Source organism: Gopherus evgoodei, chromosome 2, assembly GCF_007399415.2.
Source record: "Gopherus evgoodei ecotype Sinaloan lineage chromosome 2, rGopEvg1_v1.p, whole genome shotgun sequence".
Classification (NCBI taxonomy): domain Eukaryota; kingdom Metazoa; phylum Chordata; order Testudines; family Testudinidae; genus Gopherus; species Gopherus evgoodei.
Genome location: NC_044323.1, coordinates 298,014,804 through 298,233,122, shown reverse-complemented (window position 1 = coordinate 298,233,122; position 218,319 = coordinate 298,014,804). Strand labels below are relative to the sequence as shown.

Here is a 218,319-nt window from a genome sequence, read left to right as displayed (position 1 = left end):
TAGACTTTGAATCCAAACTAAAAGCCTATAAAAACAGAAGGGTGAGATGGGAGACTTTGGAGGGTAACATTCTGCTGCCAACATGGAAGGACATCGGTGCCTGCCCAACAGAGACTCAGCTCATCCTCGTGTCCGGCTTTCCTGGCCAGTTACCGCCACAAGCTACGAACCCAAGCTACAAAATCAAGTCACGAACTCAAGCTATGTCCAGGACTGGTAACTATGCAGCAGCTGCAGAACATCTGATGGGTATGCGTGTGTGTGTGTGTATAGGTATTAGGTATAATGTGTGTATAAGAATTAAGATATTAGTTATTAGTCATAAATCAAATAGTTATCATAATAAATGTAACATCTTTGTCTTGCCCCCTGACAAGATCCTGTGTAGTTTTGTCTGTACAACAAGACTTGCTGGGGTGCGCTTGGCTCTGAAGAATGCAGACATCTGTAGCAGCTTGGCAGTGCAATTGGCCTGGCCGGGCAGAGCTCACACTGTGACATCAGAGAGCTGGAGCCCAGTGCTCAGGCGGGGAGAGGCCAGGGCTTTGTGGCCTTCTCTGAAGGAAAGGTGAGACCCTGCGGGGTGGGGGGTCTGCCACAGCGAAGGAATTCCACCAGAGGCAGGTCAAAGGAAACAGCCAGAAAATGGCGTGTAGCCACCTCCCTAAGAGGAGCTTCCCAGAGCTGTGCAGGGGGAGAGCGTTATGCACACGGCTGGAGGAGCGGGGGGATATTGGTTTGGGGAGAAAAACAATCAGTAAACATTTCCGTTTTCATTCCAAACCAACAGATTTTATTTTGTACGGTTTGGCCACTCAACCAAACTCTGACAGATTCGCTCAGCTCTAGGATGCACCAGGAGGCGGCAGCAGCAGGCTGTCCAGGAAATGACTTGCACCGACATTAGTAGGGTTGTGCCCGTTGCTGCCAGAACATTTCGGACTCGATTGGAGGTGGGTGTCCAAGAGTTATTGCACTACAGACAAAGGCAGCAATACCCTCACGTGGCCAGTAGGACCCCACCTGCTCACCCCATAAACTGAGCACGAACCTAAAAACGACTAGGTGCCTAGGTGCAAGTACCATGATTTAATGTCACTCGCCAGGTGAGAACAGAATAAAGTCCCCTATACTTACCCCCTATGCTTTAAAAAGGCCAATTTTCTAGAGGTGAAAACAATTATAAGTAAAATCAAGTGGGAGGAAAAATAAACATAAAAACGGTGAATGATAATTGGGGATTCTTTAAAAATGCTTTCTTGGATGCCCAAAAAACCCAATTCCACAGTCAGGAAAAAGGCTTCTTTTGTGAAAAAGACATCCCAGGGAAATGAAAGTAGCAAATAGAAACAAATTTTAAAAATAATTGGAAAAGTGGAGAAGCTGACAGCAATGCATACACATCAGCAGTTAGGAACTGTAGAAATTGATAAGAGAAGCTAAAGGTATCAAATAAAAATCTATAGCCAGTAGGCTTAAGGACAATAAGAAAGAATTCTTTAGCTATAAATATAAGAACAAACAAAATCCTGGCAATGGTATAAATCTGCTCCTAGCTCAGAAGGGTAAAATTGTCAGTGATCCTAAAAAGGCAGAAGTATTCAATGACTCTTTATGTTCTATATTCAGACAGAAGCAGGACGACATATTCACACCTGAAACCAAAATACTTTCTATAGCATCAGTAACTAGGGAGGCTGGAACAACAGCTATTAAAGCTAAATCACCAGAACTGGATAACTTTCACCCAAGACAGTAAGAGAATTGTCTGAGGAGCTTTCTGAACCACAAATGTTAATTCCCCAAATCTCAGGACACTGGCGAATCTCCAGGAGACTGGAACAAAGCCAGGACAGTGCCACTATTTAGAAAGGGTGACTGGAATGACCTCAGATCTATTGGTCAGAAAGTCTAACATTGAGCAAAGGAAAATCATGGAAAGGCTGATATGAGACACAGTCACTGAAGGATTAAAAGATGGTAGCATAATTAATGTCAGTCTGCATAGCAAATAAGATTTGTCACACAAATTTCTCATAAGAATGGCCATACTGGGTCAGACCAAAGGTCCATCTAGCCCCGTATCCTGCCTTCTGACAGTGGCAATGCCAGGTGCCCCAGAGGGAATGAACAGAACAGGGAATCATCAAGTGACTCATCCCCTGAACCCTGTTATTGTCTTGGCCTTCACAACGTCCTCTGGCAGAGTTCCACAGCTTGACTGTGCGTTGTGTGAAGAAATACTGCCTTTGGTTTGTTTTAAACCTGCTGTCTATTCATTTCATTTGGTGACCCCTAGTTCTTGTGTTATGAAAAGGAGTAAATAATACTTCCTGATTTGCTTTCTCCACACCTGTCCTGATTTTATAGACTTCTATCGTCTCCCACCTTAGTCGTCTCTTTTCCAAGGGGAAAAGTCCCTGTCTTATTAATCTCTCCTCATACAGAAGCCGTTCCATACCTCTTGTCATTTTTGCTGCCCTTTTCTGAACCTTTTCCAATTCCAATACATCTTTTTCAAGATGGGGCGACCACATCTGCCCGCAGCATTCAAGATGTGGGCGTACCATGGATTTATATAGAGGCAACATGATATTTTCTGTCTCGTTATCAATCCCTTTCTTAATGATGCCCGACATTCTGTTCACGTTTTTAACTCCACTGCACTTTGAGTGGATGTTTTCAGAGAACTATCCACAATGACTCCAAGATCTTTCTTGAGTGGTAACAGCTAATTCAGACTCCATCATTTTATATGTAGAGTTGGGATTATATTTTCCAATGTGCATTACTTTGCATTTATCACCATTGAATTTCATCTGCCATTTTGTTCCCCGGTTACCCAGGTTAGTGAGATGTTTTGTATCACTGGCTTTGGGCGGTAAAGGTCATTATGTACTTAGCCTTAGTACCGCATGCCATTCTGATAAAACCAGACAATGGCGCTCTTATTGCTTGAATTTAAAAATGGTTAATTGCTTGACTGCACAAAGTAATGGAGAATCATCATCCTGTGGAAGTAGAGAAAGAACTGACAGGGATTTGAAGGGGATTTCAATGCATGACAGTCTCTGTTAGCAAGAGTCAGGCTAGTGGTAACCCTACTAACGCGAGATTTGTAGACGCGAGGATTGTGTGAGGCGAATGGGAAAGAACTGTGGGAGAAGTTGTCGCAACCTTGTGTAGATAAGATAGAATGTGGACTAGAGTCAAAATAAGGGAGAAAAATAAGTTATCAGAAGACCTATGTATAAACAAAATGCAGCTGTTGCTCATTATTGTCTGTAACAAAGGTATAAATGCTACTTGAATTGTTTACCTGTAGAGAGACCTGCCTAGGAGGGGAGAACCCTGTGTCCTAGCGCACTCCCTCACTCTATGCAATTGCTTGAGAATAAATAAAGTATCTGACTTTGCTGCACCCAACCAAAGAGTGAGAACTGAGTTTTTCTCCGACAATTCCATGCGGGTGTTTCCTGTGACCTTTCAGAGGGAACTGTTCTTGGCCCAATGCTATCTAATAGCTTTATCAGTGAACTAGAAGAAAATATAAAATAATTCCTGGTAAAGTTTGCAAATGACACATAACTGGTGCGTGGTAAATAAAAAGTGAGGATGAGTGGGTAATGCAGACTGAGCTGGATCACTTGGTCAGGTGGGTTCTTTGGAGACACTTGTGTTTTAACCAGCCAAATGCAAAGCCATGCAGCTAAGAACAAAGACTATAGGCCACACTTCTAAGATTGGGCCCTGTACCCTAGGTAGCAGGGACGCTGGCAAAGCGATGGCAGAGACGGGTTGGACATGAGCTCCCGGGGTGACGCTGTAGCTAAGAACGAGAGCACAATCCTCAGCTGTGTAGGATGCTGAGCAGGCGATGGGAAGTGACATTGCCTCTGCATACGGCCTGTGTGAGCCCACCACTGAACACTGGGGCCAGTCTGGTGTCCACACTTCACAGAGAGTCTGATGACTAGGAACAGGTCCAGAAAACCTGCCTTACGATGTGAGAGAAAAGAAATTCAGTCGATTCCTGGCAGGAAGGGACTGGGCCAGCACCGTCACGGGGAGGAGAGATGCAGTGCAGCGTTAGGTGGCTAACTGGTCCTGGGTCTCAGTTAACACGCAGAGCTGAGACATTCCAACACAACCATTTCTTCACTGCCAGGTACGGTCTCCACGGGCTCTGGAACAGGCCGCAGCATGGGTGGTGGGTATAATAGGTGGGGGAGGCTCTGCCTCCCCCAGCGCAGCCACTGCCAAGGGACACCGCTGGCGGGTCTGGCGGGGGAAGTCTTTGATTTATTATGCCCCATGCAGGTTCCGTGGTGGTTGAGGAGGGGTAGGCGCTGCTCAGCTTCCTGACTGTCTGGACTCCAGCAAGTTACCGATGAACCCAGGAAGCTGAGGAGCAGAATCCACCTCCTCAGCCACCTGCAGCCTGCCTGGGGCACAGCAAAAGCTCAGGTTCCTCTTCCAGAAGAGAGACGAAGAGACGAGCTTTTGAATTTTCCCTAGGCAGCTTGGGTCTGTGGTGGGGAGGTGCGGCTGTGGGGGGGCTCCGGCCAGCCAGAGGCTCCTCCAAGCAGGTCGGGGGTGCGGGGCGCTTAGGGCTCCTCTGGCTACAGGGAGAGGCAAATGGTCTCGGGGCTCTGTCTGGGAAGGGGGATCAGAGGGGCTTGGGCCATGGAGGGGGACCAGAGGGGTCTCGAGCTGCAAAGGGGCAGGGAGGCTCAGGACTCTGGCTGCAGGGGAGGGCAGAGGGGTGGAGCCAGGGGCTAGCCCTCCGAAAGTGGGGCTTCACCCACGTGCCCCAGCTTTCAAACAGTCTCTTGGCAGAGCCCCTTTAGCATGCCAGACCCCAATGGGGCTCGCTTTTCTTTCAGGGTAGGTCACACAGCCTCACTACCTCCCAGACTGAGGCACCGGGCTCCAGGCCCCTGCTTCACCCCATGAGCCAGACCCCTGGCAGAGAGCTTGGCACTGCAGAAACCCATGGGCCCAGCCAGTATTAGCAGGACAGAAGTCGGAGTTATTGGGCCAGGGGAATGCAGCCCTGGCAGGCCAGAAGTTAACACGGAGCCAGAAAGGTCACAGCACAGTCCAGCCACAATTCCCTAGCCAAGCTGCCCGAACTCCACTGTCAGGCTCTGACTTCCTTCCTCAGCCCCAAGCCTCTCCCACAGGCCACAGCTCCCACCTCCGCCCTGCTGAGAGGTGGGGAATCCCCCTCCCTCGGCTCCTTGGTGGCTGGGGTCCATCTCCCGGCGACTGGGCTTTCCAGCTTCTCGGATTGTCCATCAATCAAGAAAGGTTGGCCTCAGCCAGTCTTTTTAACGACCCATTCTGGCCACTCAGAGAGCTGGGCAGCACACGTGTGTGTACACACACACACACACACACACACACACACACACACACACACACTGTCTTGGTCTGCCCGGAGCGCAAACTTAATCCTGTCTCCCCCATTGGGTAGCAATGCAAAGTATGGGGGAAACTGAGGCACACATAAGATTGATAAACCTCACAGTGAGTCCTCCAGCCTGAGGGGCCTGGTGCTCAAACTGTTACTCACGAAGGGCACGTACCCTAGAGACACACGTCCCAAAGGCAGGAAACGTGAGAGCCTAGGTCTCATTTCTCCTGCTCAGTGGCTGACCCAGCCGGTTCCACGGCTCACAGATGCTAACATGCTGCCCTAACGCGACAGTCTGCATGACAGAGCCCCTGGTTTTGTGCAGGAGGCCAACATGTCCAAACTGCCGCAAGAGGCTGACATTGGAGATGGGTGTTTGTCTACTCCTGCTAGAGTGACTAGATGGCAAGTGTGAAAAATCGGGACAAGAGGTGGGGAGTAATAGGCACCTGTATAAGAAAAATCCCCAAATATCAGGACTGTCCCTATAAAATCGGGACATCTGGTCACCCGAATTCCTACAGCCGTCTGCTGAGGAAACTATCGGCCCTCCCAGAGCAGGGAGCGCTAGAGGCCGGGCTGGCGGGTTTGCGGACTGTGTCCTTGGCTTTGCTGCTGTTCCAGAGACCCCGGCGTCCAGGTGACAGCTGCTCGCTCACAGCCGTGCCTGCAGAGGGTCCCAGGGCTGGACGCACCATCGCGCTGAGCTGTCATGCTGCACAATATTGGGGTTAAGCCTGGCAAAGCATGACCTGGCCTGGCTTCGGCAGCGAGTTAAGCTGTGGTGCAGGAGAAAAGGGATTTAATGGAGTGCTCCATAAGAGTGCCTCAGCCTGATTCCAGGCTCTGTAACCTTGCCTGGCCTGGCGCACCCCACGAGTCCTTCCTCCCTGGTCAGTGTGCACCCCAAGCCACTCCTCCCCAGACGGCCAACCTATGGCTCCTGCCCTGCTGCTCCTCCAACATCCCGTGCACCCCAGTCTGCACTAGACTGCCCATAAGCCAGGGCCAGGCTCCTCACCTTGCTGTGCCTCTGTTTCGCCCGCAGCATTATGGGGCAGGGCTCCTCTGCTCGTCGGTCCCAGGCTGCGCCTCTCCCTCCCAGGCTGCTCTCCCACTGAACGAGTCATGCCGGCAGTGAGGCCAGGCGTGCTGCCAGCTGGGGCGTGCTGAACCTGGCCCTCCCCGGCCCTGGCTCGTGGGGCCCATCATGCAGCCTGTGATTTTGTCACGGAGGTCATGGAACCCGTGACTTCCAGAGACCGCCCTGACTTCAGCCTGCGGCGCCCCGGAGCTGCAGGGTCCCCCGCCATCCCCAGGAGCTCTAAGACACCATGGGCGGCGGGGCCCGGCCCTTCCAGCTGTGGGCAGCCAGGGGACCCCGCAGCTCCAAGCCAGGCCCCCGAGGGCGGCGTGGGGACCCCACAGCTCCAAGCCAGGCCCCCGAGGTGGTGTGGGGACCCCACAGCACCAAGTCAGGTCCCCGAGGGCGGTATGGGGACCCCGCAGCTCCAAGCCAGGCCCCCGAGGGCGGCGTGGGGACCCCACAGCTCCAGGCCGGGCCCCCGAGGGTGGCGTGGGGACCCCACAGCTCCAAGCCAGGCCCCTCGAGGGCCATGTGGGGACCCCGCAGCTCCAAGCCAGGCCCCTCGAGGGCCATGTGGGGACCCCGCAGCTCCAAGCCAGGCCCCTCGGGGGCCATGTGGGGACCCTGCAGCTCCAAACTGGGCCCCCGAGGGCGGCGTGGGGACCCCGCAGCTCCAAGCCAGGCCCCCGAGGGCGGCGTGGGGACCCCGCAGTTCCAAGCCGGGCCCCCGAGGGCGGCGTGGGGACCCCACAGCTCCAAGCCAGGCCCCTCGAGGGCCATGTGGGGACCCCGCAGCTTCAAGCCAGGCCCTTCGGGGGCCATGTGGGGACCCTGCAGCTCCAAGTCAGGCCCCTCGAGGGCCATGTGGGGACCCTGCAGCTCCAAAATGGGCCCCCGAGGGCAGCGTAGGGACCCCACAGCTCCAAGTCAGGCCCCTCGAGGGCCATGTGGGGACCCTGCAGCTCCAAACTGGGCCCCCGAGGGCAGCGTGGGGACCCCACAGCTCCAAGTCAGGCCCCCGAGGTGGTGTGGGGACCCCACAGCACCAAGTCAGGTCCCCGAGGGCGGTATGGGGACCCCACAGCTCCAAGTTGGGCCCCCGAGGGTGGTATGGGGACCCCACAGCTCCAAGCCAGGCCCCTGAGGGCAGCATGGGGACCCCGCAGCTCCAAGCCAGGCCCCTGAGGGCAGCATGGGGACCCTGCAGCTCCAAGTCAGGCCCCCGAGGGTGGTGTGGGGACCCCACAGCTCCAAGCTGGGCCCCCGAGGGCAGCGTGGGGACCCCGCAGCTCCAATTCAGGCCCCCGAGGGCCATGTGGGGACCCCGCAGCTCCAAGCCAGGCCCCTCGAGGGCCATGTGGGGACCCTGCAGCTCCAAGCCAGGCCCCTCGAGGGCCATGTGGGGACCCTGCAGCTCCAAGCTGGGCCCCCGAGGGTGGTGTGGGGACCCCGCAGCTCCAAGCCAGGCCCCTCGGGGGCCATGTGGGGACCCTGCAGCTCCAAGCCGGGCCCCTGAGGGTGGTGTGGGGACCCCGCAGCTCCAAGTCAGGGCCCTCGAGGGCCATGTGGGGACCCCGCAGCTCCAAGTCAGGCCCCCGAGGGCAGCGTGGGGACCCCACAGCTCCAAGTCAGGTCCCCGAGGGCGGTATGGGAACCCCGCAGCTCCAAGTCAGGTTCCCGAGGGCGGTATGGGGACCCCGCAGCTCCAAGTTGGGCCCCCGAGGGTGGTGTGGGGACCCCACAGCTCCAAGCCAGGCCCCTGAGGGCAGCATGGGGACCCCGCAGCTCCAAGTCAGGCCCCCGAGGGCAGCATGGGGACCCCGCAGCTCCAAGCCAGGCCCCTCGAGGGCCATGTGGGGACCCCGCAGCTCCAAGCCAGGCCCCTGAGGGCAGCATGGGGACCCCGCAGCTCCAAGCCAGGCCCCTGAGGGCAGCATGGGGACCCTGCAGCTCCAAGCCAGGCCCCCGAGTGCAGTGTAGGGACCCTGCAGTGCCCCATTTTGTCACATATTTTTAGTAAAAGTCACAGACAGGTCACAGGCTTCCATGAATTTTTCTTTATTGCCCGTGACCTGTCTGTGACTTTTACTAAAAATAACCATGACAAAATTTTAGCCCACGAAAGCTTTTGCCCAAATAAATTTGTTTGTCTCTCAGGTGCCACAAGGACTCCTCATTGTTTTTGCTGATGCAGACTAACACGGCACCACTCTGGAACCTGTCACCTCTAAGACACAGCCTGAGCTCAAAGCTGCTAAGGATCCTCTGCACGGCCCTGACATGCAGCAATTGACCTTGCCCGGCCAACAGGGACAGTCTGCCTGCCTGGTCAGGACAGGTGAGCAGAGCATTGTGTGCTTAGCATGTGTGTTCTGCTTGGTGATTGCTGATAACTAGAGGATCAGGCTAGTGCTGTGTGAGGCTCTTTCACTGGTAAAAGGTCCTGCAGACCTGGACAGCTGCGCCCTGAGCCCTAGGAAATGGGGTAAAGGTGGGTGCCCCAAAGCGGGCGGGTAATGGCTCTGGGGCGCGTATTTCAATAGGGCTAAATGTAAATGTCTCCATGCTTACCGGCTGGGGGCTCGCTCCAGGGATGCCAGGACACCAACAAAGGTTTGGGGGTCACAGGGGGGAGGGATAGCTCAGTGGTCTGAGCATTGGCCTGCTAAACCCAGGGTTGTGAGTTCAATCCTTGAGGGGGCCATTTAGGGAACTGGGGTAAAAATCTGTCTGGAGATTGGTCCTGCTTTGAGCAGGGGGTTGGACTAGATCCCTTCCAACCCTTATCTTCTGTGGCAGATAATCATTAACACTGAACACAAGCTTCTTGTGTGGTAATGTGATCCTGGGGTGCAGAAAGTGGGGGAGCAGGAGCAGAGAGGTGACCATACCTCTGCGCTGGGCACCAGTGCAACCACTGCTGGAATCCTGGGTCCAGCTCTGGAGCCCAGCTTTTCCTAAGCTCTAACCTAGGAATGATTTGGGGGCATTCCCTGGCCTGTGGTAGACAGGGGGGGCCAGACTGGGTGATCACAATAGTCCCTGCTGGTCTCTAAATCTGTGAACACCCAGAGCCCCCTCTCTTCTGCTGGCCTCCTTCCAGTGAGGGTGGAGCACGTCACTCCCCCACCTCCGTTCCCTGTTTTCTAACATCTTCAAAGCCCCCTGCGCTGTCATCTGCCTCATTGCTGGTCACAGGGTAGGTCACCCCTCCACCTCATCCCTCGAGCCCCTTGTCCAACCCTGGCCCACCCCCACCAAAACCTCTCGCGTGTGCACCAACCAGCCAGGGGCCTGCAGGGCGGCTCGACACCCCCGTGTGCACCACATCTGCAGGCCTACTCAGCTCCAGCACTGGGGACAGGGGTTCCCCTTGTCCCTCTGCCAGCCTGGCCCCTCTCGCCTCTGCCAGTCCCACAGCTTCCTTCTACCCCAGTCTGGGACAGTATCTGTCTGAGCCCTGCACCTTCCCCTTCTTGGTGTCCCTAAGCATAACCCTAAGTAACTCGGGAGGGTGCAAGGCAACAAGGATATGGAGCCTCCTTGTTTTAGGCCTCAGCAAGCAAGAGTCCCTCCATGTTTGAACTCTAATCGACCTAAAAGGCCAGCAGATGAGAACGGCCAGGTGTAACAGCCATTATCAGTTGCCATACAGCTCAAACCAGTCTGCAGCAGAAATAATGAGGCCTGCATTCTTCTGGCTAAGGGAGTAAGATAACAGTTCTCAAGAAGACAGGACAAGATAGTAGTTAAAAAGAATGGGCCTAACGAGCTAGACCTGTAGTCGCCAACCTTGCTTAACTGCTTAATGTAGCTGCGACACGGGGGAAAAGGGGGAGGGAGGGAAGAAGGGAAGAGCTTAGCTGAAATAGGGTATAAAAAAGGTAAACTGCTTGTATTAGGCATGCTGGATCTGAGGCGTGCCAAGTCTGCCAGCACCGCTTTGAGATCTCAAATAAACTTTGCTTGCTTCTCCACCCTGGTGTGTGTTCATTGGCGCTACGCACTCTGGGCAACGAACCACTGTTGCTTGCCTCGAGCACCCTCTGTGCCTGCAACACCCTTAGCTCCCCGCCCTCAGGAGTGCGGCAGGGCCTCCGCCTGTGACCTCCTCCTCCCCTTGCTGGCCCCAGCTCGGCCAGTTACTGGCACTGTGGGCTGCTCCCTCCCCCCTGCTCCTTCACAAACTCTGCCTTGGCCCTGCCCTGCTGCTGCCACCCTCCCGCCCCGTTTGAGCAAAGTGCTGGAGAAAGTGGCCGCCTCTTGGTCCTCAGAGCCCCGTGCTTGGCCCGGCCTTGTCTGACGTCAGCCTGGGCCACCCGCAGGGCTTGGCCCACGAGCCCCTCGCCTCCCTGCAGTGAATGTCTCCTCCCCGTGCCAGCTCAGTGCCCTGGGGCCAGCCAGGCCTGTCCCGTTCCAGGCCAGAGCTGCCCACCTGCGTGTCCCTGGGAGTGGGCACAGGCCCATGAGCCCCTCCCAGGCTCGTCCCTCTCCCACTGGGCTGGACTTTGAGCATGTGGGTGGCAATGTGTGAGCCGGGGGTGTCAGCTCAGCCCTGTCAGCCGACTCCAGCACCACATGCGGGCCAGCGAAGCCAGGCCATTGTGGCTCTCAGCCGTCTGACCGCTGCAGCTCACTGCTGTAGAACTGATGTGAATGAAATTGGTTTTAGTTATTCACTGTATCATTGTAACTTCTGTTCACCATTTCATTACACTTGCCACTTTGCCTACATTGTAACCTCTGTGCACTGTACAAGCCTACTCCGACTAGAAGGGATTCCACAGCAATCTGGCTTTTGTGGGACATGTGCAGGATTTATACTCCCGCTTGGCATCTTGCCAGAATACCTCCCTGCATGAAAACCTCACTCATATGGAAAAAGAGGCAGAAAGATGGAAAGCGATAGCGATGGGGGTGCAAAGCCGGTGAGATCCTCTCTGGGAGGCAATCAGGGAGGGCAAACAAAGAGAGAAGAGGCTAGAGGAACAGGTCGGGGAAAAGGAAAAAACAGAAAAAGAAAATCAAGTATTGCAGGGCATGGTAAAGAGGTTAACCATAGACCAAAGTAAAGCTCTCCTCACTAATCATAGCCTAAGTGAGTCCCTTATCCAGCATCTTAAACAAAGGCTTGGATTCGCAAACTGCCAGATAGCAGCGGTAACGGCAGGAGAGTGGGACTCAGAGAAAACAGGGAGAACAATACATTCCTACCCGTTTGTAGGCCTAGGGGAACAAATGGGTCACCGACATCTAATGATACAGGCGGCCAGCATGCTGCAGGAACCTAAGGAAGACCCTGAAGGGTACCTAGCCCGCTGGGGACTAATGCAGGTCATGGCAGGCATCACCCGCCCTGAAGATGCCCAAGGAGCCCCTGCAAATAACCCTGACACTGTAGCATACGGCACAGACGCCCTGAGGGACTGTGCTGCGACTCTTCTCCCTTACTATGCCAATAAGCTCAGCGTCTGGGCACCTACCCAGCCCGCGAGCATGCCTGAGCTCCGAGATCTGATCAAACAGATCACCGCTCCTTCCGGCCCCGCTCTCCAGATAAAAAAGGAACCAGCGCCCTTCGCGGCTGTGCGTGAGCAAATAACTTACTCCAATGAGAGCGGCAGGATGGGAACAGGGGGCTCCCGAGGTCGCTACAGCGGACGGGGGAATCAGAAGCCGCGGGGACGTTATTCATGGTCAAACCCCCGCCCTTCTGTAAAAAATGGTGATTTCCAAAGAGCTGAAGGTGAGGGACAGAATTCCTATGACTCCCAGATCCGCCGATTGGCCTGGCGGGCGGTAGTGCAACAAGGAGGTGATCAGGAGCACTCAGATGGAGCCTCAATGTGAGATTTAGCCCAAGAAGCCCTACAAGCACAAGAGAATCGGGGGCGTGTAACTAGCATAGCCGCAAGTGCTCCCCTGAGCAATCAGAACTAGGGGGGCCTGCTGGACACAAACACCCCACATAATACAGGAGCGCAGCAATGGGGGCTCATCGGTAAAATGTCCTGGGACTCATAGAATCATAGACTTTAGGATCAGAAGGGACCATTATGATCATCTAGTCTGACCTGCACAACGCAGATCACAGAATCTCACCCACCCACTCCTGTATCAAACCCCTAACCTGTGTCTGAGTTATTGAAGTCCTCAAATCGTGGTTTGAAGACCTCAAGCTGCAGAGAATCCACCAGCAAGTGACCCATGCCCCATGCTACAGAGGAAGGCGAAAAACCTCCAGGGCCTCTGCCAATCTGCCCTGGAGGAAAATTCCTTCCCGACCCCAAATATGGCAATCAGCTAAACCCTGAGCATGTGGGCAAGACTCACCTGCCAGCACCCAGGAAAGAATTCTCTGTAGTAACTCAGATCCCACCCCGTCTGACATCCCATCACAGACCATTGGGCATATTTACCTGCTAATAATCAAAGATCAATTAATTGCCAAAATTAGGCTATCCCATCATGCCATCCCCTCCATAAACTTATCAAGCTTAGTCTTAAAGTCAGATATGTCTTTTGCCCCCACTACTCTCCTTGGAAGGCTGTTCCAGAACTTCACTCCTCTAATGGTTAGAAACCTTCGTCTAATTTCAAGTCTAAACTTCCTAGTGTCCAGTTTATACCCATTTGGTCTTGTGTCTACATTGGTACTAAGCTTAAATAATTCCTCTCCCTCCCTAATATTAATCCCTCTAATATATTTATAAAGAGCAATCATATCCCCCCTCAGCCTTCTTTTGGTTAGGCTAAACAAGCCGAGCTCTTTGAGTCTCCTTTCATAAGGCAGGTTTTCCATTCCTCGGATCATCCTAATAGCCCGTCTCTGAACCTGTTCCAGTTTGAATTCATCCTTCTTAAACATGGGAGACCAGAACTGCACACAGTATTCCAGGTGAGGTCTCACCAGCGCCTTATATAACGATACTAACACCTCCTTATCTTTGCTGGAAATACCTCGCCTGATGAATCCTAAAACCGCATTAGCTTTTTTAACGGCCATATCACATTGGCGGCTCATAGTCATCCTGTGATCAACCAATTCTCCAAGGTCCTTCTCCTCCTCTGTTGCTTCCAACTGATGTGTCCCCAATGTATATTTAAAATTCTTATTATTAATCCCTAAGTGCATGACCTTGCACTTTTCACTATTAAATTTCATCCTATTACTATTACTCCAGTTTACAAGGTCATCCAGATCTTACTGTATGATATCCTGGTCCTTCTCTGTGTTAGCAATACCTCCCAGCTTTGTGTTATCCGCAAACTTTATTAGTACATTCCTGCTTTTTGTGCCAAGGTCAGTAATAAAAAGGTTAAATAAGATTGGTCCCAAAACTGATCCTTGAGGAACTCCACTAGTAACCTCCTTCCAGCCAGACCCGTTGTAATCTCCCATTTAACCAGTTCCTTATCCACCTTTCAATTTTCATATTCATCCCCATCTTTTCCAATTTAACTAATAGTTCCCCATGTGGAACCGTGTCAAATGCCTTACTGAAATCGAGGTAAATTAGATCCACTGCATTTCCTTTGTCTAAATAGTCTGTCACCTTCTCAAAGAAGGAGATCTGGCTGGTTTGGCAAAACCATGTTGTAACTTGTCCCAATTACCATTGACCTCAATGTCCTTAACTACTTTCTCCTTCAACATTTTTTCCAAGACCTTACATACTACAGATGTCAAACTCTGGAGGGACTCTGGAGGGAGACCGTACATTTCTGTCCAGCAGGAGAATTGCGCTCCTGCACTAGCTCTAATGGATACTGGAGCTGCTGTCTCTTTAATTAAAACTGCTCCATAGGCCGGGGACAGAGTGAAGCGAGTCACTCTAAAATCTTTTCAGGGAAAGCCAAGTACGGGCTGGGAATGGGCACAGGTCCCATTCTCAATACAGTGGTTTAAAACAAAAGGGAACTTAATTCAGACCCCTGACATGACTGACGAAATTATTTTAGGAGCAGATTGGCTGTATCATAACAACATAATAACTGATTTACCTGGGGGCATATTATGGAAACTACAAATCCCCTCTGACTGCTCCGAATAGAGAAAGCAGGATCTCATTGTAACCAAAGGGGGAGGTAAACTTGCTGCCCTCACTACAGAACAAGCCGAGCAGTGGCACTCAAAATTCCCCAGGGTCTGGACACAAAGCAAAACCAACTGTGGAAAGATCAATGCCTGTGTTAAAATCGTAGGTGAATTGGTACCCCCTCAAAAACAATATCCCTACCCAAAGGAAGCAGAAGCCCAACTGATACAGACTGTACAGGACTTGGAACAACAGGGAGTTATTAGAAAAACTAACTCTCCCGTGTGGCCAGTTTTAAAAGCAGACAGGAAATCCTGGCAATTAACTATGGACTACAGAAGGATTAAGAAAGGGTCTGTCCCCATGGCCCCAATTGTATCAGACATGACATAGGTTATACAGAAAGTACAAGCACCTCCAAATACTTCTCAGTGATCCATTTGGCTAACTGCTTTTTTGCCATATCCCTACACCCAGAGTCCCAGGATAGGTTTGCATTCACTATAAAACACCAACAATTTGAGTTTTGCCGACTACCACAGGGTTTTCAAGATTCCCCCACTATTGCACACCAACATGTAGTAGATATGTTGGATCGTCTAAACCAGCAGGAAAAATTGTTTGTCTTCTCCTATGTCGATGATACTCTGATTTTTGGGGACACCAGGGAACAAGTACAGAAATGTACTGAAAATGTTTTGGCATTAATCCAAGAAACAGGGTGTAAGGTAAATTTAGAAAAAGCACAATTGGTGCAACCACAGGTCACTTACTTAGGTATAGTGATTGGGAAGGAGCGGAGGCAAGTGGATCAGCACAAGGTGAAAGCATTACTGGATATGTCTGTCCCCACAGATGTGCACTCTTTACCAGTTCTGCTGGGTGGGTTCAATTTCCTACGGCCACATATCTATAAATATGCAGAGATCACACTTCCCTTATGGAAGTTATTAAAGAAAAAGACACAATGGGAATGGGGACCAGAACAAGAGTCGGCCTTAAATACCTTAAAGCAAAGGGCTGTCACAGCCCCAGCTTTACGCTTACCTGATGAATCAAAGCCCTTCGTTATCAGACTAGCTGCAAATGAGGTTGCATTAGCAGCTACTCTCGTACAAAACAACGAGGAAGGCAAACTAGAGCCGGTAGCATATGATTCTAAAAAACGTCAAGGTGCTGAGTTGAATTTTGACCCTTGTGAGCGTGAATGTTTAGCAGCTGTTTGGGCAATCCAGTCCTTTGAACTTCTCATGAGCACAGCACCTACCACAATTCAAAGCACTCACACTCCCCTCAAATATATCTTATCTGGCAAATTGATCAGGAGTAAGGTCTCCAATCCACGCATAGCTCAATGGACCCTCATCCTGGTCAATAGAGGGGTCCTTACCGAAACAGTATCTAAACCTGATTCATTGACTCAGGCTTTAATTGAAAAAGGGACTAAGCAGGAATGTCCCAAGGTTACTTTAGAACAGAGAATTGCACTGGCGGAGGCACCCCCCTTAAGGGGTTTAGCCACAGCAGGGCAGGAGAAGCACATCTGGTTTACCGATGGCAGCTGGGTAGTAATTAAAGGGAAACGATGTATTAAATATGCTGCCCTAAACCTAGAGGAGGAAGTGATTCAAGGGGATTTGGATCATGGCTCAGCGCGACATGCGGAGCTCCAGGCCGTATATCAAGTGTTAAAGTTCTAGGAACCCTCTCCCAGACCAGTCTCTCTCTAAGCAGCCAGAGATTTTTGCATGAAAGGGAGACAGGATTGGCTGTTTGACTGGCAGCGGAATCACTGGGAGGGAGCAGATGGGAAGGAGCTAGCGGACCTAGACGGGTGGAGGTGGATCCATGCTTGGGTGACAAGAAGCCCCAATCAGTTAAAAATCCGGCACGTTAAAGCCCACAGCAGAGCGCTCAGTTCTGAAGCCACGTGGAACAGCCCAGCCGATGCCATCCCCCGGCAGCAGGACCTAGCGGTTGTAACTAGAAGCCAGGTTGGCGCTAGTGAACTTATTTCTGACACTCTGCTGCTATCTAGCGATGTCAGTAATCTTTGCAGCCGAACTCCGGGAAAAACGGAATAGCAGGAGCTGCTTAGCGTGGCACATCAGTTCATGCACGAGGGGATAGCAGGGACCTTAAGAAGGCTAAGGCAGGTAGCAGACTGGGAAGGGGTGGAGGATGATGTAAAAACACGGGTGCAAAATTGTGTGCACTGTGCAAAGGACGTAGCTCGTCCCCACACTGGCAACCCATGATGCACCAGAGACGGGTGGGACCATGGCACAGAATACAGATGGATTTCATTGATAAGTTGCCTAGACGTAAAGAAGGATTCCAATATTTGCTGGTTATTATAGATTCATTTTCAGGATGGGTGGAAGCATTCCCCACTAGGGATAACAGTGCTAGGACTGCAGCTAAAAAGCCCTTCACTGAAGTGGTGTGCAGATATGGAACCCCTGAGGTTATAGACTCAGATAATGGAAGTGCATTTGTGGGGCAAATTTTCACAATGATGTTACAAGCCCTAGGGATCACCCAGAAATTCCACATCCCATACCGACCCCCGTCCTGTGGCCAGGCGGAAAGGATGAATCGCACTATTAAAGAGGCACTGCAAAAAGTAGTAAACCATACTGGTAAGGCTTGGCCTGAGAAACTACCTCTAATCTTAGCTGCCATTCACAGTAGTGACAGGCTGAGAACTAAGGCCTGGTCTACACTACGCGTTTAAACCGATTTTAGCAGCGTTAAACCAATTTAACCCTGCGCACCCGTCCACACAATGAGGCCCTTTATATCGATATAAAGGGCTCTTTAAATGTCCTCCTTCTCGACAAGAGGAGTAGCACTAAAATCAGTATTACCATATCGGATTAGGGTTAGTGTGGCCGCAAATGGACAGTATTGGCCTTTGGGGGGGTATCCCACAGTGCACCACTGTGACCGCTCTGGACAGCAATCTCAGCTCGGATGCAGTGGCCAGGTAGACAGGAAAAGCCCTGCGAACTTTTGAATTTCATTTCCTGTTTGCCCAGCGTGGAGCTCTGAACAGCACAGGTGGCGATGCAGTCCCAAATCCAAAAAGAGCTCCAGCATGGACCATACGGGAGATATTGGATCTGATCACTGTATGGGGAGACAAATGATTTTTGCCCCATCAGGCACTGGGCTCTCAACCCAGAATTCCAAGGGGTTGGGGAGACTGCAGGAACTATGGGATAGCTACGGAATAGCTACCCACAGTACAACGCTCCGGAAATCGACGCTAGTCTCGGACCATGGACGCACACCGCCAAATTAATGTGCTTAGTGTGGCTGTGTGCACTCAACTTTATACAATCTGTTTTACAAAACCGGGTTATGTAAAATCGGAATAATCCCACAGTGTAGATGTACCCTAAGATCCAGCCACACCAAATTCTTTTTGGACAACCAACGAAGTTAATGATTGATCCTGAACATTTTACTATACACCCAGAGGATTGATCATCCTACAGCCACCCTGAATGATTATTTCCAATGGCTAAAACAATTACAAGAGAATAAAACCACATTACAGTGCAGGATCAATCAGGCTATTGAACATATGAATGAGAAAATGCAAAAACAAAGAACCAATTAACCCACTTTATGGGAAGTTGGAGATTGAGTAATGTATTTAAAATTGGGTAAGAAGGATCACACCTTAGAATCTAAATGGATAGGTCCATAGTCCATAGTTGACCATCTCAGCCCTCTGGTATCGCATTGAGAAAGATGGTAAACTTAAATGGGTCCACGTATCCCAGATCAAACTGTTTTCTTAATAGCATGTGCTTCATCCCTTCTAGGTATCACTGTCATCGAATCCCTTATAAGGAATCTGGAGAGTTTCAGCTGGTTGCCTCCAGCCGGAATCCTGGTATCATAAACTAGTCAACAATTTTATTTCCCTCTCACAAACTGCGCAAGCGTTTACAGGAGAACACCGGTGGAAACGGACTGAAGGACATAACAAAAATGTTACTATTTTGGGGATTCCTGGCACAATTATTCACCTTGGGAACATCCAGTGCACATTGGGGGATCCAGTGGTTTAATTTTACCACTGGAAACCAGATCCAAATTGTACCAATATCTAACCATACGTTACATGGACCCTTTGAACTACTTACATTACATGTCTGGGTAAATATCACACCCTATGACCATGATTGTATATTTGAGGTTAGCTCACCTACCCAGCCTATAATAGATCACAATCATCATTGTCACCCCATCCTCCTTGGATACCATACATTCCCACCCTTTAAACCAGGACCCCTAAAGACTCGGACAACAACAGTATGGGTGAATGAAACCAAATTAGTAGGAAGTACAACAGCGCTGTTTTTAAATGGTCCACAACCCATAAAAGTGCCCTGTCCTCATTTGCTTAAGATGCAGCCTCCCATAGAGGCACAAGTGGTGCCATTAATTGTAACCTTACACCTTTCAATAAACTGGACCAGGAATAATTTAACTCTAACTCGGCCAGAATGTGCACACTACAGCTCCCCCCTATTTAAAGCGTGGTTCAAACCCTTACAACCAGAACATCCCTTCCCTCGCCAGCGATGAGGGAGAACAGATACCTTGTTAGGAGGTATAGGAGCAGGGACCAGAATTCTAAATTCAGTAGATCTAGAAGCACTGAAAAATAAGGCCAGTATGGTAGAAACATTGCATCATACTATTGTACAAGGGCAAGAGCACCAGATCGCTGAATTGGTACAAACTGGGGCAGACACAATGAACTTGCAATGGCAGACGTGGGAACTTGTTAACCAGGCATTCTGGGCTCAATATGCCACCACGAGGGACATAACGAACAAAACGGCGTTAGGTTTGTGGTGTTCCAAACAACAAATATTCGCTGTTACGCTGCCAGAAAGGGAGATGGACTGGGTATGAGCTAAAGATATGACAGTCTTAACTCCTCTGCTGACAAAACATGAAAATAACTTTTCCTCCCTTATGTTTCTGGATGGTACAAGGCCCTGGAATCGAATGGACACACATCGACCCTCATGGGACACATCACTATACAAGTAATACGGGTCCAACTCCACAAATATAAAGTTACTCTGTGGCCCTTCATAGCCCTCCCAGTTCTCCAGGGCAGACATCCTTGGGCCCCTCGATTGGTGGGAACATATTTGAACGAACAAGGGGAAATCATAGACCATCGCTTGTGTTCCAGGTGGACTGTACAACAATGGGTATGTCCTACCTTACCAAAATTAGAAGAGCCCTGCTCCTTACAATATAAAAGTTTGGCAACTTGTTACTGGGATGAACTAAATAACAGCACTACAAGAGTGTATTTTGATAGGAAAAGTTGTGTCTGTGCCATTGGATTAGAGAAGCTTGTATGGCAAGACAAATACATCTCAGAACCGCCAGCAGAACAGTGTATGTGTAATATAACTACGTTAAAAACTCCCACCCTAACCTATTACTTCCCAACTCATGAGGATAATAGAACTAACACACTGGATACCAGTAATATTCTAGACTTTAACTTCACTTTGGGGGTCAGTTGGACAAATCTGTACAAACTAATACAGGAATATAAACAAATTAGCCAATTAACTGAAACCACACGGACCCAGGTTCAGACACGCAGTTTGGCTGTTTTACATCAGGGATCTGAAATATTAAGAGTATCTGCACAAGCAGAACAAATCATGATGCGCCATTGGTATGATATTTTAAAGGGATGGTCCCCCTCTTGTCTTCAACTTTAACAATTATGTTACATCCAATTGTTGTTTTCTTTATTCTGATAAGTTTAATGTTAATTATAATGTGTGGCAGGTGCTGCTGGATGAAAAGGCTGGACTTTAAGCTAAAACCACAAGTTCATACGGTTTCCCAATATGTAGCCTTAAAACAATTACATAAAGTGTGACCCATTCAATACCCCTGGATTGAAGGGTCAAAAGGGGGACAAAGTAGAACTGATGTGAATGAAATTGTTTTTAGTTATTCACTGTATCATTGTAACTTCTGTTCACCATTTCATTACACTTGCCATTTTGCCTACATTGTAACTTCTGTGCACTATTGTAATTCAAAACCCATTTTAAAATGCTTACTCCATTTTGTGGAAGGTTTGTGCTGCAGCCTTCATTTTTGCGAGCCCTGCTATAATCTTAATAGTTTAGTTTAGATGTGTGAATGAGGTATGTATGGGGGATAGAATCAACCTCCATCGCCAGTCTGTCCTGAGGAGATAAAGTTCAAATACCAACGGCTGAAGGCCTAGACAACAGCCCTAAACAAAGTAAGAAGCATCCACCCTAAAAAGAAAAGGACAACAGAACAACAGAAGGAAGATCAAAGCCAGGTTCAAGGCTGAAAGCCAGGCCTGCAATTGATGGGTGATCAATCCAAACCCAGAGGCAGCGTGACACAGCAAGACCTATAGACTTTGAATCCAAACTAAAAGCCTATAAAACAGAAGGGTGAGATGAGAGACTTTGGGTAAGGTTCTGCTGCCAACATCGAGGGGCATCGGTGCCTGCCCGACAGAGACCCGGCACCTCCTCCTGCTCAGCTTTCCTGGCCAGTTAGCTGCCATGAACTCCAATCCCCAGCTGTGAACTCAAGCCATGAACTCGGGACTGGTAACTATCCAGCAGCTGCAGACCATTTGGCGGGGAGTGGGGGGGTGTATGTGGATAAGTATTAAGGTATTTGCTAGTAGTTATTGATCATAATAAATGTGATATCTTTGTCTTGACCCTAAAACGATTCTGTGTAGTTTTGTCTCTACAACACTGGGCCCCGCTAAACACGCCCATGCTCAGCCCCTGCCAGCACCAGAGCAGCCCCCTCCTGGTAATGTGGGGCCCCAAAACATCCCTGACCCCCCAGGTGTTGTAAGCACTGCTCTCATTGACTGTGAGTCAGGGCAGAGGCCGGGAACGCCCCAGCGTCCTGCCTCCCAGCCCACTGCCGCTGGCATTAGTGTCCAGGTGCCCACAGGCTTTGCAACAGTCGGGCTGGGTTTAAAAGTCAGGCCATTCCCTTACCAGGCGAGGCCTGAGTGTGGTGTCTCCATGCCAAGATGGAGGTGATGGCACCTCATACCACCCATAACCCCCCTCTTACCCCGCCTTCACTGCCAGCCTCCCACCGTTATCCAGCACCCGTCCCCATCCCGCCCACACGCTGTACCGCACTGACCCTCTGGGACATCTCAAAGCAGCTGGGCTCGGGCCCCTTGGCCCCACTGCGCCGCAGGTAGGTACCAGGGCCAGGAGTGCTCATGGGGAGACGCAGAACCACGGTGCTGCTGTTGGTTGGGGGCTGCGTGCCAGCAGGGGTGGGTGGCCATCAGTGCAGTCCCTGGTTCAGCCCTTTACTGGCAGTGGCTTGCCGATTGACGGGGGAGCAGCCCCGAGCCAGGCTGCACGGGGAACTAGCGGGAGTTCTGGGACCCGACTCCCCAACAAGGGGCAGGGCGGCCATTGCTGCTGACTGGGGCTTGGCCTGGCTCCTACTGCCCACTGGGGCCCCTCATCCTGGTGTTTCATGGCACTTGCTCGGCACTGAGCTGGCGTGGAGCCATTGGCCCTGGCCCTAGAGCCTGGCGGATGTGCTGCCTGCTCGCCATAGCCCTGCAGCATTTCCCTGGCCTGGCATCCTTCCCAGGAGCCCCCGTGCCACTGGCCACAGCCCTGCCCCAGGCTTCACTGGCTGGGGGGGCGGGGATCAGGGGAGCACAGATCCCCCAGCAGCCAAAGGGAACCCCTAGTAAAGAGCCGGGCAGCAACCTGGGGAGGGCACTGGCCTGGCGCCCCCGGCTGGGGGGGGTTTCAGCACCAGAGCCCTCTTGTGGGCTAATGTCTGGGGATGTGGGAGTGGGGTGCTGGCTGTTCTTGTTGGGGGGTTGGTTGAAGGGGCTCTTGGTGTCTGGGGGGGAGTTTGGCCCTGAGGGTTTTTGGGGGGGAGGCATTTGGCCCTGAGGTGTCTGGGGGGGAATGGCTTTAGGGGGTTCTATGCATGGGGGGGAGGCATTTGGCCCTGAGGTGTCTGAGGGGGGGAATGGCTTTAGGGGGTTCTATGCATGGGGAGGTGGCGTTTGGCCCTGAGGGGAATTGGGGGTGTGGGTGGGACTGAGACTGAGGGGATGTGGGAGAGGAGAGTTGGGCATTACGGGGTCTCTGTGGACAAGGGGTGGAGTGTGGCCCTCAGAGATTTATGGAGTGTGGGGGAAGGATTGGGCCTATCTGCCAGAAGCTGGGAATGGCCGACAGGGGCTGGATCACTTGGTGATTCCCTGTTCTGTTCATTCCCTCTGGGGCACCTGGCATTGGCCACTGTCGGCAGACAGGATACTGGGCTGGATGGACCTTTGGTCTGACCCAGCGTGGCCATTCTTATGTTCAGAGTTTGGCCATGAGGGGACTCATGAGGGGCTGGGCCCAAGGGGTTTCGGGAGGGGAGGGGAAGCTTGGCCATGAAGGGACAGGGAGGTGAGAATTGGGCCCAAGGGGTTTCTCTGTGTATGGGAGGGGGCAATAGGTCTTGGCTGTGATGAGACTGGGGGGAGGTTGGAGGGGGGTGTTTGGACCCAGCAGTTCTTGGTGTGGAGCTGCGGGGCCGGCCCGAGGTGTGGGGGGTCCCCATGGAGATGGCCCTGAAGGGCCAGGGTGGGAAAGGGGGCTTGGCCCAGAGGGGTGTCTTGCGGGGCAGGCGTGGGTGGGCTGATGCTGAGGGGAGCTCTGAGAGGGGGCTTGGGGTTGGGGGAACTGTGGGCTAAATGCCCCTTCCCCCAGGCCCAAACCCATTCCCCAGAGGGGATTCTCAGGTGGGGGTGGAGGGCAGATGGGGAAGGGTACAGTAGGGCCCTTCGGGGCCAGGAGGTTTGTCCTTCAGCTCCAAGGGGTTGCTCCAGTGATTTCCCTACACCCCCCCTGAATTTCCCCAACACCCTCCCCCCCCAGTTTTGTGAGCTAGTTACATACCAATTCAGTGACTGTTTGGAAATCTGAATTTAAACTGAAACATTAATACACACTTTAAAAGTTTATACAGTGTATGATAAAATGTGTATCTGAAAAAGAATAATAGATTTGAAAAGTATGAACATAGACTAGCTTCCTTGCTTCCTTATACAGCTGTTTTTTATGACAATGTCAGGGCATTCATTTCGGTGATGTTGGCCAACCTAAGAATTTCAAATGATGATTTGTAAGCAAAGTCTAAATGAGCTCTCCCTGACAGCTAGTGATGAGCTGGGGGGAAAGGCTTCAGGGCCAGATTATATTTACAGTCACACCTAATCTACCTAGGTATCCAGCAAACAGAGCTGTGTTGTCCAAGTGATAGATTTTGGCTGGGGTTGGGTTACAAACCACTTGAATGTGGAGGGAATGGGGGATGAAATGTTGTTCTTATTGTATGAGTAAAGGGCAGTAGAACTGTACTTAGCCTGTGCTGACTGAGGGCACCAAGAGAGAGGGTGGGGACCTTTCCCTCTCCACTGTTTAAAGACAGAGCTGATTAGGCTCCATAGAGAGTCTCTTGTTCTGTTAAGTGACCACTGCAGTGGAAATCACTGACAATCAGGTCGAAGTGCTTAGTCCTGTGGTGGGGACAGTGTTTTTGTGTAAGGCCTGGTCCACACTACAGCGTTAAATCGATTTAACTCTGTACCCGTCCACACTACAAGGCACTTTACATCGATTTTAAGGGCTCTTAAAATCGATTTCTGTACGCCTCCCCAACGAGAGGAGTAACCCTAAAATCGATATTACTATATCGATTTAGGGTTAGTGTGGCCGGAAATCGAAGTTATTGGTCTCATTCCTTTAATGTAGCTACCCAGAGTGCACCGCTCTGGAAATCGATGGTAGACTAGGACCATGGACGCACACCACCGAATTAATGTGCCCTAGTGTGGATGCATAAAATCGATTTTATAATATCGGTTTTATAAAACCGGTTTTAGTAATTTCGATTTTATGCTGTAGTGTAGACGTAGCCGAAGAGACAGCCCAGACTGCACTAGCAGCGAGCGAGGTTCCCGCACTGAGAGCTCAGCGGAAATCCCTGAGAGCTGGTGGGACCTCAAGAGACCAACTCGCAGAGGTCACAGGGGCAGGTGGCAGCCGGCAGCCAAAGGTGACTGCTCAGGGCCATTGGCAACAGAGCGGTGGAGTGAACGGTGGCACAACGAACAGACGTGGCCAGAGTGAACAGTGAGCAGCCGGAGGAACGAGCAAGGTGCCTTCTGGCTCCCCCACCTGGGAGGTGAACTCAAGTGAAAGCACCGCTGAACTCTTGAGTCTCCACTGACCAAGGATAATACCGGTGAGTGGGGTGCGGTGGAGGGAAAAGTGAGGGGCACGTTAAATAAACATTTGATTGTCGGACTATATTTTAGTGACTTTGCTCCAGAATGCTAGATTTGTGACTGGGAATGGAAACTTATATAAATATGTTTTCTCGTAGGCCAAGATTTTTAAAATGCATTATTTGCCAAGGTTGTTATCTCACATTGTTGCTATCTTGGGAGGTCATTATGTTGGGGAGTTTCTGTACTAAACATTTTTATTATTATAATTATTTTTTGCATAAGAATGGTCATACTGGGTCAGACCAAGGGTCCATATAGCCCAATATCCTGTCTTCTGACAGTGGTCAAGGCCAGGTACTTCAGAGGGAATGAACAGAACAGGGAATCATCAGGTGATCCATCCCCTGTTGGCCATTCTCAGCTTCTGGCAAACAGGCTAGAGACACTCAGAGCAGGGTGTTGCATCCCTTCCCATCCTGGCTAATAGCCATTGATGGACCTATTCTCCAGGAATTTATCTAGTTCTTTTTTTAATCCTGTTATAGTTTTGGTCTTCACAGCATCCCTTGGCAAAGAGTTCCAAGGTTTGACTTTATGTTGTGTGAAGATATACTGTCTTTTGTTTTTTCAAAAACCTGCTGCCTATTAATTTCATTGGGTGACTGCTAGTTCTTCTGTTATGTGAAGGATTAAATAAAATTTCCTTATTCACTTTCTTCGCACCAGTCAAGATTTTATAGACCTCTGTCATATCCCCCCTTAGTCGTCTCTTTTCTAAGCTGAAAATTCCCAGTCATTTTAGTCTCTCCTCCTGTTTCATACCCCTGATCATTTTAGTTGCCCATCTCTGTACCTTTTCCAATTCCAATATATCTTTTTTTGGGATGGGTGACCAGATCTGCACACAGTATTCAAGGTGTGCACGTACCATGGATTTATATAGAGGCAACATGATATTTTCTGTCTTATTCTCTCTCCCTTTCTTAATGATTCCCAACACTGTTTGCTTTTTTGGCTGCTGCTGCACATCGAGTGGATGTTTTCAGAGAACTATCCACAGTGACTCCAAGATCTCCTTCGTGAGTGTTAACAGCTAATTCAGATGCCATCATTTTGTATGTATAGTTGAAATTGCTTTCCCATGTGCATTACTTTGCATTTATCAACATTGAATTTAATTTGCCATTTTGTTGCCCAGTCACCCAGTTTTGTGAGCTCCCTTTGTAGCTCTTCGCAGTCTGCCTGGGACTTAACTATCTTGAATAGTTTTGTATCATCTGCAAATTTTGCCACCTCACTGTTTACCCATTTTTCCAGATGAATATGTTGAACAGTACTAGTCCTAGTACTGACCGCTCAAGGACACCACTATTTATCTCTCTCCATTCTGAAAACTGATAATTTATTCCTACCCTTTGTTTCCCATCTTTTAACCAGTTACTGATCCATGAGAGGCTGCCCTCTTATCCCATGATAGCTTACTTTTCAAAAGTTAATTTAAATTAAATAATTTTTTTTTTTTTGAAATCTAGATCTGTTATGTGTTCTGGTGGAACCTGCCTTTTCCTTATGTTAAATTTGCATAATCCTAACAAAACATTTACTTTATTCAAATCTTTTATATATCTCATTGGACCTGACACCCCCTCTGTAAATTCGAACACCCCCCCTAATTTCAATTTCTGGGGAAACCACGGGCTTGCTCTGGGGAATTGAGCCCTGAGAGGTTTCTGGGTGTTGGGTGGATTCAGGCCTGCGGAGAAGAGAGAGCGCAGAATGGCGTCCCCGTGGTGCAGCCTGAGGGCTGGCTGGGCGGCCTGGGAGTGCTGCCGCCCCAGCTGGAAGAGGGCAGACCCATGCCTGGGAGCCCTGCTCCACAGCTTGGCTGCTAGTGCATGGGCTGGAGCGGCCCTGCTCCCAGCTCGCTCACTCTCTGCCCTTCACGAAGCAGGCCCACCTGCTCCACAGGACACAGGCCTGCGTCCACGTCCCAATCTCTTACCCCAAAGGTTTTCCCCTGCACCCCTCACCGTAGTGTCAAAGGCTGGGGCTCCGGCCTGACTCCAGGCCCAGGAACAGCACAGGCGACCAGCAGCTAGGGCAGAGAAGCAGCCTTGGTTCATCTTGTTACAGGGAGGGACTCCACATACAATGGGCATCCAAGCTGCTGCCCCTGTCCGGGCTCCAGCGCAAGCCAGGCGGGATGCAGAAAGGAACCTGGTCTTCCCTTGGGCCGGAGGGCTGAGTGGGGGCAGGCCTGCTCGTGCTGGCCGGGTAGGGAGGAGGTAATGCTGCAGGAGCTGGTTCTTACAGACACTGTTGAAAACATCCCGCTGCTGCTGAAGAGGGTGGCCCCACGTTTCAGGCCCCACGGGTGTGTCACACAGGTGAGAGCTTTGCTCGGCCATTACCCAGGTGCCCATCACCTTGTTACCTCGGCTGCAGGTGGGTGCATGGCGCGAGGAGGAGGATTTAGGGAGGGCACAGTGCCCGCAGCATCTTCATTCCCTTTGGAAAGATGAAGGGCCCGACAAAGTACGTCTGATGCCTGAATTCTCTGTCTTTGCTGCTCTTGCAGCCTCCATTTTAGCTCCTTCCTGGGTCTCTTCTAAAGAACATGCGGTATTCCTGTACCTCGCTCTCAGCACTCCTGTTTCCATGGCTACTGCCCAGAACCCAGCCTCTGCAGGGCGAGCACCAGCAGCATACACCCAGCTCTGTCACTAGTTACCATACGTCCACTCCCCCGGGAAGTGAGAGCCCCTGTGCACAGGCGGCCGAGCACCAAGAAGGAACCAGCCCATGCTCCAGCGATGGAGGAAGAGTAGCCCTTCAGGGCACCAGTATATTAGCGGAGTTTGCTTTCTGCACCTCAGCCATGTCCCAGGAAACCAGGCCGTGGCCCCAGACTCCAATACTCACAAGGGCCTGCAGCCAGAGTGAGGCAGGCAACAGGACACATTGCAGCAGGGAAAACATCTGGGTTTCTCCCCACTGCAGAAATCCTTCCCCCCCGGCTTTTCTCTCCCATCCTCTGTAGAAGAACCTATATTCTGCAGGCAATACAGCTGAGCCGAGCAGCTGGGATGCGAGCCTAGGACTTGGGAGACCTGGGTTCACTCTGCCACAGACTTTGTGTGTGCTCTTGGCCCAGGTACTTAGCCTCCGTGGCTCAGTTCCCAGCTGTTCCATGGGAGAACAGCTCTGCCCTGCCTCCTGGGGTGGGTGAGAATTGGGAGGTTCTCCGCTACTGCAGTGCTGAGATCCATATGAGGATCAGAGACGGCTGTGGGGGCAGCTCTTTGGGACGAACCCTGCTCCAGACTCGAGTATAACCATGTTTGGGAGGCCAGGGGAGTGGAAGCAGACGGAGCTGGCTGGGGCTCTGCCCTGGAAGGGTTCCGGCGAGGCCATGGCTGTGGAATCCCTGGGCACAAGAGTGGGAAAGCTGTGAACAGACCACGCAGAGCTGCTGGCTGGTTTCGGATAATCTCCTTTACTACCCCCCCTGCGGAGAGGGCCTGGGTCCATACTGCATCTTTTACAAACACTTCACGGTATATACAGGTCAGGTTTTAGTGTTTTGCCCCCCCAAAAGAGAGATGCATTTGGCTTGTTAATCAGCCCCTGCTGCCCTGAACAGAAACATGCGGGAGCCAGGGGAGCCCAGCGTCCTAGGGGGAGGGAGCTGGGACCGGGCGCCCCGGCTCAGGCTGGAATATGTTACACAATCGCCCACGTTAGTACATCATGCAAAAGCAAAAACTGGATAATGAGAATAATATAGTGACAAATGCTGAGGGATAACATGCCTTGATTTCCATGTAGCCAATGACAGCGGGTGGCAGGGGGAGGAGGAGGAGGAGGAGGAGGAGGAGAAATGGGTTTGGATCCGCACACGTGAGGGGTCGCTGCTGGACCATGGCACATGCCGTTCTTTGCCCACTGCTGGTGATGGCGGAGGGGAAAGGCCATACAAGTGCAAGGAGTCAGGTGCCCTTGTCTGGGGAACTGGAGCTGAAGGCCCTAGAAGCCAGGGCCAGCCCAAGGGGGGAGCCCCAATGACATCACAAGCCAGGGCTGATCCCCAGGGTGACTTCACAGCTCTTATTGCTGGAGACAGAGGGCGGAGCACCGTTCAGCCCTGGGGGGCTGCTGAGAATGGGAGCGGGCGAGACAGACTAGTGGTCACCGTGCAGTTCCTGCGTCAGGCACACATGCTTGCGTGAGCAGGCAGCAACGCTAGCCCAGGCTCTGCGCAGACATCCTCCCCCCAGCACTCTGCTGGGCTGCAGTTCTCCAGAGCCCCGGCCTTCAGGACCGGGGACAGAGGATCAGCTTCCAGTGCTGCGCGGGGAAGGACACGGGCGCCTGGAGGGGTGCTGCCCCCCACAATCTCTGACCAGGCCCGCTGGACCAGTGCAAAGGGAGGGGGATCCTCAGTGCTGTCCCACTTCCCCCCAACACTGGGGTACAGGCTCCTCGGCAGCGGGAAGGACAGTTGGAATGGACATCCAGCACCACTACAATAAAGTGAACACAATAAAAAAAAGGATGGGATGAGACGGGAGGATTCGTTCATGAGATGACGCCATCAAACAGAGCCAAGCAAGCTGCACAGATTCGCTCACCCAAACCCTATCTGTCCACATCTCTCGCCCTCCCCCGGCAAGCTAGTACCCTCTCTCCGTTAGCCCCTTCAGACTACATAAACACACCTGACCCCGTGAGCCACTGACTGGTAACACGATAGGTGAGCTCACGTCACTGCAGACAACGGGAGCTGCAGGTGCTCAGAACCGATTCAGTGTGGAACTGCAGGTTACTCTACCCCAAGCCCTCCTGAGAGCAAAGCAAGAGGCACAACCTAGTTTGTGTGGAACCAGCCCACCTTCAGACTGCTCCAATGCATGTCAACACTCCAGTGCTCCGAAGTCTGGGGAACAGTTTCCAGCCCTAGATTTGCAGAAGCCCGGGCTCCAAATGCAGAGACTCAAAAGAGGTTGGAGTTACCTGTGTGGAGGAGTACAGCTGAGGAGCTGCTGAGTCCGGGGCTCCCTGGGAACTGATCCAGGACTTGCTAACGTCAGAGACCCAGCTAAGGAATTCTCCCAGTAGCAGGGGGACTTCTTTGGTGGGACTGGAAAAAGATGTCTGACAGAGAGAGAGAGCATCATTACGGGTAGGAAAACATGGGAGAGAAATGAAGAGGGAAAGAAATCAAGGTGAGAAAGGAAAGTAAGAACCAGAGTTTTAACAAAGTCAGCACCTCCACGCTGCTGTGCTGGACTACGACCCCCTCCGAGCAAGGCAGACCTTGAAACTTGCAGCTGCTATCAAGCCTCTTGCTTTGGATCCAAGGTCAGACATTCTGCAAGAAGCCCATTTAGCAAAGGGTAAGGGTGTGTCTAGCGGGCTTCCTCCACAGCTGGCATGACTAAATGCCTCCTGAGGTCCCTTCCAACCCTGAGATTCTATGACCTGTGCACAGAAACCTTGCGTGCGTGCACATGTGCACACAGAGACCAGGGCTGCTTTGTCAAGGCACTGGGCCAGCCCAGGCTGCCAGGCAGGCAGGGAGGTTCTGATAAATACCTGTCAATTCATTAGTCTAATGATTCACTCTAAGAAATCAACCTTGTACAGGGCACTTCCCAGATACACGACGAGAGACAGAGACAGACAGATAGACAGACACATGCAGACATCGCCACCGGCTAACAGCAGCACATGGCAATGTAAGATTCCCCCGGTTATTTGGCCCGGACAAGCAAAGCACGATGGAATGCGTCAGAGTGAACAAGCAGGCTGGAGGAGGAGGCGCAGATGCAAAGTAAAACCTCTTGGGGGGTGAAGCTGTGGAGCAGAGAGGCAGGCAGATCCATCCCCATGGCAGCAGGCTCTGTGAAAGCATAGACACAGCCCCAGCATGCACTTACAGTCTGAGTGCTGAGTCCACAGCGGCTGCGGGGAGGTTCTGGGAGGCAGGCTAAGCAGCTCTTGGGAGGAGGCAGGTAGCAAACAGCAGCCTCCTCCTCCGCCCTGCCAAAGGGCAGCAGAAAGGATCCAGGCAACGGCTCCAGAGCTGGTGTGCAGAGGTTGCTGTCCTGCGCCAAAGCGCTGAGAGGGACGGTGTGGTCAGTCCACGGTCACAGTCTCTTTTCACGGGAAGAGGGGAGGGCAGCAGGTCTAGGAGCTGGGGACGGTATCCTCTCCTCCTCTGGGGGTGGCATGGCATGAAGCTGGCAGAGTTAATAAAAAAGTCACTAGCTAGTTAGGCTCAAAACTGTCAGCAGGTTCCGCCGGGCTGTGGGAGCAGCTCGGTGGTGGCTGGTTTTGGCTACTCTGCAGATGGTACGAACTGAAGCAAGCTCCCGGGTTACTGAGCTGAAGGGGTGTGTTCTCTCTCTCATCACTAAATATACAAATACTGTCCCAACAATCATATATATTAATATATATTAGTCTTGTCTTTTTGGTTAAACTTTAGGCACTGCTTTGGAAGAACATTGGGGTTTAAAAATAATAATCGGATGATTAGCCAGTAGCTTTACCACATGCAGAGCAGGATAAATGGGAAAGTGTTTGGGGGGGCCGGGTCAGGCAGGGAGGGGACTTTATGCCACTGTCAGCTGAGGCCTCTGCAGTTTGGGAAGCTTCCTGTTTGCTTCCCATCCACAGCTCCCGTTGAGGCTGGACAAGGCGAGTGTGAGTTCAGCGGCATCCACGTCGCTCTGGGGACCTGATGTGTATCTGCGTCCGTAGCTGGAGGAAGAGTAGGATGAGGAAGAGAAGGTCATGGAGAAGCCGGAGCCAGTGGCATCAATGCTCCCTCGCCTGGAGCCTGATCTAGATCCTGTTCGGGAGCCCGATCTAGAGCCAGAGGTGGAGCCAGAGCCACTGACGTTGTAGGGGCTGTAGTATCCTTTGCTGGACTGGGAGGAAGCTTCCAGCAGGCGCAGGCCTGTTCCCTCCTCAACCATGCTTCTGTCCATTGCATCCTTGTAGGAGATCTTCAGTTTCGTTTTGGGGCAGGTGAGATACTTGGAGTAGGTGTTCACGTCCCGCAGCTTTTGGGCTGTGCGCGTGTCGATTGTGCCTTTCTGCAGCGCATCATCGAGCGAGACCCGGCCTGGCACGTCGGGCTCAATCAGCCCACCCGTCAGGTACTGTACCTCCAGGAACCGCTGCCCGGCTTCATAGTACAGCCAGCCCTTCTTTAAGGCTTGGGCGGCTGACATTTTCGTCTTGGTTCTCGGATCCTCAAAGCCATAGAAGGCCTTCTGAGCGAGGTTGATCCTGTCCACCATGATTTTGTCAACCAGGCCCTTGTTGACTGCATCAGCAACAGAGAATTTCTCCCCAGTGCTAGGGTCGATGATGCCTCCGGTGCAGGCCTGGGACTCCAGCAGCCTCTGTCCAGTGATGTTGTCTACGAGATTGCGGTGCATGGCCTCCGTGATAGACACTTTCTCCAGGGTGTCCGTGTCCAGGATCCCAGCAATCGGACCGGTCTCTTCAGCAGGGTCACTCCAGGATGTCAGCTGAGCTCTCGCAGGGGCTGGGCTTACAGGGTAGGAGGAAGAGGACCCAACAGAAGAAGATCTCGATCGGAAGCCGCTCACATTTCCAGAGAGCATGTCTGCGAATTCAGTGATGGACAGGGTGCCGGAGCGATACTGGTCCAGGGCAGACTGATCAATCAGGCCCTTTGCAATGGCGTCGTCGATGTCATACTGTCGCCCGGACCTCCTGTCGATGATCATGGACTTGACCACCCCGTCCGAGGAGGAGATGGTGATCTCTTCCCACTCACACTCTTGCTCGGAGAGCTCCAGGTAGGTCTGGTGGTCAATGAGGCCTTTGCGGTAGGCCTCATAAACTGACATCTCCTTCCCTGTCTCGGGGTCGACGATCACCACTCTGCGCTTGCGGACAGATGACTTGGACGAGGTCTTTCTCTCCCGCTTCTTCTCCTTCAGAGGGAGCAGGCACAGCCCGGTCTCCGGGTCGGTGATGCACCGCTCCATGAGCTGCAGGTAGGTCAGGTTCTCCTCGGTGTTGGGATCAAAGAAGCCCTTGGTGTCGTCGCTGGGGTCCAGGAGGATCTCGTTCATTTCCTCGTCGAACAGGCCCCGCTTGTAAGCCATCTCCACGGGCAGGCGATGGCTTTCCTCTGGATCGATAATGCCTCCTGTGGCGATCTGGGCCTCTAGCAAACGGATCCCATGATCTTTCAGGATCAGGCCCTTCTTCATGGCCTGGAAGAGGGAGATCAGTTTGCCCGAGTAGGGGTCTTTGTAACCGGTCACCGCCCTCTCCGCTGAAAGGAGCTTGTCCTTGAACTCTGGGCCCACTATGCCCATCCGCACCGCCTCCTCCACCGTCAGCTTGAGGCCCTTGATGGGGTCGATCACGTACCCAGTGGCTGCCTGGGCCTCCAGCAGCTCAAAAGCTGTGCCAGGCCGGATGATGCCTTTCTTCATGGCTTGGTACACGGAGAGCCGTTCCTTGGTGGAGTCCACGAAGACACCAGCGATGCAGCTGGTGCCCTCCAGGAACTTCTGCAGGTTTTTGGAGACTTCTTCGATGGAAGTTAAGCCCTCTTGGAGGCGCTGGGCTGTTGCTTCGTCCATAACCTGGGAGCGCACCAGCTCCTCCACGCTGATCTGCTTCCTCAGGCCCCGGAAGGTCAGCTTCCTGGTGTCACACAGGGGCAGCAGCAGCTGGCCGTTGTTCTCATCCTTCCGGCACCGCTTGAGCAGCTGCAGGTAGCTGAGCTTCTCGTCCGTGGAGGGGTCCACGTAGCTCCGGATCTCGCTGGGCTCCGATAGCCTGTCGCAAGTCTCCTTGCTGAAGAAGCCACGCTGATAGGCAACCTCCAGGGGCAGGTGGAACCCCAGGAACGGGTCGATGATGCCACCAGTGGCTAGCTGAGCATCCAGCAGCCGGAGGGCTTCCTCGGCGGGGATCAGATCCTTCTTCATGGCCTGGAAGAGCGAGATCTTCTGCTCACTGTACGGGTCCCTGTAGCCAGTCACAGCTCTCTCTGCGGACAGCAGCCGGTCGTGGATTTCCGGCCCCACCACTCCTTTCCTGACAGCTTCGTCTACCGTCAGCATCTCATTCTTTATGGGGTCAATCATGAAGCCAGTGGCAGCCTGGGCCTCCAGCAGGGAGCGGGCTACCTCAGAACTGATCAGCCCTTTCTTCAGGGCCTGATAGACACTGAGCTTTTGCTTGGTGGAGGGGATGTAGATGCCAGCTATGCAGCCAGTTCCATACAGGTATTTCCAGATGGTCTCCATCTCCAGGATCTCTCGGATGGTCTTGGAGCCTTGCTTCAGCAGGTTATATATCTCCAGGGAGATGATCCTGGCCTCATAGAGGTCGTCGGCAGTGATCCGGCGCCGGACAAAGTCGTAGGAGGTTAGGTCCTGCTGCCGGATGATCTCTGTCTTCTCGATGATCTCAATGATGATGATGATCATGCGCTCCTTGGTCACCTGGCCAGAGCGGAACTCCTCCATCAGCCGCTTCCGCTGCTCCTCGGGGATGAGGTCTGACTGCATGATCTCCCACAGGGACATGGAGGAACCGGCCATGCTGCCCACGGGGATGCTGACCTGCGTTTCCTCAAATGCTTTCCGGGTCTCTGCCTCCGTGTACACGTGGGTCGTCTCCACCATGGTGGGCTTCTCCGGCTGCTTCAGGGGCAGGAGGTACAGGCCGGTCTCGGGGTCCTCTATGCACCTCTCCTTTAGCTGCAGGTAGGTGAGGTTCTCCTGTGTGTTGGGGTCGAAGAAGCCCTTGGTGTCGTCGCTGGGGTCAGAGAGGATCCGGTTCATCTCTTCGTCGAAGTAGCCCCGCTTGTAAGCCACCTCCACGGGGAGGCGGTGACTGTGCACGGGGTCGATGATGCCGCCGGTGGCCACCTGGGCCTCCAGTAGGCGGATGCCGTGCTCCTTGAGGATCAGCCCCTTCTTCATGGCTTCGAAGAGGGAGATGGTGTTCCCAGAGTAGGGGTCCCTGTACCCAGTGACGGCCTTCTCCGCGGAGAGCAGCTTCTCATGGAGCTCTGGCCCAACGAGACCAGCTTTCACAGCATCGTTGACACACAGTTTTTGGTTCCTTTCGGGGTCGACCATGAACCCGCTGGCTGCTTGAGCTTCCATCAGGGTGACAGCGGTGCTTGGCCTCAGCAGGTTTCTCTTCATAGCCTCGTAGAGGTTCAGTTTCTCCTTCGTGTCTTCCATGTAGATGCCAGCGATGCAGTCGCTGCCCCGCAGGAACCTCTTCACAGAGTCCGTCTCAGAGAGGTCTTTCACTGACTTCTTACCTGCCTTGAGCTGCTCATACTGGGCTTTGCTAAGGACCCTAGACTCCAGCAGCTCGCTAGCAGGCACAGGGGCTCGGAGGCCACTGAACATCAGCTTCTCCTGCTTCTTGGTCTCCGTTTCCTCAATGATGGTGATCATTATCTTGATGATCTTCTCAATGGTGACCTTGCCAGTCTTGTACTGTCGCAGCAGCTCCCTCCTTTGCTCCTCGGTGAAGTACTCAGAGTGGATGAGCTCCCAGATCGTCACTGTCCTGCCCTTCAGGCTGCCAGCTGGCACCTCCAGGGTCGCCTTGTCCAAGGACTCCTTCGCCTGGCTGTCACTGTAGACCTCCTCCTGCTGTGACCGGATGGCCTGATCTGAGAGGGGCAGCAGGTAGAGGCCGGTCTGCTTGTCTGGTCGGCATCTCTTCTGCAGCTGGGCATAGGTGAGGTTCTCCTGAGTGTTGGGGTCGTAGAAGGCCTTGGTGTCATCGCTGGGAGTGGACAGGGCCTTGTTTGTCTCCTCGTCGAAGTAGCCCCGCTTACAGGCAACCTCGAGCGGCAGACGGTGGCTGTTCACAGGGTCCACTATGCCACCGGTGGCCAGCTGGACGTCCAGCAAGCGGAGCCCGGTATCGCTGGGGATCAGGCCTTTCCTTAGTGCTTGGAACAGGGACACAGTCTGTCCGGTGTACGGGTCTTTGTAGCCAGTCACAGCCTTCTCTGCAGACAGCAGCTTCTCATGGAACTCTGGCCCGACAATCCCAGCTCTCACTGCCTCGTCCACTGAGAGCTTCTCATTCCGAACGGGATCGATGATGTACCCCGTGCCTGCCTGGGCCTCCAGCAGTGGCAGGGCAGCCTCTGGCTTCAGCAGGTTTTTCTTCAGGGCGCCATAGAGCGTGAACTTCTGCCCAGTCGACTCCACCAGGACACCAGCAATGGTGTCGGTGCCCTTCAGATACCTCTTTACGGCGTCTGCATCAGCCACATCCTTCACAGACTTCTTGCCCTGGTGCAGCTGGTTGTAGAGATCTTTGTCAATGATTTTGCTCTCTAGCAGCTCGGCGGCAGGGACAGCCGCGCGGAGCCCTTCAAAGCACAGCTGGCTCTTCTTCTCACTCTCTTCCATTACGGTGATGACGATCTTGATGATCTTCTCCACGGTGATCTTGCCAGTCTTGTACTGCCGGAGCAGGTCTCGCCTCTGCTCCTCGGTAAAGTATTCTGAGTTGATGATCTCCCAGATGGTCACCGTCTTTCCTTTGAACGTGCCAAAGGGGGCAGACACCGTGGCCTTCTTGAAAACATCTTTGGCCTCTTGATCTGTGTAGGCCAGGTCCCCTCCTTTGGCTGCTCTGTCGGTGAGCGGCAAGAGGAGAAGTCCAGTCTCAGGGTCAGTCAAGCATCTCTCCATCAGCTGCAGGTAGGTCAGGTTCTCCTGCGTGTTGGGGTCGAAGAAGCCCTTGGTGTCATCTGTGGGGTCTGACAGGGTCTGGTTCATCTCTTCATCGAAGTAGCCCCGCTTGTAGGCCGCTTCCACGGGCAGGCGGTGGCTGTTCACGGGGTCGATGATGCCGCCAGTGGCGATCTGGGCCTCCAGCAGGCGGATGCCGTGGTCTTGGACAATGAGGTCTTTTGTCATGGCCTGGAAGAGGGAGATCTTGTCTCCGGTGTAGGGGTCTCTGTACCCAGTCACCGCCCTCTCGGCAGACAGCATTTTATTGTGCAGCTCTGGTCCAATTACTCCTTCTTTCACAGCCTCATTTACAGAGAGCCTCTTGCTTCTCACTGGGTCAATGATGAAGCCAGAGGCAGCTTGTGCTTCCAGGAGGATGAGTGCCGTGCCTGGACTCAGCAGCTGTTTCTTCATGGCCTTGTAGATGCTCATCTTCTCGTTGGTGGGTTTAATGAGCAAGCCGGCGATGCTGCTCCGGCCCTGCAGGTATTTCCTGAGGTCATCCCTCTGCGCAAGCTCAGTCACAGTCACCGTCCCTTTCACCAACTTGTCTAAGATCTCTTTGCCCAGGATGCCAGCCTCAACCAGCTTCTCCGCAGACACCTTCTGCCGGATGCCATCAAACGCAAACTCTGGCTCCCCATTCTGAGCCAGGCCATCCATGGCGTCTCTGCCATTGGGCACCGCTTTGGTCGGAGTCAGCTGGGTAGGCAAAATCACTGCATCTTCGGGAATGTCGTCTGTTTGGATCATGATCTCTCGAGTCTGGGCCAGCGCAGCCCTATGTTCCTCTTGTAGCTGTTCCAGTTTCTCCCTTAGCTTCTGGTTTTCCTCTGCAAGGAGTTTCTCTTGCTGCTGCCGCTGCTTTTCCAGCTGCTGCAGCTCCTCCTGCTTACGCTGGACATTTTTCTCCGCCTCTTTCTGCTTCTTCTTTGCATCATCCAAGGTGGCCTTCAGCTGCTGTTTCTCCTGCTCCATCTGCTTCTGCTGCCGCTCCTGCTCTGCCTTCAGGTTCTCAGCTTTGTTCATCTCATCTTTGAAGAGTTTCTCCAGCTTAGCTTTCTCTTCCTCAATGAACCTCTCTTTCTGAAGCAGGCTATCCTTCTCCGTTAAGAAGCTCTGCTGGAGTATCTGAGTCTCCTGACGGAGCTGCTCCTGCTGAGCCGTCTGTATCTGGAGCAGGAAAAAAAAGAAACATCTCTTAGACCAAAACCCACTTAACCCCAAACAGAGACCACAAAAACCTGGTGCGAACCGGGATAACCATTAGCGTGAGGGTGCTAGCAGGAAAACGCTTGTGGTGTAGCAGCAAGTCGTATTACGGGCTAGTACCTTGGGCTTATATTAGTAGGTACATGGGCCGGCCCCCTGCGGTGCATTAGTGTTAACGGGGTGGGGTGCGGTGGGAAGAGGAGGAGGCATCACTGCACACTAGACTGGATTAAAGAAGCAGGAGAGGGGACACCGTTCTTTTGTTGGGGTCAACAAAGCTAGCCATGCCCCATGATGCATCCCAAGGAGCAGGGTCAATGTCCATAATGGCCAAGGACCTTAGAGTCACTGTCTGTGCCTAGTGCTAAGGGAGTGGACACGCAGTGTCTCCAGGAGAACGGCACAACATGTGCAAGGAGGATGGACTCTACCCAGACCAGTAACAGACGAGCAATCTCTGTTGGGGGCATGAGGCAAAGCTGCTCCAATACATGCCCAAGGTCGATTACAGGTCACACTGCAGCTGGAGCCCTAGCACTGCACACGCATGTGAGCTGTATGCGTGCGCTCACGGGAACTGCAGGAGCAAGGCTGAGAGTCTGGGTCTGTGGAGCAGAGACTTGGTGCCTTGGGTGAGGTTTTCTAGAGCACTCCAGTGACCCGGGAGCATAAGTCCCCCGAGAGCCGATAGCACTTGTGTTGCTAAACCATGGAGGTGCTTTTGAAAATCCTCCCCTTGTCTGTGCCCATGTCTCCTCTGACACTGCACCCGTAACAACCCGGGGGGCTCAGCTGACACCAGGCTGTGGTCAGTCCAGGTGGGGTATGGAGGGTTGTTGGTTACTAAGGGAACCTATTTAACTTTGGACCCTGGCTGACATTTTGTGGGTGCAGTCAGCTGTCTGAGCAGAGGAGCGCCACGCTGGCTGTCCCAAGGCTGCCGTTCTGTGTGGTGAGGACACTAAGGGGAGGGTGACACCCAGCATGAACATGACAGCAAGGGGGGAGAACAGGAAAATCAGTACCTCTTCTGATCTCTGCTGCAGCAGCTCCGCCTCCCGCTTCAGCTTCTCCTTCTCCCTCTCCAGCTCAGCAATCGCTCTCTTCAGATTCTCCGCATCCCTGTCACTCTGCTGCCTCTGGATCTCCAGCGTGTGGACCAGCGTCATCTTCTCTTGGGTAGTCAGCTCCATCTTGTGCAGCTTCCCACTGATCTCCTCCGCCTGCTTCTTGAACCGCTTCGCGTCCTCCTCTGCCTTGGCCTGGGCCATGCTCATCTCCGTCACGTGCAGCTTGAGGCGCTCGGCCTCGGCCATGATCTCCAGCTGCCGCTTGCGCTCAGCCTCCAGGAGTTTCTGGAAGCCCTCGGTCTCCTCAGTCAGGCGCTGCTGCATCTGCTCTTTGTCCTCCTGGAGCTTCTTGGCGTGCTCCTGAGCTAGGTCCTTCTGCCTCTGCAGCATCTCTGCCTCCGCCTTCAGCCGCGTGGCCTCCTGCACTGCCTGCATTTTCTCCTTCAGCATCTTCTCAGCCAGCGCCCGCTGCTGCGCCAGGTCGTCCTCCGCCAGCTTCCGCATGCGGGCGGCCTCCTGCGCCTCCACACTCAGGCGAGCAGCCTCCTCCGCCACGAGCTTCATCTTCTCAGCCTCCTCCACCAGGAACTTCTGGGTGTTGTCCTTGTCCTTCAGGATCAGCACCTTGTTCTCCTCCTCGATCCGGGTCTTCAGTTTGATCAGCTCTTCCATCTGGATCTTCACCTTGAAGAGCTCTTCCTCCACCTGGGCCTTCTGCCTCATGGCGTCCATCACCTCCTCCTTCAGCCGCTGCAGCTCCTCGTCCAGAATACTCTTTTGGTGGTCCGTCTCCTCCAGCTGCAGCTTGACCTTGGTCAGCTCCTGCTCCACCTGGGCCTTCTGCCTCAGCGTCTGCTCTGCAAACTTCTTGTGCTTTTCCATGTCGGCGTCAGCCAGCTGCTTTTGCTTCAGAGCCGCCTGCTCAGCTTGGGCCCGCTTAGCCGCCTCCAGCTCAGCCTCCTTCCTGAGCTTCTCAGCATCCTCCTGGGCTCTGGCTTTGGCCTGAGCCTCCTCCTCAGCTCGCTGCTTCAGACGCTCTGCCTCCTCCACCTGCTGACGGGACAGGGTTGCATCCTGCTCAGCCTTGACACGTGCAAACTCTGCCTCCTCTGCCACTTTCTTGGCTTTCTCGGCCTCTTCCCTCAGCTTGTCCAGGATGTTCTGTTCCTGGCGCCTCGTCTGCAGCAGCTCCTGCTCCTTCTGCTGCACAGTAGCCAGGTGGGCCTTCTCCTCGGCCTGAATTCTCTTCTGAGCTGCTTCTTGGGCCAGCTGGATCTGCCTTTCTGACTCCTTTTCTGCCAGCTCCTTCTGCCTCTTGGCCTCCTCCACCTTGGCTTTCAGGCGCTCCACCTCGTCCAGGGCCACTTTGCGCTGCCGGGCGGCTTCCTGCTCCGCAGCCAAGATCTTCTTCACCTTCTCCTCGGCCTCCCTGCGGCGGTTCTCCTCCTCCAGGGCCAGCTGCCGCTGCTTCTCAGCCTCCTGCTCGGCCTTCTCCTTGCTGCGCTGGATCTCCTCCGCACTGCTCTTGATCTTGCTCAGCTCCAGCTCCAAGTCTGTCTTGCCCGCTGATGCCTTCTCAAAGTTGATCTTTAGGATGCGGATCTCCTCCTCGATGATGCGCCGCTGCTTCAGTGTATCATCCACAATGCTCTTCTGCCGCTCCAGCTCGGTGTCGGAGGACTTCTTCAGCAGGGTGATCTTCTCCTCAATGTCGTGCTTGTGCTGGGCTGCCTGCTCTTCCAGCAGCTTGCGCTGGTAGGCCTCGTCCTCCGCCAGCCGCCTCAGCCGCTCGTTCTCTGCCTCCTTCTCTTTCAGGGCGATCTCTGCTTCCGTCTTCTGCCGGGAGGCCTCACTGATGGCGGCCAGTTTCTCCTTCAGGATCCTCTCTGCCTCGGCTCGCTGTCGGGCCGCCTCCTCCTCGGCCAGCTGCCGCTGCCGCTTGGCCTCCTCTGACAGGGCGCGCAGCCGAGCCGCCTCCTCGGCCAGCTCCCGTAGCTTGCTGGCCTCGGCTTCCAATTTCTGCTTGGACTTCTCGCTGGTGGAACGGGAATCCTCCTCGGCCTTGGCCTTGTTCTGCAAAAGGATCTCCATCTCAGCACGCAGCTTGGCCAGCTCCTCCTCCACCTCCTTCCTCTTGTGAATGGCCTCACTGATCTCATTCTTCAGGCGGAAGAGTTCCTCTTCCAGCAGCAGGCCTTGCTGCTCCCGGTTCTCCATCTCCGCCTTCAGCCGGATCAGCTCTTGCTCAGCCGAGAACTTCTGCTGGGCGGTGCCCTCTGCCAGCTTCCTCTGCTTCTCCAGCTCCTCCTCAGCCAGCTCCTTCTGCCGCAGGGCAGACTCCTCCATTTTCGCCCTCTTCCTGGCCTCCCTCTCTGCATCCTCCTTCTGCTTCTCAGCCTCCTCCTGAGCCAGGGTCTTCTTGTGAGCCACCTCCTCTGCCTGCAGCCGGAGGCGCAGGGCCTCGTTCGCCTTCTGCCGCCATTTCTCCAGCTCCTTCTCTGCCTCCTCCCTGGATTTCTCTGCCTCCAGCTGCTGCTTCTTCAGGCGCTCTGCCTCCTCCTGCAGATGGGTGACTGTGATGTGCTCCTGCTTCAGGGACATCTCCAGCTGGGCTGTCTTCTCTGCGAAGGACAGGCGCTTGCTCTGCAGCTCGGTCTCTGCGCTCTTCTGCGCCATTTCCTGAGCCACTTGGATCTGCCGCTCCTTCTCCAGCTCAGCCTGTTTCATCCTCCTCTCTGCCTCCTCTGCCTGCATGCGCAGCTTCTCCAGGTCCTCCATGGCCTTCCGTTTCTCCCGGGCCGCATTCTTCTCTGCCTGTACCTTGCAATTCAGCTCCTCCTCCGCCTCCCGCTTCTTCTGCGTCTCTTCCTTCACCTGCTTGCGCAGGCGCTCGGCCTCCTCCTGGGCCAGCTTCTTCTGCCGCTCGGCCTCCTCGGCCCGGGCCCGCAGCTCCCGCAGCTCAGTCTCCGCACTGGACTTCTGCTTCTCAGAGGTCTCGAGCTGCAGGCGGATGATGTGGATCTCCTCCTCCACCTTCCTGCGGCTGTACTCCACCTCCTCGATCAGCTTGTCCTTGGATTTGATCTGGGTATCCGAGTTCTGCTTCAGCTGCATCAGTTCCTGCTGGATGTTCTGCTTCTGCTGTTCGGCGTCCACAGCCACCACCTCCCTCTTAGAGACCTCCTCGTGCATGCGGCGCTGCAGCTCCTGCGCCTCCTTCTCAGCCTGCGCTTTGGCTTTGGCATGCGCCTCAGCCAGCTGCTTCTGCTTCTCCAGCTGGGCCTCCACCTCCGCCAGCCTCTTCCTCTCCTGCTCCTTCAGCTTCTCCACGGCTTTCTGAAGGGGGAAGAGTGCAAAGAAAACAAAAGGGAGAAGACGAAATCACAAGGAAAACACGGAACTAGCAGCACACACATCCAATGAGAGATGGTCCGGGGCAGGGGGTGGGGGATGTGGCATGGGGATGGCCTGGAGCCCCCGGCTCTCCCATAACTAGAGGTGGCAATGCTGGCTTCTGGAAGACGTATGGCAGACAGAGAGGGGACACGGCACTGCTATATCTCACTTAGTACAGTTCGGGGAGGCGGGTGACAGACCGTGACACAGCAAGCGGGATGGCTGTGCGGGAAGCAGGGTGACCAACGAAGCAAGAGCAAACAATGGAGCATGAGCAAAGCCCACGGCAAATGAAGACAGGAAGCTAGCAGCTTGCACACCTTCACCATGCCTACTGCGGGACATTCCCCTGGCAGCCACCAGGGGAGACTTCTGCCTCTGGAGGCCCCAGCCCAAAATCAACAACTGCAGAAAAGTACAGTCGGCTCGGGGGCGAGTGAGGAACCCAGTCAGGCTGCAGAGCCGGGAGTGTGGGGAGAGAGCGTGGGCGATACGGGCAGCAGAGAGAGAAGGGAGCAGAGGGCAACAGAGGCACAGGGTAACCCTCTCCTCACTAGGACAGAACAGTGTGTGGAGAGAGCTTTGAGTTCTACCCTGGGCTGCCCAGCTGCCTCACTGCCCCACTCCCAACAGCCCCGGCTAGCCGGCCCCATAGAGCAGGAAGGAGACCTGCAAGGGCGCATGCAAACGCTGCCTTTTCCAGCAGTAGGGACATCTGGGAGCGGATTTACAGCTGCCCGTTCTCCCCAGGGCCTTCTCGGTGGGAGGGAGAGGGAAGCGGCGACCTCGCAGGGCTCTGCCCGGCAGCAGGGCTGATCCGGAGGGCGGAGGGTGAGCAGGGTGACGTCTGCACACTGCAAAGCTCTGACCAAGGGCCTGGTGCTTCCAGAGCCAGGGGCCCTGCTGAGCTCTGGTCCCACCCTCGTCTGTTTGCCTGGACTCTAGTGAGGTCTCCACTAGTTCCCCCATTGGCCCAGTGGGTCGGGAGAAGGGCCCGGGGGCAGGTCCTGCAGGGGGCGGGGCGAGGCAGGAGGCGCAGGGAGCAGGTGCTGGTAGCAGGCTGCTTGTGGCCATGTGGTGAGGTGGAGAGAGGGAGGCTGAGGAGGAGCATACGCAGAGGGGAGTACCTGGTGCAGAAATCCCAGAGTCATCCTGGATTTTTACCCTCCATTAGATCCCAACCAACACAAACATCCCCCAAGACAAAGCACCGGCCCAGCGGCTCCTCTTCCCAGGCGGAAATGAAGAATTAGAGAGGTTACAGCAGAGAACAAACGAGGAGCTGCGATCCCGCGGCAGGACGAGCTCCATGCTCACACAGACGCTGACTGTACTAAGTGTATCTGGGAAGTGCCCTCCTAACAGCCGAGTGAGCAGAGCCCTGCAGACCCTGGCCAGCACCAGGGCAGGGCTGAGGCAGCACAGCCCTCGGGGAGTACCAGTTTGCTGTACCCAGAGCCAGCCGCCAGATCAGCACAGGGTTAGAGGCCTGAGCTGGGCATTAGTGATGTGGGACGGGTATTAACATGGACCATGTTCCTTGTTGTTATGGAAGGAGCGAGACCAACGCAGCTGGATGCATGCCAGGCCCTGGGCCGCCCCTGCTCTCCTACCTCCTCCTCCTCCAGCCGCCGCAGGCTCTCGCTGATGAACTTAACGTACTGGCTGGTGAGAGTGGTCAGCTCGCTGTACTGCGTCCGCAGGTCCACGTACTGCAGCCAGGAAACACAGGTCAGCGGTGCCTCCGAGGCATGGCAACCCCCTCCCATGGGCTCCCTGGTGCCAGACACCAGGGACTGACCCAGCGTGGCCCGCCAGTCCCCAGGCCCGTACGTAGAGGAGGGCCGCAGCCCTCAGCTCAAGTCCAGAGGCAGCTCCTCCAGGCCCAGCTGCCCCGCTCTGCCCTGCACTGGCCCCTGCTGCTCCAGGGAGCCCCCCTCACCTCCTGGATCACGCTGTCAGACGCAGACTGCACTTTGGGTTTCTTGGCTGGGGAAGCCACGGGTTCCACCTGGGCTTTGTACGTCACCAACTGCAGCTCGTAATCCTGGAGGAGAAGAGCCCGTGTCAGAGACTAGCAGAGAACCCAGGAGCCAGGGACCCCCTCCACAGGCTCCGTGGGATCCCAGCCTGCACCCCACAGCCTGGGGCTCTGCTAGGGAGAAACCTCGTCTCTTGGGACACACGAGTATCCTGGCTCCCGCTGAGCCACCGGGCCGTGATGGGAGCGAACTCTGCCCAGGCCAGCTCTGCTGTCATGTTAAACCCTAACCCAGCCTGACCCCAGCCGCCTGTGCCAGCGCTCCTGCTGCAGAGCCTGTGGGCAGAGGGCTCAGCCTGGCAGGCCAGGAAGCAGCGTGGGATTGTGGGAGGAGCCTCAGGCCCGCACCTTGATGGCATCGATGTACTGCTTGGCATATCTCTGGCACTCGTCCACCTTCTCCCGGTTCCGGTCGCACTCCTCCAAGAGTTTCTGGGGAGAGACAACTCATGAACACCGCAGCCCCGACTCCAGAGCATCCTCGCCCCTCGGCTCCAGGCAGCCCCCGGGGGGCAAGCCACCCAGGCCAAAGGGCAGGCAGAGAGAAAAGCAGCCAGTGGAACAGAATCCTGCCACTGTTGGCTTTCATTGCCCCGTGCCAGCAAGCCACCAGCTCCCCTGCCCCATGCATCCCTGAGGGGCGTCCCCGCCGGGTGCCCCGTCGCTGGCGTCCCAGGGGGGCATCCCCGCCAGCTGTCCCATTGCTGGCGTCCCTGGGGGGTGTCCCCGCCGGGCGCCCTGTTGCTGGCATCCCTGCCGGGTGCCCCATCACAGGCGTCCCTGGGGGGGCGTCCTGTCGCTGGCACCCCTGCTGGGTGCCCTGACGCAGGCATCCCTGGGGGGCGTCCCCGCCGGGTGCCCCGTCGCTGGCGTCCCTGGGGGGTGTCCCTGCCATCTGTCCCATTGCTGGAGTCCCTGGGGGGCGTCCCCGCCAGGCGCCCTGTTGCTGGCATCCCTGGGGGGCGTCCCTGCTGGGTGCCCTGTCGCTGGCACCCTGCCGGGTGCCATGTTGCTGGCATCCCTGGGGGGCGTCCCTGTCGCAGGCGTCCCTGGGGGGCGTCCCTGCCGGGTGCCCCATCGCTAGTGTCCCTGCTGGGCGCCCTGTCGCTGGCATCCCTGGGGAGCAACCCTGCTCGGTGCCCCGTTGCTGGCGTCCCTGGGGGGCATCCCCACTGGGTACACCATCGCTGGCATCCCTTGGGGGCATCCCTGCGGGGTGCCCCTGTCACTGGCGTCCCTGGGGGGCGTCCCCGCCGCGCACCCTGTCGCTGGCGTTCCTGGGGGGCATCCCTGCCGGATGCCTCATCACTGACGTTCCCACCGGGCGCCCGGTCGCTGGAGTCCCTGGGGGGCGTCCCTGCCGGGCGCCCTGTCGCTGGGCTCCCTGGGGGGCATCCCCGCCAGGCACCGTGTTGCTGGGCTCCCTGGGGGGCGTCCCTGTCAGGCACCGTGTCGCTGGGCTCCCTAGGGGGCGTCCCTGCCAGGCACCGTGTTGCTGGGCTCTCTGGGGGGCGTCCCTGCCAGGCGCCCTGTCGCTGGGCTCCCTGGGGGGCGTCCCTGCCAGGCACCGTGTCGCTGAGCTCCCTGGGGGGCGTCCCTGCTGGGCGCCCTGTCACTGGGCTCCCTGGGGGGCGTCCCTGCCGGGCACCGTGTCGCTGGGCTCCCTGGGGGGCGTCCCTGCCGGGCGCCCTGTCGCTGGGCTCCCTGGGGGGCATCCCTGCCGGGCACCGTGTCCCTGGGCTCTCTGGGGGGTGTCCCTGCCGGGCGCCCTGTCGTTGGGCTCCCTGGGGGGCGTCCCTGCCGGGCACCGTGTCGCTGGGCTCCCTGGGGGGCATCCCTGCCGGGTGCCCCATCGCTGGCGTTACCTTCTCCTGCAGGAGCTGCTCCCGCACACTCTTGCTGTCCGTGACGGGCACCGACTGGATCTGCTCCTGCCTTTGCTTCGCATCCTGGATCCACCGGATGAGCCATTCGTAGCTTTCGTGGTAGTAGCGCTGCTGACGGCCCAGCTGCTGCAGCTCGCGCTGGCGCAGGTCGATCTGGGTCAGCACGGCCTGCCAGCGCTCCAGGAGATGCTGGATCCGCTCCCGGTACCGGTCCAGGTCCACGTCCCGCTCGCTGTGGCCTCTCACCATCCGTTCATTGACGTCCTTGGCCTTGTCCAGGTCTGACTGCAGGGTGCTGAAGAGGGGCTGGTGCCCTTCCACCTGCCCACGCAGCCTCTGTGGCACACAAGGGCCAGGTCAGCAATGGGCACCTCCCTGCCCCCGCCCCCGCTGCTCTGCCATCCCACCCCTGGCTGGACGCGATCGATGCTCCTGGTGAACGAAGCCCTTGCTGGAGCCCCACGGTTTTTCCGGACCCGGGTCCTGGCCAGCTGCTGGGCACTGCTCCCCAGCTCCAGCCAGGGCCCCGCCCTTCTCCTAACAGTGCCGCCCCAGTGCCTGTATGTGGCCCCATGAGCTCTCGGTTCTGGGGCAGGGCCCAGCCCCTCTGTGATCCAGGTCTGTGTAAGAGGCAGATTTGGGCCTGGGGAACACCCACGCTGCACCCAAAGGAACTGATCCTGTCTGGGCAAGCGGGGGTCTTCCTGGCCATTACCTTCAGCTCTGCCTTGTTAGCCTCTAGTTCCTTGAGGTCGGAAGGCACGGCCTGCACCTCCTTCAGCTGCTCCTCGTACCTCTGGACCAGCTCCTCTGCCCCCTGCGTGCTGCGGATCACCAGGTTGATGGTCTTCAACCTGTGGGAGGAGCAGATTAGCTCGCAGGGCAGCCAGAAGGCAGGGAACAGAAGAGACCTGTGCGGGGGCCAGGAGGGCGACCCTCAGCCCCTCTCAGTCCCTGTCCTGTGGCGAGCACTCCCACAGAGCCAGGATGGGGACCAGCCTGGGCTGCTGGCATCGCATTGTCCCAGACACGCTCACTGGAACATGAGCCCCGCTAGCCTGTTCTTGATACTGATCGGGGGCGGGGAAGGTGGCTCCCTTCCCTGGCTCCTGCAGCAAAAGGGGCTGGCTCCTGCCTTGGAGAAGGGGGGTTGGAGCCTCCCAAATGGTCTCACTTTCCCTCTCCAAACACACCTGAACATTCAGCCTCCCCGCCCCCGGGCCAGGGAGCTCTCCCAGCTAATCGAGAGAGGACACACCTCTGTGGCATGGCATTTAGACATGCTGCAAGCAATGGGTCCCTGGGGCCCCTGCATGAGATGGGAAACACCTCACGCCTCTCCCTCTGCCGTGGCTGCAGACCAGACGGGTAAAGTCTAGCTCCTGCGCCAGGCCTGGGTCTGAGGTGGGCAAATTCCACCCCCCCACCCCCCAGTCATTATTCCGTATCCTTCCCGGGACATTACTGACATGAACTGTGACCATATAGAACATTGTTGCAACCAAGGTCCTATAGTTGCACCAAATCCTGTACAAAGAACGTCCAGTAAGGTGTCTATGGAAAGGTTCTGGTTTGCTGGGTATGATTATGCTGATATGCAGATACCACGATATGCAGGTATCATGTTTGTATTTCAAGTTATAAGTATTGGCTCTATCCTGTCTGTATTTCACACTTGTGCTCTGTTTCTCGGTGACACCCCAGACAATTTGGTGTCAGCTCTGCCTGGCCTGCTTGATGGACCCTTAAGGACCATCAGCTACACAAATGACTCATTGAGAGAAGGCAGATACACCTTGTGACTCAGCAAGGCAGGGCCAGGCCTTTGGACAGAACTCTGAGGTTTTCCAGGCCATGAGCTTGGTGGCTTGTGGTTGGAACAAAGAAAGCACAAGCCACATGGCAAAAGGACTATAAAAGGCTGCTGCATCTTCTCCATCTTGTCTTCAATCCTGCTTCTTTCCCCTGAAGGGACTTTGCTACAAACTGGAGTCCTGAACAAAGGACTGAATGACCCATCCCAGCAGGGGATGTTCCAGAGACTTGATTTGAACCTGCAGTTTATTCTATCACAGCTACAAGCCTGAACCAAGAACTTTGCCATTACTGGATGTAATTGATTCCATTTAACCAATTCTAGCTCTCATCTCTACCTGTTTCCCTTTATGAATAAACCTTTAGGTTTTAGATGCTAAAGGATTGGCAACAGCATGATTTGTGGGTAAGATCTGATGAATCTATTGACCTGGGTCTGGGGCTTGGTCCTTTGGGATCGAGAGAACCTTTTTCTTTTACTGGGGTGTTGGTTTTCATAACCATTCATCCCCAGGACGGGTGGCACTGGTGGTGATACTGGAAGACTGGAGTTTCTCAGGAAATTGCCTGTGTGACTTGTGATTAGCCAGTGGGGTAAAACCAAAGTCATTTTTGTCTGGCTGGTTTGGTTTGCCTTAGAGGGGTGAGAACCCCCGCCTAGGGCTGTAACTGCCCTGTTTAAGCAATTGGTTCTGAATTGGCACTCTCAGTTGTATCCAGCCAAAGGTCACTTTGTTACACCTCCATCACAGCCCCAGGCTCCCAGCTTGCCCAAGCAGGGGTCTGGCTGGCCCCAGTCACTCATCGCCCATCTCTGCCTTTTCTGAGCTGGGGTGCCCAGCGTCCTGCCCACGTACAGAGCGGCTCTAGGACAGCCCCAGCCCCACCCAGCTGCGCACTGTGCGGGGGCTGCCCTGGGCCACCCAGGCCCCTCTCTGGAGTGAGTGCAGCAAGCACAGGGCCTAAACCGGGAGAGGAGGTCAGAGCGGCTCCAGTGCTGGCTGGCACCTCGCTGCCCGTTCTCCTGGCTCAGCTGGGACCCTTGAAGCTCCTCACAGCCCTCACCTACGTAACCGCCAGCACCTGGCACCCAGAGCAGCTTCTCTCCCAGACAGACAGCAAAGAAAAGCTAATTGGGGGTGGGGGGCACAGCATATACAGAGTCCCTGCCATGGGGGGAGCCTGGAGGAAAACTGTCCGGGGGAGAGGGAGATGGGGGCTGCAGGGAGTCCCTGAAACAGAGAGGCTGGAGGGGGGGAGGCCTGGGGGCTGGAAGGAGCCCCCAAGGTGCACAGTGAAGCTATTCAGCCCAGGCCCCCCACTCACTTCTCCAGGTAGATGGTGGAGAGGCTGTACACCTGGTCCATCTTCTGGAGAGTGATCTCCAGCTCCGAGCGCAGGACAGGGGCCGAGCTCGAGTGCTCCGGCTGGGCCAGCACCTTCTCCGTCTTCTCGCTCACCTTCTCCAGGCTCTTCCGGATGCCCTCCAGCTCCACATGGATTTGCTGTGGGAATAGGGTGGGGCTGTTACTTCAGGCAACCTGGCGACGCCCCAGGCTGGCGCCTGGCCCGGCACTAGCTGGGTTTCCCAAGACCCTCCCCAGAGCAGGCCAGTTCTGGTGCCAGGCCAGGCAATGCCATGCTGTGCTCCAGCTCCAGGGACATGGCAGAGCGTCTCGCTATCACACGGGAGGCCTGTCACCAAGTGTGACGTTTTTAAAAAGGTTTCAGGAAGCCTGCATGTGCCTCAGTTTCCCTGCGCATGGCACTGGTCCCTAGGGGGAGGAAAGGGCTATGTGAGGGAAGGCGATGCAAACAGTGCGCGGCTGGCTGGGGCTAAGTGGGTTACTGGAAAGGAGCTGGCTGAGGCCATGAAGACAATGGCAAATCCAACAACCTGGCGACCGCTCACCTTTTGGGAGGTGGGGAACCTGTGCCCACAGGACAGCCCCCCGTAGGTAGTGTCCACACAGCAGCTGTGCCCGGGCACTGGCTCCTGTGTAGACGTACCCAGGGAGGGACAGGAGGGGCTGAGCCCAGCCCAGCCCATTGGCCTGAAGCAGGATGCGGCAGGGATCCCTTCTGGGGTCAGCCTGGGAGGGGATAACTCTGGCTTTGCTACAGGGATGGAGGTGGCTTCTTGCAGACTGGAGCACAGCAGAGGGCCAGTGCCCTGGGGTAGGTGGGTTCTGATGTCTGAGTAGAGAGCTGACTGGGTGCAGGATCCTCACGGGGGGCTGAGGGGACGTATCTGCTGCTCGCTGATTGGCTGGGCACAAGATCCTTTGGGGTGGGGTGTACCTGCTGCTCGCTGATGCGCTGGGCACACTCCTTGACCGGGTCCTTGTCGAGGGGCGCCCGAATCTTGTGGACAGTGCGGGACTCACAGCTCTCCAGCTGCAGCCGGATGTCCTTCAGCTGGGAAATGTAGCTCTTGCACATGGACTCGTCCTGCTCCCCTGTGCAGGATCAGTGGCGTCATTAGTGACAAGTAGGGAGAGGTCTTCGGGGCACAGCCCTATGGGCCCAGAGAGGTTGGGGGACACCCCACACAGAGGAGGGGCTGTAGGATGAGAGGTCTCCCGGGCACGGCCCTATGGGCCCAGAGGGGTCGGGGACACCCCACACAGGGAACGGGCCGTAGCACGATAGGTCTCCTGGGCACGGCCTTATGGGCCCAGGGGGGTCGGGGGCACCTCCCACAGAGGAGGGGCCATAGGACGAGAGGTCTCCTGGGCACGGCCCTATGGGCCCAGAGGGATTGGGGCACACCCCCCACACGGGAGGGGCCGTAGCACGATAGGTCTCCTGGGAAGGGTTCTGCTGGGGGGAGGGGCATGTCACAGACACAGCCTGGGCGGGGGAGAGACGGCCACAGCCCTATTGCAGACATGGCCCCGTGGGGTAATGGCCTTGTCGCAGGTGTGGTCCCCAATGTGTGTATGTGGAGGGGTGTCCTGGCTTTGTTGCATGCCTGGTTGTAGTAGTAGGATTTTATGTTTGTATTTTGTATAATTTAGAATGAAAGATAAAGGATAATTGTAATCCCTTCAGTAATCACAGAACCCTTTCTAAAATGTAATCCTGTCTGACATTCTCTGTACAATTGTTTGGGGTGAGTAAAGGATGTGTGTGCATGGCTAAGGATGAGTGTGAAAGCCATCTCAAATGTCCAGATGGTCAAGAAGAAGTGAGAGACTTGGAGAGACAGCAGGAAACAATCAGAAAACATCCATTGTATCTGATGGTAAACGAGTTAGCAGCATCCACAACCTCAGAGGTGAGGCAAACACCCCTGAAGGCAAGACAACAAAGAAGAGATAACAGCAGAAAACCCCAAGATTAACCCCACCTAAGGACTAACGATCACAGAAGGACATTGCAAAATCCATAGACTAAGGAGGGAATTGACAAGTATAAAGCTGGGGTGTTTTGCCACAGAACTCTGGGTTCAGTCCTGCAAAGCCTCGGATCGTGACCGACAGAGCCCAGCTCCTCCCTCGTGCTCAGTCTAACTGGCCATTAGATTGACTCGAGCTACGATCTGCAGGACCTGTTGTGCATGTGTGTGATTGAACACATGTGCATTTCCAATAAATGCATAGTGTTGCCTTTTCCCTCAAAAAGATCCCGTGATTCTTATCCGCATAATAGGGTCCATGGTTGGGGGCCAGCATGGCCCCAGCGACACGGGAGGAGCCCAGACTGGCGGGCGCGGCCTGGTTACCTTTCTCCAGGCTGTGCAGCAGGTGCTCGTATTTCTGGGTGCAGGCCCTGTACTCGCGCTCCATCTGCAGCCGGTCGTCCGGCAGGAAGCTCTGGGAGTCCTGACTGTCACGCATGAACTCCTGGAAATGGGTCTCCAGGCTGCGCAGTGTCTGCCGGTAATCCTCAGGCTGCAGTGTCCGGAACTGGGGGCCAGGCACACGGCCTCAGACGGGCGCCAGTGCCCCCATGCCCAGCAAGAAATCCCCCCGACCAGCTTCCGCCCCAGGCCAGCCATGGGTGACACCCTGTTCCCCCTACCCCAGCGACAGGTGGGTGTTAGGGGGCAAAGGGACCCTTCCCCAGGCACGAGGCTCTCTCTTGAGAATGAGCCTGAATCTCCCACCCTCCCAGCTCCTCCCTGAGATCTCCAGGCCCGCCCCGTGAACAGGGCTGGGGCCCCAACGCACCATGAGCAGGGACCAGGACTGGATCTGCTGGATGTCCCGGACCAGGTACTGCCAGGCCAGGAGGCTCTTCATATCCACATGCAGCTGGTGCCACAGTGTCACCACGTGTTGGTGGCTGACGTCCAGCCTGGGGAGAGCGAAAACCAGTGAGCTCAGCCCGCATGGCCGGGCGGAGGGCAGGGCTCCCTGGCACTCGAGGCCCAGCCCCCAACAGCACCACAAGACCTGGGGGGACCCACGGAGCTTCAGGGGAGAAAAGCTGCTGCCCCTGTGGCTGGCACGGGGATGGAGACAGTGCCCCTGACACGGACTGTCTCAGGCAATGGGAGAGGAGACTAGCCCAGGTGGGAGCAAAGGGAGGGGGCAAGGAGGGGTCCCGACGGATGGGGGAGGGGAGCCAAGGCCCGGCCGGGGAGGGGAGCCGAGGCCTGGCCCGGGAGGGACCCCGACGGATGGGGGAGGGGAGCCGAGGCCCGGCCCGGGAGGGGCCCCGACGGATGTGGGAGGGGAGCCGAGGCCCGGCCTGGGAGGGGCCCCGACGGATGGGGGAGGGGAGCCGAGGCCCGGCCCGGGAGGGGCCCCGACGGATGGGGGAGGGGAGCCGAGGCCCAGCCCGGGAGGGGCCCCGACGGATGGGGGAGGGGCCCCGACAGATGGGGGAGGGGAGCCGAGGCCCGGCCCGGGAGGGGTCCCGACGGATGGGGAGTGCCCCCGACCCCGGCCCCGCAGTGTCCCCGCTCGCACCTGCTGACGGCGTCCAGCGCCTCCCTGTTGGGCGGGGGCACGAGGAAGCAGACGGACGGCACGATGGACTCGCTCCCCGAGCCACTCAGCACTTTCCACCTGGCGGGCTGGGCGTTGCTCAGCAGGACGCACTCGTCTCCCTTGTGCACCGTGATCTGGGGAGCCGGGGGGCAGCGTCAGCCCCACACGCCAGAGCCCATCCGGCCAGGCTGAGCACTGGACCCTGCACCCACCCTGGAGCCAGCGCCCTGCACCAGGTTCACCCTCTGCACCCCCTGCCTGTGCTGCTCCATGTTGGATAATGCAGCTGGGTCCCGCCCCTAGGCCCCTGCCCCTCAACCCCCATCCCTCACACCTGCCCCCAATCCCTTGGCCCCTGGGCCCCAGCTCCTGCCCCCAATCCCCAGGTCCCTGCCCCAGGTCCCTGCCCCTCGCCCCTGCCCCCAATCCCTTGGCCCCTGGGCCCCTGCCCCAGACCCCCAACCCCCGCCCCTCACACCTGCCCCCAATCCCCAGGCCTCTGGGCCCCTACCTCCAGGCCCCCGCCCCTCACACCTGCCCCCAATCCCTGGGCCCCTGCCCCCAGACCCCTGCCCCTCCCATCTGCCCCCAATCCCTGGGTCCCTGCACCCAGACCCCAACACCCAACCCCCAGGCCCCCGCCCCTCACACCTGCCCCCAATCCCCGGGCCCCTGCCCCTAATCCCTCAGCCCTTGGGCCCCTGCCTCCAGGCCCCCACCCCTCACACTACCCCCAATCCCCAGGCCCCTGCCCCCAGACCCTCAATCCCCGCCCTCACACCTGCCCCCAATCCCTGGGGCCCTGCACCCAGACCCCAACCCCCAGGCCCTGCCCCCAGCCCTCTTGCCCCCACCCCTAGGCCCTCGCTCCCAGCCCAGGGCCACCCACCCCCACACCTGCCCCCAACCCTAGGTCCCAAACCTTGCCCCTGCCCCTCAGCCCGCACTCACCTCCACCTGCTTGTAGTCACAGACGGCCTGCACTGGCAGCCGGCCCTTGAGCGGGGTGCCCGGGTTGCGTGGCCTGAGCTGCACGATGGCTTTGGCCCGCTTGGCCAGCCCCGTCAGGTGCCCTTTGTACTCCGCGATCTGCTCCTTCTCGTCCTGCGGAGGGAGCAGGGTGAGGGGGGCAGAGTGACGGGGGGGGAGAGGCTGTGACAAAGTGGGGCTGTTCTTAATGTTTCCTCTGAATACTGGGGGGAGGCCTCAGCTCTGGCCGACCCTCTGTCACCTGGCACCTAATGGCCAGGCCCTTCCCCCCGCAAGGGGATGCTAAAGGTGGGAGAGAACAAAGAGATCAGGTGACCTCCTGGGCCGGGAAAGGGGCTGAGCAGAGAGGAGGGGCTGGGAGGGGTTGTTAGTCTGGAGCTGGCTGGGGACGAGGAGTGAGGGCAGACGTGGGGGTCTGGCTCACTGCCCCCCAGAATGGACCCGGCTGAGGGGTCTGGTTTACAGTACCTACAAGCTCTGTTTTAGACCCTGTTCCTGTCATCGAATAAACCTCTGTGTTACTGGCTGGCTGAGAGTCACGTCTGACTGCAAAGTGGGGGTGCAGGACCCGGTGGCTTCCCCAGGACCTCGCTGGGGTGGACTCGCTGTGGGAAGCACATGGAGGGGCAGAGGATGCTGAATGCTCCAAGGAGAGACCCAGGAGGTGAAGCCGTGTGAGCGTCTTGCCCTGGAGACAGGCTGCTCCGAGGGAGAGGAGGCTCCCCAAAGTCCTGACTGGCTTTGTGGGGAGCAGTTCCAGAGCAGCACCCAGGGACTCCGTGACAGAGGCAGGGCAGGGTGACAGGGGGGCAGAGTGAAGGGGGGCTAGAAGCAGTGCAGGGTGACAGGGGAGCGGGGTGCCAGGGGCAGGGTGACGGGGAAGGGTAGAGGCAGTGCAGGGTGACAAGGAAGCGGGGTGATGGGCGAGTGGGGTGACAGGGAACAGGGTGACGGGGGGTAGAGGCAGTGCAGGATGATGGGAGCAGGGTGACAGGGTAGAGGCAGTGCAGGGTGACGGGGGAGCAGGGTGCCAGGGGCAGGGTGACGGGGGCTAGAGGCAGTGCAGGGTGACGGGGGAGCGGGGTGATGGAGTGGGGTGACAGGGAACAGGGTGATGGGGGGTTGAGGCAGTGCAGGGTGATGGGGGAGCAGGGTGATGGGGGCAGGGTGTATGTGTGTGGGGGGCTCCCCTTGTTGAGAGCCATTGGAGGAGGCTCCCCTCAGGCCGGTCTGTGCCGCGTGCCAGGTACAGAACAAACTGACTCCTTTGGCAACGTGACGTATGCGGCACTCCCCACGCGGGGCCAGGCGTATGGGCCCAGAGCTCCAGTCCAAGGAGGGGGTGAGGCCGGGCGGCTCCCCCAAGGCACAGCGAGACCCCTCAGGGGTCAGGCCCACTGCAGGATTCGCCCTAGAGACACCGTTCCAAAGCTGGGGCCAGGCACTGCGCCTGTGGGTCCGGGAGGGGGTGTGGGGGGTGATAGGGGAGGGGTACTCCGGAGGGCCCTCTGCAGTGGGGAAGGGGGCAGGGCACTCACAAGGGCATCTCACAGTGGGGGGAGAGGGAAGGAAGGAGGCAGGGGGCTCTCCCGAGGGCCCTCCCCAGCAGGAAGGGGGACTGATGAGGGGACCCGCTGCAGGGGGGCGGGACGGGAAATGGGGATTGACTCTCGTGAGGGCCCCCAGCAGCCGGGGGGGAGTGTCACTTACAAGGGCGTCTTGTAGCAGGTCCTCGAGGCGTGTCACGGTGATGGTGCGGTCGCACGAGTATTTCTTCTTCATGCTCTCCTGAGTCTTTCTCAGGAACTCCTCTGCCTCCTTCACGTCTGAGAAGAACTGCGGGGCGGGAGGGGTCAGCACCTGCCAGCCCCACGCGGGGGCCCAGGCCAGCCACCGGGGCGGGCTCCTCAGTGCCAGGCCATGCCCCCCGTGGGTGCAGAAAGCTACGGCTATTTACTGATCCGCGCTGGACCCCACCCACGCCTGCCTGGGGAGGGGAGCAGGGACAGACGCCCAGGACAGATGCTGCTCAATGAGTGAGCCCTGCCAGCCGGTGGGGGCGCCTCACTTCCCTGCCAGGTGCCCCACCCGCTGGCAGGTGCCCATCTCCCCCCCCCGGCACCCCACCAGGCACCTCGCCTCCCTGGCCCCCTGGCTCCCCCCCGCCAGGCACCTTACCTTCCTGGCCCCCTGCCCCCCTGCCACGTACCTTGCCTTCCAGGCCCCTGGCACCCCCAGCACCAAGCCCCCCCCACCAGGCACCTCGTCTCCCTGGCCCCCCCCCCCGCCCGGCACCTCGCCTCTCTGCCCCCGCCCCCCGGCACCTTGCCTCCCTGGCCCCCCTACCCCCACCAGGTCATAGAATCTCAGGTTTGGAAGGGACCTCAGGAGGTATCTAGTCCCACCCCCTGCTCAAAGCAGGACCAATCCCCAGACAGATTTTTGCCCCAAATCGCTAAGTGGCCCCCTCAAGGATTGAACTCACCTGGCAAGTGCCCACTTCCCCCCGGCAGTCTCCCCTGCTCCCTAGCACCCGCCCCCCGCCCCCCCCAGGCCAGGCCCTACCTGGAAGTAGGCCGTGTTCTCCTTCAGATGAGCCTCGATGCAGCAGCACAACTGGAGCATCCAGCTCCACTGGGTCTGCAGAGCCGCCTGGAAGGCCTGGAACAGAATCAGCGTCACTCTGGGCTGAGCCCCGCGACCGCCCACAGGCACCCGGAGCCCTGGGCAGGGAGACGTAGGCGGCACGGGGCCCCACACTGGGATGGGAGCCAGCCAGAGCCCCAGACACCTGCACCCCTGGGCCCCCCACTGGGATCGTCGGGCTCTCGGAGCAGGGGCAGTTCACGGCCACCCAGCCTCTCAGCACGGGAGAAGGGCAGGTCTTCACCGCCCGCCCGCCAGGTGCCCAGCGAAAATGGGCCTACGCCTGGCCTCACCCGGCGCCCAGTGAGAACGGGCCCTGCGCCCGTCCGCCAGGTGCCCAGCGAGAATGGGCCCTGCCCCCGGCCTCACCTCCATCGCCCACCCGGCACCCAGCGAGAATGGGCCCTGCCCCCGGCCTCACCCGGTGCCCAGCGAGAACGAGCCCTGCCCCTGGCCTCACCTCCACGGTCTGCCTGCCCGGGTGCTCCTCGTGCAGCAGCCTGTCCCCCGTGCTCTGGATCTCCTTTATCTTGCGCTCCCGCAGCTCCAGCTCCCGCATCAGCCCCTGGTGCGCAGTGGAGACAGGGAGCAGCAGGTGAGCGCGCCTCAGGCTGGCACGGCCCTTGGCAGAGTGGCTGGAGCTGTGGCTGCATGCACAGGCCTGAGGTGTGTCCGGGGTCCCCCCGGGGGCAGGCCCCTCCCCAGGGACATGGGGCACCCATGCAGAGAGCTCAGGGCACAGCAGCAGCCCTGCAGTCAGAGCTGGGCCTGTCTGTCTTGGGGGTCAGGAAAAGGGGCTCCAGGTGTCGGAGAAGGGATTAGGGAGTATGGAGGGATGGGGCCTAGCTCCCTGGCAGGGCAGGGGATCCAGCTGGGGTCCTGCCTGCCCCAGAGGGCAGCAGCCATGTCACTGGGACGCTCACAGCGAGCCCGGGCAGAGCCGCAGACAACACCCACAGGCCACAGCCCCCTGGACAGGAGTGTAGGTCCGTGCTTCCCCATGGCGCTGAGCACCCCCTCCACTTCCCCAGCCAGCCCTGCCCCCAGCCCCTTCCTCTGGGAATGCCAGCCAGGCCAGGCAGGTCTCTGCCAGCACCTGTGCGGGACGCACGCAGGCCTGGGACGCAGGCTGCACCGGGCGGGGGCAGGGGGCAGCCCCGGGGCAGTACCGAGTAGTTCTCCTTCTTGGCCGTCATGTTGGGGTTGCGATCGCTCCAGTCGTAGTTCACCTCCTCCTCCTCCTTCTCGCTCAGCCACATCAGCTCCCGGGTGGCGGCGCTCACCAAGGCCTGCAGGCTCTCCAGGTGCCGCAGCCGGGCCGTGGAGGCGTTCTGGGGGTGCACACGGGCGTGGGGTGGGGCGCGGGATAGCACCCTTCCCCAGCCACGCCTCGCTGCTCCCCGCAGGCCCCCCTGCCCCCTTCACCCACACAGTCCCCCTGCCTCGCTGCTCCCCGCAGGCCCCCCTGCCCCCTTCACCCACACAGCCCCCCCCACAGCCCCCTGCCTCGCTGCTCCCCGCAGGCCCCCCTCCCCTCTTCACCCCCACAGCCCCCCCTCACACAGCCCCCTGCCTCGCTGCTCCCCGCAGGACCCCCTACCTCTTCACCCCCACAGCCCCCCTCCCCCAGCCCCCTGCCTCGCTGCTCCCCGCAGGCCCCCCTGCCCCCTTCACCCACACAGCCCCCCCACACACAACCCCCTGCCTCACTGCTCCCCGCAGGCCCCCCTCCCCTCTTCACCCCCACAGACCCCCCTCACACAGCCCCCTGCCTCGCTGCTCCCCGCAGGCCCCCCTCCCCTCTTCACCCCCACAGCCCCCCCTCACACAGCCCCCTGCCTCGCTGCTCCCTGCAGGCCCCCCTGCCCCCTTCACCCCCACAGCCCCCCCCCACAGTCCCCTGCCTCGCTGCTCCCCGCAGGCCCCCCTCCCCTCTTCACCCCCACAGCCCCCCCACACACAGCCCCCTGCCTCGCTGCTCCCCACAGGCCCCCCTCCCCTCTTCACCCCCACAGCCCCCCCCCACAGTCCCCTGCCTCGCTGCTCCCCGCAGGCCCCCCTGCCCCCTTCACCCACACAGCCCCCCCCCCACAGCCCCCTGCCTCACTGCTCCCCGCAGGCCCCCCTCCCCTCTTCACCCACACAGCCCCCCCCCACAGTCCCCTGCCTCGCTGCTCCCCGCAGGCCCCCCTGCCCCCTTCACCCCCACAGCCCCCTCACACAGCCCCCTGCCTCGCTGCTCCCCGCAGGCCCCCCTCCCCTCTTCACCCACACAGCCCCCCTCACACAGCCCCCTGCCTCGCTGCTCCCCGCAGGCCCCCTCCCCTCTTCACCTCCACAGCCCCCCTCACACAGCCCCCTGCCTCGCTGCTCCCCGCAGGACCCCTCCCTCCTTCACCCACACAGCCCCCCACCCCACAGGCCCCTTTCCTCCCTTCTCCCACACAGCCCCCCTCACACAGCCCCCTGCCTCGCTGCTCCCCGCAGGACCCCTCCCCTCTTCACCCCCACAGCCCCCCCACACACAGCCCCCTGCCTCGCTGCTCCCTGCAGGCCCCCCTCCCCTCTTCACCCCCACAGCCCCCCTCACACAGCCCCCTGCCTCGCTGCTCCCCGCAGGCCCCCTCCCCTCTTCACCCCCACAGCCCCCCTCACACAGCCCCCTGCCTCGCTGCTCCCCGCAGGCCCCCCTGCCCCCTTCACCCCCACAGCCCCCCTGATATAGCCCCCTGCCTCGCTGCTCCCCGCATGACCCCTCCCCTCTTCACCCCCACAGCCCCCCCACACACAGCCCCCTGCCTCGCTGCTCCCCGCAGGCCCCCCTCCCCTCTTCACCCCCACAGCCCCCCTCACACAGCCCCCTGCCTCGCTGCTCCCCGCAGGCCCCTCTTCCCCCTTCCCCCACACAGACCCCCTCACACAGCCCCCTGCCTCGCTGCTCCCCACAGGCCCTCTCCCCCCTTCACCCACACAGCCCCCCACCCCACAGGCCCCTTTCCTCCCTTCTCCCACACGGCCCCCCCCACACAGCCCCTTGCCTCATTGCTCCTCACAGGCCCCTCTCACACAGCCCCCCACCCCCCCTCCTCCCCACATACCTCCCTCCCCCTTCCCCCACAGCCCCCGGCCTCGCTGCTCCTCATAGGCCCCCATCCCCCACCCATCCCACCATTGCTTCCTAGGAGCCTCCCCCCAGCCCCCTACACCCCGCGCCAGGCCGGCCCCTCACCAGCAGCTGGGCGTACTGCAGGTCCAGCTGGCCCAGGCAGTCTCGGTAGGCGCTGCGTGGGCCGGGCGAGAGCTGGGCCTGTGGGGAGAGAGCAGTGAGCACGCGGCACAGAGCTGCTGACCCCCACTGGCGCCCTACAGGCCTGGTGCGCGGGACGTGCCGCCAGCTGTGACGTTAGGAGTGTGATCTAATACTTCATTGAAAGGCGACAGGGCCAGAAAGAGTTCATTACCCCCCAGACTGACCTGACCCAGGGCCCCGCTTTACAGACTGGTCAGGAAGATCTGTAAATGAACAGAGCTTGGAAATGCAGCCGGCATTGTTAGAGGTAGAAGGGTAGATCAAAAAAGGAATATTACCATTTAGTAAGACATTGGAGTGAAATAGTATTATTGTCTATGTGTCTCTTTGAAGGTTGTGGTCACCTGTATCTGAACTGTTTGATGGATAAATTACCCTGTGCTAATTGCCAGGATGGTTGGGAGAAGGACAGTTCAGCCGATTGTTTTCTCAGGCCGAAAGGCTGCTGGAAATGTATAAAAACCCTGGGACACAATCCTGCTTTATCTCAGATCTGCTTTGGGTTTCAAGAGGGGGAAACCTTAAGCCACAAGGATTGAGATCCCCAGTCACTGACTGGAGCCACCCTGAATATGGACATTGGACTATAACCTCTGGACTAGTTAAAAAAGGACTTTTGGCAACTACAAGTTCATCTCTGCTACGTATCTGAACCTCAAGAATTGAATTCAAGTCTGTCTGTATACTGATCTTTTAACGAACACTTTCTACCTTTTTTTTTTTTTAATAAATTTTAACGTAGTTAATAAGAATTGGCTGTAGTGTGTATTCTGGGTAAGATCTAAGTTATAATTGGACCTGGGTGTGTGGCTGATCCTTTGGGGTTGGAACAACCTTTTCTTTTATATGATGAAGTAAGATTTTCAAGAATCATCATCATATCTGACGTGTGTCTGGATGGAGGCCTGAGGCTGGACACTTTAAGAGAACTGCGTTGTTTGGACTTCGGAATAACCTGTATGGTACTATGGAAGCTGTTCTGTGCTGGCTGGTAAATCTAAGTATTGGAATATCCACCAGTGTTTGGGGTTTGTCTGCCCCGTTTTGTTTGCGATTCACCCTGATTGAGTGACCTCAGCTGGCTCCCACAGGCAGCACCGTCACACCAGCCCTGCGCAGCAGGGGGCACTCTGCAGACCCAGGACAGTGCTGTGGGGAGGGGGCTCTGCCCAGCGGGCACAGCAGGCCCCAGGACAGCGCTGTGGGGTGGGGGTCTCCCAAGGAGGCACTGCAGCCCCCAGGCAGCGCTGTGGGGAGGGGGCTCTGCCCAGCGGGCACTGCAGCCCCCAGGCAGCGCTGTGGGGAGGGGGCTCTGCCCAGCGGGCACTGAAGCCCCCAGGCAGTGCTGTGGGGAGGGGGCTCTGCCCAGCGGGCACTGCAGGCCCCAGGACAGCGCTGTGGGGTGGAGGTCTCCCCAGAGCGCACTGCAGCCCCCAGGCAGCGCTATGCGGAGGGGGCTCTGCCCAGTGGGCACTGCAAGCCCCAGGACAGTGCTGTGGGGTGGGGGTCTCCCCAGCAGGCACTGCAGCCCCCAGGCAGTGCTGTGGGGAGGGGGCTCTGCCCAGCGGGCACTGCAGCCCCCAGGCAGCGCTGTGGGGAGGGGGCTCTGCCCAGCGGGCACTGCAGGCCCCAGGACAGCGCTGTGGGGAGGGGGTCTCCCCAGCGGGCACTGCAGCCCCCAGGATAGCGCTGTGGGGAGGAGGCTCAGCAGGGGGCACTGTAGGCCCCAGGCAGTGCTATGGGGAGGGGGCTCAGCAGGGGGCACTGCAGAGCCCCAGGACAGCACTATGGGGTGGGGGCTCTCCCCAGCAGGCAGGCTGGCCCCAGGACAGCGCTATGGGGTGGGGGCTTTCCCCAGCGGGCAGGTTGGCCCCAGGACAGCGCTGTGGGGAGGGGGCTCTCCCCAGCGGGCAGCCTGGCCTCAGGACAGCGCTGTGGGGTGGGGGCTCTGCCCAGCGGGCACTGCAGGCCCCAGGACAGCGCTGTTGGGTGGGGGCTCTGCCCAGCGGGCACTGCAGGCCCCAGGACAGCGCTGTGGGGTGGGGGTCTCCCAAGGAGGCACTGCAGCCCCCAGGCAGCGCTGTGGGGAGGGGGCTCTGCCCAGCGGGCACTGCAGGCCCCAGGCAGCGCTGTGGGGAGGGGGCTCTGCCCAGCGGGCACTGCAGGCCCCAGGACAGCGCTGTGGGGTGGGGGTCTCCCAAGGAGGCACTGCAGGCCCCAGGACAGCGCTGTGGGGAGGGGGCTCTGCCCAGCGGGCACTGCAGCCCCCAGGCAGCGCTGTGGGGAGGGGGCTCTGCCCAGCGGGCACTGAAGCCCCCAGGCAGTGCTGTGGGGAGGGGGCTCTGCCCAGCGGGCACTGCAGGCCCCAGGACAGCGCTGTGGGGTGGGGGTCTCCCCAGCAGGCACTGCAGCCCCCAGGCAGCGCTATGCGGAGGGGGCTCTGCCCAGCGGGCACTGCAGGCCCCAGGACAGTGCTGTGGGGTGGGGGTCTCCCCAGCAGGCACTGCAGCCCCCAGGACAGCGCTGTGGGGTGGGGGTCTCCCCAGAGCGCACTGCAGCCCCCAGGCAGCACTATGCGGAGGGGGCTCTGCCCAGTGGGCACTGCAAGCCCCAGGACAGTGCTGTGGGGTGGGGGTCTCCCCAGCAGGCACTGCAGCCCCCAGGCAGTGCTGTGGGGAGGGGGCTCTGCCCAGCGGGCACTGCAGCCCCCAGGCAGCGCTGTGGGGAGGGGGCTCTGCCCAGCGGGCACTGCAGGCCCCAGGACAGCGCTATGGGGTGGGGGCTTTCCCCAGCGGGCAGGTTGGCCCCAGGACAGCGCTGCGGGGAGGGGGCTCTCCCCAGCGGGCAGCCTGGCCTCAGGACAGCGCTGTGGGGTGGGGGCTCTGCCCAGCGGGCACTGCAGGCCCCAGGACAGCGCTGTGGGGTGGGGGTCTCCCCAGCGGACACAGCAGCCCCCAGGATAGTGCTGTGGGGAGGAGGCTCAGCAGGGGGCACTGCAGAGCCCCAGGACAGTGCTATGGGGTGGGGGCTCTCCCCAGCAGGCAGGCTGGCCCCAGGCAGCGCTGTGGGGTGGGGGCTCTCCCCAGCGAGCAGGCTGGCCCCAGGACAGCGCTGTGGGGAGGGGGCTTAGCAGGGGTGCTCTCTTTTGGAGAAGTCTGTCATAGTGGTCTCTGCAAAGAGCGCCGTGCGCTCTAGGGCACCATGCTGGTGTCACTCACTCACCCTGGGTGAGATGGGTAAGCTCCCCCCAGCTCGGACTCCCTGATCCTGGCCTGCCCAGCCCACCCCAGGGTGCTTCCCCCAGTGCCTACTGGCCTTTCCGTCGCTCAGGAAGCAAAAGCCTCCTGTACCTGTGTCCACACGGCAGCCTCAGGTCTCGCCTGCCCTGTGCCCCTGCAGGGGGCTGCAGCTGGCTGGAGGGCATGAGCAGCTGCTGGCGCCATGGTGGCTCACCCGCTGGGCATTAGCCCTCGTCAGATGGGCTAGCACAATGGGGTCACACCAGGAACTGTCCCTGCCAGGCACCCTGAGTTCCCGTGACTGGGGCAGACAGCAGGAGAGGCGGGTGCTCTCTGACTCCCTTGGGTGGAGTTGCTTTCAGTACGACGTGTTAACTCCACCAACTGCCCCGCTCTGCCATAAACAGCACAAGACTTGATAGGCCTGAGGGGGGATCAAAACCTCTCTAGGGGAAGAGGGGCCCTGGGCAGCGGCAGGATGTCTCCCCCTCTGCAGGTGGCTGGGAACCCCGGTGTCCTGGGGACATGCCGGCTTAGGGGGCCATGCTGCGCCCTGGGCACCAAGCTGTGGACAGCTCCTGCATCCCCCCGAGAGGGGGCTGCACTGCCTTGGCGGGCACGGGACCCCATGAACACAGTCCGTGGCAGGGCTCGCGGCGGGGGGTGACCCCAGCATGCGGAGAGCAGTGTCTGAAAAACCATGTTCCACACCCCCCGGGCCTCAGGCCAGGCTGCCTGTCCTGCCCAGCCCCTTCCCCTGCCTCACCTCGTCGGCCCGCGCTCGCTCGATCTTGGCCCGGAACTCATCGATGGACTGGTGCAGGCCCCGGTGGCTGCCCAGCTGCGACTCCACCGTGGGCAGGTCCACGCCCCACTCGGCACTGTTAAGCCGCCTCTGGTTCTCCTCCACCCAGGCCAGCAGGTCCTGCAGGTAGCGCAGTGTGACGTCGTCCAGCTCCTGCCGGGGACGCTGGCCGAGAGGGAGGGCCACCTGGGCAGGCTGCAGGGAGCCTGACTTCAAGCGCAGGTTGTACTCGGTGCGGATGGCGACCAGGCGCTCGTGCAGGCGGTACACCCTGCGGGCAGAGAGGAGGGGGGCACATGCTGGGGCACAGATGCTGACAAACCAGAGGGAGATGGGGGGCCAGTACAGAGCAACATGGGCAGCTGAGGTGGTAGCAGCTCTGGGTGGGGCAGGTTCTGGCTGGCCTGTGACTGAGTGGGAATTATGCATAATATTGTGTGTGAATGGTGTGTGTGCCTCAGTTTCCCCTATGAGGGCAGGGTTAACTGGGGGCGGGGGGGGAGGTTGTTTACTCTGCAGAGAGCCAGGTGTGACTGATGCCGGGCTGTCTGGGGCCAGGACCCATGGAGAGCCCGGCAGAGACAACGGCCACGCCAATTACCTAGACATTTGGTACCTAGTAACCAAAGGCTTGTCTACACTGGCAAGTTTTGTCACCAAAAACTGCCTTTTGGCGACAGAGCAGCAAGAGCGGCCACGCTACGGGGGACGTTTGTCACGGAAAACGCCCAGTTCTGGCGACAAAAAACTTCCACCCCAAGAGAGACACTTGTCTTTCCCCCTCCCTTTATTGTTGTCATAGCCCATGTAGACGCTGTCGATCGTTTCATTGACGGAACTGGCTTCCGCCCGTAGCTCACAACGCGGCCCTCATTGCTCTGCCCAGCGTTTTATTCTCTGCTGCCCTGCAGGCAGGCGCCCTCCCCTGTCAAAGCTCTGGGAAGCACCTGTGTGCTGCTCCCTTTGGGAACAGACAAAGAGCAAATCACGGGCCTGCTCCTGTCCTGCCCGGCACTAGGAACACAGCGGCTGGCAGACTGCGGTGCGGCTTTGCCACCCCTCCGCACAGCCAGCGCACAGAGCTGCTCGGGACGCTGCTCCCAGCAGCGGTGGGAGAACTCGGAGAGAATCCCAAATGGGCAGCGATTAGCTCTCCTTTCCCACACCACTGCCCTGTGGGATACCCTGCCCGCTGCCTTGCTCACCTGTCCATCACCATGTCCCTCAGGCAGGGGCGGAGCTGCGGCTGGGCCCCGCCCCCCAGGCAGGGGCAGGGATTTGGCAGGGCCCCTCCCTCAAGGCAGGGGCGGGGCTGCAGTTGGGCCCCTCCCCTCAGGCAGGGGCGGGGCTGTGGCTGGGCCCCGCCCCCAAGACAAGGGCGGGGCAGTGGCTGGGCCCCACCTCTCAGGGAGGGTGGGGCTCTGGCTGGGCCCCTCCCCCAAGGCAGGGGCGGGGCCACAGCTGGGCCTGTTACCTGCGGTACATCTGCTCGCCCTGCGGGTGGCGCCCGTCCTTCAGGGCCTGCACATCATTGAAGAGCAGGCGGATCATGGCATCTGCCTTGTCCAGGTCCCGCTCGATCTCGGCCGCCTTCTGCGGCTGCTTTCCGGCATTCAGCAGCCGGACGTCCTGCAGGAGGGAGATGTTAAACGGGGGGCGGCTGAGACACCCCCCATTGCATGCACTGCCCTCCCTTTGCCCCCACGCTCTATGTGCTGCCCTCCCGAGAGTACCTAGGGGCTGCCCCATGCCCTCAGGCATTGGCCAGACAGCGGCAGGCCTGTCCCGGGGGTCCCGGGTGCCCCCCTGAGCTTTGCTCTCACCGACTGCAGCAGGGTGTCGGCCTGGTTCAGCTGCTCCTCGCACACCCCCGACTCCATCTGCAGCTTGCTGACGATGCGCTGCAGCCGCTCCAGCCTATGTGGGGTGGGAAGGGGAGCACAGTGAGCAACTGCGCCCTGCCCCCCCGCTGCGCACCCCAGCTCCTGCCCAGCCCCCAGCCCCCTGCCCCCTTGTGCCCGCCCCAGCCCCTGCCCAGACCCCACCCCCGTGCGTGCCCCAGCCCCCTGCCCCGCCCCTCATGCACACCCCAGCCCACGCCCCTCCTGTGTGCACCACAGCCCCCCACCCTGCCCCCATGCACACCCCAGCCCCCTGCCCCTCCTGTGTGCACCCCAGCCCCCCACCCTGCCCCCCATGCACACCCCAGCCCTCTGCCCAGCCCCCGCCCCTCCTCTGTGCACCACAGCCCCCACCCTGCCCCCCATGCACACCCCAGCCCCCTGCCCAGCCCCCGCCCCTCCTGTGTGCACCCCAGCCCCCCGCCCTGCCCCTGCCACCCTGTGTGTGCCTCAGACTCGCCTCCTCCTGTGTGCACCCCAGCCCAGCCCCACTTGTACGCAACCCAGTCCTGGTGGCCAGGGCAACTGCAGGCCCCCGAGACTCCACTCCTGCTCTGCCACGTGCCTGTGGGAAAGGCACAGCCCCCCCCTTCATCCCTGCTGGAGCCTGCAAGCTCTGGGCGAGCCGGGAGCCCAGTGGCACTGCCAGTGGCCAGCCTGCGCTCGGCTCTGTTTGCTCGGCGGGCAGGCAGGCGGGGCTGGGCTTCCTGAGGGGAGGCACCCGGCGGGCGGTGACTCACCAGCCGTATGGTTCCCATTAAGGGCTGCGAGGCCAGGGCGGGAACACCCTGGCGCTGAGTGTCCGCCAGCAGAAGCCTGGCCTGGCTAGCCCAGGAGGGGAGAGCGCCAGCCCCAGGGGTGTTCTGAGCCGGCCCACCCTCCACTAACAACCCCCTCCCCAATCTCAGCCCCCCCAATCCCCCTCAGCCAGCCCTTCTCCCCTGTTCCCAGCCCCTCCACTGCCAGCCGGCCCTTCCCCACCCCACCCCCTCCCAGCCCCTCCCCATCCCCCGGCTCCTGCCCCACCCCAGATCTCCCTCCCAGCCCAGCCCCATGTTCCCTCCCAGCTCCCCCTCAGCCAGCCCTTAGCCACCACCTGCTCCCCTCCCTGTTCCAGCCCTTTCCCGCCCCTCCAGCTCCCTCCCCCCACTCCCAGCCCCATTTTCCCTCCCAGACCCCTCGGCTCCCCCCAGCCCAGCCCTTCCGCATCCCACGTTCCCTGCCAGCTCCTACGGTCCCTCTCAGTCAGCCCGTCTCCCCTGTCCCAGCCCAGCCCTTCCCCACCCCACGTCCCCTCCCCCCGAGCACTGACCTCTCAAACTCAGCACGAAGCAGCTTCTCGCGCTCCAGAATGGCGACGTGCAGCTTGCCCCACTCCTTCTCCACGTCCAGCGGGTGGTAGCCAGGGGACACTTGCAGCTGCCCGGCCTGCACCGTGCCCTGCGCCGGCAAGAGGGGGCGTTACGTGGACCAGGAGGGCCTCCCTGAGGCAGGTCGGGAGGCCAGCCCCCAATCCACACACGGGGCCATGGAATGGGGGGACATGTGAGGACCAGCCCGCACCTGGCCCTGAGGGGTCTATAGGGCAGCACAGGAGTGAGGGGCACAAGCAGTAGTTGGCCCCGCTTGGGAGGGCTTTGCTCTGGGCACCTCGAGGGTCGGCAGGGGCTGAGGCTGGGCCCGGTGGGGAGCTGGGGATGCAGAGCTGAAGGCCCCTGCCGTGCACCCTGCTGGGCCTCACACAGCGTGACGGAGTCACAGGACAGCTCCCCCGGTCACATGCCCGCTTACAGCCGGGCGCAGCCCCTGGTGCTCAGGGACGAAGGGCTCGGCACAGCCCCGGGGGGGAAAGGGGAGGAGAGCAGCCCTGGCGGCTGTACGTATCGGGGGGCTCTCGGGGGCTCACCTCCAGCGACTGGTAAATGACCTTGGAGCGGTTCTTGTCAGCCTCCTTGGCCGGGAGCTCGGTTTCCTTGAACTTCAGGAACTGGCGCCACAGCAGCTGGGAAGAGGCTGGGGTTAGGGCAAAGGGGGGGCAGGGCAGGCCCTGGGGGCAGGAGAGGGGCCCCGTGTGGCTGTGGCACCGGGACCCACCTGTGACCAGCTGCCCAGGGGCTCTGTGCCAGGCGCAGGGTCACCACCAGTAGGGCCCATGCCTGGCCAGCCTCTCCCTAACCCACCATGCAAGGCGTATCCTCAATAGCCCCCGCTCCCACCCCAAGGATACGGCATCCCCCAGCCAGGGGTTGGGACCTGGAGCTGAGCCAGGCCCGGGGAGCTGGCCCCACACACGGCCACACCCTAGAACGGCCGGAGCCCACAGGATGGAAGTGGGCCGGGCGGGCGGGTTCTTCTTCGCCACTGTTGACTCACGAGGGGCTGGCATGGAAGGAATGAGTCACGCACCCTCCCCCTGCCTGGGGAGCCCCGTGATCCCCCCTCAGTTTGCTGCCCACTCCCCCGGCTCACCTGCCTTCTCCCTCGCACCCTGGGGCAGGAACTGGGCCCTGCCAGGTCCCTCCAACGCAGCCTGACCCTCATGGGGCCAGCTGCCCCCTATGCTGGGCTCAGACCCCCAGCTCCTCAGGGAACAGCTGCCAGCGCAGAGACAGACTGGGTATCCCAAGAGCCAGATGCCAGGTCCCCTACAGCCCCAGGGAACCACAGACCCTGCTCCCCCTCGCTGCCAGCAGAAAGCACCCACTCCCCAGGGAGCTCTGGGGGCCCTTCCTTCTGGGGGCTTCCAGGCGGCTCCTGGGTGGGGGTGGGGCCTGGGCACCCTGCCCAGCCAGATCCCTCCTGGGAGGCAGCTGGAAGCTCCCCACCCCTCACTGGGCCCTTTCATCCCCTGCCAGCAGCAGCTGCATCGGGACATGATGAGACGGGACCATGACACAGAACATGTGGCCTGGAGACCATGGCCCCCCGGCCAGCTCAGGCTCTGAATGCCTTACCACCCCCCAGCCCACCTCAGGAGCCTGCTCAGTGCGCAGCCCCCCCGGATCGCACGCCCCCCGCACCAGGACGGGCACTCCAGCATGGCCAGGTACTGCCTGGGCGGCTCCCTCTCCATGCCCAGGCCTGGAGCTGAGAAGGCCACGTGAGCTGCTCCTGCCCCAGCAGGAAGCAGGGGGGGCCCCAAGGGCATCTGTAGCGATGGAGCTTGGTTGGCTCAGGGGCTGTGCAGCCCGGGGACTTGAGGGATGATGAGAGGTCCCCAGAGCCCCGATCCAAGAATCACTGCTGCATGGCTGGGCCCCTTACCTCAATCTCCTCGTAGCTGGCCGGCACCTTGCGCTCCTCGAAGACGACAATGTGACTGCGAATCCACTGCAGCAGCACCGTCACCACCTCACGGTACTCCTGCCACCGCAGCTGCAGCTCCTAGGGGACAGGCGAGAGCATGGCCCGGGGTCCCCGCGGCCTCACCGCCCCGCCCTGGCCGTTCACAGAGACAGCACAGAAATGGATGGGGGGCATTCGGTGGCAGGCAGGAACCGCTGCTCCCTGGGCTCACTTCAGCTCACTTCAGCTGGAATCACCCCTGGATGGGAACTTCAGTGACTGGCCCATCACCTCCAACCCAGAATTTTCAGTACTGTTTTTATGACCCTATGTGTGCCTCAGTTTCCCCTATATTTCACAGGTTACTCTGTGGGGAAGGGGGAAGGACCGTTTGCTCTCAGGGCAGGCTAAGAGACCTGGCTATGAATGTCGTCCGGTTGCCTGAGCCGTGATGGGCCATCGGAAAGGACTGGCCCAGCTGACCCCATATCAATGGAGGACCCAAGAAAACAATGGCAAAGCCAATCACTGGGACACTGACACCTGGCACCCAAGGCGGGAGGGGGCGGGGAGGGGTTTCCCCACCTCTGCAGGGAGGCTGAGCAAAGACCCCCCCAGCTCGAGAACAAATGACTGAGGGGTGAGGTGAGGGGTCGGTGCTGGCTGGGGAAGGAGCCTGGCCTCTCACCTGGGAACTGCCCAGGGAGATCAGATGGACAGATAGACAGAGCTGGACCAATGGGGCTCTGGGCTGACCCCATCGGTCTGGGCTTTAACCCGCGTTCCCCTGCTGCGTGGCCGTGTCTCCCCCGGGGTCTGGCTCAGCTGGACTCGCTGGGCAGAGCTGGGGGGGTGGGACAGGAGGGCTGGAGTCCCCAGGGTTCAGGCTGAGGAGGGCAAGAGGCCCCAGGGGGTCTGGCCCACTGAAGGGCTCCTCCCAGACCACTCTCAGGGGCCAGGCAATGATCCTGGGGCTCTGTGACACAGGGGACCCCCCACCCTTCTGCAGGGGAGCGCAGCTGAACTGGAGACCAAAGGCAGCGACGTCAGGGGCTGGGCAAGGGAATAGGGGGGAGCTCTCTGCTTAGCCTGCCTCCCTGGGGTCTCTGCAGATGGCCCCGGCTCCCCCGGCCTGTGGGGCACCGGGCCCCGCTGCAGAGAGCGTGGAGCGTGGGATTACCGGCGTCTCACGGCCTGTCGCTGTGCACAGCAGGGCTCCTGGGCCTCGACAGGCTGGGCACAGGCCAGCCCCAGAGAGGCCGCAGCCCCCAAGCCCCTTAGCTTCCACAGCCCCATACTCACATTGGCCTTGAGGCCGACCGACACGTCGGGCACACGGGGCATAACGTCGTACAGCGACGAGACATAGGTGATGATGGACTTCTCGTCTGGCTGGGGCACGTCCACATCTGGGGGGAGGGGCAGAGCGTGAGCAGCTGTGGGCGGAGCCCCAGCCCAGGGGTCTCCACCTGCAGGGGGCTGCCCCCCGTGCTCATGGAATACACCCCCAGGCCGAGGGGCTGCTGCACCCAAGGGTTCCCTGCAGGAAGCAGAGCCATCAGGTGGCTGCCCCATGCCAGGGAAGGGCTGTGTGTGGGGCACCTCATACCTTCAGGGTCCAGCAGGCGCGTCACCCCCAAGTCCCGCTCGGCCACGGTGAAGGCCTGGTCCAGGTTCTCCAGGTTGGTCTGGCGATACACCTTGTTCATGTCGATGAGCATGGGCCTGCGTCCGAGACGGAGTGGGTGAGGGGCCAGGGGCTGAGCATCCCCAGAGTTGCAACCACCACGCCCAGCTTGGAGCCTGCTCTAGGGCTCCACTGACGAAGCGTGGCCCCACCCCCTCCCCCCACATGCCATGCCAGGACTGCGGAAACTGGGATGCCTGGGGGCACCGTCTGGTGAGGCGAACTGCGGGCTGGGCCAGGTCTGTGCCCACAGAAAGCACATCACCAGCATCCTCCACTGCAGGGGCGGGCGAGCCGTAGCACCGGGACCCCGCGCAGCCGGGCGAGCCGCGGCACTTAACTCTTGCACTGCTGAGGGAAACACGAGACACTGACTCACACCTCGTGCTGGGCTGGCAGCCCCTGATCCCTGCCCCCGCCCCGCAAGGTGTCGGCTGTGGGGCTGGGAGAGCTCCAAACAGCCCCCGCGGCTCAGCACAGCAGCTCCCCCCAGTCCCGATGCTCCAGGGCAGAGTGCATCGCCCCTCTCCCCACCTGGCAATCAGGCTGGCTCCTGCCAGCTCCAAGCAAGCCTGGCCCAGGTGGGGACACCTTAGTACGATAGCTGTGCCCACTGAGCCCCTCACAGCAACGGGGCAGCTCCCCTGGTTCTGACACATGGCAGCCTGCCAAGCCCCATGCCCCATCAGGAGCCACAGCCTGGCAGGGAGTGGGAGCCAGGGAACGCCGCCCCAAGCCGGCAGATCTGCTCCAGCTCTGCAGATCCAACAACCCCCGCCTCACCGCCGCTGCGCCAGACGGCCTGTGGGCCACCCAGGTTCTGTAAACGTGGGGACTTCAACGGAATTATGCACCCTGGGGGGTGAGCTGAAGCAGAACAAGCTTTGCCCGTCCCCTCACCAGATCTGCTGCAGCCCCCCAGCCAGTGCAGCCTGGCTCCCCTAGTACCCCCCACTGCACCCCATCTTCGCAGCAGCGATGCCCCGGCTGGCGCGGTGCCTACACTTCCTGGAGGTGCAGGGTGGAGTGGAGGGAGTACAGCGAGCTGCTGACATTGGGGGTCTCCAGCGCAGCGAGGTCAGCGATCTCCTCGCACAGCATCACCACCTGCTCCTCTGCCCCCGTCCGGAACCCCGCTGAGCCGCCCAGCCCGCGGCGCTGCAGCTTCTTCTTCGGCCGCTGCCGCGAGCTCCTCTCCATGCTGGGGCTCAAGCCTTCCTCTGCTCGCTGCACTGGGAGCCGGGACCCGCTGGCTGATCTGCCCGCCCTGGCACTGCGCTGCCGGGACCCGCTGGCTGATCTGCCCGCCCTGGCACTGCGCTGCCGGGACCCGCTGGCTGATCTGCCCGCCCTGGCACTGCGCTGCTGGGACCCACTGGCTGATCTGCCAGCCCTGGCACTGCGCTGGGAGCCGGGACCCACTGGCTGAGTCGCCCTGGCACTGGGGAGCCGGAACCCACTGGCTGATCCACCCGCTCTGGTGCTGGGAGCCGGGACCCGTGGGCTGATCTGCCCGCCCTAGCGCTGGGGAGCCAGGATCCTCTGGCTGATCCACCCACTCTGGTGCTGGGAGCCGGGACCCACTGGCTGATCCGCCCGCCCTCTCCCCGCAGAGTGGAGGCTGTGCTGTGCTGTGCTGTCAGCCTCGCGTTCTCCTCCTGCCTCTCCCGGGGCGGGGCAGCTCCTGCACATACTTGTTACACTTACAGAGGAAAGCGGGAGCTGACGCAGGCTCCAGCAGGCCCCCCCGCTCTCAGCCTGGTGCCCCGCAGACCCCCAGCCGACGGCAGCCCGTGTGCTGGGGATGGGCAGCGCCAGGCAGGCGACGCATACGAGGGTTAGAGGGGGTCCCAGTGACGCTGGCACAAGCTGATGGGCTGGAACTCGTCTGGGCACTTTGCATTTAACGCAGTCCCCACGCACCAGGCCCGGCTGAGGGGGCTCCACCGAGCCAACAGCCACTTCTCCAAGGGCAGGCAAGTGAGAGGGGCCCGATGTGATCTGCCTGCATGCGCTGCCCCCACTCTGCTTGGAGAGCCTCCCTCCTGGACCTGCCCAGCCCACTGCTCACGGCACTGCTCTGGGACCCCCCGTGCAGACTGCAAGGCTGCTCAGGGACCCTGGCAGCAGTTGCGGCATATCCACTGGGGTTGCTCGCCTGGGGCTAGGTGGCTAGGAGAAGTGCTAGCTGGGGGGGCTGCGCCGGCCCCCAGGAGTGTGGGAAGAGAAAACAGTTCCCGGCTCCGGGGCTGGGGCTGGGGCAGGGCGCGGCCCGGCTCCACCCCTCTGAACTATCCAGCTCGCTGTCCTGACACGCTCCCGCAGAACTCGCTGCCTGGGGCGGCAGGCGCCTGCCAGAGCCGAGCAGGGGCAGGGCACAGCACCCTCGTCACCCTGTCCCGCAGAGCCTCTGCCAGCACGGAGGCAGCCCCAGCCAAGGGGAGGTTGGGCCCAGATCACACAGAGCAGCTGCAGCCCCCCAGGCCCCCAGCACAAGGGAACCCAGCACACCTAGGCTAGCAGAACAGTGCGTGGGGCAGCCCCTGGTGGCTGGGCACTGACCCTGTGCACGTGCGAGTCCCTGGCCCCCCCCCAGTGCAGGCCATGCCCAGCCCCCGCCCGTCTCTCACTTGTGATGGTGGATGATGGCGTTGAAGAGACGCCCGTCCCGCCAGCTGGTGGTGAAGTTGTCGCAGCGCAGGCCCTGGTAGCCCTCCACCATGCGTTGTGACCACAGTAGCAGCCTCTCCTTGGCACTCATGTCCTCGGACTGCCCGCTCACCTGGATGTCCGAGATCTGGAAGGGACGGGCACATGTCAGCCAGCCACCCTGGCCCTGCAGAGCCTCTGCCCAGTGCCCCGCAGGGGCCTCCTCCATCCCTCGGCCCAAGGACACCCTGGGATGAAGCGAGAATGCTCTTAATGTTTCCTCTAAATATTGTGTGGGTGCCTCAGTTTCCCCTATTCATTTCTTAAGTCTCCAGTGTGCATAAATGGCCAACACTTTGTATCCTGGCAACAAATGGCCAGGGCCCTTCACCCTGCAAGGGAATAGCTAAAGGTGAATAAAGAGGTCAGGTGACCTCCTGGCCCGGGAAGGAGACAAAGGCCAGAGAGGAGGGGCTGGAGGGAGTTTCAGTCTGGAGCTGGCTGGGGACGAGGAGTGAGGGCAGACGTGGGGGTCTGGCTCACTGCCCCCCAGAATGGACCCGGCTGAGGGGTCCAGTTCTCTGTACCTACAAGCTCTGTTTTAGACCCTGTTCCTGTCATCGAATAAACCTCTGTGTTACTGGCTGGCTGAGAGTCACGTCTGACTGCAAAGTGGGGGTGCAGGACCCTGTGGCTTCCCCAGGACCCCGCTGGGGTGGACTCGCTGTGGGAAGCGCACGGAGGGGCAGAGGATGCTGAATGCTCCAAGGAGAGACCCAGGAGGTGAAGCTGTGTGAGCTTCTTGCCCTGAACAAGTCTGCTCCACGGGAGAGGAGGCTCCCCAAAGTCCTGCCTGGCTTGGTGGGGAGCAGTTCCAGAGCAGCGCCCAGTGCCTCAGTTTCCCCTCTGTGTTACTCCAGTCTCTGGGTGGTGAGAAAAGGGTGTGACCATTGCAGAGACCCAGAGAGGGCAGGGGTGACTGAGACTGACTGCAGAGAACAGCCGACAGCCTGTATCCTGGCAGCTGACAGCTGGTCCCAGTCATTGCAAGGACCAGCCGGAGGTGTTGGTGCAGAGCAGGTGACCTGCCAGCCTGGGAAAGAGACAACGGAGGGAGGAGGGACAATGGGCAGGAGGGAGGCCAGGCAGCTAGGAGGAGTTGGTCTCCCATTTCTGCGCTAGCAGGCTCTGTCCTACACAGCGTCCTGTCGACTAATAACTCTTCTGAGAGTCACTGCTGCCTGCGGAATGGGGGGCAGGGCCATTTGGGGGTGTTCAAGGCTTCCCCCGGGGTCCCACCCAGAGGGACTCGCTGCAGGGAGCTCATGGATGAACGGGGCTGAACGCTCCGAGATCAGACCCAGGAAGCACCGAAGCCGAGGATGTAAGGGAGCCCTGCAGGGAGTCACTCTGCAACAGAGTCCTGCTTGGCTTCACTCAGGGCGGCTCCCGAGCACCCGGCCTGGGACTCCGTGACACCTGCACTCCAGGACGCAGCAGCCTCCTTCCTGCTTCACTTGGGACCGCCGCCAGCGGGGGGCGGTTAGAGGCTGCCAGTCACTGGCGCTTCACCACAAGCACCCACGCTAGGCACAGACTCCCAACCCCGGCGGAAATGGGCCTGAACCACAGCCCGAGTGAGCACAGCTCCTCACGCACCCTGGCCGCAGGGGGGCTCGCTGGCCCCCAGCCAGGGACACGTCCTGCTGCACACATCCCCCCCGACAGAGGCTGCAGGCTGGGCTGCGACAGCAGGCAGGACGGAAGCACCTGCTCTGCTAGCTGCCTGGCATCTCTCCACTCCCGGTGCTCTCCCCAGAGCACGTGGCAGGTCCCGATGCCCTGGGCACTCCATGCCCAGCTCGCTCTGGCCGCTCCCTCACTGCTGCAGCAGGGATTCTGTCCCGGGCACTGCCCGGACCCCAGCCTGGTCCCGTTCTCCTGCTCTGGGCAGGGAAAGGAGTCCACGGGCAGCCTCCTGGAACACCAGAACTCCTGGGTTCAGAGCCCTTTGGTTGGGCTCTGCATGCTGAGCCGCCCCCCCGCCCCAGGGCGGCCTGCAGGGAAGGGGGGCCCTGCCCCAGCCCTGGGGGCTACGCTCTACCGGGCCTACAAGCAGAGGAGCTGCAAAGCCTGGCCAGGAAGAGCAGCGCACGAGCAAGGCCCAGCTCCAGGCCAGGCAGGCAGTACAGGGCTCCCCCCAGGACCGGCGCTAGAGTTTTTCATGCCCTAGGCGCACGGCCATTTCACTGCCCCACGCGCTGCTCCCGCAGCCATTTCTGCGGAGGGTCTGTTGGTCCGCGGCTCCGGTGGAGCTGCCGAAGCCGTGCCTGCAGGAGGTCCACCGAGCCACGCGGGACCAGCCGACCGTCCGCAGGCACGACTGCAGCAGCTCCACCGGACCGGCCTGCCACCCCGCCCCCCCCAGCAAAATGCCGCCCCCCAAAAATCCTGGCGCCCTAAGCGATTGCCTAGTTCTCCTCAATGGAAGCGCCGGCCCTGGCTCTCCCGCAGGAGGGGACCGCATGCGATGGAGCAGGCGGTCGTGCGGGCAGGCCAGGAACCCTGTGCCCGGCGGCTGGGGCAGCTCCGCTGGTTCCTGCCGTTCCCAGGTGGTCGGTGAGAACTGGGCAGCTCCAGCACCCGCAGGGACAGGAAATGACTGTGGCTAGCTCGCGGCTGCCAGCCAGGGCCCGTGGGGCTGCCAGGCTCCGCCCTGGGGCTAAGCCGTGCTTTGGCAGCCTGGCCCAGGGAGCAGGTGACTCAGTCTCCAAAACGCTGCCCCTGCGGCTGCAGCGTTCCCGCCCCGGCAGCTCCCCTCCCCTGTCGCGCCAGGACTGGCAGAGCATTCCCCACAGAGGCCAAGGGCCACGCTCCAGCTGGAGGGCGGCTGGCTCCAGGAGAGTGCCGGGCTGGGGCAGGGAGAAGCAGGGAGCCCCCAGGTCTCGCCCCACTCCAGAGCAGCCCCCCCCCCAGCCCTGCCTACAGCACTCCCACTGGGCCTCCCAGCTCTGGGCCCTGCCCTACCCAACGCCTAGGCCCAGGGCAGCCAGTGAACCAGAGAGAGCTCCAGCCCTGGCCTTTCCCAGCAGGGGATGCAGTGGGAAGCTGATGGGGGGCAGGAGCTGGCTGTGGGGGGAGCTCCCAGCAGGAGGCATCGTGGGGGTCAGGGCAGGTTGCTGGCTGTGAGGGATGGGGCAGGAGCTGGCTGTGGGGGGAGCTCCCAGCAGGGGGTGTTGTGGGGGTCAGGGCAGGTTGCTGGCTGGGGGGGGCAGGAGCTGCCTGTGGGGGATGGGGCAGGAGCTGACTGTGGGGGGAGCTCCCAGCAGGGGGCACTAGGGGGGTCAGGAGAGGGTGCTGGCTGGGGGGGGAGAGCTCCCAGCAGGGGGCACTAGGGGGGTTGGGGAGGGTGCTGGCTGGGGGGGGAGAGCTCCCAGCAGGGGGCACTAGGGGGGTTGGGGAGGGTGCTGGCTGGGGGGGAGAGCTCCCAGCAGGGGGCACTAGGGGGGTCAGGGGAGGGTGCTGACTGTGGGGAGAGCTCCCAGCAGGGGGCACTAGGGGGGTCAGGGGAGGGTGCTGGCTGTGGGGGGAGCTCCCAGCAGGGGGCACTAGGGGGGTCAGGGGAGGGTGCTGGCTGCGGGGGAGAGCTCCCAGCAGGGGGAGCTGTGGGGGGGGCAGGCACTGGCTGGGAGGGGCAGGACATGGGGCTGGCTGTGGGGGGAGCTCCCAGCAGGGGGCACTAGGGGGGGTCAGGGGAGGGTGCTGGCTGCGGGGGAGAGCTCCCAGCAGGGGGAGCTGTGGGGGGGGGCAGGCACTGGCTGGGAGGGGCAGGACATGGGGCTGGCTGTGGGGGGAGCTCCCAGCAGGGGGCACTAGGGGGGTCAGGGGAGGGTGCTGGCTGCGGGGGAGAGCTCCCAGCAGGGGGAGCTGTGGGGGGGGGCAGGCACTGGCTGGGAGGGGCAGGACATGGGGCTGGCTGGGGGGGGAGCTCCCAGCAGGAGGCACTGGGGAGGAGCAGGGCAGGAACGTGGGGCAGGTGGACCCAGGCTCACCTGGAAATGGAGGATGATGGTCCAGATGAGGCCCAGCGTGAGCTTGGGGTTGCCGTCGGCGATGTCATCATTACGGATGTTCACCAGTTTCACCTGCCGAAACCCAGAGCTGCGGTTACGCCAGGGGGCCCGATGGGCTCCTCAAGCAGCAGGCCTGGGGCCTGCCCTTACCCTGGCCCCTGGGGAGACCCCCACATCTCAGCAGGGGTGGGGCTTGACCCTCCCCCATGCCCTAGGGAGACCCCCCCAACTCAGCAGGGGCAGAGCCTGTCCTTCCCCTGCCCCTGGGGAAACGCCTTCCCCATCTCAGCAGGGGTGGGGCTTGACCCTCCCCTTGCTCCCCGGTCGGGCCTGTCCCCTACACAGACACACAGCTCACCTGCCCCCCCCACGCACGCACGCAGCTCACCTGCCGGTGTTTCAGGTAATCCAGGGCAATCTGCACATTCTGCAGCTTATGGAAGCGCATTCGCCCCTTCTCGCGGGGCTGCAGAGACAGAAGGAGCAGGGGGGTGAGTGACCGAGCCGAGGTGCCAGGGCCCCCCAGTGCCCTGAGCACTCCTCCCCCCACGCAGGGCAGGGCCAGCAGCCAAACTGCAGAGCCAGGGCTCCGGGGAGAAGTGAGAGCAAGAGAAACCCAACACCTAGTGCCCCGTCAGTAGGTGCCAGCACCCATCCCCCCAGGGTGGGGCAGAGAGCTGAGTGGCCCCGCCCTCCCCCGCCAAGCCTAGCTAGCCCTAACTGGCCACTCTTCCAGGCACCCGTTCCATTGCCCCACACCCCAGCAGGCTAGGGGCTGCCAGGCACCCCAAGGGGCTGCAGCCATCGGGGGTGGCAGCCCCTCTCCCTGCACTACCCTCTGCCCTAAGCCTCGGGAGCCCATTACCAGAGGGAAAGCCGGAGCCCCGCTCTCCAAGGTCAGAGAAGAATCGCCCCCAGGGATCCCCAGCTGCCCCAGCCCCGAGGCTGCAAGCGTGTGGAGGGCTGCGGTGGAGGCCTCAGGACGGGAGCAGGGCTCTCAGCACAGGCAGGGTTAGCACAGAGCTTGCAAACCATGCCGACAGAGGACAGGGGCTGGAGAGGAAGGGCTGCTGGCCTTGGTGCCCCCGGTAGTGCTGGGGCACAGGGCCAGGGCTCACCAGATCACAGAGCCAATTGCCCCCAGCTCAGCCCGCCCGGTCACCACCGCTCCCCACGCTGCAGGCTCCGAGGGCAGTGCCCAGCAGAGGGGGCACGTCCCAGCCGGACTGCCGTCGCTAGCTGGCTCTGGAACAGCGGGCCGGGGAGCCTGACGGAAGGGGCAGCACAGGGGGTGTGGGCTGGGCCCGGAAATCCTCAGCCACTAGCTGCTCCCACGGAGCGCTGGGAGGAAACGTGCCGACTGAAACAATAGCGAGGAAAGTGCTGAGCACGGCTGGGCGGCTGCTCCTAGCTTCCTCCAGGGCACCTGAATACAGCCAGCCAACTCTGCCCCACGGTCAGCACCCACCAGCGCCAGGGCCCGGCTCTGCCTTCCTGTGCCCTCCCCACACGGCCTGGGGGCAGCGACAGCTCTGGAGCCCTAGATGGCACCCCCTGGAAACAGCCCCCTGAGGGGCGAGCACAGCAGTGGTGACACGCCACACAGCACGTGGTGCTCACTGAGCCTGCAAGGGGCATCGAGGACAGTGCAAGGGATAGGGGCATCATGCAGTGCAAACCTCCCGCCCTGCAAAATGGACCTAGCGCTTGCACGGCCAAGAGGGACCGGGACCTCTGTGTCAGACCAGACACGAATGCTGGGGCACTGCGGTCACGCCAACAGAGGGGAGAGCCCCCGCCCCCCAGCGCCAAGCTGGGACACTGGGGCCTGCACGGCCTGCTGGGGAGAGCCCCCTGCTGCCCCCACCCCGCTCCCTGACCCACAGCGCCCCCTAGCGATGCTGTGGGGACAGCACCCTCTGCTGCCCCCACCCCACTCCCTGACCCACAGTGCCCCCTAGCGACGCCGTGGGGCCAGCCCTGCCTGCTGGGGAGAGCCCCTGCTGCCCCCACCCCACTCCCTGACCGACAGCGCCCCCTAGCGACGCCGTGGGGCCAGCCCTGCCTGCTGGGAAGAGCCCCCTGCTGCCCCCACCCCGCTCCCTGACCCACAGCGCCCCCTAGCGATGCTGTGGGGACAGCACCCTCTGCTGCCCCCACCCCGCTCCCTGACCCACAGCGCCCCCTAGCGACGCCGTGGGGCCAGCCCTGCCTGCTGGGAAGAGCCCCCTGCTACCCCCACCCCACTCCCTGACGGACAGCGCCCCCTAGCGACGCCGTGGGGACAGCGCGCTCTGCTGCCCCCACCCCACTCCCTGACCGACAGCGCCCCCTAGCGACGCCGTGGGGCCAGCCCTGCCTGCTGGGAAGAGCCCCCTGCTGCCCCCACCCCACTCCCTGACCGACGGCGCCCCCTAGCGACGCCGTGGGGCCAGCCCTGCCTGCTGGGAAGAGCCCCCTGCTGCCCCCACCCCGCTCCCTGACCCACAGCGCCCCCTAGCGTCGCCGTGGGGCCAGCCCTGCCTGCCGGGGAGAGTACCCCCTGCTGCCCCCACCCGGTCCCTGCAGCACAGCACCCCCTAGCGACTCCCTGGGGAGAGCGCCCCCTGCTGCCCCCGCCCCGGCAGCGCTCCAGCCCAGTACAGCTCACAGCGGACGAGCCCACCCCAAGCGAATTCCAGGTGGCTCTGCCCCGACCACGGCCCCCGCAGGCCCCCTGGGCTGCCCCCAGCCGCACCCCAACGCCCAGGCACGCGCCTCAGGCCAGCTCAGCCAATCCCAGGCGAGCAGCGGGTTCAGCAAAGCTCTGATTGGCTGGGCTTGCCATGATGTCATTTCTCCCCAGCCAACGGGGCGGCGCACGGCCGGGCGAGAGCGACGGCAGAACCACTCACCAGCCGCACGCTCCTGATCAGGTGGCGCTCCCTCGGCTAGCCAGCAAGAGCAGTGCACAGAAAGGAGGCAAAGGCCAGAGGGCAGAGGTCAGGGGTCAGCAGACAGATACAAAGCAGCAGAAAGTTCCGTTCCCGTGTTAAAAGCCCGCAATGCAGCAGGGCGCGGGAACCGAGTCTCAGGGCGCGGGGTGGGGGCAGGCCAGGGCCTGAGCCGGGGGGGCCCTGGGAACCAGACTGATTTCCCTAGCAGGCACAGCAAGCAAGAGGTCAGGGATCACAGGGCATGTGGGGTCAGCAGGCAGGTGTGCCAGGGAAGCAGGGGCCCCGACCCTCCTTCAAGGGGACCAAGCCAGAGTCTGCAGGGGCCTGAGGGTTTGCGGGAGGTGGTGCTGGGCCGGGCGAGGGGCCCAGCCTATGGGTCAGCGGGCGAGGATGTGCGCTGGCGGGAGGTGGGGGGAGGTGATGTGGGAGGGAAAGAGGAGGGTGTGGCATGGGTGGGGGAGCAGCACAGAGCTGACACTTGCCCTGAGAACCTCTCCCCTCTCCACCCGAGACCGGACCAGAAGCTGCTCTTTGCCCCGACCCGGCCAGGACAGGGTTCCCTGCGCTGGGCAGGATGGGCACCGGACGGGAGAGGAGGGAACCAGCAGAGAGGCGGCTGCGCAGAAGCTGCAGTCCGGAAGCCAGCGGTGCCACCTACCAGCGTGTCCCCCGAGAGCACTTCCAGCAGCGAGATGAGGTTGTGGCCATCCCGCAGGTCCTCGTACAGGTCGCTGACATGGCGCTGAGCCTGCAGAGACGGAAAGGAACCGTTAACGGGGCAAAACTAACAGCAGCCAATGAGCTGCCAGCCAGCCCTCGGCCGAACCCTGAGCCAGCACCTCTGTGGGCCAGCTGACAAGGGGAGCAGGTATCTGACTCGTTCCCCAAAGAACAGCATGGAAGGGCTCTAATGAAAGCCACAGTCACACCGGTCATCACAATCACTGCAAAATGCACGTGTGTGCCATGCAAGGCGGTGTGGATCCAAACGAGAACACCGCGTTCCCAAAGGCGACATGCCTTAACTCGAATCCTCCAGACAGGAGACATGGGAGCGATGGAAGCTAGACAACGGCCGCCCATTTACACACAAAGGCAACTCGAGCCAAGAGCGGTGACGTCACCAGGAAAGGAGCACACAGGGACAAACAAGCCTTGGGGGTTGTCCTGTCTCGGAGCAAAACCAATGAACTCTTGGGGTATTTCTAGAAAGCAGAGACCCCCCCACCCCACCCCACCCCCGGTGTCCTACCCTAGGACAGCGCCTTGGTAGTCAGGAAAGTGGGGTGGAAACACTGGAGCGAACTTGGGTGAGAAAGCTCTTGAGCCAGGAGGGGAACCCGTTAGCAGTGCGCAGTTTCCAGAGAGCGTGCTACTGCTATTTCCCCATGTTTATTCCACCCCTGCACACACTGTTCCTCACTGCTGCAAATGGGCCATTTTCATTACCACTACAAAAGTTTTGTTCTCTCCTGCTGGTAATAGCTCACGTTCCCTGATCACTCTCGTTAGCGTGTGTATGGAAACACCCATTGTTTCATGTTCTGTGTGTGTGTGTATATATAATCTCTCTCTCTCTCTCTCTCTCTACCGACTGTATTTTCCACTACATGCATCCAATGAAGTGGGCTGTAGCCCATGAAAGCTGATGCTCCAATAAATGTATTGGTCTCAAGGTGCCACAAGGATGCCTGTTCTTTTTGCTCCATTTGGTTTTGCATCGACCATTTGTTTTCAGTATCCTTCTCCCTGGCACCTAGATGCCTGGTCTTTCCTGATCAACTCACTGTGCTGGGTCCTCAGCCAGGCTCCGGCCCTGGGCTGAGTCTCACAGCGGATGGGTTCTGGTCCTTGGGGCCAGCGGACCTTGGCATTCTGCAAGGGTGCAGGGGCTGGGCACTCGGGGGTCGCTAACTGGTATGGAGCTAGCGGGGTCTGCGGGGCCTGGCTGGCAGCGTTTGCACTGCCAGAGGCTGGTGGTTTCAGAGCCTGACCCACTCTGGGGACTGGGCTCGCTGTCTTCCCCGTTACACTGATGCTGGCAGGGCCAGAGCCCAGGAGCTCTGATGCCTGTGCCTGGCTCCAGGCGCTGTCGTGCGCTGCCCAAGCCCTGCCAGCCTATGGCCTCTGCCCCCTACAGCCCTGAGCCCATGGCCCTGCCTGGGGAGCAGCCAGGGCAGCCAGGAGCCGTGCGCGATGCCGTTGGTCACGCCGTGCACAGGACGGGATGCTACCTACCTCTGCTCGCCAATGCTGCCGCAGGAGGGGAGGCCGGGGAGAGAGAGAGAGGAGGGTTAGGAGCAGAGAGGCGGCGCAGACCCGGTGTTCAGCTTCCCAGGCACAGCGGGGGGCTGCTCGGGTCGCAGCTGGGCCCCAGCCCCCACTCAGCCTGCTGCCCACACCTCGGGGCCGCAAGCACAGCAGGGATCCTAGCCACCCCCCGCCCCCCCGGACATTCCACTCTGGGCAGAGGCCCGGAAGCCCCTCAGCTTGGCCAGGTGCAGCCCACAGGGAGAGCCCGGCCCAGCACTCACACCCTGGGTGGAGCCAGTCCCAGGGAGTGAGGGGGAGCCCAGCCAAAGCAGAGAGACCCCCTCCCTCCAAGGCAGAACTGCAGAGCTGCACAGAGCTCCCAGCCAGCCAGCCCTAGAGCCGGCAGTGCAGCCAGCCTGGCCATCGCCCACCTGGCCCCATGCGCTGTCCCCCATGGGCTGCCCTGTGCAGTTAGCCCAGTGTCCTGGCCACGGGCGCCAGGGCTGGCTGGCTGCACGAGTTTGGGGTGTGCTGGATGCTCCCCAGCCAGGACAGGCCCTGCCCCCGGGAGCTGAATGCACCAAGCGTGGGGGCAGGGATTACAGGCCTGGCACGGGGCCGGTGCAGGCAGGCATATGAGCATGTGCATGGCCAGACACGCGTGTGAGGGCAGGGCGGGCGGGCTCCAGCGTGTGCTGTTCTCTGGAGCTGGGCCTGGCTCGTGGTGCCGGAGCAAAGGCTGCTGCCGAGAGGCAGCATGTCCCTGCGCTCAGACAAGCATTACTGGTTACACGGGAGGCTGAGGCCATGTCCCCATGCTCAACTGGGCCGGGCGTTACTGGTTAGATATGGGGCCGTGTCCCCGCACTCAACCGGGCCAGGCGTTACCGGTTAGACGCAGGGCTGTGTCTGTGTCTCCACGCTCGGCCGGGCCAGGCGCTGGGTTAGACGCAGGGCCAGGGCAATGTCCCTGCGTTCGGCCAGGCCGGGTCGGGCATTGGGTTAGACACAGGGCTGTCTGTGTCCCTGCGCTTGGCCGGGCCGTGTCTGTGTCCCCGCGCTTGGCCGGGCCGTGTCTGTGTCCCCGCGCTCGGCCGAGCTGGGCTGGGCGTTGGGTTAGATGCGGGGCTGTGTCTGTGTCCCCGCGCTCGGTCGGGCCGGGTGCTGGGTTAGATACGGGGCTGTGTCTGTGTCCCTACACTCAGCCAGGCCAGGCGATACTGGTTAGATACGGGGCCACGTCCCCGCACTCGGCCAGGCCAGACATTGAGTTAGACTTGGGGCCGGGGCCATGTCTTCATGCTCAACTGGGCCAGGCGTTACTGGTTAGACGCAGGGCTGTGTCTGTGTCCCCGCGCTCGGCCGGGCCGCGTCTGTGTCCCCGCGCTCGGCCGGGTCGTGCATTGGGTTAGACGCAGGGCTGTGTCTGTGTCCCTGTGCTCGGCGGGGCCGGGCCCGGCGTTGGGTTAGACACGGAGCCGGGGCCATGACCTTGCACTCAGCCGAACCAGGCACTGGGTTAGATGCTGAGCTGTGTCTGTGTCCCTGTGCTCGGCCGAACCGGGCACTGGGTTAGATGCAGGGCTGTGTCTGTGTTCCCGCACTTGGCAGGGCCGGGCGCTGGGTTAGATGCGGGTCTGTGTCTTGTGTCCCTGTGCTCGACCGGGCCGGGCATTACTGGTTAGATACGGGGCTGTGTCTGTGTCCCCGTGCTCGGCCGGGCTAGATGTTTGGTTAGACACGGTGCTGGGGCTGTGTTCCCAAGCTCGGCCGGGCCAGGCCAGGCTCTGGGTTAGACGCGGGGCCGGGACCACGTCCTTGCACTTGGCCAGGCCAGGCCGGGCGTTGAGTTAGACGCGGGGCTGGGGCTGTGTCCCTGTGCTCGGCCAGGCCGGGCGTTGGGTTAGACATAGGGCTGTGTCTATGTCCCCGCACCGGCCAGGCCGGGCCGTGTGTTGGGTTAGACGCGGGGCCGGGGCCTCACCCTGTGCTAGGCCAAACCGGGCACTGCGTTAGATGCAAGGCTGTGTCTGTGTCCCCGCACTCAGCCAGGCCGGGCGCTGGGTTAGATGCGGGGCTGTGTTTGTGTCCCCGCGCTCGGCCGGGCCGGGCGTTAATGGTTAGATATGGGGCTGTGTCTGTGTCCCTGCGTTTGGCCGGGTGTTACTGGTTACACGTGGGGCTGTGTCTGCGTCCTCGTGCTCGGCTGGGCCAGGCGTTGGATTAGACGCGGGGCTGTGTCTGTGTCTCCGCGCTCGGCCGGGTTGAGCCGGGCACTGGGTTAGATGCAGGGCTGTGTCTGTGTCTCTGTGCTCAGCCGGGTCGGGCGTTACTGGTTAGATACGAGGCCATGTCCCCGCACCCGGCCGGGCCAGGTGCTGGATTAGATGTGGGGCCGGGGCCACGTCCTCATGCTCAACTGGGCCGGGCGTTACTGGCTAGATATGGGGCCGTGTCCCCGCACTCAGCCGGGCCAGGCGTTACTGGTTAGACGCAGGGCTGTGTCTGTGTCCCCGCGCTCAGCCAGGCCGGGCGCTGGGTTAGATGCAGGGCCAGGGCAATGTCCCTGTGTTCGGCCAGGCCGGGCCGGGCACTCGGTTAGATGCAGGGCTGTGTCTGTGTCCCGCGCTCGGCCGGGCCGGGCCGGGCATTGGGTTAGACGTGGGGCTGTGTCTGTGTCCCCGCGCTCAGCCAGGCTGGGCGCTGGGTTAGATGCAGGGCCAGGGCAGTGTCCCTGCGTTCGGCCAGGCCGGGCCGGGCACTGGGTTGGACGCGGGGCTGTGTCTGTGTCCCCGCGCTCGGCCGAGCTGGGCTGGGCGTTGGGTTAGACGCAGGGCTGTGTCTGTGTCCCTACACTCAGCCAGGCTGGGCGATACTGGTTATATACGGGGCTATGTCCCCGCACTCGGCCAGGCCAGACGTTGAGTTAGACTCGGTGCCGGGGCCATGTCCCCATGCTCAACCGGGCCAGGCGTTACTGGTTAGACAAAGGGCTGTGTCTGTGTCCCCGCGCTCGGCCAGGCCGGGCCGGGCGTTGGGTTAGACGCGGGGCTGTGTCTGTGTCCCTGCACTCAGCCGAACTGAGCACTGGTTTAGATGCAGGGCTATGTCTGTGTCCCTGTGCTCGACCGGGCCGGCGTTAGTGGTTAGATACGGGGCTGTGTCTGTGTCCCTGTGCTCGACTGGGTCAGGCGTTAGTGGTTAGATATGGGGCTGTGTCTATGTCCCCGCACTCGGCCGGGCCAGGCCGTGCGTTGGGTTAGACGCAGGGCCAGGGCCATGAGCCTGTGCTCGGCCAAACCGGGCTCTGGGTTAGATACGGGGCTGTGTCTGTGTCCCTGTGCTCGACCAGGCTGGCGTTAATGGTTAGATATGGGGCTGTGTCTATGTCCCCGCACTCGGCCGGGCCATGCCATGCGTTGGGTTAGACGCGGGGCCGGGGCCATGACCCTGTGCTCGGCCGAACCGGGCACTGGGTTAGATGCAGGGCTGTGTCTGTGTCCCTGCGCTCAGCTGGGCCCGGCGTTACTGGTTAGATACGGGGCCACGTCCCCACACTCGGACGGGCCGGACGTTGAGTTAGACTCGGGGCCGGGGCCATGTCCCCATGCTCAACTGGGCCAGGCGTTACTGGTTAGACGCAGGGCTGTGTCTGTGTCCCTGCGCTTGGCGGAACCAGGCAGTGGGCTAGATGCGGGCCCGGGGCCATGTCCCTGTGCTCAGCCAGGCTGGGCCAGGTGTTGAGTTGGATGCGGGGCTGTGTCTGTGTCCCCGCGCTTGGCCAGGCCAGGCATTAGCAGCGCCTCCGGATGGGGGTGAAACAGCCCTGAGAGCCCGGCACACGCAGGAACAGACCTGCCGAGGGATGAGAGAGATGGGGGAACTCCGTGGGCCAAGGCGACCAATGGCACCACCCATAGTGAGGGAGGCAGCACAGGAAGGGAGGACCTAAAAAGTGCCCCCCATAACAGCCTTCGCCTCACTGGAGCAACGAGCCTTTCTTGGGGGAAGCGCATCCCCCTTTATGCACTGCAGCAACCTGAGGAACTCCCTGCTACAAGATGCCAGCGAGGCAAAGAGCTCAGCAAGCTCCAGGGCAGAGCAGACAATTATGTGACTCATGAGAACAGAAAAGGCTGCAATCCCTCCCTGCTGCAGGGTTCCTGCCCCTCCCTCTGGTGCCAGCCCCGTCGGGCAGGAGGCAGCGCCAAGGCGCATCCTGCCAGGCACTTCCCATTTCCCCAGCCCCATCAGAAGGGCCTGGCTGAATTGCTGGGGGGCCAGAGCCCACTTTCCACAGCAGAAGACACAGAAGAGCCCAGTTTTCGCAAGCGCCTGGCTGCGGCCGGGGGGGGGGGGGGGGGGAAGAGGGGAGCAGGATGCTGGCCACACAACTCTGAAATCCTGTTTCATCAACGCCACCAGGAACATTCCCTTCTCCACGGGCTGGAGCACAATCGTCCATTCAGAGCCGGGCCGCAGGCCGCTATGCACTCAGCACGGCCCGTGGGAGGAGAGGCAGCCAGCCAGCTCTGCCGGGCCCCGGGCTGCCTGCGGGCACAGGACAGCCTGCAGGTATGGGGCAGAGCGGCTGCTTCCGGGCCAGAAGACTCCAGGGGCTTGCTCCCTGGCCCTCCTGAACTGCCCCCTGCCTGGCTCTGGCAACCGCCCCCTTCAGCCCCTGCCTGGTCAGAGCACACCAGCTTGCCAATGCTCAGGGGCCCAGTGCTTGTCTCCTGACTGCCCCCTGCCAGGGACCCCTTCTCCCCCCACCCAAGCCCTCCGGCTGGGGCCCAACCAGGAGAGCGGAGCCAGGTGCCAGATGTGGATGGGCCTCCCAGGCACCGCCCTCACATACTTTGGCAGGGCTGGCCCTTGCCTCCCCTTGCTGCAGGCAGGGACTGCTCCCCGTGCTCCTGCCAGGGCGTTACCAAGCAGGGCTGGGCGGCCCCAGCCGGCCCCGTGCCACACTGTCTGCTCTCCTGCCCACCACAGCCTGTGAGTTCCAGGTGCGCACCCCGTGGGGCTGGGGGCCGCGGCTCCAGCTGGGAACGGGCTGCAGACGTGATCTAAGGAACCCAGGTGTCCCGGTGCTCCCACCTAGCACAGACAGTGCCCCCCGGTCGCACTCTGTGGCTCCCACATGACAGACCCTGGTCCTCCAGCCCCAGGTCACACACGGGGAGGTGTGGGATGCCCTCCATGTGCCCCTCTCCATCCAGGGCAGAGCTGAGGCAGGGCCAGGGCAGCCATGAAGCGGGGCCCAGTGGGTAGCGTGGCAGGATGGAAGACTGCACCTCACAACCAGACAGGAGTGGTCAGACACAGGACACTGAAGAGGCTAGGGCCCCCCAGGGGCTCGGGTCCCCTCCAGGGGTCTCCCCTCCTGAGAAGCACTCCTGGGAAAGGGATTGGGGAGTTCTGGCCCTTCCATAACTGGGCCCGTCACTGGGAGACTCCCAGCTCCAGGGACTGGGAGGTGAATTGCCACTGGGCTGCTGGGCCTGAAAGCAATGCAGTGACCCTCCCCCATGCCGGCACTTTGCCCCCCCACAGTCAGAGCCGCCCATTGTCAGTTGTTCGCTCCACCCATCCTGCAGCAGTCAGTTCCACAGGCTAACCAGGCACTGCCTATTAAAAGTAAGGGACCTGCCCTGCCCTGGGCTCAGCCCTCCACAGGGAGGCCCCACCCCTTGGCCCTGTCCCGGGGATGGGCGGGGGCACCCTTACCTTGATGAGGTGCTTGTTGACCCATTTGGTGAAAGTTTTCTTCTGGACCCGGTCTCGCTCATCTGCAAGAGAGGAGACCACAGGGGTTAGTGTGGGGGGGGGACACAGGGGGCTTATGGAGTCTGGAGTGGAAGAGCTGGGGCAGGCTCCCCCTTGGCCAGCAGGGCCAGAGCTCAGAAGAGGGATGAGCAAGAGCCCACAGGCTCCCAGAGCTCAGCACAGGCAGGAAGGGGCCTGACTCATGGGTGCCAATGGGAAGGAAACGGTTGCGGTGACTCATGTGCCACGCCTCCCGCTGTGCCCGATGCCCAGCCCCGGGCACGAGGAGCCAACGGGTGATTCCCCGGAGCAGCTCCCTGCACCCACTCCCACAGAGTCACAGCAGCCAGGTCAGCCCTCCAAGCGCAGCGACCCAGGGCGCCCGCTCCAGAGCCCCCCAGCACTCACCCCACTGCAGGAGCCTGCTGCCCCGGGCTGGCGCCTCCTGAGCCCCACACGTTCTAGGGGCCCAGGGCAGAGCCGAGAGCCCCTCCCAAGGGCGCCAGTAACAGGCCTCAGCAGGGACCCAAAGGCAGCAGGGGGAAGGTGAGCCAAGGGGCGCAGGCACCGGGCGGGGTCGGGGGGGGGGGTCCTCAGTCATTGCTAGGAGAGCCATGGGGAGTCGGGGCGCTGGGACACTGCAGGAAGCAGCTGTCTGCACACTCAGCAAGCCAGGTCCTCCCGGAGAACAGCCCAGGCGCCCCGCCCTGCCAGCCTGCAGACACTGGGGTGGGCCCCACGGCAGACTCGGGGGCTGGGACCTGTTTCCAGCAGGACGAGCCATACTCCTCCAGTGCCCATCCAGCCCCACCCCAGCACCGCAGGGCTGGGAACACCAGGCCATGGGCAGGCAGTGCCAGGAGCAATGCCCAGGTGCTCCCCTGCTCCCTGCCTGAGCCAGGGGGCCCATCTCTCACCCCACAGACACCCTCATCTCTGAGGGCTGCAGGAGCAAGGCCCAGCCCCATGGCAGATAGGGAGCAGAGGGGCCACTCCAACTCCCCCCAAGGTGTTTCTGGAGCTGGGACTCCAGCCCCCTAGTCCCTCGTGCTGAACCCCTCCAGAGCCCTGAGGGAACCCCGACCCCTCCCCAAGGGGCAGCTCAGCCCCATCCCCCCTAGCACATGGCCCTGGAGGTGACAGGCTCGGCCCAGCTCTGCACTGGCCTTTGGGGGGCTCAGGGCTAGGACGCCTGGGTTCCAATCCCAGCCCCACACCAGCCGCCTGGGCCGTGAGGGGCGAGGGGAGCACTGACCTGCCCAGGAGAGGGAGGAGTCTCCCCTAGGCCCCTGCGTAACATCCCCAGCGAGCAGGTTACAGCCCAACGGGGACGGACGAGCTGTGGGCCCTGGGAGGGGGAGAGGAGGCTGGGAACGCCCCAGGATGCACTAGGGCCCCCCCAACAGCAGTTAGCCCAGAACAACATCCCCCCTTGTCCCAGGTGTAAATGGCCACCCTCCCCGCCCCAGAACCAACCCCCTACTCCAAGCCTGAATCGCCCGAAAGAAGGGGGATGCCCCCAGCCCCAACAAGCTCACTGCCCCGCAGGGGTGTGTGGCACAGCTGCCCCCCCATGTGGGTTTCGCATGTCGCGTCTTGTCCGGCCAGGAGAGCGTGGAGAACTGTCTGTGCAGCTCCCAGCCGCCCGGGGCCAGACGGCGCCCAGCAGGGGGGTGCCTCCGGGGGCATGTGGTACCCCAGGGGCAGGGGCTGCTCCCTGAGGGGAAGCCAGGGGCAGGGCGGCTCCCAGCAGACAAGGGAGCAGCAGGAAGGGGAACCCAGATGCAAGGAGGAGAAGAGGGAGGGACAGACACAGCCCTGGGGCTCAGCTTCAGCTGGGCACCACCCTCAAGAGAGGAGCAAGGTGGCAATCGAGCCCCTGGGATGCTTCTCCTAGCCCCCCCCACCTCATTCCAGCGTGGGCACAGCTGCTCCCATGCAGCCTGGGCGGGGCAGGAAGTGCCACTCCCGCAGGCAGGCAGCGTTCCCAGCGCCCGCCCACCCGCCCGCCAGCCACTGACTGGGGCACTACACCCATGGGGGGGGTGCCATGGCAGGGCTCAGGAGGCAGAGCTGGCAAGAGCCCCCCCTTCGGACCACATTGAGCTCCCCTCACCCCTTCCCCCCACAGCCACACCCCAACCAGGGCAGAGGCCTGGGCCCCCTATAGCTATGGCTGGACAGCCAGGGCCCCTGGGGGGCGCTCAGAGCGACCTGGGGGCTGCAGTTGCCATGGGGGATCACTCCCCAGCATGGAATGCCCCACAGGTGGGCAGGTACCCCTGGCAGTGTGCAGGGCAGAGCTCACAGCAGCCAAGGGGCCAGGGCACAGGACTCCCCCTCCCACAGAGCACAGGAACTGGCATCACAAGGAGGGTCACAGCCCCCCACAAACATGCCACACACAGAGCAGCCCCCCAGCCAGTATGGTCTCCACACAGCCGCTCTATGGCTGCCCCCCACCCCGCAGCACTAGGACGGAGCTCCCCCCAACTCCCCTGCACAAGCAATCCCCCACACCCCCAGGTACATCACACACCCCCATACGCCCCAGGTACAGCCCACCAAATCCCCCACCCCCTAGGTACACATCCCACAGGCACAGCCCCCCATTTCCCCACCCCCAGGTACATCACATCCCCCCATCCTGCAAGCACAGCCCCCCATTTCCCACCCCCAGGTACACCACATCCCCCCATCCCGCAGGCACAGCCCCCCATTTCCCCACCCCCAGGTACACCACATCCCCCCATCCTGCAGGCACAGCCCCCCATTTCCCCACCCCCAGGTACATCACAGCCCCCCATCCCGCAGGCACAGCCCCCCATTTCCACACTCCCAGGTACATCACACACCCCCATCCCGCAGGCACAGCCCCCCATTTCCCCACCCCCAGGTACATCACATCCCCCCATCCCGCAGGCACAGCCCCCCATTTCCACACTCCCAGGTACACCACATCCCCCCATCCTGCAGGCACAGCCCCCCATTTCCCCACCCCCAGGTACATCACAGCCCCCCATCCCGCAGGCACAGCCCCCCATTTCCACACTCCCAGGTACATCACATCCCCCCATCCCGCAGGCACAGCCCCCCATTTCCCCACCCCCAGGTACATCACAGCCCCCCATCCCGCAGGCACAGCCCCCCATTTCCCCACCCCCAGGTACATCACATCCCCCCATCCCGCAGGCACAGCCCCCCATTTCCCCACCCCCAGGTACATCACACACCCCCATACCCCCCAGGTACAGCCCCCCATTTCCCCACCCCCAGGTACTCCACATCCCCCCATCCCGCAGGCACAGCCCCCCATTTCCCCACCCCCAGGTACACCACATCCCCCCATCCCGCAGGCACAGCCCCCCATTTCCCCACCCCCAGGTACATCACACACCCCCATACCCCCCAGGTACAGCCCCCCTTTTCCCCACCCCCAGGTACATCACAGCCCCCCATACCCCCCAGGTACAGCCCCCCATTTCCCCACCCCCAGGTACATCACACCCCCCCATACCCCCCAGGTACAGCCCCCCATTTCCCCACCCCCAGGTACACCACATCCCCCCATCCCGCAGGCACAGCCCCCCATTTCCCCACCCCCAGGTACATCACAGCCCCCCATTTCCCCGCCCTCCCAGCCTTCAGCCCCCTCTGCAGAAAGCCCCGGCTGGGGGCAGGCTGGGCGGTACCTTTCTTGCCCTCCGTGGCCCTCAGCACGGCCAGGTAGAGGTTCTCCTCGGGGCCCGCCAGCTCCGGGCTCTGCAGCCGCTGCCTGGACATGGTCCCTGGCACTCTCCAGCGAGCCCTGCCCCGCCCGCGGGCGGCACCCGCGGCCCAGCCACAGCAGCCTGGCCCGGGACTGGAGAGCAGCACCGCGCACCTCTCCGCTCCCCGGCTCCAGCTGCTCTGCCCCCGGGACCCAGGCCTGCCCGTCGCTCCCCAGACTCCTCCCCCCGAGAGCGGCTGGCCTGGGGGGGGCGGGGGCTCCCCGCCCAGAGCCAGGGCACAGCCCTGCCTGCCAGAGCCAGGAAACCTCCAAGCCCACAGCCACCAGCCTCCTGCTTGTAACCCTTTCCTGGCACAGCCAGCCTGCCCGGGGAGCCCCACGCCTGGAGATCCTGAGGCCTGGGGAGCCCCACGCCTGGAGATCCTGAGGCCTGGGGAGCCCCACGCCCAGGGAGCCCCATGCCTGGAGATCCTGAGGCCTGGGGAGCCCCACGCCCAGGGAGCCCCATGCCTGGAGATCCTGAGGCCTGGGGAGCCCCACGCCTGGAGATCCTGAGGCCTGGGGAGCCCCACGCCCAGGGAGCCCCATGCCTGGAGATCCTGAGGCCTGGGGAGCCCCACGCCCAGGGAGCCCCATGCCTGGAGATCCTGAGGCCTGGGGAGCCCCACGCCTGGAGATCCTGAGGCCTGGGGAGCCCCACGCCCAGGGAGCCCCATGCCTGGAGATCCTGAGGCCTGGGGAGCCCCACGCCTGGAGATCCTGAGGCCTGGGGAGCCCCATGCCCAGGGAGCCCCATGCCTGGAGATCCTGAGGCCTGGGGAGCCCCACGCCCAGGGAGCCCCATGCCTGGAGATCCTGAGGCCTGGGGAGCCCCACGCCTGGAGATCCTGAGGCCTGGGGAGCCCCACGCCCAGGGAGCCCCATGCCTGGAGATCCTGAGGCCTGGGGAGCCCCACGCCTGGAGATCCTGAGGCCTGGGGAGCCCCATGCCCAGGGAGCCCCATGCCTGGAGATCCTGAGGCCTGGGGAGCCCCACGCCCAGGGAGCCCCACGCCTGGAGATCCTGAGGCCTGGGGAGCCCCACGCCCAGGGAGCCCCATGCCTGGAGATCCTGAGGCCTGGGGAGCCCCACGCCCAGGGAGCTGCATGCCCGGAGGCTGCCCTGCCACAGCCCAGGGAGAGCAAGGGTCAGAGGGCTGCACCTGGGAGCAGGTGGGCCAGGCTTGACTGTTCCCCAGGAGGGGATCAGGGCCCCTAACGGGACAGCTGAGAGCTGCCTCAGGCCCAGGGATCTCCCGCTGTCATGGCCCAGCAGCCACCCCGCCAGTGCCCCACAGCCCTTGGGTGGTGGACACAGGAGAATACACCTCCCCACCCTGTGCCCCTCCCCCTTGGCTTCAGCCCACCTCAGCCAGGACTGGGGGACAAGGGTCAGTCAGCACAGGCCAGAGAGACCCCATGAGCCCCACGGTGACCCCATGGCAGGGTCAGCAGCAGGGAGCCCGGAGTCGGCCTGAGGCAGGGAAGAGGGCCACTCCCCCTCCCCCAGCCATGTGCCCAGCGCGGGGGAAGGGCTGCAGAGGATAACCCCAACCGCACCCCAGGGTGCAGGAAGCTGGCTCCTGGGTGCAGCGTGGACCTTGCACACGCCCTGGGGCGAAGGGGAGTGCAGCACATGGCTGCACTGTGACTCATGCAGCCTGAGGGACACGCCCTGCTCTGAGCAGGGAGCCAGCGGAGCTCAGCCTAGGGTCCGCCTGGGGGCACATGTCATGTCCCACACGCCCCTGCTCCCCCAGCGCAGCGAACTGCCCAGAACAGCCCCTGCCTGCCCCCCCGGCAGGGCTGCTGGGACAGCCAGGTCTCCAGCATGCTAGCCCAGCACAGGCTGCCTGGGGCACAGAGGCAGAGACAGCCCCCAGCTCGGCGGGGGCCAGGCCAGGGGTCTCCCCATCCAGTTTGCCCTCTGACCGTGACCCACTCGGAAATCACAGCCGCCTGGCCCCGCTGCTGCCAGCGCACTGCCCCAGCTCCAGGATAGGGCTGGGGGCCAAACCCCTCCGCAGCCCTTGGCAGGGCCATGCATAGGGCTGGGGCTGCCCTGGGACAAGCAGGGAGCAGAGCCGGCACCCAGCAGCCCGGGCGAAGTGGTGGGGCAGCCCCGAGCCACGCGATGGGGCGAAGGGCAGGGAAGGGTGGAGGTGCAGGCTCTAGCTGCCCCCCTTGCTTCCCAGCCCGGGCTCGCCCCAGCCCCCGCCCCCTTGGTTTCCAAGGAGCAGAGCTGGGCCAGGGCCAGCGTGGGGAGGAATGTGCCCTACAACGGTTTCTAAACCACAAGTATTTTCCAGCCACTGACACATATGGAGCAATGAGTTGCCAGGGCCTGGCTGACGCCAACGCACGTCACATAGCTGGGCGCTCACTCACATTCTGCCCGGCAGCCAAGGCAGGCACTTCCCAGCAGGGGGCGCTGGGGGGGCGGGGCAGGGCGCTGGCTGTGGGGTGGGGGTGACGAACTGGGAATGTTCTTAATGTTTTCTCTGAATACTGTGTTGGTGCCTCAGTGTCCCCATGGCAGTTCTTAAGTATCTGGCAGAGCAAAGGGCCAGTGCCCCTAAATGCCTGACCCTCTGTCTCCTAGCAACTGATGGCCTGGGCCCCTCCCCTGCAAAGGTGCCAGCTGAAGGTGTTGGAGACAAAGGGATCAGGTGACCTCCTGGCCCGGGAAAGGGGCTGAGCAGAGAGGAGGGGCTGGGGGGGGGTTGTGAGTCTGGAGCTGGCTGGGGACGAGGAGTGAAGTGCAGACCTGGGGGTCTGGCTCACTGCCCCCCAGAATGGACCCGGCCGAGGGGTCTGGTTCGCGGTACCTACAAGCTCTGGTTTAGACCCTGTTCCTGTCATCGAATAAACCTCTGTGTTACTGGCTGGCTGAGAGTCACGTCTGACTGCAAAGTGGGGGTGCAGGACCCTGTGGCTTCCTCAGGACCCCACTGGGGCGGACTCGCTGTGGGAAGCGCACAGAGGGGCAGAGGATGCTGAATGCTCCAAGGAGAGACCCAGGAGGTGAAGCCATGTGAGCTTCTTGCCCTGGAGACAGTCTGCTCCAAGGGAGAGGAGGATCCCCAAAGTCCTGACTGGCTTGGTGGGGAGCAGTTCCAGAGCATCGCTCAGGGACTCCGTGACAAGGTTCTCAGCAGGGGGTGCTGGGGGGGGTGGGGCGGGGCACTGGCTGGGGGGTGATTCCCAGCAGCGGGTATTGTGGGGGGGGCAGGGCAGGGCACTGCCTCGGGGGCATCCCAGCAGGAAGTGCTGGAGGGGGCAGGGCAGGGCATTGGCTTTGGGGGGGTTCCCAGCAGGAGGTGCTGTGGGGGGGGGCAGGCTGCTAGCTGGGGGGGTTCCCAGCCACCCACCCGCCAGCCTGGGGCCAGGAGCCTAAGCGGATTACAAAGTCTAAGACCAGGAGGGATCAGCTGATCACTGTCTGAGCACCCCCTGATCTCACCAGAGCCCCCTCCCCGCGACTCCAGCACACACACACCCCTCACCCCCCACACCTGTCACCCCCGACTCCAGCAGACACACACCCCTCATCCCCACACCCCTTACCTCCGACTCCAGCACACACGCACCCCTCATCCCCCACAACCCTTACCCCCAACTCCAGCACACACACACCCCTCATCCCCACACCCCTTACCTCCGACTCCAGCACACACGCACCCCTCATCCCCCACAACCCTTACCCCCAACTCCAGCACACACACACCCCTCATCCCCCATATCTGTCACCCCCGACTCCAGCACACACATTCCTCTCACCCCCAACCCTTACCCCTAACTTCAGTGCACGCACACACACACTTCACCCCCCCTTACCCTCAACTCCAACACACACACACCCACCCACACCCCTGCGGAGCCCCCATGCTGGATTCACAGCCTCCAACTGGCCGAATCTCAGTCTCAGCTCTGGACCATTCGAGTCTCCCAGCCCCCACGCTGCCGGTGACCCTCTGCAGCCTCCAATGGCACATCAGACAGCCGGTCTCAGTGTCAGGTCCTGCCCGTCGCCTCTCCCGTGCTGGCGCCCCTGCCCACAAGGCCAACCCCCGTCACCCACATCTCACACCTTCCAACAAGCCCTTTCGGGTTCTCCCAGCCGCTCCTCATGCCGGGAAAGCGCCCACCAGACACATCCACAAAATACCCTCACTGTCCCCCTTCGACCTCCGACACCTCTGTGCCAGGCCGGGCGCAGCTCGACCCAGACGAGGGAGCTGGGGTGCTCACCCCGTGTCTGTACAGCGCCTGGCACAGAGGGTCCTGCCCGGAGATCTCTGCCCCATGGCAGGAGCTGGCCAGGTCCCTGCAAACCCTGGACAGGGCTGCGAGGCGGGAGCGGGAAGACGCGGGGTGCCCCCTGCTGGATCCCACGGGAATCACACAGCAAGGGCCCAGCTCTGCGGGAGAACTCACCCTGCAGCTGGCAAGCTGCTAGCTCCCCCGGCCCCGAGGGCAGAGTCCAGGCTGAGAACCACCCAGAGCCGGGCATCGGCATGGAGTGGGGTCTGAGCCTACTGCTTCCATGTCTACCCAGCGCCTGCCCCGGCAGCCACCCCCCGCAGCCCAGTCACAGGCCCCCAACCCCTGCTACAGCCAGACACTCCTTGCTCCAGTCACAGAGCCCTGCAGACTAATCACCCCCTGCTACAGCCAGAGAGATCTGCAGATCAGTCACCCTTGCTACAGCAAGACACCCCCTGCTACAGCTGGACACCCCTTGCTACAGCCGCAGAGGCCTGCAGACCTGTCACCTCACTACAGCCAGACACCCCTTGTTACAGCTGCAGAGCCCTTAAGACCAGTCACACACACACACACACACACACACTCCTGCAGACCAGATACCTCATGCGACAGCCAGCCAGCCCCTGCTACAACCTGAGAGACCCACAAATCAATCACTCCCCTGTGTCCAGACAGCCCCTGCTACAGCCAGAGAGAACTACAGACCAGTCACGCCCACTACAGCAAGACACCCCCCCCCCCCGCTACAGCTGGACACCCCTTGCTACAGCCGCAGAGGCCTGCAGACCTGTCACCTCACTACAGCCAGACACCCCTTGTTACAGCTGCAGAGCCCTTAAGACCAGTCACACACACACACACACACACACTCCTGCAGACCAGATACCTCATGCGACAGCCAGCCAGCCCCTGCTACAACCTGAGACCCACAAACCAATCACTCCCCTGTGTCCAGACAGCCCCTGCTACAGCCAGAAAGAACTACAGACCAGTCACGCCCACTACAGCAAGACACCCCCCCCGCTACAGCTGGACACCCCTTGCTACAGCCGCAGAGGCCTGCAGACCAGACACCACCATGACAGCCAGACAGCCCTCCCAGCGTGCTACAGGCAGTGCCAACCTCACCCCATCACACCAGCAACCCCCCTGCACTCCACAGCTCCTGTCCCGTATACTCACTACCACCCCTTCCCCCCCAACCCGCACTGCAGCCTAACCTGTGCCCTGGCACGAAGGGGCTGCTGACAGGGAGTCTGTGCATGTGGGGTGGCCACTGGCTGGGAGGGGGCAGGCACTGGCCCACTGGCCTTTGCTGCTGGGCAGAGGCAGTGTCAAAGAGACAGCAAGGGGCTCAGGGCAGGACATCCCCTCTGCTCCACCTGCCCCTCCCCACTCCATGCAGGGGCCTCCAGCAGTGGGGGGCAGCTGTGCCGGGATGGCAGATCCTTCCCATCAGCCTCGGGCACAGAAATTTCCTCCAGGCCTTGGATATTGACACCACCCCAGCTTCGTGGGCTGAGGACGGGCAGGACCCCAGGGGTTGGGAGGCACTGTGGGTGTCACCCCCCCATGCTCCCGCTGCTGGGGGCAAGGGCACCACATAGCAGGCTCTGCAGAGCCCTTTCCCCCACGTGCTGCCAGGGCCTCCCGTGCAGGGGAACCAGCCAGTCTAGTGCCAGCAAAGAGTGGCAGGGCCACACACTGCAGGGACAACCAGGGGGGCAAGGAGGGGATCTGCAGCCGCAGGGAGGAGACACAGGCCGCTGGAAGGCAAGGGCGGGGATCTGAGGCCACAGGCGGGGGGGGGGCAGGGGCCACTGGGGAGCAAGGAGGGGATCTGAGGGCACAGGAAGGGGGGCAGGGGCCACCAGGGGGCAAGGGCAGGGATCAGAAGCCACAGGTGGGGGGTCAGGGGTCACTGGGGGGCAAGGCTGGGGCTCTGAGGCCGCAGGGGGGGCAGGGGCTGCCGGAGGGCAAGGGCAGGGATCTGAGGCCCGGGGGGGGGGCAGAGGCTGCCGAGGGGGCAAGGCTGGGGATCTGAGGCTGCAGGCAAGGGGGCAGGGGCCGCTGGGGGGCAAGGCTGGGGCTCTGAGGCTGCAGGCAGGGGGCAGGGGCTGCCAGGGGGGGCATGGCTGGGGCTCTGAGGCTGCAGGCAAGGGGGCAGGGGCTGCCAGGGGGGGGCAAGGCTGGGGCTCTGAGGCTGCAGGCAAGGGGGCAGGGGCCGCTGGGGGGCAAGGCTGGGGCTCTGAGGCTGCAGGCAAAGGGGGCAGGGGCCGCTGGGGGGCAAGGCTGGGGCTCTGAGGCTGCAGGCAAAGGGGGCAGGGGCTGCTGGGGATCTGAGGCTGCAGGCGGGGGGCAAGCGCTGCTGGGGGTGCAAGGCTGGGGCTCTGAGGCTGCAGGCAAAGGGGGCAGGGGCTGCTGGGGGGCAAGGCTGGGGCTCTGAGGCTGCAGGCAAAGGGGGCAGGGGCTGCTGGGGGGCAAGGCTGGGGCTCTGAGGCTGCAGGCAAAGGGGGCAGGGGCTGCTGGGGATCTGAGGCTGCAGGCGGGGGGCAAGCGCTGCTGGGGGTGCAAGGCTGGGGATCTGAGGCTGCGGGGGGACGGGCAGAGGCTGTCTGTAGCTTGCGACACCGCCGGGCCCGCAGATGCAGCAGGGCCAGGCGTGCCGGGTCGATCCCAGAGAGGTAGTACTGGACGGCAGGTCTCTCATCTCCCGCAGGCTCCTTTGCCCCCATCCTGCTCAAGGCCTCATTCCAGCGCCCCGCACCGCAGCAGCCTTTGGGAACAAGGGGGCTGCACCCGGGCCGTCAGCGGGGGGCGCGCTCCATGGCAGGAAAGGCTCGCCCATTCCCACCTGTTCAGAGGGCAGAGACCCGGGGGCCTCGTGGGAGCAGGCCCAGCCCAGAGACCAGGGTGGGGCGGGGGGTTAGAGCCGGAGCATAACTTTGGCTTCCCAGAGCGGTGCAGCTCGAGGACCAGCAGCGTCCAGTCACGCCAGCTGCCACGTCTGCTCAACGTCAGCCTGAGGGGGGTCCCCGAGTTCACCGCATTTTGACCCCCCCAGCTGGACACACCTGCCTGCCGCTCCTCTCCCTCGCCTGTGGGCCCCCAGCACAGGGTCACGCGGGGCGAGGCCCAGGAGGGAGCCGGGGGGCTCCCACGCGGACACGGCTAATGGCCCTGCAGGCAGCCCCGGGCTGCACCGGCCCCGGAGCCCGAGGCAGCAGGAGAACCAGGGTCACCCACCAGGCGCTGGGCCGATCAGGGCAGTGCTCTGGGGCTGGCAGCTTTGTTAGCGGGGCCAGGGACCCACACGTCCGTCTCAGCTCCGGGGAGCCCCCGTCCTTTGCCAGCAGACAAGGGGCCTGGGCCCCCGGGGAGCCCCCCCAGAAGACTGAGGGACTGTCCCCAGGCTGAGGGGGCTGCCCCAGCCGGACTCCATGGGGGGATGGGCCAGCAAGGTGTGTGGGGATCAGCCTGCACCTGTCCCTGCGGGGGGAGGGGCTGTCCCGCCTCCCAGGGCACCTGGCGGGGGAGGGGCTGCATGTTGCTCAGTCGCTTGGCTCAAGGATCATTGTTACCCTGACAGGGGGAGGCGGGGCTAGGGCAAGTCCCGCCCCCAAACCATTAACCCTTCGCTGCCCTGAAAGCAGGCGCTGAGTCCACTGCGCTCAGAAACAAACACATCCGGGGACAGAGCAGTCTAGTGGCAGGAGTGATGGCCTGGGGGTGTCCCAGTGCCCCCAGACCACTGCACCCCCTCCCCCACTGCCCCAACACTGCATCCCATCCCTCACTGCACCCCGTTCCTCACCACCCCCTCCCCCACTGCCTCAGCACTGCACCCCCTCCCCCACTGCCCCAACACTGCATCCCATCCCTCACTGCACCCCGTTCCTCACCACCCCAACCATGCACCCTATCACTGCACCCCACCCCTCACTGCCCCTACACTGCACCCCCTCCCTCACTGCCCCAACACTGCATCCCATCCCTCACTGCACCCCGCTCCTCACCACCCCAACCATGCACCCTATCACTGCACCCCCCCCTCACCGCCCCAGCCCTGAGCCCCCGGACCGCGCGGCCGGACCCACCGACGCAGCAGAGCCGCCGGCTCAGGTAGCTCCTCCGCTCCGGCTCGGAGCGGCCGCTCAGCAGCCACTCGGAGCCCCGCAGCACCGCCCGCTTGTAGGCGAAGTAGGCGGCCACGGAGGACGCGGGGTCCGGGCTGCCGGCCATGCCGCTGCGCTGCGCTCCCCGGCCCGCCCGCCCGCTGAGACAGGAGCCGCCCAGCCCCGCGCCCGCCCCCTGCCCGGCCCGGCTCGGCCCGGCCCAGCCCCGAGCGGCCGGGGAGCCGCCAGCGCGGAGCCAGCCCCGCCGGGAGCCCCCCAACCTCCCGCAGCCCGGGATCGACCCCCCAGCCTGGACCGACCCCCCGGGAGCCTCCCAACCTCCCGCCAACAATCCCCAAATCGGGACCGACCCCCGCAACCTCCCCTAGCCCGGGACCGACCCCCGCAGGAGCCCCCCAGCATGGGACTGAGCCACTCGGCAGCCCCTCAACTTCTCCCCGGCCTGGGACAGACCCTCCCCAGCCCAGGACCAACCCAGCCCAGGACCGAGCCACCTGGGAGTCCCCCAACATCCCCTCAGCCCAGGACTGACCCCCAACGAGTCCCCCAACCAGCCCCCAGCCCAGGACTGAGTGCTCAGAAGCCCCCCCAGCCCACTCTCGAAGGGGGACCTAGCCTAGGACCAGCCCCCCAAACATCCCCCCAACCCGCACAGTCCAGGACCAAGCCCTCCCCAACCCCACAGATCCCTCTTAGCTCTGGACTGAACTCCCCAGTCTGGGGCCAAGGCCTGAGTCCCCTCAGCAGCTCCCCCAGCCTTGGACCAAGCCCCCCCCTCACAGCCCACTTGGGTGGGGAGCAATATTCCAGCCACCCCAGCATCTGGTGCACAGCCTCCCCCCCACCCCAGGGAAGTGCCCAGGGCAGCCCCCATGGGCCCAGTCTCCCTCTGCGACTGACTCCCTCCCCCCCCCCCCGTCCTGATTTCCTAGCCTGTATCCAGCTGGCAGGGCCGGGAGGCTGAACCAGCTGCAGGGGCTGAGGCCCGTCAGGGACGGGGGAGCCCAGGGTGGCAGAGCCGTGGCCCCGGTGTGAGGCCAGGGCCCAGAAGCAGCTCTCCCAAGAGCCCAGCGCAGTTGCTCCCTTTCCTGTTACCTCATCGGAGGAGAGCCCATGGCTCTGAAGACAGGGCCAGAGCTGCCCAGGACTCCCGTGCCACAGCTCACAGGACAGCTGGTGACAACAGCCACCCTGGCCGCCAGCCACAGCACGGCCAGCTCCCAGTGCCCTGCGAGCCCTGCCCCGGGACGGCCGCAGCCTCAGGCCTGCCCACGCCAGGAGCTCGAACCCAGGCGCCGACACGACTCCCCTGCACAGGCAACCCCGGACCACCTAGGGAGGGGCCCACGCTCCCTAGTTTCTCCTGCTAGAACTGCGCCCCCTCCCCAGTACTGCTCCAAGGGACAGCGCCCCCAGACTTAACAGCCACAGCAGGGGATTCCCCCCACACACACACACACAGCACCTAGCAGCAACACGCCCTGGACCAAGCATGGGGCTCCCGGCAGGAGCAGGGCCCAGTAGCAGTCAGTCAGAGCTTGCAGCCCCAGGCCGTTCGCAGCAGCAGAGTGCTCACTGTGACAGAGCACACAGCCAGGCCATGGCCCTGCATAGCACCGGGCAGCCCCCTAGCAGTGGGGCTGTTGGGACAGCCCACGGGCCCCACCTTGCAGGGGTTTTCAGGGCCACGCTCCCCCCTAGACCCAGCAGGACTCTCCCCCAGGGCAGTCACAATGCACCTTGGTGGGTCCCTGCCAACCTCCAGAGCATCTCCAGGGCCAGCGGCAGCAGCAGGAGGGGGGACTCGAGAGAGCAGCGCAGGCAAGCCAGCCCCACCCCAGGGCACCGCAAGGGATGCGCTGGGTGGGACCCATGGGAGGCTGGCAGCACCCGGCTGCAGCTGGAGAAGTGCTAAGCCCAGGAGCCCGTGTCCTGCAGCGGGGAGGGAGGAACATCCTGGAGGCTGGCTCTGAGTCTGAGAGGTTGGCAGTTTCCCCAGGCGGCTGGGGCCCTCGTCCCCACGCCTTAGCACAGAGAATGGTGGATGCTGCCAGCCGCTAGCCAAGGAAGCAACATGCCTGGGTCTGTTCCTAGTCCTGGGAGTGGGGTCCAGGCCTCCTGGGTTCTATTCCCAGCTCTGCATGTGACTGAGCTCAGCCCCGGCCCAGCTGCGGAGCGGAGATAAGGCAGGAGCTCTGGGTGGGCCGGGCTGTGGTTATTATTGCTGGTGGGAGGCAGGAGATGGCTCTGGATCTTACAGGCTGCAGTGTCCTATGGGGGGCTTGTTCCTTTTACACACCTCAGCCAGTCTGTCCCCTTGGCGGAGCAGGGGAAGGGAGCCCCCCAGTCCCCAGCCGGCAGAGGGCCTTGAGCACACGCTAAAACCAACAGACAGCCTGGCCACAGCCTCTCCCGACAGAGGATACCCCTGCCCCTGCCCCAGGAGACTCCTCTGAAGCGCGGTTCCCAGGGAGCGGGGGCAGCTGAGCGGAGGTTCCTTGCTCCCTGCTCAGCACAGGGGCTGTTTCCCTTGGCAGGGCCTGCCAGCCCAGGCCCAAACCGCAGCCTTCTGCCATTTCCTTTCCTTTCTTCGCAGCTGGTGAGTCACTTGGCAAGAACAGCCCCAGCCAGCTCCCCTTCCCAGCCCCAGCCGGCAGTCACGGCCATGGGGGGGCTAGTGGAAAAGCTGACTGGGGAGGGAGGGGGGTTCCCAAGAGTCCCATGGGGCCTTCCCCGCCCACAACGGCTGTGCGTTCATTGTCGCATGCGGCTCCAGCCAGCCTTAGAGACGGGAACAGAGCCCAAACAAACAACACCCGCCACGCTCGGCTAGCTACAGCATTCCTCTTCCCCCGCCCATCACCAAACCCTCTGGAGCTCTGTGCTTCCCACCACTCGCACGGCTCCCCTCCAACCGGCACGAGTCTGCGGAACTCCCTGCCACAAGGCACCAGTGAGCCAAGAGCTGAGCAGGCCACAGCAAAGAATTCGACAGGTCTACGGCGAATGAGACTCAGTGAGACCCGCACCCACAGGGCATGGGCCAGGCACTGCCAATGCAAGATGCTGCCCATGGGCCAGCTGTCCCAGACATGCTTGCTAGGGGGAGCCTTGCCAGGCTGGTGCTGTGGGACATGGGGCTAGATGGGACTGGGGGCTGTGCCCACTAACCCTAAATAAATAATAAGAGAAATACCCATCTCCTAGAACTGGAAAGGACCCTGAAAGGTCATTGAGTCCAGCCCCCTGCCTTCACTAGCAGGACCAAGTACTGATTTTACCCCAGATCCCTAAATGGCCCCCTCAAGGATTGAACTCACAGCCCTGGGTTTAGCAGGCCAGTGCTCAAACCACTGAACTATCCCTCCCTCCACACTCCCCAGCTGCAGGTGGCAGATAGAGGGGGGCCCTCCAGGCACAGCATTCTGGCCTCAGAAGTGAGCAGGGGGCTCTGGGTGTGGGCAGCCCCCCTGCCCCAGGCCGGTGGCAAGAGCCCTGGGGCCAGACCAGAGCAGCGCCTGGGTATCAGGCTACTGCACGGCTAGCCCTGGCACAGCCCCTCCCGCCAAGCCCAGTCCTTTTGGGTCAGCCATGTCCAGACAGGCGGGAGATGGGGCCATGCTCAGCCAGCATGGGGCGAGCTGGGTATCCCTGGAGCTGCCCCTGCTGCTGGGCACGGGGCTCTGCAGCCAGAGGCGCCAGGGAGACTCCGACCCAGGGCCAGGTGGGGCGGGCAGAGCCTCTGAGCCACAGTCCCTAGCAGCCAGCCCTGTGCCCAACAGTCACCACGCCCACGGCTGGTTTTTGGTATCCAGGACAAGCACCCTCCCCCTCTGGGACGCAGACAGACGCTGGCGCTAAAAATCCCCTCACCCAGGGTGAGGCTCCGCAGATGCCACAGGGCAGCTCCCCCGCTGCTCCAGGGACATATAATACAGGAAGCTGGGCTCACCCCACCCAGCCCCCCACACTCCCAGGCTGCAGCAGCTCACAAGGGCGGGGGGGGGGGGGTTAAACCAAACTGAGCCGGGTGTCGGGAGCAGGGCTGAGCAGAGAACCCAGGAGTCCTGAGCGCAGACCCGACTGCAGTTAGGACCTGAGGGGAGATCTCTCTCAGATACCTCTGCTGTGGGGCCCATCCCAGGCAGCCTGCAGTCCCCGTGGGTGGGACGGGGATGGGGGGGCAGACGTGAGCCCCGTCCTGCTCCAGGACTCAGCTAAAGCCCCTCCGAGATGACAGGCCCTGGCAGGTGCGACCTTGGCGTGGAGGGTGGAGCGAGGTGCCCTCTGAGCAGGCATGGCCCTGTGCCAAGGACATGGGCCCCGTTCTGCCTGGGAACAGGCCCTGCCTGCCGTCAAGGTGCCCGGGGGGATTCCTGGGGAGGCAGAGTCTCTCGTGGCGCTGCCAGAGGATGGAAACCCCCCCTGCTCCCCCCCCCAGCCCTGCTGGGTGCCTGCCAGTGCAGTGAAGCGGCAGCCGCTCCCCCCACAGCCCCACTTTGCAGGGGCAGCACCAGAGTGTGGTTTCCTGAACACTCATGTGTGGGCCCTGAGCTGCTGCTGCCATGGCAACGCGGGCCAGCGCCCGCCACCAGATGAGGCAGCGTGACATCCCGGAATGCCCTGCACGGATTCCACGGGAACCACAGCCAACGCCCTGGAAATGGGGGGGGGGGGATCCGGCACCAGCTAGTTCCCTTGCTGGCTAATGCTGCCCTGGGGGGGGTGGGGCAGGGCATGCATCACCATCCTGCCCCCGTCCCCAGCACCTCCAATGCACTTCAGACATTCACCTGGCCCCACAGCCCCCAGAGCCAGCCGTTCACAAGCGGAGAACTATGGGGCAGGGTGGGGGCCCAAGCCAGGTGCACAAGGGAAGGGAACCTCCCGTCCCCCCCAAGCTATCCCCGATGGACCCGCTGCCAGGGGGGCTGGAGGAAGAGGGGCCGCAATGGGGCTCCCTCCACTTCTGCCAATAGGAAGCAGGCTCCAGCCTGGAGGGCAGGTGGCCCCGCCCAGCCCCAGCTCTGCCCAGAGCCAGGCAGGGGGTGTACTGTAAACAGCAGGACACTGGCACAAAGGTGCAGGGGGAAGGGAGGTGCCATGGAAGGGGCAGCCCTAGAGAAACCAGGGGGGGCTTGGCAGGATCGCCCCCCATGCAGGAGCTGCCAGGGCAGCAGGTAGAGAAGACAATAGCATGGGGCGGGGAGGTGTTCTGAGAACGAGCATGAGTTTCATATAAAAATAACCCTGTCAGCGCAGCCCTGCCGCCAGCCTCAACAGCTGGTACTTGGGAACCCGCCCGGCAGCTGGAGAATATCTACCCCCCCACCCCCCTGCACGGGCAGGCCGGAGCCAGGGAGCTGCAGCTTGCAGGGTGACCAGAGAGAAACGCCTCGCTCTGCATCCCCAGAGCCTGCAGCCTGTCCCCCTGCAGCCAGCAACCCCCGAGCTGGGGGAGGGAGCGCATCTCCTCCCCATTGACACCACTGCCCCAGAAACGCAGCACTCAGCTCTCTGTCTGTCACCACTGCCTGCTGCTTGCCAGTCCAGAGCCCAGTCCTGCAGCAAGCCAACCCAGCAATGCAGTGACAGCGAGGCAGGCCAGCCCGACACTGGTCCAGCAATGCCCCATCCGCACAGACATTCAGCCCGGGAAGCACCTGCCAATGAGACCCCCAAGCTGAGCCGGACACCCCGCCTGGTCCCCCCACTGGGCAGCATCCCCTGGTTCTCCCACTCCCCCAGCTGGCAAGGAGCCCCCCCCCCCCATCCAGGCTGCACAGGTCCCAGCAAGGGCTGAGTGGAGGAGGCAGAGCCCCTCTAGGGACAGACGCCTCTTGCTGCCTTTAGATGAAACCACCTGATCACCAGCTCACCCAGGAACAACAGGCCCCAGGCAGGGCCCAGAGCGATGTGGGGGGGGCCTTAGCACAGACCCCCCTCTCCCCCCGCTGAGGCAGTGGAATCAGCCCTGCAGAAACTGGGGGTCTGCGCATCGCAGATCCTGAGCCAGCAGCTGCCCCACCTGGTTTACTCTCAAAGTCCAACACTGCCAGGACAAGAGTCCCCAGATGACACCTGGCTTGGCACCAGCCACAGCTGCTCTCCAGGGACCAGAGCATCCCAGTGCCTCTGCAGCCACTTCCCTTCCTCTGGGTGCCCTGCACCATTCTGGCACCAGCACCCTGCACACCCAGCCAGCCACCACCGCCTGCTCCCCGGCCCCACGCAGCCGGTGGCACAGACCTAGACAGAGACCAGTCCACTGCCTGCATCCCAGGAGGCCTCAGCACCAGGGCTGCCTCTGCCCACTCAGGCTGGCACGATGCAGCTGCGGAGAAACCTTTAGAAAAGAGAACATCTGCGCCCGTGTTGCTCTGGGGAAGGCAAATGACTTGCCAAGGACACAGAACAAGCCTGGGACAGAGCCGGGAAAGAACCCAGGAGTCCCGCTCCAAGGGCCCCGCCCCCCGAGCCGGCAAAGAACCCAGGAGTCCAGCTTCCAGCCCCCAACCCAGGGAGAGAACCCAGGAGTCCGGCGGCGATGGAGGGGTTAAGCCGGCGCACACGTGCCCGTGTTTGGCAGGGGGGCGGGCGGGCGAAGCGGCCGCCCACAGCCCAGCCCCGCCCGGCTCGGCTCGGCCCGGCCCGGCCCGGCCGCTCTCACCTGGGGCGCAGCGCCGCCAGCGCCAGGCCAGCAGCAGCGCCAGCCCGTGGGCCCCGGCCACCAACCAGGGGAAGGGGCCGGCGGGGGCGTCCATGGCCGCAGGGCGAGCTGCTCCGGCTCCGGGTCCCTGCACCCGCCCGGCCGGCCGCGGATCCTGCCCGGCCGCCTCCTGGCCCGGCCCCCTGCGCCGGCCCGCCCGCCCCGCACTGCGGCTCGGCCCGCCCCGCGGCGCCCGAGTCCGCCCCACGGGACCCGCCGCCTCCCCCAGCCAACAGCCCCGCCCCACGAGACCCCTACCCCCGGGGGGAGCATTGCCCCACCCCGTCTGGGACTCCTTGGCCCGGAGCCCAGCCCCCCTGCCCTAGTGGGGAACTGCCTCTCCTAGGGCACGCAGCTCCCTGCGCCCCACGGCTCCCCCCCAAGGGTTGCATGCAGCACAGTCGGCCGAACCTGCCCCCCTCCTAGGCGCCCCCCCAGCCCTGGATGGCAGAGCCCTGCCAGAGCTAACAAAGATTCCTCCCCAGGCCCCACTGCACGGGCAGCCCCTCAGGGGCAGGCATGGGCACCTGGCTGCCCCCCACCAGCCCCAGTCGCCCCACAGCTCAGCCCCCATCACTCCCAGCTGGCAGCCACTGGGGGCTTTTTATAACCCAAACTGCTGGGGTGGAAAGAGCCCAGCAGGCGCCTGGAGCCTGGCACACACGGGGCGAGGCCCTGGGCCCCTACCTGGCACGATCTTCATGGGGAAGCAGCTTCTCCACAGCCAGGGCTAGGACAGAGGGGGCAGGAGCCCGCCACACAGAGCCCCCACTCAGGCTGCAGTGCCGCCCGAGTCCTGTGCCCATGGGGAACGGGAGGGAGCAGGGGGCTATAAATATCCCAGCACAACCTGTCATGCCTCCCGAGTTAGAACATGACATGGCAACAGCGGGCAGGGCCCAGCCTCAGGCGGGAGGAGGGGCCGGCTGCAGCCCCCCCGAGCCCTGTGGCTGGAGATCTCCCACCCCGCAGTGCAGGGGCCCAGCCACCCCCGAGATGGGAACCAGGAATAACCCTGTCCCAGGGGCTCTGCCACGGCCCAGGGTTGGGGGCCCGTCCCACACAGAGGCCCTCCGCTCACCCTCTGCCCATCCCAGGCTGGCAGCCCGGGCAGCAGCATGAGACAAGCACTTGGCGTCCGAGTGCAGCATTGCCTGGCAAAGCCAGGGCCTAGGAGCCTTGGGGCCAGCACCATCCCAACCTGCACTGGCTCCTGCCTGGGGAAGAACAGTTGTGGGCATGCCTGCCCCACCCCTGCACACGGGCAGCCCCCGGCACAGGGCTCTGGGTCCTGTCTGAAGTGCCCTCCCCAGGGCGGGTATTCAATGCTGGTATCCCACCCCCTCCCAGTGCTGCCAACCCACAGAGCTCGGACGGGTCCTGGCCAGGCCTGCGGCCCGGCTCAGTGACGAGGTCAGAGCCCCGGGGGAAGGGGCCCTCGCAGGGCTCTCGGCTTTACCACCTCCCCACGGCAAACAGCCCCCAGGCCTAGCCCCTGAGCGGAGAGGGGGGGCTGGGGATCTAGGGGGGAGCTGGCACAGCAGGGGCAGGGGCAATTCAGGCAAGGGGATGGCAGCTGTAGGGCTCATCCCACAGCAGCATCTCCCTAGTGGGCCGCCCAGTAGATGCCCTGCCCCTGCAGTGCCACACCAACCCACGCTCTCTGCAGCCCCAGGCACAGCTCGCCCATCCCAGACAGCCCCAAGAGCAGCTCGGAGCAGCGCCTGGTTTGCACCTTCCATCCCCAGGGTCTCAGCCAAGACAGCACCTCTGACCCCTCCTAGTCCCCCAGGACCAGCCATCAGTGGGTGAGCAGAGCCCCCCGGGCAGGCGGGCAGGCCTGGGCACAGGAGAGACCCCCCCGCAAGCACTCCTGCCACTGCCTCCTGCTGGGGGACCCAGTACACACAGGGGTGGGGCATTAACCACTGTGCCTGCCCGACATCGCACCGCTGCCCAGTGCCACCTGCGGCCCCTGCCCCATTGCTGGCCTTGGAGCTGCAGCCTCAGGGAACGACATGGCAATGGCCCAGATCTGAGTCCTTCAGACTGCACCAGGCACCACCAGGCTGTGCCTCTGCCTGCCTCCTGCAGAGGGGCTGGACGTGCAGGGCCAGGCGGGGGCACAGGGAGCTCCCTGGAAATGCCCGCCAGCCCCAGTGCCCCCGAGTCCAATCCAGCAGAGCACCAACCTCCAGCCCAGGGTTTCACTGCAACTAACCAACCAGAGGACAAGAGAAGACCCGGAACTGGATCCCTCAGCCCCGGAACGGGCTCTGGGCAGAGCCCCAGGGTGCTGAGCCAGACCTGGGCAGCCAGACCAAGCCGCTGGGATGCCAGGGAGCCCAGCCAGAGCCACAGCGTCAGGGCTGCTTCAGAGACTGGGCTCGCGGGGGGGGGGGGGGCTGCTGCCTGCCCCCCCCCGTCAGAGCGATTCCTTCTCCCCAGCCCAAAGCCACAGGCGGGCCAGGCCCATCGCTGGGAGCCCAGCCAGCCCTACGCGGGGGACAGGACAGGTGATGGGGTGGCCCCAGGGTGGGGAACCTCTTGTCCCAGGCACCCCGTGGGCGAGGCCAGGCCAGCAGGAGTCACTAGGCAGAACCCCCGCCCCAGTGCTCGTTACCGTGGCTGGGTACAGGGGGGCCAGGGCCCACCCCCCCCAGCCTGCTGCATGCAGGAGTGAGCCCCAGCACTTTGCAAAGGGAGGGGGCTGCTGGGACAGGCAGGGAGAGAGTGGCGCAGCCAGGATGAGCTTGGCCTGAGGCCCAGGGGTGTGTAGGCTGAGGGCAGGGCAGGACCCACTCTCCCCATTCCTCCGGGCAGGCTGCCCCAGGCTCCTACCTTGGCCCTGCTGGATGAGGTCTTCCATGAAATACCTGCCATCCTCCCAGTCCATGGCTCTGGCTGCGGCAGCGGGAAGCTCAGCTCGGAAGCAGCAGCAGCTTCTCACACCCCCTCCTGCCAGGCTGCAGCCGGCCCCCTTCCAGGCAGAGCAAGTCCCAGCAGCGCCAGGAGCTCAGCGCCTGCCCTGCAGGATGCACCAGGGGCTCGGCCTCCCCTCCTCTTCCTCTTGGCGAAGCCTGGCAGCCAGGAGCCCACCCGCAGGCTCCCGCCCCAGCCTTCCAAATCTGCTCCAGCTGCCGCGAGGGGAGCGGCCAGGATTCTTGTGGCATTCAGCAATTCAGCCCCTCTGCTCCGCACAAGTCCGAGGGGCCTGAGGAACGCCGGCTCCAGCTCCGGGCCACAGGGGCTTTCCACATGCCCAGAGCTGGCGCCTCTGTGAGGCCGACGGGGCCTCGGCCCGCTCCTGCAGCCAGGGCAGCGCGTGGGAACTGCGCACCAGAGGGGCTGGAGCAACCCGCTGAGGAGCCCTGGGGCAGCCGCGGACAGCTGGGCACAGCGGGTGCTGCTCAGGGGCCTGGGGCAGTGCCCGGGGCTTTGTGCTATTGAGGGCTGGAGCCAGGGCAGATTCAGGAGCCAGTTTAGTCCCCTTCCAGCACATTCCACCCCAGGGCAGCCCCCGTCCGAGCTGTCCTGGAGCACCCAGTGCCGAGCCTGGCGCTTTGCCCTCTCCCCACCTGACCCCAGACCCGTCCCGGGGATCTCAGCAAGCAGACTCCTGGGGCCCTGGCTCTTGTGCTGAACCAGAGGGTCCCACACACCGGAGCCCCCTCCCCACACCTGCAAAGGCTGGGCCATGGGAGAGCACGAAGGAGCCCCCTGCCCTGCGACAGGCCCCCGGAGAAGGCCAGCTCCAGCCTCACTCTCACCCTGCCCGTCAGGGAGCTGTGCTGGGGGGAGACACCCACCTGGGTCCGGCTCCCTGCCCTCCCCACGGCAACATTGCCCCCAGCACCCGCCCACCTGCACAGCACCAGCGCCAGGCGAAGGGTTAACAGCACAGCCAGGAAGCAAGCAGGGTGGTGGGGGGCCATGGGTCAGCGCTGAGGGGCGTGGGAAGCCCAAGGTCATGGGGCAGGACAGAAGGGTGTGGGCACAGCTGTGGGAGCCCAGGGCTCTGGGCAGAGCTGGGGGCAGGGAGAGCCCAGGCCAAGCCGTGGGGCAGGACAGAGGGGCATGGGCACATGCAGGGGGAGCCCAGAGCTGGGGGCAGGGAAGCCCAGGGCTTAGCCGTGGGGCAAGACAGAGGGGCATGGGCACAGCTATGGGGCAGGGGGAGCCCAGGTCAAGCCGTGGGGCAGAACAGAGGGGTGTGGGCACAGCTGTGGGCACAGCTGTGGGGCGGGGGAGCCCAAGGCCGAGCCATGGGGCAGAACAGAGGGATGTGGCAAGCTGTGGGTCAGAGGGAGCCCAGGCCAAGCCGTGGGGCAGGACAGAGGGGCGTGGGCACAGGCAGGGGGAGCCCAGGGCTGTGGGCAGAGAAGCCCAGGGCCAAGCCGTGGGGCAGGATACAGGGGCGTGGGCACAGCAGTGGGGCAGGGGAGCCCAAGGTCGAGCCGTGGGGCAGGACAGGGGCGTGGGCACAGTAGTGGGGCAGGGGAGCCCAAGGCCGAGCCGTGGGGCAAGAACAGAGGGATGTGGGCAAGCTGTGGGGCAGAGGGAGCCCAGACCGAGCCGTGGGGCAAGACAGAGGGGTGTGGGCACAGCCATGGGGCGGGGGAACCCAAGGCCGAGCCATGGGACAGAACAGAGGGATGTGGGCAAGCTGTGGGGCACGGAGAGCCCAGGCCGAGCCGTGGGGCAGGACAGAGGGGCGTGGGCACAGCCGTGGGGTGGGGGAGCCCAAGGCCGAGCCGTGGGACAGAACAGAGCGATGTGGGCACAGCAGTAGGGCAGGGGGAGCCCAGGCCAAGCCGTGGGGCAGGACACAGGGACGTGGGCACAGCAGTAGGGCAGGGGGAGCCCAGGCCGAGCCGTGGGGCAGGACACAGGGACGTGGGCACAGCAGTAGGGCAGGGGGAGCCCAGGCCGAGCCATGGGGCAGGACAGAAGGGTGTGGGCACAGCCGTGGGGCGGGGGAGCCCAAGGCCGAGCCGTGGGGCAGAACAGAGGGATGTGGGCAAGCTGTGGGGCAGAGGGAGCCCAGACCGAGCCGTGGGGCAAGACAGAGGCGTGTGGGCACAGCCATGGGGCGGGGGAACCCAAGGCCGAGCCATGGGACAGAACAGAGGGATGTGGGCAAGCTGTGGGGCACGGAGAGCCCAGGCCGAGCCGTGGGGCAGGACAGAGGGGCGTGGGCACAGCCGTGGGGTGGGGGAGCCCAAGGCCGAGCCGTGGGACAGAACAGAGCGATGTGGGCACAGCAGTAGGGCAGGGGGAGCCCAGGCCAAGCCGTGGGGCAGGACACAGGGACGTGGGCACAGCAGTAGGGCAGGGGGAGCCCAGGCCGAGCCGTGGGGCAGGACACAGGGACGTGGGCACAGCAGTAGGGCAGGGGGAGCCCAGGCCGAGCCATGGGGCAGGACAGAAGGGTGTGGGCACAGCCGTGGGGCGGGGGAGCCCAAGGCCGAGCCGTGAGGCAGAACAGAGGGATGTGGGCAAGCTGTGGGGCAGGGAGAGCCCAGGCCAAACCGTGGGGCAGGACACAGGGACGTGGGCACAGCAGTAGGGCAGGGGGAGCCCAGGCCGAGCCGTGGGGCAGGACACAGGGACGTGGGGACAGCAGTAGGGCAGGGGGAGCCCAGGCCGAGCCATGGGGCAGGACAGAAGGGTGTGGGCACAGCCGTGGGGCGGGGGAGCCCAAGGCCGAGCCGTGGGGCAGAACAGAGGGATGTGGGCAGGCTGTGGGGCAGGAAGAGCCCAGGCCAAACCGTGGGGCAGGACAGAGGGGCATGGGCACAGTCATGGGGCAGAGGGAGCCCAAGCCAAGCCATGGGGCAGGACAGAGGGGCATGGGCACAGGCAGGGGGAGCCCAGGGCTGTGGGCAGAGCTGGGAGCAGGGGAGCCCAGGGCTGTGGGGCACGACAGAGGTGTGTGGGCACAGCCATGGGGCAGGGGAATCCCAAGCTGAGCCGTGGGGCAGGACAGAGGGGTGTGGGCACAGCCGTGGGGCAGGGAGAGCCTAGGCTGAGCCATGGGGCAGGACAGAGGGGTGTGGACACAGCAGTGGGGCAGGACAGAGGGGCGTGGGCACAACCGTGGGGCAGGGGAGCCCAGGGCCGAGCCGTGGGGCAGGATAGAGGAGCGTGGGCACAGCCGTGGGGCAGAGGGAGCCCAGGCCGAGCCGTGGGGCAGAGCAGAGGAGCGTGGACACAGCGTGGGGCAGAGGGAGCCCAGGCCAAGCCGTGGGGCAGGGCAGAGGGGTGTGGGCACAGTCGTGGGGCAGAGGGAGCCCAGGCCGAGCACTGGGGCAAGGACACAGCCAGGGGGACGAGTCAGCGCGGTGGGGAAGGCGCCCGCACGGGCAGCTGTTGGACAATGAGCCTATTGTCCCGGCAGAACAGCTGCAGGGCGGGGTGGGGCGCGCTACCTGCCAGGGGCCGTGGGGGGGGCAGGGGGGAGCAGCAGGCCCAGCCCCCCCCTTCCCCGCCCGGCAGGACCCAGCCCAGGAGCTGCGGCTGACTCACGCCCCAGGAACAGGCCAGCTCGGCGCCTTTCCTGGTGGAAACTTGGAGCCGAGGCGCTCGGCCAGCAGCAGCAGGGCTGGGGCCTCGGGCAGGGCTGCTCCCCACCCCGCATGGTGCAGGGACCCCCAGCCAGCCAAGCCCACCCTACCTCGGGCCAGGCAGGAGGGGGATGGGGCAGCAGGGCACAGCCCCCTCCTCCAGCGACCGGCTGCCCAGTGCTCAGCAGCGTGGCCAGGGGACCGCGGGTCAGCACGGGGCCAAGCCGAGCCGAGCAGCCGGCAGCTCGGAGCAGGCTGAAGGGGGTGTGGGGCGGCTGGGAAGGGACCTGGGGCTGGGATCACCGCCACCCCACATGGGCGCAGGCCCATAGCCCAGCCCCTCCCGCAGCACAGGCTGTCCGGCCAGCGGGGCCTGTCCCGCACTCGGACATGGGCTCTGGTCTCCAGCCCACGCCGCAGGGGGTGCTGCTCACCCCCCTCGCTGCAGCCCCAGGCTGGCAGATGCTCACTCTGAGAAGGGAACACCCCTCTGCTGCCCCTCCTCCGTCCCCTGAAGGCCTTCGTCCCCCGTGACTTCCGCCCCATCCCCTCCTGCTGCAGGGGGTGCAGCTAGCCCACGGGATGGGCCCTGAACAGGGAGGGCAGCCTGCCCCACGCGCCCACAGGGCGAGGCCAGGGACACGTGCTGGCTGGGGGGGCGGGAGTCCCAGTGTGAGAACGGGCAAGACACCTGGCACTGCCCCCAGAGCAGCACCCGCGCTGGCTGGTAAGATGCCTGCGCCCCCTCCTGCTGACCGGCTGTGGCATTAGCCCACCAGCCCAGACAGGCTGCACACCTAGCAAGCCACCAGCCCCAGCCGCTCTGCACGCGCTCCTGGCCTGGGACCGCCACCTGCAGTTCTGTGCCACTCGTGAGCCAAGGGCACGTTCTTGGGGAGCAGCCCCTGGGCGGGGACCCACTGCTGGGATAGACACAACCCTCAGCCCCGCCGTGTGACCCTGCTGCATGGCCCCGCCCTGCCCACCTCCCACCTACGTGCCAAATGCCCAACGGGACAGAGAGCCCCACGCTCAGAGCACCAGCAGCTGCTGGACTCATCCACCCCTCAGTGCCTGTGCCACCCAGCCAGGGTGAGTGTGGCCATCCCCCAGCCCTGCAGGGCCTGCGACAAGCCAGACAAAGCCCCTGACCCCCAACAGCAACCCCAGAGCTCTCCCCATACGCTGCAGCAGGCCCCACAGGCAGAGAGTCAGGGTCCCTCTCCCTGGGGCCGCCTCTGACCTTGGCAGCGGAACACAGCAGCTGGAGGAGGATGGGAAAACTGATGGCCAAGGATAGCACAGGGCCCTGCACCTGTTGGCATGCCAGGGCCCCCCTGCGGGGGCGGGGGGCACGAGAAGCCTGCCTGCTGGCTGGCTGTCCCTACCCCCACCCCGGGCAAGCCAGAGCTCCCGCCTCACACAGACCAGGTGGGAAAGGGTTAAGGGCAGCCCCGGGCCCGCCAAGCACCCCCCTCCCGGCATTCACATATCCCTGGGCCAGCACCCCCCAGGGCCCAGCGGAGGGGAACCCCCCTTCCAGATAAGGCCACGGCCGTGTCCCCTCCCCACCAGCACCACTCGCCGGCTCCAGGCTCCCCCCACCCAAATGAATGAACACAGCCGCCCCTGCTGCCCGGCGCTGCTCTCCCTGGGGGGGCAGGACGCTGCCCCATGCACCTCCCACTAGAGCATGCTCCCGCTCCCCACCGGCGAGGGGTGGGTCGCTAACCTGGGGCAGGGCTGGGTTCCGGGGCCGGCCTGGACACTCCCCCTGCTGAGGCAGCCTCCACGTGCTGCTCCTGGGTCTCCTCTCTCCTGCGGTACGCCTGGCGCGAGTCGCTGCCTGCCTGGTGTTTGGGGGGGCAGCTGGTCAGGCCCGGCACCATCTGCACCCGGGGGCCCGCAGCGGGGCGCCGCATGGCCATGGCCACGGCCACGGGGCGGCGGACGCGCTGCAGGGAGGCGGGCACAATCTCGGGCGGCAGGTGCAGGTACTGGCGCAGGTGGCAGATGCCCTCGTTGGTCAGGTACCAGTAGCAATGGCGCCAGGCGAAGGTCTCGCGCACCAGGCCTCGCGAACGCAGCGAGCCCATGGCCCGCATCACCTGCAGGTTGGTGACACCGGGCAGCTGCGGGTGGAAGCTCTGCGGCCGTTTGTCCTTCTTGGCCACCATCACACCCTCGCGGAAGAGCAGCTCGTAGATGGCCTGCAGCCGCTCCAGCGGCATCAGCATCCCTGCCACCATGGCGAGCACGGCGCGGGGCACGGGCAGCACGCGGCCAGGAACAGCCCTCTCGGCAGAGGCAGCCGGAGAAGCGCGCCTCCCTCCCGGCCTGGCTCAGACCGAGCAGCCGCGCACTGGGAGTGACAGCAGCTCCACCCCTGCTCCGGCATGGGGGGGGCATGCCCGCTCACTCCCTGGCTGTGACACACACGCGGATATGGGCGCCGGGGGCTCGGCAGCCCCTCCCGGGCACCACACGCCCTCCTGACAACAGGGACGGGGGAGGAGAGGAAGCGCCAGATTTGCCGGCTTTGCTCTGGCCAGGAGTTTCATCATAGTTTCCCCTCCAGTTTCCCACAAGCGGGGCGGGGTGAGGGGAGCGTGGGGCTGGGGGAGAGGGCGGGAACCCGGCACTTTCCTTTCCACTGCACACGACTCAGCAAAGGCAAACTGACCAGACGGGTCCAGCCAGGGGCCAGAGCCCCATGCGGCGATGGGCAGAGCCTGGGCACAAGGGCACTGGGCCGGGGGGGGGCTGGACAGGAGAGACCAGAGCAGCCTGCCCAGCCCCACCCCCAGCAGGCACATCCCTGTCATTCCTGGCACCCTGCCGGGGAGGCCAGGCAAGGAGGGCGTTGGCCGGCTTTAACCACTTCCATGCCAGCCAGCTGCTCTCTGGGGCTGACAAGCTAGGGAACAGCACCCAGGCTGGGGGGCCCAGACTGGCCCAGCCCCCCAGGCAGTGCTCACAGCACCCAACTAGCCACACAGCCCCCTGGAGGAGTCACACTGCACTGAGGGGAAACTGAGGCATCAGGTGGGCACAGAACCTGCGCAGCAGCACACAGCAGAACCCACGAGTCCTGGTGCCCAGCCCCTGCTCTTGCTGCTTGGCCCCACTCCCTGCCTGCAGGGTTACACCGAGAGCTGCCCATGCCTGCAGCTCAGCATACGCCCGGCTGCCCCAGAGCAAACGGGGCACCACTCCTCAGAACCCTGGGGAGATACCTCGCGAGCAGCCAGCAGGTTGCCGGGGCGGTTACATGGCCCAGCCCCTGAGCCAGCACCCAGGGCCTCCAGCCCCACAAGGCAAAGACTCTGTACCCCCCTCCATGGCCCCTGCCCAGCCCCAGTCTGTGTCTGGGGGACACGGTAAGTGCCAGTCTCTGCACAGAGCAGCTCAGAGGCCCCACTCACAGCACCAGCTGCCCTCCTGCTGCAGTGCTGGGCCAGACCCGAAGCAGGGGCTGGGCTGGGCAGGGGAGGGGAGGGGAGGGGAGGTCAGCTGTCAGGACCCCAGCCCTCTCGGGGCACCATATAGTGACCAGTCCCTGAGGGAGGGCACTGCCCCTCCACCCTAGGCACCAGCCCCATCAGCCAGGCAGAAGAGACACAGGCCTACACCAGTCCTGGCCACACAGAACGGAGGAGTCACCTACCCCTCCAAACCCAATAAACCCCCCAGACACCTGTACACATCCATCCCCCACCTACCCCCACAGACAGCTTGTGACAAAGTGGGACCATTCTTAATGTTTCCTCTGAATACTGTGGGGGGGCCTCAGTTTCCCCCATGCATTTCTTAAGTCTCCAGCGTGCATAAATTGCCGACACTCTGGCTCACTGGGCCTCAGAATGGACCCGGACGAAGGGTCCTATCCTTTGTACCTACAAGCTCTGTTTTAGACCCTGTTCCTGTCATCAAATAAACCTCTGTGTTACTGGCTGGCTGAGAGTCACGTCTGACTGCGAAGTGGGGGTGCAGGACCCTGTGGCTTCCCCAGGACCCCACTGAGGCGGGCTCGCTGTGGGAAGCGCATGGAGGGGCAGAGGATGCTGAATGCTCCAAGGAGAGACCCAGGAGGTGAAGCCATGGGAGCTTCTTGCCCTGGAGACAGTCTGCTCCAAGGGAGAGGAGGATCCCCAAAGTCCTGTCTGGCTTGGTGGGGAGCAGTTCCAGAGCAGCACCTGGGGACTCTGGGACAAGCTCTTTAGCCAGATGGGCAGAGTGGCTGACAGGCTCCCACTCCTGGCCTGGGCCCGTATGTCTGTGTTGGGTCTCCTGGGCTCAGGCCCCTTGGACCCCCAGTGGGAGTGGAAAGTGGGATCAATGGGGAGACCTGCCTGGGGTGGCGAGACCCTGGGACAGAGAGAACTGTTATCAGGCCCCAGGTGGTGCAGCCGCAGCTGCTGAGGGGCTGTGGAACCTGGCTGAAGGTCCCCCAGATGAAGCCCCTCGCCCTGCCTATGGCCCGGATCCCTGTGCAGACCCAGGACGGGTCGGGCTGGCTGGTCGCTGGGGTTCTCCAGGATATCGGCTGGGAGATCCTGTTTGGGGGGGTGACTGTCTCTTTGGGACAGGATCCAGGCCCTGCTCTGGTGTGATGCAGTAGGGACTGTCTGTGTGGGGAGTGGGAGAGCAGGGGAGGACTTTAGGGGATGGGCGATACCGGAGCCTGTAACCTGAGCTAGGTAAGGGAGGGGAAAGGTCAACACCTTTGCCCGGAAAGGGGAACAAAGGAAGGGAGTGGCAGGAGGGAAGCAGTTTGAGTTTGGGCTTGGGGCTGGATGGGCGGAATTCTGGGTATCCTAGCTAGGATCCAAGCACCCTGAAAGCCCAGAAGGACTCGGTGGAGGGGTCCTGACTGTGCCTGCAAGCTCTGCTGTAACCGGTGTTCCTGTTGTCCAATAAACCTTCTGTTTTACTGGCTGGCTAAGAGTCACTGTGGGTCCCAGGAAGAGGGGTGCAGGGCTGGACTCCCCACACTCCGTGACAACTGGTGGCAGCGGCGGGACATACTGCACCCCGTGGACGGCGCTTCCTGCAGTAAGTGACTGGGGAGCAGTAAAACGAAGGGGTGATTAACCCCTGGGAGTGTGTGCCCAGTGAGAAGGACTTTGCAGTAACAGGGTCCCCCGGGGGATTGCAGCGAGCGGTCCCAGGGGCGAAGGAGGCGGCAGCTCGACCCTGGCAGAGAGGTGGTGACCTCACGAAGGGCTGGTGCACTAGGGGTCCCCCTGGAAACCGTGGGGAGCGGAGAGCACCCCGGCCTGTGAGTGCCCAGCAGGAAGATGTATGCCAAGTGGTGCAAGTGTGACCTGGTGGAGCTGTGCAAGCAGAGGGGGCTGCGCCCGGGGAGGCTCACCAAGGACCAGCTGATTGCCCAGCTGGAGGAGGAAGATCGGTTGAATGAACGGAGCCCTGTCTCTGAGGGAAGCAGCCGAGCAGATGCAGCGCAGGCACCAGTGTCTGTCCCCGCTGGGAGTGGTCAGCCAGCGGCCGAGGGCCCCCCCTTCCTAGGCGTAGGGGAAGGGTGGGGAGGAGCCCAGTGTATACCGAGGGCACCGTGACCCCCCCCCCCCCGGCCAGCAGGGGAGCCTCGCGGCGAAGCCCACCCCCCAGCAGGGGATCCTCCCGGCGGATGCGGCTGGAATATGAAAGGGAGCTTAAATGGGAGGAGCTCAAGTTAAAGAGGCAAGAGCTGGAGGAGAAGATGAAACAGCGTAAACATGAGCTGGACCTGGCCCAGCTGAGGAGCAGTGAGGCCCTGGCTGCGGTGAGTGAGGGGGGACCCAGGCCTACAAAGAGCTTTGATAAGCACTTGCTGCCCCGGCGTAAGGAGGGGGAGGACATAGATACCTTCCTGACGGCCTTTGAGAATGCCTGCGAGCTGCACAGGGTTGACCCTGCAGACAGGATCGCAGTTCTCACCCCCTTACTGGACTCCACAGCCGTGGAGGTGTACAGCCGACTGAAAGGGGCGGAGGCAGGGGACTACGAACTGTTCAAACAGGCCCTGCTCCGCGAGTTTGGGCTGACTCCTGAGATGTACCGGAAAAAGTTCCGGAGCCAGCGTAAAACCCGTGAGGTCACATACCTTCAACTGGTCAACCGGGCGCAGGGGTATGCCCACAAGTGGACAGCTGGGGCCCAAACTAAAGAGGACCTGCTTGACCTATTCATACTGGAGCACCTGTACGAGCAGTGCCCGTCCGACCTGAGGCTGTGGTTGATGGACCAGAAGCCGGAGAACCCACAGCACACAGGCCAGCTGGCCAACCAATTTGTGGACAGTCGGGCAGGGGATGGCAGGGAGGAGTCTCGAAGGAGCAGGCCTCCCTCAACGCAGAGAGAGAGTCATCGTGGGACCTCCCAAAGGGGGCCTATGGGGAGCCCCCCCAAAAGGGGAACATCCAGCGTCAGGTCCCTCCGACCCACTCAAGGGGACCCACGAGACATGGGCTGCTATCGCTGTGGCCAACGAGGTCACACATGGGCCCAGTGCCCCAAGCTCAGGGACAGACCAAGCAGACCCAACCCGCAGAGGGTGGACTGGGTAAAAACCCAATCGGAGGAGGGGCTACATTCCCAGGAAAGGGGGGATGCTCCAGGCTCCGGGTTTTTGGTTTACCGGATGGGTGCGGGGCTGCCCCTCCGGAAGGAGTGCATTTTTCCCCTGGAGGTAGATGGGAGGAAGGTCACTGGGTACTGGGACATGGGTGCAGAGGTGACGCTGGCCCGGCCCGAGGTGGTGGCCTCAGATCGGATGGTGCCCGACACCTACCTGACCCTGATGGGCGTGGGCGGGACCCCATTCAAGGTGCTCTTGGCAAGGGTACACCTGAAATGGGGGGCCAAGGAGGGCCCCAAGGATGTGGGGGTACACCGATATTTGCCCACTGACGTGTTAATGGGAGGGGACCTCAAGGACTGGCCTAGTAACACCCAGAGTGCCCTAGTCGTGACTCATGGAGTCGGCAAAGGGCACTGCACCCCAACAACAGGGAAGGTACTCGACCCGAGGTGCAGGACCCTAACCCAGGGAGCGGAGAACGCCCAGGGCCACAGTTCAGAGAAGGCTGCGGCCTCAGACCCAGCCAGCAAGAGAGAGCCGGTCCCCATCCCTGTCCCAGCTGCTGAGTTCCAGAAAGATCCCTCCTTGCGGAAGCACAGGGACCGGGCTGACCTTAGTGCGGTACAGACCATGAGGAGAGGTTGCAAGGAGAGGTTCCTGTGGGAGAAGGGGTTCCTGTACCGAGAATGGGCTCCCCCAGGGGAAGTAGAGTCATGGGGGATCAGGAGGCAGCTGGTGGTTCCCCAGAAGTTTCATCATAAGCTGCTGTACCTGGCCCATGACATCCCTCTCGCAGGGCACCAGGGAATCCGGCGCACCAGACAGAGGCTGCTACAGAACTTTTACTGGCCTGGGGTCTTTACCCATGTCCGACAGTACTGCCAATCCTGTGACCCCTGCCAGAGGGTGGGGAAGGCCCGGGACAAGGGGAAAGCGGCTTTAAGGCCTTTACCCATCATAGAAGAACCTTTCCAGAAGGTGGCCATGGACATAGTGGGACCCCTCAGCAAGGCGACCCAGTCAGGGAAGAAATACATCCTGGTGGTGGTGGATTTTGCCACTCGCTACCCCGAGGCGGTGGCCTTGTCCTCTATCGAAGCAGACACAGTGGCAGATGCGCTGCTGACAATTTTCAGCCGGGTGGGGTTCCCCAAGGAGGTCTTAACGGACCAGGGGTCCAACTTCATGTCGGCCCTGCTCCGGTCCTTATGGCAGAAATGTGGGGTCCAGCACAACTGGGCCTCAGCGTATCACCCCCAGTCCAACGGGCTGGTAGAAAGGTTCAACGGGACGCTGAAGATGATGCTATAAACATTTATGAACCAGCACCCGCAAGATTGGGACAAGTACTTACCTCACCTGCTGTTTGCGTACAGGGAGGTACCCCAGGAATCTACCGGATTTTCACCTTTTGAACTGTTGTATGGAAGGCGGGTAAGGGGGCCCCTAGACCTGATGAGGGACGAATGGGAGGGGAAGGCCGCTCCCGAGGGAGAGTCAGTGGTGGAGTATGTCCTGACCTTCCGGGAAAGACTGGCCGAGCTCATGGGCCTGGCCAGGGAGAATCTGGCCCGAGCCTAGAGGAAGCAGAAGGTCTGGTATGACCACACGGCACGGGCCCGTGCCTTCGCCACCGGAGATCAGGTGATGGTTCTCATCCCCGTGAGGAGAAACAAACTCCAGGCTGCCTGGGAAAGGCCCTTCAAGGTTATCAAGCAACTGAATGAGGTAAACTATGTGGTGGAGCTGTCAAACCGGGCACATCACGGTCGGGTGTATCATGTGAATATGATGAAACCATACTATGACAGGGGGAATGTGGTGTTGGCCGTGTGTGGACATTGGGAGGGGCAGGGAGATGACCCCTTAGTGGATCTATTCCCGGGGACAAAAGCTGGTTCCCCCCTGGAAGCGATTCCCCTCTCTGATCAGCTGACCCCGGCCCAGCACGCTGAGATCAGAGGGGTGCTGCAACTGTACCGACAGCTGTTTTCCAACCAGCCTGGACGCACTAATTTGACTGTCCACAGGGTGGAGACCGGATCACATGCCCCTATAAGATGCTCCCCTTTTCGGGTCACTGGTAAAACTGCCCAGGATCTTGAGAGGTCAGGGACATGCTGGCTTTGGGGGTGATCCAGCCGTCTTCCAGCCCTTGGGCCTCGCCAGTGGTGCTGGTCCCCAAGAAGGATGGGTCAATCCGGTTCCTGTGGACTATCGAAAGCTCAATGCCATCACCGTGTCTGATGCCTACCCTATGCCCAGGCCTGACGAGCTCCTAGACAAGCTGGGAGGTGCTCGGTACCTCACCACTATGGATCTTACCAAAGGCTACTGGCAAGTGCCGCTGAACGCAGATGCCAGGCTGAAATCGGCCTTTATCACCCCTCTGGGGCTCTATGAGTTTCTGACCCTGCCCTTCGGCCTCAAAGGAGCGCCGGCCACCTTCCAGCGCCTGGTGGATCAGCTACTGCAGGGGATGGAGAGTTTTGCCATGGCATATATTGACGACATCTGCATCTTCAGCCAGACCTGGGAGGACCACATGTCCCAGGTTAAACAAGTCCTGAACCGACTCCGAAAGTCTGGGTTAACAGTAAAGGCTGAGAAGTGCAAGGTGGGGATGGCTGAAGTATCTTACCTGGGCCATCGGGTGGGGAGCGGCTGCCTGAAGCCGGAACCAGCCAAGGTGGAGGTGATCAGAGACTGGCCTGCTCCCCAAACCAAAAAGCAGGTCCAGGCCTTTATTGAGATGGCGGGGTACTATCGAAGGTTCGTGCCCCACTTTAGTGCCATAGCCGGCCCCATCACTGAACTGTGCAAAAAGGGGAAGCCAGACAAGGTGATCTGGACCGAGCAGTGCCAGGAGGCTTTCGGGGCGCTGAAGGAGGCTCTGGTTAGTGGCCCGGTTCTGGCAAACCCAGATTTTGACAAACCCTTTATGGTGTTCACCGATGCCTCAGACACGGGACTGGGGGCGGTGTTAATGCAGGAGGATGAAAAGGGGGAGGGACACCCCATCGTGTACCTGAGTAAGAAGCTGCTACCCCGGGAACAAAGCTACGCGGCCATCGAGAAGGAATGCCTGGCCATGGTGTGGGCCCTTAAGAAGCTAGAGCCATATCTCTTTGGGCGACACTTCACCGTGTACACCGACCACTCTCCCCTGACCTGGCTGCACCAGATGAAAGGAGCCAACGCCAAGCTCCTGAGGTGGAGCCTGCTCCTGCAGGACTATGACATGGACGTGGTCCATGTGAAGGGAAGTGCCAACCTGACAGCGGATGCGTTGTCCTGGAGAGGGGACCCTGAACTTCCCCAGGTCACTGGGCAGAGTGACCCCGCTCAGTTCAGTCTTGAAGGGGGGAGAGATGTGATGCAGTAGGGACTGTCTGTGTGGGGAGTGGGAGAGCAGGGGAGGACTTTAGGGGATGGACGATACCGGAGCCTGTAACCTGAGCTAGGTAAGTTAGGGGAAAGATCAACACCTTTGCCCGGGAAGGGGACAAAGGAAGGGAGTGGCAGGAGGGAAGCAGTTTGAGTTTGGGCTTGGGGCTGTGTGGGTGGATTCAGGGTATCCTAGCTAGGATCCAAGCACCCTGAAAGCCCAGAAGGACTCGGTGGAAGGGTCCTGACTGTGCCTGCAAGCTCTGCTGTAACCGGTGTTCCTGTTGTCCAATAAACCTTCTGTTTTACTGGCTGGCCGAGAGTCACTGTGGGTCCCAGGAAGAGGGGTGCAGGGCCGGACTCCCCCACACTCCGTGACATCTGGTAACAGCTGAGGGCTTGAATTTGAATCCGGAAAACCAATTGGCTAAGATGGAAATGGTCAGTGAAAATGCGAATGACTTGGCTGGCCGGCTCCCTGCCTGGGAGTCGGCCTCACTGGGACAGGAGGGGCAGAGCTGAGCCCAGGGGAATCGGAGACTCCAGCAGAGGGTGGGGAACCACAGCCAGCGGGGGACAGCTGCCAGCCAGGGCAGCCTTATCCAGAGGTGCAAAAGGCCTGGGACAAGGGTAAAGCAGCCTTGGGACACCTGCCTGTCATAGAGCAGCCTGAGCTTGGGGAGGGCCAGATGGGAGGGGAAGGCTCCCCCGCCGGATAATCACTGGTGCAGCATGTACTGACTTTCTGGGGAAAGCTCGCTGAGCTCGTGGGTCTGGCCAGGGAGAACCCAGCCAGGCCCAAGGGAGGCAGGAAGGCTGGTATGACCGCTCAGCCTATGGCACCAGGGACCAGGGGAGGGGTCTCATCCTGGTGAGGAAGAAGAAGCTGCAAGCTGCCTGGGACGGGCCCTTCAAGGTCATCGAGCAGCTGGATGAGAACCATGTGGTGGAACTGCCCAGCTGGGCTCAGCCACCAAGGGGACCAGGTCACTATGATGGAGCTATACTGTGACAGGGAGAGGCTGGGCCCAGTCGCGTGTGGCCAGGGGGAGAAGGGGGAAGATCCCCTGGTGGGTCTCTTCCCTGAGACAGGAGCCGGCCCCTTGCTGGAATCAGTTCCCCTCTCTGACCAGCTAACCCCTGCCCAGCAGGCAGAGATCAGAGACGCTGCATTGGTATCAACAGTTCTTTTCCAGCCAGCCTGGGCTCACTGACCGAGCTGTCCGCTCGGTGGAGCCGGGAGCCCTCAGGCCTCCTGTCAGGACAGAACACAGCCCAGGCCCTGGAGGGAGAGGTCAGAAACATGCTGACTTAGGAGTGTTCCTGCTGCCCTCCAGCCCTGGACCACTCCCGTGGGGCTGGTCCCCAGGAAAGACTGGTTGATCCGGTTCTGTGGGGCCTATCGGAAGCTCAACGCCATCACCACGTCTGGTGCCTGGGCCTGACGAGATCCTATACAAGCTGGGCAGGACTCGGGACCCCACACTAGGGATCTAACCAAAGTTACTAGCAGGTGCCTTTGGATCCAGATGCCACGTTGAAAACTGCTTTTGTCACCCCTTTGGGGCTGTAGAAGTCCCTGGTCCTGCCTTTCGGCCTCAAGGAGGCGCCAGTCACCTGCCAGTGCCAGGGGGATCAGTCCCTGAGGGGATGGAGAATTGTACCCTAGTGCAGTGCTTCTCAAACTATCCGATGTGGTGGACCAGCAGTTTTTTTCCCCCAATGTGCCAGGACTGGTACCATATTTCCACCATATTATCGTTATCGTAAATGATCTGGAGAAACGGGTAAGCAGTGAGGTGGCAAAGTTTGCAGATGATACTAAACTACTCAAGATAGTTAAGACCAAAGCAGATTGTAAGAACTTCAAAAAGATCTCACAAAACTAAGTGATTGGGCAATAAAATGGCAAATGAAATTGAATGTGGATAAATGTAAAGTAATGCACATTGGAAAAAATAACCCCAACTATACATACAATATGATGGGGGCTAATTTAGCTACAACGAGTCAGGAAAAAGATCTTGGAGTCATCGTGGATAGTTATCTGAAGATGTCCATGCAGTGCACAGAGGCAGTAAAAAAGCAAACAGGATGTTAGGAATCATTAAAAAGGGGATAGAGAATAAGACTGAGAATATATTATTGCCCTTATATAAATCCATGGTACGCCCACATCTCGAATACTGTGTACAGATGTGGTCTCCTCATCTCAAAAAAGATATTCTAGCACTAGAAAAGGTTCAGAAAAGGGCAACTAAAATGATTAGGGGTTTGGAGAGGGTCCCATGTGAAGAAAGATTAAAGAGGCCTCTTTAACTTGGAAAAGAGGAGACTAAGGGGGGATATGATAGAGGAATATAAAATCATGAGTGATGTTGAGAAAGCGATTAAGGAAAAGTTATTTACTTATTCCCATAATACAAGAACTAGGGGTCACCAAATGAAATTAATAGGCAGCAGGTTTAAAACAAATAAAAGGAAGTTCTTCTTCACACAGCGCACAGTCAACTTGTGGAACTCCTTACCTGAGGAGGTTGTGAAGGCTGGGACTATAACAATGTTTAAAAGGGAACTGGATAAATTCATGGAGGTTAAGCCCATAAATGGCTATTAGCCAGGATGGGTAAGGAATGGTGTGTCTAGCCTCTGTCTGTCAGAGGGTGGAGATGGATGGCAGCAGAGAGATCACTTGATCATTGTCTGTTAGCTTCACTCCCTCTGGGGCACCTGGCATTGGCCACTGTTGGTAGACAGGATACTGGGCTGGATAGACCTTTGGTCTGACCCAGTACGGCCGTTCTTATGTTCTTACGTTGCATAGGCACGTAGCACATCAGATCAGAAAACATTCTTCACTGTATTAACTGGAACGGGAGCGTGGCGTACATGCAGAGATGTTCCCATTTAAATACACTGAAGACTGACTGAAAGGCTGTGCATTTGGGCAGATAGTATATAATGACTAGATCCAAGAAAATATTATTTGAACATTCGTAGTAATATTAATTTATATCAGAAACAATATAATGAATAAAATAAAAATTGCAAAGAATCCTGTGGCACCTTATAGACTAACAGACGTTTTGGAGCATGAGCTTTTGTGGGTGAATACCCACTTCGTCAGATGCATGTAGTGGAAATTTTCAGGGGCAGGTATATATATGCAGGCAAGCTAGAGATAACGAGGTCATTTCAATCAGGGAGGATGAGGCCCTGTTCTAGCAGTTGAGGTGTGAAAACCAAGGGAGGAGAAACTGGTTTTGTAATTGGCAAGCCATTCACAGTCTTTGTTTAATCCTGAGCTGATGGTGTCAAATTTGCAGATGAACTGAAGCTCAGCAGTTTCTCTTTGAAGTCTGGTCCTGAAGTTTTTTTGCTGCAGGATGGCCACCTTAAGGTCTGCTATAGTGTGGCCAGGGAGGTTGAAGTGTTCTCCTACAGGTTTTTGTATATTGCCATTCCTAATATCTGATTTGTGTCCGTTTATCCTTTTATCTGTAGTGAAAAGGATAAACGGACACAAATCAGATATTTATTCTTGGTGGAATTCCGGTGTGATTTCTAAATTATACTATTATATCTCTCTCTCTTTCCTGGAAACTCGCCGCAGACCAGCAGCCAATGGCTTGCGGACTGGCACCGGTCCACGGACCACCACTTTGAGTAGCACTGCGCTAGTGGACATGGATTAGATTTGTGCCATTAGCCAGACCTGGGAAGACCAGGTGTCCCAGGTGAAGAGGATGCTGGGTCGCCTCCAGGATGCAGGGCTGACTGTAGAAGCTGGGAAGTGCAAGGTGGGGATGGCGGAGGTGTCGTACCTGGGCCACAAGGTGGGGAGCAGCTGCCTAAAGCCAGAGAAGGCCACGGTGGGGGCTATCAGAGACTGACCTGCTCCCCAGACTAAGAAACAGGCCGAGGCCTATACTGGGATGGCAGGGCACTACCAGAGGTTTGTGCCCCACCTTAGCTCTACGTCAGCTCCCATCACTAGGCTACGCAAGAAGGGGAAGCCAGACAAGCTGATCGGGATCTGGCAGTGCCAGGGGGCTCTCTGCAAGCTGAAGGAGGGTCTGGTCAAGGGCCCGGAGTTGGGAAACCCGGACGGAGACCTGCTGTGACGTTAGGAGCGTAATATAATATTTCTTTGCTAGGTGACAGGGCCAGAAAGTGTTAATTAACTCAAAGACTGACCTGACCCAGGGCCGAGCTTTAGAGACTGATTAGGAAAATATGCAAATGAACAGAGCTTGGAAATGCAGCCTGCATTGGTAGAGGTAGAAGGGTAGATATTTGCTCAGGGCTTGGGAGGTCAGCAAACAAGTCTTGTCTATCGCTAGAGCTTTGATTCAAAGATCAAAAAAGGAATATGAACATTTAGGAAGACACTGGAGTAAAATAGTATTATTGTCTATGTGTCTCTTTGAAGGTTGTGGTCACCTGTATCTGAACTGTTAATGGATAAATTACCCTGTGCTAATTGCCAGCATGTCTGGGAGAAGGAAAGTTAAGCCGATTGTTTTCTCAGGCCAAAAGGCTGCTTAAAAACTCTGGGACATGATCCTGCTACATCTCAGATCTGCTTTGGGTTTCAAGAGGTGGAAACCCTAAGCCATAAGGATTGAGATCCCCAGTCACTGACTGGAGCCACCCTGAATATGGACATAGAAATAATTAAGAGCTTATAGTCCAAAAAGAACTTTTGGCAACTACAAACTCACCATCTCTGCTGTGTATCTGAACCTCAGGAGATTGAACCCAATTCTGTCTGTATATTCATCTTTCAACCAACTCTCTCTCTTTTCTTTTTTTAAATAAATTTTAGTTGAGTTAATAAGAATTGGCTGTAAGCGCGTGTTTTGGGTAAGATCTAAGTTATCCTTTGACCTGGGTCTGGGGCTTGGTCCTTCGGGATCAGGAGAACCTTTTCCCTTTTACTGGGGTGTTGGTTTTCATAACCATCCATCCCCATAACAAGTGGGACTGGTGGTGACACTGGGAGACTGGGGTGTCTAAGGGAATTGCTTGTGTGACTTGTGGTTAGCCAGTGGGGTGAGATCGAAGTCCTCTCTGGCTGGCGGGCCAATGCCAAGGGGGAGAAACACTCCATCATGTACCTGAGCACGAAGCTGCTGCCCCGGGAGCAGGGCTATGGGGCCAGAGAGGCAGTGCCTGGCCAAGGAGTGGGCTCTTGAAAGGCTGCAGCCAGATCTATTTGGGTGGCGGTTCACGTTGTACCAGGAGCATTCTCCCTGCCGTGGCTGCACCAGGTGAGAGGGGCCAATGCCAGGCTGGAGTCTGTCCTTCCAGGACTGTGAGATGGAGGTGGGTTAAGGGGGGCACCAATGTTCTAGCTGATGGTTTGTCCCAGAGAGGGGGCCCTGAACTTCCCCAGGTCACTGGCTAAAGTGACCCCCCTCAGTTCAGTCTCGAAGGGGAGAGAAATGTGACGAAGTGGGGATTTCCCCTTCTTACGTTGTTTGTGAGTCTTACTGTTCTGCATGAATGCTGTGTGTGCCTCAGTTTCCCTATGTATTGCACCATCATCTGGGTGGTGGGAATCAGCGTGTGGCTGCCCACTCGTAACCTGAGACCCAGGAGGGGGATGTGACTAGATGACTCTTTGCCCAGGAAGGCACACACGCCGGAGGAGGAGCAATGGGCAGGGCAGGGCAGGGGCCACGCAGCTGGAAAGGAGTCGCCCTCGGCTGGCTTGGGGCACAGGGGGAGGACCAGAGTCCTGGCTTTGGGCTCCCCTCCCCCCAAGATGAACGTGGCTGAAACTCACTGATTTCTGTGCTGACAAGTTCTGCCCTACGCTGTGTCCTGTCATCGAATAAACCTCTGTTTTCCTGGCTGGCTGAGAGTCACGTCTGACTGCAACGTGGGGGTGCAGGACCCTGTGGCTTCCCCAGGACCCCGCTGGGGTGGACTCGCTGTGGGAAGCGCACGGAGGGGCAGAGGATGCTGAATGCTCCAAGGAGAGACCCAGGAGGTGAAGCCGTGTGAGCTTCTTGCCCTGAACAAGTCTGCTCCAAGGGAGAGGAGGATCCCCAAAGTCCTGACTGGCTTGGTGGGGAGCAGTTCCAGAGCATCGCCCGGGGACTCCGTGACACACACCAATCCCCCCCACAGACCCAGTAACCCTCCCAACACCTGTACACACCCATCTCCTCCACCTACCCCCCCAGACCCAATAACCCCTCCGACACCTGTACACACCCATCCCCTCACCTACCCCCCCAGACCCAGTAATCCCCCCGACACCTGTACACACCCATCTCCTCCACCTACCCCCCCAGACCCAGTAACCCCCCGACACCTGTACACACCCATCTCCTCCACCTACCCCCCCAGACCCAGTAACCCTCCCAACACCTGTACACACCCATCTCCTCCACCTACCCCCCCAGACCCAATAACCCCTCCGACACCTGTACACACCCATCCCCTCACCTACCCCCCCAGACCCAGTAACCCCCCCGACACCTGTACACACCCATCCCCTCCACCTAGCCCCGCAGACCCAGTAACCCCCCGACACCTGTACACACCCATCTCCTCCACCTACCCCCCCAGACCCAGTAACCCCCCCGACACCTGTACACACCCATCCCCTCACCTACCCCCCCAGACCCAGTAACCCTCCCAACACCTGTACACACCCATCCCCTCACCTACCCCCCCAGACCCAGTAACCCCCCCGACACCTGTACACACCCATCTCCTCCACCTACCCCCCCAGACCCAGTAACCCTCCCAACACCTGTACACACCCATCTCCTCCACCTACCCCCCCAGACCCAATAACCCCTCCGACACCTGTACACACCCATCCCCTCACCTACCCCCCCAGACCCAGTAACCCCCCCGACACCTGTACACACCCATCTCCTCCACCTACCCCCCCAGACCCAATAACCCCCCCGACACCTGTACACACCCATCCCCTCCACCTAACCCCCCAGACCCCGTATCCCCCGCGACACCTGCACACAACCATCCCCTCACCTAACCCCCCAGACCCAGTAACCCCCCCGACACCAGCACACACCCCTCCCCTCCACCTAGCCCCCCCAGACCCAGTAACCCCCCGACACCTGCACACACCCATCCCCTCCACCTAGCCCCCCAGACCCAGTAACCCCCCGACACCTGCACACACCCCTCCCCTCCACCTAGCCCCCCAGACCCAGTAACCCCCCGACACCTGCACACACCCATCCCCTCCACCTAGCCCCCCAGACCCAGTAACCCCCCGACACCTGCACACAACCATCCCCTCACCTAGCCCCCCAGACCCAGTAACCCCCCCGACACCTGCACACACCCATCCCCTCACCTAGCCCCCCAGACCCAGTAACCCCCCCGACACCTGCACACACCCATCCCCTCCACCTAACCCCCCAGACCCAGTAACCTCCCGACACCTGCACACAACCATCCCCTCACCTAGCCCCCTAGACCCAGTAACCCCCCCGATACCTGCACACAACCATCCCCTCCACCTAGCCCCCCAGACCCAGTAACCCCCCGATACCTGCACACACCCATCCCCTCCACCTAACCCCCCAGACCCAGTAACCCCCCCGACACCTGCACACAACCATCCCCTCCACCTAACCCCCCAGACCCAGTAACCCCCCCGACACGTGCACACAACCATCCCCTCACCTAGCCCCCCAGACCCAGTAACCCCCCCGACACGTGCACACAACCATCCCCTCACCTAGCCCCCCAGACCCAGTAACCCCCCCGATACCTGCACACACCCATCCCCTCACCTAGCCCCCCAGACCCAGTAACCCCCCACACCTGCACACACCCATCCCCTCACCTAGCCCCCTAGACCCAGTAACCCCCCCGATACCTGCACACAACCATCCCCTCCACCTAACCCCCCAGACCCAGTAACCCCCGCGACACCTGCACACAACCATCCCCTCACCTAACCCCCCAGACCCAGTAACCCCCCCGACACCTGCACACACCCCTCCCCTCCACCTAGCCCCCCAGACCCAGTAACCCCCCGACACCTGCACACAACCATCCCCTCACCTAGCCCCCCAGACCCAGTAACCCCCCCGACACCTGCACACACCCATCCCCTCCACCTAGCCCCCCAGACCCAGTAACCCCCCCGATACCTGCACACACCCATCCCCTCACCTAGCCCCCTAGACCCAGTAACCCCCCCACACCTGCACACACCCATCCCCTCACCTAGCCCCCCAGACCCAGTAACCCCCCCGATACCTGCACACAACCATCCCCTCACCTAGCCCCCCAGACCCAGTAACCCCCGCGACACCTGCACACACCCATCCCCTCACCTAGCCCCCTAGACCCAGTAACCCCCCCGACACCTGCACACACCCATCCCCTCCACCTAACCCCCCAGACCCAGTAACCCCCGCGACACCTGCACACACCCATCCCCTCACCTAGCCCCCCAGACCCAGTAACCCCCCCACACCTGCACACACCCATCCTCTCCACCTAGCCCCCCAGACCCAGTAACCCCCCCACACCTGCACACAACCATCCCCTCCACCTAACCCCCCAGACCCAGTAACCCCCCCGATACATGCACACACCCATCCCCTCACCTAGCCCCCCAGACCCAGTAACCTCCCGACACCTGCACACAACCATCCCCTCCACCTAACCCCCCAGACCCAGTAACCCCCCCGACACCTGCACACACCCCTCCCCTCCACCTAGCCCCCCAGACCCAGTAACCCCCCCCGACACCTGCACACAACCATCCCCTCCACCTAACCCCCCAGACCCAGTAACCCCCCCGACACCTGCACACACCCATCCCCTCACCTAACCCCCCAGACCCAGTATCCCCCCCGACACCTGCACACAACCATCCCCTCCACCTAGCCCCCCAGACCCAGTAACCCCCGCGACACCTGTACACACCCATCCCCTCCACCTAACCCCCCAGACCCAGTAACCCCCCCAACACCTGCACACAACCATCCCCTCCACCTAACCCCCCAGACCCAGTAACCCCCCCGACACCTGCACACACCCATCCCCTCACCTAGCCCCCCAGACCCAGTAACCCCCCCGACACCTGCACACACCCATCCCCTCCACCTAGCCCCCCAGACCCAGTAACACCCCCACACCTGCACACACCCATCCCCTCACCTAGCCCCCCAGACCCAGTAACCCCCCGACACGTGCACACAACCATCCCCTCACCTAGCCCCCCAGACCCAGTAACCCCCCCGACACCTGCACACACCCATCCCCTCACCTAGCCCCCCAGACCCAGTAACCCCCCGACACCTGCACACACCCATCCCCTCCACCTAGCCCCCCAGACCCAGTAACCCCCCGACACCTGCACACACCCATCCCCTCCACCTAGCCCCCCAGACCCAGTAACCCCCCCGACACCTGCACACACCCATCCCCTCACCTAGCCCCCCAGACCCAGTAACCCCCCGACACCTGCACACACCCATCCCCTCCACCTAGCCCCCCCAGACCCAGTAACCCCCCCCGACACCTGCACACACCCATCCCCTCACCTAGCCCCCCAGACCCAGTAACCCCCCGACACCTGCACACACCCATCCCCTCCACCTAACCCCCCAGACCCAGTAACCCCCCCACACCTGCACACACCCATCCCCCACTTACCCCCCCAGACCCAGTAACCCCCGTGACAGCTGTACACACCCATCCCCCACCTACCTCCACAGACCCAGTAACTCCCCCAACACCTGTATACACCGATCCCCCCACCTACCCCCCCAGACTCAGTAACCCCCCCCGACAGCTGTACACACCAATCCCCCCACCTAAACGCACAGAGCCAGTCACCTCCCAAACTGTACAGGATCACACCCGGAAAGAAACCTTCCACCACCTCTTCTGTCTTTCAAACAGCCCCCGCCCTGGCCACGCTCCCCACAGACCAGGACACGCCAACTCAAGGTGCCACCAGGCACAGTGAGACCACCACACCTCTCGAGATCCAGGGGTCCTACATCGCCTGTCACAAGGTGTGTACCTTATCTGAGTGCCCAACAGCAGCTGGGCGGGTGAAGCCAGACAATCCCTAACTCTCCAGTGAACTCGCACAGGAAATGATACAGAGCCGCAAAACACCATGTCACTCATGGGCCAACACTTCACAACGCAGCACCGCCAAGTCTGACCTCTCCGTCCTTGTCCTCAATGGGACCCGCACACCGTCCAGAGAAACTCCCGCCTCGGCTAGACACGAAACCCCCCGGCACGAGCGGAGACGCTGCCTTTCCAGCTCATCACAGCCTGAGACCCGGGAACCCCCGGTTGGCCCGGCTACAGGCCTGCACCCAGAACGGGCCCCGGCAACCCGTGGTCCCTGCCTGGGGTGCCCTGTGTGGTGCTGAGAGTCCTTCCCCAGGCCGCAGGGAGCTCGGCAGACAGAGCCCAGAGGAAGGAGCCGGGGCCCGGGCTGCCACCAGCAGAGTCTGCTGGGGCCCAGGGCTCTGGGAGCAGCCTCAGCCCTGCTACCTGTCCGGGGCAGCCATGGGGACGGAGCCCAGCGCTCTGCCCGCTCTGCCGCCCCCCGGGCACACAGCCATGAATGCCCGCAGGTCCCAGGCTCCAAGCACAGCACCCTGCCAGCGCCACAGGGGGACTGCAGCCAGCCAGGGACATTTACCGTCCCCAGAGCCTGTCAGCTGAACCTAGCCAAGGGCCTGGGAATGGCTGGCTCGCCCCCATCACCAAGGCACTGACAGCCCCCCCGAACACCTGCCCTGGCCCATTCGGCCCAGCCTGGGAAAGCCAGACAGAGCCACGCTGCAGGGAGCAGGAGCAGGAGCAGGGCCAGGGGAGGGGCAAAGCAGCTGCCTTTCGGGGTCTCTGCTCACACCGGCCGGCTGGGAGAACGGGGCTGGGTCCCGCACTCCAATGAGCCCAGATGGGCTGGCTGCCCGTCCCATAGCACTGACTCCCCACCCCCCAGCTCCACAGGAGCCCGGCCTGCCAGGGTCAATCTTTGTTCCACCACCAACAGCCTTCACTCCTGCTCCTGTTTGTGCCAGAGGAGGGAACAGCGGGTGAGAGCGAGCAGGTGGGAAATGGGGGAGGGGAAGAGCAGGCCAAGACAGAAGGGCTGAGTGCAGGCAGGGGGCGGGGAGACAGGGAGCTGAAGGGGGGACTGGGGATTGCATCCTCCCCTGTGTCACTGCAGGGGGCGGTTCCCGCTGGCCCCACAAGCTCCCCCATGAACTGGCAGCTCCAGCCTCCTATGGGGCTCGGGGCTATGGACCTGCAGTGCTGGAGACCGACAGCAGAGGGCAGCAGCGCCCTGGGATACTGCACCTGGGTGCAGGTAACTGCTGCCTGACCCCTGCGGGGGAGGGGGGGGGGACCCAGAGCCCAGGGGCACCCAGGACCAGCTGGGGGCTGAGCAGCTCCTGACACTGCAAACCGCCCCCTTTGGAAAAGTCCTTTCCACTGCACAATGACAGACCCCCCCACCTCCCCTATGCCCCCGACAGATGGACCCCTCCCATCCCCTACACCGACAGAAAGATGCCCCAACAGACACCCCCCAGGCCCTCACCACTGATAAACAGCCCCCATCGCTGACTCCCCCACACACCCCCAACAGGCAGACGGACACCTCCCCACCCCCAATCACTTGCAGACTCCCCCCAACAGACGCCCCACCAACAGACACTTCCTCCCCCAACAGTGATGGGGACACCCCCCCCCAGCCCCACACAATCAGGAAACCTGAACCCCTCTGCCCTCCCCACCCCACGGCCAAGCAGCCAGAGCCCCCCCCACAGATGCGCTGCAGTTTGCTCAGACACTGGGGTGATGCAGGACACCCTAAAAGAGAGCGCGAGGCCCAGGCAGCGCAGCCCTGCTCCCAGCTCCCAGCCAGGCTTCACCCCATGGCCCCCTTGTCGGGGCGGGTTCGGGACACCTTTTCCTAAGGCTCCCAGCCCCAGCACACTCGCATGGCCTGCGCCACAAGGGACCCCCCTGGGCGGCTCAGGTGCTCCCTCCCCGCCACGGCCGGCTGGGGATCTGAGCAGGAGCAGGGAGGTGACATTACCTCTGGTGTGAAGTGCTAGGACCACGGCCCGGCGGCCTGGGGACGAGGATGGGTCGCGGGCTACAGAGCCTGCCTGGGAGCGACAGAGCCCAGGAGCTGAGCAAGGGGCGATGGCATCAGTGGGGCTCGCCCGGCTAGCAAGGGAAGGGCCAACGCGGACCGAGCTGGCAGCTGGAGCCAGGCACAACGGCTGCGTCTCTACCCGCGAAGCGGCACAACTCCCCAGGCTGCGGCAGGGACACCGGCGCTGGCCACGTTTCGATCCAAAGCGGGACTTTCTCTGCAGCCCGGGACAGGCAGGAGGTCAGCTGGGAGAGTCACCATGAGCCCCGGGGGCTGGGGATCTGGTAATCGCCTCCTGACCCCACCGCCCCGACTATCCCAACCTGCGCCCATCTAACCCAACGCTGCCTGGCCTTTCCCTGCCTGCGCTCCCCTAACCGCTCCCCTAACCCAACTCCACCCGGCCTTTCCCCGCCTGCGCCCCCCCAACCCGACTCCGCCCGGCCTATCCCAGCCTGCGCCCCCACAACCCAACTCCGCCCGGCCTTTCCCCGCCTGCGCCCCCCCAACCCGACTCCGCCCGGCCTTTCCCCGCCTGCGCTCCCACAACCCAACTCCGCCCGGTCTATCCCAGCCTGCGCCCCCCCCAACCCGACTCCGCCCGGCCTTTCCCCGCCTGCGCTCCCACAACCCAACTTCGCCCAGCCTATCCTAGCCTGCGCCCCCCTAACCCAACTCCACCCGACCTTTCCCTGCCTGCGCCCCCCTAACCCAACTCCGCCCGGCCTTTCCCTGCCTGCGCTCCCCTAACCCAACTCCACCCGGCCTTTCCCCGCCTGCGCCCCCCCCAACCCGACTCCGCCCGGCCTATCCCAGCCTGCGCCCCCACAACCCAACTCCGCCCGGCCTATCCCAGCCTGCGCCCCCACAACCCAACTTCGCCCGGCCTTTCCCCGCCTGCGCCCCCCTAACCCAACTCCACCCGACCTTTCCCTGCCTGCGCCCCCCTAACCCAACTCCGCCCGGCCTTTCCCTGCCTGCGCTCCCCTAACCCAACTCCGCCCGGCCTTTCCCCGCCTGCGCCCCCCCCAACCCGACTCCGCCCGGCCTTTCCCCGCCTGCGCTCCCACAACCCGACTCCGCCCGGCCTATCCCAGCCTGCGCCCCCACAACCCAACTTCGCCCAGCCTATCCCAGCCTGCGCCCCCACAACCCAACTTCGCCCAGCCTATCCTAGCCTGCGCCCCCCTAACCCAACTCCACCCGACCTTTCCCTGCCTGCGCCCCCCTAACCCAACTCCGCCCGGCCTTTCCCTGCCTGCGCTCCCCTAACCCAACTCCGCCCGGCCTTTCCCCGCCTGCGCTCCCCTAACCCAACTCCACCCGGCCTTTCCCCGCCTGCGCCCCTACAACCCAACTCCGCCCGGCCTATCCCAGCCTGCGCCCCCACAACCCAACTCCGCCCGGCCTATCCCAGCCTGCGCCCCCACAACCCAACTCCGCCCGGCCTATCCCAGCCTGCGCCCCCACAACCCAACTTCGCCCGGCCTATCCCAGCCTGCGCCCCCACAACCCAACTTCGCCCAGCCTATCCTAGCCTGCGCACCCCTAACCCAACTCCACCCGACCTTTCCCTGCCTGCGCCCCCCTAACCCAACTCCGCCCAGCCTATCCCAGCCTGCACCCCCCAACACGACTCCGCCCGGCCTTTCCCCGCCTGCGCTCCCACAACCCAACTCCGCCCGGCCTATCCCAGCCTGCGCCCCCACAACCCAACTTCACCCAACCTATCCTAGCCTGCGCCCCCCTAACCCGACTCCACCCGACCTTTCCCTGCCTGCGCCCCCCTAACCCAACTCCGCCGGGCCTATCCCAGCCTGCACCCCCTAACCCAACTTCGCCCAGCCTATCCTAGCCTGCGCCCCCCTAACCCGACTCCACCCGACCTTTCCCTGCCTGCGCCCCCCTAACCCAACTCCGCCCGGCCTATCCCAGCCTGCGTCCCCTAACCCAAATCCGCCCGGCCAACCCCCCCCCCCGCACCCTCCTAAGCCGCCTCCACCCCACCTATCCCCCGCCTGCACCCCCCTAACCCAACTCCACCTGGCCTTTCCCTGCCTGCGCCCCCCCTAACCCGACTCCGCCCGGCCTATCCCAGCCTGCACCCCCTAACCCGACTCCGCCCGGCCAAGCCCCAGCGCACCCTCCTAAGACGACTCCGCCCCACCTATCCCCCGCCTGCGCTCCCCTAACCCGACTCCTCCCGGCTTTTCCCCGCCTGCGCCCCCTAACCTGAATCCGCCCGGCCAACACACCCCCCCCACACCTTCCTAAGCTGCCTCCACCCCACCTATCCCCTGCCTGCGCCCCCCTAACCCGACTCCGCCCGGCCTATCCCCGCCTGCGCCCCCCCTAACCCAACTCCACCTGGCCTATCCCAGCCTGCGCCCCCCCTAACCCGACTCCACCCGGCCTATCCCCGCCTGCGCCCCCCTGCCCCGACTCCACCCGGCCTATCCCCGCCTGCGCCCCCTAACCCGACTCCACCCAGCCTATCCCTGCCTGCACCCCCCTGCCCAACTCCGCCTGGCCTATCCCCGCCTGCGCCCCCCTGCCCCGACTCCACCTGGCCTATCCCCGCCTGCGCCCCCCTGCCCGACTCCACCTGGCCTATCCCCGCCTGCGCCCCCCTAACCCAACTCCACCCGGCCTATCCCTGCCTGCACCCCCCTCCCCGACTCCGCCCGGCCTATCCCCGCCTGCGCCCCCCTAACCCAACTCCACCCGGCCTATCCCAGCCTGCGCCCCCTAACCCGACTCCACCCGGCCTATCCCCGCCTGCGCCCCCTAACCCGACTCCACCCGGCCTATCCCCGCCTGCGCCCCCCTGCCCCGACCCCACCCGGCCTATCCCCGCCTGCGCCCCCTAACCCGACTCCACCCAGCCTATCCCTGCCTGCACCCCCCTGCCCAACTCCGCCTGGCCTATCCCCGCCTGCGCCCCCCTGCCCCGACTCCACCCGGCCTATCCCTGCCTGTTACCAAATGAGACCATCGCTCGCAGTGCACCCGGGGGCTGCTGGTGCTCCCACCCCCTCTGGAGAGCCGCACTGCCCAGCCCCCCGCTCCCAGCGCACATAGCAGCAGAGTCCCTGGTGCCCTGCACTGGCCGCTCACAGGCCAGCCAGGCCCTTCGGTCAGCGGGGAAACCGGAGACTCCTGGGATCAAGCCCCTGGCAAGCCTGGCTCTGCCGCCCTCCAAACAGCCACTGCATCTGCAGTTGGGATTCCCACACCACACACAAGCTAAGCTGGGTCAGCTCCAATGGGGGACTGCTAAGGAATACTTAGGGGCTGCAGGGCATCCTCCCCCCGGCAGCGCCGGCCCGATGCGGGGGTCACCGCGCTGCCTCCTCCCCCCGGCAGCGCCGGCCCGATGCGGGGGTCACCGACCTGCTAGCAGTCCCATCTTTAGGACAATACGGACACTCCTGCCTCCTATCCCCTTCTGCTGCCAGCAGAGCGCCGGGCAGGGTCCCGCGGTGCCCTCCAGCCGCGGGTAGAGGCACAGAGACAGTGCTCCACCCCTGCATGGCATCTCAGCCCCCCAGCGAGCCCCATGGAGCCAGGGGGATCCGGCCACACGTCCACCTCACTGCTGACCCACAGCCCCCTGCTAGCTCAGCCCTGGGTCCCCCACAGCGCTGCCAGTGCCCCTCACTCCTGACCCGCAGCCCCTGGTCCTGGGCTCCCCCTTCCCTGCCAAGGCCCCTCAATGCAGCAGCCTCCCGCCCGGGAAGCCTGTGCCCAGGGGAGGCCCCGCTGATGGACTTTGTGGTGGAGCCATCCGCCCGGCCGGCTGCAGCCTAGGTCCAGGCTCCCTGTGGGGATGGGCCGGTGCCCCATGAAGCGCTTCAGAGTTCGCAACCAGCCCTGGCCCTGGGCCAGCGCACCCCCCCGACCTGCCCCAGGGCCTGGGACCGCTGCAGTCAGCACGGCTGGGGCGCCAGGGCTTTCCGCGCTGAGCCAGGAACAAAGCGGCTGTTTGTGGCCGGAGCCAAGGAAGGGCCTGGAAGCTGCGGCGACTGGGGGCCAGATTATTCATCAGGCTGGAGCTGGCAGGGGGCTCAAGGCCATTCTCACAGTAAATCAGCCAGGCAGACAAAGCAGAAGCCTCTCCCCCATCGGAGCAGCATAGACCCCCAGCCCCAAGCCCAGCCCACCCTGGGCAGGAGCACCTGCTGCAAACCAGCCCTGAGACCCACAGCCTGGCAGCCCCGATCCCCCGCAGGTCCTTCTCCCCTCGGCACTGCCTCCACCCCCACAATTCCTGCTAGCCCGCTCCAGGGCAGCTGGGGCTTGATACAAATTCACCTGTGGGGGGCGCCAGTTAACCCCTGAGCAGCACAGCCTCACCGCAGGGACTCACCCTGGGGCCCCTCCCAGGCAGGGCTTTGGGACTGGGACAAGCCTGGACACATCTGCCCCCACCATGCCTGGCACAGGACAGCCAGTGGGACAGGCAGGCGCTCCCCACCGCCGGGCCCAATCCTTACCAGCCGTGCAGTGCCCAGAGGCTGCAACGTGCCCAGTATAGTCCCCAGGATGGTCCCAGCCTGACCTGAGCACCCTCTGGCCCGAATACAGACACCAACTCATCTACTTGTGTCTAGATAAGGGAAATAGCATCAAGGACTGCAGGTGGGGGGCTGCAGATCAGGATTGAGAGGCACCAGCAGGGCTGTGGGAAGCCCAAAGTTGGGCTAGCAGGGGGCTGCGGGTGGAGACTGAGGGGCACTGGCAGAGCTGGGGAGGCAGGGCTGGAATATCGGGGCTGCGTTTCCAGCCGAGCCAGAGTGTTTATGTAATAACAGAGCCCACACAACCCTGCGGTGCCCCTCAGTCCCGACCCGTAACCCTGATATCCCAGCACTGCCCCCCCCCAGCTCTGCCAGTGCCCCTCAGTCCTCACCCGCAGCCCCGATATCCCAGCCCTGCCCCCCAGCTCTGCCAGTGCCCCTCAGTCCCCACCCGCAGCCCCGATATCCCAGCCCTGCCCCCCAGCTCTGCCAGTGCCCTTCAGTCCCGACCCGTAACCCTGATATCCCAGCCCTGCCCCCCCCAGCTCTGCCAGTGCCCCTCAGTCCTGACCCACAGCCCCGATATCCCAGCCCTGCCCCACCCAGCTCTGCCAGTGCCCCTCAGTCCCCACCTGCAGCCCCGATATCCCAGCACTGCCCCCCCCAGCTCTGCCAGTGCCCCTCAGTCCTGACCCGCAGCCCCGATATCCCAGCCCTGCCCCCCCCAGCTCTGCCAGTGCCCCTCAGTCCCCACCCGCAGCCCCGATATCCCAGCCCTGCCCCCCAGCTCTGCCAGTGCCCTTCAGTCCCGACCCGTAACCCTGATATCCCAGCCCTGCCCCCCCCAGCTCTGCCAGTGCTCTTCAGTCCCGACCCGTAACCCTGATATCCCAGCCCTGCCCCACCCAACTCTGCCAGTGCCCCTCAGTCCCCACCTGCAGCCCCGATATCCCAGCCCTGCCCCCCCAGCTCTGCCAGTGCCCCTCAGTCCCGACCCGTAACCCTGATATCCCAGCCCTGCCCCCCCCAGCTCTGCCAGTGCCCCTCAGTCCTGACCCACAGCCCCGATATCCCAGCCCTGCCCCACCCAGCTCTGCCAGTGCCCCTCAGTCCCCACCTGCAGCCCCGATATCCCAGCACTGCCCCCCCCCAGCTCTGCCAGTGCCCCTCAGTCCTGACCCGCAGCCCCGATATCCCAGCCCTGCCCCCCCCAGCTCTGCCAGTGCCCCTCAGTCCCCACCCGCAGCCCCGATATCCCAGCCCTGCCCCCCAGCTCTGCCAGTGCCCTTCAGTCCCGACCCGTAACCCTGATATCCCAGCCCTGCCCCCCCCAGCTCTGCCAGTGCTCTTCAGTCCCGACCCGTAACCCTGATATCCCAGCCCTGCCCCACCCAACTCTGCCAGTGCCCCTCAGTCCCCACCTGCAGCCCCGATATCCCAGCCCTGCCCCCCCAGCTCTGCCAGTGCCCCTCAGTCCCGACCCGTAACCCTGATATCCCAGCCCTGCCCCCCCCAGCTCTGTCAGTGCCCCTCAGTCCCGACCCGTAACCCTGATATCCCAGCCCTGCCCCACCCAGCTCTGCCAGTGCCCCTCAGTCCCCACCTGCAGCCCCGATATCCCAGCCCTGCCCCCCCAGCTCTGTCAGTGCCCCTCAGTCCCGACCCGTAACCCTGATATCCCAGCCCTGCCCCCCCCAGCTCTGTCAGTGCCCCTCAGTCCCGACCCGTAACCCTGATATCCCAGCCCTGCCCCCCCCAGCTCTGTCAGTGCCCCTCAGTCCCGACCCACAGCCCTGATATCCCAGCCCTGCCCCCCCAGCTCTGTCAGTGCCCCTCAGTCCCGACCCGCAGCCCCGATATCCCAGCCCTGCCCCCCCAGCTCTGCCAGTGCCCCTCAGTCCCCACCTGCAGCCCCGATATCCCAGCCCTGCCCCCCCAGCTCTGTCAGTGCCCCTCAGTCCCGACCCACAGCCCCGATATCCCAGCCCTGCCCCCCCAGCTCTGCCAGTGCCCCTCAGTCCTGACCCACAGCCCCGATATCCCAGCCCTGCCCCACCCAGCTCTGCCAGTGCCCCTCAGTCCCCACCTGCAGCCCCGATATCCCAGCCCTGCCCCCCCAGCTCTGTCAGTGCCCCTCAGTCCCGACCCACAGCCCCGATATCCCAGCCCTGCCCCACCCAGCTCTGCCAGTGCCCCTCAGTCCCCACCCGCAGTCCCGATATCCCAGCCCTGCCCCACCCAGCTCTGCCAGTGCCCCTCAGTCCCCACCTGCAGCCCCGATATCCCAGCCCTGCCCCCCCAGCTCTGTCAGTGCCCCTCAGTCCCGACCCGTAACCCTGATATCCCAGCCCTGCCCCCCCCCAGCTCTGTCAGTGCCCCTCAGTCCCGACCCGTAACCCAGATATCCCAGCTCTGCCCCCCCAGTTCTGCCAGTGCCCCTCAGTCCTGACCCACAGCCCCCTGCTAGCCCAACCTTGGGCTTCCCACAGCCCTGCTGGTGCCTCTCAATCCTGATCTGCAGCCCCCCACCTGCAGTCCTTGATGCTATCTCCCTTATCTAGACACAGGTAGATGAGTTGGTGTCTGTACTCGGGCCAGAGGGTGCTCAGGTCTAGACATTCCCCCCAGTCTGAGACAGGCACTGGCTGGAGCCCCAGCCCCTCGGGTCTCAGTGGGGAGAGTCCCCCAGAGGACAGAGGCCTGGGTCAGAGTGGGGTCCCCATGTCGGGCACTCCATTAATGAACTCAGGGGAGCTGGGCCGGCTCAACTCCACAGGGACATCTGGCCAAGCCTGGCCCACTCAGCACAGCAGTTCCCCTGCCACAGCCTGCTCCGCACCCCGCTCCACACCCCCCATCCTGCTCCACACCCCGAAGCCCACACCCTGCTCCACACCCCACACCCTGCAGCCTGCTCCGTGCAGCTTCCTTTGCAGCCTCAGCCGCAGGAAACCCCTCCAGCCTGTGACAACAAGCAGCCCCAGCCAGCTGGGCAGTGGCCATCAGCAAACACCATATCCACAGGCCACACGGTGCAGGATATGGGAGCCCTGCCCATGATGCAGGATATGGGAGCCCTGCCCATGGCCCCTTGGCGCTAAGGAGCGGGGGCTCCTCCTGGGGTGATGGGGCTGGGTGCAGCTGGTAGCAGGGCTCCTCTGGGTGCCTGGGGCGATGAGCTGGGTGCCCTGCATGGCCAGCTGTGGCTACGCCTGGAGTCGGGTCTGGCTCTGGTGCAGTGCAGCAGCCTTGGGGACCGTCCTGCCAGCTCTAGCGTGGAGCAGATAGAGCTGGTCTGGGGGCGCCGAGGGTCCTGACCCGACCGTCGCCCTAGGGCACCGGGCACAGATGGGCACAGCAGGGGCAGCCTTGCCTGAAGCGGGCATGCGGCTCCCACTGGCCCAGGGCACAGGACCACGGCCCGTCCCAGACAGTGACACTGATCAGGCCTGTGCCCATGCCCGGGGTGCAGCTGTCACCCTGGCCAGGGGCGACCCCTGGCTGGGCCGGGACTCCTGCTGCCCCCGGGCCCCTAGACATGGGCTGGGCCCACTCCATGGGGTGGGGCAGGGTAGGGGAACCCCCCCCAGGACTCCCGCTGCCCCCGGGCCCCTAGACATGGGCTGGGCCCACTTCATGGAGCAGAGCAGGGTAGGGGAACCCTCCTCCGGGACTCCCACTGCCCCCGGGCCCCTAGACAGTGGCTGGCCCCACTCCATGGGGCGGGGCGGGGCGGGGTGGGGCAGAGCAGGGTAGGGGAACCCCCCCCAGGACTCCCGCTGCCCCCGGGCCCCTAGACATGGGCTGGGCCCACTTCATGGAGCACAGCAGGGTAGGGGAACCCCCCTCCGGGACTCCCACTGCCCCCGGGCCCCTAGACAGTGGCTGGCCCCACTCCATGGAGCAGAGCAGGGTAGGGGAACCCCCCCCAGGACTCCTGCTACCCCCGGGCCCCTAGACAGGGGCTGGGCCCACTCCATGGAGCAGAGCAGGGTAGGGGAACCCCCCTCCGGGACTCCCACTGCCCCCGGGCCCCTAGACAGTGGCTGGCCCCACTCCATGGGGCGGGGCGGGGCGGGGTGGGGCAGAGCAGGGTAGGGGAACCCCCCCCAGGACTCTCGCTGCCCCCGGGCCCCTAGACAGGTGCTGGCCCCACTCCATAGGGCAGGACAGGGGAACTCCCCCCACGCCCCGAGGAGCAGCCGCGCCACCCCAGAGCCAGCTGCACCGCGGAGGCCGGGCGGGCCGGTACCTTTCAGCGAGCTGATCTCGTGCTGGATGCAGCGGGACGCGGCCATTGCGGGTCCGGGTCAGCCGCCGCCTCCCCGTCCTGCCCGGCTCTGCGGGGCCGGCACCGGGGCGGGGCTACGACCGGCCCCGCCCCGCCCCGCCCCGCCGGGCCCGCCGCAGCCAATCAGGGGCCGGGGCTGCGCCCATTCATTGATCTGGAGCGGCGCTACTGCGGCAGCGCGGGACGCACCGCCCCTCCCCCCCGCATCCACCCCGGGCAGGGCCAGAACCAGAACCTTAGCGCCCCCCCCACCTCCCCCACACCCTCTTTGCCCCCCTCCCCTACACACCCCCTGCACCAGGCTGCCCACGCCTCCCCCTTCCCCTGCCACGGGGGGGCTGGGTTCCCCATGACCCCCCGACCCGGGCGCTGCGTTTGGGGAAAACTCCAAAGGCTGCCCAGGGCGCCTACGCCAGGCAGGGGCAGGGCGGGCGCTGACCCACAGGGCCCGTCCCCTGCCCCATGACTGCGAGGCGCAGGGTGGCCACAATCATACCGCTGGGGCCTGGCCCAGCCCAGGATCCTGCTGTGCCGAGCGGCAGCCAGGCCCAGGCAAGAGGCAGCTGCTTGCCCCCACACAGGGACAGGGGCCGACTGAGGGCACAGTTAGGGGGCTTGGGGCCCCCCCTCCCGTTCGATAAGGGACTCTGAGCTCAGGGTTCCTGGCAGGGTGGCCCTGGCCCCACAGCTCTGCCTGCAGACGTGGAGCTGCTTCCACAGCCCCATGGGAGGGGCAGACCCCACCTGGCATGGCTAACACTGGCCCCAGGGGCTGGAGAGTGGGCAGCACGTCCCAGGGAGCCCCCCAAGGAAGAGAGGAGGGAATGGTCCCTGAGGTCCTGCCCCTTCCCCCATAACCAACCCATGCAAACCCAGGGCACAGGCCCTGCCCCTCCCCCCATGCATGCTCAGGGCACATGCACGGGTGAGACAGGTCCTGCAGTGTCCCACGGGGACCACGCCCTGCACGCCCAGGGACGCTGCACGGGGACCACACCCTGCACGCCCAGGGACACTGTCCTCCCTGCAGGGCTGGCGCTGGGCTCGGGGTCTGCCAGGTGCCAGCACTGTGCTATTGTTGCAGGAGGGTGATACATCCAGAGCAGGAGGCCCCGTGCCAGGGACTAGCCCTGGGGTGTAGCACTCTGCCAACACCCCAGCTGTGTGGCGGGCACATGCTCAGGGCCATGCCACCCTGCCGGGAGAGGGGGAGTGGGCAGCAGGCGGGAGAGGCAGGGAATCAGGCCGAGTCTGCAGCTTCCTCGTGCCAGGGCCAGGGGTGCGAGGGCAGGGGACATGGAGCTTCGTCCGAAAGCAGCTTTGGGGGCGACTGCCTCAAGGAATCCCTGCTCTGGCCCCAACGTCGGCACCTGGAGACGGAGCAGGTGGCTGCAGGTGCATCAGCCCTGCCTGCCCTGGGACCAACGCACTTAACGGGGGCTGGGAGACCTCAGGAGCTGGCACTGCCAGGCCAGTGGCGCCAGCCTGAGCCCACCCTGGAAACTAGCCACGGCTCGGCTCAGCTCAGCCACAGTCCCTCCCTGCCCAACGCTGCACAGGACACGGCCACCCCGGAGCTCCCAGAGAGAGCGCCCCCTGCTGGGGCACTGCCATTCCCCCTCATCCTGGCCCCACACCCTCCAACAGCCCCCTCGGCACTATCGACTCCCGCAGCCACTGCCCCTCCCAGGGCCTGGCCGGGCTCAGCACCTCCTCACCCCACCAGCCAGCATCGCCAACAGTCCTCTCCAGCTCCCCCCCAGCACCCACCGCCACGGGCCTCACCAGCACCTACCCTCCGCCCCCAGACCCTGAGCTCACCGCCTGCCAGGGATCTGCAGCAGCAGCCAAGCCCCCGGGAATTCACTGGGGGGGGGCAGCCGAGCCAGCCCCACGGGGGGAAGCAAAGCACCCGGGAACACAAACACAGACAGTACGGCAGTGATAGCCCCAGCACCCTCTCCTCGGAGCTGCCCAAGGACCAGCAACAGGGTTGCTACGGCCAGGGCCAGGCCAGGAACGGAACCCAGGAGTCCCAAGCAGTTTAACCAGGGGACCAAGAGGCACAACCCCAGTGGGGGGCTGCAGCTCAGGACCCACCAGGAGAGGGGCTCTCCGATTATCCGAGGGCAGGGTGCCCGGGACCGATGGCAAGGCAGTGCAGTGCCCCCAGGGCAGGCAGGCGTAGCAGACCATAGCCGAGTGCAAGCAACCTACAGACCCAGGGTGGGGACAGGAAGCTTCAGCCCTGAGGAGGAGCAGCCGGCCTAGCGCTGCCCCAGGCACACTCAGCGCCCCTGCAGGGGGGACCCCCGCTCAGCCAGCTGGGGACGGCGGGCTCATAGCTCCCCTGGCCTCCACCCTCTTGGCAACACGGCTCTGCTAGGGCTCTGAGGGCACCCTGCTGGCAGAGTCCAGTCTGCCGGACACACGCCAGCCTCAGGGAGCACCATGCTGTCCCTCCCGCATGGGGCAGGGCAAGGACACAGCCCCCCAGGGCCAGACACAGCTGGGGGCCAGGCTCCATACCCATAGGCGGGCACAGGGGGAGCAGCAGCAGAGTAGGGCAGGCGCACGGCCGGGGCTGGGAAAGCGACAGCCCCTGACAGAGACACGCCTCCCCCTGCGAGGGTCCCATCAGGCTCTGTCCCATCCCCACGTACCCCCAGACACTCTAGGCAGAACAGCACCTGCACCCATGGACTGGCCCCGCCAGGGACTTCCAGGCGTTCCCCTCCCGGGGGCCCATCCACACCCTCATGCCCAGCTGTGCTCCTCACACCCCCAGCAGTCGGAGGGGCAGCAGCCTGCCCATCAGCCTCCCAAAGGGGCAGGTCTGGTGTAGGGGAGTGGGGGCGGCCTCACACAGAGCCAGCCCCCAGCTCCCCTGCAGACTGCCCTGAGGGCTCAGAACCAGAGACCTGGAGAGGGCAGCGTCCTGGGGAGGGTGGGGGGGGGGCTCTAGGGGAAGCCAGAGGAGTTTAAATAGCTACAGAGATTCTATTACTATTGACATGCGCCCCAGAGAGCCTGTAATCCCAGCCAGCGTGCTCCTGTCTGTCACCCGCCCCACCACAGCTCTGTTCCCCGGCCCTGTTGCCAGCCCCCCAGCCCTCCTACAGAGCCCCCTCCATCCATCCCCACACGTACCTCGTCCCACCCAGACACCCCCATCCCTGTCCCCCCAGCGCACACCCCTGCCCATCCTCCCCATGCTCCCAGACCCTTGCAGAGGGCTCAGCAGGGTCTCTCACACAGCGGGGGGCACTGGAACAGGATTTCACAGACGTGAAATTGCCATGGGCCAGGCGGAGCCCCCGGGCACAGGGCCCTGCTGCAGGTACGTCCCAGCAGGGAGGATGGGGCAGCTATCAGATCCAACCCACTTTTCCATAGGGCCCCCCGGGAGGACAGCATTCCCCAGCATTATGCAGTGCGCTCCCCACTCCAAGCCAGTGGGTCCACCTGGACCCCAAACCCACAGCAGCTGCCAGCTTCTGTGCTGCAGACTTCACCTCAGAGCCCAGCTGGGCCCCAGACACAGCCGCTCCGGCCTTCCCAGCATTTACCACCCCAGTCTGGGCCCAGGAATGAGGCCATGGGGCCTGGTGGGCCCAGCAGGTGTCTGGCTCTGGGCTCCCAAAGTCAGTGCGTGCTGCAGGTGCTGGGGTCCTGCCACCCCCAGCTTGCTCAGCCCTGAACACATCAGAGGGGGCAGCCCTGCCTGCCCACATCAGCCCAGGCCCCATCAGTGCACAGCCTGGCTCCAGCCACACCCCACGGCCCTGCCTGGCTCATCCTAGACGCCCCTGGGGCCAAACCCCAGCGCTGGCAGCTGGGCCCCGCGCCTGCTGAAGGGCTCCGGCCGGCAGTGCCTGCTATGCCCTATTATGGGAACGAGCACACAGCTCAGAGCAGGAGCCCCAGCCCCCCAGCCTGTGTGGAGCACCATGGGGCCAGCCAGGGGGCAGGGCTGGTACCTTTGTATCTCTCCCGCACCTCCTCGTAGGCCTGGATAAAGTCCTTCTCCTCCAGGTTGGGGGGAAGGCTGCTGAGGCTGAAAGCGGCCATGGGTCAGCGCAGCGGAGAGCTCCTGGCGTCTCTCATGGGTGCCGAGCAGGAGCTGGGGCTGGGGTTGGGGCTGGGGCTGGCAGGCATGGCCCGTGAGAGCCCAGCCCAGCCCAGCTGCTGGAATGCCATTCCAGCCGGCCTGGCCCTACCCCTTAAAGGAACAGCCGCCCACGGCTCCGGGGCTGGGAGGAGCCTGCCCCCTGCGGGGCAAAGCCAGGATAAAGGGGGTGCTGAGCCCCCCTTGCCCAGGCACGGCACCCACTGTACAGCGCTGCAGGGAGGAAGCAGGGCCGAGCCCCGTATCACTTGGAGGGAGGGGCACTAGCCAGGGCTCCCCATACTCACTTCTGACCCACTTCACCACTCCAGGGTGTGGGGGACATCCAGCCAGCCCTGCCCCCAAGGAGGGCCCAGACAGAGTCCGATGGGGAATTATCCCCCTACCCCAGACAGGCTAGGACCCACGGCCCTTCCAGAGCCCCACAGCCGTGAGCCGGCCTAGTGACCGCTGCCCAGCCCTGGATGCAGCCAGCCCGGGCGTGCAGCGCGGCCGCCCACGGCTAACGGGCAGCTCAGCCAGATGACAAATGCAGCTGAAGGGAATTGGGGACAGGCCAGTCACAGCCACGGTGCTGCCGGGAACAAAGGACGAAGCACCGGCACACAGGCCTCTGGGAGCTCAGGGCAGTGCAGGCTGGTGGGTGCCCCCCTGCCGGCCTGGTTGCAGCTAGCTGGAGATGCAGGAGCCTGCAGAACAGAGCTCCCAGCACAGATAATGGCAGCCCCCAAGCGCCCGCGGCTGAGCGCTGGGGGACGAGAACCTGCCACTCAGTGGCCGTCTGTGCATCCAGCTCTGTCTGTCTGCCCCCACTTCCCAATTTCCTCCTAGGGCAAATGGCAACTGTGCTTTGCTCACCAGCCCCCCGCAGCCTCCATCCCTCTGAGGAGCCAGTGCCCTTCACCTGCAGCTCCCCCCATGGCCCCCACAGACACCCCCCAGCTCTGCCAGGGTAGCTGGAAATGCCTTTGCTTCCCTGCCCCTGCCGCGCCCCAGCCAGGCCAAATCCTGTGGCAGTGGCAGCGAATCCACTTGCACGGCCTTGTCCCCGAGCTTCCTCACCACGGCGGCTCCCCCTCGCCCAGGCTGGGCTGCACGCGTCGTGCGGGCTCCTGCAGAGGGGACCATGTCCTTTTACTCAGCCCAGGCTTGTCCCTGGCAGCCAGGAGACCCGGGGCATTTGTAAAGCTCCCTCTCTGAACTCAGGCCCTGCCATGTTCCCAGCTGCCCCCTCCCCACGGCAGGGCCTGACACCCCCACTGCCCAGCACGGAAGCCACTGGCCAGGAAACAGCCTCTGCTCTGCCCAGCTCCTGGGGCAAGTGCTGCATGCGCTGGCCTCACTGCGGCGCCTGGGTGCACGCATGGGCTCATGGCGCCAGCCACCGTGTGGCAGGGCGCTGGGCGCCTCCAATGCACAGGGAAAGCCCCTGGCAGGTACCCACGCCCTGCCCCAGCTGTGCCAGGGACCCGGAAGACGAGGGCACGGAGCTGGGCACCGGTGCGCAGGCTCTGCAGCGAGGTGCATGCATCTGGCCGGGCCCCTGCACCCCAGACCGGAGACTGACACGGGCCGCAATTTGCAGGGTGACTTGCTGCTATTCTGAGCTGTCAGCCCCTCATCTGGCTCCAGGACTGCGGCTCGTTTGCAGCTGCTCCCAACTCAGGCAGCGGGAGGCTGACAGGCCAGGTGCCTGTCCCTGGGTGCTGCCCTGTTCCTGGAACGCTGGTGAGCCACTGGGAGAACCAGCGAGAGGCGGGACCCACACACGGCGGGGAGGGGGGGGCGGCATCAGCCCTAAATTTAGCTGCCCAAAGCCCCGGGTAATCCAATCTGGTGCGAAGGGCTCAGCAGGCGGACGGGCGGGCGGGGCAGAGCCCGGCGCCTGACAGAAATAGTGCGGAGAGCGTTCAGTCACTGCCAGGGACATGCCGGCCACTGCCCGCAGGCACAGCACACGAGAGGGCACTGCGGGCACGCCTCAAGGGCGGGGGGGCTCCTCCAGGGCCATGCTGCTGCCCAGTGCCCCGACACAGCACCATCTCTACAGACCAGGGTGGGGCGTGGACGGGCTGGAGCCGGCGGGGACCCAGCTCTCTCCTGGAACTTGGGGGCCGGAGCAGGGAGGCTGCAGCCACGCAGGGGCCGTGCCCACCCACCACCCTGGGGAATCCCTCACTGCGGCAGCTTGGTCCCACGCCCGAGCTGCTATCACCCCCCAGCGCACCCCTCTCCTCGCCCCACCCCCACACACGCACCTGGGCATCCAACACAGATCCCCGTCCTATGGCACATCCCTCCCCTCCCCTCCCCTCACCCCCGACCCCCCCCCACGCGCACCTGGGCATCCAACACAGATCCCCCATCCTATGGCACATCCCTCCCCTCACCTCACCCCCGACCCCCACACACACACCTGGGCACCCTCTGAACCTCCGCCCGGCATGCCCCTCCCCTCCCCTCACCTCACCCCCCCCGACTCCCCCCCACACACACACCTGGGCATCCAACACGGATCCCCCACCCTATGGCACATCCCTCCCCTCACCTCACCTCACCCCCGACCCCCACACACACACCTGGGCACCCTCTGAACCTCCGCCCGGCATGCCCCTCCCCTCCCCTCCCCGACTCCCCCACACACACACCTGGGCACCCAACACAGACCCCCACCCCATAGCACACCCCTCCCCTCACCCCACCACAAACCACAAATCCCCACACACGCACTACAGCCCAGGGCACCCCCCGCCCCTTCCCCACAGCGCATGCCCCCCCACCCCTGGCACACTCCTCACCCCCCTACCAACCTCCCCATAAACCTGGGTGCCCCCCACCCCCACCACAGACCCCTACCCCATAGCACACCCCTTCCTTCACCCCATCACCAACCCCCACACACATACCACAGCCATGGGCACCCCCCGCCCCTCCCCCCACGGCACATGCAGCTGACCCCTGACCCCCAGTTCAGACTCCCACCCCACAGCAAACCCCTCCCTTCACCCCACCATTAACCCCCACACATGCACCACAGTCCTGGGCACCCCCACCCCCACCACAGACCCCCCCACCCCACAGCACACCCCTCCTGTCACCCACTACCAACCTCCACACACACACCACAGCCCAGAGCAAGCTCCCCCCACCTCCCGGCACTCCAGCCCTCCCACCCCCCACTCCACTGCACTCCACTCCACCCCACTGCAGGGCGCCAGGCAACAGTGGGAAAGCACAAATACACCCACCCCAGTGCGATTCACCCGGCACCTAGGCAGACCCTGCCTGGAGCTTCATGGCAACCCCCACAGGACCAGGGCACCTGGGATGTGGGGCAAGAAGCCCCTACCACGGAGCCTCCCATCCCCCCTCACCCCAGTGCTCACTCGGGGTGCAGACCCTGTCACCCATGCAGAACCACCCACAGCTAGCCCCTGCCACACAGCGCCTGCACCACTCAGAGCCCCCCCACCAGCCCCACTCTGCCCATACCACTCACAGGCCTGCTCCCCCAAAGAGCCCCACCCTGGTTCCAGCCAAAGCACCATTCCCCCCTGCCCCCACCCACACCAGTCAGAGTCCTGACTCCCAAGACTAATGTGTCCCCCTTACTGGTTAAAGCCCTGCTCCACCTATAGCTCCTAATGCCCCCCCATGCTCAGAGCCCTGCCCCCACAGCCCCCAGTGCCGCCCTACTGGTCAGAGCCCCGCCCCCACAGTCCCCAGTGCCCCCCATACTGCTCAGAGCCCTGCTCCCCACAGCCCCCAGTGCCCCCCATACTGCTCAGAGCCCTGCTCCCCACAGCCCCCAGTGCCCCCCATACTGGTCAGAGCCCTGCCCCCCCACAACCCCCAGTGCCCCCCATTCTGGTCAGAGCCCCACCCCCCACAGCCCCCAGTGCCCCTCATACTGGTCAGAGCCCCACCCCCCACAGCCCCCAGTGCCCCCCATACTGGTCAGAGCCCTGCTCCTACAATCCCTAGTGCCCCCCATTCTGGTCAGAGCTCCGCTACCCACAGCCTCCAGTGCCCCCGTCACGGAGTGTGGGTGAGTCAGGGCCCCACACCCCTCTTCCTGGGATTCCCCGGGACTCTCAGCCAGCCAGTAAAAGGGAAGGTTTATTGGACAGTAGGAACGCAGTCAAAACAGAGTTGTAGGTACAGCCAGGACCCCTCGGTCAAGTCCTTCTGGGGGGGCAGGGAACTTAGACTCCAGCTTGGGGTTCCCTATGCTGCACCCACCCAGCCCCAAACTGCCAAATCAAACCTCCCCCAGCAGCTCTCTCCCCCTCCCCCTCCCCCAGCTCCTCCTCCCCTTTGTTCAGTCTCCCAGGCAGGTGTGAATTCTCCCAGCCCCCTCCTGGCTCGGGTTACAGCTCAGGGAGCCTCCTTCCCAACCCCAGTGTCCCCTTCCCGCCATTCCCAGGTCAAATCCGCCCTGCTCCCTGCTCCGCCACACCCCCTGCTGGTCAGACCCCGCCCAACAGCCCCCAGTGCCCCCCACTGGTCAGAGCCCCGCCCCACAGCCCCCAGTGCCCCCCATACTGCTCAGAGCCCCGTCCCCACAGCCCCCAGTGCCCCCCATACTGCTCAGAGCCCCGCCCCACAGCCCCCAGTGCCCCCCATACTGCTCAGAGCCCTGCTCCCCACAGCCCCCAGTGCCCCCCACTGCTCAGAGCCCTGCCCCCACAGCCCCCAGTGCCCCCCACTGCTCAGAGCCCTGCCCCACAGCCCCCAGTGCCCCCCACTGCTCAGAGCCCACCCCACAGCCCCCAGTGCCTCCCACTGCTCAGAGCCCCGCCCCACAGCCCCCAGTGCCCCCCACTGGTCAGAGCCCTGCTCCCTGCTCCGCCACACCCCCTGCTGGTCAGACCCCGCCCCGCAGCCCCCAGTGCCCCCCTACTGCTCAGAGCCCTGCTCCCCACAGCCCCCAGTGCCCCCCACTGGTCAGAGCCCTGCTCCCTGCTCCGTCACACCCCCTGCTGGTCAGACCGCGCCCCGCAGCCCCCAGTGCCCCCCATACTGCTCAGAGCCCCGCCCCACAGCCCCCAGTGCCCCCCATACTGCTCAGAGCCCTGCTCCCCACAGCCCCCAGTGCCCCCCATACTGCTCAGAGCCCCGCCCCACAGCCCCCAGTGCCCCCCACTGCTCAGAGCCCCACCCCACAGCCCCCAGTGCCCCCCATACTGCTCAGAGCCCCGCCCCACAGCCCCCAGTGCCCCCCACTGGTCAGAGCCCTGCTTCCCACAGCCCCCAGTGCCCCCCATACTGCTCAGAGCCCCGTCCCACAGCCCCCAGTGCCCCCCATACTGCTCAGAGCCCCGCCCCACAGCCCCCAGTGCCCCCCATACTGCTCAGAGCCCTGCTCCCCACAGCCCCCAGTGCCCCCCATACTGCTCAGAGCCCCGCCCCACAGCCCTCAGTGCACCCTACTGGTCAGACCCCGCCCCACAGCCCCCAGTGCCCCCATACTGCTCAGAGCCCTGCTCCCCACAGCCCCCAGTGCCCCCCATACTGCTCAGAGCCCTGCTCCCCACAGCCCCCAGTGCCCCCCATACTGCTCAGAGCCCTGCTCCCCACAGCCCTCAGTGCCCCCATACTGCTCAGAGCCCTGCTCCCCACAGCCCCCAGTGCCCCCCATACTGCTCAGAGCCCTGCTCCCCACAGCCCCCAGTGCCCCCCTACGGGTCAGACCCCGCCCCACAGCCCCCAGTGCCCCCCATACTGCTCAGAGCCCTGCTCCCCACAGCCCCCAGTGCCCCCATACTGCTCAGAGCCCTGCCCCACAGCCCCCAGTGCCCCCCATACTGCTCAGAGCCCTGCTCCCCACAGCCCCCAGTGCCCCCCATACTGCTCAGAGCCCTGCTCCCCACAGCCCCCAGTGCCCCCCATACTGCTCAGAGCCCCGCCCCACAGCCCCCAGTGCCCCCCATACTGCTCAGAGCCCCGCCCCACAGCCCCCAGTGCCCCCCATACTGCTCAGAGCCCTGCTCCCCACAGCCCCCAGTGCCCCCATACTGCTCAGAGCCCTGCCCCACAGCCCCCAGTGCCCCCCATACTGCTCAGAGCCCTGCTCCCCACAGCCCCCAGTGCCCCCATACTGCTCAGAGCCCTGCTCCCCACAGCCCCCAGTGCCCCCCACTGGTCAGAGCCGCACCCCACAGCCCCCAGTGCCCCCCATACTGCTCAGAGCCCTGCTCCCCACAGCCCCCAGTGCCCCCCACTGGTCAGAGCCCCGCCCCACAGTCCCCAGTGCCCCCCATACTGCTCAGAGCCCTGCTCCCCACAGCCCCCAGTGCCCCCTACTGGTCAGAGCCCCGCCCCCACAGCCCCCAGTGCCCCCCATACTGCTCAGAGCCCTGCTCCCCACAGCCCCCAGTGCCCCCCAATTGGTCATAGCCCCGCCCACACAGCCTCCAGTGCCCCCTATACTGCTCAGAGCCCTGCTCCCCACAGCCCCCAGTGCCCCCTACTGCTCAGAGCCCCGCCCCCACAGCCCCCAGTCCCCCCTACTGCTCAGAGCCCCGCCCCCACAGCCCCCAGTGCCCCCTACTGGTCAGAACCCCACCCCACAGCCCCCAGTGCCCCCCTACTGTTCAGAGCCCCCTCCCACAGCCCCCAGTGCCCCCCACTGGTCAGAGCCCTGCTCCCTACAGCCCCCAGTGCCCCCTACTGGTCAGAGCCCTGCTCCCCACAGCCCCCAGTGCCCCCTACTGGTCATAGGCCCGCCCCCACAGCCCCCAGTGCCCCCCATACTGCTCAGAGCCCTGCTCCCCACAGCCCCCAGTGTCCCCCATACTGGTCAGAGCCCTGCTCCCCACAGCCCCCAGTGCCCCCTACTGGTCATAGGCCCGCCCCCACAGCCCCCAGTGCCCCCCATACTGCTCAGAGCCCTGCTCCCCACAGCCCCCAGTGCCCCCCATACTGCTCAGAGCCCTGCCCCCACAGCCCCCAGTCTCCCCTACTGCTCAGAGCCCCGCCCCCACAGCCCCCAGTGCCCCCTACTGGTCATAGCCCCGCCCCCACAGTCCCCAGTGCCCCCCATACTGATCAGAGCCCTGCTCCTCACAGCCCCCAGTGCCCCCCATGCTCAGAGCCCTGCCCCCACAACCCCCAGTGCCCCCTACTGGTCATAGCCCTGCCCCCACAGCCCCCAGTGCCCCCCATACTCCTCAGAGCCCTGCTCCTCATAGCCCCCAGTGCCCCCTACTGGTCAGAGCCCCGCCCCCACAGCCTCCAGTGCCCCCCTACTGGTCAGATCCCCGCCCCTACAGCTCCCAGTGCCCCCCATGCTCAGAGCCCCGCCCCTACAGCCCCCAGTGCCCCCCATGCTCAGAGCCCTGCTCCCCACAGCCCCCAGTGCCCCCTACTGGTCAGAGCCCTGCCCCCACAGCCCCCAGTGCCCCCCATACTGCTCAGAGACCCACCCCCACAGCCCCTACTGGTCATAGCCCCACCCCCAGAGCCCCCAGTGCCCCCTATACTGCTCAGAGCCCTGCTCCCCACAGCCCCCAGTGCCCCCCTACTGGTCAGAGCCCTGCTCCTCACAGCCCCCAGTGCCTCCTACTAGTCAGAGCCCTGCCCCACAGCCCCCAGTGCCCCCTACTGGTCAGAGCCCTGCTCCCCACAGCCCCCAGTGCCCCCTACTGGTCAGAGCCCTGCTCCCCACAGCCCCCAGTGCCCCCTACTGGTCAGAGCCCCGCCCCCACAGCCTCTAGTGCCCCATACTAGTCAGAGCCCCGCCCCCACAGCCCCCAGTGCCCCCCTAGTGGTTAAAGCCCTCCTCCACCTATAGCTCCTAATGGCCCCCACCGCCATGCACAGAGGCCCGCCCCCACAGCCCCCAGTGCCCCTCCTACTGGTCAGAGCCCTGCCCCCCATACTAGTCAGAGCCCCGCCCCCCACAGCCCCCAGTGCCTCCCTACTGGTCAGAGCCCCACTCCGCACAGCTCCCAGTACCCCAGATACTGGTGAGAGTCCTGCCCCCCACAGCCGCCCATACTGGTCAGAGCCCCATTCCCAACGAGTGCCCCGCCATATCAGTAAAAGGTTTGCCCCACCCACAGCCCCCAGTGCCCCACCCATACCAGTCACAGCCCAGCTCCCCGCACAGCCCCCCCACTGGTACAGGTCAGAGCCCCACCCCCAGCGGCTCCCTGTACTGGTCAGAGCCCCCCTCCCCCCAGGTCCAACACGCCCACAGCTCCCAATGCCAACCCCGCCCCAACCATTCAGAGCCCCCACCATCAGCTCCACCCCCCCACTGAGGTCAGAGCCCCGCCCACAGCCCCCCTTAAAGCCCTGCCCACAGCCCAGGTGACTCAGTGCTTCTGTGGTCACCAGCTGCTTTGGCTGGGCCAGGCCCTGTCCCCACTGCGCCCCCCGCAGATGGGGCCGGGCTGGAGACGCCCCCTCCCAGGCTGCAGCAGGCAGCTCTGCCCTCCTGGTGGGCTGCGGGGGGGAGCGTCACGGGCTCCGGATGTGGAGCTGTTGGCTGACTTGTTCCCAGGGCCCAGCCCCAGAGCGCAGCTCTCAGCTGTGCCAGGCATCAGGGTGCCGCACCTTTGCCCAGTGCATGGGCACCCTGGGGGGGCAGGGGCTGCAGGGAGCCCCCCCTCACATTGACTGGAGCCGGAGCTGGGGAAACCCCATGGGCCCATCTCGTCTGTCCCTGAGGCCCCTCTGCCCCGGTCCCCGGTTTCTGCCCATCCTGCTCTGAAATAAGCCCACACCCTGGGGGAAGCGGGGGGAGCGACTCCCAGTCCGTTGCCGGGGGTTTCTCCGGGACCTTCCACCCAAATGGTCCCTTTCACCATCCCCCACCTGCTCCATGCCCCACACCCAGCTGTCTCTCCTCCACATCTCTGGGGCTGTCGGGGGAGTGCAGCCCCCTGGGGGGAGCGCAGCCCCCTGGGGGGAGCGGGCCCCGACGCCAGCGATCGGGGAGCTCTGTGCAGACGCTGGCTCCAGTCACCACGTTCAGCTGGAAGGGCAGCGAGACGCTGCCACGAAACCTGAGCTGCTGCCAGGCTGCCTGTCTCTGACCCCCGACCAGGCCTGGCACACCTGGACATGTGGGGGCTGGGGTCGGCCTGTCTACCCAGTGCGTCCTCTGGGCGTGGTGGGGGCAGGACTGGCCCTGGGGTGGCTCACGGGCCCCAGTGGGAGGGGCTGTCTCCAGCACCCCACACACCCCCAGCTGGGTGCTGGCTGCGGGTGGCTGGCTGACCCCCGGCCCTACACCCATGGCTGAAGCGTCCCGAGCTCTCGGGGCTGGGGCCCAGTACCAGGCTCCCACACGCCCACTGGCTGGCAGAGGCGGGCGCCGGGGTGGGAGCCAGGACCCCACACGGCCCCCACACCCCCTTTGCTCAGTGTCAGGGGGCCCCCTAATGGCAGCTGCTGTCACTGCAGGGAGACCCTGGGCAAACCCCAGCACAGGGCGGTGAGGGGCTGGTCACCGGGCAGGCGCCCCCAGGAACGGCTTTCCCGGGGTGTCTCCTGCGGCAGGGGGTGCTCTGCACAGGAGCCAGGGCACTAGGCCCCCCACAGATTACCCTGCTGTGCCCCACGAGGTGCCCCCACCTGTGGGCCCCTCCCCAGGTAGATGCACTCCCATGGCTTCCCCCCCCAGAGAACGCCAGCCACGCGCTCCCCCCAGAGGGGCCCTGGCTGGGCAGAGGTAGCCCCCCCGAGAGCATGTTCTGGCTCCTTGGTTACAGGAGCTGCCTCAAGACTGGCTCAGCCGGCTCCCCACAGCCCTGTGCCCCCGCGGCCCTGCCCCACAGCACTGCCCGGACACCCGGCACAGCTCCTGGCAGGGGAAGGGGACGTGATCCCCGACAGAGCCACCCTCCCACAGGGCAGCCCCCACCCCCCCAGTGCAGCAATGCTCCCCCACCCCACAGCCCCCCTCAGTACAGCGATGCCCTCACAACCCTGTGCCCTCGCGGCCCCGCCCCACAGCACTGCCCGGCCACCCGGCACAGCTCCCAGCAGGGGAAGGAGGTGCGATCCCTGACAGAGCCACCCTCCTGCGGGGCAGCCCCGAGAGCCCCCCTCAGTGCAGCGACGCCCCCTCATTGTCCCCCACCCCCACAGCCCCCCAACAGTGCAGCGACGCCCCCACAGCCCAAACAGTCCCAGCAGTGCAGCGACGCAACCTGCCCCCGACAGCGCCCCCAGTGCAGCGATGCCCTCACATCCCCCCAGTGCGACGCCCCCACATCTCCCTCATTGCCCTCACTCCCCATAGGCCCCTCAGTGCAGAAATGCCTCACAGCCCCAACAGTACCCCCAGTGCAGTGACACGCCCCCTGCCCCCAACAGCCCTCTCAGTGCAGCGACACCCCCAGAGCCCCGCCACAGCCCCCCAGTGCAGCGACGCAACCTGCCCCCAACAGCCCCCTCAATGCAGTGACACCCCCACAGCCCCGCCACAGCCCCCCCAGTGCAGCGACGCAACTTGTCCCCAACAGCCCTCTCAGTGCAGCGATGCCCTCGCATCCCCCCAGTGCAGCGACGCCCCCACATCTCCCTCATTGCCCTCACCCCCCATAGCCCCCTCAGTGCAGTGACACGCCCCCTGCCCCCAACAGCCCCCTCAATGCAGCGACACCCCCACAGCCCCGCCACAGCCCCCCCAGTGCAGTGATGCGACCCCCCCCACAGCCTCCCTCAGTGCAGAAATGCCTCACAGCCCCAACAGTACCCCCAGTGCAGTGACACGCCCCCTGCCCCCAACAGCCCTCTCAGTGCAGCGACACCCCCAGAGCCCCGCCACAGCCCCCCAGTGCAGCGACGCAACCTGCCCCCAACAGCCCCCTCAATGCAGTGACACCCCCACAGCCCCGCCACAGCCCCCCCAGTGCAGCGACGCAACTTGTCCCCAACAGCCCTCTCAGTGCAGCGATGCCCTCGCATCCCCCCAGTGCAGCGACGCCCCCACATCTCCCTCATTGCCCTCACCCCCCATAGCCCCCTCAGTGCAGTGACACGCCCCCTGCCCCCAACAGCCCCCTCAATGCAGCGACACCCCCACAGCCCCGCCACAGCCCCCCCAGTGCAGTGATGCGACCCCCCCCCACAGCCTCCCTCAGTGCAGAAATGCCTCACAGCCCCAACAGTACCCCCAGTGCAGTGACACGCCCCCTGCCCCCAACAGCCCGCAAAGTGCAGTCACGCCCCACAGCCCTGCCACAGCCCCCCCCAGTGCAGTGATGCCCCCACATCTCCCTCATTGCCCTCACTCCCCATAGGCCCCTCAGTGCAGAAATGCCCCACAGCCCCGACAGTACCCCCAGTGCAGTGACACGCCCCCTGCCCCCAACAGCCCGCAAAGTGCAGTGACGCCCCACAGCCCTGCCACAGCCCCCCCAGTGCAGTGATGCCCCCACATCTCCCTCATTGCCCTCACCCCCCATAGGCCCCTCAGTGCAGAAATGCCCCACAGCCCCGACAGTACCCCCAGTGCAGTGACACGCCCCCTGCCCCCAACAGCCCGCAAAGTGCAGTGACGCCCCACAGCCCTGCCACAGCCCCCCCAGTGCAGTGATGCGACCCCACCCCACAGAGCTCCCCTCAGTGCCCCCTGCCCCTCACAGTCGCCCTCAGTTCAGCGATGCCCCACTCTGCCATGGACCCACCCAGCCCCCACAGCCCCACCCATTCTCAATGCAGCTCCCCACCCCACACAGCTGCCCCCTCCTGGTGCAGCATCGCCCCAGCACAGACCCCACACCCCAGGATGCTTTGCCATACACAACAACAGCCCCCAAGCTGCTGCTCCCGTGCAGGTTCCCAACACTGTCTGCAGGGAGCGACTGCTCCAGGCAGCCCCATTCCAGGGGTCTCTGTGCAGTGCGGGGGCCTCTGCCCTATTGGAGACGCCCCCGTTCCAAAGGGATCTCACCAAACAGGGCGACTGGGGGACAAAAGGGCAGATGAAATTCAACACTGTTAAGTGCAGAGTGCTGCATGCAGACCTGGTCGCCCCACCTCAGAAAAGAGACATAGGAACTGGAAAAGATTCGGAGAAGAACAACAGAAACGATTAGGGGTGTGGAACGGCTTCTCTAAAGGAGAGATTACAGAACCTGGGACTGCTCAGCTTGGAAAAGAGATGACTAACAGGGGTAAGGCAGAGGACTATAAAATCACGACTGGGGTGGAGAAAGTGCCTAGAGAAGAGTTATTTACCCTTCCCCACAGCACAAAAACACAGAGGTCACCCGATAACATTAACAGGCAGCAGGTTTAATACAAAACAAGAGGAAATATTTTTTTCACCCAATGCACAACTAACCTGGGGAACTCACTGCCGTGGCATGTTGTGATGGCCAAGATGGTCAGGGATGAAATCCCATGTTTGGGCAACCCTCAACCTCTGACTGCAGAAGCTGGGAGTGGAAACCAGGGGTGGGTCACTCCATAATTGCTGTTCTGTTCACTCCTCCTGAAGCTCTGATACAGACGAGAGCTGGAGACGGGAGCCTGGGCTAGCTGGTCTGTGCTCTGGCCCAGTACGGCTGCTCATATGTTCCCACAACATAGCCCAGATATTTATAGCTTCTGTTCATGGAATTTAAGGCCAGAAGGGCTCACTGTGACCAACCAATCTGACCCCCTCCTCCCACGTGTTGCACCCAGTGACTCCTGCAGCAAACCCAGAACTCCGAGCTGAGCCACAGCAGGGCCATCCTGGATTTCCAGTCCCCATCACAGAATCACAGAAACGTGGGGCTGAAGGGACCTCAAGAGAGCGTCAAGTCCAACCCCCCACGCTGAAGCAGGGCCAAGTAACCCTACACCAGCCCTGTTCTTAAAAACCACCACCGACGCGGGGACCCCACAACCTCCCTGAGATACCTGTTCCAGAGCTTAACCCCCGAGAGTGGGGAAGTAGTGGCCATGAGAACGACTGATCCCCACCCACTAAAAACATTACCTCACCCACATTCTCTCCCACCTATCCTGGGCCCTTCACAGCTACACCACCACTTCCCCTGACCGCGCAGGCTGGGTTTACGACCCGTTATAACCGCCAGATCCTGTTCAGCCATTCCCCACTCAGCCAGTTACTCCCCGCTTTGTAGCTGTGCGTTTGATTTTTCCTTCCTAAGTGAAGTACTTGGCACTTGTCGATTGAATTTCATCTTGCTGATTTCAGACCAATTCTCCTATTTGCCACGGGCCTTTTGAATTCTAATCCTGCCCTCCAAAGTGCTTGCAACCCCTCCCAGCTCCGTGTCACCTGCACATTGTATAAGCCTAAACTTCCCTAGGTGAGCTGTTCCAGTGGTTAATTCCCCTGCCTGACAGGAAACTGCACCTTGCCTGGCTTCGACTTCCCAGCATCAAATCTCATTCTGCCTTTTACAGCCAGACGCAAGAGCCCTCTGCCATCAGAAATCGGCTCCTCTGTAAGTGCCCAAGTTGCCTCTGAATCGTCTCTTGGATGAGCTAACTGGACAGTTTCTTTAGACTCTGCCTTGAGGCCGTGTTGCACACCAGCCTCGCAGAGCTTTTCTGAATCCTTCCCAGTTTGCCAACATCCTTGCTGAAGTGCCATCACCCAGGGATGGGCCCACCAATGCCATATACAGAGGTCACAGCACCTCCGTGTCCTACTCGATGGTTCCCAGGATCACGTTCACATTATAGCCCCAGCATTGCGCAGGGAGCTCAGGGTCACACCCCCTACGTGCATTCCAGCAGCCAGCCCCAAATCTGACACATGGGGCCCATGGGCTCTGTTCCCAGTCACATGACCCTGCGCAGACACACGCCCGGCCCCCTCGTGGATTAAACGCGTGCGGTTCAGAGGAACCTGCCGTACCAAACAATCCAGACTGGCTGTCCCTGTATTTACCACACCAGTAACTTGGCATAGGCGCAAATGTTACCAGCAGTGATTGTCTGTTTTCTCCCAGATGATGGATAGATACTGAATAGCACTGGGCTGAGACCAGATCCCACTAGAAACACGCCCACGGGGTGACGGTCCCCCATGCACAATGGCTGCTGGTGATCTGCCAATCCAGCTGCACTGTTCACACAGCAGCTGCCTCTCACCATGTCCAGAGGGGGAGAGCTATGACCCTCTGCCCAGAGAAGGCGCATTGGCACGACGAGCACCCTACCTGCGATCCGGATCACGGCTCTCTCCGCCGGGTCCAGCACAGTCCCGCTGCCCGAGGACGACTTGGTTCTTTTGGTTCTCTGGTGCTTGGCCAGGTTCCAAGGGAGAGTGTCCCCAGGGCTAGGGGAGCTGCTGCTACCACTTGAACTCTCCTCTGCCATCCTGGACTTCTCCTTCCTGCCAGCAGACATCAGTTCCTGCAGAGTAGGAGAGTGTCAGAGCCCAGATCCCCCAGCCCACTCTGCCCTGCCACAGCAGCCATGGAGCGCACCAGCGACCCCAACGCATCCCAGCCTGACCCTCATTCAGGAGTCCAGCCTCTGCGCACACCCGTCCACCCAGTGTTTCCTACACCCAACCACCCAACACACTCTGCCCATATAATAAATCAGCACAATCTGTGCACGCTCACCCGCCCAGTGTCTTCTACACCTGGCCACCCAACACAGTGTGCCCATCTAATACACCAGCACAACCTCTGTGCACTCCTATCCGCCCAGTATCTTCTACACCCAATCAGCCAACAGTCTGTCCATCTAATACACCAGCACAGCTTGTGTTCACATCTGTCCACCTGGTGTCTCATCCACCCAACCACCTAACACGTAGTCTGCCCATCTAATACACCAGCACAACCCCTGTGCACACCCATCCGCCCAGTGTTCCTAAACCAGACAATCCAACACACAGTCTGCCCATCTAATACACCAGCACAATCTGAGCACACCCGTCCACCCGGTATCTCCTACACCCGATCACCGAACACACAGCCTGCCAATCTAATACAGCTTGTGTGCACACCCGCCCACCTGGTGTCTCCTCCATCCGACCATGCAACACAAAGTCTGCCTAGCTAATTCACCAGCACAATCTGTGCACACCCTCCCACCTGCTGTCTTCTACACCTGACCACCAGGGCCGTCCTTAGCCATAGGCAGAACAGGCAGCTGCCTAGGGCAGCACTAGGTCTAGGGGCACCACTGTGCCAGGAGCCTGGACAGACAGGAAGCAGTGGAGAATGTAAGAGCAGGGCTGCTGGGTCCTAGAAAGAGCCGAATGCAGCACAGCCTGAGGGAGGAGAGTGTGCTGCTGGGAAGTCTATGGGAAGGGGTGGGGGAAGGAAGTCACCGTGAGTGTGACTCTCTCCCCCTGGCGGCGTGAGGGCTGTCAGGGCTGGGCTGGGCGAGGTGCTGGGGGTGCGGGGGGAGGCTGGCTGGCTGCCTGCTGAGGACTGACAGTGAAAGTAACTCACTTCCTCACAGGCAGCCAGGATTGGAAGGGTCACACACGGCTGGGCTGGGGATAGCCAGATAGCATGTGCGAAAGATCAGGACAGGGGGTTGGGGTAGGGTGAGCAGATGTCCCACTTTTATAGGGCCAGTCCCAATTTTTCGGTCTTTTTCTTATATAGGCTCCTATTCCCCCCCACCCCCGTCCTGATTTTTCACACTTGCTGTCTGGTCACCCTAGGTGGGGGTAATTGGTACCTATATAAGACAAAGCCCCAAATATCGGGACTGGCCCTATAAAATCAGGACATCTGGATCTAGCTAGGGAGTGCGTCTCTCCCCTGGACTGACAGTGATCCATCTCATCGGGGGGGAGCTGCACAGGGCAGGATGAGCTGCTGTGGCTCTATGGGTGCCCCGTCCCTGAGATCAGATGCTGTGCTAACTTCACCATGGTCCGTTGGGCTGGTGGTGGTGCCCACTGGCGTGTGATCGGACTTGAGGGTTTGCTGCTGCTGTTGCCACTCTGCACCCCAAGAGGTGGATTTTGGGGTCCTGCAGTTTTCCACTTATCTCCTCCTCTACTGCAGCTATTGGACCAGCAGGCTGGGGGGTGAGCCAAGCATGAAAGCAGTACTGCGTTGCCATTTTGATTGAGCAAATCTGTTTGCCAAGAATGCTTGCTAACAATCCTGAATTCAATTTCAATATTTTTTTAAATCAATATCTTAGCCAAAAACAGAAAATAAGTTGTTGACAATTATTTGTGACAAGGTTGGTATGGGGAAGGGAGTGGGCCAGTTTTCTTCAGAGAAACAAAAAATGTTGACTGACTTTCCTATAGCCCTGTTACTGCTAAATAGAGTCCTCCAACAACTGTAATATGCTTATCTCCTTACTAGCGTATAGAGCAGGGATCGGCAACCTCCGGCACACATGCCAAAGGTGGCACGCGAGCTGATTTTTGATGGCACGCAGCGGCGAGCTGAGCGGCTCAGCCCGCCGCTGCTCTGGGGTTCCAGCTGCTGCCCCATTGCCACCCGGGGTCCCAGCTGCCAGCCCCACTCAGCACCCACTGCTGGCCTGGACACCCCCAAGGAACCCCAGGCTGACAGCAGGCTGAGCAGGCCAGCGGCTGAGACCCCGGCTGAGCCACTCAACCCGCTGTCGGCCTGGGGTTCCATTCACTCAGCTGGCAGTGGGCTGAGCAGGACTAAATTCAACGAAATAGGAAAACAAGAGCAACTAATGACAAAGTGCAAGAACCTAGAGCAGTGGCCCCAACCTTTTTCATCTGGCAGGTGCCAGAAGAAGGACCGTGGTGGCGGACGAGCATCCACCGAAATGCTGCCGCAATTCAGCGGCATTTCGGCAGCAACGCCTCTGGATGACGCTGCTTGTCGGTGGCAAGTGGCGTCATCCAGAGGTGTTGGCGCCGACGCCGAATTTCGGCGGCATTTTGGCAGATGCTCGTCCTCCAGCCAGTACGCAGGTGCACTGAGAGGCCCCTGTGGGCGCCATGGCGCCCGCAGGCACCGCGTTGGGGACCCCTGACCTAGAGAGCCTCCTGAAGCATGGTGATCATTCTGAACATTTAAATAGACTTGAACTGTATGAAGAATTGAGTTGTTGCCACATGCAAAATCGATGATGGACATTGTACAGTTTATTCATACCAGCAAACTTGTTGACATATATCCTAACGTTACATTGCCACTCGTATTCTACTGACAATTCCTGTAACAGTAGCATCAAGAGAACAGAGTTTCTCAAAACTAAAGCTCATTAAAAACTATCTCCGCTCTACAAGGAGTCAGAAAAACTTGATTGGTCTGGTTATTCTTGCAGTCGAACAAGACATCACTTTGTCTTTGTCATACGATGACATTCTTATTGCTTTTGCAGCCAAAAAAGCCAGAAAGATTGCTTTTAATTAAAAACTAATCCTTGTTTCAATACCTCTTTACATAAATTTCCAATAAAATGTTAACAAATTTAAAAAATTATATTATTTGCATCATTCTGTCAAATCAGAATTTTTTCTATAGTGCTACTTTTTAGTGCTAGTCCATCAGCATTACAGTGTGCTTAATTAACTTAAACTGGTTTTAATAACATGCATGTGGCAAGTTTTCCAATACTGTAAGCTTATGTTTGTGTTGCTAAGAGCAAGACAGGCACAGGGGCACCAGCTTAATAATCCCGTCTAGGGCACCATAAATCCTAAGGACGGCCCTGCCGACCACCCAACACACAGTCGGCCCATCTAATGCACCAGCACAGGCTCTGCGAACACCCATCCACCCAGTGTCTCCTACACCTGACTACCCAACACACAGTCTGTCCATCTAATACCCCAGCACATCTTGTGTGCACATCCATCCACCTGGTGTCTCCTATACCTGACCATCACAGCCTCTGTACACACCGACCCACTCTGTGTCTCCTACACCCAACAATGCAACACAGTCTGACCATCTAATACACCAGCAGAATCTGTGCACACTCATTCACCCAGGGTCTCCTGCACCCAACCACCCAACACACACTGTGCACATGTAACACACCAGCACAATCTGCGCACACTCATACACCCAGCGTCCTCTACACCAGACTATCCAACATACAGTCTGCCTATCTAATACACCAGCACAATCTGAGCACACCCATCTACCCGCTATCTCCTACACCCGACCGCAGAACACACAGCCTGCCAATCTAATACAGCTTGTGTGCACACCCACCCACCTGGTGTCTCCTACACCTGATTACCCAACACACAGTCTGCTCATCGAACACGACAGCACAATCTGTGCACATCCATCTTCCCAGTATGTTCTACACCCAATCAGCCAACTCAGTCTGCCCATCTAATGCACACTCATACACCCAGCGTCCCCTACACCAGTGCATCTATACATACATTCAGTCTGCCTATCTAATACACCAGCACAACCTCTGTGCAGACCCATCCACTCAGTGTCTTCTACACCTGACCAGCAACACAATCCGCCCATCTAAAATAGCAGCACAGCTTGTGTGCACACTCACCCACCCAGGGTCTTCTACACCCGACCACCCAACACATAGTCTGCCCATCTAATACACCAGCACAAATGGGAACTGTGTGATCATAGGAGACTAACTTCCCAGATATACACTGGAGTACAAGTGCTAGTAACGATAATAGGGCTCAGATTTTCCTGGATGTGATAGCTGACAGATTCCTTCACCAAGTAGTTGAAGAACCGACAAGAGGGGATGCCATTTTAGATTTGGTTTTGGTGAGTAGTGAGGACCTCATAGAAGAAATTGTTGTAGGGGACAACCTTGGTTCGAGTGATCATGAGCTAATTCAGTTCAAACTAGATGGAAGGATAAACAAAAATAGATCTGGGACTAGGGTTTTTGATTTCAAAAGGGCTAACTTTAAAGAATTAAGGAAATTAGTTAGGGAAGTGGATTGGACTAAAGAACTTGTGGATCTAAAGGTGGAGGAGGCCTGGAATTACTTCAAGTCAAAGTTACAGAAACTATCAGAATCCTGCATCCCAAAAAAGGGGGGGAAAAATCATAGGCAGGAGTTGTAGACCAAGCTGGATGAGCAAGCATCTCAGAGAGGTGATTAAGAAAAAGCAGAAAGCCTACAAGGAGTGGAAGATGGGAGGCATTAGCAAGGAAAGCTACCTTAGTGAGGTCAGAACATGTAGGGATGAAGTGAGAAAGGCTAAAAATCATGTAGAGTTGGACCTTGCAAAGGGAATGAAAACCAATAGTAAAAGGTTCTATAGCCATATAAATAAAAAGAAAACAAAGAAAGAAGAAGTGGGATCACTAAACACTGAGGATGGAGTGGAGGTTAAGGATAATCTAGGAGTGGCCCAATATCTAAATAAATACTTTGCCTCAGTCTTTAATAAGGCTAATGAGGATCTTAGGGATAATGGAAGGATGACAAATGGGAATGAGGATATGGAGGTAGATATTACCACATCTGAGGTAGAAGCCAAACTCGAACAGCTTAATGGGACAAAATCAGAGGGCCCAGATAATCTTCATCCAAGAATATTAAAGGAACTTGCACATGAAATTGCAAGCCCATTAGCAAGAATTTTTAATGAATCAGTAAACTCAGGGGTTGTACCGCACGACTGGAGAATTGCTAACATAGTTCCTATCTTTAAGAAAGGGAAAAAGAGTGTTCCGAGTAACTGTAGGCCTGTTAGTTTGACATCTGTAGTATGTAAGGTCTTGGAAAAAATTTTGAAGGAGAAAGTAGCTAAAGACATTGAGATCAATGGTAATTGGGATAAAATACAGCATGGTTTTATTAAAGGTAGATCGTGCCAAACCAACCTGATCTCCTTCTTTGAGAAGGTAACAGATTCTTTAGACAAAGGAAACGCAGTGGATCTAATTTACCTCAGTTTCAGTAAGACATTTGATACGGTTCCACATGGGGAATTCTTAGCTAAATTGGAAAAGATGGGGATGAATATGAGAATTGAAAGGTGGATAAGGAACTGGTTAAAGGGGAGACTCCAGTGGGTCGTAATGAAGGGTGAACTGTCAGGCTGGAAGGAGGTTACTAGTGGAGTTCCTCAAGGATCGGTTTGGGGATCAATCTTATTTAACCTTTTTATTACCGACCTTGGCACAAAAAGTGGGAATGTGCTAATAAAGTTTGCGGATGACACAAAGCTGGGGGGTATTGCTAACACAGAGAAGGACCGGGATATCATACAGGAAGAGCTGGATGACCTTGTAAACTGGAGTAATAGTAATAGGATGAAATTTAATAGTGAAAACTACAAGGTCATGCATTTAAGGATTAACATCAAGAATTTTAGTTATAAATTGGGGAAACATCAGCCGGAAGTAACAGAGGAGAAGGACCTCGGAGTATTGGTTGATCACAGGATGACTATGAGCCACCAATGTGATATGGCCATTAAAAAAGCTAACGCAGTTTTAGGATGCATCAGGCGAGGTATTTCCGGCAAAGATGAGGAGGTGTTAGTACCGTTATACAAGGCACGGATGAGACTTCATCTGGAATACTGTGTGCAGTTCTGGTCTCCCATGTTTAAGAAGGATGAATTCAAACTGGAACAGGTACAGAGCAGGGCTACTAGGATGATCCGAGGAACGGAAACCCTGTCTTATGAAAGGAGACTCAAAGAGCTTGGCTTGTTTAGCCTAACCAAAAGAAGGCTGAGGGGAGATATGATTGCTCTTTATAAATATATCAGAGGGATAAATATCAGGGAGGGAGAGGAATTATTTAAGCTTAGTACCAATGTAGACACAAGAACAAATGGGTATAAACTGGACACTAGGAAGTTTAGATTTGAAATTAGATGAAGGATTCTAACCATTAGAGGAGTGAAGTTCTGGAACAGCCTTCCAAGGAGAGTAGTGGGGGCAAAAGACATATCTGGCTTTAAGACTAAGCTTGATAAATTTATGGAGGGGATGGTATGATGGGATAGCCTAATTTTGGCAATTGATCTTTGATTATCAGCAGGTAAGTATGCCCAGTGGTCTGTGATGGGATGTTAGATGGGATGGGATCTGAGTTACTACACAGAATTCTTTCCTGGGTGCTGGCTGATGAGTCTTGCCCACATGCTCAGGGTTTAGCTGATCACCATATTTGGGGTCGAGAAGGAATTTTCCTCCGGGGCAGATTGGCAGAGGCCCTGGAGGTTTTTCACCTTCCTCTGCAGCATGGGGCACAGGTCACTTGCTGGAGGATTCTCTGCAGCTTGAGGTCTTCAAACCACAATTGGAGGACTTCAATAACTCAGGCATAGGTTATGGGTTTGTTACAGGAGTGGGTGGGTGAGATTCTGTGGCCTGCATTGTGCAGGAGGTCAGACTAGATGATCATAATGGTCTCTTCTGACCTTAAAGTCTATGAGTCTATGAGCATAATCTGTGCACAACTATCCGCCTGGCATCTCCTACACCCGATCAGCCAAAATGAAGTCTGCCCATCTAATACACCAGCACAACTTCTGTGAACATCCATTCGCCCAGTGTCTCATACACCCGATCACCCAAGACAGTCTGCCCATATAATACACCAGAAGAATCTGTGCACAACCATTGGTCCGGTGTCTCCTACATCCGACCACCCAACACACAGTCTGCTCATCGAACACGACAGCATAATCTGTGTACATCCATCTTCCCAGTATCTTCTACACCCAATCAGCCAACACAGTCTGCCCATCTAATGCACCAGCACAGCTTGTGCGCACACCCATCCAGCTGGTGTCTCCTACACCCAGCCACCCAACACACAGTCTACCCATCTAATACATCAGCACAGCCTCTGTGAACACCCATCCACCCAGTGTCTCCTACACCTGACCACCCAACACACAGTCTGCCCCTCTAATACACTAGCACAGCCTCTGTGCACACCCACCATCCAGTGTCTCCTATACCTGCTGACCCAACACACAATCTGCCCATCCAACATACCAGAACAGTCTGTGTACACCCACCCACCTGGTGTCTCCTACACCCAACCACCCAACACACAGTCTACCCATCTAATACACCAGCACAAACAAAACTGAACAAAACCAACCCCAAGACCGACCCTTTTGTTACTCCACTTGATACCAGCTGCCAGCTAGACATGGAGCTATTGATCACTACCCGTTGAGCCTGACGATCTAGCCAGCTTTCTATCCACCATATTTGTTCAATATCTTCATTAATGATCTAGAGGATGGCGTGGACTGCACCCTCAGCAAGTTTGCAGATGACACTAAACTGGGAGGAGTGGTAGATACGCTGGAGGGTAGGAATAGGATATAGAGGGTGTCATAAACAGATAGCTAAGGGTTAATGTCTCTTTCACCTGAAGCACCTGACCAGAGGACCAATCAGGAAACCGGATTTTTTTCAACTCTGGGTGGAGGGAAGTTTGTGTCTAAGTCTTTGTTTTCTGTCTGCCTGCTTTCTCTGAGCTTTGGAGAAGTAGTTCTGCTTTCTAATCTTTTGTTTCTAAGTGTAAGGACAAAGAGATCAGATAGTAAGTTATACGGTTTCTTTTCTTTGGTATTTGCATGAATATAAGTGCTGGAGTGCTTTGATTTGTATTCTTTTTGAATAAGGCTGTTTATTCAATATTCTTTTAAGCAATCGACCCTGTATTTTGTCACCTTAATACAGAGAGACCATTTGTATGTATTTTTCTTTCTTTTTATATAAAGCTTTCTTTTAAGACCTGTTGAAGTTTCTTTACTGGGAAATTTCAGGAAAATTGAGTCTGTACTCACCAGGGAATTGGTGGGAGGAAGAAATCAGGGGGGAGATCTGTGTATGTTGGATTTGCTAGCCTGATTTTGCATTCCCTCTGGGTGAAGAGGAAAGTACTTTTTGTTTCCAGGACTGGGAACAGAGAGGGGGAGTCACTCTGTGTAGTTTCACAGAGCTTGTGTCTGGGTATCTCTCCAGGAGCACCTGGAGGGAGGAAGGGAAAAAGGATTATTTCCCTTTGTTGTGAGACTCAAGGGATTTGGGTCTTGGGGTCCCCAGGGAAGGTTTTTCAGGGGGACCAGAGTGCCCCAAAACACTCTAATTTTTTGGGTGGTGGCAGCAAGTACCAGGTCCAAGCTGGTAGCTAAGCTTGGAGGTTTTCATGCTAACCCCCATATTTTGGACGCTAAGGTCCAAATCTGGGACTAAGGTTATGACAGAGGGACCTAGAGAAATTAGAGATTGGGCCAAAAGAAACCTGATGAGGTTCAACAAGGACAAGTGCAGAGTCCTGCACTTAGGACGGAAGAATCCCATGCACTGCTACAGACTAGGGACCGAGTGGCTAGGCAGCAGTTCTGCAGAAAAGGACCTAGGGGTTACAGTGGACAAGAAGCTGGATATGAGTCAGCAGTGTGCCCTTGTTGCCAAGAAAGCTAACGGCATTTTGGGCTGTATAAGTAGGGGAATAAGCACATAGAGGGATGTGATCATGCCGCTCTATTAAACATTGGTGATGCCACATCTGGAATACTGGGTCCAGTTTTGGGCCCCACACTACAAGAAGGATGTGGAAAAACTGGGAAGAGTCCAGCGGAGGACAACAAAAATGATTAGGGGGCTGGAGCACATGACTTATGAGGAGAGGCGGAGGGAACTGGGATTTAGTTTGCAGAAGAGAAAAATGAGGGGGGATTTGACAGCTGCTTTCAACTACCGGAAGGGGGTTCCAAAGAGGGTGGAGCTCGGCTGTTCTCAGTGGAGGCAGATAACAGAACAAGGAGTAAAAGTCTCAAGTTGCAGTGGGGGAGATTTAGGTTGGATATTAGGAAAAACTTTCACTAGGACGGTGGTGAAGCACTAGAATGGGTTCCCTAGGGAGGCGGTGGAATCTCCTTCCTTAGAGGTTTTTAAGGCCCAGCTTGACAAAGCCCTGGCTGGGATGATTTATTTGGTGTAGATGACATCCTGAGATCCCTTCCAACCCCGATATTCTATGATTCTATGATCACCCAACACACAGTCTGCCCATCTAATACACCAGCACAGCCTGTGCTCACCCCTGCTCTTCTGTCCATGAGTCAACCACACAGCCTCAATGTCTGTCACTACCAAGCCTTGAATCCATGGTACTCTGCCCTTCAACGTGTTACAATCCAGTCTTTCTCTCACTCACATATGGGTCCTGCCCTTGGGTCCCCACTGTGCCAAGTACCAAAAATCTCGTTCCACCCCAGCCTGTGCTCAGCCTCCCGTCACACCCCTCTGCAGTGCTCCCTCACACCTCCACAGCCTCTTCCCTGCCCCCAGCCTCCTGCGGGTCTGGCACCTGTGAGGCGTGAGCAAACCGCCTGCAGGGAGCATCCACAGCCCACCTGAGCCATTGGGTAGCTGTGCCCACCCCCCATGTGCCTGTGGGGCAAGGCCAAACCCCAGGTGGGATGCTCTCAGGGACCAGAATGCCTCACACAGCTGTTCAGAAGAACATGCCTAAGGCATGAAGGCGAAATGCCAGAAGTAGAACTCACCACACAACCTTTGCTCTGCCCCTTGTGTCTGCGCTACGAGACAGCCCATCACTGCATGTCCCTGTACTGCGGCTCCCACGTGCCCTGCCTCACACAGGGCCCAGGACAGACCTGCTCTGGGAGAGGGGGTTAAAAAACCATCCTGAAAAAACAGAATTCTCTCCAGTGGCATCATACTGACATCTCAGTTCAGAGGCAGCCACAGCGGCGTGACTCCAGGCCCCAGCCCTGCCCTGCACGAAGGGCATGCCAGGAGTTCTCCTGGGGTGCACTGCACTCAGACAGGGAGTGAGGAGGAGATTCTTGCCCCAGCCCCAAAGCAGCTACCTCCTCGCACTCCACATGCCCTGCATGGGGTTGGCTCTCCCTGGGTGGGTCACCCACTGGGCAAAGGTCTGTCCCGTTCCGCAGCCACCCTGCACGTGGGGTGTGCTGACACGGAGAAGCAGTGTGGGAGGACGGACGGACCACCATGCACCCACATGGGATGGCCTCATGGCTCAGGCACAGACGGAATTGTGCTCTCTGGGCTCTATCTCTGGCTTCACCCCAGGGGGCCATGTGATCTGCGGTGAAACCTTCCCCCTGCAGCCCAGAACCCCCTCTAAGCCTGCCGCTGCCCCAGGCCAGAGGGGACTGAGACCCCAGCTGTTAGCAAGCGACGGGCTGGAAGGCGCCATGTAACTGGTCACCAGTCGCCGACCAAAGATCCCCCTTCACCAAGCACAGGCCCATCCCATTGCCCCACGGCACAGCCAACGAGGGAGGAGGGGGCAGGAACAGACCCCTGCACTAAGACCAGGCACCAGCCACACTGCCCCACTGCACCCAAACCCCCACACACCTACAGCCCCACACATCCCCACTGCACCCAAACCCCCACACCCCTACAGCCCCACACAGCCCACTGCACTCAAACCCCCACATGCCTACAGCCCCACATGCCTACAGCCCCACTGCACCCAACCCCCCCCACACCTACAGCCCCACAGCACCCAAACACCCACACCTACAGCCCCACAGAGCCAACTGCACCCAAACTCCCACACACCTACAGCCCCACATGCCTACAGTCCCACTGCACCCAAACCCCTGCACCCTTACAGCCACACACAGCCCCACTGCACCCAAACCCCCACACGCCTACAGCCTCACTGCACCCAACCCCACACACACCTACAGCCCACTGCACCCAACCCCCCACACATCTACAGCCCCACTGCACCCAAACCCCAAACACCTACAGCCCCACACATCCCCACTGCATCCAAACACCCACACCCCTACAGCCCTACTTCACCCAAATCCCCACACATCTACAGCCCCACACAGCCCCATTGCACCCAAACACCCACACACCTACAGCCCCACACAGCCCCATTGCACCCAAACACGCATCCACACACACCTACAGCCCCAAAGAACCCAAACACACACCCACACACCTACAGCCCCACTGCACCCAAACACCCACACGTACATCCCCACACAGCCCCACTGCACCCAAACACCCACACCTACAGCCCCACACAGCCCCACTGCACCCAAACACACCCCCACACACACCTACAGCCCCACTGCACCCAAACAGCTACACACGTATAGCCCACACAGCCCCACTGCACCCAAACACTCACACACGTACAGCCCCACACAGCTCCACTGCACCCGCACACACCTACAGCCCCCCTGCACCCAAACACCCACAGCCACCTGCACCCATTGCCCTACACACTCACAGACCCCCACATGCACTGAATCCTGCACCCGCAGCCCACACACACACTCCTACGCACTGCCTGCAGCAGAGCTCACAGTTCGCAGTGCTCCATCTCCCAGGAACACCCACAGATGGGCCCTGACACATCCTCCACGGACACTGTCCCTGCGGCAGGGGGTCTCTGGCGCAGAGGCCATGGGGTGCCCCGAGGCTTATAGCCCCTCCTGTCAATGCAGCACTGCCCTCGGGCAGATGCTGCCTGGCAGGAGAAGGCAGGTGCTAGATCCCTGAGTGCAGGCCCCGATCTACAATGCCAGGCCAGGATGCTGGCTCTGTGCCCAGTGGTCACAGCTCACAGCCAGGTCACGGTGACCCCCACGGAAACACAGCATCAACCCAGGCCGGAGCCAAGGAGCAGGGGTCATGGCATGGACCCCGACTTGGGGGGAGCCCCTTAGGCATGACTACCTAGCTGCCTCGCTCATGCCACCATACACCTTGGCACCCACCAGGCCCCACTGCCCCCCAGCACCCATGGGGCAGACACTGCAGCACCACAGCACAGCTACACGCAGCCACACAGCAGATGATGGGGCCCTGTGCTTCACCCCACAGATCTCCCACATCCCTGCCAAGTCCCCAGGCCTCTGCTACCCCGACCAAGCGCCCAGGCCTCCTGGCACCCCCTGCCACCAAGTCCCTAGGCCTCCCACATCTCTGTCAAGCCTCGAGCGCCTGCTGAGCCCCAGGGCCTCCTACGTCCCTACCAAGGCTCTGGGCCCCTGCACCCACACCAAGCCCCCAGGCCACTGGCACCCTGACTCCACACAGAATCCCTGCCAAGCCCCTGGGCACATCCCACTGAGCTCCCGGGCCCCTGGCACCCACCTACCGACCCCCCAGCACCACGGCCCAGGCCTCCTACATCCCTGTGAAGACCCCAGGCCCCTGCCAAGCCCCCTGGGCCACTGGCACCCCCCCCATGAGCCCCTGGGCTCCCCTGACGCCACATGGAGCCCACAGACCTGCCACATCCCTACCAAGCCCCCTGCACACACCTCTGCAGGCATCCAGCCTGGCTGCTCAGGGGGACCGCGCCGTGCCGTGCCGTGCCGTGCCGTGCCGCGCCCCCCGGCCGGGCAGAGCAGCCTGGGGGGGAGGGGAGTTGCCATCTCCATCCCGGCTGGAGGAGCAGCCAGACTCGCACCTCCCCGTTGCCTTGGACACGGGCTCGGGCGCCAATCAGAGGCGCGCAAGGGAGCCGGGGCGGTCCCTGGCTGGGGGGGGGGAGCAGGCCCGGGGCCCCGGGGATGGGCTCAGCGCTCTGCCCGCCCAGGCGCCAGGGTCCCCCCAACCCCGGGCTCCTCCAGCGGGGTGAGCCCGGTCAGCCTGGGGCCGAGCCCATCACCGCCGCGTCGGAGCGCCCCGCGCCTCCCGCCGCCCACTCACCGCGTCCGGCTCCGCCGCGCCGCTCCCGGGCAGAGCATGGGGCTGGGGCTGGGCTGGCTGGGGGCAGCGAGCTCCGCCTGCCTCCCTCCCTCCCTCCGGGCCGGCCGGCGGCCAAGCCTCCCCCTGCGCGCTGCAGCCCTGCAGTGTGTGTGTGTGTGTGTGTGTGTGTGTGTAGTGCGCGCACAGCGTGTGTCCGTCCGTCCGTCCGCCTGTGTGTACAGTGCGCGCACAGCGTGTGTCCGTCCGTCCGCCTGTGTGCACAGTGCGCGCACAGCGTGTGTCCGTCCGTCCGTCCGCCTGTGTGCACAGTGCGCGCACAGCGTGTGTCCGTCCGTCCGTCTGCACAGTGCGCGCACAGCGTGTGTCCGTCCGTCCGTCCGCCTGTGTGTACAGTGCACGCACAGCGTGTGTCCGTCCGTCCGCCTGTGTGCACAGTGCGCGCACAGCGTGTGTCCGTCCGTCCGCCTGTGTGCACAGTGCGCGCACAGCGTGTGTCCGTCCGTCCGCCTGTGTGCACAGTGCGCGCACAGCGTGTGTCCGTCCGTCCGTCCGCCTGTGTGTACAGTGCGCGCACAGCGTGTGTCCGTCCGTCTGCCTGTGTGTACAGTGCGCGCACAGCGTGTGTCCGTCCATCCGTCCGTCTGCCTGTGTGCACAGTGCGCGCACAGCGTGTGTCCGTCCGTCTGCCTGTGTGTACAGTGCGCGCACAGCGTGTGTCCGTCTGTCCGTCCGTCTGCCTGTGTGCACAGTGCACGCGCACAGCGTGTGTCCGTCTGTCCGCCCGTCCGCCTGTGTGCACAGTGCGCGCACAGCGTGTGTCCGTCCCTCCGCCTGTGTGCACAGTGCGCGCACAGCCTGTGTCCGTCCGTCCGTCCGTCCGCCTGTGTGCACAGTGCGCGCGCACAGCGTGTGTCCGTCCGTCCGCCTGTGTGCACAGTGCGCGCACAGCATGTGTCCGTCCATCCGTCTGCACAGTGCGCGCACAGCGTGTCCGTCCGTCTGCCTGTGTGTACAGTGCGCGCACAGCGTGTCCGTCCGTCCGCCTGTGTGCACAGTGCGCGCACAGCGTGTGTCCCTCCCTCCGCCTGTGTGCACAGTGCGCGCACAGCCTGTGTCCGTCTGTCCGTCCGTCCGCCTGTGTGCACAATGCGCGTGCACAGCGTGTGTCCGTCCATCCGTCTGCACAGTGCGCGCACAGCGTGTCCGTCCGTCCGCCTGTGTGTACAGTGCACGCACAGCGTGTGTCCGTCCGTCCGCCTGTGTACACAGTGTGCGCGCACAGCGTGTGTCCGTCCGTCCGCCTGTGTGCACAGTGCGTGCACAGCGTGTGTCCGTCCGTCTGCCTGTGTGTACAGTGCTCGCACAGCGTGTGTCCGTCCGTCTCCCTGTGTGTACAGTGCACGCACAGCGTGTGTCCGTCCGTCTCCCTGTGTGTACAGTGCGCGCACAGCGTGTGTCCGTCCGTCCGTTTGCACAGTGCGCGCACAGCGTGTGTCCGTCCGTCTGCCTGTGTGCACAGTGCACGCACAGCGTGTGTCCGTCCGTCTCCCTGTGTGTACAGTGCACGCACAGCGTGTGTCCGTCCGTCTCCCTGTGTGTACAGTGCGCGCACAGCGTGTGTCCGTCCGTCCGTGTGCACAGTGCGCGCACAGCGTGTGTCCGTCCGTCTGCCTGTGTGCACAGTGTGCGCGCACAGCCTGTGTCCATCCGTCCGTCCGCCTGTGTGCACAGTGCGCGCGCACAGCGTGTGTCCGTCCGTCCGTCCGCCTGTGTGCACAGTGCGCGCGCACAGCGTGTGTCCGTCCGCCTGTGTGCACAGTGCGTGCGCACAGCCTGTGTCCGTCTGTCCGTCCGCCTGTGTGCACAGTGTGCGCGCACAGCATGTGTCCATCTGTCCGTCCGTGTGTACAGTGTGCGCGCACAGCGTGTCCGTCCGTCTGCCTGTGTGTACAGTGCACGCACAGCGTGTGTCCGTCCGTCCGCCTGTGTGCATAGTGCGCGCGCACAGCATGTGTCCGTCCGTCCGTCCGTGTGCACAGTGCGCGCGCACAGCGTGTGTCCGTCCGTCTGCCTGTGTGTACAGTGTGCGCGCACAGCGTGTGTCCGTCTGTCCGTCCACCTGTGTGCACAGTGTGCGCGCACAGCGTGTGTCCGTCTGTCCGTCCACCTGTGTGCACAGTGTGCGCGCACAGCGTGTGTCCGTCTGTCCGTCTGCCTTTGTGCACAGTGTGCGCGCACAGCGTGTGTCCGTCCGTCCATCCGCCTGTGTGCACAGTGCGCGCGCAGTGGCCGCCTGTCCACGCGGAGCATGTCACTGTCAGTGTGTCTGAGAGAACAGGGGGGAGTGCACATGCCTATGTGTCTCTGCCCAGTGGGGAGTGTCAGTTGGGGAGGCGTGTCAGACGGTGTGTGGTGTGGGTGTCAGTCAGGGGGCATGTCAGTCATTGGGGGATGTCAGTGTGTGGTGGTGGCGGTCAGTGTGGGATGTCAGGCAGTTTCTGGGTGTATGTCAGTGACTGGGGGTGTGTCAGCCAGCGTGTGTCAGGCAGGGCGGTGTACGTCAGGCGGGGGAGGTCAGTCAATGGGGGATGTCAGTGTCAGTATATGGCTGTGTCAGTCAGTGAGAGGGTGTCAGGTAGTGTGTGTCAGTCAGGGGGTGTCACTGTGTGGGTATATGTCAGGCGGGGGGAGTGTCAGTCAGGGAGGTGTCACTGTGGGTATATGTAATGCAGTGGGTGTCAGGAAGTGGGTGTATGTCAGGCAGTGGGGGAGTGTCAGTGGGGGACGTCAGTGTCAGTATACGGCTGTGTCAGTCAGTGAGGGGGTGTCAGGTAGTGTGTGTCACTCGGGGTGTCACTGTGTGGGTATATGTCAGGCGGTGTATGTCAGGCAGGAGGAGTGTCAGTCAGTGGTTGTCAGGCAGCGTGAGTCAGTCGGGGGGTGTCACTGTATGGATCTATGTCAGGCAGTGTGTGTCACTCGGGGTGTCACTGTGTGGGTATATGTCAGATAGGGGGAGTGTCAGTCAGTGGTTGTCAGGCAGGGTGTGTCAGTCAGGGAGGTGTCACTCTGTGGGTATATGTAAGGCAGTGGGTGTCAGGAAGTGGGTGTATGTCAGGCAGTGGGGGAGTGTCAGTGGGGGACGTCAGTGTCAGTATACGGCTGTGTCAGTCAGTGAGGGGGTGTCAGGTAGTGTGTGTCACTCGGGGTGTCACTGTGTGGGTATATGTCAGGCGGTGTATGTCAGGCAGGAGGAGTGTCAGTCAGTGGTTGTCAGGCAGCGTGAGTCAGTCGGGGGGTGTCACTGTATGGATCTATGTCAGGCAGTGTGTGTCACTCGGGGTGTCACTGTGTGGGTATATGTCAGATAGGGGGAGTGTCAGTCAGTGGTTGTCAGGCAGGGTGTGTCAGTCAGGGAGGTGTCACTCTGTGGGTATATGTAAGGCAGTGGGTGTCAGGAAGTGGGTGTATGTCAGGCAGTGGGGGAGTGTCAGTGGGGGACGTCAGTGTCAGTATACGGCTGTTTCAGTCAGTGAGGGGGTGTCAAGTAGTGTGTGTCACTCGGGGTGTCACTGTGTGGGTATATGTCAGGCAGTGTATGTCAGGCAGGAGGAGTGTCAGTCAGTTGTTGTCAGGCAGCGTGAGTCAGTCGGGGGGTGTCACTGTATGGATCTATGTCAGGCAGTGTGTGTCAGGGGAGTGTCAGTCAGTGGGCGGGGTGTATGTCACGATCTTCCCCACACCCTCCAGCGCCAGCCCTTCATGAATTATTGACCAAGATGGAGGTGGCAGCTGGCTCCCATGCACCCCGCCCAGAGGAGTGCTGGCCCCCAGCCAGGCGGAAGAGCAGGGCCTATCGGCCTCATGCACAGACAGGAGAGCACCAAGCCCCATTAACCCTCCTTGTGTCGTGCCTGGAGAGAAGAGAGATCCCTCTGGAACCCGACCCCGGGAGTTAACCTGCCCTGTGCCCAGAGACCCCCCCTGCCGAGGTTAACCCTGCGCAGGCAGGCACTAACCCCAGCAGGAGGGCAACTGCCCAGACCTCACCACACCCTGTCCTGGTGGGAGGGAGAGGCTGTGCCAAGCCCCCGAGAGACTCACCCTGAATCCTGCCACCCCAGGGAACCGCCTCCTGGCTAGGGGGAACCCCAGCCCCTGCACGGGCATGGAGGGGACACCCACAGGGCCCAGGGCTTCCCCCTACAGTCATTCCTGGGCTTTGCCCTGTTGCAGCGGGCTGCTGTGAGTGCAGCCCCCCAAACCATCCCAGTCTCTTTGGCTACAATCTGCCAACAGAAACTCAGACATGGCCCATCACCATAGCCTCAGGGCTAGCCCTCTCCCCAACACTCAGCCACTCCTGCTGCTCTCCAGGCATGCGGTGGTTAGCGCTGGGCAGCCCAGGTGCTGGCCTCACCTGAAGTGCGAGGCCACCTGTCCTCAGCAGCATCTCCCCAGGCGAGTCACAGCCATGCGCAGGGGCGGCTCTAGGCATTTCGCTGCCCCAAGCATGGCAGGCAGGCTGCATTCGGCGGCTTGCCTGTGGGAGGTCCGCTGGTCCCATGGCTTCAGCGGACCTCCCTCAGCCGTGCCTGCGGGAGGTCCAGAAGCCGCAGGACCAGTGGACCTCCCGCAGGCAAGCTGCCAAAGGCACCCTGCCTGCCGCCCCCACGGCACCAACAGAGCACCCCCCGCGGCTTGCTGCCCCAAGCACACGCTTGACGTGCTGGGGCCTGAAGCTTCCCCTGGCCATGCGCTCCCATGGCCCAGCACTGGCTGCCCTGGGCTTTGCAGCCCCGCGCCAGTCAGTCCTGTCTGCAGGGTGTGATGGAGTAGGGGCTGTCTGTGTGGGGAGTGGGAGAGCAGGGGAGGACTTTAGGGGATGGGCGATACCGGAGACTGTAACCTGAGCTAGGTAAGGGAGGGGAAAGGTCAACACCTTTGCCCGGGAAGGGGACAAAGGAAGGGAGTGGCAGGAGGGAAGCAGTTTGAGTTTGGGCTTGGGGCTGGGTGGGCGGAATTTAGGGTATCCTAGCTAGGATCCAAGCACCCTGAAAGCCCAGAAGGACTCGGTGGAGGGGTCCTGACTGTGCCTGCAAGCTCTGCTGTAACCGGTGTTCCTGTTGTCCAATAAACCTTCTGTTTTACTGGCTGGCTGAGAGTCACTGTGGGTCCCAGGAAGAGGGGTGCAGGACTGGACTCCCCACACTCCGTGACAACTGGTGGCAGTGGCGGGAGATACTGCACCCCGTGGACGACACTTCCTGTAGTAAGTGACTGGGGAGCAGTAAAACGAAGGGGTGATTAACCCCTGGGAGTGTGTGTCCAGTGAGAAGGACTTTGCAGTAATGTTGGGTCTAAACTTTTGGTGAACTTTGGAGCCAAAAAACACCCAGACTGGCCGTCTCTGCATAATCCTTTCTGAACCTTTTTTGAACAAAGCACTGACCTGCAAACTACTCATGACACCCCCTTCCTCAAGTAGCCATTAGCCTTTATCTCTATGCATTTACTTGTTAAACTTGCTCTTCCTGTAAAATCTTGATTGATTATGCATGACCATTATCTTTTGTTAATCACTTTGTTTACTTCTGTGTATAAATATTGATGCCCACCCCTAATAAAGGGGCCACACTTATTCTAAAGCTTTTGGGGTAGTGTGTGCCCGTTGATCAACGCATTTGTGTCTGGTCTCTGACAGAATTGTGGGCCCATATTCCAACTCCGCACAACCTCGGGTGTTGGAGAGGTGAGTGAGGACTTGCTTTATTACCTAACAATTTGGGGGCTCGTCCGGGATTCCTTCTGGTGCGGTACCTCTGTCCAGTGGTCAGACCACTCATATATGAATTGGCAAGGCGCCACAGGAGATTTCTCCTAGCCAATTCAATATTGAGGGGTCGTGTATTGGACAGCAGGGTAAACGCCAGTTGGAGGGCTCCTGTCAGACACCATGGGTCAAGGGACTAGCGTGCCTCTTGAGAGTCCGTTGGGGATTGTAAATAAGTTATGGAATGAAGGGAAACTCCCAGTACAGACAGGAATGTCTAGGAAGAAGTTGTACACACTATGTGTAAGGAATTGGACTGGGTATACCGCGGTATTGGCCGACTCGGAGATGAGGTGGCCTTCGTATGGCTCTTTCGAGCAGGCTGCCTTAAGAGGAGTAAAGAGCCAGATCGAAAAAGACCATCCGGGACAGTTATGTTACTGGTTTTGTTGGGACACAGCAGCAGAGCTGTGGAAATCTTTAAAAATTATGGCAGTCAGGTACTCTCCCGAGAGTGAACCCCCTCCAGGTTATTTCGATGAAGGGTGTAGACCACGGCGTGTTTTGACTCGTCAGCTGGTCCCCTCTGCACCTGCCCCTATTCCTCCGCAGGGGAACTCTCTCCTTGTAGCAGAGGGGAATCTGCAGGATCCCAGATTGGAATTTGTGCAGAAGGATGAGGAGGAATTGGAGGGGCCAACCTCGGGAGGAGTAGTTACTAGGCTTAGGTCCAAGCAGGTACAGCAGGGTGCATGCCCCCCCCCTGAGGATAGCCTAGAGGATGTCTCTGTCAAATCTCTTGCGAACAATAAAAGTATGGTTATAGAGATGCCTTTACAGGTGCACGATCAACCTTATATGAGCAATGATGGACGATTGCAACATGCTAGTATTGTGGAATATAAAGGATGGCTAGAATGGGATTTGAAAGAGTGGGGACAGTTGTCAGGGTCTTTTGGGGAAAATCCCCGAAAGATCATAGAACTTCTAGAAAGATTGTTTTTAAGTTATAATCCTACTTATACGGATGTGGATCAGTTGTTAAGTAGAGTTTTGACTGGAGAAGAACGTAGTAGATTGTGGATGGCAGAAAGGACATGGGGAGATAGCAATGCAGCTAATGTTACTTGGATGGATAGGCGGGATCTGGCCGCTGGCTGGAATCCCCTAGACTGGACTCAGCTAAGGCTGACTCAGCTGCGAACAGATAGAGAGCGATTGTTAGAGAGACTCAAGGAAATGGCTCGCCGCTCGCCTAATCAGGCTAAGTTCATGCAGATTCGGCAGGAATCTGATGAGCCGCCCAGAAAGTTCTGGTCGAGGCTATTGGAGGGGGCCCGAATGTTCACTCAGATGGATCCTGAGAGAGAAGCAGACCACCCTACTCTTATTTCGTTTTTTGTGAATCAGTCGGTGCCCCCTGTAAGGGATTACTTCTTAAAGTTTCGCCCTGGTTGGGGAGGTGAGTCAGTCACTTCAGTGTTGGAAGTAGCTGATTTTGCCTGGGAGAAAGAAAGGGAAAGTAGTAAAAAGAAAGAGAAAAAGGAAGAATATAAGCTGATAGCTTTAGCTTTTCACGGTGGTGTTCGAGGCAAAGGCCGTGGCCGTGGCAGGGGATTCCAGGGTGCCCGGGGAAGAGGGTCCTGGCGACCCCAGCCATCAGGAAATTGTTTTCAGTGCGGACAGCCTGGTCACTTTAAAGGTGAATGCCCCTGGGGACGCCCAGAAGGTCTGGCTGCATCCGCAGATGCTTACACAAGTGAGGAATACACCCCTGCACCACCAGCTCAGCCCATCCCCCAGGCCTGGATCAACTATGGAAAACAGCAGCAGCCGCAGCAAACTCAGCCTCCTCAATGACGGTACCCCGGGGGCGAAGGCAAACAATGTGATGGTCTTATTTCCTTAATGTCTTTAGCCGGCTCCTTTCTCACTTTCTCCCCTCCCAGCAAAGAGCCTCGTTTAACCCTTTCAGTCCAGGGACTGCCTGTCTCTTTCCTCATTGATACTGGGGCTACTTTCTCTCTTTTAAATCATGCCCCCTCTCCCTGGCTATCCTCTGAGGTTAAAACTGCGACTGGGGTGGAGGGCAACCCACAGTCTCTGGGACTCACTTTGCCTTTGAATGTTATTTATGCTGATAAATGTTTTTCTCACCGTTTTCTTTTTTCCCCAGCTTGTCCGATCCCTTTGATGGGCCGGGATTTACTCTGTAAGCTTGAGGCTACTTTAACCTGCACTCCTGAAGGGGTAGGATTATTGATGACAGTGTTAGGAGATTCGGCCCCTACTCAGGGTAATTGGGAAACACCCCCCTCTCTCTCCCCTGACCTCACTGACTTGCCTTCAACCCTCTGGGGAATTTCTGACACTGATGTTGGCCTGCTCCTTTCGGCAGAGCCCGTAAGGATTCAGGTAAAGCCTTCCTTAACCCCCCCGTCAGTCCCTCAATACCCCCTGTCGCTGGAAGCCCGGGAGGGCATCCGCCCCATTATTGAGGGATTCATTGCACAAAAGCTAGTCCGCCCTCAGCGCACTCCCTGTAACACCCCTATACTGCCTGTCAAAAAGCCTCCTAAAAAGGACGGAGACCCTGTTCGTTGGCGCTTTGTACAGGATCTACGAGTTGTTAATCAGTATGTGGTCCCTCTTCATGCAGTAGTTCCTGACCCAGCTACTATCATCAGCCAAATCCCCTGGGATGCTGAGTGGTTCACTGTTATTGACTTAAAATCAGCTTTTTTCAGCATTCCTGTGCACCCAGACTCTCAGTATCTCTTTGGTTTCACCTGGGAGGGACAAAGTTATGTCTGGCAACGACTTCCTCAAGGCTACAGAGACAGCCCCACGATTTTCAGCCAGTGCCTCCGCCACGACTTGGAAGGTTTCACCAGTCCGCAGGGATCCACATTGCTCCTATACGTAGATGACATCCTATTAGGTAATCGCGAAGAAGCTGCCCTCCGCATCGATGGTAAGGCACTTTTATTATACCTACACACCAGAGGCCACAAGGTAGACCCTAAAAAGATTCAGTGGGTCTCACAGAAGGTCCGATATCTGGGCTTCCTGTTAACCCCAGAAGGAAGACAGATGGACCCAGCCCGCATAAAGACTATTCAAAACTGCCCTCTACCGAACACCAAGAAACAACTTCGAGGTTTCTTAGGATTAATTGGCTTCTGTCGCCCCTGGTTGCCGTCCTGCGGGGAGTTAAGCAAACCGCTCCACCGACTCACTGCTAACCTTGCTCCTGACCCTTTGCAGTGGTCCCCGGACACTATTCAAGCCTTTCAGTTACTCAAGGACAGTGTGGCCTCCTCCATGTCTCTCCGCCCCCCCAATTACAGCAAACCCTTTCACCTTTTTGTCCACGAGAGGGGCGGAATTGCTAGTGGTGTCCTTACCCAGCTGAGCGGGCCCCACCATTTCCCGCTTGCTTTTTACTCTCAGCAAATCGACCCTGTCGCTCAGGGAACCCCATCCTGCACCCGGACTCTGGCAGCAGCTGCCCTGCTGATCACAAAGGCAAAGAGCCTAACCCTGGGTCATTTTACCACGGTTTGGACCTCTCATGCCTTGTCAGCCCTTCTGCGTAGGGGCACAACCCAAGTCTTTTCGGCCCATCGTCAGCAACAGCTAGAGGCCGAACTCTTAGAAGACACTAACCTAATTTTTGAAAGGTGTGGACCCCTTAATCCAGCTACCTTGCTTCCTGACCTGCCAGTCCCCCAGGACCAGCACGACTGTGTGGAAGTAGTTTCCAGCATCTTACAGATAAGAGACAACCTGTTTGACGTGCCACTGGACAACCCCGATTGCATCCTCTTCTCGGACGGAAGCTCCTTCTATGTTGATGGCAAGCGTTTCACTGGTTATGCTGTCACCTCTGAATGGGACATTCAAGAGGCCGCCTCACTGCCAGGCAACTGGGGAGCCCAAGCCGCTGAACTCTATGCCCTGGCCCGAGCTTGCCAGTTGGCCGCTGGTAAGACCGTTACCATTTTTACTGATAGCAAATATGCTTTTGGAGTTGTGCATTGTCATATCCACCTCTGGAAGTTTCGAGGTTTCCAGACAGCTGCCGGTAAACCCATTCAGCACCTCCCCCTCATCCACAAGCTTTTGGACGCCCTCCAAAAACCCTCCGTCCTGGCTGTAGTTCACTGCCGGGCCCATACTAAAGATAGCAGCCCCGTTACCCGTGGGAATGCCCTGGCTGACGCCTCCGCCAAGAAGGCTGCCACCTTACCTTTAGCCATGCCCACATTGGCTATTGCAACCTCCTCCTTTACTCCACCGCACCCCGTACCAGTACCCGCTGCTGAACTAAAATCATGGGAAAGCCTCGGGGCCACTCTGGTCAAAGGGACCTGGCTTATGCCAGATGGCCGAGCCTGCCTCCCTCGCTCCACATACCCTGTGGCAGTTCGCTGGCACCATGATAAAGGGGGTCACTACGGCACGCACGCCCTCGTGGACACTATCGCTCGCTTTTGGTATGCTCCAGGCATTCAACCCTATTGCCTATCAATAGTGAAAGCATGCAGCACATGTCAGCGTAATGGACCTGCTCCACCTCTTAACAAAATTAAGGGTGGAAGACCTCCGCCTGCTGCTCCATTTCAACATCTTCAAATTGATTTTGCAGATATGCCAAAGGCTTTTGGAAAAAAGCACCTCCTTGTTTTGGTTTGCCCTCTGACTTCCTGGGTCGAAGCTTTTCCTACTGCTAATTGTACTGCTGCCACAGTGGCGAAGATTCTCCTTAGAGATATTGTACCCCGTTTTGGCATCCCTCTTGTGCTCGACTCAGATCGCGGACCTCACTTTACTGGTCATGTCCTTGGCCATTTAGAACAAGGACTGGGCATTTCACACTCCTTTCATACACCCTACCACCCCCAGTCTAGCGGGAAAGTTGAGCGTATGAATAGGGAACTTAAGTTTACATTGGCTAAATACTGTCAGGAAACAGGATTAAAGTGGCCTCAGGTACTTCCCTTGGTCCTGTTTCACCTTCGTACTCGCCCAACCCGCGCATTGGGATTATCCCCCTTTGAACTGCTCTATGGACACCCCCCTTTCAAAGGCGGGGCGCTACCACGTGCTGATGTTTCACTATTGGGAGGGGATCATATGACTGCGTGTCAGTTTCTCTCCCTACAGGCTCGCCTCCGTACCCTTTGGAAAGCCTCGCAGTTTTCCCAGACCGTGCCGCTGGAGGAACAAATCCACCCGTTCCAACCAGGGGACTTCGTCTGGGCCAAAAAGTTCGTTCGTGACGACACCCTCCAGCCAAGGTTTACTGGACCCCACCAGGTTCTTTTGACAACCCAGACTGCAGTGTTCCTGGAAGGACGCAAATCTTGGATCCACCACTCCCACGTCAAGCCAGCCGTAGTGGACCACAGTGACGGACCAGCAGCTCTTGTCACCACTGAGGACACTGCCTTCGACCAGTGGACCAGCTTACCTCTCTCAGACATTAGACTTAAATTAACTCGAAAAAAATGAGAGGACCCTTTATTCTGACAACTGTATGTTTTTTATGCTTTTTCAGTTTATTTTCTGCTTATGAAGATAATGCTTTTATTAGATATTCCCATGAGGTTAAAACTCGTATTTTAGGAAATAGAAGTGATTGCTGGGTATGTACTCAATTTCCAGTAAATGCAGCACAGGGACTCCCCTTCACACCCATTCCCCTAACCACTGCTAATATGACTTGGATGCCACCGACTAGAATAAAAGATCCAGTCCAACCCAATCTTACATGGGACAAAACAGAAGTGCCAATTAACAAATATCTCAGGGTAACCAATCAAACAGGATCACTGTGTTTTGTTAAAGAAAAAGGGTCAACTTTTGTGGGAACAAGTAAATGCAACATATATTTTAATGGCACCGCCTTTAGTAAAAATCTTGGCTTCAAGCCTTGCGCATCCCACTTATCCCATATGTGGATCCCTCACCCCGATCCAACCTTTTCAACTTTTTCATGGAGGGGCAGGTTTTCAGAGTCAGTTTTTAAAAAGCCCTGCTCAGAGCTCGAGGGTGTCCAACTAATTGTTAAAGGATACACAATTGCCTTCTACAACTGCTCAAGCAGTACTACACTGCCCTTTGAGGACAACACTACCAAATTGTGCCTCTGCAGTTCACACAACGACCCCTCTGCGTTACCAGGGGAACAGTGGTACAACGGGCGGTGGGTTACCTCCTACTTTGAGAAATGGAATACCCAAAACGCATTATATGGAACATACTGGGTGTGCGGGCCCAAGGCTTATTATTTCCTCTCCCCTGATTGGGCAGGGTCATGTTATTTGGCATGGCTAGCACCGCCTTCTCGGATCTCCCTCACCCCCCCTCATTTTCCCCACGTTCGTAACATCCGTGAAACTGACAGAGATATTAATCTCCGTGATGGTTTGTCCTGGCAGCGGTGGGCTGGTCACACTAGCTTGAAGGGTGCTATCATCCGTCTACAGGGACTATTAGAATCTTTGACCAATGAAACTGCAACCCTATTTGAGAACCAGGCCGGGGAAATGTCCCAGCTGCGCCAGTTGGCTTTGCAAAACAGAATGGCTTTAGATATGATGTTAGCAGCCCAGGGAGGAACTTGCGCCCTCATAAATGAAGAATGCTGTGTTTTTGTAAATGACACCTACTCTGACACTTTTCAACGTACCAAACACCTAAGGGAAATGGCTAAAAACTACTCCTCTGGCCAGCCACCTTATGATTGGTGGGGAGCCTTATGGAATTGGCTGCCCGGATTTGGGTGGGTTAAAAACCTCTTGGTGGGTGTTGTTGGGGCCATGGTAGTCCTTATAATACTGTGTTGCTGTATTCAGTGTGTCCCCTCCCTCATAAACTCATGTAAGTCAGTTTATTCTTTTCCCACTTCAGCTAAAAGCCTTACTCTCTTCGAATTGGCCCAGGCTGAAATTGCCAAGCGGCCCTTGAGATCTTGAAATAGGGTGTAGCTTTTTGATTAATAGTTATCTCAAAGCTACAAATGGAGGAATGTTGGGTCTAAACTTTTGGTGAACTTTGGAGCCAAAAAACACCCAGACTGGCCGTCTCTGCATAATCCTTTCTGAACCTTTTTTGAACAAAGCACTGACCTGCAAACTACTCATGACACCCCCTTCCTCAAGTAGCCATTAGCCTTTATCTCTATGCATTTACTTGTTAAACTTGCTCTTCCTGTAAAATCTTGATTGATTATGCATGACCATTATCTTTTGTTAATCACTTTGTTTACTTCTGTGTATAAATATTGATGCCCACCCCCTAATAAAGGGGCCACACTTATTCTAAAGCTTTTGGGGTAGTGTGTGCCCGTTGATCAACGCATTTGTGTCTGGTCTCTGACAGAATTGTGGGCCCATATTCCAACTCCGCACAACCTCGGGTGTTGGAGAGGTGAGTGAGGACTTGCTTTATTACCTAACAGTAACAGGGTCCCCCGGGGGATTGCAGCGAGCGGTCCCAGGGGCGAAGGAGTCTACAGCTCGACCCTGGCAGAGAGGTGGTGACTTCAAGAAGGGCTGGTGCACTAGGGGTCCCCCTGGAAACCGTGGGGAGCGGCGAGCACCCCGACCTATGAGTGGCCAGCAGGAAGATGTATGCCAAGCGGCGCAAGTGTGACCTGCTGGAGCTGTGCAAGCAGAGGGGGCTGCGCTCGGGGAGGCTCAGCAAGGACCAGCTGATTGCCCAGCTGGAGCAGGGAGACCGCATGAATGAACGGAGCCCTGTCTCTGAGGGAAGCAGCCGAGCAGATGCAGCGCAGGCACCAGTGTCTGTCCCCGCTGGGAGTGGTCAGCTGGCGGACGAGGGCTTCCCGAGACCCCCCCTTCCTAGGCCTAGGGGAAGGGCGAGGAGGAGCCCAGTGTATACCGAGGGCACCGTGACCCCCTCCGGCCGGCAGGGGATCCTCCCGGCGAAGCTCACCCCCCAGCAGGGGATCCTCCCGGCGGATGCGGCTGGAATATGAAAGGGAGCTTAAATGGGAGGAGCTCAAGTTAAAGAGGCAAGAGCTGGAGGAGAAGATGAAACAGCGTAAACATGAGGAGAACCAGCGTAAACGTGAGCGGGAGGAGGAGAAACAGCGTAAACATGAGCTGGACCTGGCCCAGCTGAGGAGAAGTGAGGCCCCGGCTGCAGTGTGTGAGGGGGGACCCAAGCCTACAAAGAGCTTTGATAAGCACTTGCTGCCCCGGCGTAAGGAGGGGGAGGACATAGATACCTTCCTGACGGCCTTCGAGAATGCCTGCGAGCTGCACAGGGTTGGCCCTGCAGACAGGATCGCAGTTCTCACCCCCTTACTGGACTCCACAGCCGTGGAGGTGTACAGCCGACTGAAAGGGGCGGAGGCAGGGGACTACGAACTGTTCAAACAGGCCCTGCTCCGCGAGTTTGGGCTGACTCCTAAGATGTACCGGAAAAGTTCCGGAGCCAGCGTAAAACCCGTGAGGTCACATACCTACAACTGGTCAACCGGGCGCAGGGGTATGCCCGCAAGTGGACAGCTGGGGCCCAAACTAAAGAGGACCTGCTTGACCTATTCATACTGGAGCACCTGTACGAGCAGTGCCCGTCCGACCTGAGGCTGTGGTGATTGACCAGAAGCCGGAGAACCCGCAGCACGCAGGCCAGCTGGCCGACCAATTTGTGGACAGTCGAGCAGGGGATGGCAGGGAGGAGTCTCGAAGGAGCAGGCCTGCCTCAACGCAGAGAGAGAGTCATCATGGGACCTCCCAAAAGGGGCCTATGGAGAACCCCCCCAAAAGGGGAACATCCAGCGTCAGGTCCCTCCGACCCACTCAAGGGGACCCACGAGACATGGGCTGCTATCGCTGTGGCCAACGAGGCCACATACAGGCCCAGTGCCCCAAGCTCAGGGACAGACCAAGCAGACCCAACCCGCAGAGGGTGGACTGGGTAAAAACCCAATCGGTACAGAGCATGAGGAGAGGTTGCAAGGAGAGGTTCCTGTGGGAGAAGGGGTTCCTGTACCGAGAATGGGCTCCCCCTGGGGAAGTAGAGTCGTGGGGGATCAGGAGGCAGCTGGTGGTCCCCCAGAAGTTTCGCCACAAGTTGCTGTACCTGGCCCATGACATCCCTCTCGCAGGGCACCAGGGAATCCGGCGCACCAGGCAGAGGCTGCTACAGAACTTTTACTGGCCTGGGGTCTTTACCCATGTCCGACAGTACTGCCAATCCTGTGACCCCTGCCAGAGGGTGGGGAAGGCCCAGGACAAGGGGAAAGCAGCTTTGAGGCCTTTACCCATCGTAGAAGAACCTTTCCAGAAGGTGGCCATGGACATAGTGGGACCCCTCAGCAAGACGACCCGGTCAGGGAAGAAATACATCTGGTGGTGGTGGATTTTGCCACTCGCTACCCCGAGGCGGTGGCCTTGTCCTCTATTGAAGCAGACACAGTGGCAGATGCGCTGCTGACAATTTTCAGCCGGGTGGGGTTCCCCAAGGAAGTTTTAATGGATCAGGGGTCCAACTTCATGTCGGCCCTGCTCCAGTCCTTATGGCAGAAATGTGGGGTCCAGCACAACTGGGCCTCAGCGTATCACCCCCAGTCCAACGGGCTGGTAGAAAGGTTCAACGGGACGCTGAAGATGATGCTAAAAACATTTATGAACCAGCACCCGCAGGATTGGGACAAGTACTTACCTCACTTGCTGTTCGCGTACAGGGAGGTACCCCAGGAATCTACCCCGGGTTTTCACCTTTCGAACTGTTGTATGGAAGGCGGGTAAGAGGGCCCCTAGACCTGATGAGGGACGAATGGGAGGGGAAGGCCGCTCCCGAGGGAGAGTCAGTGGTGGAGTATGTCCTGACCTTCCGGGAAAGACTGGCCGAGCTCATGGGCCTGGCCAGGGAGAATCTGGCCCGAGCCCAGAGGAGGCAGAAGGTCTGGTATGACCGTACGGCACGGGCCCGTGCCTTCGCCACCGGGGATCAGGTGATGGTTCTCATCCCCGTGAGGAGAAACAAACTCCAGGCCACCTGGGAAGGGCCCTTCAAGGTTATCAAGCAACTGAATGAGGTAAACTATGTGGTGGAGCTGTCAAACCGGGCACATCACTGTCGGGTGTACCATGTGAACATGATGAAACCATACTATGACAGGGGGAATGTGGTGTTGGCCGTGTGTGGACATTGGGAGGGGCAGGGAGATGACCCCTTAGTAGATCCATTCCCTGGGACAAAAGCTGGTTCCCCCCTGGAAGCGATTCCCCTCTCTGATCAACTGACCCCGGGCCAGCACGCTGAGATCAGGGGGGTGCTGCATCTATACCGACAGCTGTTTTCCAACCAGCCTGGACGCACTAATTTGACTGTCCACAGGGTGGAGACCGGGTCACATTCCCCTATAAGATGCTCCCCTTTTCGGGTCACTGGTAAAACTGCCCAGGATCTTGAAAGAGAGGTCAGGGACATGCTGGCTTTGGGGGTGATCCAGCCGTCTTCCAGCCCTTGGGCCTCGCCAGTGGTGCTGGTCCCCAAGAAGGACGGGTCAATCCAGTTCTGTGTGGACTATCGAAAGCTCAGTGCCATCACCGTGTCTGATGCCTACCCTATGCCCAGGCCTGACGAGCTCCTAGACAAGCTGGGAGGTGCTCGGTACCTCACCACTATGGATCTTACAAAGGGCTACTGGCAAGTGCCGCTGGACACAGATGCCAGGCTGAAATCGGCCTTTATCACCCCTCTGGGGCTCTACGAGTTTCTAACCCTGCCCTTCGGCCTCAAAGGAGCGCCGGCCACCTTCCAGCGCCTGGTGGATCAGCTACTGAGGGGGATGGAGAGTTTTGCCATGGCGTATATTGACGACATCTGCGTCTTCAGCCAGACCTGGGAGGACCACATGTCCCAGGTTAAACAAGTCCTGGACCGACTCCAAAAGGCTGGGTTAACAGTAAAGGCTGAGAAGTGCAAGGTGGGGATGGCTGAAGTATCTTACCTGGACCATCGGGTGAGGAGCGGCTGCCTAAAGCCAGAACCAGCCAAGATGCAGGTGATCATAGACTGGCCTGCTCCCCAAACCAAAAAGCAGGTCCAGGCCTTTATTGGGATGGCGGGGTACTATCGAAGGTTCGTGCCCCACTTTAGTGCCATAGCCGGCCCCATCACTGAACTGTGCAAAAAGGGGAAGCCAGACAAGATGATCTGGACTGAGCAGTGCCAGGAGGCTTTCCGGGCGCTGAAGGAGGCTCTGGTTAGTGGCCTGGTTCTGGCAAACTCAGGTTTTGACAAACCCTTTATGGTGTTCACCGACGCCTCAGACACGGGACTGGGGGCGGTGTTAATGCAGGAGGATGAAAAGGGGGAGAGACACCCCATCGTGTACCTGAGTAAGAAGCTGCTATCCCTGGGAGCAAAGCTACGCGGCCATCGAGAAGGAATGCCTGGCCATGGTGTGGGCCCTTAAGAAGCTAGAGCCATATCTCTTTGGGCGACACTTCACCGTGTACACCGACCACTCTCCCCTGACCTGGCTGCACCAGATGAAAGGAGCCAACGCCAAGCTCCTGAGGTGGAGCCTGCTCCTGCAGGACTATGACATGGACGTGGTCCATGTGAAGGGAAGTGCCAACCTGACAGCGGACGCGTTGTCCTGGAGAAGGGGCCCTGAACTTCCCCAGGTCACTGGGCAGAGTGACCCCGCTCAGTTCAGTCTCGAAGGGGGGAGAGATGTGATGGAGTAGGGACTGTCTGTGTGGGGAATGGGAGAGCAGGGGAGGACTTTAGGGGATGGACGATACCGGAGCCTGTAACCTGAGCTAGGTAAGGTAGGGGAAAGGTCAACACCTTTGCCCGGGAAGGGAACAAAGGAAGGGAGTGGCAGGAGGGAAGCAGTTTGAGTTTGGGCTTGGGGCTGGATGGGCGGAATTCCGGGTATCCTAGCTAGGATCCAAGCACCCTGAGAGCCCAGAAGGACTCGATGGAGGGGTCCTGACTGTGCCTGCAAGCTCTGCTGTAACCTGTGTTCCTGTTGTCCAATAAACCTTCTGTTTTACTGGCTGGCTGAGAGTCACTGTGGGTCCCAGGAAGAGGGGTGCAGGACTAGACTCCCCACACTCTGTGACACAGAGCTCTGTGACAGGGCTCGCTTGGTAACCAGCTTGCAGGGAAGGCTGTAAGCACACGGTGCACAGCCCAGGGCAGCCCAATTCCGGATGCTGGGGCCAGATCTGATGTTGCCACTTCAACAAGGATGTTGACAAACCGGGCGGGGTTCAGAGAGGAGCTAGGAGGGGCGATTGGAGGGCAGAAAAGCCCACCTGGGAGTGAGAGGGCAAAGGAGCCATCTGCTGAGCTCATCCAAAAGGGAGAAGACCAGCCCACTCTACAGCCACCTGCCTGGGGAAGAGCCTTCTGCCAGCGGACGGCACTTTCCTCGGGCAGAGCAAGAGCCCAGGGGGACGCTGAAGCTAGACAAACTCAGACTGGAGCTAAGCTGCCGGGTCTTAGCAGTGACGGACGGTAACTACCCACTGGAGCAGCTCGCCTGGGGCCGGGCTGCTCTGGCCAGCCCAGCACTTGGGGGCTGGACCCAGGGCACTAGGCAGGAGGCCAGACGGGGTGACCTAACATCCCATTTGACCTGACACCTCCCCCCCACCACCAAGTCATTGTGCTGGTGCCTCTCACAGCCCTGTGCTGATCTGGGCAGCGTGGCCACAGCCCAGTCCCCCTGAATTAGTGATTGTGCCAAATGCCACGTTACCTCCTTGTCTGTGTGAGTCCCCTTGACTCAGAGACGTCACTCTGGATTCACCCTGCAGCCCCAGCACCAGGTCCTCCCCCTGATCCCAGCACCCATGGTGCTATCACCTCACAGCAGAGGCCATGCTGCATGCTCCACATGCCATGACCCCACGCAGCTGCAGGACATCCGTGTCTTTATCTGCAGGCCACCCCCGGCATGCTGCCACTGGGGGGCTCACCCCCATTTCACAGCGGGGACACACACAGAAAAGCCAACGATCTGGAGTGGCCTTTGATTCAGGTGCCTGCCTTTCCGGGACAGCAGCCTCAGGCCCGGGCGGCCTGGTGGGACAGCTTCCAGCACTCGGTGCCCAGGAACGGCAGCCCTGAGCCAGCCCAGGGTATGTGGAAAGCGCGGGCCCAAGGGACCTGCCCAAGGTCACCCGGGGATTCAGTGGCAAAGGTGCTCCCAAGTCCCAGCCAGCACCCAGCCACAGCCCAGCCTTCGTCACTGGGTTACACGCCAGCAGGGTGCTCGGGTGCTCCTCTGGCCTCTCCTGCTGGGCTGGAACTGGCGTGGCACCGCCAGTGCTAATGCCAGCGATTTCACCAGGACTTTCTCAGGGCAAGACAGGCCCAGCCACAGCGTGGGGCCCAGTTCCAGCCCCCAGTTGGGCACGGGGCCTGGAGGCTGTATGGCAGCTGGGCTGGCACAGAGCCACTTTGCTGGCTGGCCAGAGACTGAAGACTATGAGACCCATTTCAGGCACCTGATTTTACCTGAACAAAAAACTGAAGTCACTCATCCCCTGCCAGTGCCCGCCCAGCACTAGTCTGTGCCCATGCCCCTGTGCAACCCCTGTCCATGCCCCACATGACCCCTCCTGTGCCTCTGCACGACCCCCTCCTGTGCCTCTGCACGACCCCTGCCCATGCCCCCATGCAACCACTGCCCGTGTCCTGCATGACCTCTGCTCATGACACCACACAACTCCTCCCCATGCCTCGTGTGACCCCTGCCTATGCCCCTGTGCAACCCCTGCCCATGCCCCTGTGTGACCCCTGCCCCTGCACGACCCCTGCCCCTGCCCCTCACAACTACTGCCCACGCCCCCATGTGACCTCTGCCCATGTCACTGCACGACCCCTGCCTGTGCTCCTGTGCGACCACTGCCTGCATCCCCCAACACAAGCCCCTGCTCATGTCCCTGCACGACCCCTGCCCAGAGGCCCCCAGTGCAAGCCCCTACCTATGCCCCCCACATGACTCCTCTCGGCACCCCCTTGCATAAGCCCCATCCTGCCCCATCCCTGGCTGCCACCCTCACCATCCCGTCCTGTGTCTGTGCAGTCTGCTGCCAGCCTTGACGGGTCAGAGCGGCCCCTAGTGGCAGGGGGCTGCAGTGTAGGTGCCTCCTGGGACTGGGCCCAGCTGCAAAGGGGGGACGGGTGTGAGCGGAGGGATGACCAGCCCCTGCACTGCCCCCTCCCACAGGACAGCTAGGGGCTGGAAGTGGGAAACATGCTCCTCCCTGTCCTCTGCCCTCCTCCCGGCCTCTCTGGGGCACACAGCCTGCCTGTGCCCCTCTCCCGCTCTTCCCCAGACCCCGAGGCAGGCGCCCTTCCCCTGGCTGGGCCTTGCTGGGCTCCCAGCCCAGCCTCAGGGAAATGCCTCCGTTCTACTGTAACCAAGGGCCCCGATGGTGCCACCCTGTGCCCAGACTCCTTCCAGGGTCTGCATGGGGCAGGGGCCAGCAGCTTCCTCGCACCCGTCTCACACTGCACCCCTACGCACTGCTCCCCCATACATTGCACCCCTCCATCTTGATACTGCATCCCATCTCACACTGCACCCTCCACACACTGCACCCCATCTCAAACTGCACTCCCAGACACTGCACCCTTCCATTCTGATACTGCACCCCCATTTCACACTGCACCCCTCCATCCTGATACTACACCGCATCTCACACTGCAACTCACATACACACTGCACCCTATCTCACACTGCATCCTCCAAACACTGCACCCCATCTCAAACTGCACCCCCAGACACTGCACCCTTCCATCCTGATATTGCACCCCTTCTCACACTGCACCCTCCACACACTGCACCCATCTCAAACTGCACCCCTCCATCCTGATACTGCACCCCATCTCACACTGCAACACACATACACACTGCACCCCACATGCAGCACCCCATCTCACACTGTACCCCCACTCAATGCTTCCACATACACTGCACCCCTCCACCCAGATACTGCACCCCATCTCACAATGCATCCCACACACTGCACACCATCTCACACTGCACCCCATGCTGATACTGCACCCCCACCATGCACTGCAACCCATCTCACACTGCATCTCACACACATTGCACCCCCATGTTGATTCTTCATCCCATCTCACACACTGCACCCACCACCTCACAGTGCATCCCACACACTCCACCTCATCTCACACTGCACCCCATCTCACACACAACACCCCACCCAGACACTGCACCCCCACCCACATGTTGCACCCCCATACACATTGCACCCTATCTCACCCCACACTGCACACAAGCCACTGTGATCCTGCACTCCCACCCACACACTGCACCCCATCTCACACTGCACACACCTCACCCTGTTACTGTGCCCCACACACACACTGCACCCCTCAAACACACACACTACACTCTCTCATACACACTGAACACAACCACAGCACTCGCACACTGTACCCATCACCTGTACACACACTGCACACCCATCACTTCCACTCCCATACACTGCACCGCATCTCATACTGCACACACCTCACCCTGTTACTGTGCGCCCCACACACTGCACCCCTCAATTACACACACACTACACTCTCTGCATACACACTGAACACAACCACAGCACTCGCACACTGTACCCCTCACCTGTACACAAACTGCACACTCCTCACTTCCACTCCCGCAACCCCCAGGTGTTAACAGACCACTGCACCCAGAACAGGCCCTGACAACGCATGGTCATTGCTTGGGCGGCACTGTGATGGAGTAGGGGCTGTCTGTGTGGGGAATGGAAGAGCAGGGGAGGACTTTAGGGGATGGACGATACCAGAGCCTGTAACCTGAGCTGCTGAGCTCTGTGCCTTTATACTTACACACAACTATTTCAAATTTGATGACAATATATATCTCCAGATCAGTGGCACTGCTATGGGCACCTGCATGGCCCCAAAATATGCCAATATCTTCATGGCCGACCTGGAACAACGCTTCCTCAGCTCTCGTTCACTCACGCCCCTTCTCTACCTACGCTACATTGATGACATCTTCATCATCTGGACCCATGGGAAGGAGACTCTGGAAAAATTCCACCACGATTTCAACAGCTTCCACCCCACCATCAACCTCAGCCTGGACCAATCTACACGGGAGGTCCACTTTCTTGACACCACGGTGCAAATAAGTGATGGTCACATTAACACCACCCTATATCGAAAACCTACTGACCGCTATGCCTACCTTCATGCCTCCAGCTTCCATCCCGGGCACATCACACAATCCATTGTCTACAGCCAAGCACTGAGGTACAACCGCATCTGCTCTAACCCCTCAGACAGAGACCAACACCTACAAAATCTCCACCAAGCATTCTCAAAACTACAATACCCGCACGAGGAAATAAGGAAACAGATCAACAGAGCCAGACGTGTACCCAGAAGCCTCCTACTGCAAGACAAACCCAAGAAAGAAACCAACAGGACTCTGGCCATCACATACAGCCCCCAGCTAAAACCCCTTCCACGCATCATCAAGGATCTACAACCCATCCTGGACAATGATCCCACACTTTCACAGGCCTTGGGTGGCAGGCCAGTCCTTGCCCACAGACAACCTGCCAACCTGAAACATATTCTCACCAGTAACTGCACACCGCACCATAATAACTCTAGCTCAGGAACCAATCCATGCAACAAACCTCCATGCCAACTCTGCCAACATATCTACACCAGCAACACCATCACAGGACCTAACCAGATCAGCCACACCATCACTGGTTCATTCACCTGCACATCCACCAATGTAATATACGCCATCATATGCCAGCAATGCCCCTCTGCTATATACATCGGCCAAACTGGACAGTCTCTACGGAAAAGGATAAATGGACACAAATCAGACATTAGGAATGGCAATATACAAAAACCTGTAGGACAGCACTTCAACCTCCCTGGCCACACTATTGCAGACCTTAAGGTGGCCATCCTGCAGCAAAAAAAATTCAGGACCAGACTTCAAAGAGAACTGCTGAGCTTCAGTTCATCTGCAAATTTGACACCATCAGCTCAGGATTGAACAAAGACTGTGAATGGCTTGCCAATTACAGAACCAGTTTCTCCTCTCTTGGTTTTCACACCTCAACTGCTAGAACAGGGCCTCATCCTCCCTGATTGAACTGACCTTGTTATCTCTAGCTTGCTTGCTAGCATATATATACCTGCCCCTGGAAATTTCCATTACATGCATCTGAGGAAGTGGGTATTCACCCACGAAAGCTCATGCTCCAAAACATCTGTTAGTCTATAAGGTGCCACAGGATTCTTTGCTGCTTTTACAGATCCAGACTAACACGGCTACCCTCTGATACTTAACCTGAGCTAGGTAAGGGAGGGGAAAGATCAACACCTTTGCCCAGGAAGGGGTCAAAAGGAAGGGAGTGGCAGGAGGGAAGGAGTTTGAGTTTGGGCTTGGGGCTGTGTGGGCGGAATTCAGGGGATCCTAGCTAGGATCCAAGCACCCTGAAAGCCCAGAAGGACTCGATGGAGGGGTCCTGACTGTGCCTACAAGCTCTGCTGTAACCTGTGTTCCTGTTGTCCAATAAACCTTCTGTTTTACTGGCTGGCTAAGAGTCACTGTGGGTCCCAGGAAGAGGGGTGCAGGGCCGGACTCCCCCACACTCTGTGACAGGCACTCTCTGGCCCCTCGTCTTTAGCTGGGACACTCGCTGCTTCTTCCAGGTCTGAGAAGAGCTCGGGCTGGCTCACAGCTTGTCTCTCGCACCCCAGGAGTAAGAGATCTCGCTCCCCCCTCTCAAACGAGGTGTGTTACAGCAGCACAGCCCCTAGTGTGGCTGCAGCTACATGTGGACATTGGTGTTATCCTGGGTAGCTCTCCCCATAGGCAAGGGAACAAGCTGCACTGAGATAAGATGCCGTTAGACCAATGTACCTGAGTCCACAGCAGGGCTTGCTCTGCTAGGACTGTAGCATGGACCTATTCTCCCAGTGAAAACTCTGCACAGGCCAGGCCTTTCGCTGCTCCAGCCCCTGCTTTGCCGGGCAGTGACCCCAAGGCAGAGACACTCCCCCAGACAGACAGGAGGCTGCAGTGAAGGGCTCTGCAGCACCCTCCCCTGGGACGGGGGACCAGCCAAACGGGAGCCTGAGGGAGAAGCTGGAACAGAAATGCAGCCAGAACAGCTCCACCGGGCACAGCCAGTGCCCTGCTGCCCACGGGCTCCTCAGCAAGCCCTGCTTGCGGCACAGGTCCGAGCTGCCGAGCCAGCACTGAGCCGTCAGCAGGGCTGTGACTCAGGGCTGTGATCAGCCACCCCTCGCCTATTGGCAGGAACGAGGGCACCCAGAGACACAGACCCAGCCACAATGCACAGCCTGGGCCTCCGCCGAGGAAATGGGGCAGGACCAGAGTTGGGGACACTCTCCCCGCGAGCAGCCCCGCCCAGCCACCCGAAGCGCCAGATGCGGCACACCCAGAGCCCTTGTGCCAATGAAGCTATTACCACAGGAACCGTGCGTCCCCCGTCCCTGAGAACAGGGAGCACCATCTCCTGCCTGGCCACAGTGCCCTCTGGCTGCTCCAGCCCCAGCCATAAGAGACACAGGGGGCAGGCCCGGGGCTTTCAAATACCTGCACCCATTCCTGGCTGTCAAGTCCATCCCCCAACCCTGCCTCCCCGTGCACCCTCCTCTGGCTGCAGAGTCTAGGCGGCCCATTGCCACAGGCTGCACCAATCCCCAGACCCACTATCCCCCTGCCCACACCAGCCACACCACAGCTCCGGCTGGCTGGGTCATTCACCCCTCACACAAAGGGGGAATCGTGCCAAATGAGGAACCTGGCATGGGCGGAGGGGCCCTGGCTGCATGGGGAACCCTGGGGGGGAGGGGGACCTGGCCACATGGGGACCCCAGCATGGGGAGGGGAGGGACCTGGCCCTATGGGAGGCCTGGCTGCATGGTGAGCCCTGTGGGGTGGAGGGGTCCTGGCCACCCGCACTCTCGTAGGTGCCACTGGCTGTGTGGGGAGAGCGCCCCCTGCTGACCCCCACCGGCTGTGTGGGGAGAGCGCCCCCCGCTGAGTCCCAGCCAGCTCCCTGCAGCACAGGCCCTGTAGCGCTGCATTGGGGCAGCACTGACAGAGGGAGGAGAGCGCCTCCTGCAGTCTCATCTCGGGCTGTGCAGTAATACTGCATTTAGCAGCAGCTCAGCTCCTGGCTGCTCCTTGGAGGTTTCGACTCCTGACCCTGCCTGACCCTCCGCAGCCATAGCTCAGTGATTAGCAGCGTCCGTGTGGCCGAGGGGTGCTAGGACGGCACGCACCAGCCCCCTGGTCAGCAAGGAGCCCCACGCTGGGCTAACGCAGTGCTGGCATGTCCATGAGCCTGGGGCATGGGGTGCTCGGACCCTCCATGCCTTGGAGTATCTGCAGCCCTGGAGGGTTGGAGCAGGAGGTGGGGACCTGGGAAACACGTGACCCTATCCGAGGGGCGCAGGACCGTGCCCTGGGTGCCAGGGCACCCTCTCCAGCCCCATCCTGGGGGGTCCTAGCTCCCACACTCCACAGCATCCCACTGGGGCTCCTACCTCTCTGTGGGCTGCCATACGTGTGCTGGCCGTCCTGGCCTTCTCGTGCAGAGGCCCCCGTGCTCCCTGGGGCTGCTCCCGCCGGCTGGGAGCAGGGTTCTGCTTCACACCCTTCTTCCTTCTCTTCTGCAGGCGACAGACCGGGAACAAGGCAAAGGGGCCTTGTCAGTCCCAGCTGGGAGTGCCCCCAGGGCACCCCGGCCAGGCCCTAGCCCAGCCCAGCCCACCCTGCTGCCATGACGCCGGGCCAGCAGGCACCCTCAGCGCATGGCACCAGCATGTTCTCTGCAGCGCCCCCTGCTGGGAGAGGCTGGGGCTGGGGTAGCCGGGAGCACCCCACCCAGCCAGCTCCTGCCCCGCTCCCCACAGTGCCCCCTGCTGGGACAGGCCGGGTCTGGGGTAGCCGAGAGCTCCCCCCTCAGACAGTGCCCTGCCCTGCTCCCCACAGCACCCCCTGCTGGGACAGGCCGGGGCTGGAGTCGCTGGGAGCTCCCCCCAGCCAGCGCCCTGCCCCGCTCCCCACAGCGCCCCCTGCTGGGGCAGGCCGGGGCTGGGGTAGCCAGGAGCTCCCCCCCAGCCAGCTCCTGCCCCGCTCCCCACAGCGCCCCCTGCTGGGGCAGGCCAGGACTGGGGTAGCCGGGAGCTCCCCCCTCAGACAGTGCCCTGCCCTGCTCCCCACAGCGCCCCCTGCTGGGACAGGCCGGGGCTGGAGTCGCTGGGAGCTCCCCCCAGCCAGCGCCCTGCCCCGCTCCCCACAGCGCCCCCTGCTGGGACAGGCTGGGGCTGGGGTAGCCAGGAGCTCCCCCCAGCCAGCGCCCTGCCCCGCTCCCCACAGCGCCCCCTGCTGGGGCAGGCCGGGGCTGGAAACCCGGGAGCTGCCCCCCAGCCAGCTCCTCCCCCGCTCCCCACAGCGCCCCCTGCTGGGACAGGCTGGGGCTGGAAAGCCAGGAGCTGCCCTCACCCCAGCCAGCGCCCTGCTCCGCTCCCCACAGCGCCCCCTGCTGGGGCAGGCCGGGAGCTCCCCCACCCCAGCTAGTGCTGTGCCCCTCTCCCCACAGCACCCCCTGCTGGGACAGGCTGGGGCTGGAAAGCCAGGAGCTGCCCCCACCCCAGCTAGTGCCGTGCCCCGCTCCTCACAGCGCCCGCTACTGGTACAGGCCGGGGCTGGAAACCCGGGAGCTGCCCCCCAGCCAGCACCCTGCCCCACTGGGAGTGGGCGGCCGAGTCCCGTGGCTGCGAGCGGGGCTGTGCACAGCCACTCACTGTCTCCCAGGGAAGCGCTTTGTGCTGGGCCCAGCCGCTGGCTCTGCGATTAAGCGGTGGTGAAGTGACTTCCCTCATTAACAGCTCAGACAATAGGCGCCTTTCACCACCGGGCTCTGCCCCACTGGCCTGTGAATGGGCCCCTGGAGAGCCGGGACAAAGGTCCCAGTGCACGTGGCCCTGCCCTGGGATGGCGCAGACCTGCTGGGGGCAGGGCACTGGCTCTGGGGGATCTGCGGGCAGGCCTGAGACACGGTGCTTTGCAGACAGATGAAGTGGGGCTCCCCACAGCTGCTGTCCAGGGGGCCAGGGACAGCAGCTGAGCTGAGATGGGGACAAGGGAGGCCACAGGGAGCGAGGAGAGAGCGAGTGAGTGTGGCAGTGACCGTGCAGCCAGATGGGGGTGGGAGAGACGGGGACGGCGCGTCCGGGACACGGGTGGGGATGTTATCGATTGATTTACACATGGGAACCAGTCAGACGTGGGAGAACTGCTCCCCAGGATGGAGGGTGGGGGCACCAGGGGGCTTCTTTGCCCTCATGATTTGTGAGGGGAAAAAGCCTGAGCAGCAGCAGGACGGCCCTGGCCTGGCCGGGGTCACGGGGAGGCGGAAGCAGTGCAAAGGGACGCGACTCTTACCTCTGAGCTGGCCTGAGATCTCCCGCCTCCCGACCACTTGCCTGGAAAAGAGGCAAACATGGTCTATAGGGACAGACAGACACATGCAGGACAGACTCAATCGTAAGAGTGTTTGAGATGGTACCACATTGCCCTACATGGCTCACTGCCCCACTCACGGGGCCCCACACTGCCCCACCCGCACACCACAGCACCCCATATACTGCTCCGCCACACGCACTGGGCCCCACACCGCACTGCCCTATGCAGCACACTGCCCCACACCCACACCGCTCCATGTACCATACCGCCCCATCAGGCTCCCAACACGCTCCTTCCTCACGCTGGCTGTCCGCTCCGGACTCGGTGCCCCCAGCGTGCATACAGACACTCCCGCCCCTCCCTGCCTGGGCACTGCGTGCCTCTGCTAGGGCATTGTTTGCAGCAGCACCCCACTGTGAGCGCTGGGCTGACTGGGTTTGTGCCAGTGCATGCCCATGCGAGTACACATGCCAGCATGTGCCCAGGTGGGCGTCTGTGTGTCAGTGCATGTATCTGTGTGTGCCAGAGCGTGCCCACGTGACTCGTGTTTGCACTCACCCACGTATCAACCGGTGCCCACGTGAGTGCTTGTCACCCTGTAGGCACAGGCACCAAGTGGCTCATGCCATGGCATATCTTAGCCTTGCCCCAGTGGGATCCAGACTCACCCCTCCTCTGCGACTCTGGAGTCACACAGCACCCTGGGCTCAGAGCGCGGCCCCATCTCCTGTACTGGTCCGGGCTCTGCCTGGCCTGCTAGCCTGACGCTGTGCCTGGCTGCCCTGGCCTGTCACATTACTCTGGGCGTTGGAACGGCAGAGCCGCAGGGTGCGCTGGGAGCTGCTGGAAGGAAGCCGGGGCCCCCTGTGCGCACAGATAAACGGCTACAGACACTAACGCCTGGGAGCAGACACCCCACCCCCGTCAGGCCTGGCTGCATTCTTAGAGGGGGCAGCAGTTCCAGAGCCGCCCCACAGTGTACCCAGCCAGGGAGGAGCACCAGCCTCACGGCCTGTGGCTGTGGGTAGCAGCAGGGGCAGGCAGGGAGCCGAGCGGTCTGCTTACTTCTCCAACCCCGAGCAAATGGGGAACAATGCCTGAGCTAACAGGGCACACTGCCACCCGGGCTTCCCTCACCCTACGCCCAGCACCATACGCACCCGTCCCGCAGCAAGCATGTGCTGGAGGAAGGAAATCTGCTTGGAACCGCTGCTTTCCCCAGCTGGGATCGGTGAGCAGACAGGCAGCTCTAGGCAAGTCAGCCACAGCCCTGAGTGTCCTCCCAGCGCCCCGCCCGCTCCCCGGCAGCTCTGCCTGCAGCAGTGCCCATGGCGTGGGACGGCTGCTCGGCACATCACAGCAAGGGCACTGCAGTGGGAGGTTGGCTTGTTCTGCGGTGCCAGTGCCCAGGTGTGATCTCAGCTGGGCAAGTCGCAGCCCACAGCCATGGCACTTGTGCTGTGCAAAAGGCTGGCTCAGTGCATGGCCAGGGGCCATGCGGGAGGTGGGGGGGAACGCTCCTTGGAGTTGGCGCTGGCCCAGTGCCCAAGCGCGGTGCTGGAGCTGGCTGCATTGAAAGCTGCCATTCTGGCTAGTGGGTGACAGAACACGTGCACCTGCCCTCAGGTAGGGGTGTGTGCAAAGGGGTCTGCGTCTGCCTCAGAGCCCACTGCTGTGTGGACACTAAGGCAGTGATGAGACAGAGGGGGGATAGGATGGAGCAGACTTCTCCCTCTTACTGGGGAGTGGGGCGTTCTGATCGCCCCAGGCACTGTGCTAAGGGGTCATAAACTTGGCACGGAGAGAGAGCCCAGGCCAGGTTCCCCGGGATCTGCTTGGAGCTGCAGAGGGTGGGGCAGGACTCTGCGGCCAGGCTAGAAAAGCAAAGATAACCCAGAACAGCTCCTCGCCCTGCCCCACTCCCGCCTCCTCCCAACAAGGGAAACCCTTGCACCACTGCCAGGCTTCCTGCTACTCCCCAGGCAATATTTTATGCAAATCAGTAAACTGACTGCTCCAGCCCAGCTTCAATCCCTGCATACCATGGTGGAACCAGAGTAGAAAAACGTCCTGTCTGTCTTGAGTCTAAAATTACCAGTGCTGGAGAATCCAGCCTGGCCCTTGGGACATTGTCCTGTGGTTGTTACCCATCCGGTTAGATCTACGCCCCTTTCCTGCCTGCCCTGGTCTAGCTTCTACTTCCAGCCATTGGAGCCTGTTATACCTTCCTCTGCTAGCCCGAAGAGCCCATTAGCAAGTCTCTGTTCCCTGGGCAGGTACTTACAGCCTGGGATCCCGACGGGGCCGGCTTTAGGCCAGTTCCACCAATTCTCCTGAATCAGGCCCCGCGCCTAAGAGGGCTCCGCGCCCAGTGAGAATCCCTTCCCTGGCTAGAGGTGCCTTTTTAATTTCTACTCACCTGGCAGCGCTCCAGGTCTTCAGCGGCACTTCAGCAGCGGGTCCTTCAGTGCTGCCGAAGACCTGGAGTGAGTGAAGGACCCACCGCCAAAGAGCTGCTGAAGACTCAGAGCACTGCCCGGTGAGTACAAGCCCCACGTGTTTTTTTACGTGTGTGGGTTTTTTTAGTCATCCCTGCCAAGGCCCCGTCAAAACTGTTCGAATTGGGCCCCGCACTTCCTAAAGCCGGCCCTGCCGACACCCCTTGACCTGCTCCTTGTTAAGCGGAGCAGATGGAGCTCCCTGAGGCTATCACTGTATGGCAGGTTTCTAACCCTGGAATCATTCTTGTGGCTGTTCTCCGACCCTTCCCCAATTTATCAACATCCTTCCTGAATCATAGACACCAGAACTGGACCCAGGATCCCAGCAGCGCTCGCCCCAGGGCCACATACAGCAGTAAAATAGCCTCTCTGCTCCGCCTCGAGACTCCCCTGTCCCCTTAGCCCTTTTGGCCACAGCGTCGCACTGGCAGCTCATGTTCCACTGATTGTCTACCCTGACCCCCAGGCCTTTGCCGGAGTCCCTGCTCCCTAGGCTGCGTTTACAGTTCGCCCTGTTCAAACACATCTTGTTTGCTTGAGCCCAGCTTACCAAGAGACCCAGAGCGAGCGCAGTGACTCTTCCTCCCTATTAGGTACCGCTCCCCCAACCTTCGTGTTAGCTGCAGACTTTAGCACAGCTGATTTGATGATTTCTTCAAGGTCATTGATAAAGCTGTTAAATAGTGTAGGGCCAAGAACCAATCCCACTGGTTCCCCACAGTGCCGAACAGGGATTCCACTCTGTCATGGAGTGTTGGGGAGTCTGGGCCCTGCACCCCCCACTTCCTGCGATTCACCGTGACTCTCAGCCAGCCAGTAAAACAGAAGGTTTATTAGATGACAGGAGCACGGTCCCAAGCAGGACTTGTAGGTACAACCAGGACCCTTCAGTCAGGATCTTAGACCCCAGACTTGGGGTTCCCTGCCTCTTCCCAGCCAGCCCCAAACTGAAAACTATAAAAAACCTCTCCCCTAGGCTCTCTTCCTTTGTCCAGCTTCCCGGGCAAAGGTGTGACTCCCCCACCCCACCCCGGCTCAGGTTACAGGCTCAGGTACCGTCCATCACCTAAAGTCACCCCCTGCTCTCCCATCCCCCATGCAGACAAACCCAGTAAAACTAGACGACATTCCCAGGTCAGACCACCCCACTACCTACTGTGTCACACACCCCCATAGTAACAGGCGGTGCTGCTCTCAAACCTGCCCTTCCCCTGTGTCTCTCGTGTCCCATCCACCCCAGCCCTTGCCACACTCGCTTCTTACATCCTATCTGAAGTTCTTACATCCTATCTGAAGCCAGCTGTGAGCTGTGTGCGCCTGTGGTGCCTGGCATGGCAAAGTCCGATCCTGACGGGGTCCTGGGCGCTGCCACAGCACAAACATTGACAAGTGGCTGCCATGGCAGCTACTGATATTTTCAGAGCTGGGGGAGCAGGGGCTGACAAGGACCGGGGTGATGGGCCAAGGATGGGCTGAGGGTGACAAGGGCCTGGTTCAGGGTGACAGGGTTGGGCTGGGTGTGTGAGGGCTGGGGGTGATGAGGGCCAAGGTTGATGAGGGCTGGGCTGGGCTGGGCTGGGGTGATAAGGGCTGGAGTCCAGGTGCCAGGCCAGGTCGGTGGTGACAAGGGTTGGGGTGACAGAGCTCGGCTGGGGTCGGGGTGATGAGGGCTGGGGGCAACGAGGGTTGGAATGACAGGGCTGGGCTGGGAGTGATGAGGGCCGGGCCAGTGTCAGGGTGACAGGGCCAGGTCAGGAGTGACAAGGTTTGGGGTGACAGGGTTGGGGGCTGACAAGGGCTTGGCTAGAATCAGGGTAACAGGGCCAGGCCAGGCTGGGCTAGGGGTGACTGATGAGGGCCGGGCCGGAGTCAGAGTGACAGGGCCAAGTCAGGGGTGACGAGGGCCTGGTTGGGCTGGGGGTGCCTGATGAGGGACGGGACAGGCTGGGGGTGACTGACAAGGGGTGGGCTGGAGTCAGGGTGACGAGGGCCAGGTCGGAGTGATGAGGGCCGGATCGGGGGTGATGAGGGCCGGCTCGGGGTGATGAGGATTGGGCCAGGCTGGGCTGGGGGCGACTGATGAGGGCTGGGCCGGAGTCAGGGTGAAAGGGCCGAGTTGGGGTGACAAGGGCCAGACGGGGCTGAGGAAGGCCGGGTTGAGCCGGTCTGGGGGTGACTGACGAGGGGTGGGCCGGAGTCAGGGTGATGAGGGCCGGGCTGGAGTGATGAGGGCCAGATCGGGGTGACAAGGGCCGAGTCGGAGGTGATGAGGGCTGGGTTGGGGGTGATGAGGATTGGGCCAGGCTGGTCTGGGGGTGACTGATGAGGGCCGGGCTGGAGTCAGGGTGACAGGGTCAAGTCAGGGGTGAAGAGGGCCTGGTCGGGCTGGGGGTGCCTGATGAGGGATGTGACGGGTTGGGGGTGACTGATGAGGGCTGGACCGAAGTCAGGGTGATGAGGGCCGGGTCGATGGTGACAGGGCCGGGTCAGGCTGGGCTGGGGGCGACTGATGAGGGCTAGGCCAGAGTCAGGGTGACAAGGCCGAGTTGGGGTGATGAGGGCCTGGCTGGGGGTGAGGAAGGCCGGCCAGGCTGAGCCGGGCTGGGGGTGACTGATGAGGGCTGGGCCGGAGTCAGGGTGAAAGGGCCAAGTTGGGGTGACAAGGGCCGGGTCGTGGGGTGAGGAAGGCCAGGCTGAGCCGGGCTGGGGGTGACTGACGAGGGGTGGGTTGGAGTCAGGGCGACGAGGGCCGGGCCGGAGCGATGAGGGCCAGGTCGGGTGTGATAAGGGCCGAGCTGGGGTGACAGGGGCCGGGTCGGGGGTGATGAGGGCTGGGTCGAGGGTGATGAGGATTGGGCCAGGCTGGTCTGGGGGTGACTGTTGTTGGCCGGGCCGGAGTCAGAGTGACAGGACCGAGTTGGGGTGATGAGGGTCGGGTCGGGGGTAAGGAAGGCCGGCCGGGCTGAGCTGGGCTGGGGGAGACTGATGAGGGCCGGGCCGGAGTCAGGGTGACAAGGGCCGGGTAACGGGTGATGAGGGCTGGGCCAGGCTGGTCTGGGGGCGACTGATGAGGGCTAGGCCGGAGTCAGGGTGCCAGGGCTGTGTCGGGGTGATGAGGGCCCGGGTCGGGGGTGATGAGGGCCAGGTTGGAGGTGATGAGGATTGGGCCAGGCTGGTCTGGGGGTGACTGTTGTTGGCCGGGCCGGAGTCAGAGTGACAGGACCGAGTTGGGGTGATGAGGGTCGGGTCGGGGGTAAGGAAGGCCGGCCGGGCTGAGCTGGGCTGGGGGAGACTGATGAGGGCTGGGCCGGAGTCAGGGTGAAAGGGCCAAGTTGGGGTGACAAGGGCCGGGTCATGGGGTGAGGAAGGCCAGGCTGAGCCGGGCTGGGGGTGACTGACGAGGGATGGGCTGGAGTCAGGGCGACGAGGGCCGGGCCGGAGCGATGAGGGCCAGGTCGGGTGTGATAAGGGCCGAGCTGGGGTGACGGGGGCCGGGTCGGGGGTGATGAGGATTGGGCCAAGCTGGTCTGGGGGTGACTGATGAGGGCCGGGCCGGAGTCAGAGTGACAGGGCCAAGTCAGGGGTGACGAGGGCCTGGTTGGTCTGGAGGTGACTGATGAGGGCCAGGCTGAAGTCAGGGTGATGAGGGCCAGGTCGGGGGTGACAGGGCCAGGTCAGGCTAGTCTGGGGGCGACTGATGAGGGCTAGGCCGGAGTCAGGGTGCCAGGGCTGAGTCGGGGTGATGAGGGCCTGGTCGGGGGTGATGAGGGCCAGGTCGGGGGTGACAGGGCCGAGTTGGGGGTGACAGGGCCAGGTCAGGCTGGGCTGGGGGCGACTGATGAGGGCTAGGCCGGAGTCAGGGTGCCAGGGCTGAGTCGGGGTGATGAGGGCCCGGTTGGGGGTGATGAGGGCCAGGTTGGAGGTGATGAGGGCCAAATTGGAGATGATGAGGATTGGGCCAGGCTGGTCTGGGGGTGACTGTTGTTGGCCGGGCCGGAGTCAGAGTGACAGGACCGAGTTGGGGTGATGAGGGTCGGGTCGGGGGTAAGGAAGGCCGGCCGGGCTGAGCTGGGCTGGGGGAGACTGATGAGGGCCGGGCCGGAGTCAGGGTGACAAGGGCCGGGTAACGGGTGATGAGGGCTGGGCCGGGCTGGGCTGGGAGTGACTGATGAGGGCCAGGCCGGGAGTGACAAGGGCCGAGTCGGGGGGTGACCGGGCCAGTTTGGGAGTGATGAGGACTGGGCCAGGCTGGTCTGGGGGTCACTGATGAGGGCCAGTCTGGAATCAGGGTGAAAGGGCCGAGTTGGGGTGACGAGGGCTGGGTCCGGGGTGAGGAAGGCCGGGCAGGGCTGGGCTGGAGGGGTGACTGATGAGGGCCAGGCTGAAGTCAGGGTGATGAGGGCCAGGTCGGGGGTGACAGGGCCAGGTCAGGCTAGTCTGGGGGCGACTGATGAGGGCTAGGCCGGAGTCAGGGTGCCAGGGCTGAGTCGGGGTGATGAGGGCCTGGTCGGGGGTGATGAGGGCCAGGTCGGGGGTGACAGGGCCGAGTTGGGGGTGACAGGGCCAGGTCAGGCTGGGCTGGGGGCGACTGATGAGGGCTAGGCCGGAGTCAGGGTGCCAGGGCTGAGTCGGGGTGATGAGGGCCCGGTTGGGGGTGATGAGGGCCAGGTTGGAGGTGATGAGGGCCAAATTGGAGATGATGAGGATTGGGCCAGGCTGGTCTGGGGGTGACTGTTGTTGGCCGGGCCGGAGTCAGAGTGACAGGACCGAGTTGGGGTGATGAGGGTCGGGTCGGGGGTAAGGAAGGCCGGCCGGGCTGAGCTGGGCTGGGGGAGACTGATGAGGGCCGGGCCGGAGTCAGGGTGACAAGGGCCGGGTAACGGGTGATGAGGGCTGGGCCGGGCTGGGCTGGGAGTGACTGATGAGGGCCAGGCCGGGAGTGACAAGGGCCGAGTCGGGGGGTGACCGGGCCAGTTTGGGAGTGATGAGGACTGGGCCAGGCTGGTCTGGGGGTCACTGATGAGGGCCAGTCTGGAATCAGGGTGAAAGGGCCGAGTTGGGGTGACGAGGGCTGGGTCCGGGGTGAGGAAGGCCGGGCAGGGCTGGGCTGGAGGGGTGACTGATGAGGGCCAGGTTGGAGTCAGGGTGACAGGGCAGAGTTGGGGTGACAAGGGCCAGGTCAGGAGTGATGAGGACTGGGCCAGGCTGGGCTGGGGGTGACTGATGAGGGCTGGGCCGAGGGTGAGGAAGGCTGGGCTGGGGTGGGCTGGGGGGTGACTGATGAAGGCTGGGCCGGAGTCAAGGTGACAGGGCCGATTTGGGGGTGACAGGGCCGGGTCAGGCTGGGCTGGGGGCGACTGACGAGGGGTGGGCCGGAGTCAGGGTGATGAAGGCCGGGTTGGGCGTGACAAGGGCCGGGTCAGGTTTGACCGGGCCAGTTTGGGGGTGATGAGGACTGGGCCGGACAGGGCTAGGTGGGTGACTGATGAGGGCCGGGCTGGAGTCAGGGTGACAGGGCCGAGTTGGGGGTGACAGGGCCGGGTCAGGCTGGGCTGGGGGCGACTGATGAGGGGTGGGCCGGAGTAAGGGTGACAGGGCCGAGTTGGGGTGATGAGGGCCAGGTCAGGGGTGATGAAGACTGGGTCAGGCTGGGCTGGGGGTGACTGATGAGGGCCAGGCCGGAGTCAGGGTGATGAAGGCCGGGTCGGGGGCTGACAAGGGCCGGGTCGGGTGTGACTGGACCAGTTCGGGGGTGAGGAGGACTGGGCCGGACAGGGCGGGGGGGGGGGGGGCGACTGATGAGGGCCGGGCCGGAATCAGGGTGACAGGGCCGGGTCAGGCTGGGCTGGGGGCAACTGATGAGGGGTGGGCCGGAGTAAGGGTGACAGGGCCAAGCTGTGGTGACGAGGGCCAGGTCAGGGGTGATGAGGACTGGGCCAGGCTGGGCTGGGGGTGACTGATGAGGGCCGGGCTGGAGTCAGGGTGACAGGGCCGAGTCGGGGGTGATGAGGGCTGGGCTGGGGGTGACTGATGAGGGCCGGGCTGGAGTCAGGGTGACAGGGCCGAGTCGGGGGTGATGAGGGCTGGGCTGGGGGTGACTGATGAGGGCCGGGCCGGAGTCAGGGTGACAGGGCCGAGTTGGGGGTGACAGGGCTGGGTCAGGCTGGGCTGGGGGTGACTGACGAGGGATGTGCTGGAGTCAGGGTGATGAGGGTCGGGTCGGGGGTGATGAGGACTGGGCCGGGCTGGGCTGGGGGTGACTGATGAGGGCCGGGCCAGGGGTGAGGAGGGCCAGGTCGGGGGTGATGAGGACTGGGCCGGGCAGGGGGTTACTGATGAAGGCCGGGCCAGAGTCAGGGTGAAAGGGCCAAGTTGGGGTGACGAGGGCCAGGTCAGGGGTGATGAGGACTGGGCCAGGCTGGGCTGGGGGTGACTGATGAGGGCCGGGCCGGAGTCAGGGTGACAGGGCCGAGTTGGGGGTGACAGGGCCGGGTCAGGCTGGGCTGGGGGCGACTGACGAGGGGTGGGCCGGAGTCAGGGTGACAGGGCCGAGTTGGGGTGATGAGGGCCAGGTCAGGGGTGATGAAGACTGGGTCAGGCTGGGCTGGGGGCGACTGATGAGGGCCAGGCCGGAGTCAGGGTGATGAAGGCCGGGTCGGGGGGTGACAAGGGCCGGGTCGGGTGTGACTGGGCCAGTTCGGGGGTGAGGAGGACTGGGCCGGACAGGGCAGGGGGGGGGGGGCGACTGATGAGGGCCGGGCCGGAATCAGGGTGACAGGGCCGGGTCAGGCTGGGCTGGGGGCAACTGATGAGGGGTGGGCCGGAGTAAGGGTGACAGGGCCAAGCTGTGGTGACGAGGGCCAGGTCAGGGGTGATGAGGACTGAGCCAGGCTGGGCTGGGGGTGACTGATGAGGGCCGGGCTGGAGTCAGGGTCACAGGGCCGAGTCGGGGGTGACAGGGCTGGGTCAGGCTGGGCTGGGGGTGACTGACGAGGGCTGTGCTGGAGTCAGGGTGATGAGGGTCGGGTCGGGGGTGATGAGGACTGGGCCGGGCTGGGCTGGGGGTGACTGATGAGGGCCGGGCCAGGGGTGAGGAGGGCCAGGTCGGGGGTGATGAGGACTGGGCCGGGCAGGGGGTTACTGATGAAGGCCGGGCCAGAGTCAGGGTGAAAGGGCCAAGTTGGGGTGATGAGGGCCTGGTCGGGGGGTGAGGAAGGCCAACCGGGCCAGACTGGGCTGGGGGTGACTGATGAGGGCCGGGCTGGGGGTGACAAGGGCCGGGCCGGGTATGACCAGGCCAGTTCGGGGGTGATGAGGACTGGGCCAGGCTGGTCTGAGGGTGACTGATGAGGGCCGGAGCCGGAGTCAGGGTGACAGGGCCGAGTTGGGGGTGACAGGGCCGTGTCAGGCTCGGCTGGGGGTAACTGACAAAGTCTGGGCTGCGGGAAGGCTGCTGGGTCCAGCAACGTTCATGGTCTGGGTAATGTGCACCTAGCTTCATGCCAACTGGCCCCCCTCGAGGCCTGATTCTGACACCGCGGCGCTCAGGGTAGATCTCCCCTTGCCGCTTGTGTGGGTGGGGGCAGGCCCCCAGTGTCGCTAGGGACAGTCTTTAATGGTGGGGGGTGGGAGGGTTTCCTGGGGTCAGGCCTCCCCATGGCCTGTGCTTGCGACACGGGGACGCCCAGACCAGGACTAGACGCCGGCTGGGTGCAGGACGAGGGGGCCCCAGTGCACCTACCTGCCAGCGGCTGGGCCCCGGGGCGCACAGGCTGCCGGCTCCACAGGGAGCACACCAGGAACAGGACCCAGATGCAGATGGAGCCCAGCCCCAGTGCCGTGACCCAGATCACATGCAGCCACGCAGGGTCCCTCAGCACCCACGGGCCCAGGGGGGACATGCTAAGGCGCTGCCTGGCCGGCTGCGTGGCGCTGTGTGTGTGCAGAGCCCGGCCCTGTTAACCCTGCCATCCCCGCCTGCTGCGGAGGGCCAGATGTGCTCCAGATGTGCTCCCGCCCCTCCCCGTGACTCACTGTGGTGCGAGGCACAGCTCCAAGCCCCCCCACCTCGCCCCCTCCGCAGGCCGGGTAACCCTTGGTGGGGAGGGGCCCAGCTGGGGGGCCATGGGGGTGCAGGCCAGCAGGGTATGGTTACAGACAGCTGTCGGCACAGCCCGCGGGCCTCACACTCCTCTCCGTCCCAGCTTCCTTCGTTTGCCCCCCCACGGCTCCAGCCCTCCAGCGCTCCCCGCCCACCTTTCCCAGCCTGGCAGGAGCTCCACATGCCCCCAGTATAGCCCTGCTCCCTGCCCCATTATTCCAGGCAGGGGGCGCTGTGGGGAGTGGGGCAGAAGGGCTGACTGAGGGGCAGCTCCCAGCTACTCCAGCCTCTCCCAGCAGGGGGCTCTATAGGAAGCAGGGCAGGGCACTGGCTGCGGGGGGAGCTCCGGGCTACTCCAGCCCCACCTCTCCTTGCAGGGAGCACTGGGGGAGGGGGCTCTGAGCTACTCTAGCCCCACCTATCCCAGCAGGGGGCACTGGGGGGGGGGGCTCCGGGCTACTCCAGCCCCACCGCTCCCTTCAGGGAGCACTGGGGGAGGGGGCTCTGAGCTACTCTAGCCCCACCTATCCCAGCAGGGGGCACTGGGGGGGGGGCCTCTGGGCTACTCCAGCCCCACTCTCCCAGCAGGGGGCATTGGGGGGGGTGTCTAGGCTACTCCAGCCCCATCTATCCCAGCAGGGGGCACAGGAGGGGGGGCTATGAGCTACTCCAGCCCCACTCTTGTTGTACAGACAGAACTACACAGGATCTTGTCAGGGGGCAAGACAAAGATGTTACATTTATTATGATAACAATTTGATTTATGACTAATAACTAATATCTTAATTCTTATACACACATTATACCTAATACCTATACACACACACACACACGCATACCCATCAGATGTTCTGCAGCTGCTGCATAGTTACCAGTCCTGGACATAGCTTGAGTTCATGGCTTGATTTTGCAACTTGGGTTCATAGCTTGTGGCAGTAACTGGCCAGGAAAGCCGGGCACAAGAACGAGCTGGGTCTCTGTTGGGTATGCACCGATGCCCTTCCATGTTGGCAGCAGAACGTTATCCGTCAAAGTCTCCCATCTCACCCATCCTTTTTGTAGGCTTTAGTTTGAATCCAGAGTCAATAGGTCTTGCTGTGTCACGCTGCCTCTGGCTTTGGTGACTGATTACCAGTCAATTGCAGATGTGACTTGCTTTGATCTTCTTTCTATTGTACCTTTTCTTTTCAGGGTGGACTCTTCTTACTTTGTTAGAGCTCTTGCCTAGGTCTTCAGCCGGTGGGGTTTGAACTTTATCTCATCAGGACATGCTGGGGCTGGAGGTTGATTCCATCATCCACACATACCTCAGTCACACATCTAAACTAAACTAATAAGATTACAGCAGGGTTTGCAAAAAATGAAGGTTGGAGGAAGCTTTTACAAAATGGAGTGAGTGTTTTAAAACGGGGGTTGAATTACAGTATGGCAAACAGTGAACAAAGTTACAGTATAGACAAGTGTAGTGGGTGGTGAACAGAAGTTACATTAATAAAAAGAACAATTTAAAACAATTTCATTTATCAGTTCTACACTCTCCCAGCAGGGAGCACTGGGGGGGCAGGAGGGCTGGCCGCGGGGGAGCTCCCAGCTGTTCCTGCTCCTCCCCAGAGCATCGCCTTCCTGGGGACCTTGCTCCATTCCTTACTGAATGCCCTTCCCTGCTGAGTGTCCCCCATGGGGCCTTGAGGCCTAGTTCCTCCGTGGCCAGACCCCACAGCCAACAGGGCTGCTGTTCCTACCCACCTGCTCTCTGGCTGGGGGCAAATGGGTGCCACCGTGGCTAGGCCCTGTCCCACAGCTGTCTGTCTGGAGGGCGCCGGGGGGGCCCAGTGCACCCAGCAGCAGCGGACAGGGACTGTGGCAGCCCCTGGGAGAGCGAAGTGGCTTTGTGTTCCCTCTCGGGGCTGTGCGAGCTGCTGGGGATGGAGCTGCTGGCCGGGTAGAGGGCCCCTGGGATCCAGCACCCAGGCCCCACAGCTCCCTACATGGGTGAGCCTCACCCACTGTGAATAGAGGTGGTGCCAGTCCCCGCCTGGAGCCAGCAGCATTGCTCACGGGTACCAGTGTTAGGTAAATAAAGCAAGTCCTCACTCACCTCTCCAGCACCCGAGTTCGTGCGGAGTTGGTATGGGCACACAATTCTGTCAGAGACCAGACACCAATGCGTTGATCAACGGGCTTACACTATCCTTAGCTCTAAAAGCTTTAGATTAAGTGTGGCCCCTTTATTAGGGGTGAGCATCAATATTTATACACAGAAGTAAACAAAGTGATTAACAAAAGATAATGGTCATGCATAATCAATCAAGATTTTACAGGAAAAGCAAGTTAACAAGTAAATGCATAGAGATAAAGGCTAATGGCTACTTGAGAAAGGGGGTGTCATGAGTAGTTTGCAGGTCAGTGTTTTGTTCAAAAGGGTTCAGGAAGAATTATCCAGAGACAGCCAGTCTGGGTGTGTTTTGGCTCCCCAAAGTTCACCAAAAGTTTAGACCCAACACCAGGGCATGTCAATGATAATAAGGGCTACAGAGGCACCGCCACAGCACCCTAGTGTAGACATGTACTGCCGCGAGGGAGTTACATAAGTAGCCTCAATGAAGCATTTGGTCAGCTTGAGAAGGGGCTATTCTCCGTAAGTGCCCAATCAAGAAACACTTCATGATAGTGAACTTTGGAAGACTCCGATCCACATCTGAGCTTTCCTGGGAACATTCAAACTAATATGTAAACAATGGGCCTGCAAACTGAGTCATGCATGGACATGTGACTTGCCCATGTGACTCCAGACTCCATCTTGCTGCTGTGATTTCCACAGTAGGAAGGGACCTTCAGGGCAAAGGATATAAAAGGCCTTGAAAACCTCTCCATCTTGTCTTCAAACCACTTCTTACCTCTGGAGGAACCTTGCTACAAACTGAAGCTCTGCCCAAAGGACTGATGGGGGGGAGGGATAGCTCAGTGGTTTGAGCATTAGCCTGCTAAACCCAGGGCTGTGAATTCAAGCCTTGTGGGGGCCATTTGGGGATTGGTCCTGCTTTGAGCAGGGGGTTGGACTAGATGATCTCCTGAGGTCCCTTCCAACCCTAATAATCTATCCCAGCTGGGGATGTTCCAGAGACTTGATTTGAACCTGTAGTTTATTCCATCACTGCTTTTATGAATAAATCTTTAGATTTTAGATTCTAAAGCAGGGGTCGGCAACCTTTGGCATGCAGCTTGCCAGGATAAGCACCCTGGCGGGCCGGGCTGGTTTGTTTACCTGCTGCATCCGCAGGTTCGGCCGATCGCGACTCCCACTGGCCGTGTTCACCACCCCAGGCCAATGGGGGTGGCAGGAAGCGGCATGGGCCGAGGGATGTGCTGGCCGCAGTTTCCCACCACTCCCATTGCCCTGGGACAGCGAACCACAGCCAGTGGGAGCCATGATTGGCCGAACCTGCGGATGCAGCAGGTAAACAAACTGGCCCGGCCCGCCAGGGTGCTTACCCTGGCGAGTCGCATGCCAAAGGTTGCCAACCCCTGTTCTAAAGGATTGGCAAGAGTGTGATTTGTGGGTAAGATCTGATTTTTATATTGATCTGGGTTGGTCCTTTGGGATCGGGAGAACCTTTTTCCTTTCAGTGGGGTATCGGTTTTCATTCATCCCCATATTGGGAAACCAGAGCATCTAAGGGAATTGCTTGTATGACTTGTGGTTAGACAGTGGGGTCAAACTGAAGTCTTCTCTGTCTGGCTGGTTTGGTGTGCAAAGGACCCCCA

General features: G+C 61.1%; 1 protein-coding gene across 22 annotated transcripts; it reads right to left on the bottom strand.

The window, feature by feature from the left end:
* Positions 1–29,943: 29,943 nt before the first annotated feature.
* Positions 29,944–205,464, bottom strand: PLEC (plectin). 22 transcript variants are annotated; one of them, XM_030554099.1, is made up of 37 exons: positions 205,113–205,464; positions 203,932–203,972; positions 202,029–202,154; positions 163,216–163,411; positions 88,526–88,587; positions 82,781–82,795; positions 81,201–81,290; positions 77,995–78,072; positions 77,586–77,678; positions 73,515–73,681; positions 70,807–70,922; positions 70,500–70,606; positions 69,177–69,296; positions 67,819–67,914; positions 67,225–67,352; positions 65,835–65,928; positions 65,486–65,640; positions 63,973–64,282; positions 59,887–59,964; positions 57,827–57,988; positions 57,118–57,222; positions 56,577–56,672; positions 55,722–55,847; positions 53,973–54,125; positions 53,001–53,155; positions 52,257–52,383; positions 51,809–51,992; positions 50,383–50,540; positions 49,408–49,586; positions 46,982–47,120; positions 46,246–46,602; positions 44,729–44,812; positions 44,282–44,386; positions 43,953–44,051; positions 38,899–42,279; positions 30,821–37,834; positions 29,947–30,035 (listed from the first exon to the last, which is right to left on the bottom strand). In XM_030554099.1, the coding sequence occupies exons 1-36, from the start codon at positions 205,447–205,449 to the stop codon at positions 31,499–31,501; spliced, it is 14,355 nt and encodes a 4,784-aa protein (XP_030409959.1). In that variant the 5' UTR covers positions 205,450–205,464; the 3' UTR covers positions 29,947–30,035; positions 30,821–31,498. The 22 variants fall into 22 exon arrangements, with proteins under 22 accessions (XP_030409957.1, XP_030409959.1, XP_030409964.1 ...); XM_030554104.1 differs by lacking the exon at positions 205,113–205,464 and adding an exon at positions 204,621–204,769; XM_030554105.1 differs by lacking the exon at positions 205,113–205,464 and adding an exon at positions 204,219–204,432.
* Positions 205,465–218,319: the final 12,855 nt, after the last annotated feature.

Excerpts from the sequence above, each read along its gene's own strand:
- PLEC (XM_030554099.1), bottom strand. The coding sequence starts at position 205,449 with ATGGCCCCTGGCCATGCACTGAGCCAGCCTTTTGCACAGCACAAGTGC. Across the intron at positions 70,607-70,806 it reads GCGCCTGCTGGACCCTGAAG|ATGTGGACGTGCCCCAGCCA; the intron begins GTATGAGGTGCC and ends CCCTCCCCCCAG. Across the intron at positions 50,541-51,808 it reads GCTGCACAGCCTGGAGAAAG|GGGAGCAGGACGAGTCCATG; the intron begins GTAACCAGGCCG and ends GATCCTGCACAG.